Raw genomic sequence first — 288,358 nt, forward strand, 5'->3', positions numbered from 1 at the left:
TATGCTGGTCACACTGTAGGGATTCCGGGTTTGAATAGGTCCCCAGGAACCTATGATGGCCACACAGTTGGGATTCTGGGTTAGAAAAGGTCCCCAGTAACCTATGCTGGTCACACAATAGGGATTCCGGGTTTGAATAGGTCCCCATGAACCTATTCTGGTCACACAGTGGGTATTCTTGGTTAGAATAAATCTCCAGTAACCTATGCTGGTCAAGCAGTGGGAATTCTTGATTTGAATAGGTCCCCAGCTAGAATAGATCCCCAGTAACCTATGCTGGTCCTTCAGTGGGTAATCCGCGTTCGAAAACGTCCCAAGCAGCCTCTGCTGGCAACACATTTGGGATTCCGATTTCGAAAAGGTCCCCAGCTAGAATAGGTCCCCAGTAACATATGCTGGTCACACAGGGGGGATTCCGGGTTAGAATAGGTCCCCAGTAACATATGCCGGTCACACAGTAGGGATTCCGGGTTTGAATAGGTCCCCATCAACCTCTGCTGGTCGTAGAGTGGGATTCGTGGTTCGAATAGGTCCCAGGGAACCTATGCTGGTCACACCGTGGGGATTCTGGGTTAGAATAGGTCCCCAGCTAGAATAGGTCTCCAGTAACCTATGCTGGTTACACAGTGGAGATAATAATTTAATATCTATATGTAGTAAATCAATCTGTACGTAATGTCTTCGATTTTGGAGGGTACAGGAAGTCTCTATTGTTCCCAATTAGTTTGGTGAGGAATTCACACACACACACACACACACACGCACACGCACACGCACACGCACACACACACACACACACACACACACACACACATATATATATATGAGAATTTTAATCTGTATATTTAGAGGCTGAGAAGTATGTATATTGTTTCGCAATTTTATGTCAAGTTACACATTGAGGACGTGTTTGTTATTTCATTCTTATCTAAGATAGTACATTATTTCCCAATATCGTAAACAACCACTAAAAGAAAATTTAAGAAATGTCAACGTACACATTTTTCACCCTGCTGTAAAGAGAAACAATTCTGATAGGAGGGTCCGACTTTCTTTCAAAACACAATATTTTAACCACACCCAACTTGTCCTGTAATCATTATTTTGTGTGTAGAAGTTAAGGCAATTGTTTTTCACCTATTTCCTGGTACAAATTGTAATCTTATAATCATATTTCCTGGTACAAATTGTAATCTTATAATCATAGTTTTCTGGCGTGCCCAAGGGCCGCAACTCTGCACAGCGAATCGCGGCGCCTAAGACGACTGGGCCACCCGAGCCCCCATTCGCCCACGACATAATCGTATTGGTTACTATATGCTGCTATAATTAAATATATAAAATATGTATTTTACTAAATTTGTTATTAATATAAACATAATAAAAAGGAGCTAATTTTACATATGTACGTATATTCTTTTGTCAGGGTCTGTATGTGACGCTATTTAGGCTTTCAGAAGTCATTTTCACACCACTTCCAAAAACACCTAAGGAGGCTGAATAAATACGCCATTAAAGAATAAATTATGTCGTAGAGCAATATTCCAATCGTGGAAATATGATGAAACAAATACCCGACAACCCGTTTCGTGATCGTGGTGGTCATTAGAAATAACACACCGACAACACCCTCCAACAATCCTCCAGCTCCGAGGCTCACGGCTCCGTGCTTTAAATGTCGTTAACCATGCATTCAGACACTCCAGACTGCATGAGAATTCTAGTTCCAAACATACTTTCAATCATGAATCTAACATAGCTGCCACCCCACGTACATAGGACTTAAGTCAAAGACTCCAAAATATCATGCATTCCCTAGACTGTTAAGGAACAACAGGTTAAATCAGTTTTAATTAATTAATTTGTAGATATGAGTCTTAAATCTTTGACATTTGAGTCTGTATATAACTCACATCGACATTGAACATTGAGATAAATTGGACAATTACCCCAAGAGTCACATATGGCTGAAAAATGGTGTATTACAGCTGAACAAACAGTTTTTTTTATTCTAGAACAGATCGCAGAAACACAGCTTAAGAGGTCACGGGTTTATGTATCTTTTAAGTAGTCCGTCATAAGAAAGAGTATTACCTTTAAAGAAGTGTAGCTCCTTGCTTCTATTGGCTGAGAGATTTCTGATTGGGTAACCCCCAGGACTGCCATTATATGCATTGATTCCGCCTGATAGGAATATAGTTATTTTCTATTGTATTGCGCCCGATAGGAATATTGCCCTTTTCAAAGCCTTTTAACAATGAATTTAGATGAGACAGAAGGGTACTTTCAGCGGCAAAAGTGTAGTTGGGCATGTTAATAGTTCTAAAAAAGATAGAAAGTGACAATTTACCACGGTTTAACACCTGTTTTCCAAAGCGCCCACGCCCTATATAAATATCACCAACCTACTTTTCGAGACCAACATGGCCGCCATCAACAGACTTTTGGAGACCATTTTTCAAAGCTTTTTCACAATGAATTTAGACGAGACAGAAGGATACTTCCAGCGACAAACGTGTAGATGGACATCTTAATGGTTCTGAAAAAGATAGAAAGTGACAATATACCACGGTTTAACACCTGTTTTCCAAGCACACACGCCCTATATATCACCAACCTACTTTTCGAGACCACCTACGTTTCGAGACCAACATGGCTGCCATCAACAGACTTTTCGGTGATAGAAGTGTAGTTGGACATCTTAATAGTTCTAAAATGGACAGAAAAGAACAAAATACCCCGGCTTAGCACCTTCCCGTTCCTGGTTTTCCAACCCTCCGTGCCCTATATAATTATCACCAACCTACATTTCGAGAACAACCTACTTTTCGAGACCAACATGGCTGCCATCAACAGACTTTTCGGTGATAGAAGTGTAGTTGGACATCTTAATAGTTCTAAAATGGACAGAAAAGAACAAAATACCCCGGCTTAGCACCTTCCCGTTCCTGGTTTTCCAACCCTTCGTGCCCTATATAATTATCACCAACCTACATTTCGAGAACAACCTACTTTTCGAGACCAACATGGCTGCCATCAACAGACTTTTGAGAACATTTATCAAGCTTTTTAACAATGAATTTAGACGAGACAGAGGGGTACTTTCGGTGATAGAAGTGTAGTTGGACATCTTAATAGTTCTGAAATGGACAGAAAAAGACAATGTACCACGGTTTAACACCTGTTTTTCCAAAGCGCCAACGCCCTATATAAATATCACCAACCTACTTTTCGAGACCACCTACTTTTCGAAACAAACATGGCCACCATCAACAGACGTTTGAGAACATTTTTTCAAAGCTTTTTAACAATGAATTTAGTCGAGACAGAAGGGTACTTTCGGCGATAAAAGTGTAGTTGGACATCTGAATAGTTCTAAAATGGACAGAAAAGGACAATATACCCCGGTTTAGCACCTTCCCGTTCCTGTTTTTCAAACCCTTCGTGCCCTATATAAATGTCACCGACCTAGATTTCGAGACCACCTACTTTTCACGACCAAAATGGCTGCCATCAACAGACGGTTGAGACCATTTTTCAAAGCTTTTTAACGATGAATATAGACGAGACAGAGGGGTACTTTCAGTGACAAAAGTGTAGATTGACATCTTAATAGTTCTAAAAAAGATAGAAAGTGACAATATACCATGGTTTTACACCTGTTTTCCAAAGCGCCAACGCCCTCTATAAATAAAACCAACCTACTTTTCGAGACCAACCTACTTTTCTAGACCAACATGGCCACCATCAACACATTTTTGGAGACCATTTTTCAAAGCTTTTTAACGATGAATATAGACAAGACAGGGGGGTACTTTCAGTGACAAAAGTGTAGATTGACATCTTAATAGTTCTAAAAAAGATAGAAAGTGACAATATACCACGGTTTAACACCTGTTTTCCAAAGCGCCCACACCCTATATAAATATCACCAACCTACTTTTCGAGACCACCTACTTTTCTAGACCAACATGGCTGCCATCAACAGACTTTTCGGTGATAGAAGTGTAGTTGGACATCTTAATAGTTCTAAAATGGACAGAAAAGGACAATATACCCCGGCTTAGCACCTTCCCGTTCCTGGTTTTCCAACCCTCCGTGCCCTATATAATTATCACCAACCTACTTTTCGAGACCAACATGGCCGCCATCAACAGACTTTTGGAGTCCATTTTTCAAAGCTTTTTTACAATGAATATAGACGAGAAAGAAGGGTACTTTCGGCGACATAAGTGTTGATGGACATTTTAATAGTTCTAATAAAGATAGAAAGTGACAATATACCACGGTTTAACACCTGTTTTCCAAAGCGCCCACGCCCTATATAAATATCACCAACTTACTTTTCGAGACCAACCTACGTTTCGAGACGAACAAGGCCGCCCCCATGCCAAAAACGTTTGAAGACCATTTTTCAAAGCTTTTTAACAATGAAATTAGGCGAGACAGAAGGGTACTTTCTGCGACAAAAGTGTAGATGGACATCTTAATAATTCTAAAAAAATTAGAAAGTGACAATATATTCCTGTTTAGCACCTTTCCGTTCCTGTTTTCCAAACCCTCCACGCCCGATCTAAATATCACCAACCTACTTTTTGAGACCATAATGGCCGCCTTTTATAAATATCATCGACGGACTTTTTGAGACCATTTTGTAACGATTTTAAAAGATTGATTTAGACAATCTAGAAAGATACTCTCTGCAACAAAAGTGTATATTGACATCTTAATAATTCTAAAAAAATAGATAGTGACAAGATACCCCGGTTAAGCACCTTTCCGTTCCTGTTTTCCAAACCCTCCACGCCATATATAAATATCACCAACCTACTTTTCGAGACCACAAAGACCGCCCTCTATAAATATCACCAACAGACTTTTTGAGGCCTAACGGGATTGGGTGGTCAAGCTCGCTGACGTGGTTGATGCATGTCATCGTATCCCATGCTCATGATGTCAATCACTGGATTGTCTGGTCCAGACTCGATTTATTTACAGACCGCGTCATATAGGTAGAATAATGGTGGTTGCGACGCTAAACAACAACAAAAACAACAACAACAAAAGTAAAAATATCAAGGATGCCAGGTGTCCCACTTGGTTAGAGAAAGTGTTAGCCGTGTCATGGCCTTAACATTGGGTAAAGGACTGATAGCAACAAGTCCCTAAGTATTTTGTATGGTTATGTAACATACATGGTTGTTGGCAAACTATGATGTACGATGAAAGACGGTGTGCAAAACTCTCAAACGTAATTCTATTGGGAAATCCTTCGCTCATAACCTTAACTATTAAATAACATATTGCATTGCAAATTAACCCCATTTGCTACAAACTAAGTGAAGTGAGAACGCGCGTGTGCTGTGCGCTCTCACAGATATATAGGTAACCTTAGAACATAAAGTTGAGAATATAAATCACAGAGTTGATGGCGACAGTTCCAGTATTTATTCTTGAGCAGATGTGATCAAGATACATTCAATACACAATTTCAAGTTATTACAATAATAAAGATGTACATAAGATATTATATGATATTACATTTATACATTTAATCAACATAGAGATGATAATTGGTTGTTGGGGGAATTAGCATGGTAGAGTTGACAATGGCGGGAAGATGACTGGCTATAGTTGATCATTTACATATCACAATTGACTGGATACTGAAAATAGAAAGGACACAGTTAAACTCGAGACTAAACACATACACATAAGACTACACAGATATACAGACTACCACCTTTGCATCTATCAAGTTAATGAAGATTTATGTATATTAATAATATGGCTGAGATATGTAAACATACAAACAGCTGGAGGCTTACGATAGGTATTGCCCTTGGCATTTCCTTAACTAGCCTATCTACAATATTATCAATAATATTAACATTAACGATAAATGTGCGTAACTCAACAATGTTGAGATCTGTATAATAATACACTTAAAGTACAACTATTCACAACAAAGTATGACATACAATTAATGATAATTGTTAGCAGTATAATAGAAATATGAACTGCATTTTATAATTAATTGCACAACACTGAACAGAACGTTATAAACACAAACATTCTCGATAATTACTTACCTTGTACAAAGATATCATAAATGCATTACCTGTCTCAGTTCAAGTGAGATAACTTCACTGCATATTTAACCAGAGTTATTTGGTCTAACTTCAAAACAAAAAGTACATATGTAAATAATTTGAACAAGGGAAACCAGCTTACCTTAGAACATAAAGTTGAGAATATAAATCACAGAGTTGATGGCGACAGTTCCAGTATTTATTCTTGAGCAGATGTGATACCAAAGGGGCATCTGCATGGTTTTATATAGTTGATAGGCCGAGGAGCTGGAACTGCGCCTTTACTGTTATTGGTCCAAAGTATGTAACGCCAATTTTGATTGGATAAGAATTTCTGACCTAAGGCTTGTATTGACTGACTGATTTCCCAAGTTTACTAATCTACTGTTTAACATTAACAATAAGGGGATTACTTTCTAAAAACAATGCATTTGGTATACTGTTTTCCTTGCGGTAATCCTTTGCCTAAGGGGGATAATTAGAGGTGACGGGTAGGTAGACACTGACAGTGATTGAGCTTCGCTCACTAGCAGACGTTGACGGGTATAGAATTAAAATAGCAGGGGATTACGTTTGGACAATGGGCATGTTGATTTTGTGCCTATGGGTATGAATTTGGACGGCTTATTGTTTATGTGAGTAGGATGTCACATGAAAAAGCCTGGATAAAATGTATCAAGTAATATTAAGTTTATATAAAACATATGGAAAGTAAAATAATAAAAAATGAAATAGAAGTAGACTAATAAGGTAGCTAATTTTGAATGTACAAGATATAAGATTAAGTTGGGAATATTTTATTATAATTTCAGCTGTAGTTTTGATAATTTGTATTTAAAATAGAGTAAGGAATTTTCAACGAATTGGGACAAATATGTACACGATAACAATACCCCGGGGCTACACGAATCTTTTGTCCTCAAAAGAAAATAATTTGCCTACTTTTGTTTAAGTATGATTATTGGGGTTTAATTGTACAACTTCATAAATGTTGTGATGCACTAAAAGAATATTAACTGAAAATGGCTGGCTGAGAATTTTCTTTATGTGTCTACCCGCTAAAGCTGGAATAGGGATGATTTCTGGTACAAACAAGGATTGATTTGTGATTTTATTTGTAATTGTAAAGTTGGGCCATTTGAGATGAAGGCATGGGGAGAAATAGCCTTGAACTTTAAGGTCAGTGACAGTAGAAGGTGCGTAAATAAACCAATAAGAAGGACATAATGACAATGACATAACTGGGATTAATTCACAAAGAGATCCAGTTGATATTTCAATCATAATGAAGGTGTGGTTCGATCTCCTTTTGTATAATTTGTATAAAATAATACAAAGAAAGAGAAGACAAATAAACGACAAAGCAATAGGAATGTTATCATATACGGTTTTCAATACAGGGTGAATGGACGAATTGGGGGGAGGGGTTGGGTAATGATATTCAAATGTAGGGATTTGTGATTTGACTGGGACTGCTTGATTTACTAAGTATAAGGCTGCAGTAACAGTTCTTAATTTCAAGAACATACAAACCATGGCAAGAAATGATAAGGCTGAAATAATCAAAGATATAGTAGTCATCCAAAACTGATAACTAAAGCCTGAAGATTTCACATTTATTTGACCATCCAGATAAGACTCTGTAAGGGTCTGAAAGATAGTCTGCTCATTTTTGACACTTTGGGCCATGCGTGCGAGACTAAGATGATCCTTTTGATCTCTCGCAACGATAGAATTAAATGTATGATTATAAATATGGAAATTTGGAATTTGGATTTTTATTGGATTAGGGTATGTTGTATCAGCAGCAATAGCTGTTAATGAATTATCTTGAAAGAAATGTTGCAAGAGAGCCAAATTTACAGGATGAAGATATGTGATATTACTTTGAGAATAATGTTGGCATTTACCTAAGCGAGCAGGTATTAAGTATGATTGAGTGCTGACAGAACAGAGACAAGGAATGTTAATCATGCAAAAAGAACAACCTTGAATTACCTTTTGTCCATGAGGACACACAAGAGTGAGTAAAGGTGTGTTATAAACCAAAAGTGTGGAGGGTTTTAGCTCTAACAGTTTAGAAGGTTGTTCCTGTAAAGTAAAACGGAAGTTACACAGATGTTTTACCACTTTCTTGTTATTTTGAAATAGAGCAGTTTCACAAGAGTGAACTGTTGATGCTACAAAAGGAACCGTAAAAGGACAGTGGTGCATATTAGTGCCATAACATTGTGAAACAAGATTGTTATTGAGAGTGACAGAATGTTGTTGATCCCGTGAGACTGCAATATAATTGGGTAGATCCAACAACTGTGTGGCTTGCTTGGAGGATTCGTTCACGGGAACTGGGAGTGATATGATGTTATAGAGAGTGAAAGGTTGGGGTTTTGCTGCAATAGGAAATTTAATTGTAATGTACAGTTTATTAGAATCCGTACGTGCAAATACAAATTTGCCATGGTTGTAATAAAAATTTGGAGCAATTTGTAAAAGCTCAAAACTGGGGAACTGATCCTTGAGGAGGCGTTGAATGTGATGAATAGTTTGGGCGAGGATATGGGGTTGTAGCAGTAATGGTGAAAGACTTCCTTTCACCAGATCTTGAACACCAAGTTTAAATTCTTCTAACTTGTGTTCGATGATGGCAGCCTGTTCAACCTGATGGGTGAGGACGGAGGAGAGGGAGACGAAGGCTTCACGAAGGCTGTCATAGGAAGCTTTAATGCTTGCTGTTGCATATTTAATGGCTTCATGGTTGAGTTGGATACCATGAAGAGCATTCTCAAAACGATGGTCAACAGTGTACAAGATATAAGATTAAGTTGGGAATATTTTATTATAATTTCAGCTGTAGTTTTGATAATTTGTATTTAAAATAGAGTAAGGAATTTTCCGGGTATGCTGTGCGCTCTCACAGATATATAGGTAACCTTAGAACATAAAGTTGAGAATATAAATCACAGAGTTGATGGCGACAGTTCCAGTATTTATTCTTGAGCAGATGTGATCAAGATACATTCAATACACAATTTCAAGTTATTACAATAATAAAGATGTACATAAGATATTATATGATATTACATTTATACATTTAATCAACATAGAGATGATAATTGGTTGTTGGGGGAATTAGCATGGTAGAGTTGACAATGGCGGGAAGATGACTGGCTATAGTTGATCATTTACATATCACAATTGACTGGATACTGAAAATAGAAAGGACACAGTTAAACTCGAGACTAAACACATACACATAAGACTACACAGATATACAGACTACCACCTTTGCATCTATCAAGTTAATGAAGATTTATGTATATTAATAATATGGCTGAGATATGTAAACATACAAACAGCTGGAGGCTTACGATAGGTATTGCCCTTGGCATTTCCTTAACTAGCCTATCTACAATATTATCAATAATATTAACATTAACGATAAATGTGCGTAACTCAACAATGTTGAGATCTGTATAATAATACACTTAAAGTACAACTATTCACAACAAAGTATGACATACAATTAATGATAATTGTTAGCAGTATAATAGAAATATGAACTGCATTTTATAATTAATTGCACAACACTGAACAGAACGTTATAAACACAAACATTCTCGATAATTACTTACCTTGTACAAAGATATCATAAATGCATTACCTGTCTCAGTTCAAGTGAGATAACTTCACTGCATATTTAACCAGAGTTATTTGGTCTAACTTCAAAACAAAAAGTACATATGTAAATAATTTGAACAAGGGAAACCAGCTTACCTTAGAACATAAAGTTGAGAATATAAATCACAGAGTTGATGGCGACAGTTCCAGTATTTATTCTTGAGCAGATGTGATACCAAAGGGGCATCTGCATGGTTTTATATAGTTGATAGGCCGAGGAGCTGGAACTGCGCCTTTACTGTTATTGGTCCAAAGTATGTAACGCCAATTTTGATTGGATAAGAATTTCTGACCTAAGGCTTGTAATGACTGACTGATTTCCCAAGTTTACTAATCTACTGTTTAACATTAACAATAAGGGGATTACTTTCTAAAAACAATGCATTTGGTATACTGTTTTCCTTGCGGTAATCCTTTGCCTAAGGGGGATAATTAGAGGTGACGGGTAGGTAGACACTGACAGTGATTGAGCTTCGCTCACTAGCAGACGTTGACGGGTATAGAATTAAAATAGCAGGGGATTACGTTTGGACAATGGGCATGTTGATTTTGTGCCTATGGGTATGAATTTGGACGGCTTATTGTTTATGTGAGTAGGATGTCACATGAAAAAGCCTGGATAAAATGTATCAAGTAATATTAAGTTTATATAAAACATATGGAAAGTAAAATAATAAAAAATGAAATAGAAGTAGACTAATAAGGTAGCTAATTTTGAATGTACAAGATATAAGATTAAGTTGGGAATATTTTATTATAATTTCAGCTGTAGTTTTGATAATTTGTATTTAAAATAGAGTAAGGAATTTTCAACGAATTGGGACAAATATGTACACGATAACAATAGTTTCAAATTAAAACTACTAATCCATTTAGTATTAGTATTAGTATAGTAGTATTAGTATTAGTAGTAGTAGTAGTAGTAATAGTAGTAGTAGTAGTAGTAGTAGTGATATTGTCGCTTTATGCAAGCTATAGACATATGTTGGTGCTGATGTCGGCTGTCTGCAGAAACATGTAGAAGACTTTGATTTTTTCAGAATATTGTGTGTTAAATATTGAGGTTTCCAACCTGGTTGCTTTAACACCTGATTTAAGCTTTTGCCGTTGTGATATTCTCAATTACCGTGAGCCAAAAACGTTTTACCGTGAGAACAAACATTGGTTTACCGATATTTCTTTATTTTAAATGAATGTTTACGAACATAACAGATCAAGCTCCTTCGCAAACAAATGTATGTGTAATCGCTGGATGGCTCAAATTAATCTTTTTCAAATTTCAAAAACAAATATTTTATTGGATCAAACACTTCCTGTCAACAAATGTTTTTTACTGTTAAAATATATACCTTCACATAGATTAAATCTGCAATATATTTGCTGTTCCTACTGACGCACCTGTGATACATTTGTAACTGATTATTGTCTAAGCTATGGGGTGAAGTTGTATGTATGTTAATACCATCCATGTTAGTGTATTTCCGTACCAAACCTCCAAAGAGCCAGTCACCACACACACGCACGCACGCACGCACGCACGCACGTACACACCAAGTCAATGAGCATGACCACCCTATCCATTCAGGCGCCACTCACGACCAGCATAGTTGTAAGGGAACAGGTTTTTACATGGAATATCCAGGTGGTAACACAAACCCATTGAGTATGCCTAACTACTCCGTCTATTGGAACAACAAAATACAAACTACAAAGCACATACAGAGCTCTTTTTATATACGGGGCGGTCGGGTAGCCTAGTGGTTAAAGCGTTCGCTCGTCATGCCGAAGACCCGGGTTCGAATCCCGACATGGGTACAATGTGTGAAGCCCATTTCTGGTGTCCCCCGCCGTGATATTGCTGGAATATTGCTAAAAGCGGCGTAAAACCGTACTCACTCACTCACTCACTTTTTATATACATTCATTTATGCTTTCCCAATACCAGACGCGCTTCCTATGAAGGTGTATTTAGTTGGGAGTGTGTATATGTGACAGTGCAATGTTACAATTGTTTGTGTCTTTGTACGTGGTTGATAGGAAGTAGGAACGGATGTGGTTGCGAGTGAGGGCGTGGGAAAGGGCGTGGTTGATAATGCAGATAAGGGAGAATGGTACGGGTGCGGGAATGGGTACAGGTGAGGGTATGTTTGAGGAATAGGTTTAGGGTGAGGGTACTGTGTAAGGGTGTGGGTGAGGGATCGGATGTGATTGAGCGGTTGTCAATGAACGTTAGGATGTGTTTAAATGAGCGGGTGTGTTGAAGGGTTTGAGTAAGCTGCTGTGACTGGAGGGCTGGATGTGGAAATGAATGTGGTTGTGTGTATATAGGATGCTTGTACGGTCGATAATTTTAATGTTATTTTCATAATCATTATTAAATGTGGTGTGCATACATACATATATAATATTGCTTTTACGAGTCTTTTAGTGTCTCGTATGCCATTTTGACCAGTAGCTGAGATTTTACATTCTTGCCTTGTCATTTTATATATACCGCGGGTGACCCTATAATAAAATCTTCTTCCTCTTCTTCTACTTCTTCCCTGTAAGTATGTTCACCGTGTACGTGACCACAGGCGAGGCAACGGATGCGCATTGAAGACACCAGATGATTGATAAAAGCCTGGGGGATACTGTTCCAAAAATTCTGGTCCTGTTGTTGGCATCGTTCCATCTCTTCCGAGACATGTTCTATCGGGGAGGGGTCTGGAGTAAAAGCCGGCTGTGGCAGGACAGCAATCCCATGCTGCTTCAAATACGGAAGACGTTGAGTGACGCAAGCGTCACTGAAATGTTTCCAATCCTGGTTTCCTAAACTCAAATGCTGTTTACACCATGCTATGTCACGGTGACGCGTGGAAGTTGATATTCAGGATGCCGTGACATTGTGTAAGCGTTATTTACGGTTAAACAAAAGTGTTTTATGGGCACCTTACAGCTAAATAATCAGTGTGCGCTGTTCATATTACAAAAACATGTGTGTAAATATCATGCTCCCAACAAACACTTTAACATTCACATTGTGCGCCAGATTGTGAAGTCGAGAAGTTGTCTTCATGAATATGCATTGAAGATGCATTTTTTAGTTTCAAAATAAATATACCTTTTTTACTGTATTTTAAGCAGTTTCATTTTTCCGTTTGTACATGTATATGTACAGTATTTGTATGGGTATATGTTTGCGTGCGTGCGTGCGTGCGTGCGTGCGTGCGTGCGTGTGTGTGTGTGTGCGTGTGTGTTTGCGTGCGTGCGTGCGTGCGTGCGTGCGTGCGTGTGTGTGGTCCGGTTGTACATGTACGCTAGTACATGCAAACAGGATGGGCTGGCCTTCGATTTCATTTTGTATATATAACTATGTATTCTGTAACCAAACAAAGAACTTTATGAAATAAGGAGGAAACTTTAAAAATAAAAGTATATCCATTTATTATGCGGCAGATTCCTGTTATCAAGCGAATGCTCATGGGGTTAGAATCCATTTTCATCCGGGTGAATGGATCAGTCAATGTGAATTCTCAGCTCCCTGGGGGGTGAATACATAACCATCCAACCTGCCTGTGAGGCGTTAGAAGGATACAAGTCACAGTCAACCGCCCGGGGTACCATTCACTACTTTATGAACAAAGGCAGATTTTTAGTCGATTTAAACATAAACTGTTTAAACGGGAAACCAAGTGTGATGTGTGCTTATTAAATACAGCTGCCGGTGGGTCGAGAGAGAGAGAGAGAGAGAGAGAGAGAGAGAGAGAGAGAGAGAGAGAGAGAGAGAGAGAGAGAGAGAGAGAGAGAGAGAGAGAGAGAGAGAGAGAGAGAGTAAAGAACACAGTTTCCTATTTGATGTATAGACAGGGGATGCATGTATATTACACGAATGGCTGCAGATACCATTAACCTTGTTGTTACTAGTTGTAGCATCGAATCGATTAATATTTTGTCTATTCACTTGATCGCAGTGACGCACTGATCGATAACGCAGCTGTGATGAGTGACGTCGTCGAGCGAGGTAGGAAAATCAATATGCAGGTGTAATCACTTCTTCGAATTCGGTTCGAGGAAGCAGGGGCCGCCGTGCCCCGGACCGCGTCAGACTTCAGCAGACTCGGGAGAAGCATACGTCGTTTGACCTGAAACTGAAAGGTAATATTCAGACACATCATCAAAACTTACACATATACTGCCTTAGCAGAGTAGCCATTGCCAACACAGCATGAAATATATGTATTATGTAACCATGGTTACGTTGTTTATTATGACAACAGTTCATTTATGATATGAAAATGTAATGACATTTATTCTTTTATCAAGTTATGCCTTTGTATCTTACTGTTTGAAGACACGTGTTTTTTTTATTGATAGAAAATGGAAGATGTATTCTATGTACTAAACGTATTTAATGAACAGTACGCACATTATCACATTACATCAATATGTATATCTATCGTATCTAGGATCAAAGAAGAGTGGGAGAATTTACACATGCATTTCGACCGTGATATCCTTTATCTGATTAACGTGTCTGTGTGTATATAACATTCGGAGCTCTGCCACCAGCAAGTACAACGTTCTGCTACACATCGGCTGGCATGAAGTTTGCCGCGACAGCCTATTGCGAGTCTGCGGGTCAATATTACTTGTTTGTTGTCGTAACTAAGCAATGGGTAAACAAAACACGTCAATATCGACTGTGTGTATCAATCCAATTGAAAAATATGACGTCGGGGGTCGATAAATGGGATTGTCTAAAAGTCGGGCCGACGGGTAATACTAAAAAATGGATTGGAGAATAATAAAATTATCTCAAATGTCCATAAACGTATAGTTTTGCTCTATCAATCGCGTTTGAATTTAAAATGTATATTTAACAATGTAATAAAGTAATAATTTTGACTACATACCGAGAGTCCTCGTAGAAAAGTCAGAGTCTTGACTGAGTGTTTTCTTTGATGAGAAGGTTTCTCACCGACCTTAGCATGTTAGGGTGTGATGTCCGGGGCAGGAAATAACAGTGTTTTGACTACCTTTCTTTAATTAATTAACGTCTATGGCTTCCCTAATTAACATTTTTTCATTCTTGATAAACCAACACAGCAGGATGTCTTCTGGGAGTGGATATTCGCGAATGTCGAGTAGCTGACATGACACTTTGAGGAAGTAAAATAACTGTTAGAGCACCTTTAAAGTTACTAAAAGTACTTTACATCTATAGACTAGTATTCTGTCTACCTAAATACCACTTTATTGTGTCTCAGATCGCGGTATTTAATGAAATCACGGTGCTCAAAGTGAAGTCTTTTAAACTCTACATTCTCAACATAGTTTTATCAGAAGTGTTTCGTCAGTGTTGGGTCCGACTTGAAACTCACAGATGTATCATCAAATGCGTTTGCATCAATAGACTAGTATTATATCTACCTATATGCCACTTTATAGTGTCTCAGATCGTGGTATTTAAAGAAAACACGGTGCTCAAAGTGAAGTCGTTTTAACGCTACATTCTCAAAATAGTCTCTATCAAAAGTGTTTCGTCTGTTTTACGTCTGACATTGGCAAGGCTGTAAAAATCAACTTTAAACTCACCAAATGTGTTAACATCTATAGGCTGGTATCATGTCTACCTGTATGCCTCTTAATTATGTCTCCGATCGCAGTGTTAAACTGAACCATGGTGCTCAAATTGAAGCCCCTTTAACTTTATATTCTCAACACAGTCTCCCTGAGAAGTGTTATGTCTGTATTATGTCTGACTTGGCCAGGGTTATAGAATAGTTGTATATCTGACTGACTGACTGACTGACTGACTCTTGACTGCCTCTTGACTGCCTCTTGACTGACTGACTGACTGACTCTTTACTGACTCCCTCTTGACTGACTGCCTGCCTCTTGACTGCCTCTTGATACTGACTGCCTCTTGACTGACTGACTGCCTCTTGACTGCCTCTTAACTTTCTGCCTATTGACTGGCTGGCTGACTGCCACTTGGCTGACTTTTGAGTGACTGACTCTTGACTGACTGCCTCTTGACTGGCTGGCTGGCTGGCTGGCTGGCTGGCTGGCGGCTGGCTGGTTGGCTGGCTGGCTGGCTGGCTGGCTGACTGACTGACTGACTGACTGACTGACACTTGGCTGACTTTTGAGTGATTGACTCTTGAGTGACTGACTCTTGAGTGACTGACTCTTGAGTGACTGACTCTGGAGTGACTGACTCTTGACTGACTGACTCTTGAGTGACTGACTGACTGCCTTTTGACTGATTGACTTATTGACTGCCTTTTTACTGACTGACTGACTGACTCCTGGCTTACTCTTGACTGACTGACTGACTGACTGACTAACTGACTGCCTCTTGACTTTCTGCCTCTTTACTGCCTGACTGGCTGACTGACTGCCTCTTGACTGACTGACTGAGTGCCAATTGATTGACTGACTGACTGCCTCTTGACTGCCTCTTGACTGACTGACTGACTCTTTACTGACTCCCCCTTGACTGACTGACTGCCTCTTGACTGACTCTGACTCTCGACTGACTGACAGACTGACTTTTACTTGATTGACTGACTGACTGCCTCTTGACTGACTGACTGACTGACTGTCAATTGATTGACTGACTGACTGCCTCTTAACTGACTGACTGTTCCTTGACTGCCTCTTGACTGACTGACTATTTCTTGACTGACTCTTGACTGTCTCTTGACTTTCTGACCCTTGACTGACTGCCTCTTTTCTCACTGACTGACTGACTGCCTCTTGGCTGACTCTTGACTGACTGACAGACACTTGGCTGACTTTTGAATGACTGACTCTTGACCGACTGCCTCTTGACTGCCTGACTGACTGACTCTTGACTGATTGACCTATTGACTGCCTGTTTACTGACTGACTGACTCTTGATTGACTGACTGACTGCCAATTAATTGACTGACTGACTGACTGCCTCTTGACTGCCTCTTGACTGACCGACTGACTGACTGACACTTGGCTGACTTTTGAGTGACTGACTCTTGAGTGACTGCCTCTTGACTGACTGACTCTTGACTGACTGCCTCTTGACTGACTGACTGACTCTTTACTGACTCCCCCTTGACTGACTGACTGCCTCTTGACTGACTCTTGACTTTCTGCCTATTGACTGCCTCTGACTCTCGACTGACTGACTGACTTTTACTTGATTGACTGACTGACTGCCTCTTGACTGTCTCTTGACTGACTGACTGACTGCCAATTGATTGACTGACTGACTGCCTCTTGACTGACTGACTGCCCCTTGACTGACTCTTCACTTCCCCTTGACTGACTGACTGTTCCTTGACTGCCTCTTGACTGACTGACTGACGCTTGACTGACTTACTGCCTCTTGACTCACTGACTGACTCTTGACTCACTGACTGACTCTTGACAGACTGACTGGCTGACTGACTGCCTCTTGGCTGACTCTTGACTGACTGACTGACACTTGGCTGACTTTTGAATGACTGACTCTTGACTGACTGCCTCTTGACTGGCTGACTGATTGCCTCTTGACTGATTGACTTATTGACTGCCTTTTTACTGACTGACTCTTGACTGACTGACTGACTGACTGCCTCTTGACTGCCTCTTGACCTTCTGTCTATTGACTGCCTCTGACTCTTGACAGACTGACTGACTGACTGCTACTTGATTGACTGACTGACTGCCTCTTGACTGACTAACTGACTCTTTACTGACTGCCTCTTGACTGACTAACTGCCCCTTGACTGACTCTTGATTTCACCTTGACTGACTGACTGCTCCTCCTTGACTGCCTCTTGACTGACTGACTGACTGACTGACTGACTCTTGACTGCCTATTGACTGTCTCTGACTCTTGACTGACTGACTGATTGCTACTTGATTGGCTGACTGACTGCCTCTTGACTGAATCTTGACTGACTGACTGACTCTTTACTGACTCCCCCTTGACTGACTGACTGCCTCTTGACTGACTCTTGACTTTCTGCCTATTGACTGCCTCTCGACTGACTGACTGACTGACTTTTACTTGATTGACTGACTGACTGCCTCTTGACTGCCTCTTGACTGACTTATTGACTGCCAATTGATTGACTGACTGGCTGCCTCTTGACTAACTGACTGCCCCTTGACTGACTCTTCACTTCCCCTTGTCTGACTGACTGTTCCTTGACTGCCTCTTGACTGACTGACTGACTGACTGACGCTTGACTGACTTACTGCCTCTTGACTCACTGACTGCCTCTTGACTCACTGACTGACTCTTGACAGACTGACTGACTGACTGACTGCCTCTTGGCTGACTCTTGACTGACTGACTGACACTTGGCTGACTTTTGAATAACTGACTCTTGACTGACTGGCTGACTGATTGCCACTTGACTGATTGACTTATTGACTGCCTTTTTACTGACTGACTGACTGCCTCTTGACTGACTGACTGACTGACTGCCTCTTGACTTTCTGTCTATTGACTGCCTCTGACTCTTGACAGACTGACTGACTGACTGCTACTTGATTGACTGACTGACTGCCTCTTGACTGACTAACTGCTCCTTGACTGACTCTTGATTTCACCTTGACTGACTGACTGCTCCTCCTTGACTACCTCTTGACTGACTGACTGACTCTTGACTGCCTATTGACTGTCTCTGACTCTTGACTGACTGACTGACTGCTACTTGATTGGCTGACTGACTGCCTCTTGACTGAATCTTGACTGAATGACTGACTCTTTACCGACTCCCTCTTGACTGACTGACTGACTCTTGACTTTCTGCCTATTGACTGCCTCTGACTCTTGACTGACTGACTGACTGACTCTTGACTTTCTGCCTATTGACTGACTGACTGGCTGACTGACTCCCTCTTGACTGACTGACTGACTCTTGACTGACTCTTGACTTTCTGACTATTGACTGCCTCTGACTCTTGACTGACTGACTGACTGCTACTTGATTGACTGACTGACTGACTCTTGACTGACTGACTGACTGACTGACTCATTACTGACCGCCTCTTGACTGACTGACTGCCCCTTGACTGACTCTTGAATTCCCCTTGACTGACTGAATGCTCCTTGACTGCCTTTTGACTGACTGACTGACTGACTGCCTCTTGACTGACTGACTGACTGACTCTTTACTTACTGCCTCTTGACTGAGTGACTGCTTCTTGACTGACTCTTGACTGACTGACTGACTGCTATTTCATTGACTGACTGACTGCCTCTTGACTGAATCTTGACTGACTGACTGCCCCTTGTCTGACTCTTGACTTCCTCTTGACTGACTGACTGCTCCTTGACTGCCTCTTGACTGACTGACTGACTGACTGACTCTTGGCTGACTCTTGACTGGCTGACTGCCTTTTGACCGACTCTTGACTGACTTTTGACTTTCTGCCTATTGACTGACTGACTGGCTGACTGACTGCATCTTGACTGACTGACTGACTGACTGCCTCTTGACTGGCTGACTGCCTTTTGACCGACTCTTGACTGACTTTTGACTTTCTGCCTATTGACTGACTGACTGGCTGACTGACTCTTGACTGACTGACTGACTGCTATTTGATTGATCGACAGACTGCCTCTTGACTGAATCTCGACTGACTGACTGACTGACTCTTTACTGACTTCCTCTTGACTGACTCTTGACTTCCTCTTGACTGACTGACTGTGCCTTAACTGCCTCTTGATTGACTGACTGACTCTTGTCTGCCGGACTATTGACTGACTGACTGACTGACTGACTCTTGACTGACTGACTCGTGACTGCCTGACTGCCCGACTGACTCTTGACTGACTGACTTACTGACTGACTCTTGACTTTCTGCCTATTGACTGACTGACTGACTGACTCTTGACTGACTGACTTACACTCGATTGACTGACTGACTGCCTCTTGTAGGCCTTCTCTTAGACTGTTTCGTCTCTCCTAGTGCGCCTGCGTAGGAGCTCGTCCACACATTTCCCCATGATACAACACAGCAAGTAAGTGTTGACAGATTCATGCTTGTCTGCAATCATCACTGTGTGACTATTTATTGTCGGGTTGAATTTGAGAAGGAATAGCTCAGTGCGTATACTGATATAGACGCGATGTTAGTGACTGACATAACAAAACTAGCCAGCCCAGTAGCGTCAGGAGGTACAACTGTGTCTGTTCGTCCCGTTGTTACAGAATGGCGAAATCCAGCATATAACATAAACACGGGATAGATTTATTTTTACTCACAAAGATCGCTGCATGTAGATTTATTTTTCTAATGTCTTACATGGATTTGTTGTGGTGCTTACGTGGTTCTTTACTAAAAGATAATGAAATTTGGTACTTTTGTTGGTAGTAGGGGGCCACAAAATGTATCTTTAAATGTCTGTCATGCACACATTGTTCAAACTGAAAACCACATTGTTATTTTATATACAACCATACCTCTCCAGGAGTATTAACTCCCTAATGCCTACCTTACTGTATGCTTACTCCTTTGGCCTGACACGTCAATTATTCATGCTGTAGAAAAGTATTCACACCTCGCTACATGGAAAACAGGTCAACATTCACGCCTGTCACCATGACAGGGTTTGGCCACCTTTGATTTTTGAGAATGACAAACGCAATAAACATGTTAAGGATAATAATTTACAGTTAGGACTGTTTTTAAAAAAATCATAATGATTAATGCATTTCATATGTACACATATCATTATACATGTTAGACAACAATATGATTTCCATCAAAAAATGTTTACAACTATCTCATTCATTACTCGTATCATAGAGTTTGTCCCCCTTTTATCATAGTGCACGACTAACAAGGACACCTTTTTAGTGTATTAATGTACAGTTTTGGAATGGTTTAACCTTTAGCCTGCTGAATTGTTTTACCATAAGGCACTGTAAAGAGGGTGATACAATCTCTTTAAAAACATACATCTTTCCAAATATTACACATCCACAAGTAGCTTTCTGACAAGGTAGCGCCGTGAAAGAGTCTTCACTGCGAGGAGCTTGGATATACAGCTGTATTTAGTTTTTTTCCAGATGCGATGTTGGTGCCCAGTAGCTTCTTTTTGTGGGGGTATACGGCCGGAAGTCTCACCTTTTGCCATAAGCATTGTATTAAGCCAGCCATGGGTATTTATGGCTACTTTTATATTATTTACTAAATCTGTAATGAAATTTGGTACTTGAAATATATCTTCAGGTTTTTTTTTGCGATACAAATACAATTTCATGCTTTTCGTCAAATACCATGTCCTCATTAAGTAAAGTTTGAAAACCATAATGTAAAAGCTGTTTTTGTGGCGCACCAGTGGGAAAGTGCACGAATACATGTACACCACAAAGTGACAATCATGGCAGAAGATCTGTGACCCAGTTTGTGGTATGATAGTCAAACAAGAACATTACAGACATCATGGTGAGATATTGTTTTGTAATATGAAAGTTATATGACATCACATAGTCAATACCACAAGTTGAAAGTTTGTTTACTCATCTTGTTTTGTTCTGCTTTTACGCTGACAGATAAACCAAGGGAGACAACTTTCAAGGGGGGTAACTATGGATGATACTTGTTCTGTCATCCCAGGGACATGTTTTTTGTATTTTCACACAAGTGAAAGTACTGGTTTTTGTTTTCATGACGGTTAAACGTGAATTTTGATGAAAAACAACAACCTTTATAACTGTATATGCCACACTCATTTCTATAATAAATGTATTGTTTGCAGTTTTTACTTGCAGAGGTTTTAGTGAAAGCTAGCACCGATTTGACAAAATATCCAAGTGAGCTACAGTGGTGTGGCAGAAAATTCTCATACTTGATACCTTGATACCAAATGTAAGGCTGTCCTCAAGGCAGACACTGTACACGTCAGGACTTTTTTCTTGTAGGATGATGATGAGTTAGATGCCGATTTAGATTGAAGACACTGATGAAAAACAATAAATGGTGAAGAATGTTCAAAGACTGAATCAGAACGATCAAGGCCAGATGGATGATAGTGCCACAGAGTGTGGAGGATGTACACCAGCAGAGTGCACTGGGTGTCACAATGATGGGGACACGTCATCAGACGGGGAAAACATGGACCTTGCAGGTATTGCCACGGACAACCCTCAAGGAACAACTGAAGGAGCAGGCAGTACTACGGAGGCTGCAGAAAATAAAGATGTTGATGAAGAGAATGCTGACGAATGCTTGTTTGATGACATCACAGATGAGGAAGAGGGGGAATGAATAGAAGACTTGTCACAGCTTGGAGCAGGTACTGTAGCGGTCAAACTCCAGAGTCATACCAACTTGTAGAGAAAGGTTTGTATGAAGCAATTTCACTTTGCTTGTTGAGGATGCTGTTTTAAAATGATACCATGTCAGTGGCTGTTTAAGACAGTTAGGTGCTACCTGAGGAATTGAAGTATATGGACAGGAAAATATTTTCAATTAATAAGATAGATACTAGTATTTTGAAATCCTACTCAATTACTGAAATTAACATGTGTTTTCCAAAGTGAGTGACTGAGTGAAATGTATCGCCATATCGGCAGTATTTCAACCATAACGCGACGAAACAGTTATAATAATTACATTTTGATTTAATAAAAAGCTGTCAACGATGGACAGTAAGATAACTAGAATATCACAGTTTCAACTGTAAAACTAGTTGAGAACAGTTAAAACAATATATTTATAATCAACAATACAATATAAAAATGGGCTATAGATCACCAGCAACCAAAGCTAGGCCACCTTACTAGGGACCGAGGGGACTTACATTACTTCTGCTACCTGCACGGCTCCCGAGCAGGATTTACACAAACCCTTCAGGTGATGGTAATGGTATGCAATTTTAGCCAACCCTTAAAATAAACAAATATACTATGTTTAAAACCGAGGTAAGAAAAAATGTACTTTGAATTATGTGGTCCTACACTTCCCCTCGGGGACAATAAGTTTACGCTACTTCAACCCCCTTTGAGGATATAACCATTGACAATCTAAGTTACAAATTATACATTACCAATTTAAAATATAGCTATTTACACAATTCAAAATTTATCAAAAAGTTCCTTAATTGATGATGATTTGAAATATGTATCCCTTGTGATGGAAAAATCAACACAGTCAGCCAAGCAGGACATGCTTGACCGTGATTCTTTCATGACAAGGGATCCAAAATCATGTAAATCTTTTAAAATACCATGTTTCCATGTGGTGTCATATGCTTTTTCTAGATCGAACAAGATAGACACTGCATGTTGTTTATTCATTATGGCATTTTTAACAAAGGATTCTAAGCAAACGGAATGGTCGATGGTACTTCTGTTTTTCCGGAAACCGCATTGTATATTTGTAATAAGATGATTGGATTCCAGGTACCAAACTAGTCGATTGTTTATCATGCGTTCCATGCTTTTGCAAACGCAGCTTGTCAATGATATTGGTCGGTAATTTGATGGGTCAGTATGATCTTGGGTATCGGGACAACTATAGCATCACGCCACGAAGAAGGAAACTTCCCTGAGGTCCAAATTACATAAAAAAAATATTCAATAGTGTTTCTAAAGATGATTCTGGTAAGTGCTTCAGGAGTTACTAATGTATGTTATCAGCTCCTGTAGCAGTGTCGTGAGCTTGTCCAAGGGCAGCGTGGACATCATGAATGGAGAATAGTTCATTATAATCCTCTCCGTTTTCTGAATCAAAATTAATAGGTTTCTTTTCTTGCTGTTTTTGATAATTTTGAAATTGAGGTACATAGTTAGATGAGGAAGTGTGTTTAGCTTAAGTTTCACCAAGTTTATAAGCAACATCTGATTTATGAGTTAGTAAATGGTCCCCATTTTTAGGATGATGTATGTATACTAGATTTAGTGCCCTTACCTTTGATTCTTGCGATCATGTTCCACACCTTGGACATGGGCGTTCTTGAATTTATTTTGAGACATAAGTTCGCCAAGACTGACGTTTACTTTGTTTAAATATACGCCGTGCTTTTGCGTTCAAAAATTTTAATTTATTTAAATTATAGACCATAGGATCGCGGCGGAAATAACGCTCTGCCTTTTTCCTCGCCTTCCGAGCTCGCCTGCAGTCATCGGTAAACCATGGTTTACGTATGTGTTGAATTCCAGAGGACTTTGGAACGCATCTTTCAGCTATTTTGATGAGTTCACAAGAAAAGAATTGTATTTGGTCAGGAACGTCAGTAAAATGATCAGGAGTTAGTTTCTCTGTACACAGAATGGCATGTAGAGTCCAGTTAGCTTTAGTAAAGTTCCATCGAGATGATGGAGGAACATCAGATGGGGTAGTTGGGTTAAGAATGTTTGGAAAGTGGTCACTTCCACAGAGATCATCGTGGACTGACCAATCAAATTCATTTAGCAGGTTGGAATCTGTGACAGACAAATCAAGAGAAGAGTATGTGCCTGTACCAGGGTGTAAATATGTTTTAGAATTATCATTAAAAAGGCATAGAGTATTGTTAGAAATAAAATCGACTAGGAGCTTGCATTTACTGCTTGTGTGATCACTACCCCAATGTGGATTATGTCCGTTCATATCGCCCATTATGATACATGGCTTAGGAAGCTGGTCATAGAGAGCTTGAAGATGGGTTTGCAGAAGATATGCAGATGGAGGAATGTAAAGAATACACAGAGTGAAAACAATGTGCATGGTGATACGAACTGCGATAGCTTGTAGAGGTGTATTCAGGGGAACAGGGCTATGAATGACACCCTGCCTCACCAAGACTGAAGAAGCTCCAGTTGCCTTAGCCCCTGGAGGTGAAAACAATGATAAGAATCGTATTGTCTAATGTTGAGCTGATCAGTATTTTTGAAGTACGTTTCCTGTAGGTAAAATGCCAATGGCGTAAAATCTTGTGTCAATAGCTGCAAATCATTAAAATTGTTCTTTAGTCCTCTGCAATTCCATGGATGATAGGATGAGAACTGGTCATGGTGGTTCTACTGGTGATCTTGACTTGGAGGGGGCTCTACTCCCATGGCCTGTCTGCGATGGAGTGACCTCCATCGCCAAAGGTTCAAATTGGTTGTGAACCTTAACAGATGTGGACTGACAGGAAGGCACCTCCAAGTGTTGGAGTGCCCTCGCCGTTTTCTTTAGTTTCTTTTTTTCAGTTTTAGTTAGATGTAAGTCTCTTTGCAATGATTCTGGTTCCAATATTTCATTAACAGGATGTAATGATTGTAGCTCCTCTGTCTGTGAGGCTGATGTTGCTGTTATAGTATCATCAGAAGATGTTTGAGATGTGACATCTACAGTTTTCTGCTGATCACGCACCCAAAGATGTTTGTCTGGCATCCGATAGATGTTGTAGCAACTTTTACAATAGGAGTGGAAGTTACAGCTGCCGAGTAGGATTTTGTAGGAATATTTGGTGATCGAGATTGAACTAAGTTTTTGGCATCACGAAAAGAGACATTATTAGTGTGTTTTACTTAAAGTATTTTTGATTGAAGAATAAAATTTGGACAAAGTTTGGATGAGGCCAAGTGGTCCCCATTACAGTTTGCACATTTAATGGTGTCTGTGCACTGAGTACTTTAATGTGAGCAAATGCAGCGGACACAGACCGTGTTGCGGGTGCAGGTCTTGGCACGGTGTCCAAAATTTTGACATTTGTAACATCGGAGTGGGTTTGGCACATAAACCTCCACTCCGATATTAAAATATCCAGCTTTAATGGAATCAGGAATGTGAAGAGATAAGTGTAAGTTTTAATGATGTTGTTATCCTGTTTTCTCGTGAATCGTTTGACGGCTGTAGCTCCTTGTTTGGACAGTTCTACAACAATTTCATCTTCACTCATGTCAGACAGACATCGCACTCTGTCTCTTACGATGCCTCGACATGAGTTAAGCTTTTGATGTGCTGAGACAGCAACCTCTACATTTGCGAATTGGCTGAGGGATAACAAGTTGAGAGATTGCTGTCTCCGTACGCACTCCACAAGTATGGAGCCATTACGGAGGCGGGTGACATTTTTAACCTCACCACAACAGCCATTGATAGCCATCGAAATGGCAAATGGGATTAATTTCATTGGTTCATGATTTGATGCTTCGATCACTATGAATCGAGCCCAGGAATCCAGTTGGCGATCAATTTCCTCATCAGATGAGCTAGCATCTAAATGTTTTCTTTTAGAACCAGAGTGTTTTGTCGACATAATGAGATAAAGTTGTTCTGCACCCCTGCTCCCCACCCACCATCGAATGTTAACAAGGACGGTGTCTTATTGCATTGGATATCCAAAATGCAAAACACCAGGGCTGTAGGGGTGTTATACTCCAGCAAATATGACATGAATAGCTCTATTTGTCTACTAAATTTATTGCTAAGCTGGTTCTGCCTATAACAGTAACTAAGAGACATACAGAATTCAGCAGTCAACATTACCAGATTGGCCCATGAGCCACCGCCTTCTGGTATAGGACTCTAGGCAATATACATTAATTTCAATAAATGTGATTAAAAAAACCAAGCAATACATTTTTGATGAATATTATACATGCAAGTGCACATATAATAAATAGAAGTAATACACACAGGGCTTGGCGTGACCAGCCGATTGATAGAACCGGGCCCATTCTACCACCCGTCTTGGTGAAGTTAGGGTCAAAGTAGTGTGTTGGGCAATGGAACACAGGTCCAGGAACCAGTGCCCTCAACTACCAGATTCCCTTCCTCCAACGACACAGGGGCGCAACCCACGGCAAACGGGCTGCCCGATTCGGTCACCTTTTACGACCAGCAATGGGGTGCTGTGGACAAATTCTACCCCACGGGGGAAGAGCTATTAGCGCTACCCAGCACTCACCACGAGGGGGTTGCTCTTCACGAGTGCCTGTTTTCCAAACATGGGTGCAACGTGTGAAGCCCATTTCCGGTGTCCCCCCGCCTTGATATTGCTTGAATATTGCTAAAAGCGACGTAAAACCATACTCAGCCACTCACTGTATCACAACGTGTTCAGTGTATTTACTACTGCATTAACATTTTCAAGTACTGACAATAGTGTGCATATTAGTTTCGACAAAATCGTGTGAAGCCTTTGACAATCCTTTATCCAAATGTTTAACTCACTATAACTGTTTGTCACCACGGCCAGGGTGGGGATAATAAACCTATTGGGGATTTGGTATTGAGGTACAACTGTAAAACCAGATTTTGTTAAATGAGTCTAAATATGTTTTACTTAAAAAGGCCTTGAAAACAATGTAATTTTAATGTCAGACAGTGTCTTTTTCAGCAGTATTTTGTTTCAAATTGAATCAGAAGATAATTTATATTTTCGATTTATTTTTCACATAGCTTCAGATCCAACTGTTACATGCATGTTCCTTCGTAGATACCATGACACTAGCACAACACATTTTGGGATGTTGTCAACAACCACAGGGAGAAATAGCGTCAGCACCATAGCAACATCAGGGGACACAACTCCATCCAGCTTCAGTTGGTGATGTTGATCAGACAACAAGCCAGGCACAACTGTCCTCAACTACATCTTGTGTAGTTCCTAACACAACCAGTCTACAGAACCAGACAACAGCAGCCCTGACACCAGCGTCCACATCCTCTCTTCTATCCAGAATACAAGGATCTGTTGTATCAGAGATAAAGTCGTCCGGGCTACCTGTGGCACCAGTGACTGGTGATTCTCCTGTAGGTGAGTGCTGATAAACAGGGACATGACTAATTGCTCAAATATCTAATACATTCAACATTGTATATTCAAATGACTTTGCCTTTTTAAGCTAATAGGCTATGACAGTATTGCCTTAATTTATTTTACAGGGATGGCATTGACTCTATACAACCACTATACAAGGTCTAGCTCTGCTCAATTGCAGGTTTTCCACTTTTGAGAAATACCGAAACAAGAAAGTCACCATTTACAAAAATATGTAGAGGTTATCACGTGAATGTGTTTGAGGATGGGACATATTCTGCATTAGGAATAAACATTGCATTTAGCGATCCTTGGCGAGCTAAATACATAGTGTTTTTTCCTAATAAAGGATATTTACCATCCGCAAGCGTGCTAATCTCTTTATCCTATTATGTGATTCTTTTATTCTGTGCTTTAAAATCGCTTTCCCTGTCTCAGAAACATTACAGAAACATTGCGAGTTTTCCTGGAATGTGAGCATTAATATTTATTACGTCAAAGGGTAAGTGATGTGACAGTCGGACAGCGACAGTAGCCAATATAGTTCCAACTGAAATCTGTTTCTTATACAGTGGCGAACCAACATATACACAAAGCAACAATTGTTTTTACTTGCCTTTTGGCAATCCATCGGTCTGTCCGCGAGAGTAACTGCCCTTTGTCAAAGGGAAGCTACACTAACCCAAGTCTATGAGACGTCACGGCCACGTTCAGACGTTGTTGACAGTCGGCCTGTCCTGTCATAACTTAAAGAAGTACAGTCAGATCTACACACAGCGACAAAACGAAACAAGGTTATAATCCAAACATATTTCGTCCAAATCCAGCTATTTTAATTTGTGGAAAAGGTTTCAGGCCGCAGAGGTCTACACGCACAGATATGGCTACTGATCCTGCTTGGCTAGGCCTAGTGCCCCCGCAAAGTTGTTTGGAAATTTATGTCTTTAAAGTTACCAAAACATATAAAATGCCATAGCTACGTTACAGTTAGACACTGATTTTCAGTATATTAGAGTATTCTTTTGATAATGATAGCAATTATCCCTGTAGTTTACCCAGATTCCCGGTGGTAAATTCTGACTCGATCGCCGAATGACAAGGGCGACGCCATGTTTGTTTATAAACACTGAAAGCAGTCATTACTTGACCTTTGATATTTGCATCTCTATCTGTGTATGACCCCAACGGATATCGTTTTTATCCGTTGGTTCTATCCTGCCGAGAAACCTACCCTATATATGATAAATCAACTTATACGTCGTAGCAGTTCGATGTCTGTTCATGATAGTTGTCAGTTTTCAGTATCACGAGTTTCAGTATCATTTCAGTATCTAAGCTTAAGTTATATGGTTTCTGTTACAGTCGCCCAGTACAACCTTATCCAAGTGCGGCAGCAGTTTGGAGATGTGACAGTCCAGGGCGCCAGGAATCTGAACATTGGCGGAACGCAGAACGTTGGTACATCTCAGACCAACTCAGAGGAAGAGCAGAAGCCAGGAGTAAGTTATCTGCTGTACTTGTTCTCACAAGGATCGATCAGCTGAAGGCGTTTTGTAGTAAATGCTGACTGTAATAATCTTCATATTTGTTCCAACTGTCACCTCGTATACACAGTTTAATTGTTCATGACTATAATGTACATCGAGTTTTGTGATGAACCCAGCAAAATCACTGAAGTATTATTTCTTGCTCTCTGTTATATTTCACATTATGTTACATCCCTTCAGGACCACATACAAATTGCAGTGTGTCCATAGGATTTTGTCCTCTAAATCACTCAGATCAAACGTAAGTTGGTAAGTTGTTAAGGCGTATTTGTGTCTAGTGATACAGCATACCCAGTAGAAATTGATACAAAATCTATGGCAATCAACAAATTCAACAAATAAAAAAATCACCAAATATATATAAATCAGAATTTCTGCTCGGATTGGCAAAGTGAAAACTAGGTAATTTTGCCAAGACGTTTACCTCAGGCTTCAGGTATATTTGTGATCGGATATAAGTCAATGAGCCTTTCACTAATTTACCCACCTGAACTATAAATAAGGCAGACCAGTCAGACCACCTGGACTGTTTTTCACATTCGGATCTATGAGTGAAGATTCTGAGTGACACAACAGTGCCCACAAAACTGTATTGGGATGACTTAAACTTTCAATGGTTAAAAATTCCCTTTAATGTCGCGTGGGATACATACCCTCACCTACTTGCAAGCACCTGATATCATCTCTGGTTCAGAACCATAATTTGCAGAGGTATATTGTAAAAATCGAGAAATGCTGTGAAAAAACAGTGTTTCAATTTAAAAAAAAATTGAAGTCTGCACATTCGATTTAAGAGGTTTCGTGCAAACTATTGTTTGTATATCGACAATATTCAACATTCACAGAATGTATTTAGTATTGTCTAACCTCTTGGTAAAATTATGTGATATGTTACTGATTTTTTTACAGTCCTTGCTGACAGAATTATATTTCATATAAAGTTTGTAAACATTGTACTCACGATATCGATGAAGTATTGTAAAAATGTTAACTCACTCACTCACTCACTGACACATTTCAAAATAAGGCATCTCAGAGTCAAACTGTATGTGATTGATAATGGCCACACTTTATTCCTTTAATTGAGGTCAAATTAAAACATGGCAGACTGTATACTTTTACACATATTTTTATATAGTTTTATATATATATCCAATGTTTTCACAGAAAGAACGGAATCCAGGATTCAGTCAATGACTTAAGACATGGTGGAGACAGAAGCCCTCCAGAAAGTGACGGAGAAACTGGACAGAGTAGCAACGTGGGTGACAGTTAAAGGAAGGCCAGGAGAGGGGAAGTCTACACTAGCCTACATGGCCCTCAAAGATCAGCACAATCAGGGGAGACAAGTGTATCAGGTGGTGTCACCAGAAGAGTTCAATGAGGTCATAACGGCCAGCACAAACCCTGTCATTATGTTAGATGACATATTCGGTGATCTAGAATTTGATGTAGCAAAATGGGCCAAGTGGAGACCAAGTCTACGACCTTTTGTGGATATGAAGGATCCAGACAAGACCACTGAAAAAGACTCTATGGATAAATCCACTAAAAGTAAAAAAGAGAGAACAAAGGATGAACAAACAATTCTAAAGAGAACAGCACAAAACAAAAGCAAAACGATCATTATCCTCGTAGGCCGTGACTATGTGCTGAAATCCTCACTGGCAGACTTGGGTAGGATGGCAGGTTACATATCTAGTCATCAGTATGTGGTGGAAGTTTCTTCACAGAGAGACTCTAATGAACGATGGAAGATATGGCATGTTCATGCCAAAACAAAAAGCATAGACTTTGATGAGTCAACCGTGTCTCAGATATGTCAACCTGAATGTCCACACGGCTTTCCACACGTGTGTAAAATGTTTGTCACAACATATGAACGGGATTAGACTCAGCTTCCAGTAGATACGTTTTTTCAAGCGCCTCTAGCATTCCTCAAAGAGACCCTAGATATATTCCTTAAAGATGAGATAAAGGTTTCCCTGTTCAAGGCTATGATTAAAAGTGATGGAAAGATTAGTGGACAAGAGTTGGAAGAGGAGGATGCCCATGGATACAAATACATCACAGCTGCTGCTGATTTGGCTGGATCCTACCTCAAGAAGGAAGATGACACATACATGTTTGACCATCCCTCTATATATGACAGTGTCGCTTTAATTCTCAGTACAAAACAATCAAAGTTTGTCATCGAAAATTGTAGTTTGTCATTCATCCATCAGCGACTTCGTCTTAAAGCCTCCACAAGACCAGGTGAAAACGTTCCTGGTGAAATAAATCTTGTTGCAAACATCTCATGGTACTATGCTAAACAACTAGCAAGAAAGTTTGCAAATGAAATTTCAAGGAGCAATTTGTTGCATGTCTTGTCGCACCAGGCATGTTGTAATCCAGAGTTTATAGACTTGCTAATGGGCTGCCTGAAGACACAGTGTCACATGTCTGTTTCTGATACTCTCAAACTAACTAATAACTCTTCAAAACAGTCATTTTGTGAATTAATTTCTAGCAGCAAGTCACATCCTCTCATCAAATTTATTATTGAGAAAGAAAACAGAAAATTCAGCCAGAGTGAACTGAGGGACATTTTACTTTGGGTGTGCATTAATGCTGCTTGTAGTGGACTGACCTATATCAGTGAACACCATAAGCTTGAGATAGATGCTAGATATGGTTTGGGATGGAAAACACCGCTTATGTAAGCAGCAGAAATCAAAGACACTGTGTTCGTTAATCAAAGTCTGGCCCTTCAGCCTAACCTGAATGCAAGAGACAGAAACAATCAAACAGTCTTTCAATGGCTTTGCGCAAATGGTCTCACATCAGCTGTGGATCATGCAATCAACATGGGCGTGGATATTAATAAGCATTATTCTCCAGTTTTTAATATTTACCCACGAGAACATCAGCAACCCCCTCTATACCTTGCCATAGAAAATGGCCATGTTGGGGTGGTGGAACTGTTGCTACAAAAAGGATGTGATATAGATAAACAGAGAGGTCTTGAATGTGCATTAAGGAGCCAGAACACGCATATGACGCGTTTTCTTTTAGAGAGGGGAGCAGGTTGGCAGTGATGCTTTGTACATTGCTTGTCTGTTGAACAATTTGCGTATCATCAAGATGTTGTTTGAGGAGGGTGGTAAAGTTGACATGATTTCATCTCTGAGGGATACTCCTCTTCACGGTGCATGTGACCCTAATGTGGTCTTGTTTTTGTTGGAGAAAGGAGCTAACGTGAATGTCAAGAATAAAATAGGTGACACACCACTTCATGGAGCAGCATGGGGTGGATATACAGAGTATGTTGATATGTTACTGAAGACTGGAGCTGATACGAATGTGCAGAATAATACAGGTAACACACCACTTCACAGAGCAGCATGGGGTGGATCTACAGGGGGTGTTGATGCGTTAATAAATGCTGGAGCTTCTGTGAATGTACAGAACAATACAGGTGACACACCACTTCGTGCAGCAGCAGCAGAAGCATGGTATGAATCTACAGGGAGTATTGATGCGTTACTGAACGCTGGAGCTAATGTAAATGTACAGAATATTACAGGGGACACAACACTTCATGCAGCAGCAGCACAAGGATGGGAATCGGCAGGGTGTGTTAATGTGTTACTGAAGGCTGGATCTAATGTGAATTTACAGAACAATACAGGTGACACACCACTTCATGCAACAGCAGCAGCATGGAATGAATATACAGAGTGTGTTGAAGTGTTACTGAAGGCTGGAGCTAATGTGAATGTACAGAATATTACAGGTGACACACCACTTCATGCAGCAGCAGCAGCAGCAGCAGCATGGGATGGATATACAACAGAGTGTGTTGAAGTGTTACTGAAGGCTGGAGCTAATGTGAATGTACAGAAGAATACAAGTGACACACCACTTCATGCAGCAGCAGCAGCAGCAGCATGGGATGGATATACAACAGAGTGTGTTGAAGTGTTACTGAAGGCTGGAGCTGATGTGAATGTACAGAAGAATACAGGTGACACACCACGTCATGCAGCAGCAGCAGCAGCATGGGATGGATATACAACAGAGTGTGTTGAAGTGTTACTGACGGCTGGAGCTGATGTGAATGTACAGAAGAATACAGGTGACACACCACTTAATGCAGCAGCAGCAGCAGCATGAGATGGATATACAACAGAGTGTGTTGAAGTGTTACTGACGGCTGGAGCTGATGTGAATGTACAGAAGAATACAGGTGACACACCACTTCATGCAGCAGCAGCAGCAGCAGCAGCATGAGATGGATATACAACAGAGTGTGTTGAAGTGTTACTGAAGGCTGGAGCTAATGTGAATGTACAGAAGAATACAAGTGACACACCACTTCATGCAGCAGCAGCAGCAGCAGCATGGGATGGATATACAACAGAGTGTGTTGAAGTGTCACTGAAGGCAGGAGCTAATGTGAATGTACAGAAGAATACAGGTGGCACACGACTTCATGCAGCAGCAGCAGCAGCAGCAGCATGGGATGGATATACAACAGAGTGTGTTGAAGTGTTACTGAAGCCTGGAGCTAATGTGAATGTACAGAAGAATACAGGTGACACACGACTTCATGCAGCAGCAGCAGCAGCAGCAGCAGCATTAGCAGCATGAGATGGATATACAACAGAGTGTGTTGAAGTGTTACTGAAGCCTGGAGCTAATGTGAAGATACAGAATAAAACAGTTGGCACACCACTTCATGCAGCAGCAGCAGCATGGGATGGATATACAGGGTATGTTGATGCGTTACTAAAGGCTGGGGCTCATGTGAATGTACAAAATAGTACAGGTGACACACCACTTTATTCTGCAGCAGCGTGGTATGGATCTGCAGGGTGTGTTCTTGTGTCACTTAAGGCTGGAGCTCATGTGAATGTACAGAACACTACAGGTGATACGCCAGTATTTCATTGGCCAAGTCATCAAAAACCTTATCAGAGATATGCCACTGTGATTCGAAATAATTGGTAATAATATATATTATCCCAGTGTCATTGCTGATCGAAGGTTATGAATGTCGGACAGTTTGTGATATTAGCAAGATCTTCTCTCTTTGTCCTTTGTCTCACTTCGTTACTGTTGGTGTGAGGGGTTTGTGTCGTTGATGGATGTTTTTTTTTGTTTAACACCGCTTTCAGCAATATCCAAGCTGTTTGATGGTGGTCTGTAAATAATCGAGACTGGATCAGACATTATAGTGATTGACATCATGAGCATCGATCTTCGTAATGGGCGATCTTTGTCAATTCATCTTCCCTTCACTCACCCGGTTGGTGTACTGACTCGGACGGTCCAACCTTAAACTGACGGCGCATGTGGTACGAGCGGTATATGTTAATATGAGACCTATAGACAGTTGACCAGTATAGCCTTCATCTCTAGCGGCAACGGTCACGCTGGTGTATAGACAGTATTTATTTTAGTCTAAACAAGGATCTATCTATTGTCATGTCCAGACATACATGTTCGTGATTCACTGGTACACCAGGGATGACCAAGACTGGTTATATCGTATAGTTGACCACTTGATCGGCATTCGAAGCGAGGCAGTGAGATCAGCGGATCGTTCATTCCAGGTCGCTTTGTTGATGGTTTGCAATCGGTACTGAAAGTGATTGCCTTTGATGTTTGAATGTCACACTTTTAGAAATGAAGTAGATTTTCATTGTATACATACCCATATCTATGTTGTAGTATCGCCAATCACGCTACATCATGTGCATGCATTTCAGTGCACCTGTAAGGCGATGCGGTACGCGAAATGTGAAGGTCTTATGAAACGTAAAGTTGCCTATATGTTGTGATTTTCGACAGCAACACATGTAAGTATTTGTCAGGTATATAACTGAGAGAAGTGAGAAATGTTTTCAAGAAATTGTTAAAAAACAGGCACTGACAAATTATGTCATCAGCTGGGATATCGTAATGCAATATTCCATATAAAAGAAATGAAAATCGCTGAAATCGATTTTGATACTTAAGGGTTAGTCGGTGCATGTTGCATAAAAAAAAGATTTTATGGATGAATGGTGGCTGTATTGGATTGCCAAATACTACCGTGATTATATTTGTATGTGAGAAATAAAAGAGTGGCTGAGGGGCAGGGCCAAAAAGAGTTTATAACTTAGACACATTTAAGTTCCCCACGGTATCACCATAGGTACAATTGCTGAGTAGAATCAGAGGGATGCAGGATATTGGCTTCCATTATATGCACATTATCTGTCAGAAAATAGATTGTTGCATGCGTATGTAGCAACAATTTGATTTTGATTTTACATTTTCGATGCCATTCCTATTCATCTGGAACTTTTTCAATCATTCCTTTTGAATATTGCTTCAACTTCAATAAACTTGATGTGTATATAAAAAACGTTGCCTTTGTTGTAATTTATGTTCCACTCCTAATAGCCATGTGAAGTTATAATTATCCTGTGATGTTCCAAAGCTTTTCCTTTTAGCCATTACTACAGAGCATTGCCAAAAGTTATTTCCCGATGGATGTTATTTTACTGTTCAAATATTGATTTGCTTGACTAATCCAGAATGGCTGATTAGATTTGTACTAGTTTAGTACATAAATATGGACACGTTGGTGAACTCAGAAACCGCAATGTAGAGGGTACTTTGTGAAATCAGTAAACAGCCACACAAGATCAATCAATAATTAACGAAGTATATCAATACTGAAACACACCAGATTATGTTTACAATCACAAAGGGCAATACAATGGGTCAGATATGTGGAAGCAGTAATATACTGAACAAGAGGCGTCGTATTTTTGGATTATTAGGACATGATTAATTGTATTTTTTCTTCATGAATATGTTTTTTAGACTTTATAAAAAGCCAGTTTATGACATTCAACTGATAATACCGGTTGCGCTCGGTGTAACAGCTGGGAACATTGGGAACTGTGAGATGCCCGTGGGAGCAAGTTGCAAGTGATGCGCAGGATAATTGAAATGCACGTGAAACATGTGCCAGCGTTCTGTATAAGAACCACCTGACACCTACTGAGAATTCAGTTGCTTTGAGAAGACAGCGACCATGGCACGACTATCCTCCCAACAACGTGAACAAGCCATCGGACGATTAAATGCCGGACAACGTACCCAAGTCATTGCCAATGCTTTTACCTGCAGTGTACGAACCATTGAAAGACTTCGGATTCGTTACAACACCACCAACAGCACTAATGACCGTCCACGCAGTGGTCGTCGCCGAGTCACAACACCAAGACAAGATCGCTTCATCCTGCGGCAACATCTGCAGGACAGATTCACCACAGCGGCACAGACAGTTCGTCAGACCTTTGGCAACCATCAGCGACCCATCAGTGCCGACACTGTTCGAAGTCGGCTCGCCTCCCAGAACTTGTCTTGTCGCCGTCCACACAGGGGTCCAGTTCTCACTCCTCATCATCGTCAGCAACGTCTTGCGCGGGCCACCCAACGACAACATCGGCGGCATCAGCAGTGGAGGACCCACGTGTTCTCAGATGAGAGTCGGTACTGCATTTCCAACGCAGATTGCAGGGTACGAGTGTGCCGAAGGAGAGGTGAACGTTTTACAGAACAGTGTGTGGTTGAAAGAGACTCGTGGGGAGGACCAAGCATTATGGTATGGTGTGCAAACGACATCAATCACAAACTTGGACCTGTTGTCTTCCAGAATATTGGCCCAGGCAGAGGCCATGGAGTCACAGCCGCTCGTTACATCAACCAGGTTCTCCGACCCTACGTTGTACCTCATTTTGCAAGTCTCCGAAACCACATCTTCCAGCATGACAACGCTCGTCCACACACTGCCATAGCAACCAGGACCTTCCTCCTACAGCCTACCATCAGAGTAATGCCATGGCCTTCACTCAGCCCGGACTTAAACCCAATTGAACACTTGTGGGATGACATCCAAAGACGACTAAACCAGATCCAACCGCGTCCAAGAAATGCAGCAATACTCAGTGAAGCTTTCCTCAGGGTCTGGGCGCAGATTCCAATGGCGTCTGTAAACCGTGTGTGCCACTCCATGTACAGAAGATGCCGGGCCATTATAAACGCACAAGGTGGACACACCAGGTACTGAATGTTAGCCTCCATCTGTGAGGATCACGTGATCAGACCCTCGATATGACATTGCAATAACATGACTGACACTCCAACAATCCTATGTGCCAAAGGTGTTGTTGTTGTTTTTCATTATTGACATTTGAATAAACAGTTCAATATTTTCTGTATTCTTGCGACGTTTCTTTATCAGTTCAGTATATATATCAGGGCCGCCAACAAATGTCAGTGCACTCACGAATGTGCAGAATTTGTCACAGTCGATTGTCTTGTGTGAGGCACATGCTCCATTCTTGACTCCCGGAACCAGTGTTGAAAGCAGGCAGGTAGTCGGTGATTTGAGATAGGTACCCCGTCTTGATTCGCCCTCGTCTCAATCTGATATAGGTACAGCCAGCCTTCTAGAAACTGTGACCTCACTCAACTTCCAGAACGATTGAGTTCTGTCCTAGTGTCAACAACAAGCTCCTCACAGCGATCTCCCTTTAGCGAAGCTCTCCATACTTTACCATGAGTGTAACGAAGGTGTCATGAGCCGGGAAGGAGCTTGCAACTAGAACTAGGGGAGGTCACTCTCAACTTTAACTGCTGTGGGGACTAAAGAAAAACCTAGCCACAACAGATAACGATCGCCATTCTATAAGCCTTTCATGCTTTGCTACTAAAATCATTAAAACTAATCTTTCACAGTTCATGTTGCATATTGGGAAAGATACTTGCCTAGACTTCCCACAACCTGTAAAGCCAACCATCAGCTGCTCTGTCAGTTCATGCCGCAATAGTTCTGGAAGTAGTGACAAATCACAGGCAGACTGCCTCACATATTGTTTGAGTTGTGTCTGAGTTACTTAGTTAATGTAACGATATGTTTTCAGTCACTGGTTACGGTGGCAACTGTTAATGGCAGTGACGCTAATTGACCTCCCCTCTCACTGCCTCTCACTCACGTCATGATTCGACCAATATGTTGAGTGTTATCAGACAGGAAAATGTACCCCTGCAAGTCAGTATTTGTTTGGCACATGCAAGACGCTATTTGATAGTTTGTCATCGTACCCCGACGGCGTCAATTGCTGTTCATAAAATCAATCACTGGATATTTATAAGCCGCTGTCATACAGCTGGACATTTACTGCATGTGGCGTTCGAATCTCCCGTTTGCCATGATTATGTTTCTAGGTTTGTCAGTACCAAGACTATATTTTTGTAGTTCACCAAAGTGGTATACGCCTAATGTTTCCATCACTTATATCACCATCTTAAGCTGACACGCCGTGATACAACTGAAATATGTAAAAAGCAGCGTTAAACCAAACTCACTTACTCACTCAAAACTAGACGCCGCGCAACCCAAAAGAGTCCTGTTTTACAAGGCTGTTCGAAACTGTTGTAGAAAAGTTACCCCCATTCTCTAACACGCGTAGGCAAGTCGTTGCTCTATTCATACATGGTCGATTTTCTGACGTTTGTTAAGAATGTGTACATAGTTATTAAATGTGCAGATTCAATGAAGAATTTTACATTTATACACATCATATAATGCCGTAAGTAGAAGCTAATTGAGTATCTCTGTAACTTTCAGATACCATATCATTAACATTCACCTTCATCCATTAAAAAAGTGACCCAAAATGGAAGGACAGTTGAACAGTAAAACACATAATGTTGTATTGTTTCCGGCTCTCAAAATCTGTCAAATTTATTACACTGCAAACACGAAAACGTCGTTTTTTTCCGTATATGGTCATTCGACGGAAAAACGACGTTATTTGGACGTTTTCAAACCATCGTTTTTCCGTCCAAATAACGTCGTTATTTGACATCGGAATTTACTGGGAGAGAACGATAGCGTTAAGCTCCTCCCTTTCTTGATTGACATTGTCAATCAGGCAACAGCGTCTACCGGTATTTCTACTTCTCAGATTTCATTGGTCAGTCCCCGCGTGTTAGATTACAGGCCCGCGTTTGACGCTGCACTCGAAGCGCTTAGCGGAAGTACTGAAATCAATCGTTCTGCGCATGCGGATTACTTAATGCCTTGACCAAATTTTCGGTTCTGTGCATGCGCGATTTCGCGTATTGTTTCCTAGATTTAATGTCACCACTATTTGACAATGGTTCATAAACACAGTCACGTGAAGGTTCGGAATCGTAACGAGTAACTCCATTTAAATTGAAGAGGATTCCCAGTGATATGGGAGATTCCAAGATGAAACTATTCTATGGCCATCTAGGCTGCCACCCAAACCGATCTAAAAGGGACCCGATAGCTTATTGTATGCTATATAGTCATATGGAAGTGGACAAGAACTATACATTGTATTCCGGCCGATTGTTCTTGCATTTACTTAGTCAGGAAAATGGACTTAAAAGGGGAGTTGTTGAATGTAATTATTTTAATTATTAAATGTTGCCTATACAAAAATCTGGACGAACTTCTCATTGTTCTGTTTATGTCATCCTATATACTATTAGTATGTTACCGTTCTAAAGTCAACCTCTCACATTACATTATATTGTTCATAGTATCAAAGTTTAATCAACAATATCAAGAGCAGCGATTTAAACCACTGAAACACCCAAACACAAGGCTGTTATCAAGCGCTAGTGCAGACGTGATGCATCGTAAAAACTGTATCGTGATGTCTTCAGAAATTCAATTATACTACGAGATAGTACGGCTAACGCTGACTCACCGGTGGAACAAAGACAATATCGCTAATACAGATATAACGTATTTGAATATTAATACTAAAGACAAACAATCATTATTTTTGCAGTGACGATATAACACGTATACACGTTTATTGTTAACTTTCATCAGTTTTGCTCTTCTTTTTAATAACTTTGTTTTCACATATATATGTAGCAATACCCGACAAGCATGTCATACATGATTATGGGGCAGTTTTCAATCTTGTACTGACTTACTCTGGTGTTAATGAGCGAAGTTTATTGGCTTGTGTGTAAAACCCCGTTACTCTGGTAATCCTATTATTACTTAGTTTATTTCTATCTAATGACACCCTGTTCTCCGGATCATGGCTCCGTGACTATCCATAACAATTAAGATGAACATTCAGTTCAAGTAAATGAATGAGTTTGATTTGACGCTACAGTCAGTCAAAAAACCAATGCTGTGAGGTTTGATAACACACTTCTACCAGGTCGAACATCGTGGATCCTCATTTTCTGCCTAAAGAGAATCATAGTTCATATGCTAATCCATCTGCGAATACCCTCCCACTCAAGATGACCTTACTAGTTGCTAAATCTATCATCTATCCCCCTAATCTCACCCGCCCCCGCCCCAACCCCCCACCCGCACGCACGCGCGCAAACACGCACACACACACACGCACGCACGCACGCACGCACACACACACACACACAAACAACTGACCTAAATAACCTGGACAGGAAATACTGCTGATAGCCTCTGGTCAACTCAGCCGCGCCACCGCAGAATGTTCGTCCAACTCTGCAGGGGGCATTCTCAGTGGCTTCAACCGCGCTGAAATGTTTTCGCCTTGCATCCAAGATGGTGGACAAGTGAAATCGTATGAAATTTGGCTATTTTAGGTCCTATCTCTTTTTTGATTACCCAATAAAGTCAATTCATAGTTACACGGTTGTAAAGAAGCTTACAACTTTATAAGACTTATTCATCTCATTCCAAAAAAGCTACTCGCGCTCACATAAAGTTGTAGTTATTATGTCATTGTTTTATTTCTTTAAAAATATATTACATGTTCAACAATAACAATTAAGGTGAACATTCAATTTCCGATATAAGTAAATGAATAAGTGTGTTTTACGCCACAATCAGTCAAAAACCAACGTTGTCCGGTCTGATGACACACAATCTACCAGGTAGCACATTGTGTACACCCTATCCCCATTGAAGTCTCCACTGTGGGTATTCCTGGGGACGAAAAGGCCCCATGTACCTAGGAATTTCATCAATACATTCATGCGCGGCATTCCCTGCCTTAAGAAGATCATATGGTTAACATGCTAATCCAACTCGAACTACCATCACGCTCAAGATGAATGTTTTATGTGACATCCAACAGGCCCACATTTACGCACGCACGCACGCACGCACGCACGCACGCACGCACGCACGCACGCACGCACGCACGCACGCACGCACGCACGCACGCACGCACGCACGCACGCACGCACGCACGCACGCACGCACGCACGCGCAAACACATATTTGGATTTACCAATCCCTGAATTGAGAAGAGGTGCGTTACGAAGCTCCTCCAAGTCATCATCAATATCCGTATATGTCTGTGATATCATTACCCATCCAAAGCCGAATATACATTTATTGTGTTGGGGGACTGGGTGTGCCTGTACTGAGGTCTTTTGTTTCACTCACTTATAGTGTTTTCTTTCACTCAAATACTGTTTTACGCATTTTAATGACTGCAACTGTAGTGACTCAAAGGTCATACTGGCCGGGCATTCAACATATCTACCCCAACTACATACGTAGCCATTTTTATGGTGTACAATTCTTCTTCTACCTCTCTCTCTCACACACACAATGTATCTTCGAGAGTCAGTAAGAAACTAGAAATAACTGCCTTTGTTCTGTAAACCTCACCAAGTTTCAGCTTTCGCCTCTTCCTTTGTGGACTGAGGTTTCACATTTGTAAAATGATCTCTCTTATCTGTCTGTACCATCAACTTAACTGCCCTCACCCCCTGCAGTTTTCCCGTCCCATATTGCCAAGCATGTGACCCACAAGGAGGAATACCGCCCTCCCTCAGTCCAGTGATACTGTGCCTAGCACAATATGTTGGGGATACGTAGCCTTGCTGTGGGCAAACATTTTGTAACAATTTGGCAAACTTTGATATGTAAACAGCAACTATTATTCAGTTTTATTTCAACAAAAAAATCGGATCCTACTTATTTTGTGGATACCATAACCATAAATCAAGCCAATAGATCGTTTGAGCTGGCATGAATATAAAGAATAATTAGCAAGTCGATAGTCATAATTCCCTCTGTTGGTCCCACGTGAAATGTTGTTCATGAATAGAATAGATGGCTGATAGACGTTCGACCGAATAATATCATTTGCTAACTTCAACTGTTCATCTAATTTCCATGAATGTATGTTACATAGTTCATATGTTCATGGGCTTCTTCACTGAATGTATAGTGTGGAGGACTACTTCACTTGAGGATAAGTAACATAAATAATGATGATAATTATGATAGTATTGCCATTATTATTCCTTCAGATTATTAAAAAAGTTATTATGTTTTCATAGAGAGAAAGAGGTATGGAGATGGTGAGATTATTTTTAGCATCGGAATTGTTAACATAATTCTTAAAGATATTATGTTTTGTTTGTTTGTTGTTAAATGCTGCACTCAGCAACGTAAGGATATTAAAACATTACATTTAGGTTCAGTTGTATTTTTATATTTGTATCATTTTGCAAATGTCACAGAGACCTGATAAGGGATACATAATAATGTATAGTCGCTATTCTTAAAGTTAGAATATGTTAGATTTATTAACCAGAAATATTGCACACAAGAGGATAATCATATTTCATGACACTATTCAACGTCGAAGTCAACGATATTTGTGTATGTTATTGCTACATGACACGGATACGTCATGATAAAGCAATTAGAAATTGGCATTTGATGATATAAGATAGCTACGCGATAAATCACAAAGAACAAAGAAGGAAGCGATATTTATTTCACGATAAAACATTGTTCTATCATGACGTCATTTATTGAGATTCGAACATGCACTCGCAACTTGAAAAGTAAAATTTGTAAATTTGACCTTATTTTTGAGAGGTATGTGTCTAATGAGTTGTTCCCAATAAATGTTGCTGGAGAATCCGAAAATGAGAGTGATATGACAACCGGTATTGGGAGAAAAGGTACAGATGATTGACGAGAAAATTGTGAGAATATGCGGGACCAAACTCAAATCCTAAAATGGATTTATCTAGCATGGCCGCTGTCGGATTCTATTCAAGGAATCATCATTATTTAAGTACGGGTTAATATTGTAAAGCGTGTATTTTATCCTAATTTAACACCCTAAAAGAGGCTGTACGTAATGTTGATATCTCATATAGAAATAAACGAGTCTCGGTCGTTGTTTATCGTACAATAAACAACTCCCACTCGTCGTTTGTTTCTTAATTACATGACCATACACACTAACATTATATCTTTTCATGTTTATCGGTCAACAAAAGCGACATAAGCATTTCCATTATCATGAGAAACCCTTGCCAAAAGTAGCGCCAACTGCACCATTGCGACAACATCAGGAGCATGTTTCATGATTCATCATAATAAATGATGACATTGGATGCTCGCAAAAACGCGAGCTCATTCCGATCCACTAGTTGCACCCGCCACAAACACATCCAAAGGCAAGCCAATTGTTCACCCGAAAAGGCAGAGAATTGCATCTGACATCATTTTTGTCATTGATACGTCAAACCTGGAAATGCCGTCTACACGTCCAACACAAAGCCCAAGCCAGGACCCAAATCCTTCAAACCCGGCCAAAGTTCTGTTAATTACATACATTTCCCCCTAACGTTAAATAATCTATACTAGTTCTGAAGTAAATCGTATTTACCCGTATGAATCGTCTTATGTTATTTATTGCCGATAAACAGAATATACACACTTTCTGAAAGTACTGTGTGATAAGTCACGCACCAAACCTATACTCTCGATATACATGCTGCTCTTACTTAAAAAAGAATATTGGGTTAACAAGATACGTATATTAAAGTACCATGCTTTCCTGATGTGTTCTCATTCTAATTTGAAATAATGGCATATAGTTACCACTCATCTTTCAATATTTTTCAAGTTTGGGTTAATCACGAACATATTTGAATATGTACAACATCTATACTTACTTATCTTTATACTTAAAGGCATCAGGTTTGTCTGTCATAAGACCCCGAAACAAATATGTCCAACACAGCCCAATCTTTGGCTCTTGGCTCCTTGTTCTTGTATTTTATAAGTATTGTTTAAACAACTGTTTTTTTCTGTAAAATATGTTCATTTCAGAAATTAGATGTTATTCTAGCATTAGGTCTGTGGTACGTTTACTGCATAAGCATTACATCAAAACGATATTACATTATATAAATCCATACAGAGGAAATGCTTAACAATTATCTTTTAAGGAAGAGTGCAGGACGACTTGCTTTATACATATAAATGTGGACATATATGTATGGACATTTGGATGATACAGATGTACCTCCTTAAAGATAGTGTTCGTAGATGACTGTAGAAAATGGAATAATTATGTGAGTAATCGGGTTAATACCACGTTCAGCAATATTTAGCCATATTGCAATATTGGTTTCCAACATACAAGACGGACCATGAAATTATGACTTGAATTTGGACCTGGCTTTCTGGTGTGATGTAACACCCCAGAATCTCCGTTAGAAAAAGGGCTCAAAGCACGAATTAAGATCACGAGATGATACTGATGTATGCATCTGGACATATATTTGCGTAGTAGTACTACCTTAATTCATCAGTATATATGTATTTTGCAAAAAAGGATATTATAGGATCGACGCTGACATGCGCATATAACCTATTCACCAGTTCTGTAATATTTCATTTCTTCTGACACATATCGACACGAGAAATTATATTTAAATTTAAAAGGAGCCCAAGTGGGATAGAAATTTGAGTCTGAACCTGTTGAACAAGGCTTGTTTCATTTTGGGCTATAGCATTGCCGCAAGGCCTGGGCGGAAGGGAACACCTGTTTGCACCCATCAGATACCAATCACAACTTCTCTCTCCAAACGAAAACAAAATACGAAAAATGTCGGAAGTGTATCCTTCTAATTTTCTATTTAGATACATGTTTTAACTTTAAAGTAATTATATGTATCTCATGTATTATTGGTATCTGTGATGCTGGTACCGTTTTGTTGCCATTGTGTAGCTTTTGTGGAGTTATTATGAATATCAAATACATGCCTTGAAATATGGACTTGTGAAAGAACTCATTATTGAATCATTTGCATTTAAATTAATGCATATACCATTTACTTGGCGTGTATGGACATATTATCCATCTACTTATACACATTTATTATGGACATATACAGAATTTTATTGTACCTTATTATTTAAAAAAATACCCGTGAAGATCCGGGTTAGAATAGGCATTCAACAACCCATGCTTCTACGAAGGCGACTTGGCTCGCTGACTTGGTTGATGCATGTCATCGTATCCCAAATGCGTAGATCGGTGCTCTTGATGATAATGACTAAACGTTTGGTCCAGACTGGATTATTTACGAACCACCGTCATATAGCTGGTATATTGCTGAGTGCGGCGTAAAACAACAAACAATCAAACAAAATCTATATAATTATTAAACACCTTCCAACAATGAGAAATTAAACTTATATTTTCTAAATATTATGTTATATTTATAACATAATTTGATTCATAATTTAATTATTGCGTTGCTTTCTTCCCTGTCATTCAATGTGCATATTCAAACCCCTAAACTTTTAATATTTCATTTTTCATAAATGGCTACGTTAGTGCGTTGCCTAGATCTCTCGTTACCTACTCACAAGAATAGATTAAAATGATTTGTTTTACTTTCATATTTCTGTTTATCTAATTCATAATACAAAATTGATAATTCATTTATAATAGTATAGATCATATTCGTGTATATCACTATCTGATGCTAAGGTTTTATTTCAGAAAATATAATTAATTCAAAATGTAGAAAGATACACAATTTGCCATTATTTGACTTTTAAACTGTACAAAGTATGATATAATGATCAGAATACCTGTAACGGGTAGTATTTAAGAAAGAAATATTTGTCGAGAATTCCCATTTTTATAGATATGCAGTAGTATTATTGCATATCTCCAGAGAGAGGTTTACATTGTAGTTCTCATTATTTGTGGATAATTAAAAAAGCAACATAGAAAATATATATGCTACCACGATGAAAGAATACAGAGTATACATAACTCGCAATTCTATATATTCAGCAAACAGCCCAAAACCGAAACTCCACAACATATCCGATTACACTGATTAAGGCTGTCCCAGTTCTCCATGCGAGACTGACGCCCGTTCGTCTCCCAGACCATACAGAATAAATTTAAAAGGAATCCCGCTCAAGTCTAGAACGATTTGGCAAGCCTAGATTGCCTTAATTCTATCCATGAAAGTAAGCATTAATAAAAAAATATTGTTCTTGTCCGCTTCAGATTATATTTTGTAGATACTTATTTTAACTAGGAAAATTGTACTGACACCGGCGCTGTCCCTATTGAAGCTATCCATAAGAATTTCGAATTGCCGTCCATTGTTCGATGTCAATACATCGATGACAAGTGAGGATATCATAAAGTAATCGTTGATGCCGTGCTACACTTTGATAAAAATTATAATCAAGTTGACTGGTGTGTACATTACTACAGTGAACATGTATGTACATGATCATGCCCTAATAATCAAATGCCGTTATGTCAAATACTAATTTATTATTGTGTGATGAATTTAACTGGATAAGTGGTAACACGTAATATTAATATTCCATCAATTTCTTTCCTGGTTGGTCCATCAATGTCTACAAAATGCAAATAATACAATTAAAATGGAGCATAGAACAATTCTTAATTTCAGGCTAGAGCTGTGGAAATCTAGACTTTCCCAATCATTATAGACTTGAGTTGGTCTCATGTTTTACATTATTCTCTTGGGTCAACGTCACAGCTCATACCATACACTAACAAGACCAGCTTGCCCCCCGCCGGAGCGCCTGGATTTTGGTTATATCATCTAACATGGCCAACTCTGCTCTTAAGTAAACAAGAACCTAATCAGCGAGGGGTCCTTTATCATCCCTATGTGGCTGCTTATAAAAATCTGATATCTTTTCCCAAAGACCTGGTTAATAATATATTTTCTGCTGAATATTCGAAACAAATAGAGTGAGTTGGTACTACATGTACATATGTATACGGTTCTATTTTAAATGACTGCAGCGCTCTATTATGAGGACAATTTGTTTTAACGCCACTCTCAGCAGTATTCCAGTGATATATGACGGCGGTCTGTTGTATATGAAATATATGCAAATTGAATCTTGAATCTTGAACGTTGTAACATGTCCGCAAATAAGTATCACATGCAGTATACAGTATATCAACTGCAATATACTGTATACATCAGTATACAGTGTGTCGCGAGCTCTGCGCTGGGCTGGAGCACACATTTCCTACACCTCTCCCTTCGGCAAACACATCACGAGGGTTGCAACGAGGTCACAGGTCAGGCGTGCACTCGTCAGTTGTCTAATACGGTCAAGAGTAAGATCTTCCGGAAGACCACTGCACTGGAGGTATGTGGATTATTGAGGAGGTACTACGTGTTTGGAACTGGGAGTTGAACACTAAGCACTTTTAGAGAAGAGCTCACAATAAAACGTTATGGACTCGCGGACGGACTTGTGTTTTCATTTCAAGACGTACATTTATCAGGTTGAACTTCCTAACTGTAACAATAACTGAACTTTACGCCTTTTATACACATTTGTGATGGGGCGACAATGCGACAACGAGACATATTTTGACCTTGAAAATGTCGCGTTACGGCATCGTCGCCCTTTTGTAAAATAAAGAAAAGGATTATCAAAGAGCGACAATGCGAACACGCGACAATGCGACAAATGGCCAACTGTCGCGCTTTTGTTAATTTTGACACGTTTTGCTTGTTTTTGTAAAGGCGTCAATGCGACAATGCGACAACGAGACAATGTCCCTTCCATAGTAATCCTTGCAAATAAAACTGAGTAATGAAATAGAAGTCTGACATGCCAGTTAAAAGAAGAGTGTTGCAGCTTCTGATTTCATAGATCTTCAAGAAGGGTTATCAATAATGGGATGGGTGATGAGTTCAACTGCATACGCTGTGATTAACAATAATGCTCCGAGTCAATACATTTTGTCAAATGTATGACATGTATTACGTGAATGAACATATTGTTTATACTCGTCCATATTTTTGACGAACAAAATAATTTACATGCTCGGTAAAACTGAGGACGGGCATCATTGTGTGTTTCCGTGCTTTGTTCAGGTGAACAATTGACATGTCCTTGCATGTTTTGTGACGGGTGCCACTTGTGTGGCAGGATACGCTCACCTTTTCCCGAACACCCATTGGATGACCTGAACCACTTCGGATTTTTAATCCCACATCAGTCTGATACACCATGATATAACTGAAATACTGAAATACTGTAAAGTTGAAAATGATGTTTAATGCGATTACCGTAGTGTGTAACTGCAACTGTTCATATTTTGTGCAGTGATGTTATGTAATATGTAAAAGAAAGCATATTCAATTATCCAATTGATTTGAATAGAATATACTTGCGTCAGTGTATTTTATTAACGCCCCAAATCGTAATTTAAACACATAAAATAACAGATCACGCATGGTGCCTTGACTTACTACTAGATTTAATGGGCCACCCCGGAACATATGTTTTAGTATGTTTACAAGAAATATATTCCAAACAATATCCTCATTAGATGAGAAGATATTTTACAGAATTACCTCAGTAAGTCAATTACAATGACAGAGCGTCGTAATACATTTACATCAAGTACAATACGTCAAAATGGCCGACACGATAAACGTGACGGGAGATATTTTCGAAGTTGTTAATTAACCTCTGGCTATTTCAAGCCTTTGGCATCACTGATCAATTGGCCGATCATTGAATGAGTGAGTTAATAGTTAACGTCACATCGGCAATATTTCAGCCATATCGTGACCCCCGATCATTTAAAGGTGATTGTGAAGATGTGTCAAATAGATACTAAGGTAAATTCATAGATTTCTGTAAATTGTCACTACGACAGTTTGGATTTTTTTTCGTGTTTTTTCTCTCTGGGATGGGTTGCAGCGAGGGTATCCTTAAATGGGCTTGCAACCACGCTTCTGTATGAATTCGTACCAGGGAATTCCAAGGGTTTTCCCAAGGAATGTGGAAGTAGTCAGTGTTTACGCCTTTCCAAGAATACAGTCACGTGAAGAACGTCATGTGACCGACCTCGCGTCCAAGTCGTATATCTTGTAAACTTCACATTAAAAAATTAGTTATTGTTATAACCAAATGAAACACAACCCATTATCCGATAGGGGTAACTGTACATAGCCGTTACCACAATAAACTTAGTAACATTGTTTGGTTTGACTCTTTGGCGCGTGTCTGAATTCCATTAACATGTAACATATCCTACAACTAGCTTATCAGCAAATCTCGCTGCACTGCGCGCGACAGATACTAGAGCAAGGCATGCCAGAAATACGAAACCTAAATCTTCCGAAAGGAAGCCTTGGACATCACGTGCGTCGGGGGACCAGCGCCATCTGATTGGCCGTTAACAGTTGTACAGGGCGGAGCAAAAAGCATCGTTTTCCCGTCCATTTTACGCTTGAAAAACTCGACCCTTTTCTGGACACTTTCTAGACGCTGACCAATTAATCAATTTTAATGAATTTTTAGTCGTTTTTCCGTCCAATGACCATATACGGAAAAAAACGACGTTTTCGTGTTTGCAGTGTTACTAGTCTTGATTCTAAATTTATGTATAAATATATGTTCCATGTAAATATACAACGGCATGCCGTTGGTCTGGGTAATGAAGCCAGATATACAAAAAGGAATAACATCCTGAACAGGCTGATTGGATAATAATTACCTGGTTGAACAAACCGATTGGATACTAATTGAAAAGTATGTTGCTTAATGAAATCTTCCCTAACCACTGCGATGAGTGGTATCTGGACTAGAGATTGCACGAGCAATTAAAGAGCCTGAGGATTGTCTCGATAAACTACCAGGAGAAAGTGCTGAGAGTGCAAACAGAGGAAACAGTCCCATCTTTTTAATAATTTTGGTATTACGCGGGCGGATGTCGACCCCCCGAGCTTCCGCTCTCTGGGCTGACGCTCTACCACTCGACCACTGAGGCGGCTTGAGAGGGATTGGTTTTCCCTTCTGGTGTATTCATACACAGAAGAGGGTTTCGTGGTAAACAAGACATACAATCTGACTGACTTAATCAGAACTCGTATGACAAATGCAGTAGGGGACTAATATTCACGTGGAAATAAAAACATAGGGAACGAAGTTGAAGCTTGGGGATGCGGGTTTGAATCTGAGGGGTGCTTGTTTGAAGTCTGAGGGGTGTGGGTTTGAAGCTGAGGTGTGTGTGTGTGTGTTTGAAGCTGAGGTGTGCGGGTTGCATAGCTGAGGGGTGTGGGTTGAAGCTGAGGTATGTGTGTTTGAAGCTGAGGGGTTCGGGGTTGAAGCAGAGGGATGTGTGTTTGAAGCTGAGACGTTTGTGTTTGAAGCTGAGGTGTGTGTGTTTGAAGCTGAGGGGTGTGTGTTTGAATCTGAGGGGTGCGGGTTTGAAGCTGAGGTGCGTCTGTTTGATGCTGAGCTGTGTGTGTTTGAAGCTGAGCTGTGTGTGTTTGAAGCTGAGGTGTGTCTGTTTGAAGCTGAGGTGTGTCTGTTTGAAGCTGAGGTGTGTGTGTTTGAAGCTGAGGTGTGTGTGTTTGAAGCTGAGGTGTGTGTGTTTGAAGCTAAGGGGTGCAGGGTTGAAGCTGAGAGGTGCAGGGTTGAAGCTGAGGTGTGTCTGTTTGAAGCTGGATTGTGTCTGTTTGAAGCTGGGCTGTGTGTGTTTGAAGCTGAGGGATGCAGAGTTGAAGCTGAGGGGTGCGGGTTTGAAGCGGAGGTGTGTCTGTTTGAAGCTGGGTTGTGTCTGTTTGAAGCTGAGCTGTGTCTGTTTCAAGCTGGGGTGTGTCTGTTCGAAGCTGGGGTGTGTCTGTTTGAAGCTGGGCTGTGTGTGTTTGAAGCTGGGCTGTGTGTGTTTGAAGCTTAGCTGTGTCTGTTTGGAGCTGGGCTGTGTGTGTTTGAAGCTGGGCTGTGTGTGTTTGAAGCTGGGCTGTGTCTGTTTGAAGCTGGGGTGGGCGAAGTAAGGTATAAAAAACGACACCGAGGTCTTGACTGAGAATGTAAGCCTGCGACTTTGGGATATTGGGGAGGGGCTATAAACCGTCCAAATGCAAGAAATTCCAGAAAGGATAAGAAGACATAAGAAAGGATAACAATTTATTGCGTCGCGGTATAAAAGAAATTCGTCGAAAACGCGCGAGAGAAAGACCAAAGTGCGAACTTAAATAACTTCAATTCAATTGTAAGATCGCTTTGCAGTTCTTACGATTCAAATGAAAACCTCCGAGAAGGTCTCACTTGAAAGTAGTACCTCTCATTTAGTTACAATGATTCGGGCGTTTATTCGGAAAGTTGTGGGATTTTCTTGCGAACGGAGACTATGCTTGTCGTAAAAGGCGACTAACGGGATCGGGTGCTCAGGCTTGCTGACTTGGTTGATACATGTCTTCGATCCCAATTGCTTGGATTGATGCTCATGATGTCAATCACTGGATTGTCTGGTCCAGACTCGATTATTTTACAGACCACCGTCATATAGCTGGAATATTCCTGAGTGCGGCGTTAAACAACAAACCTACCAACCAACCTTGCGAACGGCTGGTTAATAAATGGTTAATTTATCAGCATTGTAAAGAACCTAGTCTCACAGTAGTGTTACGTCAAAGAATGTTTATACGTTGAAGAATGCTGAGTTGGTAACAGGTGCTGCAGTGGTCCTTTGCAAACGAAAGGTTTTCAGTGTTATCATATAGTTGCGGTGGATCCCTAGGGTTCGTTGATCGCTGAGCCAGCAGAGTTGAACCAGAAGGGAAGGAAGTTCGAGTGTGAGGGGATCGGGAAGGATTTCGTCCCTTACAGCGTGTGACAGAAAGGTCAGTTAAATACCGTCGGTAGGGGCCTGTATCCATTCAAATGTACCCTGTCAATTATAAAAAAGTGAATGAAACCTGCAGAAAGACGTGTACAATGTCAAAACTATGTCTCTGAAGTCGATGTTGTGTGTTGATGACGCAACGTCATCCGTTCGAGACGTCATCAATGATATGTGACGTCATATTGTATTGTCAAGAATGCAGCAGTGTGACATCATGTTACTGTTAAGTAATCAGTCTTTAGCGGCATTTATACATGTGAAGTATCGGAAAGTTAATCCAACTGAAGGTGTGAACGGTATTGGTAATATGTGTGTGTATATCCCTCAGTTTGTGGACAAATGGTGCAAGGCGCAGACAAGGAGTCGTTCCAGATGGCTCGCAGGATCGTTAGAGAGGAGGGACTTCTTGTAGGTGAGTCCCAGTCCATTCTGACTGCATGCCTTAACGATGGCCACGAGTCACAGTCTCATTCTGACTGTAGGCCTCCACGAGGGTCGCTAGTCACAGTCATAATCTGACTATAGGCCTCAACGATGGCCGCTTGTCACAGTCACAGGCTCGATGTAGGCCTCAGCGATTGCCATGAGACACAGTCACAAACTCGATGTTGGCCTCGGCGATTGCCACGAGTCACAGTCACAAACTCGATGTTGGCCTCGGCGATTGCCACGCGTCACAGTCACATTCTTACTGTAGACTTCCACGATGGTCAAAGACACAATCTCGCAATGAAGGACTGCGGCTTGAAGGAGGACCAGAGGTGTGTCGTCATCTTGTCGACTCCATCGGGAACTACATGTAAGTGGTGGCAGATGGCGTCAGTTCGGCCGCAGCTGAGGGACACGGAACCCAGGTTCCATGTAGTCATGCTCAGGAAATTGGGGAAATTCCCCATCGCAGAATATGGGTTATACATAAAACAGAACCTGCGACCATACTCACTCACTCACTCTACACATGATGTGGTTTGCCTTGATAGAGCAAAGGACAATGTAACTAATAAAAATAACAAACAAACTCACATACTACGACAAAATCTGTGAGTTTGTTTGTTATTATTAGTAGTAACGTGGTCCTATGGCAAGAATTATTATTATTAGTTACATGGTCCTGTGGATAGAGCTGCGTGTCGTCTTTGAAGCAGAACAAGGCTGACTACAGCCCCTGATGGTGGAGTTAATGGCGGGTGTCTTGCCACTGTTGAAAGTCATTCTAAGAAATGTTTTTTGTAGACACATTGATCACCCTGTACAAACGCAGAGAGGTACTGACTTTGTCTCCTGTTGCAGGACGCGGTTCCTAATAACGAGTGGATGGGGGAGGATTCCAGAGAGCCGTCTCACGTTATCTGTACCGCCTCCGTGGTCCATTGGTAGAAAAGACAAAGAACCGTTTTGAGGGAATAGGTCAATATTTCATTGACAATAAATAATTTATGTGTTAAAACAATGTAAAAATACACCGAAATCCCCCAAAACGGTTGTCATACTCTAGTCTATACTTTTTGTCTTCTTTTCTTTTACTTTAAGATAGCTGCTACACCTAAAGCTCGTGCGAATTTACGGTGCAAGTCCTTTTCAATGTGATTTAACGCTCAAATACGTTTGACTTCCAGTCACCGTGTAGTTTTATCAGCACTTGTGGTATGCTGATAATCCAAGCAAAAGTACAGCCTCCTCTCCGAAAGGAATGTCCACTGTAATCTTGAGGTGATAACCCACATGCCGCTAGCACACGGCGCAACGCCTTGATAAACATTTCGTGAGTCACACTGTTAACCCGACCTTTGTCCAGAATGAGAACACATGGCATGTCACCGGTATTATGCTCTGGACCTGGCGAAGAGAGTGTAAAACTGTTAATGGACACAAGAGTGAGCCGGCCATATTACACAAGGGAATTTGCAGAATACTTTGACCAAACTGGATAGTTTTGCTATGTCTAATTGTTAAGAGCACTTTATCACTATACCATGTGACGTCACGAATACACAACTGCTTGTCAGGGATTTGATTTTCCACATTGGAGGGCAACAGAGTCGATTTTCTTAAAAAATGTGAAAAACCCCACCACACAGGCTAACCAGAAAGCTATGTTGATCGGTGAGGTCAGGTCTAATTTTTGACGTATCTTCAGAAGAATAGCAGGCGTGATCAGTAACGTCTATGCTGGTGGTTTACCTTCTAATCTCATTATTTACCACAATATAAGATTGGAGCAATTTGACGAAGCGCACAGTGAGACGGTAACAAGTATATATATCCTTCTCTTGGCATTCGTGACCAACTCCTGTTATTCCGGGACAAGCCGAATATTGCAGGTTACGGAAAGGGACGAGTGGTGTCGAACACTTCTCTTGGTTGGGAGAGCAGCTAGGAGAAGGATGCGGAAAACAGTCTACGCTAGTGCTGTTGAGGAGCTTCCTTCCGCTATTTAAATACGAGGTAGCGCCGGGAACGAGGCATCGCTGTGGGGAGCTAGGACTAGCTGCATTGAGATTTGTCTTGACCTGCTGACAGGGGGCGGAGCTCGTCCGCGCATTTCTCCATGATACAACACAGTAAGTAAGTGTCGACGTATTCAAGCCTATTTGTAAATCATCCCTATGTGACTATTTATTGTCGTGTTAAATTTTAGAACGAATAGTTCAGTGTGTATACTAATATAGACGCGATGTTGGTGACTGAGATAACAAAACTAGCCCAGAAGCGTCATGAAGTACAACATACTATGTTTGTTGGTGCCGTTGTTACAGAATGGCGAAATCCAACATATACCATAAACAAGGGATAGATTACTTTTTACTCATAAAGATTGCTGCATGTAGATTTATTTTTACAATGTGTTACATGCATGTGTCATGGTTCTCACACTTTACAAAAAAATAATGAAATTTGGTAGTTTTGGAGGTAGCAGAGGGGTTCAAAATGTATCTGTAAATATTTGTCATGCACACATTGTTCAAATTAAAACCCATAATGTTGTGAGTTCGTAGCTTAGGTACAATCATGAATCATGTTACTGTATGTTTACTCCTGTTCCCTGACGCGTCATTTATTCAAGCTGTACAAAGTCCTCACATCTCGCTACATGGAAAACCAGGTCAACATTCACGCCTGCCCCCCTTGATAACAGTGATAACGTGTTAAGGATAATAATTTATAGTTAGGGCTGAAACAATATTTTCATTATGATTAATGCATTTCATATGTACCCATATCATTATACGTGTGAGACAAACATATGGTTTCTTTAAAATCTAACTCATTACTCATATCATAGAGTTTGTCCCCCTTTTATCATAGTGCCCAACTAACAAAAACATGTTTAATGTACAAATGTGCAGTTAGGACTGGTTTAACCTTTAGCTTGCTGATTGTTATCAGCATAAGGTCCTGAAAAGAGGATGATAAGATATCTTAGAAAACTGACATCAAACAAAAACAACACCAAATAAAGCATGATAGGCACGGCACGGAATAATGGTACCAATACTCTCCACTATTACAGCACATATTCTTACTTTGGAAAGTTGCCATGACTCGCCGAACCGAGAGCTGAGAGCAGCGAGCCCAAAGTCACATAGTGGGTGACCGTTAGACTTGTTTGCCCTAGTTAAATTACTTTTGCCGCCGCTGGGCTCCGTCTCTCATATCAAACTTTACCTTTGACGATGCACTTAAGGAGCCTGTAACCATGTAAGCTACAGTGACACAAGGCGGAGGATGCAGAATATAGTTTATTCTAGTGCTGTGGAGGAGCTTCCCCCGGCTATTTACATACACGAAAGCACTAGGAACGAGGCATCGCTGAGAGGAGCTTGGATATACGCTGTGTTTCCAGCATGAAGGCGGGTAGCTGGGCAGAAATGCCAAATAGATGTTCACTTCCGGAAGAAAGCATGAAAATGTGTACATAGGGGTTTTAGAGTACGCAGAATCCGATTTTAATGGGATCCACGCTGGGAAACCGATGATTCCCACTCAAAATTGAGAAATCTAAGTTGGCCACCATCCATATTACAAATTTTGATATATGGCCATAACTTTGGATCTATTTGACGTCAAATAGAAACATGATCTTGGTGGCAAATAATAGGTTTTCGGGGCCAAGGAATGCAATGAAATAGTTTAAAACACGATAGAAAATGGCCGCCATCCATTTTACGAATTTCGATATCTCTCCACAACTGTAATTTGATTCCCATCTCAGAATTGAGATTGAACATAAAACATAACTTTTCTTTCTTTTTTTCTGTCATCGGCACTTGTGAATAAAACTGTTGCAACTATATAAGATTTTGAAAATATTTTGTGGGAATGACGACGCTAATACATATAAAAGAAAAGAATCAAGAATCAAACAAAATTGTTGTTTTTTCTGACGTGATGCTACCATACAAGCAACCTATAAACTTAAAAGTTGTTGGATTCCACCTAATTCTAAAAAAAACAAGTGAAAATTCACTCGATGTCTGCAAGAGGTCCTTCACTCAATGGCCCTTGGTGTACATTGTCCACCACAAAAGCAGAGCTTTGTGCAGGGGAGACTGGCTTTGGAGCATTGGCATCGTCTTGTGAAGCGTTTCTTGCAGGCACACTTGATGAGTTCTCTGCACCCCTCTAATGCTTCAGGGAGGGTACTCCATAACGGCAGCCAGATTCCTTCGCTGTCCAGTTTCCATCCCCACTCGGAAGGACTTTGAAGAGTGGGGACTGGCCTTTGGGCATGTCCCCAGATGTGTCCGGCTTGGTAAGCCGCTCGCTTGACATGTTGTAGCAGTGCTGCACTTGACGGCAGGATGTTCTCCAGCTTCCGATTACCGTAGGAGAACAGTTGTTTCCTAGCTTCATTCACTTCAGTGAGCTGTGATGTGCAAGAGTAGAGCAGGACCACATATCTCTCGAGTTCTTTTATGTCAGCGTCTGTCACCTCATCTGGCGTATCTGACAACTGATGAAATACGTCGTTGATTTGAGGATGTGACTTCCATACTTTCCAGGCTGTCTTCTTACCGATGGAGCAGCATGACGACACCGTGTCATAGCCTGACAATGCATGCATGAATGGCAAGCCTCTGCAGTAATCATTGCCCATCTCACTGGCAACAATATGATCTCCAATGTAACGGAAATGGGCACCATGTCCGAAAGCTAACCAAAGTTCACAATCTTCCATGTCAATTGCAGTCGCAATGGCAAGAATCAGTACGTCCGCGCTGTGGCATATAACATTATCTTCTTCATGCCATGTTTGTACGCATGGAGACAATGGAGCATCATTCGGTAGTCTGACTCTTCGTGTGAGCATGGCTGTAGGTCAGAAGCATCTAGTTTTGTGGATGAGGTTTCACTCTGACCCTTTGTTGTGATCAGTATCTTCCCTGTTGCTGTTGCTTCAAATTCAATAACTGTGACTAGAAACTTGAAGAGTTCTGTCTTGTTGATGTTGACGTGCAAGCAACTTTTCCAGTTGTGTGGAAGTCGTGTTGTCTCAGACACACGAAAAGCTTCTCCTGTTCCTCGGTCCTCTCTGGGGTGCGCTTTCAGACTGTCAGCCATGTAGGTATCCCATACAACATCTACCCGTGTAGCATGTACAAACTGCCTCTTCAGATACGAGATAAATACATACTCTGCATAGTCTTTGAACGTTTTCACATTTGTTGTGGCAGTCTTCGCATCGAACGTGTGGACAAGGGCAGCACCATCAAAGATCTTCACGTCCACAGTAGGTGTGGTCTGTGGACGTGGTGCTAGTGGTTCCAGACACTTTAGCAAGTCAGATTTTTCTCCGAGACGCATCATGTTGTTTTCAGCCAGCGACGGTGGCCAAGAGTGGTTTGTATGCTGGAAGAATACGCCCATTTCACCATTTCGTGCTTGACAAGAGATTACATTCGCGAAAATAGCTGCAGGTCGCTCTTCATGTTGGACATTTTGGACTTTATCTTTGAGGAGACGTTCCGTTCTCCTGACTTGATCAACTGGAGGTTATTTTTTTGGAATAGTGTCATTGAAAGGCTTCTCCATCTTCCCAACTCGCAAATCATGTTGTACTGAGTCCTACCTAATTCCTCGGCTTCTGAGAAGTTCTGGACGACTTGATCAGACATGATGACCTTCGTGTCGAGTGTGAGGAGATCAGCGCTCTTTTCTGTGATGGGTTTACACAATTCATGTAGAACATCTATCATGCTTTGGACATTTATTGCATTTTTTTTTGTGTGGTCAGAGTTTGCTTATGGTGTCGATCATTGTGGGTTGTCTTCTGAGATGTGCTCACTTCAACCTCATGTATTATCCTGGCCATCTCCGGACCTGCAATCATCCACCGCATGAGGGCTTCTTCATTTTCAGTGATGCCGATTATTCCACCATCCCCATCCAACACAGCATTGAGCTGCTCGTGTACATGGTTAGGAGCCATCATGGAGAAGCGATGAGTTGTTTTCTGTGTCACAAAGTGTTCTTTTTTTAAACTCATTGCACACTGCTGGACATTCACACTGTAACCACACGTGAACAGACAACTGCCTCGCATAGTGGAAGTGAACCATGGCAAACATCCATGGCCCAATTTTTCCTAGTGTGCCAATGTAGAGCTCAAAGTTTCCTTTACACTGTGATTGCATGAAATGGAGGAAGAGAAGTTTGAAGGTTTTGTTCCAGTACCGAAACTGCGGATGATGCGTCTCCATGTGTGTGCACCAGTTTTCGAATGGCATCACAGGCTTCGCGTCTGCCTCTGCTTCTACTTTGTATGAACTGTAGACTTGGCTGTGTAAACAAAACAGTGCAGCAGCTATTACTTGATGAGCCCACTGAGAACGTGCCGTTAATGATCCCTTTCTAAGAGCATCAGCCCTACCATCGGTGGTAACGTTCGCAGTCGTCAGTACAACCAACCATCCACTGCCATCTAGGCAATCTCCTAGAACATTCAGGAGCGCCATTCTATATGCAATCCACCCATCATCACCAGATACTTGTCTTTGCCATAGGCAGCTGGCCAGATCCACTGGCGATGGCATACAGCGGCTGATCAACAGTCAATCCTTGTCCAGGATGCACATGATCGGTAGCTTTAGCAATTACATCCATGCCATGCTTTACCATCGCCAAAGATTGTGCATTATCACGGAATAATGGCATGAGCCCAGATATCGCCGGTGGTCTGGGGCAGGAATCTTGTGAAGCTGCAAAATGTGCAGGCCAAGAGATGTTATCTTAAGCTTCTGATTTCAGTTCAGGTTTTTCCAACAGCTTCTCAACTGCCTGTGCCCATGAGAGCTACAGCTCATCTGAGTTGACTGGAGACGTTTTGGGGACCGCTTGTCCCTCTGTCTTGCATTGTATAGGGTTATCGGTTGGGAATGCAGCTGGCGGGACAGTACTTTACGACTCCGTGATTGGCTTGATCTTCTTTGTCCTTGGTGTGTCCTTGTCGATGAGAGGTTTGTTCTGGAGCTCTGTGCCTGCACATACATTCGTAACATGCTGTGTCAGAGAGATGGCAGTTCCATGGAACGCAGTTTGTACTGAAGTGGATGAAAGATTGTGATGTTCTTGTTGTGGATCAGCAACCCAAGGTACAAAGGAAGTCTCGTTCCAGGCTGTGTCGAGTCTGTGAAGCAGTGGTTTCTTTCCTGCTACTTGTGTGTTGAATGTGAGCAACTCATCTATTGATACTGCAGTTGTTTTCACAACATGATTGTTTTCCATCTGGTTTTGGATGTTTGTACCTCCAAGAATTATCTGAAGCAACGCAATTAGGGAAGTTGGATTATCCTCATACTGCTCGTCTATCAATGATCCTGTGAATTTGTAGCGTTTCTGAAAGATCTTCTTCCTGATTATGTTTCCATCTCTCATGAGTACAACAGCATCACTCTCGGGGTCCTGCTTCTTGGCCTCCAAAAAGGTATTTACGACCTCATTCTTAAACGTGAGCATGACTTCATATTTGCTTTTATGTGCTTCCAAGTCAGGAATTCGTGTGAGAAGCTTCTCCTTCAGACGAGTTGAGTTTGTGCGCCCTGACATGTCGCCGCCAAGTTGTTCAAGTCGTGATCTGTAGAGTCGTATGAGGCTTGACAGCTTGAATATGTGTTCTGTATGCTCATCCACCTGGCGAGTCTCTTCAACGTAGGACACCAATTCTGCTATAGCATCAGGGGCTAGATCTTAATTTTCCTTCGATTCCACTTTCCTAATGTGTGCGCGATGTCTATTGCTGTAGTCAGACAAACACTATTTGTGGTATATGGCATCTATTGCAGTCATGTCTCCAGAGGACAGCTTTGCTAGTAGTCGGGTATCACGAAGCTCAGTTGCCCCCTCCTGAACATTTATGTCCTTTCGTGGTGTGGCTGCTGTATGATAATCATCCTCCACTTTTTCAGCGCAAAAGAAGCAGATATTTTCTTTAGCTTAGCAGGACTTTCCAGGAAACGCACAATGCAGTCTACCTTTGAGTGGAGAAGTCACTGGTTTAGGATCCTCTAGTTTGGCAACCTTCTTGCGAACACGCTCAACTTTATCTTGGTTAAGCCTTGTGTATCAAATTTTGTGCCATCTTGCATTGTGTTGAAAGAGGGTTGCAGCGAAACCTTGACCGTCATCCAAACGTGACAACTGTATATTCATCGGCAGCGCACCAAGCGAGTGTAGCTCCTGGATGTGCTCAGCTAAGGATTCATTGCCTTTGGACTGATTTACATTCTTGCATTGGGACGGGTCTCTCAGGGGTTCAGTTGAACCTTTCTGGCACAGGGCACACAGCGTCCACTCTGTTTGGGTAAATACCGGGTGATGGGCAGAAGTACTGTCAAGCTTTGTTTTCTTGGTCGCCATCGCTCCATATAGCTTGGTTGTATTGGACAAGTCTTCAACGCTCATTCTACAGTCTAATGAACACTGTTAAAATCTCGATCCCTGAAAAGAATCGTGACATTAGTTACGTTCCTTTCAATATTTATCAGAAATCTGCATCAAAGTTTCAGCTGAATGCTGATCAGGATGCATGTTTTTAAATTCTGCAAATTAAGCACATCATGAAAGAAATACTTATGCATGCATTCACCGGGTGTACTATGGATATGCTTTTCCTGAAAAATAAATGAAAAGAGATTTATGAATTAATGTTTGGGTGGAGTTTTAATTAAAATCGTTTACCCTTCAAAAAAGCATATTTGTCGTTTACACAAGTTGTTACACGGATGGCGGCCATCTTGGATCTTGCTCTGGATGCACTTTATAGAATTTTAAACTATTTCATTGCATTCCATGGCCCCCAAAACCTACAATTTGCCACCAAGATCATGTTTCTATGTCAAATAGCTCCAAAGTTATGGCCATATATCAAAATTTGTAATACCGATGGTTGTCATTTTGAATTTCTCAATTTTTAGTTGGAACCTATGGTTTGCCAGCGTGGATCCCATTAATATCGGATTCTGCATACTCTAAAACCCCTATGTACAAATTGTCACGCTTTCTTCCGGAAGTGAACATCTTGGCCTTATAGTGTTAGGGGAAGTATACAGGATCCGTTACTTTTGTAGCATGTATGTCGACATGGTTTATTTGAAATTTCAAGCCACGCATTGACTGAAATGAAACATCCAAATCATGTGCGTGGAATGTTGATGCTATTTTTTTGCAGCAATAAGAGGTACTTCAAAATCGTCTTGCTATTCTGAGACTTAGTCACGTTTCGTAATGCAGATAGCCCATGACATTTGTTCATTTTGTTTTTTAAAGAGCTGAAAATGTTTAGGGGAAATATAAATCTATTTTGCTAAAGTTAACCGGTCTATGTTTTGTAAGAATAAACTACTGCGCATTGAGCGATTATCTCCTTTAGCTAAAGGCGCAGTAAAGAGCTTTATCACGCGCTGACCTTGCAATGCTGTACATCTTATCTTATTCAAGCTGTATCACTGAGTGTGAGTGATTATCTCCCTTACCCAAACAGCTCTGTTTTGCACTACCTTTGCAATGCATCGTATGTTATTCAGGCAGCCATCGAGAGAGGTTACAGGGAGGAATTTAGGTCAAACCTATCACGCGCACTCAATCTTTCAACTTGCTGTTGCAACACATTGTACAACACGATTAAATACCAGGCTTCTATAAAGTATGACTTTGTTCAATAAACAAAACATGTAAAACAACGGGTTTGATATGAGAAATTTGTTATTATTTGTCTTCATTATCACATGTATGACACTTGCTGGGGGATTGCCTAAAAGTCGGGCCAAGAAAAGCCGGGCCGGGCCGGGCCAGCGGGTAATACTAAAAATGGATTGCAGAATAATAAAACGAAACGCGCATATCTAGGCAGATCTCAAATGTCCACAAACGTATAGTTTTGCTCATTTAATTGAGTTTGAATAAAAATGCACCTTCAACAATGTAATTAACTGATGATTATGACTACATACCGTGAGTCTCGTAGAAAAGTCAGTGTCTTGACTGTGTGTATTCTTTGATTAGAATGCTTCTCGCCGACCTTAGCGTGTAGGGGTGTGATGTCCTGGGCAGGAAACGACAGTGTTTTGACTACTCTTCTTTCATTAATTAACGTGTTACGGTAATTAACCTTTACTAATTCGTGTTAAAACCAACACAGGATGTTTTCTGGAATGAATGATGTTTATTCTCGTAAATCACGGCAGTGATACAGAGATGTAATTGGACACAAGAATAAGATACAATGAAGAAAACATGTCAGTGGAACATTTCCATACATGATCTTATATAACTTGCCAGTTTTAATAGAGTTGGCTTATAAGTAATGGACATCAAATGAGATAATTTTACGGCAGAAGGATACATACAGTAGTATTGAGGCAAAAACTTGTTTCTAATTTCTGAGAGTTTTGGACATTCTAATAAAAAGTGCATTTCATCACATATAAAATGTTTACACAATGTACATTTTCTTTCCTCTCTCACAATATTATACCATCTTCCTGTTTCAATGGGTAATCTATGATTTGCTGTTCTAAAACGAGCAAGAGAGATGCGTAAGGTGATTGGTAGTTCTAGTAAATAAGGTTCTAGAGATGGTAACTCTTTAAACATGTTATAATAGTAACCTTTAGATGAATTTTCCTTTGATTCTCGCCATCTTTGCAGAAAATTATCAATGAGAACATGTTTCACATTTTGTTTCAACCATGCGGCACTAATAAAGGTTTGAGACAGCCAAATGTAATTAAAGTCTATATTTTGAAGAATGCATTTTACTTCTTTTAATAGTGGGAAATGGTAATCTGGATTTGCAATCGACATTTGAAACATAAGTTTATATACTATACTAGAAAGGCTAGTTTGTGATGATGTTAGCTTGCACCAATATGAAATCATTCTTATCTTAATGAAAATGCTGAGAGGATACCTCCCTAGTTCACCATATACCATGCAATCGGGTGTTGACTGTTTTAACTTGAGAATATATTTACAAAATTTAAGATGTACACGTTCAATGACAACAGCATTTTCAAAACCCCACACCTCAGATCCATATAACAATAATGGCTGAACAAGTTGATCAAATAATTTCAGTTGACAGTCAATAGGAATTTCTAATATTCTTAATTTACGAAATACAGCGTACATTGCTCTAGATGCCTGATCTGTCAGTCTCTTTAGTGCCTTACAGAATCTACCAGTGTTTGTAAATAAAATACCAAGGTAAACATATTTTTTAACAACATGAAGAAACGAGCCATTTAACATAAACTTGAAGACTATTTGTGGAGCGCTTGGCAAAAATAACAACTTTCGTTTTGTCAACATTGACTTTAAATTTCCAGATAGTACAATATTCTTCAAATATAGTGAGACACTTTCTTAAATCTTCTGGGCTTTCGGCCATTAAAACAGTATCGTCGGCATACACAATGAGAAAAAGTTTTATGTACAGTTCAAGTGAATCTATTAAAAGGTTATTTACATTATGCAGTCCTTCAAAGTCATTTTCAGATAAAAATTGTTCAAGGTCATTAAGGTACAAAGCAAACAGGAAAGGTGACAAATTTTCACCTTGTCTTACACCAGTTTGACATTGGAAGAAATCTGACACCTTGTTATTATGTGTAACACAAGATTTGATATTTTGATACATATTATATATGACATTAAAACATTTTCCTTTGATATTAGACTTCATCATTTTTGTCCAGAGACCACACCTCCATACTGTATCGAAAGCTTTGCTAAAATCGACGAAAACACAATACAACTTCTTATTAAGGTTTATATAGATATCAATGAGAGCTTTAAGAATAAACATATTGTCAATTGTTGAGTATTTTTTTCTAAATCCTGCTTGCGCTTCGCTTATCAGATTAGTCTGAACTGAGTAAGCTTGTAAACGATTATTCAATAGTGTAGTGAACAATTTACCTAAACAGCTTAGGATAGAAATACCTCTGTAATTGTCTGGGTCAGCTTGGTTTCCTTTGTTTTTGTAGATTGGTTTTATTTTGCCAACAAGCCAAGCTTCAGGTAAAACTCCAGTGTCAAAAACGAGGTTAAAAAGCCTTATGTAAACCGGCATCATAACATGAATAGAGCTTTTAATGTACTCATTGTAAATACCATCCAACCCACAAGCCTTACTGTTCTTCAATGCACGGACAGCTGACATAATTTCTTCTTCTGTAATCCTACAATCTAAGATATCATCATGGTTATCGTAATTTGTGTTATTGGCAAAAACATTGTCATTATCATCAGAACTTTGATTAAGATCTTTAAAAAATTGGAAAAAAATGTCAATACTGATTTGTTCTGCTGTTTTCTTTGGTTCAAATGATTTTTAAATTTCCCACAAAATCTTAGGGTTACTATCCTTACATTCCCTCAGTTGTTGGACACATTTGTTTTGATATGTCTTAAATGCCTTCTTTAGGGTTTTACTATAAGCTCTACTAGCTGAAATGTACAGAGCTTTGCTATTACTGTCTTTAGTCCTTCCATATATACGTTTACGCTTGTGGTAAAATCTACGTGATGATTTACATTTTTCATCAAACCAGGGTTTATGCTTGTGCTTATGTACAGAATGTCTAGAATTTCTTACAGTACCTAGAGTAGTTTCAGCCGCAGTAACCAGCGTCTGAGAGAGTTTATTTACAATTTGGTTAATGTCATTTCGCTCTATTTGGTCTTTAGATGCATCTAATTCTGTACACTGATGGGTAATGACAACCTTATCGATATTACATAAAAATGTTTCACTTTTATCAGGAACCCATCTGTTTACAACTTTATGTACATGTACATCCTTGTCATCATCTATAACTGGAGATAGTTGTTGTGCTGTACAATCTAACGTTAACGATAAGCCACAGTGTACATCGGACGAGATCGGGTCAAACTCCTGTACCTCAAAATCTATTAATAATGGGAATGTTTCTGCTGATGCAATACAATAATCGACAACACTGGCATTTCTGCATGTCAGTTTACCAATACCCTTGTCTTTGCCTAATCTTCCATTCACAATATACAGCCCGTTATTTTTACATAAATCCAGGAGTTTATACCCGTTACAGTTTGTTTCAGTATCCATTGATATTCTATCTAACTTTACACCGGTGGCAACTAGAAGTTGTACATTTGAAAACAATAATTCCTTGCAATAATATCATTGTCACATAAATATTCGTCCAAAATGATAAAATCCGGAAGATTTTTAGTACGACAATTCATATCACAAACAATACACATGTACTGTGAGCAGTTTGACATACGAATGATATCATTTTCTAGTGTTGTAAATATTTCCGGTTAATGAAATCTACTTTGCTCTGGTGGTATATACACAGTTCCTAGGATAAGGTCATCGTTAACATGCAGGAAATCACTTGGTATCTTGCACCATAAAACAATATCATGCATCTTTTCGATGACGCTGACCTTGTCAAATAGTGTCTCTTTGATGGCTACAATGATCCCGCCAGATACACGTGTGTTCAGTGCGTTAGTTCTGTTATTCATATGAACTGAGAATCCTGGGATTTTCACAGCATCTAAATCACACGTTTTAGTTTCAGTCAGACACAGTATATCGTATCTGGCACATCGTTCACAAAATCGGGGTTCAACAGCTTTGTCCTAATCCCACACACATTAAAAGACAGTATCTTAAGTTTCTCGTGGGAAGTTACGTTTTCACTGTTAGGCGACTCACGGGTTTGCTGACCTCCGTTATTCTCCTACCGCGGCCTGTTTTCTCCCGTGTCCTCAGTCCTGGCCATCTTGTTTGGTTGTCTGTTGTCTGACCGACCGACGGCACTCGCGTATGATCTCCTGCTGGGGGGAGGGCCTCGTGGGGTGAGATCTATAAACGGGTCGTCTCCTGGGTATTCGCGAATGTCAAAGGACTGACACGACACGTGTTAATAACTGTCCAAGCACTTCTTAAGTTCCTAACATTATTCATATCTAAAGACTAGTATTATATCTAATTATCTACCACTTTATTGTCTCATATTTCAGTAGTTAAGGTGCTCAAAGTGAAGCCCTTTTCCCCTCTACATTCTCAACATAGTCTCTATCAGAAGTGTTTGGCTTGTGTTGGGTCCGACTTGGCCCGGGCGGTCAAAATCAACTTTAATCACACAGATGTATCTTCAAATGTGTTTATATCTATAGATTAGTATTATATCTACCTATACACCACTTTATAATGTCCAGGTGTATCGCATTTAAAGAAATCTGCGCCGTTAAAGTAAAGCATTTTTACTGTATTTTCTTTAAGAAATCCAAGTCAGGAATGTTCGGTCCGACTTGGCCCGGGCTGTTAAAATCAACTTAAATTTCACAGATGTATCATCAAATGGATTCACATCTATAGAGTAGTACTATATCTACCTAAATACCACTATATAATGTCACAGATGGCTGTACTTAAAGAAAACAAGGTGCTCAAAGTGAAGCCCTTTTCACCTCTACATTCAAAACATAGTCTCTATCAGAAGTGTTTGGCTTGTGTTGGGTCCGACTTGGCCCGGGCTGTCACAATCAACTTTAAACACACATATATATCTTCAAATGTGTTTACATCTATCGAATAGTATTATATCTACCTATACACCACTTTATAATGTCCAAATGTATCGCATTTAAAGAAATCTGCGCCGTTAAAGTGAAGCATTTTTACTGTATTTTCTTTAAAAAATCCAAGTCAGAAATGTTCGGTCCGACCTGGCCCGGGCTGTTAAAATCAACTTAAATCTCACAGATGTATCATCAAATGGATTCGCATCTATAGATTAGTACTATATCTACCTATAAACCACTTTATAATGTCACAGATTGCAGTATTTAAAGAAAACAAGGTGCTCAAAGTGAAGCCCTTTTCACCTCTACATTCTTAACATAGTCTCTATCAGAAGTGTTTGGCTTGTGTTGGGTCCGACTTGGCCCGGGCGGTCAAAATCAACTTTAAACACACATATGTATCTTCAAATGTGTGTACATCTATAGAATAGTATTATATCTACCTATAAACCACTTTATAATGTCACAGATTGCAGTATTTAAAGAAAACAAGGTGCTCAAAGTGAAGCCCTTTTCACCTCTACATTCTCAACATAGTCTCTATCAGAAGTGTTTGGCTTGTGTTTGGTCCGACTTGGCCCGGGCGGTCAAAATCAACTTTAAACACACATATGTATCTTCAAATGTGTTTACATCTATAGAATAGTATTATATCTACCTATACACCACTTTATAATGTCCAAATGTATCGCATTTAAAGAAATCTGCGCCGTTAAAGTGAAGAATTTTTACTGTATTTTCTTTAAAAAATCCAAGTCAGAAATGTTCGGTCCGACCTGGCCCGGGCTGTTAAAATCAACTTAAATCTCACAGATGTATCTTCAAATGGATACACATCTACAGATTAGTACTATATCTACCTATACACCACTTTATAATGTCTCTATCAGAAGTGTTTGGCTTGTGTTGGGTCTGACGTGGCCCGGGCGGTCAAAATCAACTTTAAACACACATATGTATCTTCAAATGTGTTTACATCTACAGAGTTATATCTACCTATACACCACGTTATAATATCACAGTATATCGCGTTTAAAGGAAACTGGTCCGTTAAAGTCCCGCTCTTTTACAGTTTTTTTCTCAAGAAAATCTGTCACATGTACTTGTCCCTTTTTGATGGTATGTGTTTGGTCGGAAAATCCCTTGCTTTTGCCTATTCCGTCGTGATTTCTTCAAGGATCATACACACATTTTATTCGACCTGAAGTACATGACGGAATAGTTACCAGGCCAGGCCACGAGGAGGCACAGGAATGCTGGCCCAAAAAGTGTAATACTGCAAGAAAAATAGCCACAAGAAAAGTTCTTACTAGGGTACCATTTAATACGGTTCTCCCATGACAAAATAAGGTATCGGACTAATTACAATTTGCATGTTCCAGAAAATCATAAGCATCAACCAATATCTATTTGCTATTCATCGAATGTTATTATTTTATAAGTAGTCAGTGAACAATTCCAAACATAAGAAAGTGTTGGTGCGTTGTCTTATGACCCTTCTTAACACCCGAATTATGGTACGATTTATTTCTCCTACTAATAATCTTTCTTTCTTCCAGTTATTAGAGAATTACATGAAACTCGCTGTAATCAAAAGACGAGAGTAGCGTAAATAGGATGTAGGCTCTGGAGCTAACAGCGGTCTTGGACCTCGGTTTTACGTCTCATCCGAAAAACTAGGTAACAAAGCTGCTACTGTAGCAGGGGTGGTTCATTTTGAAAAATGACAAGCTGCGGTTGTTTGTTGAGGTGACATTTATTCCAATCACAATTGATCAATCAACCCTGTAATAAAATATATACCATTATATACTGTACATAGAATAGCATACGGCTGCATATTAATTATTTTCTAGTTTGCGTAGTCACATTAATCCATACATGCAACGCATACAGTTACACATCACTAGTTCGTTGTAGATAAATTATATTAAATTAGGGAGTAAGTAGTTATATATTACTGTAAGGTGCCACTAACTGATGTGCAAAACGTAAACCAGTTATTAGTATCATTTCATACTAAAAAAGGAATTAAAGATCAAAAACTAAATATATGGACTATCAAGGTGTACAGATTAAGTGCCAAGAAAATCCGGAAATGGTGCTGTGAAGTTGTAAAATTTGAGTCCTGGGAAAACATTAAGAACATTATTACATGTGACATAATGAATAATACTTCATACTCAGATATGAGAGTTGGAATGGAGCCTATCATCAATACCATTATTATTGCATAATGAGGTTTAAGTTGATTTTAACAGCCCGGGCCAGGTCGGACCGAACATTTCTGACTTGGATTCTTTTAAGGAAATACAGTAAAAATGCTTCACTTTAATGGCCCAGATTTCTTTAAATGCGATACAGCCATCTGTGACATTATGAAGTGGTATTAAGGTAGATATAGTACTAATCTATAGATGTGAATCCATTTGATGATACATCTGTGACGTTTAAGTAGATTTTGACAGCCCGGGCTAAGTCGGACCGAACACTTCAGACATAGATTTTCTTAAGAAAATACAGTAACAATGCTTCACTTTGATGACCTTGTATTCTTTAAATACGATGTACCGTGACATTATAAAGTGGTGTATAGGTAGATATAGCACTAATTTATAGATGTAAACACATTTGAAGATACATCTGTGTGTTTAAAGTTGATTTTGACCGCCCGGGCCAAATCGGACCCAACACAAGCCAAACACTTCTGATAGAGACTATGTTGAGTATGTAGAGGGGAAAAGGGCTTCACTTTGAGCACCTTGTTTTCTAAAAATACTGCAATCTGTAACATTATAAAGTGGTGTAAAGGTAGATATAATACTAATCTATAGATGTGAATCCATTTGATGATACATCTGTGAGGTTTAAGTTGATTTTAACAGCCCGGACCAGGTCGGACCGAACATTTCCGACTTGGATTTTTTAAAGAAAATACAGTAAAAATTCATCACTTTAACGGCGCAGATTTCTTTAAATGCGATACACCTGGACATTATAAAGTGGTGTATAGGTAGATATAATACTAATCTTTAGATGTAAACACATTTGAATATACATCTGTGTGTTTAAAGTTGGTTTTGACCGCCCGGGCCAAGTCGGACCAAACACAAGCCAAACACTTCTGATAGAGACTATGTTGAGAATGTAGAGGTGAAAAGGGCTTCACTTTGAGCACCTTGTTTTCTATAAATACTGCAATCTGTGACATTATAAAGTCGTGATAAGGTAGATATAATACTAATCTATAGATGTTAATCCATTTTATGATACATCTGTGAGGTTTAAGTTGATTTTAACAGCCCGGGCCAGGTCGGACCGAACATTTCTGACTTGGATTTTCTTAAGAAAATACAGTAAAAATTCTTCATTTTAACGGCGCAGATTTCTTTAAATGCGATACACTTGGACATTATGAAGTGGTGTATAGGTAGATATAACACTAATCTATAGATGTAAACACATTTGAAGATACATATGTGTGTTTAAAGTTGATTTTGACCGCCCGGGCCAAGTCGGACCCAACACAAGCCAAACACTTCTGATAGAGACTATGTTGAGAATGTAGAGGGGAAAAAGGCTTTACTTTGAGCACCTTGTTTTCTATAAATACTGCAATCTGTGACATTATAAAGTGGTATATAGGTAGATATAATACTAATCTATAGATGTGAATCCATTTGATGATACATCTGTGAGGTTTAAGTTGATTTTAACAGCCCGGACCAGGTCGGACCGAACATTTCCGACTTGGATTTTTTAAAGAAAATACAATAAAAATTCTTCACTTTAACGGCGCAGATTTCTTTCAATGCGATACACTTGGACATTATAAAGTGGTGTATAGGTAGATATAATACTAATTTTTAGATGTAAACACATTTGAAGATACATCTGTGTGTTTAAAGTTGATTTTGACCGCCCGGGCCAAGTCGGACCCAACACAAGCCAAACATTTCTGATAGAGACTATGTTGAGAATGTAGAGGTGAAAAGGGCTTCATTTTGAGCAGCTTGTTTTCTATAAATACTGCAATCTGTTACATTATTAAGTGATGTATAGGTAGATATAATACTAATCTATAGATGTGAATCCATTTGATGATACATCTGTGAGGTTTACGTTGATCTTAACAGCCCGGGCCAGGTCGGACCGAACATTTCTGACTTGGATTTTCTTAAAAAAATACAGTAAAAATTCTTCACTTTAACGGCGCAGATTACTTTAAATGCGATACACCTGGACATTATAAAGTGGTGTATAGGTAGATATAATACTAATCTTTAGATGTAAACACATTTGAATATACATCTGTGTGTTTAAAGTTGATTTTGACCGCCCGGGCCAAGTCGGACCAAACACAAGCCAAACACTTCTGATAGAGACTATGTTGAGAATGTAGAGGTGAAAAAGGCTTTACTTTGAGCACCTTGTTTTCTTTAAATACGATGTACCGTGACATTATAAAGTGGTGTATAGGTAGATATAGCACTAATTTATAGATGTAAACACATTTGAAGATACATCTGTGTGTTTAAAGTTGATTTTGACCGCCCGGGCCAAATCGGACCCAACACAAGCCAAACACTTCTGATAGAGACTATGTTGAGTATGTAGAGGTGAAAAGGGCTTTACTTTGAGCACCTTGTTTTCTATAAATACTGCAATCTGTGACATTATAAAGTGGTTTATAGGTAGATATAATACTAATCTATAGATGTGAATCCATTTGATGATACATCTGTGAGGTTTAAGTTGATTTTAACAGCCCGGAACAGGTCGGACCGAACATTTCCGACTTGGATTTTTTAAAGAAAATACAGTAAAAATTCTTCACTTTAACGGCGCAGATTTCTTTAAATGCGATACACTTGGACATTATAAAGTGGTGTATAGGTAGATATAATACTAATCTTTAGATGTAAACACATTTGAAGATACATCTGTGTGTTTAAAGTTGATTTTGACCGCCCGGGCCAAGTCGGACCCAACACAAGCCAAACATTTCTGATAGAGACTATGTTGAGAATGTAGAGGTGAAAAGGGCTTCATTTTGAGCTGCTTGTTTTCTATAAATACTGCAATCTGTTACATTATTAAGTGATGTATAGGTAGATATAATACTAATCTATAGATGTGAATCCATTTGATGATACATCTGTGAGGTTTAAGTTGATCTTAACAGCCCGGGCCAGGTCGGACCGAACATTTCTGACTTGGATTTTCTTAAAAAAATAAAGTAAAAATTCTTCACTTTAACGGCGCAGATTACTTTAAATGCGATACACCTGTACATTATAAAGTGGTGTATAGGTAGATATAATACTAATCTATAGATGTAAACATATTTGAAGATACATATGTGTGTTTAAAGTTGATTTTGACCGCCCGGACCAAGTCGGACCCAACACAAGCCAAACACTTCTGATAGAGACTATGTTGAGAATGTAGAGGTGAAAAGGGCTTCACTTTGAGCACCTTGTTTTCTTTAAGTACAGCCATCTGTGACATTATAAAGAGGTATTTAGGTAGATATAATACTAATCTATAGATGTGAATCCATTTGATGATACATCTGTGAGGTTTACGTTGATTTTAACAGCCCGGGCCAGGTCGGACCGAACATTTCTGACTTGGATTTTCTTAAACAAATACAGTAAAAATTCTTCACTTTAACGGCGCAGATTTCTTTAAATGCGATACACCTGGACATTATAACGTGGTGTATAGGTAGATATAATACTAATCTATAGATTTAAACATATTTGAAGATACATATGTGTGTTTAAAGTTGATTTTGACCGCCCGGACCAAGTCGGACCCAACACAAGCCAAACACTTCTGATAGAGACTATGTTGAGAATGTAGAGGGGAAAAGGGCTTCACTTTGAGCACCTTGTTTTCTATACCTACAGCCATCTGGGACATTATATGGTGGTATTTAGGTAGATATAGTACTAATCTATAGATGTGAATCCATTTGATGATACATATGTGAGGTTTAAGATGATTTTAACAGCCCGGGCCAGGTCGGACCGAACATTTCCGACTTGTTTTTTTTAAAGAAAATACAGTAAAAATTCTTCACTTTAACGGCGCAGATTTCTTTAAATGCGATACACCTGGACATTATAAAGTGGTGTATAGGTAGATACAATACTAATCTATAGATGTAAACACATTTGAAGATACATATGTGTGTTTAAAGTTGATTTTGACCGCCCGGGCCAAATCGGACCCAACACAAGCCAAACACTTCTGATAGAGACTATGTTGAGTATGTAGAGGTGAAAAGGGCTTTACTTTGAGCACCTTGTTTTCTATAAATACTGCAATCTGTGACATTATAAAGTGGTTTATAGGTAGATATAATACTAATCTATAGATGTGAATCCATTTGATGATACATCTGTGAGGTTTAAGTTGATTTTAACAGCCCGGACCAGGTCGGACCGAACATTTCCGACTTGGATTTTTTAAAGAAAATACAGTAAAAATTCTTCACTTTAACGGCGCAGATTTCTTTAAATGCGATACACTTGGACATTATAAAGTGGTGTATAGGTAGATATAATACTAATCTTTAGATGTAAACACATTTGAAGATACATCTGTGTGTTTAAAGTTGATTTTGACCGCCCGGGCCAAGTCGGACCCAACACAAGCCAAACATTTCTGATAGAGACTATGTTGAGAATGTAGAGGTGAAAAGGGCTTCATTTTGAGCTGCTTGTTTTCTATAAATACTGCAATCTGTTACATTATTAAGTGATGTATAGGTAGATATAATACTAATCTATAGATGTGAATCCATTTGATGATACATCTGTGAGGTTTAAGTTGATCTTAACAGCCCGGGCCAGGTCGGACCGAACATTTCTGACTTGGATTTTCTTAAAAAAATAAAGTAAAAATTCTTCACTTTAACGGCGCAGATTACTTTAAATGCGATACACCTGTACATTATAAAGTGGTGTATAGGTAGATATAATACTAATCTATAGATGTAAACATATTTGAAGATACATATGTGTGTTTAAAGTTGATTTTCACCGCCCGGACCAAGTCGGACCCAACACAAGCCAAACACTTCTGATAGAGACTATGTTGAGAATGTAGAGGTGAAAAGGGCTTCACTTTGAGCACCTTGTTTTCTTTAAGTACAGCCATCTGTGACATTATAAAGAGGTATTTAGGTAGATATAATACTAATCTATAGATGTGAATCCATTTGATGATACATCTGTGAGGTTTACGTTGATTTTAACAGCCCGGGCCAGGTCGGACCGAACATTTCTGACTTGGATTTTCTTAAACAAATACAGTAAAAATTCTTCACTTTAACGGCGCAGATTTCTTTAAATGCGATACACCTGGACATTATAACGTGGTGTATAGGTAGATATAATACTAATCTATAGATTTAAACATATTTGAAGATACATATGTGTGTTTAAAGTTGATTTTGACCGCCCGGACCAAGTCGGACCCAACACAAGCCAAACACTTCTGATAGAGACTATGTTGAGAATGTAGAGGGGAAAAGGGCTTCACTTTGAGCACCTTGTTTTCTATACCTACAGCCATCTGGGACATTATATGGTGGTATTTAGGTAGATATAGTACTAATGTATAGATGTGAATCCATTTGATGATACATATGTGAGGTTTAAGATGATTTTAACAGCCCGAGCCAGGTCGGACCGAACATTTCCGACTTGTTTTTTTTAAAGAAAATACAGTAAAAATTCTTCACTTTAACGGCGCAGATTTCTTTAAATGCGATACACCTGGACATTATAAAGTGGTGTATAGGTAGATACAATACTAATCTATAGATGTAAACACATTTGAAGATACATCTGTGTGTTTAAAGTTGATTTTGACCGCCCGGGCCAAATCGGACCCAACACAAGCCAAACACTTCTGATAGAGACTATGTTGAGAATGTAGAGGTGAAAATGGCTTCACTTTGAGCACCTTGTTTTCTTTAAGTACAGCCATCTGTGACATTATATAGTGGTATTTAGGTAGATATAGTACTAATCTATAGATGTGAATCCATTTGATGATACATCTGTGAAATTTAACTTGATTTTAACAGCCCGGGCCAAGTCGGACCGAACATTTCTGACTTGGATTTTTTTAAGAAAATACAGTAACAATGCTTCACGTTGGGCACCTTTTATTTGTTAAATACGATGTTACCGTGACATTAAAAAGTGGTGTATAGGTAGATATAATACTAATCTATAGATGTAAACACATTTGAAGATACATCTGTGTGTTTAAAGTTGATTTTGACCGGCCGGGCCAAGTCGGACCCAACACAAGCCAAACACTTCTGATACAGACTATGTTGAGAATGTAGAGGTGAAAAGGGCTTCACTTTGAGCACCTTGTTTTCTTTAAATACAGCCATCTGTGACATTATATAGTGGTATTTAGGTAGATATAGTACTAATCTATAGATGTGAATCCATTTGATGATACATCTGTGAGGTTTAAGTTGATTTTAACAGCCCGGGCCAAGTCGGACCGAACATTTCTGACTTGGGTTTTTTAAAGAAAATACTGTAAAAATGCTTCACTTTAACGGCGCAGATTTCTTTAAATGCGATACACCTGGACATTATAAAGTGGTGTATAGGTAGATTTAATATCAATCTATAGATGTAAACACATTTGAAGATACATATGTGTGTTTAAAGTTGATTTTGACCGCCCGGGCCAAGTCGGACCCAACACAAGCCAAACATTTCTGATAGAGACTATGTTGAGAATGTATAGGTGAAAAGGGCTTCACTTTGAGCACCTTGTTTTCTATAAATACTGCAATCTGTGACATTATAAAGTGATGTATAGGTAGATATAATACTAATCTATAGATGTGAATCCATTTGATGATACATCTGTGAGGTTTACGTTGATTTTAACAGCCCGGGCCAAGTCGGACCGAACACTTCTGACTTGGATTTTCTTAAAAAAATACAGTAAAAATTCTTCACTTTAACGGCGCAGATTTCTTTAAATGCGATACACCTGGACATTATAACGTGGTGTATAGGTAGATATAACATTAATCTATAGATGTAAACACATTTGAAGATACATCTGTGTGTTTAAAGTTGATTTTGACCGCCCGGGCCAAACCGGACCCAACACAAGCCAAACACTTCTGATAGAGACTATGTTGAGAATGTAGAGGGGAAAAAGGCTTTACTTTGAGCACCTTGTTTTCTATAAATACTGCAATCTGTGACATTATAAAGTGGTTTATAGGTAGATATAATACTAATCTATAGATGTGAATCCATTTGATGATACATCTGTGAGGTTTAAGTTGATTTTAACAGCCCGGACCAGGTCGGACCGAACATTTCCGACTTGGATTTTTTAAAGAAAATACAGTAAAAAATTCTTCACTTTAACGGCGCAGATTTCTTTAAATGCGATACACTTGGACATTATAAAGTGGTGTATAGGTAGATATAATACTAATCTTTAGATGTAAACACATTTGAAGATACATATGTGTGTTTAAAGTTGATTTTGACCGGCCGGGCCAAGTCGGACCCAACACAAGCCAAACATTTCTGATAGAGACTATGTTGAGAATGTAGAGGTGAAAAGGGCTTCACTTTGAGCACCTTGTTTTCTATAAATACTGCAATCTGTGACATTATAAAGTGATGTATAGGTAGATATAATACTAATCTATAGATGTGAATCCATTTGATGATACATCTGTGAGGTTTACGTTGATTTTAACAGCCCGGGCCAAGTCGGACCGAACACTTCTGACTTGGATTTTCTTAAAAAAATACAGTAAAAATTCTTCACTTTAACGGCGCAGATTTCTTTAAATGCGATACACCTGGACATTATAACGTGGTGTATAGGTAGATATAACATTAATCTATAGATGTAAACACATTTGAAGATACATCTGTGTGTTTAAAGTTGATTTTGACCGGCCGGGCCAAGTCGGACCCAACACAAGCCAAACACTTCTGATAGAGACTATGTTGAGAATGTAGAGGTGAAAAGGGCTTCACTTTGAGCACCTTGTTTTCTATTAATACTGCAATCTGTGACATTATAAAGTGGTGTAAAGGTAGATATAATACTAATCTATAGATGTTAATCCGTTTGATGATACATCTGTGAGGTTTAAGTTGATTTTAACAGCCCGGGCCAAGTCGGACCGAACATTTCTGACTTGGATTTTGTAAAGAAAATACAGTAAAAATTCTTCATTTTAACGGCGCAGATTTCTTTAAATGCGATACACCTGGACATTATAAAGTGGTGTATAGGTAGATATAACACTAATCTATAGATGTAAACACATTTAAAGATACATCTGTGTGTTTAAAGTTGATTTTGACCGCCCGGGCCAAACCGGACCCAACACAAGCCAAACACTTCTGATAGAGACTATGTTGAGAATGTAGAGGGGAAAAAGGCTTTACTTTGAGCACCTTGTTTTCTATAAATACTGCAATCTGTGACATTATAAAGTGGTTTATAGGTAGATATAATACTAATCTATAGATGTGAATCCATTTGATGATACATCTGTGAGGTTTAAGTTGATTTTAACAGCCCGGACCAGGTCGGACCGAACATTTCCGACTTGGATTTTTTAAAGAAAATACAGTAAAAAATTCTTCACTTTAACGGCGCAGATTTCTTTAAATGCGATACACTTGGACATTATAAAGTGGTGTATAGGTAGATATAATACTAATCTTTAGATGTAAACACATTTGAAGATACATATGTGTGTTTAAAGTTGATTTTGACCGGCCGGGCCAAGTCGGACTTAACACAAGCCAAACATTTCTGATAGAGACTATGTTGAGAATGTAGAGGTGAAAAGGGCTTCATTTTGAGCAGCTTGTTTTCTATAAATACTGCAATCTGTTACATTATTAAGTGATGCATAGGTAGATATAATACTAATCCATAGATGTGAATCCATTTGATGATACATCTGTGAGGTTTAAGATGATCTTAACAGCCCGGGCCAAGTCGGACCGAACATTTCTGACTTGGATTTTCTTAAAAAAATACTGTAAAAATTCTTCACTTTAACGGCGCAGATTACTTTAAATGCGATACACCTGTACATTATAAAGTGGTGTATAGGTAGATATAATACTAATCTATAGATGTAAACATATTTGAAGATACATATGTGTGTTTAAAGTTGATTTTGACCGCCCGGACCAAGTCGGACCCAACACAAGCCAAACACTTCTGATAGAGACTATGTTGAGAATGTAGAGGTGAAAAGGGCTTCACTTTGAGCACCTTGTTTTCTTTAAGTACAGCCATCTGTGACATTATAAAGTGGTATTTAGGTAGATATAATACTAATCTATAGATGTGAATCCATTTGATGATACATCTGTGAGGTTTACGTTGATTTTAACAGCCCGGGCCAGGTCGGACCGAACATTTCTGACTTGGATTTTCTTAAAAAAATACAGTAAACATTCTTCACTTTAACGGCGCAGATTTCTTTAAATGCGATACACCTGGACATTATAACGTGGTGTATAGGTAGATATAATACTAATCTATAGATTTAAACATATTTGAAGATACATCTGTGTGTTTAAAGTTGATTTTGACCGGCCGGACCAAGTCGGACCCAACACAAGCCAAACACTTCTGATAGAGACTATGTTGAGAATGTAGAGGTGAAAAGGGCTTCACTTTGAGCACCTTGTTTTCTATTAATACTGCAATCTGTGACATTATAAAGTGGTGTAAAGGTAGATATAATACTAATCTATAGATGTTAATCCGTTTGATGATACATCTGTGAGGTTTAAGTTGATTTTAACAGCCCGGGCCAAGTCGGACCGAACATTTCTGACTTGGATTTTGTAAAGAAAATACAGTAAAAATTCTTCATTTTAACGGCGCAGATTTCTTTAAATGCGATACACCTGGACATTATAAAGTGGTGTATAGGTAGATATAACACTAATCTATAGATGTAAACACATTTAAAGATACATCTGTGTGTTTAAAGTTGATTTTGACCGCCCGGGCCAAACCGGACCCAACACAAGCCAAACACTTCTGATAGAGACTATGTTGAGAATGTAGAGGGGAAAAAGGCTTTACTTTGAGCACCTTGTTTTCTATAAATACTGCAATCTGTGACATTATAAAGTGGTTTATAGGTAGATATAATACTAATCTATAGATGTGAATCCATTTGATGATACATCTGTGAGGTTTAAGTTGATTTTAACAGCCCGGACCAGGTCGGACCGAACATTTCCGACTTGGATTTTTTAAAGAAAATACAGTAAAAAATTCTTCACTTTAACGGCGCAGATTTCTTTAAATGCGATACACTTGGACATTATAAAGTGGTGTATAGGTAGATATAATACTAATCTTTAGATGTAAACACATTTGAAGATACATATGTGTGTTTAAAGTTGATTTTGACCGGCCGGGCCAAGTCGGACCCAACACAAGCCAAACATTTCTGATAGAGACTATGTTGAGAATGTAGAGGTGAAAAGGGCTTCATTTTGAGCAGCTTGTTTTCTATAAATACTGCAATCTGTTACATTATTAAGTGATGCATAGGTAGATATAATACTAATCTATAGATGTGAATCCATTTTATGATACATCTGTGAGGTTTAAGATGATCTTAACAGCCCGGGCCAAGTCGGACCGAACATTTCTGACTTGGATTTTCTTAAAAAAATACTGTAAAAATTCTTCACTTTAACGGCGCAGATTACTTTAAATGCGATACACCTGGACATTATAAAGTGGTGTATAGGTAGATACAATACTAATCTATAGATGTAAACACATTTGAAGATACATCTGTGTGTTTAAAGTTGATTTTGACCGCCCGGGCCAAATCGGACCCAACACAAGCCAAACACTTCTGATAGAGACTATGTTGAGAATGTAGAGGTGAAAATGGCTTCACTTTGAGCACCTTGTTTTCTTTAAGTACAGCCATCTGTGACATTATATAGTGGTATTTAGGTAGATATAGTACTAATCTATAGATGTGAATCCATTTGATGATACATCTGTGAAATTTAACTTGATTTTAACAGCCCGGGCCAAGTCGGACCGAACATTTCTGCCTTGGATTTTTTTAAGAAAATACAGTAACAATGCTTCACGTTGGGCACCTTTTATTTGTTAAATACGATGTTACCGTGACATTAAAAAGTGGTGTATAGGTAGATATAATACTAATCTATAGATGTAAACACATTTGAAGATACATCTGTGTGTTTAAAGTTGATTTTGACCGGCCGGGCCAAGTCGGACCCAACACAAGCCAAACACTTCTGATAGAGACTATGTTGAGAATGTAGAGGTGAAAAGGGCTTCACTTTGAGCACCTTGTTTTCTTTAAATACAGCCATCTGTGACATTATATAGTGGTATTTAGGTAGATATAGTACTAATCTATAGATGTGAATCCATTTGATGATACATCTGTGAGGTTTAAGTTGATTCTAACAGCCCGGGCCAAGTCGGACCGAACATTTCTGACTTGGGTTTTTTAAAGAAAATACTGTAAAAATGCTTCACTTTAACGGCGCAGATTTCTTTAAATGCGATACACCTGGACATTATAAAGTGGTGTATAGGTAGATTTAATATCAATCTATAGATGTAAACACATTTGAAGATACATATGTGTGTTTAAAGTTGATTTTGACCGCCCGGGCCAAGTCGGACCAAACACAAGCCAAACACTTCTGATAGAGACTATGTTGAGAATGTAGAGGTGAAAAGGGCTTCACTTTGAGCACCTTGTTTTCTATAAATACTGCAATCTGTGACATTATAAAGTGGTGTAAAGGTAGATATAATACTAATCTATAGATGTTAATCCGTTTGATGATACATCTGTGAGGTTTAAGTTGATTTTAACAGCCCGGGCCAAGTCGGACCGAACATTTCTGACTTGGATTTTCTTAAGAAAATACAGTAAAAATTCTTCATTTTAACGGCGCAGATGTCTTTAAATGCGATACACCTGGACATTATAAAGTGGTGTATAGGTAGATATAACACTAATCTATAGATGTAAACACATTTAAAGATACATCTGTGTGTTTAAAGTTGATTTTGACCGCCCGGGCCAAACCGGACCCAACACAAGCCAAGCACTTCTGATAGAGACTATGTTGAGAATGTAGAGGGGAAAAAGGCTTTACTTTGAGCACCTTGTTTTCTATAAATACTGCAATCTGTGACATTATAAAGTGATGTATAGGTAGATATAATACTAATCTATAGATGTGAATCCATTTGATGATACATCTGTGAGGTTTAAGTTGATTTTAACAGCCCGGACCAGGTCGGACCGAACATTTCCGACTTGGATTTTTTAAAGAAAATACAGTAAAAAATGCTTCACTTTAACTGCGCAGATTTCTTTAAATGCGATACACTTGGACATTATAAAGTGGTGTAGAGGTAGATATAATACTAATCTTTAGATGTAAACACATTTGAAGATACATATGTGTGTTTAAAGTTGATTTTGACCGGCCGGGCCAAGTCGGACCCAACACAAGCCAAACATTTCTGATAGAGACTATGTTGAGAATGTATAGGTGAAAAGGGCTTCACTTTGAGCAGCTTGTTTTCTATAAATACTGCAATCTGTGACATTATAAAGTGATGTATAGGTAGATATAATACTAATCTATAGATGTGAATCCATTTGATGATACATCTGTGAGGTTTACGTTGATTTTAACAGCCCGGGCCAAGTCGGACCGAACACTTCTGACTTGGATTTTCTTAAAAAAATACAGTAAAAATTCTTCACTTTAACGGCGCAGATTTCTTTAAATGCGATACACCTGGACATTATAACGTGGTGTATAGGTAGATATCACATTAATCTATAGATGTAAACACATTTGAAGATACATATGTGTGTTTAAAGTTGATTTTGACCGCCCGGGCCAAACCGGACCCAACACAAGCCAAACACTTCTGATAGAGACTATGTTGAGAATGTAGAGGGGAAAAAGGCTTTACTTTGAGCACCTTGTTTTCTATAAATACTGCAATCTGTGACATTATAAAGTGGTTTATAGGTAGATATAATACTAATCTATAGATGTGAATCCATTTGATGATACATCTGTGAGGTTTAAGTTGATTTTAACAGCCCGGACCAGGTCGGACCGAACATTTCCGACTTGGATTTTTTAAAGAAAATACAGTAAAAAATTCTTCACTTTAACGGCGCAGATTTCTTTAAATGCGATACACTTGGACATTATAAAGTGGTGTATAGGTAGATATAATACTAATCTTTAGATGTAAACACATTTGAAGATACATATGTGTGTTTAAAGTTGATTTTGACCGGCCGGGCCAAGTCGGACCCAACACAAGCCAAACATTTCTGATAGAGACTATGTTGAGAATGTAGAGGTGAAAAGGGCTTCACTTTGAGCACCTTGTTTTCTATAAATACTGCAATCTGTGACATTATAAAGTGATGTATAGGTAGATATAATACTAATCTATAGATGTGAATCCATTTGATGATACATCTGTGAGGTTTACGTTGATTTTAACAGCCCGGGCCAAGTCGGACCGAACACTTCTGACTTGGATTTTCTTAAAAAAATACAGTAAAAATTCTTCACTTTAACGGCGCAGATTTCTTTAAATGCGATACACCTGGACATTATAACGTGGTGTATAGGTAGATATAACATTAATCTATAGATGTAAACACATTTGAAGATACATCTGTGTGTTTAAAGTTGATTTTGACCGGCCGGGCCAAGTCGGACCCAACACAAGCCAAACACTTCTGATAGAGACTATGTTGAGAATGTAGAGGTGAAAAGGGCTTCACTTTGAGCACCTTGTTTTCTATTAATACTGCAATCTGTGACATTATAAAGTGGTGTAAAGGTAGATATAATACTAATCTATAGATGTTAATCCGTTTGATGATACATCTGTGAGGTTTAAGTTGATTTTAACAGCCCGGGCCAAGTCGGACCGAACATTTCTGACTTGGATTTTGTAAAGAAAATACAGTAAAAATTCTTCATTTTAACGGCGCAGATTTCTTTAAATGCGATACACCTGGACATTATAAAGTGGTGTATAGGTAGATATAACACTAATCTATAGATGTAAACACATTTAAAGATACATCTGTGTGTTTAAAGTTGATTTTGACCGCCCGGGCCAAACCGGACCCAACACAAGCCAAACACTTCTGATAGAGACTATGTTGAGAATGTAGAGGGGAAAAAGGCTTTACTTTGAGCACCTTGTTTTCTATAAATACTGCAATCTGTGACATTATAAAGTGGTTTATAGGTAGATATAATACTAATCTATAGATGTGAATCCATTTGATGATACATCTGTGAGGTTTAAGTTGATTTTAACAGCCCGGACCAGGTCGGACCGAACATTTCCGACTTGGATTTTTTAAAGAAAATACAGTAAAAAATTCTTCACTTTAACGGCGCAGATTTCTTTAAATGCGATACACTTGGACATTATAAAGTGGTGTATAGGTAGATATAATACTAATCTTTAGATGTAAACACATTTGAAGATACATATGTGTGTTTAAAGTTGATTTTGACCGGCCGGGCCAAGTCGGACCCAACACAAGCCAAACATTTCTGATAGAGACTATGTTGAGAATGTAGAGGTGAAAAGGGCTTCATTTTGAGCAGCTTGTTTTCTATAAATACTGCAATCTGTTACATTATTAAGTGATGCATAGGTAGATATAATACGAATCTATAGATGTGAATCCATTTGATGATACATCTGTGAGGTTTAAGATGATCTTAACAGCCCGGGCCAAGTCGGACCGAACATTTCTGACTTGGATTTTCTTAAAAAAATACTGTAAAAATTCTTCACTTTAACGGCGCAGATTACTTTAAATGCGATACACCTGTACATTATAAAGTGGTGTATAGGTAGATATAATACTAATCTATAGATGTAAACATATTTGAAGATACATATGTGTGTTTAAAGTTGATTTTGACCGCCCGGACCAAGTCGGACCCAACACAAGCCAAACACTTCTGATAGAGACTATGTTGAGAATGTAGAGGTGAAAAGGGCTTCACTTTGAGCACCTTGTTTTCTTTAAGTACAGCCATCTGTGACATTATAAAGTGGTATTTAGGTAGATATAATACTAATCTATAGATGTGAATCCATTTGATGATACATCTGTGAGGTTTACGTTGATTTTAACAGCCCGGGCCAGGTCGGACCGAACATTTCTGACTTGGATTTTCTTAAAAAAATACAGTAAACATTCTTCACTTTAACGGCGCAGATTTCTTTAAATGCGATACACCTGGACATTATAACGTGGTGTATAGGTAGATATAATACTAATCTATAGATTTAAACATATTTGAAGATACATCTGTGTGTTTAAAGTTGATTTTGACCGCCCGGGCCAAGTCGGACCCAACACAAGCCAAACACTTCTGATAGAGACTATGTTGAGAATGTAGAGGTGAAAAGGGCTTCACTTTGAGCACCTTGTTTTCTATTAATACTGCAATCTGTGACATTATAAAGTGGTGTAAAGGTAGATATAATACTAATCTATAGATGTTAATCCGTTTGATGATACATCTGTGAGGTTTAAGTTGATTTTAACAGCCCGGGCCAAGTCGGACCGAACATTTCTGACTTGGATTTTGTAAAGAAAATACAGTAAAAATTCTTCATTTTAACGGCGCAGATTTCTTTAAATGCGATACACCTGGACATTATAAAGTGGTGTATAGGTAGATATAACACTAATCTATAGATGTAAACACATTTAAAGATACATCTGTGTGTTTAAAGTTGATTTTGACCGCCCGGGCCAAACCGGACCCAACACAAGCCAAACACTTCTGATAGAGACTATGTTGAGAATGTAGAGGGGAAAAAGGCTTTACTTTGAGCACCTTGTTTTCTATAAATACTGCAATCTGTGACATTATAAAGTGGTTTATAGGTAGATATAATACTAATCTATAGATGTGAATCCATTTGATGATACATCTGTGAGGTTTAAGTTGATTTTAACAGCCCGGACCAGGTCGGACCGAACATTTCCGACTTGGATTTTTTAAAGAAAATACAGTAAAAAATTCTTCACTTTAACGGCGCAGATTTCTTTAAATGCGATACACTTGGACATTATAAAGTGGTGTATAGGTAGATATAATACTAATCTTTAGATGTAAACACATTTGAAGATACATATGTGTGTTTAAAGTTGATTTTGACCGGCCGGGCCAAGTCGGACCCAACACAAGCCAAACATTTCTGATAGAGACTATGTTGAGAATGTAGAGGTGAAAAGGGCTTCATTTTGAGCAGCTTGTTTTCTATAAATACTGCAATCTGTTACATTATTAAGTGATGCATAGGTAGATATAATACTAATCTATAGATGTGAATCCATTTGATGATACATCTGTGAGGTTTAAGATGATCTTAACAGCCCGGGCCAAGTCGGACCGAACATTTCTGACTTGGATTTTCTTAAAAAAATACTGTAAAAATTCTTCACTTTAACGGCGCAGATTACTTTAAATGCGATACACCTGTACATTATAAAGTGGTGTATAGGTAGATATAATACTAATCTATAGATGTAAACATATTTGAAGATACATATGTGTGTTTAAAGTTGATTTTGACCGCCCGGACCAAGTCGGACCCAACACAAGCCAAACACTTCTGATAGAGACTATGTTGAGAATGTAGAGGTGAAAAGGGCTTCACTTTGAGCACCTTGTTTTCTTTAAGTACAGCCATCTGTGACATTATAAAGTGGTATTTAGGTAGATATAATACTAATCTATAGATGTGAATCCATTTGATGATACATCTGTGAGGTTTACGTTGATTTTAACAGCCCGGGCCAGGTCGGACCGAACATTTCTGACTTGGATTTTCTTAAAAAAATACAGTAAACATTCTTCACTTTAACGGCGCAGATTTCTTTAAATGCGATACACCTGGACATTATAACGTGGTGTATAGGTAGATATAATACTAATCTATAGATTTAAACATATTTGAAGATACATCTGTGTGTTTAAAGTTGATTTTGACCGGCCGGGCCAAGTCGGACCCAACACAAGCCAAACACTTCTGATAGAGACTATGTTGAGAATGTAGAGGTGAAAAGGGCTTCACTTTGAGCACCTTGTTTTCTTTAAATACAGCCATCTGTGACATTATATAGTGGTATGTAGGTAGATATAATACTAATCTATAGATGTGAATCCATTTGATGATACATCTGTGAGGTTTAAGTTGATTTTAACAGCCCGGGCCAAGTCGGACCGAACACTTCTGACTTGGGTTTTTTAAAGAAAATACTGTAAAAATGCTTCACTTTAACGGCGCAGATTTCTTTAAATGCGATACACCTGGACATTATAAAGTGGTGTATAGGTAGATTTAATATCAATCTATAGATGTAAACACATTTGAAGATACATCTGTGTGTTTAAAGTTGATTTTGACCGCCCCGGGCCAAGTCGGACCAAACACAAGCCAAACACTTCTGATAGAGACTATGTTGAGAATGTAGAGGTGAAAAGGGCTTCACTTTGAGCACCTTGTTTTCTATAAATACTGCAATCTGTGACATTATAAAGTGGTGTAAAGGTAGATATAATACTAATCTATAGATGTTAATCCGTTTGATGATACATCTGTGAGGTTTAAGTTGATTTTAACAGCCCGGGCCAGGTCGGACCGAACATTTCTGACTTGGATTTTCTTAAGAAAATACAGTAAAAATTCTTCATTTTAACGGCGCAGATTTCTTTAAATGCGATACACCTGGACATTATAAAGTGGTGTATAGGTAGATATAATACTAATCTATAGATGTAAACACATTTGAAGATACATCTGTGTGTTTAAAGTTGATTTTGACCGCCCGGGCCAAGTCGGACCCAACACAAGCCAAACACTTCTGATAGAGACTATGTTGAGAATGTAGAGGTGAAAAGGGCTTTACTTTGAGCAGCTTGTTTTCTATAAATACTGCAATCTGTGACATTATAAACTGGTATATAGGTAGATATAATACTAATCTATAGATGTGAATCCATTTGATGATACATCTGTGAGGTTTAAGTTGATTTTAACAGCCCGGGCCAAGTCGGACCGAACATTTCTGACTTGGATTTTCTTAAGAAAATACAGTAAAAATTCTTCACTTTAACGGCGCAGATTTCTTTAAATGCGATACATCTGGACATTATAAAGTGGTGTATATATATATATATAAAACTAATCTATAGATGTAAACACATTTGAAGATACATCTGTGTGTTTAAAGTTGATTTTGACCGCCCGGGCCAAATCGGACCCAACACAAGCCAAACACTTCTGATAGAGACTATGTTGAGAATGTAGAGGGGAAAAGGGCTTTACTTTGAGCAACTTGTTTCCTATAAATACTGCTATCTGTGACATTATAAAGTGATGTATAGGTAGATATAATACTAATCTATAGATGTGAATCCATTTGATGATACATCTGTGAGGTTTAAGTTGATTTTAACAGCCCGGGCCAAGTCGGACCGAACATTTCTGACTTGGATTTTCTTAAGAAAATACAGTAAAAATTCTTCACTTTAACGGCGCAGATTTCTTTGAATGCGATACATCTGGACATTATGAAGTCGTGTAGAGGTAGATATAATACTAATCTATAGATGTAAACACATTTGAAGATACATCTGTGTGTTTAAAATTGATTTTGACAGCCCGGGCCAAGTCGGACCGAACACTTTTAACATAGATTTTCTTAAGAAAATACAGTAAAAATGCTTCACTTTAAGTGCGCAGATTTCTTTAAATGCGATACATCTGGACAATATGAAGTCGTGTATAGGTAGATATAATACTAATCTATAGATGTAAACACATTTGAAGATACATCTGTGTGTTTAAAGTTGATTTTGACCGCCCGGGCCAAGTCGGACCCAACACAAGCCAAACACTTCTGATAGAGACTATGTTGAGAATGTAGAGGTGAAAAGGGCTTCACTTTGAGCAGCTTGTTTTCTATAAATACTGCAATCTGTGACATTATTAAGTGATGTAGGGGTAGATATAATACTAATCTATAGATGTGAATCCATTTGATGATACATATGTGAGGTTTACGTTGATTTTAACAGCCTGGGCCAAGTCGGACCGAACATTTCTGACTTGGATTTTCTTAAGAAAATACTGTAAAAATGCTTCATTTTAACGGCGCAGATTTCTTTGAATGCGATACATCTGGACATTATGAAGTGGTGTAGAGGTAGATATAATACTAATCTATAGATTTAAACACATTTGAAGATACATCTGTGTGTTTAAAGTTGATTTTGACCGCCCGGGCCAAGTCGGACCCAACACAAGCAAAACACTTCTGATAGAGACCATGTTGAGAATGTAGAGGTGAAAAGGGCTTCACTTTGAGCATCTTGTTTTGTATAAATACTGCAATCTGTGACATTATTAAGTGATCTATAGGTAGATATAATACTAATCTATAGATGTGAATCCATTTGATGATACATATGTGAGGTTTAAGATGATTTTAACAGCCCGGGCCAAGTCGGACCGAACATTTCTGACTTGGATTTTTTAAAGAAAATACAGTAAAAATGCTTCACTTAAACGGCGCAGATTTCTTTAAATGCGATACATCTGGACATTATGAAGTGGTGTAGAGGTAGATATAATACTAATCTATAGATGTAAACACATTTGAAGATACATATGTGTGTTTAAAGTTGATTTTGACCGCCCGGGCCAAGTCGGACCCAACACAAGCCAAACACTTCTGACAGAGACTATGCTGAGAATGTAGAGGGGAAAAGGGCTTCACTTTGAGCACCTTGTTTTCTTTAAGTACAGCCATCTGTGACATTATAAAGTGGTATTTAGGTAGATATAGTACTAATCTATAGATGTGAATCCATTTGATGATACATCTGTGAGGTTTAAGTTGATTTTGACAGCCCGGGCCAAGTCGGACCGAACACTTCTGACATAGATTTTCTTAAGAAAATACAGTAAAAATGCTTCACTTTAACGGCGCAAATTTCTTTAAATGCAATACATCTGGACATTATGAAGTAGTGTTGAGGTAGATATAATACTAATCTAAAGATGTAAACACATTTGAAGATACATATGTGTGTTTAAAATTGGTTTTCACCGCCCAGGCCAAGTCGTACCCAACACAAGCCAAACACTTCTGATAGAGACTATGTTGAGAATGTAGAGGTGAAAAGGGCTTCACTTTGAGCACCTTGTTTTCTTTAAGTACAGCCATCTGTAACATTATAAAGTGGTATTTAGGTAGATATAGTACTAATCTATAGATGTAAATCCATTTGATGATACATCTGTGAGGTTTAAGTTGATTTTGACAGCCCGGGCCAAGTCGGATCGAACACTTCTGAGATAGATTTTCTTAAGAAAATACAGTAAAAATGCTTCACTTTAACGGCGCAGATTTCTTTAAATGCGATACACTTTGACATTATAAAGTGGTGTATAGGTGGATATAATACTAATCTATAGATGTAAACACATTTGAAGATACATCTGTGTGTTTAAAGTTGATTTTGACCGCCCGGGCCAAATCGGACCCAACACAAGCCAAACACTTCTGATAGAGACTATGTTGAGAATGTAGAGGTGAAAAGGGCTTCACTTTGAGCACCTTGTTTTCTATAAATACTGCAATCTGTGACATTGTAAAGTGGTATATAGGTAGATATAATACAAATCTATATATGTGAATCCATTTGATGATACATCTGTGAGGTTTAAGTTGATTTTAACAGCCCGGGCCAAGTCGGACCGAACATTTCTGACTTGGATTTTCTTAAGAAAATACAGTAAAAATGCTTCACTTTAACGGCGCAGATTTCTTTGAATGCGATAGATCTGGACATTATAAAGTAGTGCATAGGTAGATATAATACTAATCTATAGATGTAAACACATTTGAAGATACATCTGTGTGTTTAAAGTTGATTTTGACCGCCCGGGCCAAGTCGGACCCAACACAAGCCAAACACTTCTGATAGAGACTATGTTGAGAATGTAGAGGTGAAAAGGGCTTCACTTTGAGCACCTTGTTTTCTTTAAGTACAGCCATCTGTGACATTATAAAGTGGTATTTAGGTAGATATAGTACCAATCTATAGATGTAAATCCATTTGATGATACATCTGTGAGGTTTAAGTTGATTTTGACAGCCCGGGCCAAGTCGGATCGAACACTTCTGAGATAGATTTTCTTAAGAAAATACAGTAAAAATGCTTCACTTTAACGGCGCAGATTTCTTTAAATGCGATACACTTGGACATTATAAAGTGGTGTATAGGTGGATATAATACTAATCTATAGATGTAAATACATTTGAAGATACATCTGTGTGTTTAAAGTTGATTTTGACCGCCCGGGCCAAATCAGACCCAACACAAGCCAAACACTTCTGATAGAGACTATGTTGAGAATGTAGAGGTGAAAAGGGCTTCACTTTGAGCACCTTGTTTTCTATAAATACTGCAATCTGTGACATTATAAAGTGGTTTATAGGTAGATATAATACAAATCTATATATGTGAATCCATTTGATGATACATCTGTGAGGTTTAAGTTGATTTTAACAGCCCGGGCCAAGTCGGACCGAACATTTCTGACTTGGATTTTCTTAAGAAAATACAGTAAAAATGCTTCACTTTAACGGCGCAGATTTCTTTGAATGCGATACATCTGGACATTATAAAGTAGTGCATAGGTACATATAATACTAATCTATAGATGTAAACACATTTGAAGATACATATGTGTGTTTAAAGTTGATTTTGACCGCCCGGGCCAAGTCGGACCCAACACAAGCCAAACACTTCTGATAGAGACTATGTTGAGAATGTAGAGGTGAAAAGGGCTTCACTTTGAGCACCTTGTTTTCTTTAAGTACAGCCATCTGTAACATTATAAAGTGGTATTTAGGTAGATATAGTACTAATCTATAGATGTGAATCCATTTGATGATACATCTGTGTGTTTAAAGTTGATTTTGACAGCCCGGGCCAAGTCGGACCGAACACTTCTGACATAGATTTTCTTAAGAAAATACAGTAAACATGCTTCACTTTAACGGCGCAGATTTCTTTAATTGCGATACATCTGGACATTATAAAGTGGTGTATAGGTAGATATATCACTAATCTATAGATGTAAACACATTTGAAGATACATCTGTGTGTTTAAAGTTGATTTTGACCGGCCGGGCCAAGTCGGACCCAACACAAGCCAAACACTTCTGATAGAGACTATGTTGAGAATGTAGTGGTGAAAAAGGCTTTACTTTGAGCACCTTGTTTTCTATAAATACTGCAATCTGTGATATTATAAAGTGGTATATAGGTAGATATAATACTAATCTACAGATGTGAATCCATTTGATGATACATCTGTGTGTTTAAAGTTGATTTTGACAGCCCGGGCCAAGTCGGACCGAACACTTCTGACATAGATTTTCTTAAGAAAATACAGTAAACATGCTTCACTTTAACGGCGCAGATTTCTTTAATTGCGATACATCTGGACATTATAAAGTGTTGTATAGGTAGATATAACACTAATCTATAGATGTAAACACATTTGAAGATACATCTGTGTGTTTAAAGTTGATTTTGACCGGCCGGGCTAAGTCGGACCCAACACAAGCCAAACACTTCTGATAGAGACTATGTTGAGAATGTACTGGTGAAAAAGGCTTTACTTTGAGCACCTTGTTTTCTATGAATACTGCAATCTGTGATATTATAAAGTGGTATATAGGTAGATATAATACTAATCTATAGATGTGAATCCATTTGATGGTACATCTGTGAGGTTTAAGTTGATTTTAACAGCCCGGGCCAGGTCGGACCGAACACTTCTGACTTGGATTTTTTTAAGAAAATACAGTAAAAATATTTCACTTTAACGGCGCAGATTTCTTCAAATGCGATACATCTGGACATTATAAAGTGGTGTATATATATATATAACACTAATCTATAGATGTAAAAACATTTGAAGATACATCCGTGTGTTTAAAGTTGATTTTGACCGCCCGGGCCAAATCGGACCCAACACAAGCCAAACACTTCTGATAGAGACTATGTTGAGAATGTAAAGGGGAAAAGGGCTTCACTTTGAGCAGCTTGTTTCCTATAAATACTGCAATCTGTGACATTATAAAGTGATGTATAGGTAGATATAATACTAATCTATAGATGTGAATCCATTTGATGATACATCTGTGAGGTTTAAGTTGATTTTAACAGCCCGGGCCAAGTCGGACCGAACATTTCTGACTTGGATTTTCTTAAGGAAATACAGTAAAAATGCTTCATTTTAACGGCGCAGATTTCTTTCAATGCGATACATCTGGACATTATGAAGTGGTGTATAGGTAGATATAATACTAATCTATAGATGTAAACACATTTGACGATACATATGTGTGTTTAAAGTTGATTTTGACCGCCCGGGCCAAGTCGGACCCAACACAAGCCAAACACTTCTGATAGAGACTATGTTGAGAATGTAGAGGTGAAAAGGGCTTCACTTTGAGCACCTTGTTTCCTTTAAATACAGCCATCTGTAACATTATAAAGTGGTATTTAGGTAGATATAGTACTAATCTATAGATGTGAATCCATTTGATGATACATATGTGTGTTTAAAGTTGATTTTGACTGCCCTGGCCAAGTCGGACCGAACACTTCTGACATAGATTTTCTTAAGAAAATACAGTAAAAATGCTTCACTATAACTGCGCAAATTTCTTTAAATGCGATACATCTGGACATTATGAAGTGGCGTAGAGGTAGATATAATACTAATCTATAGATGTAAACACATTTGAAGATACATTTGTGTGTTTAAAGTTGATTTTGACCGCCCGGGCCAAGTCGGACCCAACACAATCCAAACACTTCTGATAGAGACTATGTTGAGAATGTAGAGGTGAAAAGGGCTTCACTTTGAGCACCTTGTTTTCTTTAAGTACAGCCATCTGTAACATTATAAAGTGGTATTTAGGTAGATATAGTACTAATCTATAGATGTGAATCTATTTGATGATACATCTGTGTGTTTAAAGTTGATTTTGACAGCCCGGGCCAAGTCGGACCGAACATTTCTGACATAGATTTTCTTAAGAAAATACAGAAAACATGCTTCACTTTAACGGCGCAGATTTCTTTAATTGCGATACATCTGGACATTATAAAGTGGTGTATAGGTAGATATAACACTAATCTATAGATGTAAGCACATTTGAAGATACATATGTGTGTTTAAGGTTGATTTTGACCGCCCGGGCCAAGTCGGACCCAACACAAGCCAAACACTTCTGATAGAGACTATGTTGAGAATGTAGAGGTGAAAAGGGCTTCAGTTTGAGCACCTTGTTTTCTATAAATACTGCAATCTGTGACATTATAAAGTGGTTAATAGGTAGATATAATACTAATCTATAGATGTGAATCCATTTGATGATACATCTGTGAGGTTTAAGTTGATTTTGACAGCCCGGGCCAAGTCGGACCGAACACTTCTGAGTTGGATTTTTTAAAGAAAATACAGTAAAAATGCTTCACTTTTTCGGCGCAGATTTCTTTAAATGCGATACATCTGGATATTATAAAGTGGTGTAGAGGTAGATATAATACTAATCTATAGATGTAAACACATTTGAAGATACATCTGTGTGTTTAAAATTGATTTTGACCGCCCGGGCCAAGTCGGACCCAACACAAGCCAAACACTTCTGATAGAGACTATGTTGAGAATGTAGTGGTGAAAAAGGCTTTACTTTGAGCACCTTGTTTTCTATAAATACTGCAATCTGTGATATTATAAAGTGGTATATAGGTAGATATAATACTAATCTATAGATGTGAATCCATTTGATGATACATCTGTGTGTTTAAAGTTGATTTTGACAGCCCGGGCCAAGTCGGACCGAACACTTCTGACATAGATTTTCTTAAGAAAATACAGTAAACATGCTTCACTTTAACGGCGCAGATTTCTTTAATTGCGATACATCTGGACATTATAAAGTGGTGTATAGGTAGATATAACACTAATCTATAGATGTAAACACATTTAAAGATACATCTGTGTGTTTAAAGTTGATTTTGACCGGCCGGGCCAAGTCGGACCCAACACAAGCCAAACACTTCTGATAGAGACTATGTTGAGAATGTAGTGGTGAAAAAGGCTTTACTTTGAGCACCTTGTTTTCTATAAATACTGCAATCTGTGATATTATAAAGTGGTATATAGGTAGATATAATACTAATCTATAGATGTGAATCCATTTGATGATACATCTGTGTGTTTAAAGTTGATTTTGACAGCCCGTGCCAAGTCGGACCGAACACTTCTGACATAGATTTTCTTAAGAAAATACAGTAAACATGCTTCACTTTAACGGCGCAGATTTCTTTAATTACGATACACTTGGACATTATAAAGTGGTGTATAGGTAGATATAACACTAATCTATAGATGTAAACACATTTGAAGATACATCTGTGTGTTTAAAGTTGATTTTGACCGGCCGGGCTAAGTCGGACCCAACACAAGCCAAACACTTCTGATAGAGACTATGTTGAGAATGTAGTGGTGAAAAAGGCTTTACTTTGAGCACCTTGTTTTCTATGAATACTGCAATCTGTGATATTATAAAGTGGTATATAGGTAGATATAATACTAATCTATAGATGTGAATCCATTTGATGGTACATCTGTGAGGTTTAAGTTGATTTTAACAGCCCGGGCCAGGTCGGACCGAACACTTCTGACTTGGATTTTTTTAAGAAAATACAGTAAAAATACTTCACTTTAACGGCGCAGATTTCTTCAAATGCGATACATCTGGACATTATCAAGTGGTGTATATATATATATATAACACTAATCTATAGATGTAAACACATTTGAAGATACATCCGTGTGTTTAAAGTTGATTTTGACCGCCCGGGCCAAATCGGACCCAACACAAGCCAAACACTTCTGATAGAGACTATGTTGAGAATGTAAAGGGGAAAAGGGCTTTACTTTGAGCAGCTTGTTTCCTATAAATACTGCAATCTGTGATATTATAAAGTGATGTATAGGTAGATATAATACTAATCTATAGATGTGAATCCATTTGATGATACATCTGTGAGGTTTAAGTTGATTTTAACAGCCCGGGCCAAGTCGGACCGAACATTTCTGACTTGGATTTTCTTAAGGAAATACAGTAAAAATGCTTCATTTTAACGACGCAGATTTCTTTAAATGCGATACATCTGGACATTATGAAGTGGTGTAGAGGTAGATATAATACTAATCTATAGATGTAAACACATTTGAAGATACATCTGTGTGTTTAAAGTTGATTTTGACCGGCCGGGCCAAGTCGGACCCAACACAAGCCAAACACTTCTGATAGAGACTATGTTGAGAATGTAGAGGTGAAAAGGGCTTCACTTTGAGCACCTTGTTTTCTTTAAGTACAGCCATCTGTGACATTATAAAGTGGTATTTAGGTAGATATAGTACTAATCTATAGATGTGAATCCATTTGATGATACATCTGTGAGGTTTAAGTTGATTTTGACAGCCCGGGCCAAGTCGGATCGAACACTTCTGACATAGATTTTCTTAAGAAAATACATTAAAAATGCTTCATTTTAACGGCGGAGATTTCTTTAAATGCTATACACTTGGACATTATAAAATGGTGTATAGGTGGATATAATACTAATATATAGATGTAAACACATTTGAAGATACATCTGTGTGTTTAAAGTTGATTTTGACCGCCCGGGCCAAATCGGTCCCAACACAAGCCAAACACTTCTGATAGAGACTATGTTGAGAATGTAGAGGTGAAAAAGGCTTCACTTTGAGCACCTTGTTTTCTATAAATACTGCAATCTGTGACATTATAAAGTGGTTTATAGGTAGATATAATACTAATCTATAGATGTGAATCCATTTGATGATACATCTGTGAGGTTTAACTTGATTTTAATAGCCCGGGACAAGTCGGACCGAACATTTCTGACTTGGATTTTCTTAAGAAAATACAGTAAAAATGCTTCACTTTAACGGCGCAGATTTCTTTAAATGCGATACATCTGGACATTATAAAATGGTGTATAGGTAGATATAATACTAATCTATAGATGTAAACACATTTGAAGATACATATGTGTGTTTAAAGTTGATTTTGACCGCCCAGGCCAAGTCGGACCCAACACGAGCCAAACACTTCTGATAGAGACTGTTGAGAATGTAGAGGTGAAAAGGGCTTCACTTTGAGCACCTTGTTTTCTTTAAGAACAGCCATCTGTAACATTATAAAGTGGTATTTAGGTAGATATAGTACTAATCTATAGATGTGAATCCATTTGATGATACATCTGTGTGTTTAAAGTTGATTTTGACAGCCCGGGCCAAGTCGGACCGAACACTTCTGATATAGATTTTCTTAAGAAAATACAGTAAAAATGCTTCACTTTAACTGCGCAGATTTCTTTAAATGCGATACATCTGGACATTATGAAGTGGTGTAGAGGTAGATATAATACTAATCTATAGATGTAAACACATTTGAAGATACATATGTGTGTTTAAAGTTGATTTTGACCGCCCGGGCCAAGTCGGACCCAACACAAGCCAAACACTTCTGATAGAGACTATGTTGAGAATGTAGAGGTGAAAAGGGCTTCACTTTGAGAACCTTGTTTTCTTTAAGAACAGCCATCTGTAACATTATAAAGTGGTATTTAGGTAGATATAGTACTAATCTATAGATGTGAATCCATTTGATGATACATCTGTGTGTTTAAAGTTGATTTTGACAGCCCGGGCCAGGTCGGACCGAACACTTCTGATATAGATTTTCTTAAGAAAATACAGTAAAAATGCTTCACTTTAACTGCGCAGATTTCTTTAAATGCGATACATCTGGACATTATGAAGTGGTGTAGAGGTAGATATAATACTAATCTATAGATGTAAACACATTTGAAGATACATCTGTGTGTTTAAAGTTGATTTTGACCGCCCGGGCCAAGTCGGACCCAACACAAGCCAAACACTTCTGATAGAGACTATGTTGAGAATGTAGAGGTCAAAAGGGCTTCACTTTGAGCACCTTGTTTTCTATAAATACTGCAATCTGTGACATTATTAAGTGATGTATAGGTAGATATAGTACTAATCTATAGATGTGAATCCATTTGATGATACATATGTGAGGTTTACGTTGATTTTAACAGCCCGGGCCAAGTCGGACCGAACATTTCTGACTTGGATTTTCTTAAGAAAATACAGTAAACATGCTTCATTTTTACGGCGCAGATTTCTTTAAATGCGATACATCTGGACATTATGAAGTGGTGTAGAGGTAGATATAATACTAATCTATAGATGTAAACACATTTGAAGATACATCTGTGTGTTTAAAGTTGATTTTGACCGGCCGGGCCAAGTCGGACCCAACACAAGCCAAACACTTCTGATAGAGACTATGTTGAGAATGTAGAGGTGAAAAGGGCTTTACTTTGAGCACCTTGTTTTCTTTAAGTACAGCCATCTGTAACATTATAAAGTGGTATTTAGATATATATAGTACTAACCTATAGATGTGAATCCATTTGATGATACATCTGTGAGGTTTAAGTTGATTTTGACAGCCCGGGCCAAGTCGGACCGAACATTTCTGACTTGGATTTTCTTAAGAAAATACAGTAAAAATGCTTCACTTTAACGGCGGAGATTTCTTTAAATGCTATACACTTGGACATTATAAAATGGTGTATAGGTGGATATAATACTAATATATAGATGTAAACACATTTGAAGATACATCTGTGTGTTTAAAGTTGATTTTGACCGCCCGGGCCAAATCGGTCCCAACACAAGCCAAACACTTCTGATAGAGACTATGTTGAGAATGTAGAGGTGAAAAAGGCTTCACTTTGAGCACCTTGTTTTCTATAAATACTGCAATCTGTGACATTATAAAGTGGTTTATAGGTAGATATAATACTAATCTATAGATGTGAATCCATTTGATGATACATCTGTGAGGTTTAACTTGATTTTAATATCCCGGGACAAGTCGGACCGAACATTTCTGACTTGGATTTTCTTAAGAAAATACAGTAAAAATGCTTCACTTTAACGGCGCAGATTTCTTTAAATGCGATACATCTGGACATTATAAAATGGTGTATAGGTAGATATAATACTAATCTATAGATGTAAACACATTTGAAGATACATATGTGTGTTTAAAGTTGATTTTGACCGCCCAGGCCAAGTCGGACCCAACACGAGCCAAACACTTCTGATAGAGACTATGTTGAGAATGTAGAGGTGAAAAGGGCTTCACTTTGAGCACCTTGTTTTCTTTAAGAACAGCCATCTGTAACATTATAAAGTGGTATTTAGGTAGATATAGTACTAATCTATAGATGTGAATCCATTTGATGATACATCTGTGTGTTTAAAGTTGATTTTGACAGCCCGGGCCAAGTCGGACCGAACACTTCTGATATAGATTTTCTTAAGAAAATACAGTAAAAATGCTTCACTTTAACGGCGCAGATTTCTTTAAATGCGATACATCTGGACATTATGAAGTGGCGTAGAGGTAGATATAATACTAATCTATAGATGTAAACACATTTGAAGATACATATGTGTGTTTAAAGTTGATTTTGACCGCCCGGGCCAAGTCGGACCCAACACAAGCCAAACACTTCTGATAGAGACTATGTTGAGAATGTAGAGGTGAAAAGGGCTTCACTTTGAGAACCTTGTTTTCTTTAAGTACAGCCATCTGTGACATTATAAAGTGGTATTTAGGTAGATATAGTACTAATCTATAGATGTAAATCCATTTGATGATACATCTGTGAGGTTTAAGTTGATTTTGACAGCCCGGGCCAAGTCGGATCGAACACTTCTGACATAGATTTTCTTAAGAAAATACAGTAAAAATGCTTCACTTTAACGGCGCAGATTTCTTTAAATGCGATACACTTGGACATTATAAAGTGGTGTATAGGTATATATAGTACTAATCTATAGATGTAAACACATTTGAAGATACATCTGTGTGTTTAAAGTTGATTTTGACCGCCCGGGCCAAATCGGACCCAACACAAGCCAAACACTTCTGATAGAGACTATGTTGAGAATGTAGAGGTGAAAAGGGCTTCACTTTGAGCACCTTGTTTTCTTTAAGAACAGCCATCTGTAACATTATAAAGTGGTATTTAGGTAGATATAGTACTAATCTATAGATGTGAATCCATTTGATGATACATCTGTGTGTTTAAAGTTGATTTTGACAGCCCGGGCCAAGTCGGACCGAACACTTCTGATATAGATTTTCTTAAGAAAATACAGTAAAAATGCTTCACTTTAACTGCGCAGATTTCTTTAAATGCGATACATCTGGACATTATGAAGTGGTGTAGAGGTAGATATAATACTAATCTATAGATGTAAACACATTTGAAGATACATCTGTGTGTTTAAAGTTGATTTTGACCGCCCGGGCCAAGTCGGACCCAACACAAGCCAAACACTTCTGATAGAGACTATGTTGAGAATGTAGAGGTCAAAAGGGCTTCACTTTGAGCACCTTGTTTTCTATAAATACTGCAATCTGTGACATTATTAAGTGATGTATAGGTAGATATAGTACTAATCTATAGATGTGAATCCATTTGATGATACATATGTGAGGTTTACGTTGATTTTAACAGCCCGGGCCAAGTCGGACCGAACATTTCTGACTTGGATTTTCTTAAGAAAATACAGTAAACATGCTTCATTTTTACGGCGCAGATTTCTTTAAATGCGATACATCTGGACATTATGAAGTGGTGTAGAGGTAGATATAATACTAATCTATAGATGTAAACACATTTGAAGATACATCTGTGTGTTTAAAGTTGATTTTGACCGGCCGGGCCAAGTCGGACCCAACACAAGCCAAACACTTCTGATAGAGACTATGTTGAGAATGTAGAGGTGAAAAGGGCTTCACTTTGAGCACCTTGTTTTCTTTAAGTACAGCCATCTGTAACATTATAAAGTGGTATTTAGATATATATAGTACTAATCTATAGATGTGAATCCATTTGATGATACATCTGTGAGGTTTAAGTTGATTTTGACAGCCCGGGCCAAGTCGGACCGAACATTTCTGACTTGGATTTTCTTAAGAAAATACAGTAAAAATGCTTCACTTTAACGGCGGAGATTTCTTTAAATGCTATACACTTGGACATTATAAAATGGTGTATAGGTGGATATAATACTAATATATAGATGTAAACACATTTGAAGATACATCTGTGTGTTTAAAGTTGATTTTGACCGCCCGGGCCAAATCGGTCCCAACACAAGCCAAACACTTCTGATAGAGACTATGTTGAGAATGTAGAGGTGAAAAAGGCTTCACTTTGAGCACCTTGTTTTCTATAAATACTGCAATCTGTGACATTATAAAGTGGTTTATAGGTAGATATAATACTAATCTATAGATGTGAATCCATTTGATGATACATCTGTGAGGTTTAACTTGATTTTAATAGCCCGGGACAAGTCGGACCGAACATTTCTGACTTGGATTTTCTTAAGAAAATACAGTAAAAATACTTCACTTTAAGTGCGCAGATTTCTTTAAATGCGATACATCTGGACATTATAAAATGGTGTATAGGTAGATATAATACTAATCTATAGATGTAAACACATTTGAAGATACATATGTGTGTTTAAAGTTGATTTTGACCGCCCGGGCCAAGTCGGACCCAACACAAGCCAAACACTTCTGATAGAGACTATGTTGAGAATGTAGAGGTGAAAAGGGCTTCACTTTGAGCACCTTGTTTTCTTTAAGAACAGCCATCTGTAACATTATAAAGTGGTATTTAGGTAGATATAGTACTAATCTATAGATGTGAATCCATTTGATGATACATCTGTGTGTTTAAAGTTGATTTTGACAGCCCGGGCCAAGTCGGACCGAACACTTCTGATATAGATTTTCTTAAGAAAATACAGTAAAAATGCTTCACTTTAACTGCGCAGATTTCTTTAAATGCGATACATCTGGACATTATGAAGTGGCGTAGAGGTAGATATAATACTAATCTATAGATGTAAACACATTTGAAGATACATATGTGTGTTTAAAGTTGATTTTGACCGCCCGGGCCAAGTCGGACCCAACACAAGCCAAACACTTCTGATAGAGACTATGTTGAGAATGTAGAGGTGAAAAGGGCTTCACTTTGAGCACCTTGTTTTCTTTAAGTACAGCCATCTGTGACATTATAAAGTGGTATTTAGGTAGATATAGTACTAATCTATAGATGTAAATCCATTTGATGATACATCTGTGAGGTTTAAGTTGATTTTTACAGCCCGGGCCAAGTCGGATCGAACACTTCTGACATAGATTTTCTTAAGAAAATACAGTAAAAATGCTTCACTTTAACGGCGCAGATTTCTTTAAATGCGATACACTTGGACATTATAAAGTGGTGTATAGGTAGATATAATACTAATCTATAGATGTAAACACATTTGAAGATACATCTGTGTGTTTAAAGTTGATTTTGACCGCCCGGGCCAAATCGGACCCAACACAAGCCAAACACTTCTGATAGAGACTGTTGAGAATGTAGAGGTGAAAAGGGCTTCACTTTGAGCACCTTGTTTTCTATAAATACTGCAATCTGTGACATTATTAAGTGATGTATAGGTAGATATAATACTAATCTATAGATGTGAATCCATTTGATGATACATATGTGAGGTTTACGTTGATTTTAACAGCCCGGGCCAAGTCGGACCGAACATTTCTGACTTGGATTTTCTTAAGAAAATACAGTAAACATGCTTCATTTTAACGGCGCAGATTTCTTTAAATGCGATACATCTGGACATTATGAAGTGGTGTAGAGGTAGATATAATACTAATCTATAGATGTAAACACATTTGAAGATACATCTGTGTGTTTAAAGTTGATTTTGACCGGCCGGGCCAAGTCGGACCCAACACAAGCCAAACACTTCTGATAGAGACTATGTTGAGAATGTAGAGGTGAAAAGGGCTTCACTTTGAGCACCTTGTTTTCTTTAAGTACAGCCATCTGTAACATTATAAAGTGGTATTTAGATATATATAGTACTAATCTATAGATGTGAATCCATTTGATGATACATCTGTGAGGTTTAAGTTGATTTTGACAGCCCGGGCCAAGTCGGACCGAACACTTCTGACATAGATTTTCTTAAGAAAATACAGTAAAAATGCTTCACTTTAACGGCGGAGATTTCTTTAAATGCTATACACTTGGACATTATAAAATGGTGTATAGGTGGATATAATACTAATATATAGATGTAAACACATTTGAAGATACATCTGTGTGTTTAAAGTTGATTTTGACCGCCCGGGCCAAATCGGTCCCAACACAAGCCAAACACTTCTGATAGAGACTATGTTGAGAATGTAGATGTGAAAAAGGCTTCACTTTGAGCACCTTGTTTTCTATAAATACTGCAATCTGTGACATTATAAAGTGGTTTATAGGTAGATATAATACTAATCTATAGATGTGAATCCATTTGATGATACATCTGTGAGGTTTAACTTGATTTTAATAGCCCGGGACAAGTCGGACCGAACATTTCTGACTTGGATTTTCTTAAGAAAATACAGTAAAAATACTTCACTTTAAGTGCGCAGATTTCTTTAAATGCGATACATCTGGACATTATAAAATGGTGTATAGGTAGATATAATACTAATCTATAGATGTAAACACATTTGAAGATACATATGTGTGTTTAAAGTTGATTTTGACCGCCCGGGCCAAGTCGGACCCAACACAAGCCAAACACTTCTGATAGAGACTATGTTGAGAATGTAGAGGTGAAAAGGGCTTCACTTTGAGCACCTTGTTTTCTTTAAGTACAGCCATCTGTGACATTATAAAGTGGTTTATAGGTAGATATAATACTAATCTATAGATGTGAATCCATTTGATGATACATCTGTGAGGTTTAACTTGATTTTAATATCCCGGGACAAGTCGGACCGAACATTTCTGACTTGGATTTTCTTAAGAAAATACAGTAAAAATGCTTCACTTTAACGGCGCAGATTTCTTTAAATGCGATACATCTGGACATTATAAAATGGTGTATAGGTAGATATAATACTAATCTATAGATGTAAACACATTTGAAGATACATATGTGTGTTTAAAGTTGATTTTGACCGCCTGGGCCAAGTCGGACCCAACACAAGCCAAACACTTCTGATAGAGACTATGTTGAGAATGTAGAGGTGAAAAGGGCTTCACTTTGAGCACCTTGTTTTCTTTAAGAACAGCCATCTGTAACATTATAAAGTGGTATTTAGGTAGATATAGTACTAATCTATAGATGTGAATCCATTTGATGATACATCTGTGTGTTTAAAGTTGATTTTGACAGCCCGGGCCAAGTCGGACCGAACACTTCTGATATAGATTTTCTTAAGAAAATACAGTAAAAATGCTTCACTTTAACTGCGCAGATTTCTTTAAATGCGATACATCTGGACATTATGAAGTGGCGTAGAGGTAGATATAATACTAATCTATAGATGTAAACACATTTGAAGATACATATGTGTGTTTAAAGTTGATTTTGACCGCCCGGGCCAAGTCGGACCCAACACAAGCCAAACACTTCTGATAGAGACTATGTTGAGAATGTAGAGGTGAAAAGGGCTTCACTTTGAGCACCTTGTTTTCTTTAAGTACAGCCATCTGTGACATTATAAAGTGGTATTTAGGTAGATATAGTACTAATCTATAGATGTAAATCCATTTGATGATACATCTGTGAGGTTTAAGTTGATTTTTACAGCCCGGGCCAAGTCGGATCGAACACTTCTGACATAGATTTTCTTAAGAAAATACAGTAAAAATGCTTCACTTTAACGGCGCAGATTTCTTTAAATGCGATACACTTGGACATTATAAAGTGGTGTATAGGTAGATATAATACTAATCTATAGATGTAAACACATTTGAAGATACATCTGTGTGTTTAAAGTTGATTTTGACCGCCTGGGCCAAATCGGACCCAACACAAGCCAAACACTTCTGATAGAGACTGTTGAGAATGTAGAGGTGAAAAGGGCTTCACTTTGAGCACCTTGTTTTCTATAAATACTGCAATCTGTGACATTATTAAGTGATGTATAGGTAGATATAATACTAATCTATAGATGTGAATCCATTTGATGATACATATGTGAGGTTTACGTTGATTTTAACAGCCCGGGCCAAGTCGGACCGAACATTTCTGACTTGGATTTTCTTAAGAAAATACAGTAAAAATGCTTCACTTTAACTGCGCAGATTTCTTTAAATGCGATACATCTGGACATTATGAAGTGGCGTAGAGGTAGATATAATACTAATCTATAGATGTAAACACATTTGAAGATACATATGTGTGTTTAAAGTTGATTTTGACCGCCCGGGCCAAGTCGGACCCAACACAAGCCAAACACTTCTGATAGAGACTATGTTGAGAATGTAGAGGTGAAAAGGGCTTCACTTTGAGCACCTTGTTTTCTTTAAGTACAGCCATCTGTGACATTATAAAGTGGTATTTAGGTAGATATAGTACTAATCTATAGATGTAAATCCATTTGATGATACATCTGTGAGGTTTAAGTTGATTTTTACAGCCCGGGCCAAGTCGGATCGAACACTTCTGACATAGATTTTCTTAAGAAAATACAGTAAAAATGCTTCACTTTAACGGCGCAGATTTCTTTAAATGCGATACACTTGGACATTATAAAGTGGTGTATAGGTAGATATAATACTAATCTATAGATGTAAACACATTTGAAGATACATCTGTGTGTTTAAAGTTGATTTTGACCGCCTGGGCCAAATCGGACCCAACACAAGCCAAACACTTCTGATAGAGACTGTTGAGAATGTAGAGGTGAAAAGGGCTTCACTTTGAGCACCTTGTTTTCTATAAATACTGCAATCTGTGACATTATTAAGTGATGTATAGGTAGATATAATACTAATCTATAGATGTGAATCCATTTGATGATACATATGTGAGGTTTACGTTGATTTTAACAGCCCGGGCCAAGTCGGACCGAACATTTCTGACTTGGATTTTCTTAAGAAAATACAGTAAACATGCTTCATTTTAACGGCGCAGATTTCTTTAAATGCGATACATCTGGACATTATGAAGTGGTGTAGAGGTAGATATAATACTAATCTATAGATGTAAACACATTTGAAGATACATCTGTGTGTTTAAAGTTGATTTTGACCGGCCGGGCCAAGTCGGACCCAACACAAGCCAAACACTTCTGATAGAGACTATGTTGAGAATGTAGAGGTGAAAAGGGCTTCACTTTGAGCACCTTGTTTTCTTTAAGTACAGCCATCTGTAACATTATAAAGTGGTATTTAGATATATATAGTACTAATCTATAGATGTGAATCCATTTGATGATACATCTGTGAGGTTTAAGTTGATTTTGACAGCCCGGGCCAAGTCGGATCGAACACTTCTGACATAGATTTTCTTAAGAAAATACAGTAAAAATGCTTCACTTTAACGGCGGAGATTTCTTTAAATGCTATACACTTGGACATTATAAAATGGTGTATAGGTGGATATAATACTAATATATAGATGTAAACACATTTGAAGATACATCTGTGTGTTTAAAGTTGATTTTGACCGCCCGGGCCAAATCGGTCCCAACACAAGCCAAACACTTCTGATAGAGACTATGTTGAGAATGTAGAGGTGAAAAAGGCTTCACTTTGAGCACCTTGTTTTCTATAAATACTGCAATCTGTGACATTATAAAGTGGTTTATAGGTAGATATAATACTAATCTATAGATGTGAATCCATTTGATGATACATCTGTGAGGTTTAACTTGATTTTAATAGCCCGGGACAAGTCGGACCGAACATTTCTGACTTGGATTTTCTTAAGAAAATACAGTAAAAATACTTCACTTTAAGTGCGCAGATTTCTTTAAATGCGATACATCTGGACATTATAAAATGGTGTATAGGTAGATATAATACTAATCTATAGATGTAAACACATTTGAAGATACATATGTGTGTTTAAAGTTGATTTTGACCGGCCGGGCCAAGTCGGACCCAACACAAGCCAAACACTTCTGATAGAGACTATGTTGAGAATGTAGAGGTGAAAAGGGCTTCACTTTGAGCACCTTGTTTTCTTTAAGTACAGCCATCTGTGACATTATAAAGTGGTATTTAGGTAGATATAGTACTAATCTATAGATGTGAATCCATTAGATGATACATCTGTGAGGTTTAAGTTGATTTTGACAGCCCGGGCCAGGTCGGACCGAACACTTCTGACATAGATTTTCTTAAGAAAATACAGTAAAAATGCTTCACTTTAACGGTGCAGATTTCTTTAAATGCGATCTATCTGGACAATATGAAGTGATGTATAGGTAGATATAATACTAATCTATAGATGTAAACACATTTGAAGATACATATGTGTGTTTAAAGTTGATTTTGACCGCCTGGGCCAAGTCGGACCCAACACAAGCCAAACACTTCTGATAGAGACTATGTTGAGAATGTAGAGGTGAAAAGGGCTTCACTTTGAGCACCTTGTTTTCTTTAAGAACAGCCATCTGTAACATTATAAAGTGGTATTTAGGTAGATATAGTACTAATCTATAGATGTGAATCCATTTGATGATACATCTGTGTGTTTAAAGTTGATTTTGACAGCCCGGGCCAAGTCGGACCGAACACTTCTGATATAGATTTTCTTAAGAAAATACAGTAAAAATGCTTCACTTTAACTGCGCAGATTTCTTTAAATGCGATACATCTGGACATTATGAAGTGGCGTAGAGGTAGATATAATACTAATCTATAGATGTAAACACATTTGAAGATACATATGTGTGTTTAAAGTTGATTTTGACCGCCCGGGCCAAGTCGGACCCAACACAAGCCAAACACTTCTGATAGAGACTATGTTGAGAATGTAGAGGTGAAAAGGGCTTCACTTTGAGCACCTTGTTTTCTTTAAGTACAGCCATCTGTGACATTATAAAGTGGTATTTAGGTAGATATAGTACTAATCTATAGATGTAAATCCATTTGATGATACATCTGTGAGGTTTAAGTTGATTTTTACAGCCCGGGCCAAGTCGGATCGAACACTTCTGACATAGATTTTCTTAAGAAAATACAGTAAAAATGCTTCACTTTAACGGCGCAGATTTCTTTAAATGCGATACACTTGGACATTATAAAGTGGTGTATAGGTAGATATAATACTAATCTATAGATGTAAACACATTTGAAGATACATCTGTGTGTTTAAAGTTGATTTTGACCGCCCGGGCCAAATCGGACCCAACACAAGCCAAACACTTCTGATAGAGACTGTTGAGAATGTAGAGGTGAAAAGGGCTTCACTTTGAGCACCTTGTTTTCTATAAATACTGCAATCTGTGACATTATTAAGTGATGTATAGGTAGATATAATACTAATCTATAGATGTGAATCCATTTGATGATACATATGTGAGGTTTACGTTGATTTTAACAGCCCGGGCCAAGTCGGACCGAACATTTCTGACTTGGATTTTCTTAAGAAAATACAGTAAACATGCTTCATTTTAACGGCGCAGATTTCTTTAAATGCGATACATCTGGACATTATGAAGTGGTGTAGAGGTAGATATAATACTAATCTATAGATGTAAACACATTTGAAGATACATATGTGTGTTTAAAGTTGATTTTGACCGCCCGGACCAAGTCGGACCCAACACAAGCCAAACACTTCTGATAGAGACTATGTTGAGAATGTAGAGGTGAAAAGGGCTTCACTTTGAGCACCTTGTTTTCTTTAAGTACAGCCATATGTGACATTATAAAGTGGTATTTAGGTAGATATAGTACTAATCTATAGATGTGAATCCATTTGATGATACATATGTGAGGTTTAAGATGATTTTAACAGCCCGGGCCAAGTCGGACCGAACATTTCTGACTTGGATTTTTTAAAGAAAATACAGTAAAAATGCTTCATTTTAACGGCGCAGATTTCTTTAAATGCGATACATCTGGACATTATGAAGTGGTGTAAAGGTAGATATAATACTAATCTATAGATGTAAACACATTTGAAGATACATATGTGTGTTTAGAGTTGATTTTGACCGCCCGGGCCAAGTCGGACCCAACACAAGCCAAACACTTCTGATAGAGACTATGTTGAGAATGTAGAGGTGAAAAGGGCTTCACTTTGAGCACCTTGTTTTCTTTAAGTACAGCCATCTGTGACATTATAAAGTGGTATTTAGGTAGATATAGTACTAATCTATAGATGTAAATCCATTTGATGATACATCTGTGAGGTTTAAGTTGATTTTGACAGCCCGGGCCAAGTCGGATCGAACACTTCTGACATAGATTTTCTTAAGAAAATACAGTAAAAATGCTTCACTTTAACGGCGCAGATTTCTTTAAATGCGATACACTTGGACATTATAAAGTGGTGTATAGGTATATATAGTACTAATCTATAGATGTAAACACATTTGAAGATACATCTGTGTGTTTAAAGTTGATTTTGACCGCCCGGGCCAAATCGGACCCAACACAAGCCAAACACTTCTGATAGAGACTATGTTGAGAATGTAGAGGTGAAAAGGGCTTCACTTTGAGAACCTTGTTTTCTTTAAATACAGCCATCTGTAACATTATAAAGTGGTATTTAGATAGATATAGTACTAATCTATAGATGTGAATGCATTTGATGATACATCTGTGAGGTTTAAGTTGATTTTGACTGCCCGGGCCAAGTCGGACCGAACACTTCTGACATAGATTTTCTTAAAAAAATACAGTAAAAATGCTTCACTTTAACTGCGGAGATTTCTTTAAATGCTATACACTTGGACATTATAAAATGGTGTATAGGTGGATATAATACTAATATATAGATGTAAACACATTTGAAGATACATCTGTGTGTTTAAAGTTGATTTTGACCGCCCGGGCCAAATCGGTCCCAACACAAGCCAAACACTTCTGATAGAGACTATGTTGAGAATGTAGAGGTGAAAAAGGCTTCACTTTGAGCACCTTGTTTTCTATAAATACTGCAATCTGTGACATTATAAAGTGGTTTATAGGTAGATATAATACTAATCTATAGATGTGAATCCATTTGATGATACATCTGTGAGGTTTAAGTTGATTTTAATAGCCCGGGACAAGTCGGACCGAACATTTCTGACTTGGATTTTCTTAAGAAAATACAGTAAAAATGCTTCACTTTAACGGCGCAGATTTCTTTAAATGCGATACATCTGGACATTATAAAATGGTGTATAGGTAGATATAATACTAATCTATAGATGTAAACACATTTGAAGATACATATGTGTGTTTAAAGTTGATTTTGACCGCCCGGGCCAAGTCGGACCCAACACAAGCCAAACACTTCTGATAGAGACTATGTTGAGAATGTAGAGGTGAAAAGGGCTTCACTTTGAGCACCTTGTTTTCTTTAAATACAGCCATCTGTGACATTATAAAGTGGTATTTAGGTAGATATAGTACTAATCTATAGATGTGATTTCCATTTGATGATACATCTGTGAGGTTTAAGTTGATTTTGACAGCCCGGGCCAAGTCGGACCGAACACTTCTGACATAGATTTTCTTAAGAAAATACAGTAAAAATGCTTCACTTTAACGGTGCAGATTTCTTTAAATGCGATACACTTGGACAATATGAAGTGATGTAGAGGTAGGTATAATACTAATCTATAGATGTAAACACATTTGAAGATACATATGTGTGTATAAAGTTGATTTTGACCGCCCGGGCCAAGTCGGACCCAACACAAGCCAAACACTTCTGATAGAGACTATGTTGAGAATGTAGAGGTGAAAAGGGCTTCACTTTGAGCACCTTGTTTTCTTTAAGTACAGCCATCTGTGACATTATAAAGTGGTATTTAGGTAGATATAGTACTAATCTATAGATGTGATTTCCATTTGATGATACATCTGTGAGGTTTAAGTTGATTTTGACAGCCCGGGCCAAGTCGGACCGAACACTTCTGACATAGATTTTCTTAAGAAAATACAGTAAAAATGCTTCACTTTAACGGTGCAGATTTCTTTAAATGCGATCTATCTGGACAATATGAAGTGATGTATAGGTAGATATAATACTAATCTATAGATGTAAACACATTTGAAGATACATATGTGTGTTTAAAGTTGATTTTGACCGCCTGGGCCAAGTCGGACCCAACACAAGCCAAACACTTCTGATAGAGACTATGTTGAGAATGTAGAGGTGAAAAGGGCTTCACTTTGAGCACCTTGTTTTCTATAAATACTGCAATCTGTGACATTATTAAGTGATGTATAGGTAGATATAATACTAATCTATAGATGTGAATCCATTTGATGATACATATGTGAGGTTTACGTTGATTTTAACAGCCCGGGCCAAGTCGGACCGAACATTTCTGACTTGGATTTTCTTAAGAAAATACAGTAAACATGCTTCATTTTAACGGCGCAGATTTCTTTAAATGCGATACACTTGGACATTATAAAGTGGTGTATAGGTATATATAGTACTAATCTATAGATGTAAACACATTTGAAGATACATCTGTGTGTTTAAAGTTGATTTTGACCGCCCGGGCCAAATCGGACCCAACACAAGCCAAACACTTCTGATAGAGACTATGTTGAGAATGTAGAGGTGAAAAGGGCTTCACTTTGAGCACCTTGTTTTCTTTAAGAACAGCCATCTGTAACATTATAAAGTGGTATTTAGGTAGATATAGTACTAATCTATAGATGTGAATCCATTTGATGATACATCTGTGTGTTTAAAGTTGATTTTGACAGCCCGGGCCAAGTCGGACCGAACACTTCTGATATAGATTTTCTTAAGAAAATACAGTAAAAATGCTTCACTTTAACTGCGCAGATTTCTTTAAATGCGATACATCTGGACATTATGAAGTGGTGTAGAGGTAGATATAATACTAATCTATAGATGTAAACACATTTGAAGATACATCTGTGTGTTTAAAGTTGATTTTGACCGCCCGGGCCAAGTCGGACCCAACACAAGCCAAACACTTCTGATAGAGACTATGTTGAGAATGTAGAGGTCAAAAGGGCTTCACTTTGAGCACCTTGTTTTCTATAAATACTGCAATCTGTGACATTATTAAGTGATGTATAGGTAGATATAGTACTAATCTATAGATGTGAATCCATTTGATGATACATGTGTGAGGTTTAAGTTGATTTTAACAGCCCGGGCCAAGTCGGACCGAACATTTCTGACTTGGATTTTCTTAAGAAAATACAGTAAACATGCTTCATTTTAACGGCGCAGATTTCTTTAAATGCGATACATCTGGACATTATGAAGTGGTGTAGAGGTAGATATAATACTAATCTATAGATGTAAACACATTTGAAGATACATCTGTGTGTTTAAAGTTGATTTTGACCGGCCGGGCCAAGTCGGACCCAACACAAGCCAAACACTTCTGATAGAGACTATGTTGAGAATGTAGAGGTGAAAAGGGCTTCACTTTGAGCACCTTGTTTTCTTTAAGTACAGCCATCTGTAACATTATAAAGTGGTATTTAGATATATATAGTACTAATCTATAGATGTGAATGCATTTGATGATACATCTGTGAGGTTTAAGTTGATTTTGACAGCCCGGGCCAAGTCGGATCGAACACTTCTGACATAGATTTTCTTAAGAAAATACAGTAAAAATGCTTCACTTTAACGGCGGAGATTTCTTTAAATGCTATACACTTGGACATTATAAAATGGTGTATAGGTGGATATAATACTAATATATAGATGTAAACACATTTGAAGATACATCTGTGTGTTTAAAGTTGATTTTGACCGCCCGGGCCAAATCGGTCCCAACACAAGCCAAACACTTCTGATAGAGACTATGTTGAGAATGTAGAGGTGAAAAAGGCTTCACTTTGAGCACCTTGTTTTCTATAAATACTGCAATCTGTGACATTATAAAGTGGTATTTAGGTAGATATAATACTAATCTATAGATGTGAATCCATTTGATGATACATCTGTGAGGTTTAACTTGATTTTAATAGCCCGGGACAAGTCGGACCGAACATTTCTGACTTGGATTTTCTTAAGAAAATACAGTAAAAATACTTCACTTTAAGTGCGCAGATTTCTTTAAATGCGATACATCTGGACATTATAAAATGGTGTATAGGTAGATATAATACTAATCTATAGATGTAAACACATTTGAAGATACATATGTGTGTTTAAAGTTGATTTTGACCGGCCGGGCCAAGTCGGACCCAACACAAGCCAAACACTTCTGATAGAGACTATGTTGAGAATGTAGAGGTGAAAAGGGCTTCACTTTGAGCACCTTGTTTTCTTTAAGTACAGCCATCTGTGACATTATAAAGTGGTATTTAGGTAGATATAGTACTAATCTATAGATGTGAATCCATTAGATGATACATCTGTGAGGTTTAAGTTGATTTTGACAGCCCGGGCCAGGTCGGACCGAACACTTCTGACATAGATTTTCTTAAGAAAATACAGTAAAAATGCTTCACTTTAACGGTGCAGATTTCTTTAAATGCGATCTATCTGGACAATATGAAGTGATGTATAGGTAGATATAATACTAATCTATAGATGTAAACACATTTGAAGATACATATGTGTGTTTAAAGTTGATTTTGACCGCCTGGGCCAAGTCGGACCCAACACAAGCCAAACACTTCTGATAGAGACTATGTTGAGAATGTAGAGGTGAAAAGGGCTTCACTTTGAGCACCTTGTTTTCTTTAAGAACAGCCATCTGTGACATTATAAAGTGGTATTTAGGTAGATATAGTACTAATCTATAGATGTGAATCCATTAGATGATACATCTGTGAGGTTTAAGTTGATTTTGACAGCCCGGGCCAGGTCGGACCGAACACTTCTGACATAGATTTTCTTAAGAAAATACAGTAAAAATGCTTCACTTTAACGGTGCAGATTTCTTTAAATGCGATCTATCTGGACAATATGAAGTGATGTATAGGTAGATATAATACTAATCTATAGATGTAAACACATTTGAAGATACATATGTGTGTTTAAAGTTGATTTTGACCGCCTGGGCCAAGTCGGACCCAACACAAGCCAAACACTTCTGATAGAGACTATGTTGAGAATGTAGAGGTGAAAAGGGCTTCACTTTGAGCACCTTGTTTTCTTTAAGAACAGCCATCTGTGACATTATAAAGTGGTATTTAGGTAGATATAGTACTAATCTATAGATGTGAATCCATTTGATGATACATCTGTGTGTTTAAAGTTGATTTTGACAGCCCGGGCCAAGTCGGACCGAACACTTCTGATATAGATTTTCTTAAGAAAATACAGTAAAAATGCTTCACTTTAACTGCGCAGATTTCTTTAAATGCGATACATCTGGACATTATGAAGTGGCGTAGAGGTAGATATAATACTAATCTATAGATGTAAACACATTTGAAGATACATATGTGTGTTTAAAGTTGATTTTGACCGCCCGGGCCAAGTCGGACCCAACACAAGCCAAACACTTCTGATAGAGACTATGTTGAGAATGTAGAGGTGAAAAGGGCTTCACTTTGAGCACCTTGTTTTCTTTAAGTACAGCCATCTGTGACATTATAAAGTGGTATTTAGGTAGATATAGTACTAATCTATAGATGTAAATCCATTTGATGATACATCTGTGAGGTTTAAGTTGATTTTTACAGCCCGGGCCAAGTCGGATCGAACACTTCTGACATAGATTTTCTTAAGAAAATACAGTAAAAATGCTTCACTTTAACGGCGCAGATTTCTTTAAATGCGATACACTTGGACATTATAAAGTGGTGTATAGGTAGATATAATACTAATCTATAGATGTAAACACATTTGAAGATACATCTGTGTGTTTAAAGTTGATTTTGACCGCCCGGGCCAAATCGGACCCAACACAAGCCAAACACTTCTGATAGAGACTGTTGAGAATGTAGAGGTGAAAAGGGCTTCACTTTGAGCACCTTGTTTTCTATAAATACTGCAATCTGTGACATTATTAAGTGATGTATAGGTAGATATAATACTAATCTATAGATGTGAATCCATTTGATGATACATATGTGAGGTTTACGTTGATTTTAACAGCCCGGGCCAAGTCGGACCGAACATTTCTGACTTGGATTTTCTTAAGAAAATACAGTAAACATGCTTCATTTTAACGGCGCAGATTTCTTTAAATGCGATACATCTGGACATTATGAAGTGGTGTAGAGGTAGATATAATACTAATCTATAGATGTAAACACATTTGAAGATACATCTGTGTGTTTAAAGTTGATTTTGACCGGCCGGGCCAAGTCGGACCCAACACAAGCCAAACACTTCTGATAGAGACTATGTTGAGAATGTAGAGGTGAAAAGGGCTTCACTTTGAGCACCTTGTTTTCTTTAAGTACAGCCATCTGTAACATTATAAAGTGGTATTTAGATATATATAGTACTAATCTATAGATGTGAATCCATTTGATGATACATCTGTGAGGTTTAAGTTGATTTTGACAGCCCGGGCCAAGTCGGATCGAACACTTCTGACATAGATTTTCTTAAGAAAATACAGTAAAAATGCTTCACTTTAACGGCGGAGATTTCTTTAAATGCTATACACTTGGACATTATAAAATGGTGTATAGGTGGATATAATACTAATATATAGATGTAAACACATTTGAAGATACATATGTGTGTTTAAAGTTGATTTTGACCGCCCGGGCCAAATCGGTCCCAACACAAGCCAAACACTTCTGATAGAGACTATGTTGAGAATGTAGAGGTGAAAAAGGCTTCACTTTGAGCACCTTGTTTTCTATAAATACTGCAATCTGTGACATTATAAAGTGGTTTATAGGTAGATATAATACTAATCTATAGATGTGAATCCATTTGATGATACATCTGTGAGGTTTAAGTTGATTTTAATAGCCCGGGCCAGGTCGGACCGAACACTTCTGACATAGATTTTCTTAAGAAAATACAGTAAAAATGCTTCACTTTAACGGTGCAGATTTCTTTAAATGCGATCTATCTGGACATTATAAAATGGTGTATAGGTAGATATAATACTAATCTATAGATGTAAACACATTTGAAGATACATATGTGTGTTTAAAGTTGATTTTGACCGCCTGGGCCAAGTCGGACCCAACACAAGCCAAACACTTCTGATAGAGACTATGTTGAGAATGTAGAGGTGAAAAGGGCTTCACTTTGAGCACCTTGTTTTCTTTAAGAACAGCCATCTGTAACATTATAAAGTGGTATTTAGGTAGATATAGTACTAATCTATAGATGTGAATCCATTTGATGATACATCTGTGTGTTTAAAGTTGATTTTGACAGCCCGGGCCAAGTCGGACCGAACACTTCTGATATAGATTTTCTTAAGAAAATACAGTAAAAATGCTTCACTTTAACTGCGCAGATTTCTTTAAATGCGATACATCTGGACATTATGAAGTGGCGTAGAGGTAGATATAATACTAATCTATAGATGTAAACACATTTGAAGATACATATGTGTGTTTAAAGTTGATTTTGACCGCCCGGGCCAAGTCGGACCCAACACAAGCCAAACACTTCTGATAGAGACTATGTTGAGAATGTAGAGGTGAAAAGGGCTTCACTTTGAGCACCTTGTTTTCTTTAAGTACAGCCATCTGTGACATTATAAAGTGGTATTTAGGTAGATATAGTACTAATCTATAGATGTAAATCCATTTGATGATACATCTGTGAGGTTTAAGTTGATTTTAACAGCCCGGGCCAAGTCGGATCGAACACTTCTGACATAGATTTTCTTAAGAAAATACAGTAAAAATGCTTCACTTTAACGGCGCAGATTTCTTTAAATGCGATACACTTGGACATTATAAAGTGGTGTATAGGTAGATATAATACTAATCTATAGATGTAAACACATTTGAAGATACATCTGTGTGTTTAAAGTTGATTTTGACCGCCCGGGCCAAATCGGACCCAACACAAGCCAAACACTTCTGATAGAGACTGTTGAGAATGTAGAGGTGAAAAGGGCTTTACTTTGAGCACCTTGTTTTCTATAAATACTGCAATCTGTGACATTATTAAGTGATGTATAGGTAGATATAATACTAATCTATAGATGTGAATCCATTTGATGATACATATGTGAGGTTTAAGTTGATTTTAACAGCCCGGGCCAAGTCGGACCGAACATTTCTGACTTGGATTTTCTTAAGAAAATACAGTAAACATGCTTCATTTTAACGGCGCAGATTTCTTTAAATGCGATACATCTGGACATTATGAAGTGGTGTAGAGGTAGATATAATACTAATCTATAGATGTAAACACATTTGAAGATACATATGTGTGTTTAAAGTTGATTTTGACCGCCCGGGCCAAGTCGGACCCAACACAAGCCAAACACTTCTGATAGAGACTATGTTGAGAATGTAGAGGTGAAAAGGGCTTCACTTTGAGCACCTTGTTTTCTTTAAGTACAGCCATCTGTAACATTATAAAGTGGTATTTAGATATATATAGTACTAATCTATAGATGTGAATCCATTTGATGATACATCTGTGAGGTTTAAGTTGATTTCGACAGCCCGGGCCAAGTCGGATCGAACACTTCTGACATAGATTTTCTTAAGAAAATACAGTAAAAATGCTTCACTTTAACGGCGGAGATTTCTTTAAATGCTATACACTTGGACATTATAAAATGGTGTATAGGTGGATATAATACTAATATATAGATGTAAACACATTTGAAGATACATCTGTGTGTTTAAAGTTGATTTTGACCGCCCGGGCCAAGTCGGTCCCAACACAAGCCAAACACTTCTGATAGAGACTATGTTGAGAATGTAGAGGTGAAAAAGGCTTCACTTTGAGCACCTTGTTTTCTATAAATACTGCAATCTGTGACATTATAAAGTGGTTTATAGGTAGATATAATACTAATCTATAGATGTGAATCCATTTGATGATACATCTGTGAGGTTTAAGTTGATTTTAACAGCCCGGGCCAAGTCGGACCGAACACTTCTGACATAGATTTTCTTAAGAAAATACAGTAAAAATGCTTCACTTTAACGGTGCAGATTTCTTTAAATGCGATCTATCTGGACATTATAAAATGGTGTATAGGTAGATATAATACTAATCTATAGATGTAAACACATTTGAAGATACATATGTGTGTTTAAAGTTGATTTTGACCGCCTGGGCCAAGTCGGACCCAACACAAGCCAAACACTTCTGATAGAGACTATGTTGAGAATGTAGAGGTGAAAAGGGCTTCACTTTGAGCACCTTGTTTTCTTTAAGAACAGCCATCTGTAACATTATAAAGTGGTATTTAGGTAGATATAGTACTAATCTATAGATGTGAATCCATTTGATGATACATCTGTGTGTTTAAAGTTGATTTTGACAGCCCGGGCCAAGTCGGACCGAACACTTCTGATATAGATTTTCTTAAGAAAATACAGTAAAAATGCTTCACTTTAACTGCGCAGATTTCTTTAAATGCGATACATCTGGACATTATGAAGTGGCGTAGAGGTAGATATAATACTAATCTATAGATGTAAACACATTTGAAGATACATATGTGTGTTTAAAGTTGATTTTGACCGGCCGGGCCAAGTCGGACCCAACACAAGCCAAACACTTCTGATAGAGACTATGTTGAGAATGTAGAGGTGAAAAGGGCTTCACTTTGAGCACCTTGTTTTCTTTAAGTACAGCCATCTGTGACATTATAAAGTGGTATTTAGGTAGATATAGTACTAATCTATAGATGTAAATCCATTTGATGATACATCTGTGAGGTTTAAGTTGATTTTAACAGCCCGGGCCAAGTCGGATCGAACACTTCTGACATAGATTTTCTTAAGAAAATACAGTAAAAATGCTTCACTTTAACGGCGCAGATTTCTTTAAATGCGATACACTTGGACATTATAAAGTGGTGTATAGGTAGATATAATACTAATCTATAGATGTAAACACATTTGAAGATACATCTGTGTGTTTAAAGTTGATTTTGACCGCCCGGGCCAAATCGGACCCAACACAAGCCAAACACTTCTGATAGAGACTGTTGAGAATGTAGAGGTGAAAAGGGCTTTACTTTGAGCACCTTGTTTTCTATAAATACTGCAATCTGTGACATTATTAAGTGATGTATAGGTAGATATAATACTAATCTATAGATGTGAATCCATTTGATGATACATATGTGAGGTTTACGTTGATTTTAACAGCCCGGGCCAAGTCGGACCGAACATTTCTGACTTGGATTTTCTTAAGAAAATACAGTAAACATGCTTCATTTTAACGGCGCAGATTTCTTTAAATGCGATACATCTGGACATTATGAAGTGGTGTAGAGGTAGATATAATACTAATCTATAGATGTAAACACATTTGAAGATACATCTGTGTGTTTAAAGTTGATTTTGACCGGCCGGGCCAAGTCGGACCCAACACAAGCCAAACACTTCTGATAGAGACTATGTTGAGAATGTAGAGGTGAAAAGGGCTTCACTTTGAGCACCTTGTTTTCTTTAAGTACAGCCATCTGTAACATTATAAAGTGGTATTTAGATATATATAGTACTAATCTATAGATGTGAATCCATTTGATGATACATCTGTGAGGTTTAAGTTGATTTTGACAGCCCGGGCCAAGTCGGATCGAACACTTCTGACATAGATTTTCTTAAGAAAATACAGTAAAAATGCTTCACTTTAACGGCGGAGATTTCTTTAAATGCTATACACTTGGACATTATAAAATGGTGTATAGGTGGATATAATACTAATATATAGATGTAAACACATTTGAAGATACATCTGTGTGTTTAAAGTTGATTTTGACCGCCCGGGCCAAATCGGTCCCAACACAAGCCAAACACTTCTGATAGAGACTATGTTGAGAATGTAGAGGTGAAAAAGGCTTCACTTTGAGCACCTTGTTTTCTATAAATACTGCAATCTGTGACATTATAAAGTGGTTTATAGGTAGATATAATACTAATCTATAGATGTGAATCCATTTGATGATACATCTGTGAGGTTTAACTTGATTTTAATAGCCCGGGACAAGTCGGACCGAACATTTCTGACTTGGATTTTCTTAAGAAAATACAGTAAAAATACTTCACTTTAAGTGCGCAGATTTCTTTAAATGCGATACATCTGGACATTATAAAATGGTGTATAGGTAGATATAATACTAATCTATATATGTAAACACATTTGAAGATACATATGTGTGTTTAAAGTTGATTTTGACCGCCCGGGCCAAGTCGGACCCAACACAAGCCAAACACTTCTGATAGAGACTATGTTGAGAATGTAGAGGTGAAAAGGGCTTCACTTTGAGCACCTTGTTTTCTTTAAGTACAGCCATCTGTGACATTATAAAGTGGTATTTAGGTAGATATAGTACTAATCTATAGATGTGAATCCATTAGATGATACATCTGTGAGGTTTAAGTTGATTTTGACAGCCCGGGCCAGGTCGGACCGAACACTTCTGACATAGATTTTCTTAAGAAAATACAGTAAAAATGCTTCACTTTAACGGTGCAGATTTCTTTAAATGCGATCTATCTGGACAATATGAAGTGATGTATAGGTAGATATAATACTAATCTATAGATGTAAACACATTTGAAGATACATATGTGTGTTTAAAGTTGATTTTGACCGCCTGGGCCAAGTCGGACCCAACACAAGCCAAACACTTCTGATAGAGACTATGTTGAGAATGTAGAGGTGAAAAGGGCTTCACTTTGAGCACCTTGTTTTCTTTAAGAACAGCCATCTGTAACATTATAAAGTGGTATTTAGGTAGATATAGTACTAATCTATAGATGTGAATCCATTTGATGATACATCTGTGTGTTTAAAGTTGATTTTGACAGCCCGGGCCAAGTCGGACCGAACACTTCTGATATAGATTTTCTTAAGAAAATACAGTAAAAATGCTTCACTTTAACTGCGCAGATTTCTTTAAATGCGATACATCTGGACATTATGAAGTGGCGTAGAGGTAGATATAATACTAATCTATAGATGTAAACACATTTGAAGATACATATGTGTGTTTAAAGTTGATTTTGACCGCCCGGGCCAAGTCGGACCCAACACAAGCCAAACACTTCTGATAGAGACTATGTTGAGAATGTAGAGGTGAAAAGGGCTTCACTTTGAGCACCTTGTTTTCTTTAAGTACAGCCATCTGTGACATTATAAAGTGGTATTTAGGTAGATATAGTACTAATCTATAGATGTAAATCCATTTGATGATACATCTGTGAGGTTTAAGTTGATTTTTACAGCCCGGGCCAAGTCGGATCGAACACTTCTGACATAGATTTTCTTAAGAAAATACAGTAAAAATGCTTCACTTTAACGGCGCAGATTTCTTTAAATGCGATACACTTGGACATTATAAAGTGGTGTATAGGTAGATATAATACTAATCTATAGATGTAAACACATTTGAAGATACATCTGTGTGTTTAAAGTTGATTTTGACCGCCCGGGCCAAATCGGACCCAACACAAGCCAAACACTTCTGATAGAGACTGTTGAGAATGTAGAGGTGAAAAGGGCTTCACTTTGAGCACCTTGTTTTCTATAAATACTGCAATCTGTGACATTATTAAGTGATGTATAGGTAGATATAATACTAATCTATAGATGTGAATCCATTTGATGATACATATGTGAGGTTTACGTTGATTTTAACAGCCCAGGCCAAGTCGGACCGAACATTTCTGACTTGGATTTTCTTAAGAAAATACAGTAAACATGCTTCATTTTAACGGCGCAGATTTCTTTAAATGCGATACACTTGGACATTATAAAGTGGTGTATAGGTATATATAGTACTAATCTATAGATGTAAACACATTTGAAGATACATCTGTGTGTTTAAAGTTGATTTTGACCGCCCGGGCCAAATCGGACCCAACACAAGCCAAACACTTCTGATAGAGACTATGTTGAGAATGTAGAGGTGAAAAAGGCTTCACTTTGAGCACCTTGTTTTCTATAAATACTGCAATCTGTGACATTATAAAGTGGTTTATAGGTAGATATAATACTAATCTATAGATGTGAATCCATTTGATGATACATCTGTGAGGTTTAACTTGATTTTAATAGCCCGGGACAAGTCGGACCGAACATTTCTGACTTGGATTTTCTTAAGAAAATACAGTAAAAATACTTCACTTTAACGGCGCAGATTTCTTTAAATGCGATACATCTGGACATTATAAAATGGTGTATAGGTAGATATAATACTAATCTATATATGTAAACACATTTGAAGATACATATGTGTGTTTAAAGTTGATTTTGACCGCCCGGGCCAAGTCGGACCCAACACAAGCCAAACACTTCTGATAGAGACTATGTTGAGAATGTAGAGGTGAAAAGGGCTTCACTTTGAGCACCTTGTTTTCTTTAAGTACAGCCATCTGTGACATTATAAAGTGGTATTTAGGTAGATATAGTACTAATCTATAGATGTGAATCCATTAGATGATACATCTGTGAGGTTTAAGTTGATTTTGACAGCCCGGGCCAGGTCGGACCGAACACTTCTGACATAGATTTTCTTAAGAAAATACAGTAAAAATGCTTCACTTTAACGGTGCAGATTTCTTTAAATGCGATCTATCTGGACAATATGAAGTGATGTATAGGTAGATATAATACTAATCTATAGATGTAAACACATTTGAAGATACATATGTGTGTTTAAAGTTGATTTTGACCGCCTGGGCCAAGTCGGACCCAACACAAGCCAAACACTTCTGATAGAGACTATGTTGAGAATGTAGAGGTGAAAAGGGCTTCACTTTGAGCACCTTGTTTTCTTTAAGAACAGCCATCTGTAACATTATAAAGTGGTATTTAGGTAGATATAGTACTAATCTATAGATGTGAATCCATTTGATGATACATCTGTGTGTTTAAAGTTGATTTTGACAGCCCGGGCCAAGTCGGACCGAACACTTCTGATATAGATTTTCTTAAGAAAATACAGTAAAAATGCTTCACTTTAACTGCGCAGATTTCTTTAAATGCGATACATCTGGACATTATGAAGTGGCGTAGAGGTAGATATAATACTAATCTATAGATGTAAACACATTTGAAGATACATATGTGTGTTTAAAGTTGATTTTGACCGCCCGGGCCAAGTCGGACCCAACACAAGCCAAACACTTCTGATAGAGACTATGTTGAGAATGTAGAGGTGAAAAGGGCTTCACTTTGAGCACCTTGTTTTCTTTAAGTACAGCCATCTGTGACATTATAAAGTGGTATTTAGGTAGATATAGTACTAATCTATAGATGTAAATCCATTTGATGATACATCTGTGAGGTTTAAGTTGATTTTTACAGCCCGGGCCAAGTCGGATCGAACACTTCTGACATAGATTTTCTTAAGAAAATACAGTAAAAATGCTTCACTTTAACGGCGCAGATTTCTTTAAATGCGATACACTTGGACATTATAAAGTGGTGTATAGGTAGATATAATACTAATCTATAGATGTAAACACATTTGAAGATACATCTGTGTGTTTAAAGTTGATTTTGACCGCCCGGGCCAAATCGGACCCAACACAAGCCAAACACTTCTGATAGAGACTGTTGAGAATGTAGAGGTGAAAAGGGCTTCACTTTGAGCACCTTGTTTTCTATAAATACTGCAATCTGTGACATTATTAAGTGATGTATAGGTAGATATAATACTAATCTATAGATGTGAATCCATTTGATGATACATATGTGAGGTTTACGTTGATTTTAACAGCCCAGGCCAAGTCGGACCGAACATTTCTGACTTGGATTTTCTTAAGAAAATACAGTAAACATGCTTCATTTTAACGGCGCAGATTTCTTTAAATGCGATACACTTGGACATTATAAAGTGGTGTATAGGTATATATAGTACTAATCTATAGATGTAAACACATTTGAAGATACATCTGTGTGTTTAAAGTTGATTTTGACCGCCCGGGCCAAATCGGACCCAACACAAGCCAAACACTTCTGATAGAGACTATGTTGAGAATGTAGAGGTGAAAAGGGCTTCACTTTGAGCACCTTGTTTTCTTTAAGTACAGCCATATGTGACATTATAAAGTGGTATTTAGGTAGATATAGTACTAATCTATAGATGTGAATCCATTTGATGATACATATGTGAGGTTTAAGATGATTTTAACAGCCCGGGCCAAGTCGGACCGAACATTTCTGACTTGGATTTTTTAAAGAAAATACAGTAAAAATGCTTCATTTTAACGGCGCAGATTTCTTTAAATGCGATACATCTGGACATTATGAAGTGGTGTAAAGGTAGATATAATACTAATCTATAGATGTAAACACATTTGAAGATACATATGTGTGTTTAGAGTTGATTTTGACCGCCCGGGCCAAGTCGGACCCAACACAAGCCAAACACTTCTGATAGAGACTATGTTGAGAATGTAGAGGTGAAAAGGGCTTCACTTTGAGCACCTTGTTTTCTTTAAATACAGCCATCTGTAACATTATAAAGTGGTATTTAGATATATATAGTACTAATCTATAGATGTGAATCCATTTGATGATACATCTGTGAGGTTTAAGTTGATTTTGACTGCCCGGGCCAAGTCGGACCGAACACTTCTGACATAGATTTTCTTAAGAAAATACAGTAAAAATGCTTCACTTTAACGGCGCAAATTTCTTTAAATGCGATACACTTGGACATTATAAAGTGGTGTATAGGTAGATATAATACTAATCTATAGATGTAAACACATTTGAAGATACATCTGTGTGTTTAAAGTTGATTTTGACCGCCCGGGCCAAGTCGGACCCAACACAAGCCAAACACTTCTGATAGAGACTATGTTGAGAATGTAGAGGTGAAAAGGGCTTCACTTTGAGCACCTTGTTTTCTTTAAGTACAGCCATCTGTGACATTATAAAGTGGTATTTAGGTAGATATAGTACTAATCTATAGATGTGAATCCATTAGATGATACATCTGTGAGGTTTAAGTTGATTTTGACAGCCCGGGCCAGGTCGGACCGAACACTTCTGACATAGATTTTCTTAAGAAAATACAGTAAAAATGCTTCACTTTAACGGTGCAGATTTCTTTAAATGCGATCTATCTGGACAATATGAAGTGATGTATAGGTAGATATAATACTAATCTATAGATGTAAACACATTTGAAGATACATATGTGTGTTTAAAGTTGATTTTGACCGCCTGGGCCAAGTCGGACCCAACACAAGCCAAACACTTCTGATAGAGACTATGTTGAGAATGTAGAGGTGAAAAGGGCTTCACTTTGAGTACCTTGTTTTCTTTAAGAACAGCCATCTGTAACATTATAAAGTGGTATTTAGGTAGATATAGTACTAATCTATAGATGTGAATCCATTTGATGATACATCTGTGTGTTTAAAGTTGATTTTGACAGCCCGGGCCAAGTCGGACCGAACACTTCTGATATAGATTTTCTTAAGAAAATACAGTAAAAATGCTTCACTTTAACTGCGCAGATTTCTTTAAATGCGATACATCTGGACATTATGAAGTGGCGTAGAGGTAGATATAATACTAATCTATAGATGTAAACACATTTGAAGATACATATGTGTGTTTAAAGTTGATTTTGACCGCCCGGGCCAAGTCGGACCCAACACAAGCCAAACACTTCTGATAGAGACTATGTTGAGAATGTAGAGGTGAAAAGGGCTTTACTTTGAGCACCTTGTTTTCTTTAAGTACAGCCATCTGTGACATTATAAAGTGGTATTTAGGTAGATATAGTACTAATCTATAGATGTAAATCCATTTGATGATACATCTGTGAGGTTTAAGTTGATTTTTACAGCCCGGGCCAAGTCGGATCGAACACTTCTGACATAGATTTTCTTAAGAAAATACAGTAAAAATGCTTAACTTTAACGGCGCAGATTTCTTTAAATGCGATACACTTGGACATTATAAAGTGGTGTATAGGTAGATATAATACTAATCTATAGATGTAAACACATTTGAAGATACATCTGTGTGTTTAAAGTTGATTTTGACCGCCCGGGCCAAATCGGACCCAACACAAGCCAAACACTTCTGATAGAGACTGTTGAGAATGTAGAGGTGAAAAGGGCTTCACTTTGAGCACCTTGTTTTCTATAAATACTGCAATCTGTGACATTATTAAGTGATGTATAGGTAGATATAATACTAATCTATAGATGTGAATCCATTTGATGATACATATGTGAGGTTTACGTTGATTTTAACAGCCCGGGCCAGGTCGGACCGAACATTTCTGACTTGGATTTTCTTAAGAAAATACAGTAAACATGCTTCATTTTAACGGCGCAGATTTCTTTAAATGCGATACATCTGGACATTATGAAGTGGTGTAGAGGTAGATATAATACTAATCTATAGATGTAAACACATTTGAAGATACATATGTGTGTTTAAAGTTGATTTTGACCGCCCGGACCAAGTCGGACCCAACACAAGCCAAACACTTCTGATAGAGACTATGTTGAGAATGTAGAGGTGAAAAGGGCTTCACTTTGAGCACCTTGTTTTCTTTAAGTACAGCCATATGTGACATTATAAAGTGGTATTTAGGTAGATATAGTACTAATCTATAGATGTGAATCCATTTGATGATACATCTGTGAGGTTTAAGATGATTTTAACAGCCCGGGCCAAGTCGGACCGAACATTTCTGACTTGGATTTTTTAAAGAAAATACAGTAAAAATGCTTCATTTTAACGGCGCAGATTTCTTTAAATGCGATACATCTGGACATTATGAAGTGGTGTAAAGGTAGATATAATACTAATCTATAGATGTAAACACATTTGAAGATACATATGTGTGTTTAGAGTTGATTTTGACCGCCCGGGCCAAGTCGGACCCAACACAAGCCAAACACTTCTGATAGAGACTATGTTGAGAATGTAGAGGTGAAAAGGGCTTCACTTTGAGCACCTTGTTTTCTTTAAATACAGCCATCTGTAACATTATAAAGTGGTATTTAGATATATATAGTACTAATCTATAGATGTGAATCCATTTGATGATACATCTGTGAGGTTTAAGTTGATTTTGACTGCCCGGGCCAAGTCGGACCGAACACTTCTGACATAGATTTTCTTAAGAAAATACAGTAAAAATGCTTCACTTTAACGGCGCAAATTTCTTTAAATGCGATACACTTGGACATTATAAAGTGGTGTATAGGTAGATATAATACTAATCTATAGATGTAAACACATTTGAAGATACATATGTGTGTTTAAAGTTGATTTTGACAGCCCGGGCCAGGTCGGACCGAACACTTCTGACATAGATTTTCTTAAGAAAATACAGTAAAAATGCTTCACTTTAACGGTGCAGATTTCTTTAAATGCGATCTATCTGGACAATATGAAGTGATGTATAGGTAGATATAATACTAATCTATAGATGTAAACACATTTGAAGATACATATGTGTGTTTAAAGTTGATTTTGACCGCCTGGGCCAAGTCGGACCCAACACAAGCCAAACACTTCTGATAGAGACTATGTTGAGAATGTAGAGGTGAAAAGGGCTTCACTTTGAGCACCTTGTTTTCTTTAAGAACAGCCATCTGTAACATTATAAAGTGGTATTTAGGTAGATATAGTACTAATCTATAGATGTGAATCCATTTGCTGATACATCTGTGTGTTTAAAGTTGATTTTGACAGCCCGGGCCAAGTCGGACCGAACACTTCTGATATAGATTTTCTTAAGAAAATACAGTAAAAATGCTTCACTTTAACTGCGCAGATTTCTTTAAATGCGATACATCTGGACATTATGAAGTGGCGTAGAGGTAGATATAATACTAATCTATAGATGTAAACACATTTGAAGATACATATGTGTGTTTAAAGTTGATTTTGACCGCCCGGGCCAAGTCGGACCCAACACAAGCCAAACACTTCTGATAGAGACTATGTTGAGAATGTAGAGGTGAAAAGGGCTTTACTTTGAGCACCTTGTTTTCTTTAAGTACAGCCATCTGTGACATTATAAAGTGGTATTTAGGTAGATATAATACTAATCTATAGATGTAAATCCATTTGATGATACATCTGTGAGGTTTAAGTTGATTTTTACAGCCCGGGCCAAGTCGGATCGAACACTTCTGACATAGATTTTCTTAAGAAAATACAGTAAAAATGCTTCACTTTAACGGCGCAGATTTCTTTAAATGCGATACACTTGGACATTATAAAGTGGTGTATAGGTAGATATAATACTAATCTATAGATGTAAACACATTTGAAGATACATCTGTGTGTTTAAAGTTGATTTTGACCGCCCGGGCCAAATCGGACCCAACACAAGCCAAACACTTCTGATAGAGACTGTTGAGAATGTAGAGGTGAAAAGGGCTTCACTTTGAGCACCTTGTTTTCTATAAATACTGCAATCTGTGACATTATTAAGTGATGTATAGGTAGATATAATACTAATCTATAGATGTGAATCCATTTGATGATACATATGTGAGGTTTACGTTGATTTTAACAGCCCGGGCCAAGTCGGACCGAACATTTCTGACTTGGATTTTCTTAAGAAAATACAGTAAACATGCTTCATTTTAACGGCGCAGATTTCTTTAAATGCGATACATCTGGACATTATGAAGTGGTGTAGAGGTAGATATAATACTAATCTATAGATGTAAACACATTTGAAGATACATATGTGTGTTTAAAGTTGATTTTGACCGCCCGGACCAAGTCGGACCCAACACAAGCCAAACACTTCTGATAGAGACTATGTTGAGAATGTAGAGGTGAAAAGGGCTTCACTTTGAGCACCTTGTTTTCTTTAAGTACAGCCATATGTGACATTATAAAGTGGTATTTAGGTAGATATAGTACTAATCTATAGATGTGAATCCATTTGATGATACATCTGTGAGGTTTAAGATGATTTTAACAGCCCGGGCCAAGTCGGACCGAACATTTCTGACTTGGATTTTTTAAAGAAAATACAGTAAAAATGCTTCATTTTAACGGCGCAGATTTCTTTAAATGCGATACATCTGGACATTATGAAGTGGTGTAAAGGTAGATATAATACTAATCTATAGATGTAAACACATTTGAAGATACATATGTGTGTTTAGAGTTGATTTTGACCGCCCGGGCCAAGTCGGACCCAACACAAGCCAAACACTTCTGATAGAGACTATGTTGAGAATGTAGAGGTGAAAAGGGCTTCACTTTGAGCACCTTGTTTTCTTTAAATACAGCCATCTGTAACATTATAAAGTGGTATTTAGATATATATAGTACTAATCTATAGATGTGAATCCATTTGATGATACATCTGTGAGGTTTAAGTTGATTTTGACTGCCCGGGCCAAGTCGGACCGAACACTTCTGACATAGATTTTCTTAAGAAAATACAGTAAAAATGCTTCACTTTAACGGCGCAAATTTCTTTAAATGCGATACACTTGGACATTATAAAGTGGTGTATAGGTAGATATAATACTAATCTATAGATGTAAACACATTTGAAGATACATATGTGTGTTTAAAGTTGATTTTGACAGCCCGGGCCAGGTCGGACCGAACACTTCTGACATAGATTTTCTTAAGAAAATACAGTAAAAATGCTTCACTTTAACGGTGCAGATTTCTTTAAATGCGATCTATCTGGACAATATGAAGTGATGTATAGGTAGATATAATACTAATCTATAGATGTAAACACATTTGAAGATACATATGTGTGTTTAAAGTTGATTTTGACCGCCTGGGCCAAGTCGGACCCAACACAAGCCAAACACTTCTGATAGAGACTATGTTGAGAATGTAGAGGTGAAAAGGGCTTCACTTTGAGCACCTTGTTTTCTTTAAGAACAGCCATCTGTAACATTATAAAGTGGTATTTAGGTAGATATAGTACTAATCTATAGATGTGAATCCATTTGCTGATACATCTGTGTGTTTAAAGTTGATTTTGACAGCCCGGGCCAAGTCGGATCGAACACTTCTGACATAGATTTTCTTAAGAAAATACAGTAAAAATGCTTCACTTTAACGGCGCAGATTTCTTTAAATGCGATACACTTGGACATTATAAAGTGGTGTATAGGTAGATATAATACTAATCTATAGATGTAAACACATTTGAAGATACATCTGTGTGTTTAAAGTTGATTTTGACCGCCCGGGCCAAATCGGACCCAACACAAGCCAAACACTTCTGATAGAGACTGTTGAGAATGTAGAGGTGAAAAGGGCTTCACTTTGAGCACCTTGTTTTCTATAAATACTGCAATCTGTGACATTATTAAGTGATGTATAGGTAGATATAATACTAATCTATAGATGTGAATCCATTTGATGATACATATGTGAGGTTTACGTTGATTTTAACAGCCCGGGCCAAGTCGGACCGAACATTTCTGACTTGGATTTTCTTAAGAAAATACAGTAAACATGCTTCATTTTAACGGCGCAGATTTCTTTAAATGCGATACATCTGGACATTATGAAGTGGTGTAGAGGTAGATATAATACTAATCTATAGATGTAAACACATTTGAAGATACATATGTGTGTTTAAAGTTGATTTTGACCGCCCGGACCAAGTCGGACCCAACACAAGCCAAACACTTCTGATAGAGACTATGTTGAGAATGTAGAGGTGAAAAGGGCTTCACTTTGAGCACCTTGTTTTCTTTAAGTACAGCCATATGTGACATTATAAAGTGGTATTTAGGTAGATATAGTACTAATCTATAGATGTGAATCCATTTGATGATACATCTGTGAGGTTTAAGATGATTTTAACAGCCCGGGCCAAGTCGGACCGAACATTTCTGACTTGGATTTTTTAAAGAAAATACAGTAAAAATGCTTCATTTTAACGGCGCAGATTTCTTTAAATGCGATACATCTGGACATTATGAAGTGGTGTAAAGGTAGATATAATACTAATCTATAGATGTAAACACATTTGAAGATACATATGTGTGTTTAGAGTTGATTTTGACCGCCCGGGCCAAGTCGGACCCAACACAAGCCAAACACTTCTGATAGAGACTATGTTGAGAATGTAGAGGTGAAAAGGGCTTCACTTTGAGCACCTTGTTTTCTTTAAATACAGCCATCTGTAACATTATAAAGTGGTATTTAGATATATATAGTACTAATCTATAGATGTGAATCCATTTGATGATACATCTGTGAGGTTTAAGTTGATTTTGACTGCCCGGGCCAAGTCGGACCGAACACTTCTGACATAGATTTTCTTAAGAAAATACAGTAAAAATGCTTCACTTTAACGGCGCAAATTTCTTTAAATGCGATACACTTGGACATTATAAAGTGGTGTATAGGTAGATATAATACTAATCTATAGATGTAAACACATTTGAAGATACATATGTGTGTTTAAAGTTGATTTTGACAGCCCGGGCCAGGTCGGACCGAACACTTCTGACATAGATTTTCTTAAGAAAATACAGTAAAAATGCTTCACTTTAACGGTGCAGATTTCTTTAAATGCGATCTATCTGGACAATATGAAGTGATGTATAGGTAGATATAATACTAATCTATAGATGTAAACACATTTGAAGATACATATGTGTGTTTAAAGTTGATTTTGACCGCCTGGGCCAAGTCGGACCCAACACAAGCCAAACACTTCTGATAGAGACTATGTTGAGAATGTAGAGGTGAAAAGGGCTTCACTTTGAGCACCTTGTTTTCTTTAAGAACAGCCATCTGTAACATTATAAAGTGGTATTTAGGTAGATATAGTACTAATCTATAGATGTGAATCCATTTGCTGATACATCTGTGTGTTTAAAGTTGATTTTGACAGCCCGGGCCAAGTCGGACCGAACACTTCTGATATAGATTTTCTTAAGAAAATACAGTAAAAATGCTTCACTTTAACTGCGCAGATTTCTTTAAATGCGATACATCTGGACATTATGAAGTGGCGTAGAGGTAGATATAATACTAATCTATAGATGTAAACACATTTGAAGATACATATGTGTGTTTAAAGTTGATTTTGACCGCCCGGGCCAAGTCGGACCCAACACAAGCCAAACACTTCTGATAGAGACTATGTTGAGAATGTAGAGGTGAAAAGGGCTTTACTTTGAGCACCTTGTTTTCTTTAAGTACAGCCATCTGTGACATTATAAAGTGGTATTTAGGTAGATATAATACTAATCTATAGATGTAAATCCATTTGATGATACATCTGTGAGGTTTAAGTTGATTTTTACAGCCCGGGCCAAGTCGGATCGAACACTTCTGACATAGATTTTCTTAAGAAAATACAGTAAAAATGCTTCACTTTAACGGCGCAGATTTCTTTAAATGCGATACACTTGGACATTATAAAGTGGTGTATAGGTAGATATAATACTAATCTATAGATGTAAACACATTTGAAGATACATCTGTGTGTTTAAAGTTGATTTTGACCGCCCGGGCCAAATCGGACCCAACACAAGCCAAACACTTCTGATAGAGACTGTTGAGAATGTAGAGGTGAAAAGGGCTTCACTTTGAGCACCTTGTTTTCTATAAATACTGCAATCTGTGACATTATTAAGTGATGTATAGGTAGATATAATACTAATCTATAGATGTGAATCCATTTGATGATACATATGTGAGGTTTACGTTGATTTTAACAGCCCGGGCCAAGTCGGACCGAACATTTCTGACTTGGATTTTCTTAAGAAAATACAGTAAACATGCTTCATTTTAACGGCGCAGATTTCTTTAAATGCGATACATCTGGACATTATGAAGTGGTGTAGAGGTAGATATAATACTAATCTATAGATGTAAACACATTTGAAGATACATATGTGTGTTTAAAGTTGATTTTGACCGCCCGGACCAAGTCGGACCCAACACAAGCCAAACACTTCTGATAGAGACTATGTTGAGAATGTAGAGGTGAAAAGGGCTTCACTTTGAGCACCTTGTTTTCTTTAAGTACAGCCATATGTGACATTATAAAGTGGTATTTAGGTAGATATAGTACTAATCTATAGATGTGAATCCAATTGATGATACATATGTGAGGTTTAAGATGATTTTAACAGCCCGGGCCAAGTCGGACCGAACATTTCTGACTTGGATTTTTTAAAGAAAATACAGTAAAAATGCTTCATTTTAACGGCGCAGATTTCTTTAAATGCGATACATCTGGACATTATGAAGTGGTGTAAAGGTAGATATAATACTAATCTATAGATGTAAACACATTTGAAGATACATATGTGTGTTTAGAGTTGATTTTGACCGCCCGGGCCAAGTCGGACCCAACACAAGCCAAACACTTCTGATAGAGACTATGTTGAGAATGTAGAGGTGAAAAGGGCTTCACTTTGAGCACCTTGTTTTCTTTAAATACAGCCATCTGTAACATTATAAAGTGGTATTTAGATATATATAGTACTAATCTATAGATGTGAATCCATTTGATGATACATCTGTGAGGTTTAAGTTGATTTTGACTGCCCGGGCCAAGTCGGACCGAACACTTCTGACATAGATTTTCTTAAGAAAATACAGTAAAAATGCTTCACTTTAACGGCGCAAATTTCTTTAAATGCGATACACTTGGACATTATAAAGTGGTGTATAGGTAGATATAATACTAATCTATAGATGTAAACACATTTGAAGATACATATGTGTGTTTAAAGTTGATTTTGACCGCCCGGGCCAAGTCGGACCCAACACAAGCCAAACACTTCTGATAGAGACTATGTTGAGAATGTAGAGGTGAAAAGGGCTTCACTTTGAGCACCTTGTTTTCTTTAAGTACAGGCATATGTGACATTATAAAGTGGTATTTAGGTAGATATAGTACTAATCTATAGATGTGAATCCATTTGATGATACATATGTGAGGTTTAAGATGATTTTAACAGCCCGGGCCAAGTCGGACCGAACATTTCTGACTTGGATTTTTTAAAGAAAATACAGTAAAAATGCTTCATTTTAACGGCGCAGATTTCTTTAAATGCGATACATCTGGACATTATGAAGTGGTGTAAAGGTAGATATAATACTAATCTATAGATGTAAACACATTTGAAGATACATATGTGTGTTTAAAGTTGATTTTGACCGCCCGGGCCAAGTCGGACCCAACACAAGCCAAACACTTCTGATAGAGACTATGTTGAGAATGTAGAGGTGAAAAGGGCTTCACTTTGAGCACCTTGTTTTCTTTAAGTACAGCCATCTGTGACATTATAAAGTGGTATTTAGGTAGATATAGTACTAATCTATAGATGTAAATCCATTTGATGATACATCTGTGAGGTTTAAGTTGATTTTGACAGCCCGGGCCAAGTCGGATCGAACACTTCTGACATAGATTTTCTTAAGAAAATACAGTAAAAATGCTTCACTTTAACGGCGCAGATTTCTTTAAATGCGATACACTTGGACATTATAAAGTGGTGTATAGGTATATATAGTACTAATCTATAGATGTAAACACATTTGAAGATACATCTGTGTGTTTAAAGTTGATTTTGACCGCCCGGGCCAAATCAGACCCAACACAAGCCAAACACTTCTGATAGAGACTATGTTGAGAATGTAGAGGTGAAAAGGGCTTCACTTTGAGAACCTTGTTTTCTTTAAATACAGCCATCTGTAACATTATAAAGTGGTATTTAGATAGATATAGTACTAATCTATAGATGTGAATGCATTTGATGATACATCTGTGAGGTTTAAGTTGATTTTGACTGCCCGGGCCAAGTCGGACCGAACACTTCTGACATAGATTTTCTTAAGAAAATACAGTAAAAATGCTTCACTTTAACTGCGGAGATTTCTTTAAATGCTATACACTTGGACATTATAAAATGGTGTATAGGTGGATATAATACTAATCTATAGATGTAAACACATTTGAAGATACATATGTGTGTTTAAAGTTGATTTTGACCGCCCGGGCCAATTCGGACCCAACACAAGCCAAACACTTCTGATAGAGACTATGTTGAGAATGTAGAGGTGAAAAGGGCTTCACTTTGAGCACCTTGTTTTCTTTAAATACAGCCATCTGTGACATTATAAAGTGGTATTTAGGTAGATATAGTACTAATCTATAGATGTAAACACATTTGAAGATACATATGTGTGTATAAAGTTGATTTTGACCGCCCGGGCCAAGTCGGACCCAACACAAGCCAAACACTTCTGATAGAGACTATGTTGAGAATGTGGAGGTGAAAAGGGCTTCACTTTGAGCACCTTGTTTTCTTTAAGTACAGCCATCTGTGACATTATAAAGTGGTATTTAGGTAGATATAGTACTAATCTATAGATGTGAATCCATTAGATGATACATCTGTGAGGTTTAAGTTGATTTTGACAGCCCGGGCCAGGTCGGACCGAACACTTCTGACATAGATTTTCTTAAGAAAATACAGTAAAAATGCTTCACTTTAACGGTGCAGATTTCTTTAAATGCGATCTATCTGGACAATATGAAGTGATGTATAGGTAGATATAATACTAATCTATAGATGTAAACACATTTGAAGATACATATGTGTGTTTAAAGTTGATTTTGACCGCCTGGGCCAAGTCGGACCCAACACAAGCCAAACACTTCTGATAGAGACTATGTTGAGAATGTAGAGGTGAAAAGGGCTTCACTTTGAGCACCTTGTTTTCTATAAATACTGCAATCTGTGACATTATTAAGTGATGTATAGGTAGATATAATACTAATCTATAGATGTGAATCCATTTGATGATACATATGTGAGGTTTACGTTGATTTTAACAGCCCGGGCCAAGTCGGACCGAACATTTCTGACTTGGATTTTCTTAAGAAAATACAGTAAACATGCTTCATTTTAACGGCGCAGATTTCTTTAAATGCGATACATCTGTGACATTATGAAGTGGTGTAGAGGTAGATATAATACTAATCTATAGATGTAAACACATTTGAAGATACATATGTGTGTTTAAAATTGATTTTGACCGCCCGGGCCAAGTCGGACCCAACACAAGCCAAACACTTCTGATAGAGACTATGTTGAGAATGTAGAGGTGAAAAGGGCTTCACTTTGAGCTCCTTGTTTTCTTTAAGTACAGCCATCTGTAACATTATAAAGTGGTATTTAGGTAGATATAGTACTAATCTATAGATGTGAATCCATTTGATGATACATCTGTGTGTTTAAAGTTGATTTTGACAGCCCGGGCCAAGTCGGACAGAACACTTCTGACATAGATTTTCTTAAGAAAATACAGTAAAAATGCTTCACTTTAAGTGCGCAGATTTCTTTAAATGCGATACATCTGGACATTATGAAGTGGTGTATAGGTAGATATAATACTAATCTATAGATGTAAACACATTTGAAGATACATATGTGTGTTTAAAGTTGATTTTGACCGCCCGGGCCAAGTCGGACCCAACACAAGCCAAACACTTCTGATAGAGACTATGTTGAGAATGTAGAGGTGAAAAGGGCTTCACTTTGAGCACCTTGTTTTCGTTAGGTACAGCCATATGTGACATTATAAAGTGGTATTTAGGTAGATATAGTACTAATCTATAGAAGTGAATCCATTTCATGATGCATATGTGAGGTTTAAGATGATTTTAACAGCCCGGGCCAAGTCGGACCGAACACTTCTGACATAGATTTTCTTAAGAAAATACATTAAAAATGCTTCACTTTAACGGTGCAGATTTCTTTAAATGCGATACATCTGGACAATATGAAGTGATGTAGAGGTAGATATAATACTAATCTATAGATGTAAACACATTTGAAGATACATCTGTGTGTTTAAAGTTGATTTTGACCGCCCGGGCCAAGTCGGACCCAACACAAGCCAAACACTTCTGATAGAGACTATGTTGAGAATGTAGAGGTCAAAAGGGCTTCACTTTGAGCACCTTGTTTTCTATAAATACTGCAATCTGTGACATTATTAAGTGATGTATAGGTAGATATAATACTAATCTATAGATGTGAATCCATTTGATGATACATATGTGAATTTACGTTGATTTTAACAGCCCGGGCCAAGTCGGACCGAACATTTCTGACTTGGATTTTCTTAAGAAAATACAGTAAACATGCTTCATTTTAACGGCGCAGATTTCTTTAAATGCGATACATCTGGACATTATGAAGTGGTGTAGAGGTAGATATAATACTAATCTATAGATGTAAACACATTTGAAGATACATCTGTGTGTTTAAAGTTGATTTTGACCGCCCGGGCCAAGTCGGACCCAACACAAGCCAAACACTTCTGATAGAGACTATGTTGAGAATGTAGAGGTGAAAAGGGCTTCACTTTGAGCACCTTGTTTTCTTTAAGTACAGCCATCTGTAACATTATAAAGTGGTATTTAGGTAGATATAGTACTAATCTATAGATGTGAATCCATTTGATGATACATCTGTGTGTTTAAAGTTGATTTTGACAGTCCGGGCCAAGTCGGACCGAACACTTCTGACATAGATTTTCTTAAGAAAATACAGTAAAAATGCTTCACTTTAAGTGCGCAGATTTCTTTAAATGCGATACATCTGGACATTATGAAGTGGTGTAGAGGTAGATATAATAATAATCTATAGATGTAAACACATTTGAAGATACATATGGGTGTTTAAAGTTGATTTTGACCGCCCGGGCCAAGTCGGACCCAACACAAGCCAAACACTTCTGATAGAGACTATGTTGAGAATGTAGAGGGGAAAAGGGCTTCACTTTGAGCACCTTGTTTTCTTTAAATACAGCCATCTGTAACATTATCAAGTGGTATTTAGGTAGATATAGTACTAATCTATAGATGTGAATCCATTTGATGATACATCTGTGAGGTTTAAGTTGATTTTGACAGCCCGGGCCAAGTCGGATCGAACACTTCTGACATAGATTTTCTTAAGAAAATACAGTAAAAATGCTTCACTTTAACGGCGGAGATTTCTTTAAATGCGATACACTTGGACATTATAAAATGGTGTATAGGTGGATATAATACTAATCTATAGATGTAAACACATTTGAAGGTACATCTGTGTGTTTAAAGTTGATTTTGACCGCCCGGGCCAAATCGGTCCCAACACAAGCCAAACACTTCTGATAGAGACTATGTTGAGAATGTAGAGGTGAAAAAGGCTTCACTTTGAGCACCTTGTTTTCTATAAATACTGCAATCTGTGACATTATAAAGTGGTTTATAGGTAGATATAATACTAATCTATATATGTGAATCCATTTGATGATACATCTGTGAGGTTTAAGTTGATTTTAATAGCCCGGGACAAGTCGGACCGAACATTTCTGACTTGGATTTTCTTAAGAAAATACAGTAAAAATGCTTCACTTTAACGGCGCAGATTTCTTTAAATGTGATACATCTGGACATTATAAAATGGTGTATAGGTAGATATAATACTAATCTATAGATGTAAACACATTTGAAGATACATATGTGTGTTTAAAGTTGATTTTGACCGCCCGGGCCAAGTCGGACCCAACACAAGCCAAACACTTCTGATAGAGACTATGTTGAGTATGTAGAGGTGAAAAGGGCTTCACTTTGAGCACCTTGTTTTCTAAAAATACTGCAATCTGTGACATTATAAAGTGGTGTAAAGGTAGATATAATACTAATCTATAGATGTGAATCCATTTGATGATACATCTGTGAGGTTTAAGTTGATTTTAACAGCCCGGGCCAAGTCGGACCGAACATTTCTGACTTGGATTTTTTTAAGAAAATACAGTAAAAATGCTTCACTTTAACGGCGCAGATTTCTTTAAATGCGATACATCTGGACATTATAAAGTGGTTTGGAGGTAGATATAATACTAATCCATAGATGTAAACACATTTGAAGATACATCTGTGTGTTTAAAGTTGATTTTGACCGCCCGGGCCAAATCGGACCCAACACAAGCCAAACACTTCTGATAGAGACTATGTTGAGAATGTAGAGGGGAAAAGGGCTTCACTTTGAGCACCTTGTTTTCTTTAAGTACAGCCATCTGTGACATTATATAGTGGTATTTAGGTAGATATAGTACTAATCTATAGATGTAAACACATTTGAAGATACATCTGTGTGTTTAAAGTTGATTTTGACCGCCCGGGCCAAGTCGGACCCAACACAAGTCAAACACTTCTGATAGAGACTATGTTGAGAATGTAGAGGGGAAAAGGGCTTCACTTTGAGCACCTTGTTTTCTTTAAGTACAGCCATCTGTGACATTATATAGTGGTATTTAGGTAGATATAGTACTAATCTATAGATGTGAATCCATTTGATGATACATCTGTGATATTTAAGTTGATTTTAACAGCCCGGGCCAAGTCGGACCGAACACTTCTGACATAGATTTTTTTAAGAAAATACAGTAAGAATGCTTCACGTTGGGCACCTTTTATTTGTTAAATACGATGTACCGTGACATTATAAAGTGGTGTATAGGTAGATATAATACTAATCTATAGATGTGAATCCATTTGATGATACATCTGTGAGGTTTAAGTTGATTTTAACAGCCCGGGCCAAGTCGGACCCAACACAAGCCAAACACTTCTGATAGAGACTATGTTGAGAATGTAGAGGTGAAAAGGGCTTCACTTTGAGCACCTTGTTTTCTAAAAATACTGCAATCTGTGACATTATAAAGTAGTGTAAAGGTAGATATAATACTAATCTATAGATGTGAATCCATTTGATGATACATCTGTGAGGTTTAAGTTGATTTTAACAGCCCGGGCCAAGTCGGACCGAACACTTCTGACATAGATTTTTTTAAGAAAATACAGTAAGAATGCTTCACGTTGGGCACCTTTTATTTGTTAAATACATTGTACCGTGACATTATAAAGTGGTGTATAGGTAGATATAATACTAATCTATAGATGTGAATCCATTTGATGATACATCTGTGTGTTTAAAGTTGATTTTGACCGCCCGGGCCAAGTCGGACCCAACACAAGCCAAACACTTCTGATAGAGACTATGTTGAGAATGTAGAGGTGAAAAGGGCTTCACTTTGAGCACCTTGTTTTCTTTAAGTACAGCCATCTGTGACATTATAAAGTGGTATTTAGGTAGATATAGTACTAATCTATAGATGTGAATCCATTTGATGATACATCTGTGAGGTTTAAGTTGATTTTGACAGCCCGGGCCAAGTCGGACCGAACACTTCTGACATATATTTTCTTAAGAAAATACAGTAAAAATGCTTCACTTTAACGGCGCAGATTTCTTTAAATGCGATACATCTGGACATTATGAAGTGGTGTAGAGGTAGATATAATACTAATCTATAGATGTAAACACATTTGAAGATACATCTGTGTGTTAAAAGTTGATTTTGACCGCCCGGGCCAAGTCGGACCCAACACAAGCCAAACACTTCTGATAGAGACTATGTTGAGAATGTAGAGGTGAAAAGGGCTTCACTTTGAGCACCTTGTTTTCTCTAAATACTGCAATCTGTGACATTATAAAGTGGTTTATAGGTAGATATAATACTAATCTATAGATGTGAATCCATTTGATGATACATCTGTGATATTTAAGTTGATTTTAACAGCCCGGGCCAAGTCGGACCGAACATTTCTGACTTGGATTTTTTAAAGAAAATACAGTAAAAATGCTTCACTTTAAGTGCGCAGATTTCTTTAAATGCGATACATCAGGACAATATAAAGTGGTGCATAGGTAGATATAATACTAATCTATAGATGTGAATCCATTTGATGATACATCTGTGTGTTTAAAGTTGATTTTGACCGCCCGGGCCAAGTCGGACCCAACACAAGCCAAACACTTCTGATAGAGACTATGTTGAGAATGTAGAGGTGAAAAGGGCTTCACTTTGAGCACCTTGTTTTCTTTAAGTACTGCCATCTGTGACATTATAAAGTGGTATTTAGGTAGATATAGTACTAATCTATAGATGTGAATCCATTTGATGATACATCTGTGAGGTTTAAGTTGATTTTGACTGCCCGGGCCAAGTCGGACCGAACACTTCTGACATAGATTTTCTTAAGAAAATACAGTAAAAATGCTTCACTTTAACGGCGCAGATTTCTTTAAATGCGATACATCTGGACATTATGAAGTGGTGTAGAGGTAGATATAATATTAATCTATAGATGTAAACACATTTGAAGATACATATGTGTGTTTAAGTTGATTTTAACAGCCCGGGCCAAGTCGGACCGAACACTTCTGACTTGGATTTTTTAAAGAAAATACAGTAAAAATGCTTCACTTTAACGGCGCAGATTTCTTTAAATGCGATACATCTGGACATTATAAAGTGGTGTAGAGGTAGATATAATACTAATCTATAGATGTAAACACATTTGAAAATACAGTAAAAATTCTTCACTCTAACTGTGCAGATTTCTTTAAATGCGATACATCTGGACATTATTTAGTGGTGTAGAGGTAGATATAACACCAATTTATAGATGTAAACACATTTGAAGATACATCTGTGTGTTTAAAGTTGATTTTGACCGCCCGGGCCAAGTCGGACCCAACACAAGCCAAACACTTCTGATAGAGACTATGTTGAGAATGTAGAGGTGAAAAGGGCTTCACTTTGAGCACCTTGTTGTCTATAAATACAGCCATCTGTGACATTATAAAGTGGTTTATAGGTAGATATAATACTAATCTATAGATGTGAATCCATTTGATGATACATCTGTGAGGTTTAAGTTGATTTTAACAGCCCGGGCCAAGTCGGACCGAACACTTCTGACATAGATTTTCTTAACAAAATACAGTAAAAATGCTTCACTTTAACGGCGCAGATTTCTTTAAATGCGATACATCTGGACATAATAAAGTGGTGTAGAGGTAGATATAATATTAATCTATAGATGTAAACACATTTGAAGATACATATGTGTGTTTAAGGTTGATTTTGACCGCCCGGGCCAAGTCGGACCCAACACAAGCCAAACACTTCTGATAGAGACTATGTTGAGAATGTAGAGGTGAAAAGGGCTTCAGTTTGAGCACCTTGTTTTCTATAAATACTGCAATCTGTGACATTATAAAGTGGTTAATAGGTAGATATAATACTAATCTATAGATGTGAATCCATTTGATGATACATCTGTGAGGTTTAAGTTGATTTTGACAGCCCGGGCCAAGTCGGACCGAACACTTCTGACTTGGATTTTTTAAAGAAAATACAGTAAAAATGCTTCACTTTAACGGCGCAGATTTCTTTAAATGCGATACATCTGGACATTATAAAGTGGTGTAGAGGTAGATATAATACTAATCTATAGATGTAAACACATTTGAAGATACATCTGTGTGTTTAAAATTGATTTTGACCGCCCGGGCCAAGTCGGACCCAACACAAGCCAAACACTTCTGATAGAGACTATGTTGAGAATGTAGAGGTGAAAAGGGCTTCAGTTTGAGCACCTTGTTGTCTATAAATACAGCCATCTGTGACATTATAAAGTGGTTTATAGGTAGATATAATACTAATCTATAGATGTGAATCCATTTGATGATACATCTGTGAGGTTTAAGTTGATTTTAACAGCCCGGGCCAAGTCGGACCGAACACTTCTGACATAGATTTTCTTAACAAAATACAGTAAAAATGCTTCACTTTAACGGCGCAGATTTCTTTAAATGCGATACATCTGGACATAATAAAGTGGTGTAGAGGTAGATATAATATTAATCTATAGATGTAAACACATTTGAAGATACATATGTGTGTTTAAGGTTGATTTTGACCGCCCGGGCCAAGTCGGACCCAACACAAGCCAAACACTTCTGATAGAGACTATGTTGAGAATGTAGAGGTGAAACGGGCTTCAGTTTGAGCACCTTGTTTTCTATAAATACTGCAATCTGTGACATTATAAAGTGGTATTTAGGTAGATATAGTACTAATCTATAAATGTGAATCCATTTGATGATACATCTGTGAGGTTTAAGTTGATTTTGACTGCCCGGGCCAAGTCGGACCGAACATTTCTGACATAGATTTTCTTAAGAAAATACAGTAAAAATAGTTCACTTTAACGGCGCAGATTTCTTTAAATGCGATAAACTTGGACATTATAAAGTGGTGTAGAGGTAGATATAATACTAATCTATAGATGTAAACACATTTGAAGATACATCTGTGTGTTTAAAGTTGATTTTGACCGCCCGGGCCAAGTCGGACCCAACACAAGCCAAACACTTCTGATAGAGACTATGTTGAGAATGTAGAGGTGAAAAGGGCTTCACTTTGAGCACCTTGTTTTCTATAAATACTGCAATCTGTGACATTATAAAGTGGTTAATAGGTAGATATAATACTAATCTATAGATGTGAATCCATTTGATGATACATCTGTGATGTTTAAGTTGATTTTGACAGCCCGGGCCAAGTCGGACCGAACATTTCTGGCTTGGATTTTTTAAAGAAAATACAGTAACAATGCTTCACTTTAACGGCGCAGATTTCTTTAAATGCGATACACTTGGACATTATAAAGTGGTGTAGAGGTAGATATAATACTAATCTATAGATGTGAATCCATTTGATGATACATCTGTGAGGTTTAAGTTGATTTTGACAGCCCGGGCCAAGTCGGACCGAACACTTCTGACATAGATTTTCTTAAGAAAATACAGTAAAAATACTTCACTTTAACGGCGCAGATTTCTTAAACCTTGTTTTTTATAAATACTGCAATCTGTGACATTATAAAGTGGTATTTAGGTAGATATAGTACTAATCTATAGATGTGAATCCATTTGATGATACATCTGTGAGGTTTAAGTTGATTTTGACAGCCCGGGCCAAGTCGGACCGAACACTTCTGACATAGATTTTCTTAAGAAAATACAGTAAAAATACTTCACTTTAACGGCGCAGATTTCTTAAACCTTGTTTTTTATAAATACTGCAATCTGTGACATTATAAAGTGGTATTTAGGTAGATATAGTACTAATCTATAGATGTGAATCCATTTGATGATACATCTGTGAGGTTTAAGTTGATTTTGACAGCCCGGGCCAAGTCGGACCGAACACTTCTGACATAGGTTTTCTTATGAAAATACAGTAAAAATTCTTCACTTTAACTGTGCAGATTTCTTTAAATGCGATACATCTGGACATTATTAAGTGGTGTAGAGGTAGATATAACACCAATTTATAGATGTAAACACATTTGAAGATACATCTGTGTGTTTAAAGTTGATTTTGACCGCCCGGGCCAAGTCGGACCCAACACAAGCCAAACACTTCTGATAGAGACTATGTTGAGAATGTAGAGGTGAAAAGGGCTTCACTTTGAGCACCTTGTTTTCTTTAAGTACAGCCATCTGTGACATTATAAAGTGGTATTTAGGTAGATATAGTACTAATCTATAGATGTGAATCCATTTGATCATACATCTGTGAGGTTTAAGTTGATTTTGACAGCCCGGGCCAAGTCGGACCGAACACTTCTGACATAGATTTTCTTAAGAAAATACAGTAAAAATACTTCACTTTAACGGCGCAGATTTCTTAAACCTTGTTTTCTATAAATACTGCAATCTGTGACATTATAAAGTGGTATTTAGGTAGATATAGTACTAATCTATAGATGTGAATCCATTTGATGATACATCTGTGAGGTTTAAGTTGTATATATATACTTCTGACATAGATTTTCTTAAGAAAATACAGTAAAAATGCTTCACTTTAACGGCGCAGATTTCTTTAAATGTGATACATCTGGACATTATGAAGTGGTGTAGAGGTAGATATAATACTAATCTATAGATGTAAACACATTTGAAGATACATCTGTGTGTTTAAAGTTGATTTTGACCGCCCGGGCCAAGTCGGACCCAACACAAGCCAAACACTTCTGATAGAGACTATGTTGAGAATGTAGAGGTGAAAAGGGCTTCACTTTGAGCACCTTGTTTTCTTTAAGTACAGCCATCTGTGACATTATAAAGTGGTATTTAGGTAGATATAGTACTAATCTATAGATGTGAATCCATTTGATGATACATCTGTGAGGTTTAAGTTGATTTTAACAGCCCGGGCCAAGTCGGACCGAACACTTCTGACTTGGATTTTTTAAAGAAAATACAGTAAAAATGCTTCACTTTAACGGCGCAGATTTCTTTAAATGCGATACATCTGGACATTATAAAGTGGTGTAGAGGTAGATATAATACTAATCTATAGATGTAAACACATTTGAAAATACAGTAAAAATTCTTCACTCTAACTGTGCAGATTTCTTTAAATGCGATACATCTGGACATTATAAAGTGGTGTAGAGGTAGATATAACACCAATTTATAGATGTAAACACATTTGAAGATACATCTGTGTGTTTAAAGTTGATTTTGACCGCCCGGGCCAAGTCGGACCCAACACAAGCCAAACACTTCTGATAGAGACTATGTTGAGAATGTAGAGGTGAAAAGGGCTTCACTTTGAGCACCTTGTTTTCCTTAAGTACAGCCATCTGTGACATTATAAAGTGGTATTTAGGTAGATATAGTACTAATCTATAGATGTGAATCCATTTGATGATACATCTGTGAGGTTTAAGTTGATTTTGACAGCCCGGGCCAAGTCGGACCGAACACTTCTGACATAGATTTTCTTAAGAAAATACAGTAAAAATACTTCACTTTAACGGCGCAGATTTCTTTAAATGCGATACATCTGGACATAATAAAGTGGTGTAGAGGTAGATATAATATTAATCTATAGATGTAAACACATTTGAAGATACATATGTGTGTTTAAGGTTGATTTTGACCGCCCGGGCCAAGTCGGACCCAACACAAGCCAAACACTTCTGATAGAGACTATGTTGAGAATGTAGAGGTGAAAAGGGCTTCAGTTTGAGCTCCTTGTTTTCTATAAATACTGCAATCTGTGACATTATAAAGTGGTTAATAGGTAGATATAATACTAATCTATAGATGTGAATCCATTTGATGATACATCTGTGAGGTTTAAGTTGATTTTGACAGCCCGGGCCAAGTCGGACCGAACACTTCTGACTTGGATTTTTTAAAGAAAATACAGTAAAAATGCTTCACTTTAACGGCGCAGATTTCTTTAAATGCGATACATCTGGACATTATAAAGTGGTGTAGAGGTAGATATAATACTAATCTATAGATGTAAACACATTTGAAGATACATCTGTGTGTTTAAAATTGATTTTGACCGCCTGGGCCAAGTCGGACCCAACACAAGCCAAACACTTCTGATAGAGACTATGTTGAGAATGTAGAGGTGAAAAGGGCTTCAGTTTGAGCACCTTGTTGTCTATAAATACAGCCATCTGTGACATTATAAAGTGGTTTATAGGTAGATATAATACTAATCTATAGATGTGAATCCATTTGATGATACATCTGTGAGGTTTAAGTTGATTTTAACAGCCCGGGCCAAGTCGGACCGAACACTTCTGACATAGATTTTCTTAACAAAATACAGTAAAAATGCTTCACTTTAACGGCGCAGATTTCTTTAAATGCGATACATCTGGACATAATAAAGTGGTGTAGAGGTAGATATAATATTAATCTATAGATGTAAACACATTTGAAGATACATATGTGTGTTTAAGGTTGATTTTGACCGCCCGGGCCAAGTCGGACCCAACACAAGCCAAACACTTCTGATAGAGACTATGTTGAGAATGTAGAGGTGAAAAGGGCTTCAGTTTGAGCACCTTGTTTTCTATAAATACTGCAATCTGTGACATTATAAAGTGGTTAACAGGTAGATATAATACTAATCTATAGATGTGAATCCATTTGATGATACATCTGTGAGGTTTAAGTTGATTTTGACAGCCCGGGCCAAGTCGGACCGAACACTTCTGACTTGGATTTTTTAAAGAAAATACAGTAAAAATGCTTCACTTTAACGGCGCAGATTTCTTTAAATGCGATACATCTGGACATTATAAAGTGGTGTAGAGGTAGATATAATACTAATCTATAGATGTAAACACATTTGAAGATACATCTGTGTGTTTAAAATTGATTTTGACCGCCCGGGCCAAGTCGGACCCAACACAAGCCAAACACTTCTGATAGAGACTATGTTGAGAATGTAGAGGTGAAAAGGGCTTCACTTTGAGCACCTTGTTTTCTATAAATACTGCAATCTGTGACATTATAAAGTTGTTTATAGGTAGATATAATACTAATCTATAGATGTGAATCCATTTGATGATACATCTGTCAGGTTTAAGTTGATTTTAACAGCCCGGGCCAAGTCGGACCGAAGACTTCTGACATAGATTTTCTTAAGAAAATACAGTAAAAATACTTCACTTTAACGGCGCAGATTTCTTAAACCTTGTTTTCTATAAATACTGCAATCTGTGACATTATAAAGTGGTATTTAGGTAGATATAGTACTAATCTATAGATGTGAATCCATTTGATGATACATCTGTGAGGTTTAAGTTGTATATATATACTTCTGACAAAGATTTTCTTAAGAAAATACAGTAAAAATGCTTTACTTTAACTGTGCAGATTGTTTTAAATGCGATACATCTGGACATTATGAAGTGGTGTAGAGGTAGATATAATACTAATCTATAGATGTAAACACATTTGAAGATACATATGTGTGTTTAAAGTTGATTTTGACCGCCCGGGCCAAGTCGGACCCAACACAAGCCAAACACTTCTGATAGAGACTATGTTGAGAATGTAGAGGTGAAAAGGGCTTCACTTTGAGCACATTGTTTTCTTTAAGTACAGCCATCTGTGACATTATAAAGTGGTATTTAGGTAGATATAGTACTAATCTATAGATGTGAATCCATTTGATGATACATCTGTGAGGTTTAAGTTGATTTTGACAGCCCGGGCCAAGTCGGACCGAACACTTCTGACATAGATTTTCTTAAGAAAATACAGTAAAAATGCTTCACTTTAACGGCGCAGATTTCTTTAAATGCGATACATCTGGACATTATGAAGTGGTGTAGAGGTAGATATAATACTAATCTATAGATGTAAACACATTTGAAGATACATATGTGTGTTTAAAGTTGATTTTGACCGCCCGGGCCAAGTCGGACCCAACACAAGCCAAACACTTCTGATAGAGACTATGTTGAGAATGTAGAGGTGAAAAGGGCTTCACTTTGAGCACCTTGTTTTCTTTAAATACAGCCATCTGTGACATTATAAAGTGGTATTTAGGTAGATATAGTATTACTCTATAGATGTGAATCCATTTGATGATACATCTGTGAGGTTTAAGTTGATTGTGACAGCCCGGGCCAAGTCGCACCGAACACTTCTGACATAGATTTTCTTAAGAAAATACAGTAAAAATACTTCACTTTAACGGCGCAGATTTCTTAAACCTTGTTTTCTATAAATACTGCAATCTGTGACATTATAAAGTGGTTTTTAGGTAGAGATAGTACTAATCTATAGATGTGAATCCATTTGATGATACATCTGTGAGGTTTAAGTTGATTTTGACAGCCCGGGCCAAGTCGGACCCAACACAAGCCAAACACTTCTGATAGAGACTATGTTGAGAATGTAGAGGTGAAAAGGGCTTCACTTTGAGCACATTGTTTTCTTTAAGTACAGCCATCTGTGACATTATAAAGTGGTATTTAGGTAGATATAGTACTAATCTATAGATGTGAATCCATTTGATGATACATCTGTGAGGTTTAAGTTGATTTTGACAGCCCGGGCCAAGTCGGACCGAACACTTCTGACATAGATTTTCTTAAGAAAATACAGTAAAAATGCTTCACTTTAACGGCGCAGATTTCTTTAAATGCGATACATCTGGACATTATGAAGTGGTGTAGAGGTAGATATAATACTAATCTATAGATGTAAACACATTTGAAGATACATATGTGTGTTTAAAGTTGATTTTGACCGCCCGGGCCAAGTCGGACCCAACACAAGCCAAACACTTCTGATAGAGACTATGTTGAGAATGTAGAGGTGAAAAGGGCTTCACTTTGAGCACCTTGTTTTCTTTAAATACAGCCATCTGTGACATTATAAAGTGGTATTTAGGTAGATATAGTATTACTCTATAGATGTGAATCCATTTGATGATACATCTGTGAGGTTTAAGTTGATTGTGACAGCCCGGGCCAAGTCGCACCGAACACTTCTGACATAGATTTTCTTAAGAAAATACAGTAAAAATACTTCACTTTAACGGCGCAGATTTCTTAAACCTTGTTTTCTATAAATACTGCAATCTGTGACATTATAAAGTGGTTTTTAGGTAGAGATAGTACTAATCTATAGATGTGAATCCATTTGATGATACATCTGTGAGGTTTAAGTTGATTTTGACAGCCCGGGCCAAGTCGGACCCAACACAAGCCAAACACTTCTGATAGAGACTATGTTGAGAATGTAGAGGTGAAAAGGGCTTCACTTTGAGCACCTTGTTTTCTATAAATACTGCAATCTGTGACATTATAAAGTTGTTTATAGGTAGATATAATACTAATCTATAGATGTGAATCCATTTGATGATACATCTGTCAGGTTTAAGTTGATTTTAACAGCCCGGGCCAAGTCGGACCGAAGACTTCTGACATAGATTTTCTTAAGAAAATACAGTAAAAATACTTCACTTTAACGGCGCAGATTTCTTAAACCTTGTTTTCTATAAATACTGCAATCTGTGACATTATAAAGTGGTATTTAGGTAGATATAGTACTAATCTATAGATGTGAATCCATTTGATGATACATCTGTGAGGTTTAAGTTGTATATATATACTTCTGACAAAGATTTTCTTAAGAAAATACAGTAAAAATGCTTTACTTTAACTGTGCAGATTGTTTTAAATGCGATACATCTGGACATTATGAAGTGGTGTAGAGGTAGATATAATACTAATCTATAGATGTAAACACATTTGAAGATACATATGTGTGTTTAAAGTTGATTTTGACCGCCCGGGCCAAGTCGGACCCAACACAAGCCAAACACTTCTGATAGAGACTATGTTGAGAATGTAGAGGTGAAAAGGGCTTCACTTTGAGCACATTGTTTTCTTTAAGTACAGCCATCTGTGACATTATAAAGTGGTATTTAGGTAGATATAGTACTAATCTATAGATGTGAATCCATTTGATGATACATCTGTGAGGTTTAAGTTGATTTTGACAGCCCGGGCCAAGTCGGACCGAACACTTCTGACATAGATTTTCTTAAGAAAATACAGTAAAAATGCTTCACTTTAACGGCGCAGATTTCTTTAAATGCGATACATCTGGACATTATGAAGTGGTGTAGAGGTAGATATAATACTAATCTATAGATGTAAACACATTTGAAGATACATATGTGTGTTTAAAGTTGATTTTGACCGCCCGGGCAAAGTCGGACCCAACACAAGCCAAACACTTCTGATAGAGACTATGTTGAGAATGTAGAGGTGAAAAGGGCTTCACTTTGAGCACCTTGTTTTCTTTAAATACAGCCATCTGTGACATTATAAAGTGGTATTTAGGTAGATATAGTATTACTCTATAGATGTGAATCCATTTGATGATACATCTGTGAGGTTTAAGTTGATTGTGACAGCCCGGGCCAAGTCGCACCGAACACTTCTGACATAGATTTTCTTAAGAAAATACAGTAAAAATACTTCACTTTAACGGCGCAGATTTCTTAAACCTTGTTTTCTATAAATACTGCAATCTGTGACATTATAAAGTGGTTTTTAGGTAGAGATAGTACTAATCTATAGATGTGAATCCATTTGATGATACATCTGTGAGGTTTAAGTTGATTTTGACAGCCCGGGCCAAGTCGGACCGAACACTTCTGACATAGGTTTTCTTAAGAAAATACTGTAAAAATTCTTCACTTTTACTGTGCAGATTTCTTTAAATGCGATACATCTGGACATTATTAAGTGGTGTAGAGGTAGATATAACACCAATCTATAGATGTAAACACATTTGAAGATACATCTGTGTGTTTAAAGTTGATTTTGACCGCCCGGGCCAAGTCGGACCCAACACAAGCCAAACACTTCTGATAGAGACTATGTTGAGAATGTAGAGGTGAAAAGGGCTTCACTTTGAGCACCTTGTTTTCTATAAATACTGCAATCTGTGACATTATAAAGTGGTTTATAGGTAGATATAATACTAATCTATAGATGTGAATCCATTTGATGATACATCTGTGAGGTTTAAGTTGATTTTAACAGCCCGGGCCAAGTCGGACCGAACACTTCTGACTTGGATTTTTTAAAGAAAATACAGTAAAAATGCTTCACTTTAACGGCGCAGATTTCTTTAAATGCGATACATCTGGACATTATAAAGTGGTGTAGAGGTAGATATAATACTAATCTATAGATGTAAACACATTTGAAAATACAGTAAAAATTCTTCACTTTAACTGTGCAGATTTCTTTAAATGCGATACATCTGGACATTATTAAGTGGTGTAGAGGTAGATATAACACCAATTTATAGATGTAAACACATTTGAAGATACATCTGTGTGTTTAAAGTTGATTTTGACCACCCGGGCCACGTCGGACCCAACACAAGCCAAACACTTCTGATAGAGACTATGTTGAGAATGTAGAGGTGAAAAGGGCTTCAGTTTGAGCACCTTGTTGTCTATAAATACAGCCATCTGTGACATTATAAAGTGGTTTATAGGTAGATATAATACTAATCTATAGATGTGAATCCATTTGATGATACATCTGTGAGGTTTAAGTTGATTTTAACAGCCCGGGACAAGTCGGACCGAACATTTCTGACTTGGATTTTCTTAAGAAAATACAGTAAAAATGCTTCTCTTTCTGACTTGGATTTTTTAAAGAAAATACAGTAAAAATGCTTCACTTTCTGACTTGGATTTTTTAAAGAAAATACAGTAAAAATGCTTCACTTTAACGGCGCAGATTTCTTTAAATGCGATACATCTGGACATTATAAAGTGGTGCATAGGTAGATATAATACTAATCTATAGATGTAAACACATTTGAAGATACATCTGTGTGTTTAAAATAGATTTTGACCGCCCGGGCCAAGTCGGACCCAACACAAGCCAAACACTTCTGATAGAGACTATGTTGAGAATGTAGAGGTGAAAAGGGCTTCACTTTGAGCACCTTGTTTTCTTTAAGTACAGCCATCTGTGACATTATAAAGTGGTATTTAGGTAGATATAGTACTAATCTATAGATGTGAATCCATTTGATGATACATCTGTGAGGTTTAAGTAGATTTTGACAGCCCGGGCCAACTCGGACCGAACACTTCTGATATAGATTTTCTTAAGAAAATACAGTAAAAATGCTTCACTTTAACGGCGCAGATTTCTTGAAATGCGATACATCTGGACATTATGAAGTGGTGTAGAGGTAGATATAACACTAATCTATAGATGTAAACACATTTGAAGATACATATGTGTGTTTAAAATAGATTTTGACCGCCCGGGCCAAGTCGGACCCAACACAAGCCAAACACTTCTGATAGAGACTATGTTGAGAATGTAGAGGTGAAAAGGGCTTCACTTTGAGCACCTTGTTTTCTTTAAGTACAGCCATCTGTGACATTATAAAGTGGTGCATAGGTAGATATAATACTAATCTATAGATGTAAACACATTTGAAGATACATATGTGTGTTTAAAGTTGATTTTGACCGCCCGGGCCAAGTCGGACCCAACACAAGCCAAACACTTCTGATAGAGACTATGTTGAGAATGTAGAGGTGAAAAGGGCTTCACTTTGAGCACATTGTTTTCTATAAATACTGCAATCTGTGACATTATAAAGTGGTTTATAGGTAGATATAATACTAATCTATAGATGTGAATCCATTTGATGATACATCTGTGAGGTTTAAGTTGATTTTAACAGCCCGGGCCAAGTCGGACCGAACATTTCTGACTTGGATTTTTTAAAGAAAATACAGTAAAAATGCTTCACTTTAACGGCGCAGATTTCTTTAAATGCGATACACTTGGACATTACAAACTGGTGCATAGGTAGATATAACACTTATCTATAGATGTAAACACATTTGAAGATACATATGTGTGTTTAAAATAGATTTTGACCGCCCGGGCCAAGTCGGACCCAACACAAGCCAAACACTTCTGATAGAGACTATGTTGAGAATGTAGAGGTGAAAAGGGCTTCACTTTGAGCACATTGTTTTCTATAAATACTGCAATCTGTGACATTATAAAGTGGTTTATAGGTAGATATAATACTAATCTATAGATGTGAATCCATTTGATGATACATCTGTGAGGTTTAAGTTGATTTTAACAGCCCGGGCCAAGTCGGACCGAACATTTCTGACTTGGATTTTCTTAAGAAAATACAGTAAAAATGCTTCACTTTAACGGCGCAGATTTCTTTAAATGCGATACATCTGGACATTATAAAGTGGTGTAGAGGTAGATATAATACCAATCTACAGATGTAAACACATTTCAAGATACATCTGTGTGTTTAAAGTTGATTTTGACCGCCCGGGCCAAGTCGGACCCAACACAAGCCAAACACTTCTGATAGAGACTATGTTGAGAATGTAGAGGTGAAAAGGGCTTCACTTTGAGCATCTTGTTTTCTATAAATACTGCAATCTGTGACATTATAAAGTGGTTTATAGGTAGATATAATACTAATCTATAGATGTGAATCCATTTGATCATACATCTGTGAGGTTTAAGTTGATTTTAACAGCCCGGGACAAGTCGGACCGAACATTTCTGACTTGGATTTTCTTAAGAAAATACAGTAAAAATGCTTCACTTTCTGACTTGGATTTTTTAAAGAAAATACAGTAAAAATGCTTCACTTTAACGGCGCAGATTTCTTTAAATGCGATACATCTGGACATTACAAAGTGGTGCATAGGTAGATATAACACTAATCTATAGATGTAAACACATTTCAAGATACATCTGTGTGTTTAAAGTTGATTTTGACCGCCCGGGCCAAGTCGGACCCAACACAAGCCAAACGCTTCTGATAGAGACTATGTTGAGAATGTAGAGGTGAAAAGGGCTTCACTTTGAGCACCTTGTTTTCTTTAAATACAGCCATCTGTGACATTATAAAGTGGTATTTAGGTAGATATAATACTAATATATAGATGTGAATCCATTTGATTATACATCTGTGAGGTTTAAGTTGATTTTGACAGCCCGGGCCAAGTCGGACCGAACATTTCTGACTTGGATTTTCTTAAGAAAATACAGTAAAAATGCTTCACTTTTACGGCGCAGATTTCTTTAAATGCGATACATCTGGACATTATAAAGTGGTGTAGTGGTAGATATAATACTAATCTATAGATGTAAACACATTTGAAGATACATCTGTGTGTTTAAAGTTGATTTTGACTCCCGGGCCAAGTCGGACTCAACACAAGCCAAACACTTCTGATAGAGACTATGTTGAGAATGTAGAGGTGAAAAGGGCTTCACTTTGAGCACCTTGTTTTCTTTAAATACAGCCATCTGTGACATTATAAAGTGGTATTTAGGTAGATATAATACTAATCTTTAGATGTGAATCCATTTGATGATACATCTGTTAGGTTTAAGTTGATTTTGACAACCCGGGCTAAGTCGGACCGAACACTTCTGACATAGATTTTCTTAAGAAAATACAGTAAAAATACTTCACTTTAACGGCGCAGATTTCTTTAAATGCGATACATCTGGACATTATAAAGTGGTATTTAGGTAGATATAATACTAATCTATAGATGTGAATCCATTTGATTATACATCTGTGAGGTTTAAGTTGATTTTGACAGCCCGGGCCAGGTCGGACCGAACATTTCTGACTTGGATTTTCTTAAGAAAATACAGTAAAAATGCTTCACTTTTACGGCGCAGATTTCTTTAAATGCGATACATCTGGACATTATAAAGTGGTGTAGAGGTAGATATAATACTAATCTATAGATGTAAACACATTTGAAGATACATCTGTGTGTTAAAGTTGATTTTGACTCCCGGGCCAAGTCGGACCCAACACAAGCCAAACACTTCTGATAGAGACTATGTTGAGAATGTAGAGGTGAAAAGGGCTTCACTATGAGCACCTTGTTTTCTTTAAATACAGCCATCTGTGACATTATAAAGTGGTATTTAGGTAGATATAATACTAATCTATAGATGTGAATCCATTTGATGATACATCTGTGAGGTTTAAGTTGATTTTAACAGCCCGGGCCAAGTCGGACCGAACATTTCTGACTTGGATTTTTTAAAGAAAATACAGTAAAAATGCTTCACTTTAACGGCGCAGATTTCTTTAAATGCGATACACTTGGACATTACAAACTGGTGCATAGGTAGATATAACACTTATCTATAGATGTAAACACATTTGAAGATACATATGTGTGTTTAAAATAGATTTTGACCGCCCGGGCCAAGTCGGACCCAACACAAGCCAAACACTTCTGATAGAGACTATGTTGAGAATGTAGAGGTGAAAAGGGCTTCACTTTGAGCACATTGTTTTCTATAAATACTGCAATCTGTGACATTATAAAGTGGTTTATAGGTAGATATAATACTAATCTATAGATGTGAATCCATTTGATGATACATCTGTGAGGTTTAAGTTGATTTTAACAGCCCGGGCCAAGTCGGACCGAACATTTCTGACTTGGATTTTCTTAAGAAAATACAGTAAAAATGCTTCACTTTAACGGCGCAGATTTCTTTAAATGCGATACATCTGGACATTATAAAGTGGTGTAGAGGTAGATATAATACCAATCTACAGATGTAAACACATTTCAAGATACATCTGTGTGTTTAAAGTTGATTTTGACCGCCCGGGCCAAGTCGGACCCAACACAAGCCAAACACTTCTGATAGAGACTATGTTGAGAATGTAGAGGTGAAAAGGGCTTCACTTTGAGCATCTTGTTTTCTATAAATACTGCAATCTGTGACATTATAAAGTGGTTTATAGGTAGATATAATACTAATCTATAGATGTGAATCCATTTGATCATACATCTGTGAGGTTTAAGTTGATTTTAACAGCCCGGGACAAGTCGGACCGAACATTTCTGACTTGGATTTTCTTAAGAAAATACAGTAAAAATGCTTCACTTTCTGACTTGGATTTTTTAAAGAAAATACAGTAAAAATGCTTCACTTTAACGGCGCAGATTTCTTTAAATGCGATACATCTGGACATTACAAAGTGGTGCATAGGTAGATATAACACTAATCTATAGATGTAAACACATTTCAAGATACATCTGTGTGTTTAAAGTTGATTTTGACCGCCCGGGCCAAGTCGGACCCAACACAAGCCAAACGCTTCTGATAGAGACTATGTTGAGAATGTAGAGGTGAAAAGGGCTTCACTTTGAGCACCTTGTTTTCTTTAAATACAGCCATCTGTGACATTATAAAGTGGTATTTAGGTAGATATAATACTAATATATAGATGTGAATCCATTTGATTATACATCTGTGAGGTTTAAGTTGATTTTGACAGCCCGGGCCAAGTCGGACCGAACATTTCTGACTTGGATTTTCTTAAGAAAATACAGTAAAAATGCTTCACTTTTACGGCGCAGATTTCTTTAAATGCGATACATCTGGACATTATAAAGTGGTGTAGTGGTAGATATAATACTAATCTATAGATGTAAACACATTTGAAGATACATCTGTGTGTTTAAAGTTGATTTTGACTCCCGGGCCAAGTCGGACTCAACACAAGCCAAACACTTCTGATAGAGACTATGTTGAGAATGTAGAGGTGAAAAGGGCTTCACTTTGAGCACCTTGTTTTCTTTAAATACAGCCATCTGTGACATTATAAAGTGGTATTTAGGTAGATATAATACTAATCTTTAGATGTGAATCCATTTGATGATACATCTGTTAGGTTTAAGTTGATTTTGACAACCCGGGCTAAGTCGGACCGAACACTTCTGACATAGATTTTCTTAAGAAAATACAGTAAAAATACTTCACTTTAACGGCGCAGATTTCTTTAAATGCGATACATCTGGACATTATAAAGTGGTATTTAGGTAGATATAATACTAATCTATAGATGTGAATCCATTTGATTATACATCTGTGAGGTTTAAGTTGATTTTGACAGCCCGGGCCAGGTCGGACCGAACATTTCTGACTTGGATTTTCTTAAGAAAATACAGTAAAAATGCTTCACTTTTACGGCGCAGATTTCTTTAAATGCGATACATCTGGACATTATAAAGTGGTGTAGAGGTAGATATAATACTAATCTATAGATGTAAACACATTTGAAGATACATCTGTGTGTTAAAGTTGATTTTGACTCCCGGGCCAAGTCGGACCCAACACAAGCCAAACACTTCTGATAGAGACTATGTTGAGAATGTAGAGGTGAAAAGGGCTTCACTATGAGCACCTTGTTTTCTTTAAATACAGCCATCTGTGACATTATAAAGTGGTATTTAGGTAGATATAATACTAATCTATAGATGTGAATCCATTTGATGATACATCTGTGAGGTTTAAGTTGATTTTGACAACCCGGGCTAAGTCGGACCGAACACTTCTGACATAGATTTTCTTAAGAAAATACAGTAAAAATACTTCACTTTAACGGCGCAGATTTGTTTAAATGCGATACATCTGGACAGTATAAAGCGCTGTATAGGTAGATATAATACTAATCTATAGATGTAAACACATTTGCAGATACATCTGTTTGTTTAAAGTTGATTTTGACCGCCCGGGCCAAGTCGGACCCAACAAAAGCCAAACACTTCGGATAGAGACTATGTTGAGAATGTAGAGGTGAAAAGGGCTTCACTTTGAGCACCTTGTTTTCTATAAATACTGCAATCTGTGACATTATAAAGTGGTTTATAGGTAGATATAATACTAATCTATATATGTGAATCCATTAGATTATACATCTGTGAGGTTTAAGTTGATTTTGACAGCCCGGGCCAGGTCGGACCGAACATTTCTGACTTGGATTTTCTTAAGAAAATACAGTAAAAATGCTTCACTTTAACGGCGCAGATTTCTTTAAATGCGATACATCTGGACATTATAAAGTGGTGTAGAGGTAGATATAATACTAATCTATAGATGTAAACACATTTGAAGATACATCTGTGTGTTTAAAGTTGATTTTGACTCCCGGGCCAAGTCGGACCCAACACAAGCCAAACACTTCTGATAGAGACTATGTTGAGAATGTAGAGGTGAAAAGGGCTTCACTTTGAGCACCTTGTTTTCTTTAAATACAGCCATCTGTGACATTATAAAGTGGTATTTAGGTAGATATAATACTAATCTATAGATGTGAATCCATTTGATGATACATCTGTGAGGTTTAAGTTGATTTTGACAACCCGGGCTAAGTCGGACCGAACACTTCTGACATAGATTTTCTTAAGAAAATACAGTAAAAATGCTTCACTTTAACGGCGCAGATTTCTTTAAATGCGATACATCTGGACATTATGAAGTGGTGTATAGGTAGATATAATACTAATCTATAGATGTAAACACATTTGAAGATACATATGTGTGTATCAAGTTGATTTTGACCGCCCTGGCCAAGTCGGACCCAACACAAGCCAAACACTTCTGATAGAGACTATGTTGAGAATGTAGAGGTGAAAAAGGCTTCACTTTGAGCACCTTGTTTTCTATAAATCTTGCAATCTGTGACATTATAAAGTGGTTTATAGGTAGATATAATACTAATCTATAGATGTGAATCCATTTGATGATACATCTGTGAGGTTTAAGATGATTTTGACAGCCCGGGCCAAGTCGGACCGAACATTTCTGACTTGGATTTTCTTAAGAAAATACAGTAAAAATGCTTCACTTTAACGGCGCAGATTTCTTTAAATGCGATACATCTGGACATTATGAAGTGGTGTAGAGGTAGATATAATACTAATCTATAGATGTAAACACATTTGAAGATACATCCGTGTGTTTAAAGTTGATTTGACTGCCCGGGCCAAGTCGGACCCAACACAAGCCAAACACTTCTGATAGAGACTATGTTGAGAATGTAGAGGTGAAAAGGGCTTCACTTTGAGCACCTTGTTTTCTTTAAGTACAGCCATCTGTGACATTATAAAGTGGTATTTAGGCAGATATAGTACTAATCTATAGATGTGAATCCATTTGATGATACATCTGTGAGGTTTAAGTTGATTTTGACAGCCCGGGCCAAGTCGGACCGAACACTTCTGACATAGATTTTCTTAAGAAAATACAGTAAAAATACTTCATTTTAACTGCGCAGATTTCTTTAAATGCGATACATCTGGACATTATGAAGTGGTGTAGAGGTAGATATAATACTAATCTATAGATGTTAACACATTTGAAGATACATATGTGTGTTTAAAGTTGATTTTGACCGCCCGGGCCAAGTCGGACCCAACACAAGCCAAACACTTCTGATAGAGACTATGTTGAGAATGTAGAGGTGAAAAGGGCTTCACTTTGAGCACCTTGTTTTTTATAAATACAGCCATCTGTGACATTAAATGGTGGTATTTAGGTAGATATAGTACTAGTATATATATGTGAATCCATTTGATGTTACATCTGTGAGGTTTAAGTTGATTTTAACTGCCCGGGCCAAGTCGGACCGAACATTTCTGACATAGATTTTCTTAAGAAAATACAGTAAAAATACTTCACTTTAACGGCGCAGATTTCTTTAAATGCGATACATCTGGACATTATAAAGTGGTGTAGAGGTAGATATAATACTAATCTATAGATGTAAACACATTTGAAGATACATCTGTGTGTTTAAAGTTGATTTTGACTCCCGGGCCAAGTCGGACCCAACACAAGCCAAACACTTCTGATAGAGACTATGTTGAGAATGTAGAGGTGAAAAGGGCTTCACTTTGAGCACCTTGTTTTCTTTAAATACAGCCATCTGTGACATTATAAAGTGGTATTTAGGTAGATATAATACTAATCTATAGATGTGAATCCATTTGATGATACATCTGTGAGGTTTAAGTTGATTTTGACAACCCGGGCTAAGTCGGACCGAACACTTCTGACATAGATTTTCTTAAGAAAATACAGTAAAAATACTTCACTTTAACGGCGCAGATTTCTTTAAATGCGATACATCTGGACATTATAAAGTGGTGTAGAGGTAGATATAATACTAATCTATAGATGTAAACACATTTGCAGATACATCTGTTTGTTTAAAGTTGATTTTGACCGCCCGGGCCAAGTCGGACCCAACAAAAGCCAAACACTTCGGATAGAGACTATGTTGAGAATGTAGAGTTGAAAAGGGCTTCACTTTGAGCACCTTGTTTTCTATAAATACTGCAATCTGTGACATTATAAAGTGGTTTATAGGTAGATATAATACTAATCTATGTATGTGAATCCATTTGATTATACATCTGTGAGGTTTAAGTTGATTTTGACAGCCCGGGCCAAGTCGGACCGAACATTTCTGACTTGGATTTTCTTAAGAAATTACAGTAAAAATGCTTCACTTTAACTGCGAAGAGTTATTTAAATGCGATACATCTGGACATTATGAAGTGGTGTAGAGGTAGATATAATACTAATCTATAGATGTAAACAAATTTGAAGATACATATGTGTGTTTAAAGTTGATTTTGACCGCCCGGGCCAAGTCGGACCCAACACAAGCCAAACACTTCTGATAGAGACTATGTTGAGAATGTAGAGGTGAAAAGGGCTTCACTTTGAGCACCTTGTTTTCTAAAAATACTGCAATCTGTGACATTATAAAGTGGTATTTAGGTAGATATAGTACTAATATATAGATGTGAATCCATTTCATGATACATCTGTGAGGTTTAAGTTGATTTTGACAGCCCGGGCCAAGTCGGACCGAACACTTCTGACATAGATTTTCTTAAGAAAAATACAGTAAAAATACTTCACTTTAACGGCGCAGATTTCGTTAAATGCGATACACCTGGACATTATAAAGTGGTGTAGAGGTAGATATAATACAAATCTTAAGATGTAAACACATTTGAAGATACATCTGTGTGTTTAAAGTTGATTTTGACCGCCCGGGCCAAGTCGGACCCAACACAAGCCAAACACTTCTGATAGAGACTATGTTGAGAATGTAGAGGTGAAAAGGGCTTCACTTTGAGCACCTTGTTTTCTATAAATACTGCAATCTGTGACATTATAAAGTGGTTTATAGGTAGATATAATACTAATTTATAGATGTGAATCCATTTGATGATACATCTGTGAGTTTTAAGTTGATGTTAACAGCCCGTGCCAAGTCGGACCGAACATTTCTGACTTGGATTTTCTTAAGAAATAACAGTAAAAATACTTCACTTTAACTGCGCAGATTTCTTTAAATGCGATACACCTGGACATTATAAAGTGGTGTAAAGGTAGATATAACACTAATCTATAGATGTAAACACATTTGAAGATACATATGTGTGTTTAAAGTTGATTTTGACCGCCCGGGCCAAGTCGGACCCAACACAAGCCAAACACTTCTGATAAGAGACTATGTTGAGAATGTAGAGGTGAAAAGGGCTTCACTTTGAGCACCTTGTTTTCTTTAAGTACAGCCATCTGTGACATTATAAAGTGGCATTTAGGTAGATATAGTACTAATTTATAGATGTGAATCCATTTGATGATGCATCTGTGAGGTTTAAGTTGATTTTGACTGCCCGGGCCAAGTCGGACCGAACATTTCTGACTTGGTTTTTCTTAAGAAAATACAGTAAAAATGCTTCACTTTAACGGCGCAGATTTCTTTAAATGCGATACATCTGGACATTATGAAGTGGTGTATAGGTAGATATAATACTAATCTATAGATGTAAACACATTTGAAGATACATATGTGTGTATCAAGTTGATTTTGATCGCCCTGGCCAAGTCGGACCCAACACAAGCCAAACACTTCTGATAGAGACTATGTTGAGAATGTAGAGGTGAAAAAGGCTTCACTTTGAGCACCTTGTTTTCTATAAATCTTGCAATCTGTGACATTATAAAGTGGTTTATAGGTAGATATAGTACTAATATATAGATGTGAATCCATTTGATGATACATCTGTGAGGTTTAAGATGATTTTGACAGCCCGGGCCAAGTCGGACCGAACATTTCTGACTTGGATTTTCTTAAGAAAATACAGTAAAAATGCTTCACTTAACGGCGCAGATTTCTTTAAATGCGATACATCTGGACATTATGAAGTGGTGTAGAGGTAGATATAATACTAATCTATAGATGTAAACACATTTGAAGATACATCCGTGTGTTTAAAGTTGATTTGACTGCCCGGGCCAAATCGGACCCAACACAAGCCAAACACTTCTGATAGAGACTATGTTGAGAATGTAGAGGTGAAAAGGGCTTCACTTTGAGCACCTTGTTTTCTTTAAGTACAGCCATCTGTGACATTATAAAGTGGTATTTAGGCAGATATAGTACTAATCTATAGATGTGAATCCATTTGATGATACATCTGTGAGGTTTAAGTTGATTTTGACAGCCCGGGCCAAGTCGGACCGAACACTTCTGACTTGGATTTTCTTAAGAAAATACAGTAAAAATACTTCATTTTAACTGCGCAGATTTCTTTAAATGCGTTACATCTGGACATTATGAAGTGGTGTAGAGGTAGATATAATACTAATCTATAGATGTAAACACATTTGAAGATACATATGTGTGTTTAAAGTTGATTTTGACCGCCCGGGCCAAGTCGGACCCAACACAAGCCAAACACTTCTGATAGAGACTATGTTGAGAATGTAGAGGTGAAAAGGGCTTCACTTTGAGCACCTTGTTTTTTCTTTAACTACAGCCATCTGTGACATTAAATGGTGGTATTTAGGTAGATATAGTACTAGTATATATATGTGAATCCATTTGATGATACATCTGTGAGGTTTAAGTTGATTTTAACTGCCCGGGCCAAGTCGGACCGAACACTTCTGACAAAGATTTTCTTAAGAAAATACAGTAAAAATACTTCACTTTAACGGCGCAGATTTCTTTAAATGCGATACACTTGGACATTTTAACGTGGTGTATAGGTAGATATAATACTAATCTATAGATGTAAACACATTTGAAGATACATCTGTGTGTTTAAAGTTGATTTTGACCGCCCGGGCCAAATCGGACCCAACACAAGCCAAACACTTCTGATAGAGACTATGTTGAGAATGTAGAGGTGAAAAGGGCTTCACTTTGAGCACCTTGTTTTCTATAAATACTGCAATCTGTGACATTATAAAGTGGTTAATAGGTAGATATAATACTAATCTATAGATGTGAATCCATTTGATGATACATCTGTGAGGTTTAAGTTGATTTTAACAGCCCGGGCCAGGTCGGACCGAACATTTCTGGCTTGGATTTTTTAAAGAAAATACAGTAAAAATGCTTCTCTTTAACGGCGCATATTTCTTTAAATGCGATACATCTGGGCATTATAAAGTGGTGCATAGGTAGATATAATACTAATCTATAGATGTAAACACATTTGAAGATACATATGTGTGTTTAAAGTTGATGTTGACCGCCCGGGCCAAGTCGGACCCAACACAAGCCAAACACTTCTGATAGAGACTATGTTGAGAATGTAGAGGTGAAAAGGGCTTCACTTTGAGCACCTTGTTTTCTTTAAGTACAGCCACCTGTGACATTATATAGTGGTATTTAGGTAGATATAGTACTAATCTATAGCTGTGAATCCATTTGATGACACATCTGTTAGGTTTAAGTTGATGTTAACAGCCCGTGCCAAGTCGGACCGAACATTTCTGACATAGATTTTCTTAAGAAATAACAGTAAAAATTCTTCACTTTAACTGCGCAGATTTCTTTAAATGCGATACACCTGGACATTATAAAGTAGTGTAAAGGTAGATATAACACTAATCTATAGATGTAAACACATTTGAAGATACATATGTGTGTTTAAAGTTGATTTTGACCGTCCGGGCCAAGTCGGACCCAACACAAGCCAAACACTTCTGATAAGAGACTATGTTGAGAATGTAGAGGTGAAAAGGGCTTCACTTTGAGCACCTTGTTTTCTTTAAGTACAGCCATCTGTGACATTATAAAGTGGTATTTAGGTAGATATAGTACTAATCTATAGATGTGAATCCATTTGATGATGCATCTGTGAGGTTTAAGTTGATTTTGACTGCCCGGGCCAAGTCGGACCGAACATTTCTGACTTGGATTTTCTTAAGAAAATACAGTAAAAATGCTTCACTTTAACGGCGCAGATTTCTTTAAATGCGATACATCTGGACATTATGAAGTGGTGTATAGGTAGATATAATACTAATCTATAGATGTAAACACATTTGAAGATACATATGTGTGTATCAAGTTGATTTTGACCGCCCAGGCCAAGTCGGACCCAACACAAGCCAAACACTTCTGATAGAGACTATGTTGAGAATGTAGAGGTGAAAAAGGCTTCACTTTGAGCACCTTGTTTTCTATAAATCTTGCAATCTGTGACATTAAATGGTGGTATTTAGGTAGATATAGTACTAGTATATATATGTGAATCCATTTGATGATACATCTGTGAGGTTTAAGTTGATTTTAACTGCCCGGGCCAAGTTGGACCGAACATTTCTGACTTGGATTTTCTTAAGAAAATACAGTAAAAATGCTTCACTTAACGGCGCAGATTTCTTTAAATGCGATACATCTGGACATTATGAAGTGGTGTATAGGTAGATATAATACTAATCTATAGATGTAAACACATTTGAAGATACATCCGTGTGTTTAAAGTTGATTTGACTGCCCGGGCCAAGTCGGACCCAACACAAGCCAAACACTTCTGATAGAGACTATGTTGAGAATGTAGAGGTGAAAAGGGCTTCACTTTGAGCACCTTGTTTTCTTTAAGTACAGCCATCTGTGACATTATAAAGTGGTATTTAGGCAGATATAGTACTAATCTATAGATGTGAATCCATTTGATGATACATCTGTGAGGTTTAAGTTGATTTTGACTGCCCGGGCCAAGTCGGACCGAACACTTCTGACTTGGATTTTCTTAAGAAAATACAGTAAAAATACTTCACTTTAACTGCGCAGATTTCTTTAAATGCGATACATCTGGACATTATGAAGTGGTGTAGAGGTAGATATAATACTAATCTATAGATGTAAACACATTTGAAGATACATCTGTGTGTTTAAAGTTGATTTTGACCGCCCGGGCCAAGTCGGACCCAACACAAGCCAAACACTTCTGATAGAGACTATGTTGAGAATGTAGAGGTGAAAAGGGCTTCACTTTGAGCACCTTGTTTTTTCTTTAACTACAGCCATCTGTGACATTAAATGGTGGTATTTAGGTAGATATAGTACTAGTATATATATGTGAATCCATTTGATGATACATCTGTGAGGTTTAAGTTGATTTTAACTGCCCGGGCCAAGTCGGACCGAACATTTCTGACATAGATTTTCTTAAGAAAATACTGTAAAAATGCTTCACTTTAACGGCGCAGATTTCTTTAAATGCGATACATCTGGACATTATAAAGTGGTGTAGAGGTAGATATAATACTAATCTATAGATGTAAACACATTTGAAGATACATCTGTGTGTTTAAAGTTGATTTTGACCGCCCGGGCCAAGTCGGACCCAACACAAGCCAAACACTTCTGATAGAGACTATGTTGAGAATGTAGAGGTGAAAAGGGCTTCACTTTGAGCACCTTGTTTTCTTTAAATACAGCCATCTGTGACATTATAAAGTGGTATTTAGGTAGATATAGTACTAATCTATAGATGTGAATCCATTTGATGATACATCTGTGAGGTTTAAGCTGAGTTTGATAGCCCGGGCCAAGTCGGACCGAACACTTCTGACAAAGATTTTCTTAAGAAAATACAGTAAAAATACTTCACTTTAACGGCGCAGATTTCTTTAAATGCGATACACCTGGACATTATAAAGTGGTGTATAGGTAGATATAATACTAATGTATAGATGTGAACACATTTGAAGATTCATATGTGTGTTTAAAGTTGATTTTGACAGCCCGGGCCAAGTCGGACCCAACACAAGCCAAACACTTCTGATAGAGACTATGTTGAGAATGTAGAGGTAAAAAGGGCTTCACTTTGAGCACCTTGTTTTTTAAAAATACTGCAATCTGTGACATTATAAAGTGGTTAATAGGTAGATATAATACTAATCTATAGATGTGAATCCATTTGATGATACATCTGTGAGGTTTAAGTTGATTTTAACAGCCCGGGCCAGGTCGGACCGAACATTTCTGGCTTGGATTTTTTAAAGAAAATACAGTAAAAATGCTTCACTTTAACGGCGCAGATTTCTTTAAATGCGATACATCTGGACTTTATGAAGTGGTGTAGAGGTAGATATAATACTAATCTATAGATGTAAACACATTTGAAGATACATATGTGTGTTTAAAGTTGATTTTGACCGCCCGGGCCAAGTCGGACTTAACACAAGCCAAACACCTCTGATTGAGACTATGTTGAGAATGTAGAGGTGAAAAGGGCTTCACTTTGAGCACCTTGTTTTCTTTAACTACAGCCATCTGTGACATTAAATGGTGGTATTTAAGTAGATATAGTACTAATATATAGATGTGAATCCATTTGATGATACATCTGTAAGGTTTAAGTTGATTTTAACAGCCCGGGCCAAGTCGGACCGAACATTTCTGGCTTGGATTTTTTAAAGAAAATACATTAAAAATGCTTCACTTTAACGGCGCAGATTTCTTTAAATGCGATACATCTGGACTTTATGAAGTGGTGTAGAGGTAGATATAATACTAATCTATAGATGTAAACACATTTGAAGATACATATGTGTGTTTAAAGTTGATTTTGACAGCCCGGGCCAAGTCGGACTTAACACAAGCCAAACACTTCTGATAGAGACTATGTTGAGAATGTAGAGGTGAAAAGGGCTTCACTTTGAGCACCTTGTTTTCTTTAAATACAGCCATCTGTGACATTATAAAGTGGTATTTAGGTAGATATAATACTAATCTATAGATGTGAATCCATTTGATGATACATCTGTGAGGTTTAAGTTGATTTTAACAGCCCGGGCCAAGTTGGACCGAACATTTCTGACTTGGTTTTTCTTAAGAAAATACAGTAAAAATGCTTCACTTTAACGGCGCAGATTTCTTTAAATGCGATACACTTGGACATTATAAAGTGATGTATAGGTAGATATTACACTAATCTATAGATGTAAACACATTTGAAGATACATCTATGTGTTTAAAGTTGATTTTGACCGCCCGGGCCAAGTCGGACCCAACACAAGCCAAACACTTCTGATTGAGACTATGTTGAGAATGTAGAGGTGAAAAGGGCTTCACTTTGAGCACCTTGTTTTCTTTAAGTACAGCCATCTGTGACATTAAATGGTGGTATTTAAGTAGATATAGTACTAATATATAGATGTGAATCCATTTGATGATACATCTGTGAGGTTTAAGTTGATTTTAACAGCCCGGGCCAAGTCGGACCGAACATTTCTGACATTGATTTTCTTAAGAAAATGCAGTAAAAATAGTTCACTTTAACGGCGCAGATTTCTTTCAATGCGATACATCTGGACATTATAAAGTGGTGCATAGGTAGATATAATACTAATCTATAGATGTAAACACATTTGAAGATACATCTGTGTGTTTAAAGTTGATTTTGCCCGCCCGGGCCAAGTCGGACCCAACACAAGCCAAACACTTCTGATAGAGACTATGTTGAGAATGTAGAGGTGAAAAGGGCTTCACTTTGAGCACCTTGTTTTCTTTAAATACAGCCATCTGTGACATTATAAAGTGGTATTTAGGTAGATATACTAATCTATAGATGTGAATCCATTTGATGATACATCTGTGAGGTTTACGTTGATTTTGACAGCCCGGGCCAAGTCGGACCGAACACTTCTGACATAGATTTTCTTAAGAAATTACAGGAAAAATACTTCACTTTAACGGCGCAGATTTCTTTCAATGCGATACACTTGGACATTATAAAGTGGTGTATAGGTAGATATAATACTAATCTATAGATGTAAACACATTTGAAAATACATCTGTGAGGTTTAAGATGATTTTAACAGCCCGGGGCAGGTCGGACCGAACATTTCTTACTTGGATTTTCTGAAGAAAATACAGTAAAAATGCTTCACTTTAACGGCGCAGATTTCTTTAAATGCCATACATCTGGACATTATAAAGTGGTGTATAGGTAGATATAACACTAATCTATAGATGTGAACACATTTGAAGATACATATGTGTGTTTAAAGTTGATTTTGACCGCCCGGACCAAGTCGGACTCAACACAAGCCAAACACTTCTGATAGAGACTATGTTGAGAATGTAGAGGTGAAAAGGGCTTCACTTTGAGCACCTTGTTTTCTTTAAGTACAGCCATCTGTGACATTATAAAGTGGTATTTAGGTAGATATAGTACTAATCTATAGATGTGAATCCATTTGATGATGCATCTGTGAGGTTTAAGTTGATTTTGACTGCCCGGGCCAAGTCGGACCGAACATTTCTGACTTGGATTTTCTTAAGAAAATACAGTAAAAATGCTTCACTTTAACGGCGCAGATTTCTTTAAATGCGATACATCTGGACATTATGAAGTGGTGTATAGGTAGATATAATACTAATCTATAGATGTAAACACATTTGAAGATACATATGTGTGTATCAAGTTGATTTTGACCGCCCAGGCCAAGTCGGACCCAACACAAGCCAAACACTTCTGATAGAGACTATGTTGAGAATGTAGAGGTGAAAAAGGCTTCACTTTGAGCACCTTGTTTTCTATAAATCTTGCAATCTGTGACATTAAATGGTGGTATTTAGGTAGATATAGTACTAGTATATATATGTGAATCCATTTGATGATACATCTGTGAGGTTTAAGTTGATTTTAACTGCCCGGGCCAAGTCGGACCGAACATTTCTGACTTGGATTTTCTTAAGAAAATACAGTAAAAATGCTTCACTTAACGGCGCAGATTTCTTTAAATGCGATACATCTGGACATTATGAAGTGGTGTATAGGTAGATATAATACTAATCTATAGATGTAAACACATTTGAAGATACATCCGTGTGTTTAAAGTTGATTTGACTGCCCGGGCCAAGTCGGACCCAACACAAGCCAAACACTTCTGATAGAGACTATGTTGAGAATGTAGAGGTGAAAAGGGCTTCACTTTGAGCACCTTGTTTTCTTTAAGTACAGCCATCTGTGACATTATAAAGTGGTATTTAGGCAGATATAGTACTAATCTATAGATGTGAATCCATTTGATGATACATCTGTGAGGTTTAAGTTGATTTTGACTGCCCGGGCCAAGTCGGACCGAACACTTCTGACTTGGATTTTCTTAAGAAAATACAGTAAAAATACTTCACTTTAACTGCGCAGATTTCTTTAAATGCGATACATCTGGACATTATGAAGTGGTGTAGAGGTAGATATAATACTAATCTATAGATGTAAACACATTTGAAGATACATCTGTGTGTTTAAAGTTGATTTTGACCGCCCGGGCCAAGTCGGACCCAACACAAGCCAAACACTTCTGATAGAGACTATGTTGAGAATGTAGAGGTGAAAAGGGCTTCACTTTGAGCACCTTGTTTTTTCTTTAACTACAGCCATCTGTGACATTAAATGGTGGTATTTAGGTAGATATAGTACTAGTATATATATGTGAATCCATTTGATGATACATCTGTGAGGTTTAAGTTGATTTTAACTGCCCGGGCCAAGTCGGACCGAACATTTCTGACATAGATTTTCTTAAGAAAATACAGTAAAAATGCTTCACTTTAACGGCGCAGATTTCTTTAAATGCGATACATCTGGACATTATAAAGTGGTGTAGAGGTAGATATAATACTAATCTATAGATGTAAACACATTTGAAGATACATCTGTGTGTTTAAAGTTGATTTTGACCGCCCGGGCCAAGTCGGACCCAACACAAGCCAAACACTTCTGATAGAGACTATGTTGAGAATGTAGAGGTGAAAAGGGCTTCACTTTGAGCACCTTGTTTTCTTTAAATACAGCCATCTGTGACATTATAAAGTGGTATTTAGGTAGATATAGTACTAATCTATAGATGTGAATCCATTTGATGATACATCTGTGAGGTTTAAGCTGAGTTTGATAGCCCGGGCCAAGTCGGACCGAACACTTCTGACAAAGATTTTCTTAAGAAAATACAGTAAAAATACTTCACTTTAACGGCGCAGATTTCTTTAAATGCGATACACCTGGACATTATAAAGTGGTGTATAGGTAGATATAATACTAATCTATAGATGTAAACACATTTGAAGATACATCTGTGTGTTTAAAGTTGATTTTGACCGCCCGGGCCAAGTCGGACCCAACACAAGCCAAACACTTCTGATAGAGACTATGTTGAGAATGTAGAGGTAAAAAGGGCTTCACTTTGAGCACCTTGTTTTTTAAAAATACTGCAATCTGTGACATTATAAAGTGGTTAATAGGTAGATATAATACTAATCTATAGATGTGAATCCATTTGATGATACATCTGTGAGGTTTAAGTTGATTTTAACAGCCCGGGCCAGGTCGGACCGAACATTTCTGGCTTGGATTTTTTAAAGAAAATACAGTAAAAATGCTTCACTTTAACGGCGCAGATTTCTTTAAATGCGATACATCTGGACTTTATGAAGTGGTGTAGAGGTAGATATAATACTAATCTATAGATGTAAACACATTTGAAGATACATATGTGTGTTTAAAGTTGATTTTGACCGCCCGGGCCAAGTCGGACTTAACACAAGCCAAACACCTCTGATTGAGACTATGTTGAGAATGTAGAGGTGAAAAGGGCTTCACTTTGAGCACCTTGTTTTCTTTAACTACAGCCATCTGTGACATTAAATGGTGGTATTTAAGTAGATATAGTACTAATATATAGATGTGAATCCATTTGATGATACATCTGTAAGGTTTAAGTTGATTTTAACAGCCCGGGCCAAGTCGGACCGAACATTTCTGGCTTGGATTTTTTAAAGAAAATACATTAAAAATGCTTCACTTTAACGGCGCAGATTTCTTTAAATGCGATACATCTGGACTTTATGAAGTGGTGTAGAGGTAGATATAATACTAATCTATAGATGTAAACACATTTGAAGATACATATGTGTGTTTAAAGTTGATTTTGACCGCCCGGGCCAAGTCGGACTTAACACAAGCCAAACACTTCTGATAGAGACTATGTTGAGAATGTAGAGGTGAAAAGGGCTTCACTTTGAGCACCTTGTTTTCTTTAAATACAGCCATCTGTGACATTATAAAGTGGTATTTAGGTAGATATAATACTAATCTATAGATGTGAATCCATTTGATGATACATCTGTGAGGTTTAAGTTGATTTTAACAGCCCGGGCCAAGTTGGACCGAACATTTCTGACTTGGTTTTTCTTAAGAAAATACAGTAAAAATGCTTCACTTTAACGGCGCAGATTTCTTTAAATGCGATACACTTGGACATTATAAAGTGGTGTATAGGTAGATATTACACTAATCTATAGATGTAAACACATTTGAAGATACATCTATGTGTTTAAAGTTGATTTTGACCGCCCGGGCCAAGTCGGACCCAACACAAGCCAAACACTTCTGATTGAGACTATGTTGAGAATGTAGAGGTGAAAAGGGCTTCACTTTGAGCACCTTGTTTTCTTTAAGTACAGCCATCTGTGACATTAAATGGTGGTATTTAAGTAGATATAGTACTAATATATAGATGTGAATCCATTTGATGATACATCTGTGAGGTTTAAGTTGATTTTAACAGCCCGGGCCAAGTCGGACCGAACATTTCTGACATTGATTTTCTTAAGAAAATACAGTAAAAATAGTTCACTTTAACGGCGCAGATTTCTTTCAATGCGATACATCTGGACATTATAAAGTGGTGCATAGGTAGATATAATACTAATCTATAGATGTAAACACATTTGAAGATACATCTGTGTGTTTAAAGTTGATTTTGCCCGCCCGGGCCAAGTCGGACCCAACACAAGCCAAACACTTCTGATAGAGACTATGTTGAGAATGTAGAGGTGAAAAGGGCTTCACTTTGAGCACCTTGTTTTCTTTAAATACAGCCATCTGTGACATTATAAAGTGGTATTTAGGTAGATATACTAATCTATAGATGTGAATCCATTTGATGATACATCTGTGAGGTTTACGTTGATTTTGACAGCCCGGGCCAAGTCGGACCGAACACTTCTGACATAGATTTTCTTAAGAAATTACAGGAAAAATACTTCACTTTAACGGCGCAGATTTCTTTCAATGCGATACACTTGGACATTATAAAGTGGTGTATAGGTAGATATAATACTAATCTATAGATGTAAACACATTTGAAAATACATCTGTGAGGTTTAAGATGATTTTAACAGCCCGGGGCAGGTCGGACCGAACATTTCTTACTTGGATTTTCTGAAGAAAATACAGTAAAAATGCTTCACTTTAACGGCGCAGATTTCTTTAAATGCCATACATCTGGACATTATAAAGTGGTGTATAGGTAGATATAACACTAATCTATAGATGTGAACACATTTGAAGATACATATGTGTGTTTAAAGTTGATTTTGACCGCCCGGACCAAGTCGGACTCAACACAAGCCAAACACTTCTGATAGAGACTATGTTGAGAATGTAGAGGTGAAAAGGGCTTCACTTTGAGCACCTTGTTTTCTTTAAGTACAGCCATCTGTGACATTATAAAGTGGTATTTAGGTAGATATAGTACTAATCTATAGATGTGAATCCATTTGATGATGCATCTGTGAGGTTTAAGTTGATTTTGACTGCCCGGGCCAAGTCGGACCGAACATTTCTGACTTGGATTTTCTTAAGAAAATACAGTAAAAATGCTTCACTTTAACGGCGCAGATTTCTTTAAATGCGATACATCTGGACATTATGAAGTGGTGTATAGGTAGATATAATACTAATCTATAGATGTAAACACATTTGAAGATACATCTGTGTGTATCAAGTTGATTTTGACCGCCCAGGCCAAGTCGGACCCAACACAAGCCAAACACTTCTGATAGAGACTATGTTGAGAATGTAGAGGTGAAAAAGGCTTCACTTTGAGCACCTTGTTTTCTATAAATCTTGCAATCTGTGACATTAAATGGTGGTATTTAGGTAGATATAGTACTAGTATATATATGTGAATCCATTTGATGATACATCTGTGAGGTTTAAGTTGATTTTAACTGCCCGGGCCAAGTCGGACCGAACATTTCTGACTTGGATTTTCTTAAGAAAATACAGTAAAAATGCTTCACTTAACGGCGCAGATTTCTTTAAATGCGATACATCTGGACATTATGAAGTGGTGTATAGGTAGATATAATACTAATCTATAGATGTAAACACATTTGAAGATACATCCGTGTGTTTAAAGTTGATTTGACTGCCCGGGCCAAGTCGGACCCAACACAAGCCAAACACTTCTGATAGAGACTATGTTGAGAATGTAGAGGTGAAAAGGGCTTCACTTTGAGCACCTTGTTTTCTTTAAGTACAGCCATCTGTGACATTATAAAGTGGTATTTAGGCAGATATAGTACTAATCTATAGATGTGAATCCATTTGATGATACATCTGTGAGGTTTAAGTTGATTTTGACTGCCCGGGCCAAGTCGGACCGAACACTTCTGACTTGGATTTTCTTAAGAAAATACAGTAAAAATACTTCACTTTAACTGCGCAGATTTCTTTAAATGCGATACATCTGGACATTATGAAGTGGTGTAGAGGTAGATATAATACTAATCTATAGATGTAAACACATTTGAAGATACATCTGTGTGTTTAAAGTTGATTTTGACCGCCCGGGCCAAGTCGGACCCAACACAAGCCAAACACTTCTGATAGAGACTATGTTGAGAATGTAGAGGTGAAAAGGGCTTCACTTTGAGCACCTTGTTTTTTCTTTAACTACAGCCATCTGTGACATTAAATGGTGGTATTTAGGTAGATATAGTACTAGTATATATATGTGAATCCATTTGATGATACATCTGTGAGGTTTAAGTTGATTTTAACTGCCCGGGCCAAGTCGGACCGAACATTTCTGACATAGATTTTCTTAAGAAAATACTGTAAAAATGCTTCACTTTAACGGCGCAGATTTCTTTAAATGCGATACATCTGGACATTATAAAGTGGTGTAGAGGTAGATATAATACTAATCTATAGATGTAAACACATTTGAAGATACATCTGTGTGTTTAAAGTTGATTTTGACCGCCCGGGCCAAGTCGGACCCAACACAAGCCAAACACTTCTGATAGAGACTATGTTGAGAATGTAGAGGTGAAAAGGGCTTCACTTTGAGCACCTTGTTTTCTTTAAATACAGCCATCTGTGACATTATAAAGTGGTATTTAGGTAGATATAGTACTAATCTATAGATGTGAATCCATTTGATGATACATCTGTGAGGTTTAAGCTGAGTTTGATAGCCCGGGCCAAGTCGGACCGAACACTTCTGACAAAGATTTTCTTAAGAAAATACAGTAAAAATACTTCACTTTAACGGCGCAGATTTCTTTAAATGCGATACACCTGGACATTATAAAGTGGTGTATAGGTAGATATAATACTAATCTATAGATGTAAACACATTTGAAGATACATCTGTGTGTTTAAAGTTGATTTTGACCGCCCGGGCCAAGTCGGACCCAACACAAGCCAAACACTTCTGATAGAGACTATGTTGAGAATGTAGAGGTAAAAAGGGCTTCACTTTGAGCACCTTGTTTTTTAAAAATACTGCAATCTGTGACATTATAAAGTGGTTAATAGGTAGATATAATACTAATCTATAGATGTGAATCCATTTGATGATACATCTGTGAGGTTTAAGTTGATTTTAACAGCCCGGGCCAGGTCGGACCGAACATTTCTGGCTTGGATTTTTTAAAGAAAATACAGTAAAAATGCTTCACTTTAACGGCGCAGATTTCTTTAAATGCGATACATCTGGACTTTATGAAGTGGTGTAGAGGTAGATATAATACTAATCTATAGATGTAAACACATTTGAAGATACATATGTGTGTTTAAAGTTGATTTTGACCGCCCGGGCCAAGTCGGACTTAACACAAGCCAAACACCTCTGATTGAGACTATGTTGAGAATGTAGAGGTGAAAAGGGCTTCACTTTGAGCACCTTGTTTTCTTTAACTACAGCCATCTGTGACATTAAATGGTGGTATTTAAGTAGATATAGTACTAATATATAGATGTGAATCCATTTGATGATACATCTGTAAGGTTTAAGTTGATTTTAACAGCCCGGGCCAAGTCGGACCGAACATTTCTGGCTTGGATTTTTTAAAGAAAATACATTAAAAATGCTTCACTTTAACGGCGCAGATTTCTTTAAATGCGATACATCTGGACTTTATGAAGTGGTGTAGAGGTAGATATAATACTAATCTATAGATGTAAACACATTTGAAGATACATATGTGTGTTTAAAGTTGATTTTGACCGCCCGGGCCAAGTCGGACTTAACACAAGCCAAACACTTCTGATAGAGACTATGTTGAGAATGTAGAGGTGAAAAGGGCTTCACTTTGAGCACCTTGTTTTCTTTAAATACAGCCATCTGTGACATTATAAAGTGGTATTTAGGTAGATATAATACTAATCTATAGATGTGAATCCATTTGATGATACATCTGTGAGGTTTAAGTTGATTTTAACAGCCCGGGCCAAGTTGGACCGAACATTTCTGACTTGGTTTTTCTTAAGAAAATACAGTAAAAATGCTTCACTTTAACGGCGCAGATTTCTTTAAATGCGATACACTTGGACATTATAAAGTGGTGTATAGGTAGATATTACACTAATCTATAGATGTAAACACATTTGAAGATACATCTATGTGTTTAAAGTTGATTTTGACCGCCCGGGCCAAGTCGGACCCAACACAAGCCAAACACTTCTGATTGAGACTATGTTGAGAATGTAGAGGTGAAAAGGGCTTCACTTTGAGCACCTTGTTTTCTTTAAGTACAGCCATCTGTGACATTAAATGGTGGTATTTAAGTAGATATAGTACTAATATATAGATGTGAATCCATTTGATGATACATCTGTGAGGTTTAAGTTGATTTTAACAGCCCGGGCCAAGTCGGACCGAACATTTCTGACATTGATTTTCTTAAGAAAATACAGTAAAAATAGTTCACTTTAACGGCGCAGATTTCTTTCAATGCGATACATCTGGACATTATAAAGTGGTGCATAGGTAGATATAATACTAATCTATAGATGTAAACACATTTGAAGATACATCTGTGTGTTTAAAGTTGATTTTGCCCGCCCGGGCCAAGTCGGACCCAACACAAGCCAAACACTTCTGATAGAGACTATGTTGAGAATGTAGAGGTGAAAAGGGCTTCACTTTGAGCACCTTGTTTTCTTTAAATACAGCCATCTGTGACATTATAAAGTGGTATTTAGGTAGATATAATACTAATCTATAGATGTGAATCCATTTGATGATACATCTGTGAGGTTTACGTTGATTTTGACAGCCCGGGCCAAGTCGGACCGAACACTTCTGACATAGATTTTCTTAAGAAATTACAGGAAAAATACTTCACTTTAACGGCGCAGATTTCTTTCAATGCGATACACTTGGACATTATAAAGTGGTGTATAGGTAGATATAATACTAATCTATAGATGTAAACACATTTGAAAATACATCTGTGAGGTTTAAGATGATTTTAACAGCCCGGGGCAGGTCGGACCGAACATTTCTTACTTGGATTTTCTGAAGAAAATACAGTAAAAATGCTTCACTTTAACGGCGCAGATTTCTTTAAATGCCATACATCTGGACATTATAAAGTGGTGTATAGGTAGATATAACACTAATCTATAGATGTGAACACATTTGAAGATACATATGTGTGTTTAAAGTTGATTTTGACCGCCCGGACCAAGTCGGACTCAACACAAGCCAAACACTTCTGATAGAGACTATGTTGAGAATGTAGAGGTGAAAAGGGCTTCACTTTGAGCATCTTGTTTTCTTTAAGTACAGCCATCTGTGACATTATATAGTGGTATTTAGGTAGATATAGTACGAATTTATAGATGTGAATCCATTTGATGACACATCTGTGAGGTTTAAGTTGATTTTGACAGCCCGGGCCAAGTCGGACCGAACACTTCTGACATAGATTTTCTTAAGAAAATACAGTAAAAATACTTCACTTTAACGGCGCAGATTTCTTTAAATGCGATACACTTGGACATTATAAAGTGGTGTATAGGTAGATATAATACTAATCTATAGATGTAAACACATTTGAAAATACATCTGTGAGGTTTAAGATGATTTTAACAGCCCGGGCCAAGTCGGACCAAACATTTCTTACTTGGATTTTCTGAAGAAAATACAGTAAAAATGCTTCACTTTAACGGCGCAGATTTCTTTAAATGCGATACATCTGGACATTATGAAGTGGTGTATAGGTAGATATTATACTAATCTATAGATGTGAACACATTTGAAGATTCATATGTGTGTTTAAAGTTGATTTTGACAGCCCGGGCCAAGTCGGACCCAACACAAGCCAAACACTTCTGATAGAGACTATGTTGAGAATGTAGAGGTGAAAAGGGCTTCACTTTGAGCACCTTGTTTTCTATAATTACTGCAATCTGTGACATTATAAAGTGGTTTATAGGTAGATATAATACTAATCTATAGATGTGAATCCATTTGATGATACATCTGTGAGGTTTAAGTTGATTTTGACAGCCCGGGCCAAGTCGGACCCAACACAAGCCAAACACTTCTGATAGAGACTATGTTGAGAATGTAGAGGTGAAAAGGGCTTCACTTTGAGCACCTTGTTTTCTTTAAATACAGCCATCTGTGACATTATAAAGTGGTATTTAGGTAGATATAATACTAATCTATAGATGTGAATCCATTTGATGATACATCTGTGAGGTTTACGTTGATTTTGACAGCCCGGGCCAAGTCGGACCGAACACTTCTGACATAGATTTTCTTAAGAAATTACAGGAAAAATACTTCACTTTAACGGCGCAGATTTCTTTCAATGCGATACATCTGGACATTATAAAGTGGTGTATAGGTAGATATAATACTAATCTATAGATGTAAACACATTTGAAAATACATCTGTGAGGTTTAAGATGATTTTAACAGCCCGGGGCAGGTCGGACCGAACATTTCTTACTTGGATTTTCTGAAGAAAATACAGTAAAAATGCTTCACTTTAACGGCGCAGATTTCTTTAAATGCCATACATCTGGACATTATAAAGTGGTGTATAGGTAGATATAACACTAATCTATAGATGTGAACACATTTGAAGATACATATGTGTGTTTAAAGTTGATTTTGACCGCCCGGACCAAGTCGGACTCAACACAAGCCAAACACTTCTGATAGAGACTATGTTGAGAATGTAGAGGTGAAAAGGGCTTCACTTTGAGCATCTTGTTTTCTTTAAGTACAGCCATCTGTGACATTATATAGTGGTATTTAGGTAGATATAGTACGAATTTATAGATGTGAATCCATTTGATGACACATCTGTGAGGTTTAAGTTGATTTTGACAGCCCGGGCCAAGTCGGACCGAACATTTCTGACATAGATTTTCTTAAGAAAATACAGTAAAAATACTTCACTTTAACGGCGCAGATTTCTTTAAATGCGATACACTTGGACATTATAAAGTGGTGCATAGGTAGATATAATACTAATCTATAGATGTAAACACATTTGAAAATACATCTGTGAGGTTTAAGATGATTTTAACAGCCCGGGCCAAGTCGGACCAAACATTTCTTACTTGGATTTTCTGAAGAAAATACAGTAAAAATGCTTCACTTTAACGGCGCAGATTTCTTTAAATGCGATACATCTGGACATTATGAAGTGGTGTATAGGTAGATATTATACTAATCTATAGATGTGAACACATTTGAAGATTCATATGTGTGTTTAAAGTTGATTTTGACAGCCCGGGCCAAGTCGGACCCAACACAAGCCAAACACTTCTGATAGAGACTATGTTGAGAATGTAGAGGTGAAAAGGGCTTCACTTTGAGCACCTTGTTTTCTATAATTACTGCAATCTGTGACATTATAAAGTGGTTTATAGGTAGATATAATACTAATCTATAGATGTGAATCCATTTGATGATACATCTGTGAGGTTTAAGTTGATTTTGACAGCCCGGGCCAAGTCGGACCGAACACTTCTGACATAGATTTTCTTAAGAAAATACAGTAAAAATGCTTCACTTTAACGGCGCAGATTTCTTTAAATGCGATACATCTGGACATTATAAAGTGGTGTATAGGTAGATATAACACCAATCTATAGATGTAATCACATTTGAAGATACATCTGTGTGTTTAAAGTTGATTTTGACCGCCCGGGCCAAGTCGGACTTAGCACAAGCCAAACACTTCTGATAGAGACTATGTTGAGAATGTAGAGGTGAAAAGGGCTTCACTTTGAGCACCTTGTTTTCTTTAAGTACAGCCATTTGTGACATTATATAGTGGTATTTAGGTAGATATAGTACTAATCTATAGATGTGAATCCATTTGATGACACATCTGTGAGGTTTAAGTTGATTTTGATAGCCCGGGCCAAGTCGGACCGAACACTTCTGACATAGATTTTCTTAAGAAAATACAGTAAAAATACTTCACTTTAACGGCGCAGATTTCTTTAAATGCGATACACTTGTACATTATAAAGTGGTGTATAGGTAGATATAATACTAATCTATAGATGTAAACACATTTGAAAATACATCTGTGAGGTTTAAGATGATTTTAACAGCCCGGGCCAAGTCGGACCAAACATTTCTTACTTGGATTTTCTGAAGAAAATACAGTAAAAATGCTTCACTTTAACGGCGCAGATTTCTTTAAATGCGATACATCTGGACATTATGAAGTGGTGTATAGGTAGATATTATACTAATCTATAGATGTGAACACATTTGAAGATTCATGTGTGTGTTTAAAGTTGATTTTGACAGCCCGGGCCAAGTCGGACCCAACACAAGCCAAACACTTCTGATAGAGACTATGTTGAGAATGTAGAGGTGAAAAGGGCTTCACTTTGAGCACCTTGTTTTCTATAATTACTGCAATCTGTGACATTATAAAGTGGTTTATAGGTAGATATAATACTAATCTATATATGTGAATCCATTTGATGATACATCTGTGAGGTTTAAGTTGATTTTGACAGCCGGGCCAAGTCGGACCGAACACTTCTGACATAGATTTTCTTAAGAAAATACAGTAAAAATGCTTCACTTTAACGGCGCAGATTTCTTTAAATGCGATACATCTGGACATTATAAAGTGGTGTATAGGTAGATATAATACTTATCTATAGATGTGAACACATTTGAAGATACATATGTGTGTTTAAAGTTGATTTTGACCGCCCGGGCCAAGTCGGACTTAACACAAGCCAAACACTTCTGATAGAGACTATTTTGAGAATGTAGAGGTGAAAAGGGTTTCACTTTGAGCACCTTGTTTTCTTTAAGTACAGCCATCTGTGACATTATAAAGTGGTATTTAGGTAGATATAATACTAATCTATAGATGTGAATCCATTTGATGATACATCTGTGAGGTTTAAGTTGATTTTGACAGCCCGGGCCAAGTCGGTCCGAACATTTCTGACTTGGATTTTCTTAAGAAAATACAGTAAAAATGCTTCACTTTAACGGCGCAGATTTCTTTAAATGCGATACATCTGGACATTATAAAGTGGTGTATAGGTAGATATAATACTAATCTATAGATGTAAACACATTTGAAGATACATCTGTGTGTTTAAAGTTGATTTTGACCGCCCGGGCCAAGTCGGACCCAACACAAGCCAAACACTTCTGATAGAGACTATGTTGAGAATGTAGAGGTGAAAAGGGCTTCACTTTGAGCACCTTGTTTTCTATAATTACTGCAATCTGTGACATTATAAAGTGGTTTATAGGTAGATATAATACTAATCTATAGATGTGAATCCATTTGATGATACATCTGTGAGGTTTAAGTTGATTTTGATAGCCCGGGCCAAGTCGGACCGAACACTTCTGACATAGATTTTCTTAAGAAAATACAGTAAAAATGCTTCACTTTAACGGCGCAGATTTCTTTAAATGCGATACATCTGGACATTATAAAGTGGTGTATAGGTAGATATAATACTAATCTATAGATGTAAACACATTTGAAGATACATCTGTGTGTTTAAAGTTGATTTTGACCGCCCGGGCCAAGTCGGACCCAACACAAGCCAAACACTTCTGATAGAGACTATGTTGAGAATGTAGAGGTGAAAAGGGCTTCACTTTGAGCACCTTGTTTTCTTTAAATACAGCCATCTGTGACATTATAAAGTGGTATTTAGGTAGATATAATACTAATCTATAGATGTGAATCCATTTGATGATACATCTGTGAGGTTTACGTTGATTTTGACAGCCCGGGCCAAGTCGGACCGAACACTTCTGACATAGATTTTCTTAAGAAATTACAGGAAAAATACTTCACTTTAACGGCGCAGATTTCTTTCAATGCGATACACTTGGACATTATAAAGTGGTGTATAGGTAGATATAATACTAATCTATAGATGTAAACACATTTGAAAATACATCTGTGAGGTTTAAGATGATTTTAACAGCCCGGGGCAGGTCGGACCGAACATTTCTTACTTGGATTTTCTGAAGAAAATACAGTAAAAATGCTTCACTTTAACGGCGCAGATTTCTTTAAATGCCATACATCTGGACATTATAAAGTGGTGTATAGGTAGATATAACACTAATCTATAGATGTGAACACATTTGAAGATACATATGTGTGTTTAAAGTTGATTTTGACCGCCCGGACCAAGTCGGACTCAACACAAGCCAAACACTTCTGATAGAGACTATGTTGAGAATGTAGAGGTGAAAAGGGCTTCACTTTGAGCATCTTGTTTTCTTTAAGTACAGCCATCTGTGACATTATATAGTGGTATTTAGGTAGATATAGTACGAATTTATAGATGTGAATCCATTTGATGACACATCTGTGAGGTTTAAGTTGATTTTGACAGCCCGGGCCAAGTCGGACCGAACACTTCTGACATAGATTTTCTTAAGAAAATACAGTAAAAATACTTCACTTTAACGGCGCAGATTTCTTTAAATGCGATACACTTGGACATTATAAAGTGGTGTATAGGTAGATATAATACTAATCTATAGATGTAAACACATTTGAAAATACATCTGTGAGGTTTAAGATGATTTTAACAGCCCGGGCCAAGTCGGACCAAACATTTCTTACTTGGATTTTCTGAAGAAAATACAGTAAAAATGCTTCACTTTAACGGCGCAGATTTCTTTAAATGCGATACATCTGGACATTATGAAGTGGTGTATAGGTAGATATTATACTAATCTATAGATGTGAACACATTTGAAGATTCATATGTGTGTTTAAAGTTGATTTTGACAGCCCGGGCCAAGTCGGACCCAACACAAGCCAAACACTTCTGATAGAGACTATGTTGAGAATGTAGAGGTGAAAAGGGCTTCACTTTGAGCACCTTGTTTTCTATAATTACTGCAATCTGTGACATTATAAAGTGGTTTATAGGTAGATATAATACTAATCTATAGATGTGAATCCATTTGATGATACATCTGTGAGGTTTAAGTTGATTTTGACAGCCCGGGCCAAGTCGGACCGAACACTTCTGACATAGATTTTCTTAAGAAAATACAGTAAAAATGCTTCACTTTAACGGCGCAGATTTCTTTAAATGCGATACATCTGGACATTATAAAGTGGTGTATAGGTAGATATAACACCAATCTATAGATGTAATCACATTTGAAGATACATCTGTGTGTTTAAAGTTGATTTTGACCGCCCGGGCCAAGTCGGACTTAGCACAAGCCAAACACTTCTGATAGAGACTATGTTGAGAATGTAGAGGTGAAAAGGGCTTCACTTTGAGCACCTTGTTTTCTTTAAGTACAGCCATTTGTGACATTATATAGTGGTATTTAGGTAGATATAGTACTAATCTATAGATGTGAATCCATTTGATGACACATCTGTGAGGTTTAAGTTGATTTTGATAGCCCGGGCCAAGTCGGACCGAACACTTCTGACATAGATTTTCTTAAGAAAATACAGTAAAAATACTTCACTTTAACGGCGCAGATTTCTTTAAATGCGATACACTTGTACATTATAAAGTGGTATTTAGGTAGATATAATACTAATCTATAGATGTGAACACATTTGAAAATACATCTGTGAGGTTTAAGATGATTTTAACAGCCCGGGCCAAGTCGGACCAAACATTTCTTACTTGGATTTTCTGAAGAAAATACAGTAAAAATGCTTCACTTTAACGGCGCAGATTTCTTTAAATGCGATACATCTGGACATTATGAAGTGGTGTATAGGTAGATATTATACTAATCTATAGATGTGAACACATTTGAAGATTCATATGTGTGTTTAAAGTTGATTTTGACAGCCCGGGCCAAGTCGGACCCAACACAAGCCAAACACTTCTGATAGAGACTATGTTGAGAATGTAGAGGTGAAAAGGGCTTCACTTTGAGCACCTTGTTTTCTATAATTACTGCAATCTGTGACATTATAAAGTGGTTTATAGGTAGATATAATACTAATCTATATATGTGAATCCATTTGATGATACATCTGTGAGGTTTAAGTTGATTTTGACAGCCGGGCCAAGTCGGACCGAACACTTCTGACATAGATTTTCTTAAGAAAATACAGTAAAAATGCTTCACTTTAACGGCGCAGATTTCTTTAAATGCGATACATCTGGACATTATAAAGTGGTGTATAGGTAGATATAATACTTATCTATAGATGTGAACACATTTGAAGATACATATGTGTGTTTAAAGTTGATTTTGACCGCCCGGGCCAAGTCGGACTTAACACAAGCCAAACACTTCTGATAGAGACTATTTTGAGAATGAAGAGGTGAAAAGGGTTTCACTTTGAGCACCTTGTTTTCTTTAAGTACAGCCATCTGTGACATTATAAAGTGGTATTTAGGTAGATATAATACTAATCTATAGATGTGAATCCATTTGATGATACATCTGTGAGGTTTAAGTTGATTTTGACAGCCCGGGCCAAGTCGGTCCGAACATTTCTGACTTGGATTTTCTTAAGAAAATACAGTAAAAATACTTCACTTTAACGGCGCAGATTTCTTTAAATGCGATACATCTGGACATTATAAAGTGGTGTATAGGTAGATATAATACTAATCTATAGATGTGAACACATTTGAAGATACATCTGTGTGTTTAAAGTTGATTTTGACCGCCCGGGCCAAGTCGGACCCAACACAAGCCAAACACTTCTGATAGAGACTATGTTGAGAATGTAGAGGTGAAAAGGGCTTCACTTTGAGCACCTTGTTTTCTATAATTACTGCAATCTGTGACATTATAAAGTGGTTTATAGGTAGATATAATACTAATCTATAGATGTGAATCCATTTGATGATACATCTGTGAGGTTTAAGTTGATTTTGATAGCCCGGGCCAAGTCGGACCGAACACTTCTGACATAGATTTTCTTAAGAAAATACAGTAAAAATGCTTCACTTTAACGGCGCAGATTTCTTTAAATGCGATACATCTGGACATTATAAAGTGGTGTATAGGTAGATATAATACTAATCTATAGATGTAAACACATTTGAAGATACATCTGTGTGTTTAAAGTTGATTTTGACCGCCCGGGCCAAGTCGGACCCAACACAAGCCAAACACTTCTGATAGAGACTATGTTGAGAATGTAGAGGTGAAAAGGGCTTCACTTTGAGCACCTTGTTTTCTATAAATACTGCAATCTGTGACATTATAAAGTGGTTTATAGGTAGATATAATACTAATCTATAGATGTGAATCCATTTGATGATACATCTGTGAGGTTTAAGTTGATTTTGACAGCCCGGGCCAAGTCGGACCGAACACTTCTGACATAGATTTTCTTAAGAAAATACAGTAAAAATGCTTCACTTTAACGGCGCAGATTTCTTTAAATGCGATACATCTGGACATTATAAAGTGGTGTATAGGTAGATATAACACCAATCTATAGATGTAATCACATTTGAAGATACATCTGTGTGTTTAAAGTTGATTTTGACCGCCCGGGCCAAGTCGGACTTAGCACAAGCCAAACACTTCTGATAGAGACTATGTTGAGAATGTAGAGGTGAAAAGGGCTTCACTTTGAGCACCTTGTTTTCTTTAAGTACAGCCATTTGTGACATTATATAGTGGTATTTAGGTAGATATAGTACTAATCTATAGATGTGAATCCATTTGATGACACATCTGTGAGGTTTAAGTTGATTTTGATAGCCCGGGCCAAGTCGGACCGAACACTTCTGACATAGATTTTCTTAAGAAAATACAGTAAAAATACTTCACTTTAACGGCGCAGATTTCTTTAAATGCGATACACTTGTACATTATAAAGTGGTGTATAGGTAGATATAATACTAATCTATAGATGTAAACACATTTGAAAATACATCTGTGAGGTTTAAGATGATTTTAACAGCCCGGGCCAAGTCGGACCAAACATTTCTTACTTGGATTTTCTGAAGAAAATACAGTAAAAATGCTTCACTTTAACGGCGCAGATTTCTTTAAATGCGATACATCTGGACATTATGAAGTGGTGTATAGGTAGATATTATACTAATCTATAGATGTGAACACATTTGAAGATTCATATGTGTGTTTAAAGTTGATTTTGACAGCCCGGGCCAAGTCGGACCCAACACAAGCCAAACACTTCTGATAGAGACTATGTTGAGAATGTAGAGGTGAAAAGGGCTTCACTTTGAGCACCTTGTTTTCTATAATTACTGCAATCTGTGACATTATAAAGTGGTATTTAGGTAGATATAATACTAATCTATATATGTGAATCCATTTGATGATACATCTGTGAGGTTTAAGTTGATTTTGACAGCCGGGCCAAGTCGGACCGAACACTTCTGACATAGATTTTCTTAAGAAAATACAGTAAAAATGCTTCACTTTAACGGCGCAGATTTCTTTAAATGCGATACATCTGGACATTATAAAGTGGTGTATAGGTAGATATAATACTTATCTATAGATGTGAACACATTTGAAGATACATATGTGTGTTTAAAGTTGATTTTGACCGCCCGGGCCAAGTCGGACTTAACACAAGCCAAACACTTCTGATAGAGACTATTTTGAGAATGTAGAGGTGAAAAGGGTTTCACTTTGAGCACCTTGTTTTCTTTAAGTACAGCCATCTGTGACATTATAAAGTGGTATTTAGGTAGATATAATACTAATCTATAGATGTGAATCCATTTGATGATACATCTGTGAGGTTTAAGTTGATTTTGACAGCCCGGGCCAAGTCGGTCCGAACATTTCTGACTTGGATTTTCTTAAGAAAATACAGTAAAAATGCTTCACTTTAACGGCGCAGATTTCTTTAAATGCGATACATCTGGACATTATAAAGTGGTGTATAGGTAGATATAATACTAATCTATAGATGTAAACACATTTGAAGATACATCTGTGTGTTTAAAGTTGATTTTGACCGCCCGGGCCAAGTCGGACCCAACACAAGCCAAACACTTCTGATAGAGACTATGTTGAGAATGTAGAGGTGAAAAGGGCTTCACTTTGAGCACCTTGTTTTCTATAATTACTGCAATCTGTGACATTATAAAGTGGTTTATAGGTAGATATAATACTAATCTATAGATGTGAATCCATTTGATGATACATCTGTGAGGTTTAAGTTGATTTTGATAGCCCGGGCCAAGTCGGACCGAACACTTCTGACATAGATTTTCTTAAGAAAATACAGTAAAAATGCTTCACTTTAACGGCGCAGATTTCTTTAAATGCGATACATCTGGACATTATAAAGTGGTGTATAGGTAGATATAATACTAATCTATAGATGTAAACACATTTGAAGATACATCTGTGTGTTTAAAGTTGATTTTGACCGCCCGGGCCAAGTCGGACCCAACACAAGCCAAACACTTCTGATAGAGACTATGTTGAGAATGTAGAGGTGAAAAGGGCTTCACTTTGAGCACCTTGTTTTCTATAAATACTGCAATCTGTGACATTATAAAGTGGTTTATAGGTAGATATAATACTAATCTATAGATGTGAATCCATTTGATGATACATCTGTGAGGTTTAAGATGATTTTAACAGCCCGGGCCAAGTCGGACCGAACATTTCTGACTTGGATTTTCTTAAGAAAATACAGTAAAAATGCTTCACTTTAACGGCGCATATTTCTTTAAATGCGATACATCTGGGCATTATAAAGTGGTGTATAGGTAGATATAACACTAATCTATAGATGTAATTACATTTTAAGATACATCTGTGTGTTTAAAGTTGATTTTGACCGCCCGGACCAAGTCGGACTCAACACAAGCCAAACACTTCTGATAGAGACTATGTTGAGAATGTAGAGGTGAAAAGGGCTTCACTTTGAGCACCTTGTTTTCTTTAAATACAGCCATCTGTGACATTATATAGTGGTATTTAGGTAGATATAGTACTAATCTATAGATGTGAATCCATCTGATGACAGATCTGTGAGGTTTAAGTTGATTTTGACAGCCCGGGCCAAGTCGGACCGAACACTTCTGACATAGATTTTCTTAAGAAAATACAGTAAAAATACTTCACTTTAACGGCGCAGATTTCTTTAAATGCGATACACTTGGACATTATAATCTGGTGTATAGGTAGATATAATACTAGTCTATAGATGTAAACACATTTGAAAATACATCTGTGAGGTTTAAGATGATTTTAACAGCCAGGGCCAGGTCGGAGCGAACATTTCTTACTTGGATTTTCTGAAGAAAATACAGTAAAAATGCTTCACTTTAACGGCGCAGATTTCTTTAAATGCGATACATCTGGACATTATAAAGTGGTGTATAGGTAGATATAATACTAATCTATAGATGTAATCACATTTGAAGATACATCTATGTGTTTAAAGTTGATTTTGACCGCCCGGGCCAAGTCGGACTTAACACAAGCCAAACACTTTTGATAGAGGCTATGTTGAGAATGTAGAGGTGAAAAGGGCTTCACTTTGAGCACCTTGTTTTCTTTAAGTACAGCCATCTGTGACATTATATAGTGGTATTTAGGTAGATATAGTACTAATCTATAGATGTGAATCCATTTGATGACACACACTGGACAAAATATCATCCATTCCAAAAAAATCCAAAACTTGGAAATACCACCATTCCAATTGGAAACATGACCATTCCAATATTTGGAAAGGTCATATTTCCAAGCTTGGATTTGTTTGGATTTGTTTGGATTTGTTTGGAAATGTTGGAAATGTTTGGATACAACATGTCATAATCATATCTGTTAAAAGTTGTACAACTTTTGACCTTATGTGAGATTAGTAATGACATGAAAGTAAATAATAAACAGTATTTTGGCACTTTGTACCACGAAAAGACCAAATCATGAGCAAACTTAACTAAAAGAAATTCTGTCATTTAAAGTGGCTACTCTTTATATTTAATTTCTTATCTTCCTTATCTTTAATCATATGACATTGACTTTGAACTTTGAACAATTAAACAAATATTTTGTTTTCCCATACCGCCTTACGGTTGTCGTAGAACAAAGACCATTTCGAGAATATAGAGGGCCTCATTGTTATAATTTGAACTAATATACATATGTACATAATAGTACTAGGTATAAATGAATTTTGATAAGTGTTCGTACAAGAATATGAACTTCGAATTATCTCGGAATTATGCGCAACACATAGGGCTGAAAATTTTATAATTGTTCTGGAACTATCTGACGGTAATTCAAAACAGGGAACAAGATTTCGTCAAATGAATCATCTAGCCAGGAATGCAACGATTTAAATGCTGACAAAATGAATAAACATATCTGGAACAGAGTAGACTGAAGGATAGAAACCAAATAAATGGGACAATTAGTTGTTATGAATTAGCTTTACCTCTGTGACATATCACACAACTAAATGTGAATATGTTTATCAAATAATCAATTACAGTAATTAACCTAGTGTCCTTATTTATACACAATTCAATTACGTATTGGGGTACAATATATAATACACATATACACGGAATGATTTCTTATTTTGTCAATTTAATCATAACCCAAATCATACAAATCAAAGTGTGAAAGTAGTGACTAACTTTATGATCAAGGGTATAAATACTCAATTGTATCTATTAATCCTAATAGCATAACAATAAACCCTGTGTATATACTGAGCATATTTAGATACATCCGGATCTACGACCGCAGCCATATAATCAATTAAGGAAAGTATATAAGATTAAATTACAAATGTGCTATCACTTAAACAAAATTTTCCGTTATCCCCGTAAGCCTAAACCTGGGAGAAATAAAGTTCTGTTCTGTTCTGAAGACGCCGTCATGATTAGTTGGCGCCAGTCCAATCAACGTGAATATACAAACCTTGATGTTACTTGACCAGTTGATGACACCTGTCAAACTCAAAGTGCCCCTGGTCCTCCACCCACCATGTGTAATACTTTAGCGTACTTCATTGTTTAATTTGCAGTTATATCACTGTTAGGCTGAGTGATGAGAGAATACATTTTGTTGTTTTTGTTAACGATCGTTTCCATTTTCAACGTGGTAACCTTATAAGCGACTAACTTTTTTATCATGATGAAATGAAACATTAAAATAATGAGAGGGACTGACGATCGCATTTTTCGCATAAATGTCATGCTCGCATTAATTTCATGATTTACTGAAGATAGATTTGAACATTTCTGAGCAACGATCATGTTTGGGTAAGGGAAGTAATCTTGTCTCCGCTTGCAATTGGATTCAGTTCCGAGATCGCAGCTTGACTGTTCGGTACGGCCGAAAGGCGGCATCCGTGTTGTTCACGCTCCGCTGATCACGGGGTCTCATTTGTCTGTATTCTGCTTATGACCCGGGATTCGCATGAAACACGGGTGTCAAAACGAATATATTTACCAATTATACGTACGGTCAATTAGCCAGTCTAAGAGACAATACCCTGGTTCTACCACCTTTAGGTGTAATTACGTCGCATGCCCCTGGTTCACAGTTCGTCTGATCTCCCGTCATAAAACCACGATGCCAATTTACCTGGAGCCTCCGACAGCGCCGACTTCCTGTGTACATGTACGTACATGGCAATAAATGGTTTGATCAATCAATAATTATTGACACGGTGATGTAATTAAAATTTGTCACTATTCACAACTCCTATTTTTATTTTTCTATTGTTCAGCTGTATTTGCGACCATTTTTATATGTATAAAAAATCTTCTCTTGTATTTATAAACCAAACCTAAAAACATTATATAAGAACAATTGTGTTTTTAAACCGTAAGTTTTCTATTAATACAACCATGCAAGTAAGATTTCAGCCGTAATATTACTTTAGTCACTCCACAGATTACACATCTTATATGCTGCAAACGCAGCGAATGTAATGCTACTACGTCACAGCTGCCTCGGTAATTAAGGGCTGGAATGTTTTTGTGAAGGCAGTTAGAGCAGACGAATTTCCCCCCTCGCTGTATAAAGGCGGTCGCTAACCATATATGTGTATTTTTACTGTTTTTGGCTTGATTTGATTGTCCTTTGGTGAAAACAAATGTTCAATTGTGAAAGCAAACCCGTTTCCCCTGAACGTTAAAAGACAGCTGACTTTGTTTTTGTCTGAAATATCAACGTTTGGAGTCGTTTATATATTTGGAAATCCATATTATGGTTAATATTTATAATATAAAATGGACAATGGTAAAATTCATTATCACAATTTAAGTGCTATTCACAAATGTATGTAAATCTACTTCGTGATGAATGAAGCATGGCAATAATTGTATGCATCTGATTCTTCATTTGTTCTGTATTCTTTGACGAGAATGAGTTTCGTTAATGATGATCACTCTCACCGATTTTTTGATAAGAGGATAGGACTTTAACTGGAGAATAGTTATGAAAAATATATATATAAGTATAGGCGGTCTGTGCACATGTGGTGAAACTGATACCTCATTGATTTGCTAATCGGGACTTGGAAATCATAGTCTGTCATAAAATTGATTTTAAAATATATGGTTTTGACTGTAGTACGTCCTGACATCATAATATTATGTTGTAAACAACTTATCTTATCTTAAAACAATTATTGATAACTTCCTGAATTCCAATTGTTCAATGAACAGAAGATTCACAGCTCTGGAGTGAGACAACAATAAATTAGATGTTACCAAAGATTGTCCATTTTATGATCTTAGGCACATGTCGGCGCACTTACATGTGAGCCGTCTAGATGACTGTCTGTTTTGTAATTAAATGGCAGCTGCCATCCAGGCGAATGCTTAATCTTGAGACCTATTAGTTGTCTCATAATTAACCAAAACATAAGCCAAAGAAACCAAACTCTAGCTCGCAAACACCCCTTACTCACCCCAATATCCCAAAGAATAACTAACTACCTCAATGAACACCAAACTCAAAACCTTAAACAAAACTGCAAAAATCAAATATCTTCACCCCTAAACTCAAAATACCCAAAATAGACACAACGCTAGCTAACCAAATAAATAAACAAACCGACCCAAACATAGCTAAAACCACCACACTTGCATACATACACGAAAATTGGCCAAATGGGTGTCACATATACACTGACGGATCTTCAGACCCGATCTCCAACCACACAGGCTTCGGAGTCCATACCACACAACCAGTTATATCCACACAATCTTACCGACTCCCTAACAACCAATCTATATTCACGGCCGAACTTATGGGCATGGCCTCAGCCCTGCATAAACAACAATCTAAAAACAACAATAAAATCCTAATTCTCACCGACTCTCTTAGTGGACTACAAGCCCTCCAAAACTAAAATACCAAAAAACGACCTAAATTAATAAACCAAATACTTAAAAGCTCCAACGACCTAACAAAAGCAGGCAAACAAATAACCTTCTTGTAGATCCCCGCCCACGTAGGAATTTACGGCAACGAAAGCGCCGATAAAGCAGCTAAATTATCTGTTAAAATACCAGAAATAAGCCTAAACCTACCCATCTCAAAATCAGAAATTAAAAGTGTAAACAAACAAAAAAAATAACCAAAAAATGGCATAATCAATATCAAAACTCATATAGCCAAATCAAAAAAGTGCTCAGAAAACCACTAGCCAAACCTAAAATCCTACACCCCTCTAAAGAAATTGACAGATTAATTACAAAACTCCAAACAGGACACACAAACCTAAATAACCACCTAAAAAAACTTAAAAGACACACCACAGGCAACTGCCCCCACTGCAAACAACCCGAAACCACAGAACACGTTTATACCTAATTAAAACAGGACTAATTAGTCAAATCAAAAAAGTGCTCAGAAAACCACTAGCCAAACCTAAAATCCTACACCCCTCTAAAGAAATTGACAGATTAATTACAAAACTCCAAACAGGACACACAAACCTAAATAACCACCTAAAAAAACTTAAAAGACACACCACAGGCAACTGCCCCCACTGCAAACAACCCGAAACCACAGAACACGCACTCATCCACTGCACCCACTACCAAACACACAGAACCACTCTACAAACCACCCTCAATCTAAATAAGGTTCCTACTCTAGATGAAATACTAAACCCTCAAAATAAACTAGAAAACTTCAAGGCCCTAGGCGTATTCCTAATCAAAATAGACCTAATTAAGCGCATCTAAAAACTAATTAATCTACCAATCCAAAATCCAATAAACATACAAACACCCACCTCACCCGGCTCCCTTAGTTCCCTCCTCCACCCACCTCGGCATTTATTCCAAATTTAAAAATCTCAAAAATTCAATATAAGCAACCCCTAAAAGCCCCCTCTTGGGTTGCACACACCACTTTCACCCCTTTCGGAATACACTAAATGGTCCGGCCAGGCCCGTGTGCGAAATACGCTGCAGTCGGAAAGCGCACGTTAAATCTTCAAACTACAAACAGGCCGCACCAAACTAAATAATCACCGTAAAATAGCTAATCTACACACAACAGGAAACTGCCCACATTGCAAAGAACAAGAAACACCAGAACACGTACTCATTCACTGCACACACTACCAAACACACCGAACAACACTACAGACCACCCTAAATCTTAAAACCGGACTTACCACATAATCAATCCTAAATCCATAAAATAAATTAGAAAAATTCAAAGCCTTAGGTTTATACCTAATAAAAACAGGACTAATTAGTCGCATTCAAACCCCAAATAAAATAATAAAACCAAAACTACCTTATCTAACAACCACCCAACACACAAAGCTGCCTAATTAGTTCGTCCCCCACCCACTCTTGGCATTCTTTCCAAATCTCAAAATTTCAAAATTACTATATAAGCAACCCCTAAAGCCCCTAATTCATAGTCTTTTTATTGTTCAAATTACTGATAAAACATATTTTAACTTGTTCCTTCTAACCATATTTCCAAACAATTCCAAACCATTCCAAACCATTCCAAGTCATTCCAAACATTTCCAATGTTGGAAATATGTTTGGAAATGTTGTCATTCCAATTTTGGATTTGTTGGAAAGATCGATCTTTCCAAGCTTTGGAAAGTTTGGAATGAGCAATCTTTCCAAAGCGTTCCTACGTTCATTCCAAATTGGAATGGACGCTATTTGGTCTTGTGACATCTGTGAGGTTTAAGTTGATTTTGACAGCCCGGGCCAAGTCGTACCGAACACTTCTGATTTTCTTAACAAAATACAGTAAAAATACTTCACTTTAACGGCGCAGATTTCTTTAAATGCGATACACTTGGACATTATAAAGTGGTGTATAGGTAGATATAATACTAATCTATAGATGTAAACACATTTGAAAATACATCTGTGAGGTTTAAGATGATTTTAACAGCCAGGCCAGGTCGGACCGAACATTCCTGACTTGGATTTTCTTAAGAAAATACAGTAAAAATGCTTCACTTTAACGGCGCAGATTTCTTTAAATGCGATACATCTGGACATTATGAAGTGGTGTATAGGTAGATATAATACTAATGTATAGATGTAAACACATTTGAAGATTCATATGTGTGTTTAAAGTTGATTTTGACCGCCCGGGCCAAGTCGGACCCAACACAAGCCAAACACTTCTGATAGAGACCATGTTGAGAATGTAGAGGGGAAAAGGGCTTCACTTTGAGCACCTTGTTTTCTTTAAGTACAGCCATCTGTGACATTATATACTGGTATCTAGGTAGATATAGTACTAATCTATAGATGTGAATCCATTTGATGATACATCTGTGAGGTTTAAGATGATTTTAACAGCCCGGGCCAAGTCGGACCGAACATTTCTGACTTGGATTTTCTTAAGAAAATACAGTAAAAATGCTTCACTTTAACGGCGCAGATTTCTTTAAATGCGATACATCTGGACATTATGAAGTGGTGTAGAGGTAGATATAATACTAATCTATAGATGTGAACACATTTGAAGATTCATATGTGTGTTTAAAGTTGATTTTGACAGCCCGGGCCAAGTCGGACCCAACACAAGCCAAACACTTCTGAAAGAGACTATGTTCAGAATGTAGAGGTGAAAAGGGCTTCACTTTGAGCACCTTGTTTTCTATAAATACTGCAATCTGTGACATTATAAAGTGGTTTATAGGTAGATATAATACTAATCTATAGATGTGAATCCATCTGATGATACATCTGTGAGGTTTAAGTTGATTTTGACAGCCCGGGCCAGGTCGGACCGAACACTTCTGACATAGATTTTCTTAAGAAAATACAGTAAAAATACTTCACTTTAACGGCGCAGATTTCTTTAAATGCGATACATCTGGACATTATAAAGTGGTGTATAGGTAGATATAACACTAATCTATAGATGTAATCACATTTGAAGATACATCTGTGTGTTTAAAGTTGATTTTGACCGCCCGGGCCAAGTCGGACTCAACACAAGCCAAACACTTCTGATAGAGACTATGTTGAGAATGTAGAGGTGAAAAGAGCTTCACTTTGAGCACCTTGTTTTCTTTAAGTACAGCCATCTGTGACATTATATACTGGTATCTAGGTAGATATAGTACTAATCTATAGATGTGAATCCATTTGATGACACATCTGTAAGGTTGACGTTGGTTTTAACAGCCCGGGCCAAGTCGGACCAAACATTTCTGACTTGGATTTTCTTAAGAAAATACAGTAAAAATACTTCACTTTATCGGCGCAGATTTCATTAAATGCGATACACTTGGACATTATAAAGTGGTGTATACGTATATATAATACTAATCTATAGATGTAAACACATTTGAAGATTCATATGTGTGTTTAAAGTTGATTTTGATCGCCCGGGCCAAGTCGGACCCAACACAAGCCAAACACTTCTGATAGAGACTATTTTGAGAATGTAGAGGTGAAAAGGGCTTCACTTTGAGCACCTTGTTTTCTTTAAGTACAGCCATCTGTGACATTATAAAGTGGTATTTAGGTAGATATAATACTAATCTATAGATGTGAATCCATCTGATGATACATCTGTGAGGTTTAAGTTGATTTTGACAGCCCTGGCCAGGTCGGACCGAACACTTCTGATATAGATTTTCTTAAGAAAATACAGTAAAAATACTTCACTTTAACGGCGCAGATTTCTTTAAATGCGATACACTTGAACATTATAAAGTGGTGTATAGGTAGATATAATACTAATCTATAGATGTAAACACATTTGAAAATACATCTGTGAGGTTTAAGATGATTTTAACAGCCCGGGCCAGGTCGGACCGAACATTTCTGACTTGGATTTTCTTAAGAAAATACAGTAAAAATGCTTCACTTTAACGGCGCAGATTTCTTTAAATGAGATACATCTGGACATTATGAAGTGGTGTATACGTAGATATAATACTAATCTATAGATGTGAACACATTTGAAGATTCATATGTGTGTTTAAAGTTGATTTTGACAGCCCGGGCCAAGTCGGACCCAACACAAGCCAAACACTTCTGATAGAGACTATGTTGAGAATGTAGAGGTGAAAAGGGCTTCACTTTGAGCACCTTGTTTTCTATAAATACTGCAATCTGTGACATTATAAAGTGGTTTATAGGTAGATATAATACTAGTCTATAGATGTGAATCCATTTGATGATACATGTGTGAGGTTTAAGATGATTTTAACAGCCAGGGCCAAGTCGGACCGAACATTTCTGACTTGGATTTTCTTAAGAAAATACAGTAAAAATGCTTCACTTTAACGGCGCAGATTTCTTTAAATGCGATACATCTGGACATTATGAAGTGGTGTAGAGGTAGATATAATACTCATCTATAGATGTAAACACATTTGAAGATACATATGTGTGTTTAAAGTTGATTTTGACCGCCCGGGCCAAGTCGGACTCAACACAAGCCAAACACTTCTGATAGAGACTATGTTGAGAATGTAGAGGGGAAAAGGGCTTCACTTTGAGCACCTTGTTTTCTTTAAGTAGAGCCATCTGTGACATTATAAAGTGGTTTATAGGTAGATATAATACTAATCTATAGATGTGAATCCATTTGATGATACATCCGTGAGGTTTAAGATGATTTTAACAGCCAGGGCCAGATCGGACCGAACATTTCTGACATAGATTTTCTTAAGAAAATACAGTAAAAATGCTTCACTTTAACGGCGCAGATTTCTTTAAATGCGATACATCTGGACATTATAAAGTGGTGTATAGGTAGATATAACACTACTCTATAGATGTAAACACATTTGAAGATACATCTATGTGTTTAAAGTTGATTTTGACCGCCCGGGCCAAGTCGGACTCAACACAAGCCAAACACTTCTGATAGAGACTATGTTGAGAATGTAGAGGTGAAAAGGGCTTCACTTTGAGCACCTTGTTTTCTTTAAGTACAGCCATCTGTGACATTATATAGTGGTATTTAGGTAGATATAGTACTAATCTATAGATGTGAATCCATTTGATGACACATCTGTAAGGTTGACGTTGGTTTTAACAGCCCGGGCCAAGTCGGACCGAACACTTCTGACATAGATTTTCTTAAGAAAATACAGTAAAAATACTTCACTTTAACGGCGCAGATTTCTTTAAATGCGATACACTTGGACATTATGAAGTGGTGTATAGGTAGATACAATACTAATCTATAGATGTGAACACATTTGAAGATACATATGTGTGTTTAAAGTTGATTTTGACCGCCCGGGCCAAGTCGGACCCAACACAAGCCAAACACTTCTGATAGAGACTATGTTGAGAATGTAGAGGTGAAAAGGGCTTCACTTTGAGCACCTTGTTTTCTATAAATACTGCAATCTGTGACATTATAAAGTGGTTTATAGGTAGATATAATACTAATCTATAAATGTGAATCCATTTGATGACACATCTGTGAGGTTTAAGATGATTTTAACAGCCCGGGCCAGGTCGCACCGAACATTTCTGACTTGGATTTTCTTAAGAAAATACAGTAAAAATGCTTCACTTTAACGGCGCAGATTTCTTTAAATGCGATACATCTGGACATTATGAAGTGGTGTAGAGGTAGATATAACACTAGTCTATAGATGTGAACACATTTGAAGATACATATGTGTGTTTAAAATTGATTTTGACCGCCCGGGGCAAGTCGGACCCAACACAAGCCAAACACTTCTGATAGAGACTATGTTGAGAATGTAGAGGTGAAAAGGGCTTCACTTTGAGCACGTTGTTTTCTTTAAGTACAGCCATCTCTGACATTATATAGTGGTAGTTAGGTAGATATAGTACTATTCTATAGATGTGAATCCATTTTATGATACATCTGTGAAGTTTAAGTTGATTTTGACAGCCCGGGCCAAGTCGGACCGAACACTTCTGATATAGATTTTTTAAAGAAAATACAGTAACAATGCTTCACTGTGAGCACCTTTTATTTTTTAAATGCGATGTACCGTGACATTATAAAGTGGCGTATAGGTAGATATAATGCTAATCTATAGATGTAAACACATTTGAAGATACATATGTGTGTTTAAAGTTGATTTTGACCGCCCGGGCCAAGTCGGACCCAACACAAGCCAAACACATCTGATAGAGACTATGTTGAGAATGTAGAGGGGAAAAGGGCTTCACTTTGAGCACCTTGTTTTCTATAAATACTGCAATCTGTGACATTATAAAGTGGTGTATAGTAAGATATAATACTAATCTATAGATGTAAACACATTTGAAGATACATCTGTGAGGTTTAAGGTGATTTTGACAGCCCGGGCCAAGTCGGACCGAACATTTCTGACATAGATTTTCTTAAGAAAATACAGTAACAATGCTTCACTTTGAGGACCTTGTATTCTTTAAATACGATGTACCGTGACGTTATAATGTGGTGTATACATTAAAATAGGCATTACTTGATTGGTTTTAGTTTTCCTGACAGTGGAATATGACTTTTGAAGAAAATTAATCAAACGTTTATAACTGCATATGTGTAATTTTTGGAGTGCTGTTATACTGAGAGCTGGCATCGATTTGACAAAAAAATTCAGGTAAGCTACAGTGCTGTGGCCGAGAATTCTCATACTTGATACACTGATACCAAATGTAAGGCTGTCCCCCAAGCAGACACCGTACACTTTAGGACTTTTTTCTTGTAGGTTGATGATGATGAGTTAGATGCCGATTTAGATTGAAGACACTGATGAAAAACAAGAAACAGTGAAGAATTTTCAAAGACTGAATCATAACGATCAAGGACAGATGGATGATAGTGACACGGAGTGTGGAGGATGTACACCAGCAAAGTGCAGGAGGAAGCACAATGACGGGGACACGTCATCTGGCGGGGAAAACATGGACCTTGCAGATATTCCCACGGACAACCCTCAAGGAACAACTGAAGGAGCAGGCTCTACTACGGAGGATGCAGATGTTGATGATAGTGACACAGAGTTTGGGGAATGTACACAAGCAGAGTGCAGGAGGAAGCATAATGACGGGGCCGCGTCATCAGACGGGGAAAACATGGACCTTGCAAATATTCCCACGGACAACCCTCAAGGAACAACTGAAGGAGCAGGCAGTACTACGGAGGATGCAGAAAATAAAGATGTTGATGAAGAGAGTGCTGACGAATGCTTGTTTGATGACATCACAGATGAGGAAGAGGGGAAAGGAATAGAAGACTTGTCACAGCTTGGAGCAGGTACTGTAGCGGTCAAACTACAGACTGTTCAACAAGAGTCATACCAACTTGTAGAGAAAGGTTTGTATGAAGCAATCTCACTTTTAAACATATCAATAATACCCAAAAGCATAATTTTCGGGACGTTCATGACATTCCTCTTTACAGTGAAGTGAGGATTCTGTTTTAAGATCCCACCATGTCATTGCCTGTTAAAGACACTTAGGTGTGCCCTATTTTTCAATTAATTTGATAGATACTAGTATTTTGAATTCCTACTCAATTACTGAAATTAACATGTGTTTTCCAAAAAGAAACATATCACCAATCGCATCTGAAAGAAGACCATAGTAAGGTATATCTGCCAGATAGTCCCGTTACTACATTTGAGTGTTCAGCGTATTTACTACTGCATTAGCATTTCAAGTACTTACCATAGTGTTCATATTAGTTTCTGCTGAATCGTGTGGAACCCGAACGGCACAATCTTTTGTCCTAATGTTTAACTCACTATAACTGTGAGTCACCACAGTTAGGGTTGTGATAATAATTTTTGGGTGGATTGTGTATTTAGCTACAGCCGCAAAACCAGATTTTTTTAATGAGTCTCAATATGTTTTACTTAAAAAACATCTCGCAATAATGTAATTTTTATGGCAGTCAATGTCTTTTTCAGCAGTATGGGACATATAATATAATTTCATTCAAACTGAATTGGAGACAATATATTTTTTTAGATATATTTTTCAAATAGCTGGAGATCCAATTGTGACACTAGCACAACACGTTGTGGGATGTTGTCAACAATCACAGGGAGAAATAGCGTCAGCACCACAGCAACATCAAGGGACACAACTCCAACCAGCTTCAGTTGGTGATGTTGATCAGACAACAAGTCAGGCACAGCTGCCCACAACTACATCTTGTGTAGTTCCTAACACAACCAGTCTACAGGTCCCGACAACAGCAGCCCTGGCACCAGCGTCCACATCATCTCTCCTACCCAGAATACCAGGATCTGTTGTATCAGAGATACAGTCGTCCGGGCTACCCGTGGTACCAGTGACTGGTGATTCCCGTGTAGGTGGGTGCAGATAAACAGGGGCGTGACAAATATCTAATACCTTCAATAGGGTATTTTCAAATGACTTTGTTTTTTTTAAGCTAATAGGCTATGGCAGTATTGCCTTCAAGTTTTTACAGGGATGTCATTAACCCTATACAACCACCAAACAAGGTCTAGCTCTGCTCAAATGCAGGTTTGCCACTGTCAAACAACCATAACAAGACAATCACCATTTTCGAAAATATGTAGGGGTTATCACGCGAGTGTGTTTGGGGATGGTAAATACACTAAATTAGGAATAAACGTTATATTTAGCGAGCCTAGGCGAGCTAAATACATAGTGTTTATTCCTAGTTCTGAATATTTACCATCCACAATCGTGATAACCTCTTTATCATGTAATGTAATTCTTGCATTTTGTGCTTGAAAATCGCTTTCCCGGTCTCACAAACAGTACAGAAACATTGCGAGTTTTCCTGGAATGCGCGCATTAATAATATTTATTACGTCACAGGGCAAGTGATGTGTCAGTTGGACAGTGACAGTAGTCAATCGAGTTCCAACTAAAATCTGTTCTTACACAGTGGCGAAGCAACATATACGCAAAACAACAATTGTTTTTACTTTTTTACCTGTCTTTCGCGGCACTCCATCGGACTGTCCGCTAGAGTAACTGTCCTTTGTCAAAGGGAAGCTACTCTAACCCTAGTCTATGAGACGTCACGACCACAGTCAGACGTTGGTGACAGTCGGTCTGTCCTGTCATAACGTTAAGAAGTACAGTCAGATGTACACACACCGACAAAACGAAACAAACCAACAATTCAAACATATTTCGGCCAAATCCAACTATTTTTCATTTGTGGAAAATGTTTCAAGCCACAGAGGTCTACAAGAACAGATATGGCTACTGATCCCGTTTGGCTATGCCTTGTGCCCTCGCGAAGTTGCAAGGAAATTTATATCTCCAAAGATGCCAAAACTTATAAAATGCCATAGCTACGTTACAGTTAGACACTTATTTTCAGTATATTAGACTGTTCTTTTGATAATGATATCAATTATCCCTGTACTTTATACAGAATTCCAATGGTAAGTGTAGGTTTCCGTCTTCCGGAAACCTTCTGGAAACCTTCCGGATACCTACCCATTTTGGATCCGGCCCGGATACCTTCCGGAAACCTTCCAAAAAAAATGTCAAAATTTGGGGGGGTGCATTTTGTTCAGTTAAGTAAAAAAATAACTTGAAAATACCAAGCAATTTGAAGGTTGCTGAAGGCATCTGGAAGTTTTCCGGAAGGTTTCCGGAAGGTATCCGGATGCAAATTTTCTTCATGACTTGCTTCTGGTAAATAAAGTTAGCCTGTGCATTACAGGTTATTTTAGTTGTAAATATCCTCCTCAAACTGAGATATGTGGGCATGCATTGTTCACAAGTTGTTTCGCGACATTGGTCCAATGTGTGAAGCTTATTGCTGGTGTCCCCCACCATGATATTGTTGCAATATTGCTAAAAGTGGCAAATCAGCATTCTCACTCAGAAGAAAATGGAATGTCATTGGCTATGTGCTTTGGCATTTGGCCCTTGTGAGATTAAAAGATTAGTTTGGAACGGTATCAGTACTTGTTATATCGGGACAGTGTAGTTTCATGGGAATATGAAACAGAATACAATTGTCACAAATTGGTGCATAAGACTAATGGCATCCATAGAAAACACCTAAATAAAGTACAGAAAAAATATCAATGTCATTTGTCTACTAAGGTGGAACTACAACTTTTGTTAAGTGAGCTGTATTTATAGTAGGAAAACATTCAGGGCATTAGTACATTTTATATTTGTTCAGCACCTACGTTATGGCTGATCAGTATTATATTTCTTAATGCTAATGAAGCAAAACAAATCATGTTTTTGGAAAAAAATCTTATTTATTGGTTATATGGCATTTCATTGGTACATATCACAAATTGAAATTTGATCAAGCAAGAAGAGGAACTAGCATTAAGTAACCAGTGGTGTTTGCAAGGCCTTACAGAACAGACGCTTCAATGCCATTTTCTAAATAAACAAATAAGTCAAATCTCAGAAGAATTTCATTGAAGAAGAATATCTAAAGTCAATTATGTTTCTGCAGTAAACCACAAAAGTCATTCAGATTTGTATAGTCAGCATCGGTGTATACAACCTGGACATAGTCACAGTGCTTTGGCATAAATTCATTCAGACTTCATTAGTGTCATAATAAAACCACCTACAGTCACACTGATGTGGCATTGTTCATTCAGAATCATCACTTTCTGAGGTGAATCTGTTGGTTGTTATCAGGAGGACTGTTCATCATCCGGCGAGTCCTTTGTCTGAATTGTGTGAGCAAGATCTTCTTAAATGTAGCGGGTGTCAGATTGTGAAATCCAGGTACCTGAAACATATCATAACATCTTTAGAAACATGTTAGTCAAAACTTATGAAACACACACAAATTTACAAATGTTTAAAGTTATTTTCTCGAACAGTGAGGTATTGACAATTTATCTTGCAACTGATATTTAACCAATCTTTGAACATGTAAATAAGCCATTGCAAACAGAAAAGTGTTCAGAAAATACATAAATGTATCCGGTTTTCTAAAACAATACCTTAAGCGCCACAAGGTTCACCTGAATTTTGCTTGAATGTTTGCATTACATCAAAATGTAAGGAAGGGTAAACAAGACAATGCCAAACTAATTTACATAGGTTCTTATACATAAATGCATGAATACAACTATTCATAATTATCAAAACACATGTCATGTAAGTGATCTCAAAATACAACATAATGAGCAAGTGAGTTGGTATAGTTTCATGCAGCTTGTTAGCAATATTCCAGCTATGGGCTTCACACATTGTACCCATGTGGTGAATTGAACCTGGGTTTCAGAGACTATTTCACCCACTAGGCTACCCTTGCACACCAAATACAAAAGAAAGTATATTAGGAATTCAGACAATAGATATTCTCACCATATTCATTAATTCATTAATGACAAATTAGGATGAGACTGTAGAAGCATTTATCTAAGTTATTATGGATATTTAATATCTACCGTTATTTGGTAGTCCACCATAGACAGTGATAAGAAATTCAACCAAAAAGTACAACCTGAACCATCAACTAAAAACTATGTATATTACATTAAAGGGGCCGGTCATGTATTACCGGTATGTTCTCATTCATTTTTGACACAACCCTCCCTGAAAGAAAATGCAAAGCACTTTATATTTTATTGTCCATTTTGTCAAAAGCCTCCCCTAGAGACTCTCACATGTTGGGGGGACCCTCCCTGTTTGTTCTGATCTGAATTCAAATATTCATGACTCATTATCATATTTTAACATTTATCCTATCTTTTTAGAAAATTAACTTAATGAAGATTAACAATAACATGCAAATCTGCCAAAATATTGTCCTGGCAAAGTTTAAATTAATCATAATTACTGTTATAAAGTTTTGGATCCATCATCTGTTTCTAAATACAGTGAAACCCAACTTTGACTTGTGTGGCATTATTGAATCATCTACCCAATGTTCTTTATGCATTGATATGCATCTGCACAGAGTGGTCAAAGTCCTTGTCTGACACATAGTGTGCTACAAGGGAGACATCAGTTTGTGTCTAGCCAAACTGTCTGATAATCTCAAGGGCTGCCTTACTTACTTACTTACTTTGGAGATTTAACGTGCGCTTTCCGACTGATGCGTATTTCGCACACGGGCCCGGCCAGGCCATTTAATGTGTTTCCGAAAGGGGCGAAGGTGGTCTGTGCAACCCAAGAGGGGGGTTTTAGGGGTTGCTTATATAGAATTTGGGAATTTTGAGATTTGGAATAGATGCCGATGGGATTGGGGAGGAGAACTAAGGGAGCTGGGTATGGTGGATGTTTGTTTGTTTATGTGATTTTGATTTGGTGAGTTATTGTGTTTTTAGATGCGTTTTATTAGTTCCGTTTTGATTAAGAATACGCCTAAGGCCTTGAAGTTTTCTAGTTTATTTTGTGGGTTTAGTATTGCTTCTAGAGTTAGAGCCTTGTTTAGATTGAGGGTGGTTTGTAATGCGGTTCGATGTGTTAGGTAGTGTGTGCAGTGGATGAGTGCGTGTTCTGGGGTTTCTGGTTGTTTGCAGTGTGGGCAGTTACCTGTAGTGTGTTTTTTAAATTTTTTAAGGTGGTTATTTAGGTTGGTGTGTCCTGTTTGGAGTTTAGTGATTACTCTGTCGATTTTTTTGGATGGATGGAGAATTTTTGGTTTGGTTAGTGGTTTGCTGAGCACTTTTTTGATTTGGCTATTTGAGTTTAGATATAGGTTATGCCATTTTTTGGTGATTTTTTGCTTGTTTACACTTTTAATTTCTGATTTTGAGATGGGTAAGTTTAAGCTTATTTCTGGGATTTTGAGGGATAGTTTAGCTGCTTTATCGGCGTTTTCATTACCGTATATTCCTACGTGGGCGGGTATCCACAAGAAGGTTATTTGTTTGCCTGCCTTAGTTAGGTCGTTGGAGCTTTTAAGTATTTGATTTATTAATTTAGGTCGGTTTTTGGTATTTTTGTTTTGGAGGGCTTGCAGTCCACTTAGGGAGTCGGTAAGTATTAGGATTTTTTTGTGGTTTTTGGATTCTTGATTATGGAGGGCTGAGGCCATGCCCATTAGTTCTGCCGTGAATATTGATTGGTTGTTTGGGAGTCGGAAGGATTGTGTGGTTTTAGTTGGTTGTGTGGTATGGACTCCGAAACCTGTGTGTTTGGAGGTCGGATCTGAGGATCCGTCCGTGTAAATGTGACACCAATTTGGCCAATTTTCGTGTATGTATGCTAGTGTGGTAGTTTTAGCTATGTTTGGGTCGGTTTGTTTATTTATTTGGCTAGCTAGTGTTGTGTCTATTTTGGGTATTTTAAGTTTAGGGGTGAAGATATTTGATTGTTTGCAGTTTTGTTTAAGATTTTTAATTTGGTGTTCATTTAGGTAGTTTGTTATTCTTTGGGATATTGGGGTAAGTAAGGGGTGTTTACGAGCTAGAGCTTGGTTTTTGGGGCTGATGTTTTGGTTTATTAAGTTTTGGATGAGAGGGTTTGATTGGGACGCGGCCCAGAAATTTAAGCTTAGCTGTTCCCTGCGTAGACTTAGTGGCATTTCTCCTGTTAAGGCCTGAAGTGAGGTGTAGGAGGTGCCATGTTGGGTGCGTGTAATTAGTTTGAGAGCCTGATATTGTATTGAGTCAAGTTTTTTAGATAGAGAGTTGTTTAGGGTGTTGTATATGGCGCAGCCGTAGTCTAGTTTTGATCTAATTAGTGATATGTAGAGAGAGAGGAGGGTATCTTTGGATGCTCCCCAGTTAGAACCAGTTAGGCATCTTAGGGTGTTTAGGTCTTTACTGCATTTAGTTGTTAGGTTTTGGATGTGAGCATCCCAGGTGAGATGTTCATCGAAAATAAGTCCTAAGAATTTGGTTTGTTTTTGAAATTTGATTGTTTGATTGTTTAGCTGGAGGATTGGGGAGGCGGGTTTCATGTTTTTATGTTTGAATACTATTCCTGTTGTTTTTTCTGAGTTAAGGGAGAAGCCCCATTTGTCAGCCCACTGTTGTATTTTATTAAGAGATTTTTGGAGTAAATTTTGGACCATGTTCATGCTTTTAGTGCGGATCCAGATGGCTCCATCATCCGCGAATTTTGATGTGTTTACTTTAGGGGATAGGCCCTCGAATAGATCGTTTATCATTATATTGAAGAGGGTGGGGCTGAGGATACTGCCCTGTGGAGTACCATTTTCTAGGGGACATTGGTCCGATAGAGTTTGGTCTATACCCACGGTTATTTTACGATTGTTTAGGAAGTCCTGGATGTAGTTTATTATCTGACCTTTGAGTCCTATTTTTTTAAGTTTTTGTATTAGCCCATCGTGCCATACCATGTCGAAAGCTTTAGAGAAGTCTAAGAAGATGCCTGTGGTATATTGTTTATTTAGCTGTCCTGTCTTAATATCTTGTTCTAGTCGGGTGAGGTTATCTAGGGTTGAGCGGCCAGGAGTGAAACCGCTTTGATCTGGGTTTATGATGTTATTTTGGGTTAAGTAATGTTGTAATCTATTTTTAGCCATTGATTCCATTACTTTACATAAGTTTGAAGTTAGGGATATTGGTCTATATGAGTTAGCTTGATTAGCTGGTTTATTAGGTTTAGGGATTGGTATGACTAGGGCCTGTTTCCAGGGAGTAGGAACCTGTCCGTTTAGGTAGATGAGATTGTATAGTTTGAGTAGTGCCTGGAGTAGTTTTAGGGGGAGTTTTTTAATTATTTGGTAAGAAGTTAGGTCTTATCCTGGGGCTGTGCCCTTTTTCCTGTTTTGGATTACGTAGAGGAGCTCCTCCATTGTGTAGGGTTGATTTATTTCTAGATTGTTATTGTTTGGTTCTTTTGTGGGTTTGTTTTCTGTTTTAAGTTTATCTTGGAATTTTTTACTGAAGTTGGTGTTACTGCTAACGGCCGAAAAGTGGTTGGCGAGATTATTTGCTTTTTGGGCGGGGTTGGTTGAGTTGTCAATGTTAGGGTTTTTTTTATTTCGTTTTAAGCCTCTGATGGCGTGGATTTTGCGCCAGACCGTTCTGGCATCTGTACGGTTATTTATACCTTCGCAGAATTTTTTCCAGTCTCTACTTTTGGCTATTTGGACTAGTTTTTGAACCTGGTGGTTTAGTTCGTGGGCTATGTTTAAATATTTGTAGTCGCGTTTTGCTTTATTGAAGGCTGATTTACGTTTTCGTCTAGTCTGTTCTATTTCCTCATTCCACCATGGTACCGTCGGTTTGCCTGTCTTAGATGTTTTGAAGGGGATGGAGGTTTTGGCTGCGTTTATTATATAGTCTGTTAGGTTTTTACAATAGGTTTCTGGATCATTATTTTCTATTTCGTTTAGGTTAGCTTCGTTGCAGATATCTTGGAATTGGTCCCAGTTAGCTTTATTGTAATGGAATTTTGGTTCTTGGTTTTCTGTTTGGATTGGTACGTTTGTATTTCCTATGGTTATGTTTATGGGGAAGTGGTCACTACCTAGCGGGACGTCGTGCACTTCCCATTGAGTACTTTGGGCTAGATCTGCGGTGCATATGGTTAGGTCGATAGCCGACATTTTTTGGTTTATCTTATCGTACCTCGTGGGTTGGTTGCTATTAAGGAGTACTAGGTCGTTTGTTTCTATCCATTCGGAGATTAATTTGCCATGATTATCTATTTTATCATCTATGCTCCATGTAGGATGGTGAGCGTTAAAGTCTCCTAGGAATATAGTAGATTTATCGCTTATTTGGAGTAGTTTGTTTAGATCCTCAGGTTGGACTTTTTGTTCCGCCCAGTGGTAAATATTTATGATGTTTATGTTTCGGTTATTTAATGTGATTTTAATGCCGTTGGCTTCTAGGTTTGGCGTGTCTATTTTTATTTCTTCGTAATTTATATCTTCCCTGATAAATATGATTAGTCCTCCTGCGGCTCTTCTTGTTTTCGGTTTAGCTCTGTCAGTTCTAACTGAGTTGTAGTTAGGTAGTGTGAATTTGGATTTTTTTGAGAATTTGGTTTCCTGTATACAAGCAATGTGAGGGCCTTTATTTAGTTTAAATTTAGTTTTTAGTTCATGGCCGTGGGAGGTGAGTCCGTTGGCGTTCCACTGAAAAATATTTAGTCCTTCGAATATTGGGTTCGGGTGATTGGTGATTTATTTTTTATTTTTTATTTTATTCGGTGAGTTCTTTTAGATGGAGGTTAAAGAGGAAGAAGGGAAGATCGGTTAATTTTAGATTGAAAGCTACTTTGTAGAAGGATTTCATGCTAGCTTTTGGTGAGTTTTGACTATGCATGTATGCTAGGAGTAAGGTGAGGTTGTTTAGGTTTTGGGTGTTGGCTGGTTGGGGAGTTTGGTTTGTTTTAGTTGGAGTAGTGTCTATTGTTTCCTCAGTAGTGGAGAAATCTTCGTCATAGGTTAGATTAGGTTTAGCTGATTGAGTTTCCATGGGGGAGGCATGTGATGTGGAGGATTGTGAAGGTGTTTGTGGGATGGGTGTAGCTGATGATTTCATAGTGTTTGTGTTTTGTTGTTGTGCTTGCTTGTGGGAGAGCGTTGTTACCATATTGGCTGTAGGGTGCTTGGATGAGGGTCGTGTTGTGGTGGTCATTTTGAGGTTTGTTTTGCATGCGGGGGTTGATGTTTTGGCTATGTGAGATGTGGGAGGGTTCGTGGTTGGTTGAGTGGCTGCTTGTATGTGTGAGGTGGGTGCGCTTTCTCGGTAGGGGCCCCAGACAGAGCTGTCGGTTATGGGTGTGGTGTTTGTTTGTGGGATGGTGTTTGGGTGTGGTGTAGGGAGGAGTGGTTTAGATGCAGGTGTAGCAAATTTTCGTGTTTGGATTTTAGCCGTGTCTATGTTTATGTGTTTGTTGGCCTGCTGGGTGAGTGTGTGTCTGTATGGGCATTGGTTTGAGAGTGAAGTGTGTTGGGTGGATTTGCAGTGGATGCACCAGGGTGTGCATGTGCCTGGGCAGTCTGTTTGTGCGCATTTTTTACATTTAGTTTTACGGTATGTGCATTGGGAGGCAGTGTGGTTGTATTTGAGGCACTTTGTACATTGCTTAACCTGCTTTATATAGGGTTTGACTTCTAAGTTGGTGTGGGCTCCGAAGGATATGTGTTTGGGGGCTTCAGGGAATTTAGCGGTCTTTTTGAAGTTGATTATGACAATGGAGGTTGGGACCGTTTTTCCGTTTCTAGTTGAGGTTATTCTACGCGTGCTGGTGATTAGGGGTTGAGGGTTTTGGTCTTGGTTTATGTTAGCTTCTAGAGAGTATAATTGTAAGTCCTCAGTTGTTTCCCTTGGGTTAACCCTAATTACGCCTCGTGTATATTGTTGCCAATTAGGTGTTTGTTTGATTACTGTGACGTGGAATATTTGAGTTATTTTATTTGCTGCGTTGTAAGATTCTCGGTTAGGGAAGATTATCTGGTATCCTTTGTTGGCTTTTTTAATATTGTTGTAATTTATTTTTTCTCTTTTAAACCAAAGTCCTATTTTATCTGCCGAAAGTTCTAGTGAGAGAGTGGTGCCTGAGCCTGCTGAGAAGAAGTAGAGGGCGAAGGTCGTGAGGAAGGCGGCCGGGGAGGGTGTGGGCGATGGAGGTGGAGTGGATGTGTCGAGTTTGCGTTTTTTGGTGTTTTGAGGTGGCGAGTTAGCTGGTTTGGTGGGGGTGGTGTGTGTCGTGTTTTCGCCATACTCGGTCGGGACGATGTTTTCGAGTGACCTCCCGGAAGTGTTGTGCGCTTCCGCAGGCGTGGGTGAGTTAGGAGCTGGCATGTCTGCGAGTGTGGCGTTGCGGGTGTCAGTCATGTTGTTTGGAGAGTTGGAGAGCGTGTGTTGTGGTGAGTGGTGGTGGAGTGGGAGTGGTGTTTTGGGGAGGTGAGTTGGTTTGTTGTTTTTACTTGGTGAGTTGTGTTTAGGAGGCTGCGGTGGTTATTTGTTGTTGGTTTTAGTAGGAGGGTTTGTGAAATGGATTAATTATTAAAGATTTATTTTGTTGCTGGAAGGCTGGGATTAGGTGAGACAAGTGGAAAGCGGGGATTAGGAGATATTTAGTCGAAGGAGTGGAGGTATGTGAGTGGTGGGCGTGGGTGGTGAGTAGGAAAGAGCGTGCGTTGTGTTAAGGAGAAGGGGGGATTAGGTGTGTTTTTGTTTTTAGGAGTTGGGTCAAAGGGTGTGTTTGAGTGGTGGGCGTGGGTAGCGAGTAGAAATGAGTGCGAGCTGTGTTAGGGAGATGGGGGAGGATAAGGTGTTGGTTATTTATAAGAGTTGAGTGTTGTTGTTGGTTTTAAGGATTTAGGGGTTTTGTGATTAATTCGGTGAGAGTGATGTATGTGAATAAGGATGAAAGGATAACGTGATAATTACCGATGATGGAGTTTCCTTGGCTGGCTATCAGGCAATGCTCTGTGCTGGCTTGGGAAGTGTTGCTCGCTTGGCAAAGACTCGATTATTTACAGACCGCTGTCCTATAGCTGGAATATTGCTAGGTTCGGCGTTAAACAACAAACAAACAAACGATGAGAGTGATTTTAAGAGTATGTGAATAAGGCTGAAAGGATAACGTGATAATTACCGATGATGGATTTCTCCTTGGCTGGCTATCAGGCAATGCTCTGTGCTGGCTTGGGAGGTGTTGCTCGCTTGGAGTACAAACTGCAACTGGGGTAAGGGCTGCCTTGGTAGCATCAAGGGATGTAGCTAATACTAAATAAACATAAAACAAGTGACATCACCTCTTCTACAGAACACATGATCAAGGCCTGCCCACCCTTTGATGTTTATTACCTTGCTACTCTAAAAACAGCTAATTAGCAAAATGAACTCAATGTCAACTCATTGTGGACTAGGGATTAACAGGGCAATTAGTGTCGGGTGGGTATTAGTACTTGCGATTGTCTGTTAATTACTTAATTGAGTAGTGACGGCTTAGTCAGTTGTGCCTTTATAACCACGCTGACTGCTATTCAACTTATCAAGTCGGTTTACTATGTAACATGCTTCTTGGGACCAAGGAAATGTATCTTGCTGGATAACTGTTTTTTTCTAATTTATCAGAGATCAGAAATGATAATAATGACGTTTTTGTTGTACAGTTCTTTGTTGTGTTCACTAGGATGATTAGTAGTGATGGTGTTTGAATTATTAGACACTATTTATTCCAAAAGAGGAAGAGGGTTGGTGAAGAGGCAAAGCTTATTTGAACAACATATACATTTAATAAACAGAAACTGTACAAAAAACAGATTAACTGTATCTACAGTTGAAACTATCATGATGCAAATTTTCACTGAATCAAAGTCATATCTTTTCAAGACTCAGATCAGGTTGTAGTGATTGAAGGTCACATGTTAATTTCAAATCACTCATCCCGCACTTATGATTTGGTTTGTTGTTTTATGCCGTACTCAAGCAATATTCCCGCTATATGTAAATAATCGAGTCTGGACCAGACAGTCCAGTGATTGTCATCATGAGCATCGACCCATGCAATTGGGATCAATGACATGCATCAACCAAGTCACCGAGCCTGACCGCCACCTGATCGCGTTAGTCAACTCTTTAGACAAGCATTGTCGCCCGTTACAGCAAGTATTGGGTTACTTTACATTTGTGTGTCCAAATTACGCCATTATTAGAAATAAAATGTATTTAACACATGAATATGATATAAAAATGGCAAATATGGTTGACAATATGAGCATTAATCTAAGCATTTGGAGCAGAATTGTGAATATTCACCAAATGAAGGAGTAAGTACATACTCCGAAATGTTGTGATCATCATAAAAAAGAAGTTGACATCAATACATTCTCCACCTTTAAGTCCTTATGTGTATAACTTGTAAATAACTTTCATAGACTTCAGGAGTTTATCTGTGATATATGTGTGCACTTAAAAAAATCACTGCGTCCTTACCTGAGGATAATAGGCAGGAACAGACAAAAATAGTCGTAGTTGTAGCCAGATACAGGTATTTGAAGATTTTCAGTTGTGGCGACACTTTCAGTGAAACCCATACAGTATTTGATTTGTAGTAGTTAACGGTTCGGTATTTTCTGTCTGTAACTGTAAAGTGTAAGCGAGTAACTGCCCAGACATAAGGAGGAACAAGATGACATAGATATTAACCCATTTGTAAACTGTACAGCCTGAAGTATGTTTGTTGCCACATATCAATAAAATAGTTCCATATTGGCTGATTTATTTGTTGTAATGTAAGGGCAGAAATAGCATCAGTTATTACTGTCAAATATATCTTGTAAAACCTTTCAACATGTTCAAATGACACAATCGAAAGGCCATTGTGAACAATTGTGATCTGACAGCACCATGTTAGGATTCTTAAATACAGTTTCAGCTTGACATTGAGTACTTTAAAAACTTTAAAGTGAAAAATACATTCACAATAAGTGAGCTGTGTCTGTGATTAATTTCGAAGGTAAACTTGTTTCAACGTTTAACAACTATTTGTGTTTGTATGAGACGATGTGTGTTGATTCCATATATTTTACTTCAAAGCATGTTATCACAATAAATTGAGTCGGGTATAGGATAAGTTGGAGCAGAGGCTAATTTCTAATGTAAACTTGTTTTAACATTTCACAATTATTGGTCTTTGCAAGTTTAATTTCATTTATTTTACCAAGGTAAAAAACAATAAGGAGTCATTTTCGTCAAGTAATAATCGCCGTTTTCGCTTTCGGCGAGTATTTCGCCGGTCAGTGCCATTTTGCTAAGGTGTCGTTTCAGCTATAACCCGGTTATTGCACATTATAGATTTCAATTTATATTTATAATCATTTTAACCACTGTAATAAGTAAAAAATGAAATAAAAGCATATAGAAAATAAAGGTGCTTTCATAAACAAGCACTTGTTATAAAATGCGCATCCGCAGGCAATATTTATCAGATAATCCCGCATGTAGCTGTGACCATCACACTGAAGATGCACTTCACTTCTTTCTCACATGCCCAAATTACAATGATTTAAGACAGAATATGTACTATTATGTTAAGGGATATGATCTAAATTCAATTGTATTAGGTAATCCTGAAAGGACGTCAAAAATAAACTTAGACATTCTTAAATCAGTACAAGACTACATTCAGCTATCCAATAGGTTTTGTGATTTTACATAGCATCTTAAATTTATAATACTATTCCTTGCAGTATATTGCAGTACACTATTACTTCTAAAAATGCGACCTGAGAGCGCCGACAACGTAGTTTCTATAATAAGAACATGTATATAATTGTATTTCTTGACTGTACCTATGTCATATCATATTGTATTCTAATTCCGGAGCGGTATTCAAATAAGTTTTTGCTTGTTTACTCATCCAGTTCACAAGTTGTGAAATAAATATGTTTAAAACAATATTTAGTAAACAAATAATTAAAACTTATGCAACAACATAGCGTATGGAGACGATAGACCACTGAAAAGAGCATATATATGCACACCCAATGACCCCTGACATCACAAGGCATTGTTTTGCCAGTGTGTCAAGCAACAAAAATACGAATCACATCACAGGGTATTGTGACCTGTTTGAAAAGTTAGGTACTGTATTCTTAAGGTAGGCCAAAGATTCTAGACAATCCAGTGATTGATATTGTGAACATCAATCCACACTGTAAGGTGGTCACTGTCAGATGCCATGAACCAGGTCACCAAGCCTGATCACCCGATCTATTAGGTTATCTCTTATGGGTGAGGCTAAAACGGCACCTCAGCAAAATGTCATTGCTTTCTTGGACGAAAACAGCACCTTGTTTTGGCAAAAAGGGCTACTAATTGTTGTCTGTTATCTGGAGAGACATGTTGATTCCTGGCCGAAAGATATATAAATGAAATTTCTATAAAATTACTATTTATTTCCTACTTACTAAAATAAATATGAAATATATAGTATACCTGTTGTCCAGTTTCTTGACAACTTCAAAGCATGTGATCTTTCAATGATAAGTTGCACCTCCCAATCAGAATCATGAGTAAATTTGAGCAGAGGCTAATTTCTAATGTAAACTGTTTTTAGGTGATTAACATTTAACAATTATTTGTGTTTGCAAGTTTAATTGCATTTATTTTACTTATAAGAAATCAAAGCAAGTTTTATTTTCACAATAAGTTTAGTTGCATCTCCAAATCTGAGTCGGCGAGTAGATGCTATTTTCTAATGTAAACCTTTTTGAACATTTCTCAGTTATTTGTGTTTACAAGTGACCATGCAAGTTTAATTTCATGTATTCGGGCTTATTCAGACCCAAGGTAAAATAAATAACAAGGTGCTGTTTTCACCAGGCAATAGTAGGCGAGGTGCTATTTCGCTTTATAGTATAACCCTCTTACAACTAGCATAGGTTGATGGGGACCAATTCCAACCCGGAATCCCCATATGAGTGGGTATGGTTTTACGCTGTTTTTAGCAATACCACAGCAAGGGACACCTGACATAGACTTCACACATTGTACCCATGACAAGAATCAAACCTTGGTCTTCAGCACTTTACCCACTACCCCATCGCCAAAATTCCCAACATGATAAAGTTGTCATCATGCTATTCTTCAACAAGTTCAAGTGAAAATATCCATACCTTTCAAATGTCTTGTCTTCCACTTCACTATGTTCACTGTTGCAAAACTCCTGTCAATTAATGTGTTCTTGATTCTTCACACCTGCAAAAGTAAGTTGAGGCGGTACGGTTTGAATTAAAAATATAAGTCACATTAGAGTATCTAGATAAAGGAATATAAGTAAGCAAACATATTTCTACATCATATACATTAGCAAGGATTAACATAAGTTAGGTAGATTGCTTATCCTACAAAAATTAAATCACACATTTACTAACATATATAAAACAGAATAAGTGGCTTACAGAAGATAAATAACTTTAATACGTGATCAATATTATTCACATATTCCTTACCTGAATCAGAGACCATATAACAGTCTATGTATTATGGTCTCTGTCTGAATATGTCACGTCTTCAGCTCCCTGCAATCGAGGTTGTGAAACATTTCTGCTGTAGGAATATTACGTCCGCTGGGATATCCCTTGTCACACTGCCTTGTATGGTAGGCAAACGCATATTCCATACACGACGTAGATATACTTCCTAATACACACTGTCGAAATCCCCGCAGCTCCCAATATGGCCTGTATGAACTGTAATCGGCCAACCTCGTCTCTTTCCGTAACTGCTGCAGAAATGACCGCTCGTCATTCGTGACCAACTCGTGTTATTCCGGGACAAGCAAGTCTACCCATAACTCCCTGTATGGCCGAGGGCGTCATTTTGGAACACAAATGTAAACAAACACTCAAACCTCGTGTAATCAATGTACACCGTGATGCTTGATTGCGATATGCTTACCTCGTGTATCGATACATTGTTCTCAATCACCTCTAACACGGAAATCCCGGTCGAAATCTACCTGAGCCATCCACAACGAGGACGTCAAGTATTTCGAAAACTCGATTGACAGCCGAAGGAGGAGCAGCTTGCGGATGCCAGGTACGTAGCAGGGCTTGGATACATATTGTTCCATGATTTCTATACAGAGATCTTATGGAATGGTTTGATTTAGATATTTTCCTGATCTCCATGTTACTACTGTAAACGTCAAGGGCCTTTTAGTTTTGTTGTTTCGGAAACCTTTTGTTATTATTATGATGAAGTGTTTGTTGTGACATGGTATTTCTATTTGGGCTTGCATAAGAGCTACAGGTGCAGGACTTTTAACAGTTTAAAGGTTGTGTCCTTATTCTCAACATAACGCTGCGATTTGATGATGAGGGTTAGTTACCAAGGGTATAAATCTGTCAAAGTGCATGTCAAACAAAACGTGGCATTCAATTCCAATCAAGTGTTGCCACCTGAACCACCTGAAAGTGAGATATGGATTACAATGAATAATGACAGCTTATCAATCTTTAACAAATTCACACTGAAACATTGAAAGGATAAAGACAAGTTATTTGTTTTCTGTTTCAGCATGTTCAGGGTTTGTGGGGAGGTTCACAGACATCCTCAGGGGGATACAAAGTATTGAGTTAGTATTTTTGTTTGTGATAAATAGAAACTACATGTATTCATCATGGTATATTTCAATGCAATGTGAAACATCACACTCACAATAGTCCAGCTCTGTGATGGCAGCCTGTAAATAATTGAACATGGACCAGGCAATCTAGTGATTGTTATTATCAGCAAAGATCCATGCCCTCAGAGTATGATGACAACCTAGTCTGACCACCGAATTCATTAGTTTATTAGTGTTTGCAGCGGTAGAAACTAACACTTTCAGTCCACTAGTCCTGAAATGATAGCATATAGCAAAACCTTTAAAATGTCAAAATGACTAGTGCCAATTTCTAACCCTGGTGTTTGGATGTTGTGTTTGTGTGTGTATGTATGAGTGTATTTAACTTAAATCATGAATCTTATACTTGTTTCTCTGTGCTTTTACAATGTAACCCAAATTTTCTAGGGAATAATAAAGTATTCTCTTATTTATATCATTTCTGAACAAAGTGTCATATCAAGGTTAGATCTCTGTCAAAACAGCGCCATGGAAAAGCCAAACAAATAGCCTAGAAATAAAAGTAAATACTGCATTGCATTTATCTGCATTTCAAGAAAATTTGGCAATAATTCATGGAATGATATTCACCTCGGTGAGGATCTCTCTGCATTGTTGAACAAGTTATTTCCTATGTAATGTATGTGTTGAATGACCCTGATTTTGTTGTCAAAATATTGTTTTGACATTTGTTAAATATGAGGATAAATGTCATCTCTGAATGTTTGACATGAATTATTATAATTAGGGCAGTTCTAAGTCAGAATCACAACCGGGGTCTTTTCATTTGAATCAAATGTACAACATGTACAGTTTGGACATTTCTGTGATGTGAATGCTGCTTATGTTTGTAGAATGTCCGGATGAATAAAAGAGACAGTCATCTGTGCAGCATCAATGCAATGAAAGACCATAGAAGTGCAACAGTGGTAAATATTTTGAAATTATTCTGTTTGGTTCATATGGTTATTTTGCAAATATTTCTTCAGTTTGTTCCTTATCTCTGTGGGCACGGATGTCCTATTATCTAAGGCACTACAATTTTCTGTGCAGAGTTGCATCTCTTGGGCTTGGGCAGAAACCTATATTCATGGGTTCAAATCCTGGTTCTACCCGATTATGTTGCTAGGTTTGTCAGCATTATACACATGCCTGTGGGATTCATCAAAGGCCTGCATCACTTAGGGCTTTCTTCCCACATCAAGCTAACATGCGGTGATATATCTGGAATACTGTTCAAAGCAGTGTTAAAGCCAACTCATTTATTTAACACTGCATCCAGCAATAGATTGGCTATATGACAAGGATTGTAAATATATATTTTTCCATGTTGATGAGTTGAAACAGTCACTAAATGACATCACTTGAAAAGATTCCCAGCATTCCAAGCCTAATCAATAGATAAGGTAGTGATTGAGTAGGCTCATTGATCGCATGTAATCATACCACAGTGATGTGGGATATTGTCCATAATAGTTATCATCGGTTTGTCTGGACCGAGTTCATAACATTAATCACTGGTTTGTCTGGTTGAGATTTGAGATGTGATTATCTTAAATGTTAAGCATATAACAAGACTCACATATGATAACTTAAGTGATTTTGCTGCCTTCTATCTGTAAGTACATGTGGCAACAATTCTTTTTGATTGCTAAAATCTTTGTACATTATGCTGCAGAAACTGAAGTCCTGCTTGAGATCCCTGGATGAGTACTCCAGGTTGACAGTCTGGAAGGACCAGACAAGGGATTCCTAAACAGAGGGTGCACCCATTCAGATATCAGAGGTCGAGGGTCCTGTTATTTCAATGGAGGCCGACCGAGAAGTTGTATGCCAAATGGTACAGGGACACACAAAGGCTGGTCTGCCGAATGTGAGAAGACCAACCAATGCCAAGCTGGAGTGGAATTCTTCCAGGACATTCAGGAAATTCTTGTCTTGAGCCATGTGGTAAACACTTGAAAGGAATGATAAATGGGACTTATTGTCTTTAAATGTGGACCCAAACACCAAATGGAAAGTTCACAATTCTACTAACACAATGCAGCAGAGATAGAGTCCAACTGGTATCCCCTCATCCTGGTTCCTGTTCATCCATGACAATATAGAAAGAAAAGGAGTATTGAGGGAAAGTAAGTTCTCTGAACTGGTGAACATTATCCGTAGGTACTGTCAAGAGAACAGTTATCACCCTCTGTTATGAGTATTGAAGAATAGGATGAAATTGCATACTGCATCAGGAACCATCATGTGAACACTGTTCAATGTGCGATATACTATAGGCATATGAATAAAAGAAATTGATAATTTGATTGTTGCTTATGTTTTATTTGCCAGCTGTGTAAATGGGGATGTTTCATGATTTTGCCTCAGTTTAATAGCCACACTTATCCTTTAAAACCATCTATTGCTTGGGCATCTCAAGAATAAATAACACATGTTTCCTTTGCTCTGAAAACATCTGATGACACATGGATCTATTATGTCAAAGGTCAAAGTCACAACCAGACAAAAAGTTTGTTTGTGGTCTAACTCTTCCTTTGGGCAGGGGTCGAAGTTGGAAAAAGGTCGTGTGTGATCTATATATACTAAATTTTCCCCTAAATTGCCTTTTCTGCAGAAGTCTTAGTAACTCTTATACATATACTGGTTACATTACTTTCATATTTTTGTCAATGATATGTTGAATTCTACCAAAGGACTGCATATTTGGTTTATGTGCTGGATAGCTCTTTGAAATGTTTTTGAAATATTTATCACTGATATTGAAGGTCAAATTCACACTCAAAAGTGATAACTCATGAAGGGTTGAAGTGTAAGATCAAGGCAATAGTGACGGGGTCATTCATAAAGTATTTCTGCAATTATGGCTAAAATGCCTATTTCTGTATTAAGCACATAGTTGTTATATTATTTGAATACACATATATGAGCAGTGGTTACAACTCCAGTGTCAAATTAACTCTCAATCCCTTTTAATAAAAGAATTCACAGTAACTGAGGAAGAGCTCACTGTAGTACCATAAAACTAGGGTGAGGCAAATTTCAATGAAGTTAGTATTTTGGATATTACAAGTACATGTACCATTACAAATAGTCTCATTATCATCTCACTAGGACCAAAGGCCCAAGTGAGCACATTGTCAATGACTTTTTCTTTTTCTCAGTACAAACTGGAAGTATGGACATGAAATTTAAGGATATCGTTATGCGAGAACTGATGTTTGTTCATTAAATACCATTAACATCTGAAAAGGACAATATATGAAATTGAACAATTGTCTTCTCCAAAAATGTTTTAGGAGGATATTTACCAATAAAGTAACCCAGAATATTACAACAGCTACCTGTAATGCACATGCTAACATTATTTACCAGAAGCAAGTCATGAAGAAAATTTGCATCCGGATACCTTCCGGAAACCTTCCCGATGCCTTCAGCAACCTTCAAATTGCTTGGTATTTTCAAGTTAATTTTTTTATGTGTTTCACACTTAACTGAACAAAATGCACCCCCCAAATTTTGACATTTTTTTTTGGAAGGTTTCCGGAAGGTTTCCGGAAGGTATCCGGGCCGGATCCAAAATGGGTAGGTATCCGGTAGGTTTCCGGAAGGTTTCCGGAAGACGGAAACCTACACTTTTTTTGCTGTGCTCGATCGCCGAATGACAAGGGCAAGGCCATGTTTGTTTATAAACACTGAAAGTAGTCCCTGCTTGACCTTTGATATTTGCATCTCTCTCCGCATATGACCCCAGTGGATATCGTTTTTATCCGTTGGTTTTATCCTGCCGTGAAACCTACCCACTATATGATAAAGCAAATTATATGCCGTAGAAGTTTGATGTCTGTTCATGACAGTTGTCAGTTTTCAGTATCACGAGAGGTATCTCAGTTCAAATATGGAAAACACCCCTGAAAGCTTAAGTTATATGGTTTCTGTTACAGTCTCCCAGTACAACCTTTTCCAAGTACGGCAGCAGTTTGGAGATGTGACAGTCCAGGGCGCCAGGAATCTGAACATTGGCGGAACGCAGAACATCGGTACACCTCAGACCAACCCAGAGGAAGAGGAGAAGCCATTGACTGTTGCAGCACAGAAGATCAGGAGTGAGTTATCTAGATCTTTGTACTTGTTCTCACAATGATCGTTCAGCTTAGGCATATATATGTTGAAGTAAACGCTGGCTGTGATAATCTTCATATTTGCTCCAACTGTCACCTTGTCGACACAGTTTCTGTGTTCATGGATATAATTTACATTGAGTGTGGATAGCAAGTGATGAACCAAGCAAAGTTACTGAAGTATACTGAACCATCAATGTGGGCCCTTATTGTGTATTTAAACAGTAATATCCACGTATTGTCTTCAGATAACACCCGTTTTTGTGCAGGTGAATCAAAATCAGATCAAAATCATGGGCAGAGCACTATAGTGGCAAAAGTGTTTTTTCACGTGCAACTCGTCACGTTGCCATAATACCGCACGTGTTTTCAGCCATACTTCTTAGCAGTCGTTTAAAAAAAAGAAACACATAAGAAAACAAAAGTATTTACGGTCATTTGTCATTCCACGCCTTTCAAATGTGCAACGATGGACGATGGGTTGTAGTCTACGGACTGTTTATGATTTACATACGCGTCTACAGCAAACGGGTACCACCGCTGATCGCCCTCGGCCAGGTCGACCACGTGTGACGTCACATGCAGAGGATCGTCAGATTGTCTTACGTCACCTCCGTAAAAGATTTTTGACGGCTACATCAACCAGAAATGAACTGTTTAGGGGTAGACTGAGTGCGAAAACTGTTCGAAACCGTCCGAGAACTGCTCACCTTCAAGCACGACGGCCATACTGCAGGGCCGATTCTGTCTCAATTACACAGACGTCAACGTCAATTGTGGGCACAGCGACACTTACGATGGACTCAAGTCGTCTTCGGTGATGAATCCCGATTTAATCTTTGATTTGCTGATGGTAAGGCGAAGGTGTGGAGGCGCCGTCATTAACGTTACGCCCAGTGTTGTGTACAGGAAGTTGACATATTTCGAGGCGGAAGTGTCATGGTGTGGGGTGCCTTCTGTGGCAATGCACGTTCCAGGCTTCTTGTCATCCTTGGCAACCTTAACGCTGCTGCTTACCGCGACCAGGTACTGGCACCAGAACTTCTGATTTTATGGCAGCACATGGACCCGGTTTGATCTTCCAACACGACAATGCCAGACTACACACAGCAATTTTGAAAAGGAATTTCCTTCAGAATGCGGGAGTCAACGTCATGGATTGGCCGTCAAGGTCTCCCGACCTCAATCCCATCGAACACGTCTGGGATGCTCTTGGCAGAAGTCTGCGCACTTTCCAGAACCAACCAAAAAATTTGCAAGATCTTGGCACTATTTTGCAGCAACAATGGCGTCGTCTTCCCAATCATGTGTTCACAAGCATCACAAGGTCCATGCCGAGGCAGTGTGTGGCAGTTGTCAAAGCACATGGTGGCCATACATGCTACTGAACTTGTGTGTCATCAGATTAATGTGCTTTGGACTTATGATTTAAACTGTTGATGTTATTACCGAATACCGTAGGTGCTTGGAACAAAGTATGGTTACCACCGTTAACTAAAATCCTTCTTTGGACATGAATGAATAAAAATTACCTTCTCTGATACATTTGTCCGTTGTATATCATATATGGGATTACTTTTAAAAAATGGGAAGTTTTTAATTTGACTCAGTATATTATTTCTTGCTCTCTGTTCACTTCACACAATGTTACAATTCTACAGGACCATATTAAAAATTGCAGCATGTCTATATGATTTTGTCGTCTATATCACTCAGATCAAATGTAAGTTGGTCAGATGTGAGGGCGTATTTGTATCTAGTGATACAACATACCCAGTAGAAATTCATACAACATCTATGGCAACTCCTAAGTACCTGGAAGATAATATCAACCAATACATATGAATCAGAATTTCTGCTCGGATTGGCAAAGTGAGCAGAAAACTAGATAATTGTGCCAAGACGTTTACCTCAGGCTTCAGGTATATTAGTGATCGGATATCAGTCAATGACCCTTTCACTGATTTAGCCACCTGAACTATAAATAAGGGAGACCAGTGAAAACATCTGGTCTGTTTTTCGTATTCAGATCTATGAGTGAAGATTGTGAGTGACACAACACTGTCCACAAAACTGTATGACTGTATGGGGGATGACTTCAATTTTCAATGGTTAAAAAATTCCTTTAATGTCGAGTAAGATGTATATCCTCGCCTACGTGCAAGGACCTGGTATCATCCCTATTTGATAGTGATTCATAAACAGGTGATTGTGATATACAGACATAATCATACAGTGGTCTGTTTCTTAGGATTATCAATATGAGTTTTGTCACTTTAATACTATACTTTGATATTCTGGCTGCTTCGTTGATATGAAACTTTGTTATGATCCACAAGCAGAGCGAGCACTATTCAAACGTAACTTAAACTGTCTACTCACTGGATCAGAACCATAATTTGCAGAGGTATATTGAAAAATCGAGAAATGCTGTGAATAAGCAGTGTTTCTATTTTTTTTAAAATGAAGGTTGCACATTCGATTTATGAGGTTTCGTGAAAACTATTGTTTGTATATTGACAATATTCAACATTCACAGGATTTATTTAGTGTTGTCCATCCTCTTGGTTAAATTATGTGATATGCTACTAATTGTTTTACAGTCCTTGATGACAGGATTATATTTCATATACTATTTGTGAATATTGTAGTTACAGTGTGGATGAAATATTGTTAAAATGTTTAATCCACTCACTCACTGACACATTTCAACATCGGGGATCTCAACTGTATGTGATTGATAATGGCTACACATTATTCCTTTAATTGAGGACAAATTAAAATATGGCAGACTGTATACTTTTATATATATTATTATATAGCTTATAGATACATCAGATTTGCCTTGTTTTCACAGAAAGAACGGAATCTAGGACTCAGTCAATGACTAAAGACATGGTGGAGACAGAAGCCCTCCAGAAAGTGACGGAAAAGCTGGACAGAGGTGCAACATGGGTGACAATTAAAGGAAGGCCAGGAGAGGGGAAGTCTACAATAGCCTACATGACCCTCAAAGATCAGCACACTCAGGGGAGACAAGTGTATCAGGTGGTGTCACCAGAAGAGTTCAATGAGGTCATAACGGCCAGCACAAACCCTGTCATTATGTTAGATGACATATTCGGTGATCTAGAATTTGATGTAGCAGAATGGGCAAAGTGGAGGCCCAGTCTACGACCTATTGTGGATATGAAGGATCCAGACAAGACCACTCAAGAGGACTCTATGGATAAGTCCACTAAAAGTAAAAAAGAGAGAACAAAGGATGAGCAAACAATGCTAAAGAGAACAGCACCAAACAAAGGCAAAACTATCATTATCCTCGTAGGCCGTGACTATGTACTGAAATCCTCACTGGCAGACTTGGGAAGGATGGCAGATTACATATCTAGTCCCCAGTATGTGGTGGAAGTTTCCTCACAGAGAGACTCTAATGAACGAAGGAAGATATGGCATGTTCATGCCAAAACAAAAAACATAGACTTTGATGAGTCAACCGTGTCTCGGATATGTCAATCTGACTGTCCACACGGTTTTCCCCACGTGTGTAAAATGTTTGTCACATCATGTGAAAAGGATCAGACTCAGCTTCCAGTAGATAATTTTTTTCAAGCGCCTCTGGCATTCCTCCAACAGACCCTGAATAAATTTCTTAAAGATGAGATAAAGGTTTCCCTGTTCAAGGCTATGATTAAAAGGGATGGAAAGATTAGTGGACAAGAGTTTGAGGAGGAGGACGCCCATGGATACAAATACATAACAGCTGCTGATGATTTAGTTGGATCTTACCTCAAGAAGGAAGATGACACATACATGTTTGACCATCCCTCTATATATGACAGTGTCGCTTTAATTCTCAGTACAAAACAGACAAAGTTTGTCATCGATTTTTGTAGTTTGTCATTCATCCATCAGCGACTTCATCTTAAAGCCTCCGCAAGACCCGGGGAAAACGTTCCTGGTGAGACAGGTCTTGTTGCAAACATCTCATGGAACTATGCTGAACATTTAGCAAGAAGATTTGCAACTGAAATTTCAAGGAGCAATTTCTTGCATGTCTTATCGCACCAGGCATGCTGTAATTCAAACTTCATTGACTTGCTAATGGACTGCCTGAAGACGCAGTGTCACATGTCTGTCTCTGATATTCCCAAACTAGCTGATAACTCTTCAAAACAGTCATTTTGTGAATTAATTTCTAGCAGCAAGTCACACCATCTCATCAAATTTATTATTGAGAAAGAAAACAGAACATTCAGCCAGCGTGAACTGAGAGACATTTTACTTGGGGTGTGCATGAATGCTGCTTGTAGTGTACTGACCTATATCAGTAAACACCAGCAGCTTGAGATAGACGCTAGATATGGTTTGATGAAGAAAACGCCACTTATGTTAGCAGCAGAAACTAAAGACAGTGTTTTTGTAAATCAGATTATGGCCCTTCACCCTAACCTGAATGCTAGAGACTGTCAAGATCGAACTGTCTTTCAATACCTTTGCACAAATGGTCTTACATCAGCTGTTGAACATGCAATCAACATTGGTATGGATGTTATTTTTCCACGAGAACACCACCAACGCCCTCTATACCTTGCCATAAAAAATGGCCATGTTGGTGTGGTGGAACTGCTGCTACATAAAGGATGGGATATAGACAAACAGAGAGGTCTTGAATGTGCATTCGAGAGCCAGAACACGCATATGACGCGTTTCTTTTTAGACAGAGGAGCACAGGTTGACGGTAATGTTGTGTGCATTGCTTGTCGGTTGAAAAACTTGCCTATCATCAAGATGTTGTTTGAGGAGGGTGCTAAAGTTGACATGATTTCATCAGCTGGCGATACTCCTCTTCACAGTTCATGTGGAAGAAACCCTAATGTTCTCTCGTTTTTGTTGGAGAAAGGAGCAAATGTGAATGTACAGAACACCACAGGTGAGACACCACTTCATACAGCAGCAGGATGGCGTGGATATACAGAGTGTGTTGAAGTGTTACTGAAGGCTGGAGCTAATATGAATGTACAGAATAATACAGGTGACACACCACTTCATAAAGCAGAAAAAGCATGGGGTAGATCTGCAGAGTGTGTTGATGTGTTACTGAAGGCTGGAGCTAATGTGAATGTACAGAATAATACAGGTGACACACCACTTCATGCAGCAGCTGCAGGAACAAGATCGTTATCTGAAGGGTGTGTTGAGGCGATACGGAAGGCTCGAGCCAAAATGAATTTTCAGAATAATACAGATGACACACAACTTGATGCAGAAGATGAAGCAGTAGAATGGATGTCTGTATGGTGTGTTGATGTGTTACTGAAGGCTGGAGCTCATGTGAATGTACTAAACAATGCAGGTGACACACCACTTCATGAAGCAGCAGTAGCAGCAGCAAGGGATGGATTTACAGGGCGCGTTGATGTGTTGCTGAAGGCTGGAGCTTATGTGAATGTACAGAATAATGCAGGTGACACACCACTTCATAAAGCAGAAAAAGCATGGGGTGGATCTGCAGAGTGTGTTGATGTGTTGCTGAAGGCTGGAGCTTATGTGAATGTACAGAATAATACAGGTGACACACCACTTCATTCAGCAACTGAAGCAGAAGATCGGACATCTGCATGGTGTGTTGATGCGTTACTGAAGGCTGGAGCCAATATCAATTTACAGAATAATGCAGGTGACACACCACTTCATAAAGCAGAAAAAGCATGGGGTGAATCTACAGAGTGTATTGATGTGTTGCTGAAGGCTGGAGCTTATGTGAATGTACAGAATAATACAGGTGACACACCACTTCATAGAGCAGCTGCAGGACCAGATTGGTTATCTGAAGGAAGTGTTGAGGCGATACTGGAGGCTCGAGCCAATATGGATTTTCAGAATAATACAGATGACACACAACTTGATGACGACGATGAAGCAGTAGAATGGATGTCTGTATGGTGTGTTGATGTGTTACTGAAGGCTGGCGCTCATGTGAATTTACAGAACAATGCGGGTGACACACCACTTCATGAAGCAGCAGCAGTAAAGGAGTGTATATCTGCAGAGTGTGCTGATTTGTTACTGAAGGCTGGAGCTGATATGAATGTACAGAACAATAACGGTGACACACCACTTCATAAAGCAGCATCAGGTGCACTTTTGCATGAGTCTAGAGAGGTTGTTGTCGTGTTACTGAAGTCTGGAGCTAATATGAATGTACAGAACAATAAAGGTGACACACCACTTCATAAAGCAGCATCAGGTGCACTTTTGCATGAGTCTAGAGAGGTTGTTGTCGTGTTACTGAAGTCTGGAGCTAATATGAATGTACAGAACAATAAAGGTGACACACCACTTCATAAAGCAGTAGCAGCAGCTCCAAAAATATACGAAACATGGAGTGAACCTAAAAAGTGTGTTGGTTTGTTTCTGAAGGCTGGAGCTAATGTTAATGTGCAGAATGATACAGGTCACACGCCACTTCATTCAGCAGTAATATATGGATATATAAGGTGTGTTGATGCGTTACTGGAAGCTGAAGCTAATGTGAATGTACAGAATGATACAGGTGAGACACCACTTCATTCAGCAGTATTAAATGGACCTTCAGAGAGTGTTGATGCGTTACTGGAAGCTGAAGCTAATGTGAATGTACAGAATAATACAGGTGACACACCACTTCATAAAGCATTATTGTATGGATTTACAGACTTTGTTGTTGCGTTACTGGAAGCTGAAGCTAATGTGAATGTACAGAATGATACAGGTGACACACCACTTCATACAGCAGGACTGAGGGGATTTTCAACGTGTGTTGGTTTGTTACTGAAGGCTGGAGCTCATGTGAATTTACAGAACAATGCAGGTGACACACCACTTCATAAAGCAGCAGCTGCAGCAAAAAATCGGATATCTGCAGTGTGTGTTGATGCGTTACTGAAGGCTGGAGCCAATATCAATTTACAGAATAATACAGGTGACACACCACTTCATAAAGCAGCATCAGGTGCACTTTGGCATAAGTCTAGAGAGGTTGTTGTCGTGTTACTGAAGTCTGGAGCTAATATGAATGTACAGAACAATAAAGGTGACACACCACTTCATAAAGCAGTAGCAGCAGCATCAGAAGAAGATGCAACATGGAATGAACCTACGGAGTGTGTTGGTTTGTTTCTGAAGGCTGGAGCTAATGTTAATGTGCAGAATGATACAGGTCACACGCCACTTCATTCAGCAGTAACAGATAGATATATAGGGTGTGTTGATGCGTTACTGGAAGCTGAAGCTAATGTGAATGTACAGAATGATACAGGTGACACACCACTTCATTCAGCAGTATTATATGGATCTTCAGAGTGTGTTGATGCGTTACTGGAAGCTGAAGCTAATGTGAATGTACAGAATAATACAGGTGACACACCACTTCATGCAGCAGCAGTGAAGGGATTTTCAGAGTATGTTGGTGTGTTGCTGAAGGCTGAAGCTCATGTGAATGTACAGAATAATACAGGTGACACACCACTTCACAAAGCAGCAGCAGCAAGGGATGGATCTACAGGGTGTGTTGATGTGTTGCTGAAGGCTGGAGCTCATGTGAATGTACAGAATAATACAGGTGACACACCACTTCATGCAGCAGCAGTGAGGGGATTTTCAGAGTATGTTGATGTGTTGCTGAAGGCTGGAGCTTATGTGAATGTACAGAATAATGCAGGTGACACACCACTTCATAAAGCAGCAGCAGCAAGGGATGGATCTACAGCGTGTGTTGATGTTTTGCTGAAGGCTGGAGCTCATGTGAATGTACAGAATAATACAGGTGACACACCACTTCATAAAGCAGCAGCAGCAAGGGATGGATCTACAGCGTGTGTTGATGTGTTGCTGAAGGCTGGAGCTAATGTAAATGTACAGAATAATGCAGGTGACACAGCAGTTATATAGCAGCAAGATGGGGATCTGCAGGGTCAGTTGATATCTTACTGAAAGCTTTAGCTAATGTGAATGTACAGAATAATACAGGTGACACACCACTTCATGCAGCAGCAGTGAGGGGATTTTCAGAGTATGTTGATGTGTTGCTGAAGGCTGGAGCTTATGTGAATGTACAGAATAATGCAGGTGACACACCACTTCATAAAGCAGCAGCAGCAAGGGATGGATCTACAGCGTGTGTTGATGTGTTGCTGAAGGCTGGAGCTCATGTGAATGTACAGAATAATACAGGTGACACACCACTTCATGCAGCAGCAGTGAGGGGATTTTCAGAGTATGTTGATGTGTTGCTGAAGGCTGGAGCTTATGTGAATGTACAGAATAATGCAGGTGACACACCACTTCATAAAGCAGCAGCAGCAAGGGATGGATCTACAGCGTGTGTTGATGTGTTGCTGAAGGCTGGAGCTCATGTGAATGTACAGAATAATGCAGGTGACACACCACTTCATAAAGCAGCAGCAGCAAGGGATGGATCTACAGCGTGTGTTGATGTGTTATTTAAGGCTGAATGTACAGAAGAATAAAGGTGACACACGACTTCATATAGCAGCAGAAGTTGCACATCGGCATTAATCTACAGAGTGTGTTGGTGTGTTACTGAAGTCTAGAGCTCATATGAATGTACAGAACAATAAAGGGTTGCACACCACTTCATAAAGCAGCAGCAGCAGCAACAGAGAAGTGGATATCTGCAAAGTGTGTTGATGTATTACTGAAGACTGGAGCTCATGTGAATTTACAGAACAATGCAGGTGACACACCACTTCATAAAGCAGCAGCTGCAGCAAAAGATTGGATATCTGCAGTGTGTGTTGATGCGTTACTGAAGGCTGGAGCCAATATCAATTTACAGAATAATACAGGTGACACACCACTTCATAAAGCAGCATCAGGTGCACTTTGGCATAAGTCTAGAGAGGTTGTTGTCGTGTTACTGAAGTCTGGAGCTAATATGAATGTACAGAACAATAAAGGTGACACACCACTTCATAAAGCAGTAGCAGCAGCATCAGAAGAAGACGCAACATGGAATGAACCTACAGAGTGTGTTGGTTTGTTTCTGAAGGCTGGAGCTAATGTTAATGTGCAGAATGATACAGGTCACACGCCACTTCATTCAGCAGTAGCAGATAGATATATAAGGTGTGTTGATGCGTTACTGGAAGCTGAAGCTAATGTGAATGTACAGAATGATACAGGTGACACACCACTTCATTCAGCAGTATTATATGGATCTTCAGAGTGTGTTGATGCGTTACTGGAAGCTGAAGCTAAAGTGAATGTACAGAATAATACAGGTGACACACCACTTCATGCAGCAGCAGTGAGGGGATTTTCAGAGTATGTTGGTGTGTTGCTGAAGGCTTGAGCTCATGTGAATGTACAGAATAATACAGGTGACACACCACTTCACAAAGCAGCAGCAGCAAGGGATGAATCTACAGGGTGTGTTGATGTGTTGCTGAAGGCTGGAGCTAATGTAAATGTACAGAATAATGCAGGTGACACAGCAGTTATATAGCAGCAAGATGGGGATCTGCAGGGTCAGTTGATGTCTTACTGAAAGCTTTAGCTAATGTGAATGTACAGAATAATACAGGTGACACACCACTTCATGCAGCAGCAGTGAGGGGATTTTCAGAGTATGTTGATGTGTTGCTGAAGGCTTGAGCTTATGTGAATGTACAGAATAATGCAGGTGACACACCACTTCATAAAGCAGCAGCAGCAAGGGATGGATCTACAGCGTGTGTTGATGTGTTGCTGAAGGCTGGAGCTCATGTGAATGTACAGAATAATACAGGTGACACACCACTTCATAAAGCAGCAGCAGCAAGGGATGGATCTACAGGGTGTGTTGATGTGTTATTTAAGGCTGGAGCTAATGTGAAAGTACAGAAGAATAAAGGTGACACACGACTTCATAAAGCAGCAGAAGTTGCACATCGGCATGAATCTATAGAGTGTGTTGGTGTGTTACTGAAGTCTAGAGCTCATATGAATGTACAGAACAATAAAGGGTTGCACACCACTTCATAAAGCAGCAGCAGCAGCAACAGAGAAGTGGATATCTGCAAAGTGTGTTGATGTATTACTGAAGACTGGAGCTTATGTGAATGTACAGAATATTGCAGGTGACACACCACTTCATAAAGCAGCAGGAGAAGCAGCAAGGGATTGATATACTAAGAGTGTTAATGTGTTACTGCAGGCTGGAGCTCATGGCAATGTTCAGCACAGTACAGGTGACACACCACTATTTCATTGACCAGGACATCGAAACCTTATGAGAGATATGACACTGTGATTAGAAATAATTGGTAATAATATATATTATCCTAGTGTCATTGCTGATCGAAGGTTATGAATGTCGGACAGTTTGTGATATTAGCAAGCTCTTCTCTCTTTGTCCTTTGTCTCACTTCGTTACTGTTGGTGTGAGGGGTTTGTGTCGTTGATGGATGTTTTTTTTGTGGTTCAACACTGCACTCAGCAATATTCCAGCTATATGATGGCGGTCTGTAAATAATCGAGACTGGATCAGACATTTTAGTGATTGACATCATGAGAATCGATCTTCGCAATGGCAAATCTTTTTCAATTCATCTTCCCTTCACTCACCCGGCTGGTGACTGACTCGGACGGTCCAACCTTAAACTGACGGCGCTTGTGGTAAGAGCGGTACACACTCATAGACAGTTGACCAGTATAGCCTTCATTTCTAGCGGCAATGGTCACGCTGGTGTATAGACAGTATTTCTTTTCATCTAAATAAAGATCTATCTATTGTCATGTACGGTAATAGATGTTCGTGATTCAATGATACATTAGGGATGACCAGGACTGGTAATATCGTATAGTTAACCACATAATAAGCATTCGAAGCGAGGCAGTGAGATCAGCTGATCGTTCATTCCAGGTCGCTTTGTTGATGGTTTGCATTCGGTACTGAAAATGATTGCCTTTGATGTTTGAGTATCACACTTTTAAAAAGAAACGTTTTTAAGAAATTGTTGAAAATGTCGCGGGTTCTGCCAACGATGTAATCGAGGGAACTGAGGCGGTGCGGATGAGGTATAAAAGGATTTATTACCTGTAAAAATATATAAATTACATCAACATGAATTGATGTGTCGAGGAAGAAAGAATGTCTTCCCTCGACAATGGCGTGACATGAAGTCGCATTTCATTACGTTGCATAGCATGGCACAATATAATATTCAAACGCTGTTACTTTATATACTATAAATGCAGCAATAAATGATTTCGGCGGCACACGTTATGTGTGACGTCCCCACATTATAAACAAAGTAACATTTTTATGATCTTTCATGTAATAATAAAATATATATACATGATAAACAAATGGAACTTAACCAGATCTTTCACTCACAATCTTACTTACAGGATGGTGCTTTAAACTTAGTGTTTGAATTAGTAATCTCGTGCAACGCGATGCCTTTAGACCGAGTATGATATTCACAATTTACAACATTAATTATTTAGTTTCTACAATCGCGTTACCTATTCTATTGACTAGATTTCCATAAAGAAAGTAGATAGACGCGGGTACATACCTGTAAAAATATATAAATTACATCAACATGAATTGATGTGTCGAGGAAGAAAGAATGTCTTCCCTCGACAATGGCGTGACATGAAGTGGCATTTGAAAGTGTCCACGTCACACCCCAGGTATTAGCACGAGATTCTGCTGGTAAGACAAACAGGAGTAAGATTGAGAGATGAAGCGTCCGTAAAATGAAAAAGAGATAACTCTTGGCAACTAATAAATCCGGCGACACCTTCCCCCCCTTTGAGAAATGTTGTCCTCAACATTAAAATGCGCTGAAGCATCCAAACAGAGAAAAGTGAAACCTTTATACAACTACTTACACACATTATGAGTCCACAACTTTGAAAGTTAACAACACAACTATACAAAAACCTCAAACGATTCAGAGATACCAGCGGCCGATGATGTATCCTCAGAAAGGAAAACATCTTTATCAGAGGAAACAGATGATTTGGCAAGAATACTGTAGTCAGTTACCCAATCGCCATTTCTGAGCCAAAACGGAGGAGCTCTGTTACGGGTAGGCCTCCCCATATCAGAGTTCCGTTCTGACACATGATCAGTGGAGTCTGCAACTACATCCTCGTCATGAGCAGACGTTGTACCGGGCTCCTCTTCCGCTGAAGCAGATGACTGTTCAGGAGGGCTGGAAGTATAGCGTGTTTGAGAACTGTTAGATGATGGTCCAGGAGACGTGTCAGCAGGAAATGAGTCTTCAAGCTCAATCACAGTTCCTACTGTTTCCGTGGATTCCTCTCTATAAGCTTCAGTTCTTTCTTCTAGATCTTGACCAAAGTTAGTTCCATTGGATCCAGTAACCTGAGACACTGGTGGACTAATCGGATCTGGTAACAATACAAATACTTCCTCGGCATTTTCGTCTTCTGACTCCATGAGTTCTTGGTATTCTTTCACCTTCAAGGATACAGATTTCTTCGTCCCTGCCTTTCTTTCATTGTGTTTCTGATGTCCAAACACTGGTTCTGCTGGTATTGACACAAGTGGCAGGAGCATGTTCCGATGAAGTGTCTTCTTCAGTCCTTTGCCATCTTCCTGTTGCAGGGTGAATACTGGGATGTCCTTATTTGGTTGGTTTACAACTTGGAACACATCCCGTCCCCACTTATCAGCAAGCTTGTGTTTCCCAGTAAGTCCTACAAGACGAACAAGGACACGGTCACCAGGTTGGAGAGTTGAGGCACGCACTTTGGCATCATATCTTTTCTTATGACGTTGACCAGCTCTTTGGGCTTCACGTGATGCACTTTCATAAGCAAAGTTTAATCTCTTTCTCAATTTGTTGATATATTCAGTCGTGGTAGTGTGGTCATCACCAATCTTCTTGACTCCAAGGAAAGCATCAACAGGCAGGCGTGGATGTCTACCAAACATAAGGTAGAAAGGTGAGTATCCTGTACTCTCATGCTTTGTGGCATTGTAGGCGTGAACCAGTGGAGAAACATAAGTCTTCCAGTCAGTTTTCTTATCTTCTTCAAGGGTTCCCAACATGTTCAGAAGAGTCTGATTGAATCTCTCACACATTCCGTTTCCTTGGGGATGATATGGTGTGGTTCGAGTCTTCCGAATTCCTGTCAGTTGACATAACTCCTTGATGATATTGCCTACAAAGTTTCTCCCTTGGTCGCTGTGGAGTTTGGCTGGAAGACTTATGCTGAAGGCACTGACAAATTATGTCATCAGCTAGATATCATAATACAATGTTCACTATAAAAGAAATGAAAATCACAACTCAATTTTGATATTTAAGGGTTAGTTGGTGCATGTGTCATAAAAACGATTTTATGGATGCATGGTGGCTGTATTGGATTGCCAAATACTACCGTGATTATATTTCCATATGATAAATAAAAGAGGGGCTGAGGGGCAGGGCCAAAAAGAGTTTATAACTTGGACACATTTAAGATCCCCACGGTATAACCATATGTACAATTGCTGAGTAGAACAAGAGGAATGCAGGTTCTTGGCTTCCATTATATGCACATTCTCTGTCAGAAAATAGATTGTTGCATGCGTATGTAGCAACAATTTGATTTTGATTTGATATTTTCGATGCCATTCCTATTCATCTGGAACTGTTTCAGTCATTCCTTTTAAATATTGTTTCAACTTCAATAAACTTGATTAGTATATAAAAAATGTGCCTTTGTTTTCATTTATGTTCCCTCTCCTAATAGCCATGTGAAGTTATTATTATCCTGTGATGTACCGCAGCTTTTCCTTTTAACCGTTACTACAACATAGTGACAAAAGTTATTTCCCACTGGGCGTTAATAAGGGTGGGAGCGCCACCTAGCGGCGACGAAAAAGGACGTGTGTGTGAAAGGCTCCGCTCAAAATCGTCAAAATGGCCCGAAAATTAAAGGTACACTCCAAATTGTAAGCACACTACTGACACATCAGTGGGAGAAACAAGATGGGATGTGATATCTGTCAATAAAGAAGTCGAATTGGCTGTTTTATGTCGACTTTTCTATAATTTATGCAATCATGTGCCAAAACGAAGTCAGCCATGCGTTATCTCATGCTGCACGCACCGAACGGCCTGAGAGCAGGGTGCAAGATGTTATTATTTCTCTCGCTGCTTGTTATCGTCACCAGTAACGACATAGAGAAAAGTCCCGGCCATAGACAACATCAAGTTCCTTTGGAATGTGAATTAAGCGCTGCAGAACTTTTCTAAGAAATTAGAGACATGCGGACCGAAATGAATGACAACTTTGGAAAGCTGGGGGATAGAATGACTGCGTTGGAACGTGAGGTGTCGGAGCTGGCTAGCGAAAACACAGAACTTCGCACGGTGGTAAATACCTTAAACAATAAAGTAGATTACTTGGAAACAAACATGAAGAAAAATAATCTCATTTTTTATCATGTGGAAGAAAGCGATGGTGAGACCGTGTTGGACACTTGACGGAAAGTGTGTTATTTGATGAAGAACTCTATGAACCTGACGGACATTGAAAGTGTCAAGCGCCTATCGACAAAAACCCGGGGGACAAGGCACATTCTCGTAACTTTTAAGAACTGGAAATCAAAACTAGCGGTCCTAAAATCAACTAGAATGCTGAAAGACTTGAACATCGGTGTTTCTCAGGATTTCACGAAAAAGACTAGAGAAATCAGAAGGAAACTGAAGGTTTTCATTGACCAAACACGACAGAACGGTAGTTTTTCAGCTCTAAGGTATGATAAACTTCTCATTGACAATAAACTGTATAAATTAAATGAGGTCAAAAACGAATTAACTCTGATTAAATTATTTCTGGCAAGGGAGACAAGGTCAGGACTGTAGGGGTATATGAATATACAAATATATGAATGTTTTTGGAAAAGCCTTTTTTGGAACATAGAAGGACTAAGAAGAAAACTTGATAAATCAGACTTTTTAAATTTCATGAACAAATTTGAGTGTGTTGCATTTCTAGAAACCTGGTGTAGTGAGAACGTCCCAGCTTTACCGATTTTTTTTCAATATGCTCGAACACAAGTTAAGAAAGACACAGCCATCAGGAACTCCGGTGGAATATTAATGCTAGTTAAAGACAGAACAGCAGCCTATGTTTCTGAACTACCAAGTACTTCGTGCAATGTGTTGTGGCTGAAGTTCTGTCCTCCAGGCAGATCAGTGCTGCTGTACTGTGTTGTCTATTTCTCACCGGAGGGTTCCAGTGACTACTTGTCCGAACCTCTGTTCGACATTATGATAGCAGACATAGAAGAATATACAACCAGATATCCGAGATGCGACGTCATTATTCAAGGAGATTTCAATGCTCGAACGGGAGATGGAAATCATTGAGAACGACGATAGCCACTTCCTACCTCTCGACGAAGGCATCAACTAGGTAGAAGATATCCCCCTCCCCCGCAAATCATACGATAAATTGGTTAATAAACGTGGGCATATGCTTCTAGAATTCTGTAAAAAAAACTGGTCTAAGAATATGCAATGGCCGATTAGGTAAAGATGCTAATATTTGCCGTGTCACTTGTTTTGCTAACAATGGGAATAGTGTTGTTGACTACTTGCTATGTTTTGAAAGAACATTTGACTTAATCACTGATTTCTGTGTAATTGAGGACGAGGTTCAAAGCTCCTATTTGCCAGTGTTCTACTCCCTGAAATTAACAAGAGGTCATGTTGACCTGCCAAACCGTGATCAGCCGCGCCAGCCGAGATATGTCTAGGGTAGTGAGTCGGCCGGCGACTATCAGCAAAGATGGGAGAATCCACCAGCTTCACTAAAACAGAACTTCTACTCAGCAGTTGGTTTGGGACAAGTATTTAATGCCTGTACTAATCTCTATGAACTTGTGAAATGGTGTGCCGATAATTACAAAAAGCCAACTAGACATTTAGACAATTGTTCTCCAAAGGGAGATAATTGGTATGATACAGAATGTAGAGATGCACGTGCATTTGTTAGATCTTGCCTTTGCTCATTTCACGACTCTAAAAAGGAAGCAGACAGAATTGGATACATTGAGGCGCGGAAATATTACAAGAACCTATGTAAATTTAAATCATCACACAGTTCAACCTATTTGTTGAGGAGATTAACAATGCACTTTTGTACAGAAACAGCAAAGTATTTTGGTCTTATCTAAAACCTCGTTAATTGTTCCAAAACAATATTTCGCCAAGAACTTGGTTGGATCATTTCAATAAATATTGTCAAGGAACAAATTATTCCATAGAAGAGGAAGAATTTTATAACTTTGTAGAACGTTTTGTAAAGTCTTTCTCCCCAGACCAAGTAGAGTTAACTGTTTATAATGAGGGCTTAGACTCTGTCATTATACAAGTCGAAATACACAATGAAATGCACACTGGCAAATCCCCTGGTTTTAGTGGTATACCGTTAAAGTTCTTTAGGTATGCACCTACTGAATGTATTGATTTGTTCCAGCTTTTGTTTAATCAAATATTGTCGACGGGGATTTATCCACAACAATGGACATTTGGCGTTATTGTCCCTATCTATAAAAAAAGGTAACTCTAACGACCCTGGCAATTATCGTCCAGTTACCTTGTTATAAGTTGCTGGGAAAATATTCGCAAATATTATCTGTAGTCGGCTAACTGAATTGGCAAGTGGATGTAATACCTTACTGGGTTCAGAAAGGGTTTTCAAATTGTGGATAATATTTTTATTCTAAATGCAGTCATCAGTAAATATTTGTCTTTACACAAAGAGAGACTATATGGTGCGTTCATAGATTTAAAATCTGCGTTTGACTCGGTCTCACATCCTGCCTTGTTATATAAACTCTGGATAGGCAATATTAAACGTCGTATCTTAAATGTTATTAAACATATGTATGAATGTGTAAAATCGAGTGTACTACTGCAAAACGGGTATACATATTTTTTTGACTGCAGCTTTGGTGTAAGACAAGGATGCCAGTTGTCTTCCTTTTTTTATTTGTTTATATACGATTTGGTGGAATCTCTTGATCAAGGGAATAAATATACTATTTATTTAGGTATGATTCAATTATTCATCTTGCTTTTCGCGGATGATATTGCCATACTAGATGGTACTGTAAAAGGTCTTCAGAAAAGGCTTGACAAACTTGCTCAATATTGTGTTAAGTGGCAGCTTAAAGATAATTTACAAAAAAAGTAAAATCGTAGTCTTCAGGAAAGGGGGAAGATTGAAATCTTTTGAAATTTTTTTTTCTAAAGGATGATGCATTGTAGATTGTCCCTACCTATAAGTACTTGGGTGTTCATTTGTCAAGCTCAGAATCTTGGTACAACACACAAAAAACATCACCTTTGCAAGCTCATAAAACCATCCAGTGTTTAAAATCTAAAATTGCAGACTTGAAAGTATTACTACACATCTTATATGTTAAAATTTCCCCAGTTCTAAACTACGGAAGTGAAGTGTCGGATTCCACACTTCACCCGATGTTGAAAGATTTCATGACGTATTTTGTAAAACCATTTTGAATCTTAGCAGATTTACACCTAACATTGTTGCTCGTGGAGTAAGTAAACCGTTTTGTTAAAATCATTAAGTTTTGGATACGGTTGTTGTACCAAGAAGAGAACGTTATTCTAAAACATGTGTATAATTACCAATTATCTTTGGCAAATAAAAATATCAAATCATGGGTCCTAGATGTGAAAATGCTGCTTTACAACTATGGTTTTGGAACTGTTTGGGAGGCTCAGAATATTGGAAATGTAAATCAGTTTTTGGCTCCATTTAAACAAAGATGTATCGATATTGATTAACAAAAGTGGTTGTCAAATCTTCAAAAATTCTCCGAGGTAGATCTATACAGATCATTGAAATCTCATATTGCATTTGAAAATTATTTATACGATGTTAATATAAAAGCTTATCGTATTACACTTTGTTCACTTACATGTAGGTGCTCCAGCCATCAGTTGATGACTGAGGCAGGCAGAAAGCTGGGTTTGGCGAGACATAAACGTCTCTGTCCTTTTTGTGTTATTCCCACCGTAGAAACAGAGTTTCATTTTAGTCTTGAATGTAACTTCTATTCGGATTTAAGACAGCCACTTATTCCTAGTTATTATCACCGTTGTCCTACAGAGCAAAAGCGTCATAGTTTACTTGTATCTTCTAACACCACAATGTAAAACAGCATAGGACAATTTATTTTTCTTTCATTTAAGAAAAGGGAAAAGTTCTTAACGAATGATTAATATGAACATGTATTAAGAGAAAACAACATGATTTTGGGTTGATACTCACTACATATTTAATAATGGCTTTCAATAATTCAGTCCCCAGTGGTCAATATATACATTGCCTGAGTGGACAATTGTTTTAGGTATGCCAGTTTGCGCTAAGATGGAACCCAGTCCCAAAAATGGCAATGAGAAGGGCTGGAGTCGCTATTCGGTTTGTTCCGGGATAACAGAAGATGGTCACCAATGCCCAGACTGACAGAATGCCTCGCCGTTTTCTAACATTGAAAATACAGTCGCAATATACCGTTTTTCATGGCTATTTCCCCGCTATCTTCCATCGTGACAATTCGTCTTTTAGTTGAAGACTCAACAAATGTTGATATTCTGAACTAATAATCACTACAAAATATGTGCTAGTTAAAAGAATATTAAGTTGTAAACGACCGTTTTTTAATAAGGTGCAAAAGGGTAACGTTTTAGCTTGGCTCCGTCTCTACATGTCACCAGTTGTCGCAGCGCGCATTGATCCTAGAACCAGACCGGAAGTGACAGGTTGGAACGTCATTTATATCATTTCAAAAAGAGAGTTTTTGCCCTTTGGAACAAAAGGATCCCCCAAATAAGTTCCCTTATATTCACATGTCAAATTTATTATGATATTTCATTCTGTTTTAAGCTGTCCAATGCCTACAAAGTGTTTTCGATTTATGTATGGATAGATGAAAGAATTCCAGTGAAGGTAATAATATTCCAGCTAGTTTTCTGCCAACTGGCAAAATACCCTGATTAAACGCTTAGGACTGATTGTAAGACTTGCCTTCTTGCAGGGCAAATGGGTTGTTATCAATCATTTGATTAGCTTCACACAAAATAACGTGTCATGAATTCATTTTCATAAGAGATTCAAACATATCCCATGATCTATAGTGCTTCCCAAGACGTTGCAGCTAATCGTGAGCAAGTGAGTTAGGCTTAACACCTCTTTTAACAGTATTCCAGTTATATCACGGTGTGTCAGCTTAACAAGGGAGGAAATCCCGAAGGGATGCAGGTCTCAGACGTATACCACTTCGATGAAACCCACGAGCGTGGGTATGGTGCTCACAAACCTGGAAACATAATCGGGGCTAGCCGGAAATCGAACCCACAATCATAGGTTTTCTGGAGTGCCCAAGGGACGCAACTCTGCACAGCCTTAGACGAATGGGCCACCCGTTACCTCTTGTAGCTAATCAATCTTTGTTTTTGTCACGAATGACGAATAGTGAAGCACATATATTCACCTGGATGTTATGAACATGGTGTGTATGTATTTTATACAATATTCATATCTTCTACCAGCAGAGCTTTGGTTTGATTTGTTTGGGTGTCGACGTGAGTTAGATATGTGTATTTTATACGCTATTCATATATTCTACCTACATAGCAACGGGTTTTTTTAGTGAGTGAACGAGTGAGTATGGTTGTACACCGCGTTTAGCAATATTCCAGCAATATCACGGCAGGGGACATCAGAAATGGGTTTTACACATGTGTCTTATGGTGTTAGATAAGTGTAAGTTATTCACCGTTCATACAACTACAGTCTACAAACAAAGGGGCGTTGTGGTAGCCTAGTGGTAAAGCTAAAGCGTTCACACGTCACACCGAAGACCCCGGTTCGATTTCCAACATGGGTGCTCTGTGCTAATCCCATTTCATGCGTCGTCCGTCATGATATTGCTGGAATATTGCTGGAAGCGACGTAAAACCATACTCACTCACTCCATCAACATAGCAATGGCTTAATTTGTAAGTGTGGTGAAGTGAGTTAGATTTATGTAAACTATACAATATACACACCTTCAAGCAATGGTTTGATTTGTAAAGCTACAATCACACAGACAATGCGACCACGATGCAACGTCTTGGCGATTGATTTCTTTTGCGACCGACTGGCGATCGCTGAGACCGGTGCAACTACTTCTGCCCATATTTGGAATAAGGGTATGATCGCCGATCAATCAGCGATAGGTTTTGCAACATGTCAGGGATTGATCAGCAACTGTTCACCGAAGACACGGCGAAATGTTTGAGACCGATCGGCGAATCTTCGGTGATTTGTTGCAACTGAACGGGGACTGGTTGGTGACTAGTTGTCGATCGATCACCAATCAAAACATAGCTCATTTCGTGGGCTACATGAGAATGGAGTCTGTCATCGGACATCTCTGGCTGTTCTTCCTCATCAGGAATTCGCCTCTTCTTTTTTTGAAATGTTGTTGGCTCTGGCTTCATTGTAGCATACCTGTGCACCACAGCTGTTGTCTCTAATGTATATTCTACAATTTCTGGTTATTTTGTGTTCCTGCCTTTACGGACCAGTGATAAATAGAATTAATTGATGTGAACTCAACTGAGTATTTATTACAAAATCATATTGTAATGCACAGACAGGTCGTTTTATAGACGGTGACATGTTGCAAACCCAACGGCGAATCATCGACACACGCTTGGAAACCACTTTGAAACCGATCGACAACCAGTCACCGATAAAGCGCCGGTAGATCATCGCCGCATCACTGATCAAACACCATTTGGTTGCAAAGAGTCAACACCCTTGTGCACATGAAACCGATCACCGCACAGTGAAAACCAATCTGCGATTAAAATAACACCACTTGGGGACCTCTAGGAGACTAATGAAACCTCCGAGCGATCAAATCGGTCGCAGCCAGTCTACAGGACTGGTTGCGACCGAATGGGTTTTGCGACCGCTCTGAAACCTTTCAGAGACCCCCGAAACCTCATTGTGATAGTCAAATATTTTGGTCGCCAAGAGGTTGCATCGCGGTCGAATTGTCTGTGTGACTGAGGTTTTACTGTGGTTGAGTAAATGTTTCACCTGACAAAATAGGGAAACATATTGTATATGTCAAAATAGGGAATTTTATCGGACAGCATTTTTGTCACAAATGCGTCATATTTGGAAATATCCTCCACATGTCTACCGTAAAACGTTTAGGAAACATGTTCGTTTTGCAACACTGTGGTGGCAGTTTTAGAGTCCCGGCCCAAACATTTCCTTTGTATAAGGAGCTAACCCTCTACATAAACATCCAGGGTACAACCTGTTGGTCATCAACAGCACGGAAACACAACAATATTCAGAGAATTAATAATTTAATGAAGAACAATAGACGAAATACATTGCTGTTTATCCAAAATCCAATCATTATATTGGATCGTTAACACATATATACTGATACGCAAGAGAAACGTCACCATGGATAGATATATGAGAATATCTTATTTGTCCAAACACTGTAAACATACTTTGAGACATATTAAAAAGATGAAACTTGGCAAAACTGATCATGAAGGTTGAAATTAAAGTGTCAAATGTTCTTAAATACAACACTAGTTTATGCGAAAATGGCATCACAAGTCAGTATCTCGTGTGTCCGCCATGTGCATTGATGACTGCCGTGCAACGTCGAATCATGGACTGGATGAGGCGGTTGATGAAGGCCATAGGCACTTGAGCCAGCACTCCGAGGAACGCCTGACGCAGTTCAGCTGTAGTTGTCGGCCTTGGTCGGACGTCATTCAGCCGTCTTTGAATCTCGTCCCACAGGTGCTCAGTGGGATTTAAATCGGGACTGAGGGCAAGCCACTGCATGGTTCTGAAGCCATTCTGCTGGAGGAAGTCTCTTGTTGCTCTCGCAGTGTGCGCACGGGCGTAATCATGCTAAAACTCGGCGACGTGCCAAATGAGGTATGGCATGTGGTCTCAAGACTTGATCAAAGTACTGAGCTGGTGTGACACCATTGCCTCTCCCTGGACCGATGGTCTGGACGACCACAGGGCCGACCCTCTGTGCAAGTCCAATTCCACCCCACAGCATCATACTCGGACCACCCCACGTGTCTATGTCAACAACTCAAGCATCCGAATAACGTTCCCCATGATGTCGCCAGACTCTCTCTCTCTCTCTCTGCCATCTGCTCTTGGGATACAGTATTGGCTCTCGTCTGAAGAGAGGACACTTCTCCGCTGCTGATGGCGCCAATGCTGGTGCTGTGTTGCCCACTGAAGACGGTCCCGACGATGACGTGGTGTCAGAATGGGTCTTCGGTGTGGCCTGTGACAGTGGAGGTGTCTGATGTCCGCAACAGTAACAAAGCGATATTGAAGATGCTGTCTCACAATCTGATGATCGGGTTGTGACCCATGGTCTTCGTGGTCGGTCATCTGTAGTGTTGGTGGTCTGGTACCGTTGCTGGAGCCTGTATATGATCCTTACGTGGACTTGAAATGCATTGGCTACTTGCCGGGCGGTTTGTCCAGTTTGCAATCGTCCAAGGGCTTGGTGTCGCTGATTTCTTGTCAATCGTGGCATGTCGTAGCAATTCAATAACGAATGAATGTTATCCGATCTGGGTGGATGGGGGAACGCATGTGCATTTCAATTTGCACGGAACTCACGTGCATCGGGTTACCATGGCCGTTGCCGTGATGCGTTTGAGCAATCGGTTTTATTGGCATCTGCTTTGTTTTTTATCATCTAATTTCATTTTCCCAGACAAGGTAATGTCTAATTTTAGAAGCTTTGACAAAAATTACCCAGATATTTAAGTGTCAACTTTTCATGCAATGTTACTTGGAGTGACGTTTCTTTTGCGGTTCAGTATATATGTTGTGATATGAAAACAGATAAAAACGGAATCAGCTAGACGTCAGAAGAGAACACTCCTCCCAAGCCATGTGAAACGGCTAACCAATATGTTTATAGATAACAGTGGTGTAACACTAATAGCTAACTTGGGTATAGTTGTACATATATTGAAATTGTTGATATATTGTTATTAGTGACTTGTAAACGAGTGAGTGAGTAAGTGATTTGGGTTTAACGCCGCTTTTAACAGTATTCCAGTTATATCACGGTGTGTCAGCTTAATGTGGGAGGAAAGCCTGAAGTGATGCAGGTCTCAGACATTTAACACTTTGGCGAAACCAACGAGCACGGGTATGGTGCTGACAAACTTAGAAACATAATCAGGGCGAACCGGGATTCGAACCCACAATCATAGGTTTGTGGCGTGCCCAAGGGACGCAACTTTGCACAGCGAATCGCGGAGCCTTAAACGACTGGGCCACCCGTGCCCTTGTAAACGAAGGGAACAAAGGACTGTCGTTGTGACGGGACATGACAGCAAGCACCTGTCATGCAATTGAGAAAAAGGCACTTATATAATGGTGTAATGCAAGAGTGTAGTAGTATTGTCGAAATGGCGCTCTTGGAATTTGCCCATGGAACCAGGAAAAAACTCTCGCGACTAGTGTGTTCAAGTCTCATCCTCATTCCATTTCCACATGCCTTACTGATTCACAGTTTTATCAGTGTTATTGTTAATATATTTGGAGAGAGTTTTTTCAAGATAATGTTCACCTTATTCAGTCGCTATAAAAGAAATTACATCATGCCATTTCACGTTGGGTGATACATCGAAGTAGAACTCTAACACAGGCTCAGCTACTCGTGGGTTTGCGGAGATAATGTTAAATCATCATATCACAACTGCACGAAGCTTTCATCAAAATGTTAAATTACGAACACCTACAGGACCGCCTCCATGGTCTTGTGGTAGAGCGTTCGCTTGGAGAATGGAAGATCCGGGGTTCGATCCCGCGTCACACCAAAAGACGTTAACATATGGTACTTGTTGTTACCCTGTCTGGAGCTCGGCATTAAGGGGCTGAAACAAGGACCGGTCTGTTCAGAGTCATTATACTGTGTCTGAGTGGGGTATTCATGTTAAACTGCGGCATGGTATTTCAGTGTGCCAGCACTTTAAATCGACATTAGTCCGGACTAGTACAAGCTGCCACACACACACGTGCATGCACGTTGCTATATAAGTGTAATAATCTCGGAGGCGACGTTAAACCCCATTTCACCTCACCTCACCAACTAACACCTAAACGTGGACATTTACAATATGTGACAAAATACAGAGAAAATGTGACATGATACAGTACACAATGTGTGCAGCAGAAACCACCGGCTGATTACAATTAACAACCAGTTCTGATGTACAATATGCAAATATTCATCATATATACAGCAAATGGCCGGGACAAAAAAAAAGTTCGTTATATCCATCAGTTCGTTATAACCGTGTTCGTTATAAACGTTACTGTATAACATTCGTGTTGTGTAACAGGTGGGGCGTTCCTTATGCGTGCTAGGAGCCATCGGTCTTTGAATATCAGATTCGGCCTAATTATGTTTATCCACATAATATCCCTGCTCGTTGGTTTCACCCAAGTAATATTTACCTCACCAACACCGGCTGTTTGTTTGTATTTTAACGCCGCACTCAGCTTTGTTCCAGATTATGACGGCGGTCAGTAAATATTCGTGTCTGGTCTGGACAATCCAGTGACTGATATTACATGCAGCGACCCGCGTTGTCGGGGCAAATTAACACGACATCAACGACGTCACCGAGTCTGACCAGCCCGATCCACAAAGTCGCATCTTGCGTCCTATACACGTGTACAATCTGTGTTGATGTAAGAGTAACACGTGTACAATTTGTGTTGATGTAAGGGGTAACACGTGTACAATATGTGTTGATGTAAGGCAACACGTGTACAAAATGTATTGATGTAAGGGTAACACATGTACAATATGTGTTGATGTAAGGGTAACACGTGTACAAAATGCATTGATGTGGGGTTAAACGTGTACAATATGTGTTGATGTAAGGGTAACACGTGTACAATATGTGTTGATGTAAGGGTAACACGTGTACAATATGTGTTGATGTAAGGGTAACACGTGTACAAAATGTATTGATGTGGGGTTTAAACGTGTACAAAATGTGTTGATGTAAGGGCAACACGTGTACAATATGTGTTGATGTAAGGGCAACACGTGTACAATATGTGTTGAGGCAAGGGTAACAGATTTGTTGATGTTGGGATAGCACGTTTACACTATGTAACATATGTGTTGATGTAGGGTAACATGTGCACACTATGTAAATTGTGTTGATGTAGCGATAGCACGTTACAGTATGTAACATGTGTTTTGATATCGGGTAACACATGCACACTATGTAACATGTGTTCATGTAGGGTAAAACGTGCACATTATGTAACGTGTAGATGTTGGGTTAGCACGTTTACAATATGTAACATCTGTGTTGATGTGGGGTCACACGTGCACACCATGTAACATATGTTGATGAAGGGTAACACGTGTACACTATATAATTAATTGTTAATGTTAATGTAACTTATACCAGGGGATCCACACGAAGGTGTTGATATAGGGGGAACATACGTACAATATTTACAGCATGCTTTGATGAACGGATTCACACGGGTAAACAGGTTGTTGATGCTAAATAACACGTTTACAATGTGTAACATATTGTTGAAGCACGGGTAACACGTATACAATATGTGTTGATGTAAGTGTAACACGTGTACAATATGTGTTGATGAAAGAGTAACACGTGTACAGTCTGTGTTGATGTAAGAGTAACACGTGTACAATTTGTGTTGATGTAAGGGGTAACACGTGTACAATATGTGTTGATGTAAGGCAACACGTGTACAAAATGTATTGATGTAAGGGTAACACATGTACAATATGTGTTGATGTAAGGGTAACACGTGTACAAAATGCATTGATGTGGGGTTAAACGTGTACAAAATGTGTTGATGTAAGGGTAACACGTGTACAATATGTGTTGATGTAAGGGTAACACGTGTACAAAATGCATTGATGTGGGGTTAAACGTGTACAATATGTGTTGATGTAAGGGTAACACGTGTACAATATGTGTTGATGTAAGGGTAACACGTGTACAATATGTGTTGATGTAAGGGTAACACGTGTACAAAATGCATTGATGTGGGGTTAAACGTGTACAATATGTGTTGATGTAAGGGCAACACGTGTACAATATGTGTTGAGGCAAGGGTAACAGATATGTTGATGTTGGGATAGCACGTTTACACTATGTAACATATGTGTTGATGTAGGGTAACACGTGCACACTATGTAACATGTGTTCATGTAGGGTAAAACGTGCACATTATGTAACGTGTAGATGTTGGGATAGCACGTTTACACTATGTAACATATGTGTTGATGTAGGGTAACACGTGCACACTATGTAACATGTGTTCATGTAGGGTAAAACGTGCACATTATGTAACGTGTAGATGTTGGGTTAGCACGTTTACAATATGTAACATCTGTGTTGATGTAGGGTTACATGTACACAATATGTAACATATGTTGATGAAGGGTAACACGTGTACACTATACAATTAATTGTTAATGTTAGGTAACAGGTAACTATGTAACAAATGTGCAAATTTTGGGCACCACATGTACAACATGTAACATATGTGTTGATGCAGGGGTTATACGTGCACACTATGTAACATATGTGTTAATGGAGGGTAACACGTGCACACTATGTAACATGTGTTCATGTAGGGAAACACGTGCACATTATGTTTTAGGTTGTCGAATTTAATTATAAGCATTCACTGTGTATTTGTTTCGATTCATTGAGGTATGAATAAACAGTCAATCCTTAAGTAACAAATGTGCTAATGTTGGGCAACACTTGTACACAATGTAACATATTTGTTGTTGTAAGGGTAACACATGTACACCATGTAACATATGTGTTGATGTAGGGATAGCAAGTGTACACTATATAAAATGTGTTGCTGTAAGGGTAACATATGTACACTATGTAACATATGCGCTAATGTTGGGTTACAACGTACACAATATGTAACATATGTGTGAATGGAGAGTTACATGTACACACTATGTAATATGTATTGATGTAGACAACACGAGCACACTATGTAACTTGTGTTGATGTATGATAACACATGAACACTATGTAACATATGTGTTGATATATGGTAACACGTGCACACTATGTAACATATGTATTGCAGTAAGGGTAACACGTGCACACTATGTAACACATGTGCTGATGAAGGGTAACACGTGCACACTATGTAACATATGTGTTAATGGAGGGTCACACGTAGACACTATGTAATATGTATTGATGAAGGCAACACCAGAACACTATGTAACATATGTTGATGTAGGGTAACACGTGCACATTATGTTTTACGTTGTCGAATTTAATTATAAGCATTGACTGTGTACTTTATTTCGGTTCATTCAGGTATGAATCGAAAACCCGATCTGCAAGCTTTCATACAGTTTCCACATCGATTTTTTATTCATACCTCAATGAACCGAAAAAATAAACAGTCAATCCTTAAGTAACAAATGTGCTAATTTTGGGCAACACATGCACACAATGTAACATATTTGTTGTTGTAAGGGCAACAGGTGTACACTATGTAACATATGTGCTAATGTTGGGTAACACGTGTACTCTATGTATCATATGTGTTGATATAGGGATAGTACGTGTACACTTTATAAAATGGGTTGCTTTAAGGGTACCACATGTACACTATGTAACATATGTTTATGTGGGTATAGTACGCTTACAGTATGTAACGTGTGTGTTGATATAGGGTAACACGTGCACACTATGTAACAAGTGCCCATGTAGGGTAACACGTGCACATTATGTAACGTGTAGATGTTGGGATAGCACGTTTACAATATATAACGTGTGTTGATGTAGGGTTACACGTTCACACTATGTTACATATGTGTTGATGTAGGGGTAGCACGTTTACACTGTGTAACATGTGTTGCTGAAAGGGTAACACCTGTACACCATGTGACATATGTGTTGTTGTAAGAGTAACAAATGTTCAGTATGTAAAATATGTGCTGATGTTGGGTAACTCGTGTCCACTGTGAAACATATGTGTTGTTGTAGGATCACACGTGCACACTATGTAACATATGTGTTGATGTAGGATCACACGTGCACACTATGTAACATATGTGTTGATGTAGGATCACACGTGCACACTATGTAACATATGTGTTGATGTAGGATCACACGTGCACACTATGTAACATATGTGTTGATGTAGGATCACACGTGCACACTATGTAACATATGTGTTGATGTAGGATCACACGTGCACACTATGTAACATATGTGTTGATGTAGTGTAATGCGTACGCACTGTGTAACATATGTGTTTCTGTAAGGGTAACACGTCGACACTATGTAACACATGTGTTGATGAAGGGTAACACGTGCACACTATGTAACATATGTGTTAATGTTTGTATTGGTTTGTTTTGAAGTTGATGCATGGTATTAGTCTATGAGTGGTCATAATTAGTCTGTACTTTTTCTGAAGGTTCAAACAGTTTTCTTGAAATAAGTGTCAATGATGTTGAGTAATTTACTTGAATGCGTTTCTAGATTGAAAGAAATACTTTCAACAAAGAAATAATCGTATTAATTATAGTGACTGCCAGTTTGTATATAACATCAGCTTGTTTCCAAATCAGCCCTGCGAAATAATGAGGTCGTACACTTTCATGTGCTTTCCACGTTTTGCTATCATCGCTGCCGTATCCCCATCCTTGTCCTTGGCGTGAATATCTACAATATCTTGAGAAAGAATATGCTTCACCATTTCAATGTGGCCACTGAAACAGGGCATGTGCAGGATCGTGCCACCATTAACATCAACTGCAGACACATCACCTCCTTTACTAACAAGCAAGTCAAACACTCTTTTATGTCCCATCCCTGCGGCCATCATCAATGGTGTCCTCCCAACCATTCCTCTACAGTTGATGTCCACTATCTTCTGTGAGAGGATGTACTTCACCATCTCCACATGTCCTCCAAGACAGGCCAAATGTAGGATGTTATCACCATTTGTATCCACAAGTGAAGCATTGCCTCCAGTACTCACGACTAAGTCAAACACGCCTCTATGACCCTTAATTGCTGCAAACATCAGTGGTGTCCTCCCGTATACTCCTCTACTGTTGATGTCCACAATCTTCTGTGAGGCGATGTACCTCACCATCTCCACATGTCCTCCAAGACAGGCCAAATGTAGGATGTTATCACCATTTATATCCACAAGTGAAGCATTGCCTCCTTTACTCATGACTAAGTCAAACACCTCTGTTTCTCCCCAACGTGCTGCCAACATCAATGGTGTCATCCCGTGCTCCTTCTCTCTACTGTTGAGGTCAACATGACCTTCAGTTAAGATGTATTGCACTCGGCTAACATCACCCTCCCTGCAGGCTTCATGGAGTATGTTGTCTCCAGATTTTCTCTTCTGATCTCGTTTCTGCTGTTGAGAGCTCGAAGGATAGAACTTCTCCCTATCTGGAAATAAGTTTATTGATATTTGTTTCACCACAGCTAGTGAAGAAGTACTGGTACTATTTATGTTAACATTCTAAAGCACATTTATTTCATGAAGAATTGAACAAATAATTGCTTTTTCAAAAACTGCTTTACATAAACATATAAATTACTCAGTCTCGTCATATCCCAACATAATTTTTGGCATCTCAAATATAACTTAAGAAAGTTGGAAATCAAGGTTAATTCAATAGATAGTTCCGTTATCTTACAGTCTAACATTCTAATTGGTCATTGGAAATATTTCTTGGGAGGTATTGTTTCTTTTTCTAGACGTACAAGTATTTGCCCTAAAACCCTTAAGTAAAACAGTACTTGTAACCCCCCCCCCCCCCCCCCCCCCCAAAAAAAAAAAAGAAAAAAAGATAACTGGAAGGCTATTACCTTTTACACAGACAGCTTTACCAGATCGACTCTCTATACACCTAGAACCGAGACTGCAAGACATGTCTGTGCAGGGACCAGCGGGTACCTTTAAACAGAAGCAAACTGTCAACTGTGTGTTCGCGAATTTCTCCTCACAAATAACACACTGAGTCGATTAATTTCTCTGTCAGTTCTTGAGAAGCATCGGTCTTTTTTTCCTAGTTGAATAATAATAAAAGCGACAAAACCCGTTCCATATTCATATGAAATCTCTGCGTAAAGCATGATAATGTGTTTATGAACATTTGTTTATTAACATGTGTTCATGAACATGTGTTTAGGAACATGTGTTCATGAACATGTGTTTATGAATAACTATGATATAGTGATGAAGTAAGAAGATGAGGGTATCCTGACCCACCAGTGGTACCTGCCACACATGCATTAATTTTCACTTGACGTTGTCACGTCCACAAGACAACCGTATTCGGTTGGTGCATCTATGGAATCGATGCCAAACTGCCACATTAACAGCTCAGACAGTTACTGAGCCCAGTTAGTGGCAAAACCGTAGGCAAGTTGTTGATACGCCCAAGATTGATCATACGTCACCGTCAGCCACGCCTAGCTTGGTGTAGACAACATCTGAGGTTCAGAATACAATACTGGGACAGTATACTGATGGGTCAAGATTTAATCTGAACAGGTCAGTAGTATGCCAGTTTTTTAATTGCTGTCCTCTCATTGGCTGATTTCTGAGGATTGTTGGGAAGAAATTTGACCATTAAAGGAAAGAAACGTATTCTGATTATAAGTTATGATGTAACCGGTTCTTCAGTAGCCGAATGGATCACAAGGACAACTAATAATCCGACGATCGAATCCTCTAATGCTATTTTCCAGACATTAACATATCTACCCAGATCTGAGGCTATAAAAGTCTGAACACCCGTTGCGAAACATGTTCGGTTAATCAGTTCAAATTGTCGACAGTGACCAGACTAAACGTATGTCGAGTTGAAAACCGTACAGTTTTGGACCCGAGAATGTTTCTGGCCGGTAAGGCGACCATTAAAGGAATAGCAATGACTTTGGAATTATGGAGAACAATGCTACAATTGCTACCTTTGATAAAGACTGAACTCGGATTGTTTAACGTTACTGGAAAGTGTAGACCTTCTATAAGAGGCGAGACTACGTATAATATGTCGTGGATAGATACTGTCTTCTATACTTGAGCTTTCGAATGTCGTATTTAAGCAGGTTTTTGTATTATGAAATATGTTACCGTTTCAGTTACCCTCGATAGGTGCTAACAATTTGAAACTGACACTTCTAAACAATAGTTATGGCACCATGCGTGAGCGAATTTGGCGCTGACCGCATCGGCGTTGATAACCGGTAAGTCACCCGATATTGGTTATTACGGGTCCCAGACGCTGAATACGTCTGACCGACCAGTTGACAGGAGCTATTCACACCCAATTACATTGAATGAACGAATACGTCATACTTATTATCAGCTGTTTAACCTAAAGCCAGACGTCGCTTTAATATCCGAATACACATCAAATTAGTAGCATATACGTTTTTAACGCTTTTTATCCAATACCAAGAGTGTACGATATCATCGTTTATTGTACAATAATCAGTGAAACTGTTTAAAATGCGACTCATCGAGTTGTGTTGACACCGATAATATAGAAAATACAGACAATAGTAACCGCAAACAACGCTATCGTAATATTGAAGCTTTCTACTAGACTATTTGTACACGCCTCTACCGTATAGATATTTAAAACTATTGAATTCAGCATACATAAGCGAATTATTCAAACCGAATGAAGCAAAACATTCTTCGGTATCCTTATTCGGTACGTAGAAGCAAATCCAGTGTAATCCCAAATGCGAAGCTGGCGCAGTGTTCACGATATAGGCTGCCGGTAAAGTCTCTCGTTTATGCGTAAGTAGTAAATAATCCCAAGGTAATGTGCGTTTGTAGATGTCCTTGTACTCGTAGTCGCCTCGCACGAAAGCCTCTATATACGAGGTGTACAACATCTTTACGTCATCATAACGTTACGGTACGCGTCCACTTCAATACAGTTATTCATTTCGAAATAGGTAATCATGGTCAAAGGGTGAGCTAGCGGTTGTGAAAAGTACAGTTCAATTCCTACTTTGCCCGATTGTTTAGGGTAGTGATGTCCTTCATTCGCGCCTAGATCATTACTTAAATCGATAATGTACAGCGAAAAACCGCGGGTTCGGGTGTTATACCGTGTAATCCATTTCGCCACAGTCCACCGCCATTACGAAACAGGTCTAAGCAAGTTTTGTACAATCTGGACGAGTCGTCGCCGTAATCTACGTGGATAGATTTACCGTGTACCTCTTGACCATTCAATTTTACGTTTAGATTTGTCAAACTCTGATGACCAAATTTGAAACGGTTCAAAAGGCATGTACTGGCATACGCATTATTTTGCACCAAACCAATGACCATACGTTTCGGGAGATCTCCATTGACAATAGCTTGATTATGACAATCTCTTACACCCGTTGGTAGATTGTGAACAGTTGTCTTGACTCGCGTAATAGGGTATTTTGCAGTTATCCCTTTCTGTAAAGCTTTACTTTGTAGTTCTCTTATTCGTAGCGAAACCTCCACTTCTCTGACGTAAAATTCTGCTCTGACGATCTCACTTTTATAAGTAGTGCCATCATTGGCGTACATCAACCAAAACTGATCCGATGAACCAATTAGTTCTAGTTTTATATCAACATCGTCTATGAGATAACGACGTTGTAAACATATATCGCAATTAAGTCTTGACACGTATTCTACTTCACGCATGGGAACTATTGATTGCCACCGTTTTTTCGTCCCCGAGTTGCTGCGAGCATTGTCCATAATGAGATCATCAAATTTTTTGGCTTCGTCCATATGCCATCCTTGACATGATTCTTGTTTAGATTATTCGTCGAAGGACAGAAGCGATTCGAGATAAATACGGCAGGCGTAAGTACCGAGATTGGGCGTGACCTCATGCTGATTGTGACCGAGTTGTACCCTTTACATCGCGGAAAAAACTGTGAAGGGAATTATATATAGGCGCGACGTGGTCCGGAGGTATATAATTATCTTGTCCCGATGCTATTGGGTTTGTATTGTCGCCATTACTTTTAGTTACTTTGACAACAATTTGCAAATAACACTGCGCTAAATCGATATAACTATTAACGGGATTTAGGATATCAAATCGTATGGGTCCAGACCCGATTGTAGAGGTTGTCGGGGTATATCGCACCCATTGATCATCGGTCATGCTTGTCATAACACCCGATACTGAAAATAAATCTAATTCAGACTTTGCACATTCTATAGCCTCGGTACGAATCATCGTCTACGGGCTTTATTTCTCTTCCTCTGTCTGCGTATTTTAGCCGGCGGGGCATGTATTGACCCGTTCACGGATCGAACGCCTTCTGACAAAAATTCCCAAGCTCTTCTCTTAAATCCTGTCCGCGGACTTACAACGTCCTCCACCACATTTTGAACGACATTAGATAATTTCTTCTCCACTTCTGAGCATACTCTTTCCTATCGATTTTATCATCGGTAACGCAATTCTCCCGAAGGCACCGAGTATGTTCCCAAATCCTCCGCTCGCTTGATAATATCGTCCCGTATAAACGGGTACGCCCTCACCAAACTGAAGTCGAGAACATCTCTTTCTACGATATGGATGAAGCATTATGTACTTCTCTTTCGAAAGTGTAGTTTAACCATTGACCGTCCGATTTGAAATAACACCTTTGCCCGCATCGTCTTTAATATAGATACTAATACTTCGGACAGTTTCGTATCGTAATGGTACATACAGTATAGGGTTATAGTCTTTGTCGGAGACACAATCGTCCAACATAGCTTTACTAACGGGTACGTGAGCGAGTAATGCGTTCCCAACAATTTGAAACTCGATAATGTCGCTGTACAGGTACAGGTTATGGAATGTTTGATCTTTAAGGGTATGTAGGGGTAAGGTAGCTGGCTGCTTTTTATCGTGTAACGTGTTCACCGGACTTTGTCACAAAACCCAATAATCTCGCTAAGATTGGGTGAAGTTATATCGATACTTTGAAAAGCCTTACTCGGGTATATTGTTTTTCTTCTTCTTTGGAAATAGGAGGTAATTTGAAATAAACGGTGTGGTTCTTAATAGTTAAAAACTCTCAATCTGTTGGATAGTAATACATTTTTTTAGGATCTACATCTGACAATTTCTTGGTTTCGGACTTGATACCCCTCTGTAACTAATTGGCTGCCGGTATAATTTTTCCGTTAGTATATATATATATATATAAAGTGGCTGGTTGGGTAGCGTTAGGGTCAAAATGTGTGTTCGCTGTAGACCCAGTACAATGTGTGAAGATCATTTCTGGTTTCCTCGATTTGTGATATGAATGCGGCGTAAAACACATCTCATTCACTCTTGATATTTGACAGTAATTTACTTTTAATTCACCTAACGTTTATTGAGTTCAAACCTAGCAGACCAATACAGAATACTTGTTCATGTACTTAATGCTTTTTCTTCAATATGATGTAATTACATAAGGAAATAATTTCTGGAATGGAATTAAACCAAATAAGTACAATCACTTACATTCTTAAATTGGGTAAACATATTTACAGATAAAATCAACTTACACGTGAATGATTCTTTTGAAGAACAATAAATCCTTCATTCTTCTCAATTGGCTTCGATTCACCAAGTCGTAGACGACAAGTTAACGTTTCATAACTGTATTCGTATCTCAAACAGCCGCCAGTTTCAACACATCTTACTTGGCAGAGTTTGATGCCAATGTTCCTGATAGTAGAAGAACGCTCCGTCTCCTTCTCTGTTGTCTGAACTTCACTTTGTTTCCTGCTGGATGTTACCAGTCCTACCATTGAGTGAACAGCTGCTGATACCAGGAACAGCTCCCGAAACACCCCTGAACACAGTGAAGTCATCTTCAAGTCTGCACAGAAGATGCACCAACTACCGACCACACATAGCTGGGTACGACTGCACGACTGCTGATCGACACAACCAAGGTAGACCTGTTGACTTATGTATATGGACGCCATGTGACAGATACCGTTACCACTGTACATGTTACATGCGAGATCAATACTGCAAATTACAGTCTAGAACCAACAACGAAAATGCCATCTGAAGTTTACTGAGAAAAACAGAATGCGAAATGCTGAACGTCCTTATAGAAAAGTTTACTCGAACCTTTAGGTATATCTATGGCATTGTTCATTAATTGCCAATTAGCCAATTCCCTTGCTCTCATGTTCCCACCTGAACTAGCCGTAATAGAGACCAGTGATACAGCCTCATCTGTTTTATGTTTAGATCTATGCATAAAGAGTGACAAAAACTATCTCCACAATTCTGTATGGCTCGAGTGAATGAAGTCTTCATGTTTTCAATATATATCAAGCAATATTCTAGCCTTTGGCGTCAACATTTCATATTTGAGGTACAATTGTACATGCGAGTCTTGCTAAAAGAGTTACAACATTCAAGGTCTTAGTATTGCATTCAACGTTTTTTTATGGTTTCACGGTGGAGGGCATTTCCAAATGTTCCCTGGTTTGTTCAAGTGAACATTTGACTTGCCTTTGCATGTGTTTGTGACGGGTGCCACCGCAGGGGAAGGATAGGCTCACCATTTGACGAACACTTGGTGTCATCACTAATTAATAGTGATTTATAACACATATTTACGGAATAGTCGTCTACGTGCAGCTGATTCTTCTTTGGTCAGAGCTTTATTGTGATTATAGACATGGTTTTGTCGCCTGTATTTTCATTAGCAGTGGACAACGTATGCGCGCCAAAATTGCCCTAGTGTCGGAGAGTTCAGAACCTTAAACACTTTTAAATAATTCAGCTTGGAATTTGTTTGGAGACAAGATATTTTTTCAGCTACAGCTGTAAAATCAGACATATTTTTTTAACTTAAACTGTGAGCCTAAATACTATTTTTTCTAAAAAAATTGCAGCAATGTAATTTTTGTGGCAGACAATTTCTTTCTTTTTTCCAACTGCCTGAAACAATAACTATTTTCAAAATTTGTCTGGGACAATTTCTTTTCAGACAAATCCTAGGCTCCCCACTGGAATAATCATACGACATATAATTTGTTCAGTTGTCAAAATGGCTTGCAACCTAGGTACTGACCAGTTAACAAGGTCAGTAAACAAGGTCTACGTACGTTAGCCTACAACCTATATATTGATCAGAAACAAGGAGGCAGACGTTAGCCTACGACCTATATACTGATCAGTAAACAAGGTGACAGACGTTAGCCTACAAGTTATATACTGATCACTATACAAGGTGACAGCCATTAGCCTACAACCTATATACTGATCATTAAGCAAGTTTCACAAGGTGACAGACGTTTGCCTACAACGTATATATTGATCAGTAAACAAGGTGAAAAAAGTGAGCCTACAACCTATATACTGATCAGTAAACAAGGTAAGAGCTGTTAGTCTACAACCTATATACTGATCAGTAAACAAACGTTACATACGTTATCCTACAACCTATATACTGATCAGTAAACAAGGTGACATACGTTAGCCTACAACCTATATATTGATCAGTAAACAAGGTGAAAGAAGTTAGCCTACAACATATATACTGATCAGTAAACAAGGTGAGAGCTGTTAGTCTACAACCTGTATACTGATCAGTAAACAAACTTTACATACGTAAGCCTACAACCTATACACTGATCAGTAAACAAGGTGACAGCAGTTAATCAACAACATATATACTGATCAGTAAACAAGGTGACAGGCGTTAGCCTACAAACTATAAACTGACCAGTAATAAGCTGACAGCCGTTAGCCTAAAACCTATATACTGATCAGTAAACAAGCTTAACATACGTTAGATTACAAACTATATACTGACCAGTAAACAAGGTGACAGACGTTAGCCTACAACCTATATATTGATCAGTAAACAAGGTAACGGACGCTAGCCTACAACCTATATACTGATCAGTAAACAAGGTGACTGACGTTAGCTTACAGCTTATATACTGATCAGTACACAAGGTGACAGAGGCTAGCCTACAACCTATATACTGATCAGTAAACAGGGTGACAGACGTCAGCTTACAGCATATATATTGACCAGTAAACCAGCAAAGTGAATATATTGTCTCTCGGTATGAGCGGACATTAGCCTACAACAAATTTAAATATGGTGACTAATAAACAACTGTGTGCCCAGTAGCCTATATCCGTTACCCAATACAATATAGTTAGAAGGATCCATTACCCTATAACATATATTGTGACTAGTATCAGTTACCCTATAACATATATTGTGACTAGTATCAGTTACCCTATAACATATATTGTGACTAGTATCAGTTACCCTATAACATATATTGTGACCAGCATCTGTTAGCCGATAACTTAAAAGTGACCAGCATCCATTACCCTATAACACATATTGTTACCAGCATCCGTTACCCTTCAACATATATTGTGACCAGCATCCGTTACCCTTCAACATATATTGTGACCAGCATCTGTTACCCTATAACACATATTGTGAACAGCATCCGTTTCCCTATAACACATATTGTGACCAGCATCCGTTACCCTTCAACATATATTGTGAACAGCATCCGTTGCCCTATAACATATATTGTGACCAGTATTCGTTACCCTCTAACACATATTGTGAACAGCATCAGTTATCCTATAGCATATATTGTGACCAGCAACCGTTACCCTATAGCATATATTCTGACCAGCATCCATTACCCTATAACACATGTTCTGACCAGCATCCGTTACCCTATAACACATATTGTGACCAGCCTCCATTACCCTATAACACATGTTGTGACCAGCATCCGTTTCCCTATAGCATATAATAATTTCATACTTCAAAGTTTACACTGTTTCTTTCATGCTGATTGGCTGAAGGGGTAGTCACGTGATCTGAGTTTGGAGTTAACACACCTGTGAACAGACCAAAAAAATTCTCAAGATGTGAAAAATGTTTTGTGAAATTGATTGTATGAACTTTTGCCGGAACTACTTTTCGGGGTTTCCCACAAATTACCGATCGGTGTTTACGATCAACTCACATAACACACCCTGACGTTGAAAATCAACACAAAACACACAAGTTTCAAAGCACTGTGTTCAATCCCCACCAGTCCATTCTGCATCGTCCGAATTGGTTTGCGATTATCCAAACACAAGCAACACATTCATAAATCGGTGATATTCCCAATTTGCTAGTGCCATGAGGGGGTTCATGCGTCGTTGTGTTTTCCAAAAATGCTCCATAAACGTATTTTTCAACATCAGTAAGTATAAATTTCATCCTCATGCTCCCGTTCGACTCGAAATGCACCTCTTTACAATTTTATGTGACGTCATATATAAATCCGCGCTTGAAGATTGACCTCGCCTCGGTGCATCGGGGTCATGTTTATATGTTTGTTCAACTTCCTGTAACCTATTTTTAAGATATGATTTATCCCAAATATTGTTTGTAAATTTGTTCAGAGAATGAATTTATGTTGACATATTTCTAGATTATGTTGTATATATTCAAAGAACTATTTTTCTTTGCGTAACTGAGTATGAGTGGGGAAACGTATGTGACCGAGAGCGGGCAAATACCGGCAAACAAGCTTTGTTGCAATGTTCCTCGGCGAAACCAGAGGACTTCAAATATAAGCAAACATTGTTACGATATTATTCGACAATCTTAATTGTGACCAGCATCTGTTACCCTCTAACATATATTGTGACCAGCATCCGTTACCCTATAACACATATTGTGACTAGTATCCGTTACCCTATAACATATATTGTGACCAGCATCCGTAACCCTAAAACACATATTGTGACCAGTATTCGTTACCCTATAACACATATTTTGACCATCCACTGTTACCCTATAGCATATATTGTGACCAGCATATGTTACCCTATAACCTATATTGTGACCAGCATCCGTTACCCTACAACATATATTGTGACCAGCATCCGTTACTCTATAACACACTATTGTGACCAGCATCCATTACCCTATAACATATATTGTGAACAACATTTGTTACCCTATAACATATATTGTGACCAGTATCCGTTACCCTATAACCTATATTGTGACCAGCATCCGTTACCCTGTAACATATATTGTGAACGGCATCCGTTACCCTACAACATATATTGTGACCAGCATCTGTTACTCTATAACACATATTGTTACCAGCATACTTTACCCTATAACACATATTTTGACCATCCACTGTTACCCTATAGCATATATTGTGACCAGCATATGTTATCCTATAACACATATTGTGACCAGTATCTGTTACCCTATAACCTATATTGTGACCAGCATCCGTTACCCTACAACATATATTGTGACCAGCATCCGTTACTCTATAACACACTATTGTGACCAGCATCCATTACCCTATAACATATATTGTGAACAGCATTTGTTACCCTATAACATATATTGTGACCAGCATCCGCTACCCTATAACACATATTTTGTCCAGCATCCGTTACCTACAACATATATTGTGACCAGCATCCGTTACTCTATAACACATATTCTGAACAGCATCTGTTACCCTACACTATGTTGCTTAGTTTTGTTCAGTTTTGACCTAAATCTGATAATATTGTCTGCCAGTAAACATGTAAAGGTTGTTTGATGTTACCTATGAACATACCAGCCTCAAATTGTACCACAAAAATGGAATCAAATTTCATCTTGGAGAATTACTAATGTTCCCACAGTCTGTTCAGTCAGTAATAAAATCTCAAAGTGTTTCGGGGAAAAAATATCTGACATATCCTCCAGAAACATTGGTATTTTTTCTATGTCTCCAAAACCTGACAATACATTTAAGGAATCACTATTATTCTTATAATATGTTATGTCTAGACCAGGCATATAAAATATGTGTTGGTTCAATCAAATATTTATCATTTATCTTATGGTCGGATATTAGTGAATGCCTGATATGCACCTATCTGAAATCATATTGATTCCTCATATTTATCAATCTGGATTTCCCACATTTAACAAGGAAAAACAAACCAAATTGTTTTTTTTCTCACAATATAAGCGTGTTTTGCGTCCTCTTCAGTTATTCAGACTTTTAAAAACTTAACATGGTACAGGTGTTTTTGTCAGTCAAAAGCATCTAATTAAATTCTAGGAGAAAATACTGTTCCTGCTTGTGAACACATGGTACAATAGTTTAATTCAAACATCAGTAGTCTGATAAATATTGGCCATGTTGTTGAGTGAGTGAATATGTTTTTTCACTTCCTCGTCCTATCTAAGCGAAATGTGACAGGAAGCACATCTGTTGAGTGAGTGAATAAGGCTTTTCACTTCCACGTCCTATTTAAGCGAAATGAGACCGAAAGCACATCTGTTGAGTGAGTGAATTAGGCTTTTCACTTCCACATCCTTTTTAAGAGAAAAGAGACAGGAAGCACAACTGTTGAGTGAGTGAATAAGGCTTTTCACTTCCTCGTCCTATTTAAGTGAAAAGAGAGAGGAAGCACAACTGTTGAGTGAGTGAATAAGGCTTTTCCGTTCCTCGTCCTATTTTAGAGAAATGAAACAGGAAGCACATCTGTTGAGTGAGTGAATATGGCTTTTCACTTCCTCGTCCTATTTAAGAGAAATGTGACAGGAAGCACATTGTGACCAGATATCCATCACTGGAGATTTCAGTTTCAGTTTCAGCATATATCTTCACCATGAAGGAAATAAACAGAGTGGACTCTGTCGACTTATAGATATTCATTGTGTTGAGTCTCTGGGCTCAAAGCCTGAAATAAATAATTCAATTATATTGTGATAATATTCCTACTTCTATACCATTTTTATAAACAAAGCATATTCATCTTCTCTCAAAATATTGCTTCTTCAGAAAACAACATTCTTCCGAAAAGGAGAAAGTTTAGGAAAATGAATCACAGTGAATGACATTACATGCTACTTTAGAACATTCTTTAAGGTATCAATTCATCTGACATGTCTAAAACTCAAGCAGCACATTATGTGAAAACAAATTTCAAAGGTTAGGATAGATGTTGCAGTGATAGTACCGGAATGTTGAAATTGTCATCGCTTGTCCTACTTGGGTGCTTTGATGACATCTCTATGTGTATCATGTGCTATTCAGCCTTCACATTCTGCTCTCCAAACCTCGCTTTCAAACCGGTAGTAGCGAAGTGTGGAAAAAGTCAATAACACGTATTGTGACCAGCTTCCGTTAACCTGTAACATATATTATGATGAGACATCGATCTAGCATCCATTAGACTATAACATATATTTTGAGTGAGTGAGTGAGTATGGTTTTACGCCGGTTTTAGCAATATTCTAACAATATCACGGCGGGGGACAATAGAAATGGGTTTTACACATTGTACCCATGTCGGGAATCGAACCCGGGTCTTCGGCGTGACGAGTGAACACTTTTACTACCAGGCTACCCAACCGCCCCTCACTTATTATGAGAAGCATTCTCTAACCTATAACATTCTAGGATTTGAGACAAACAGTACATGTAAATAAAAGCACTACATATAACTTCAACTTTCTTAACACACAGAAGAGTCAAGTGACAACACAATCTGATGTGCATGTGGCATTTATAGGTAATGCTCCATATGATCCTGAGTTTGAATGTCAAATTCCTCCACATCAAAGGTAGTGATCGAGCGTTCTTTTGAAGCGCTGCTTAATCCCAAAACCTCGCTTACCTAAACGTGTATTTTACGCGTCACTAGGTTTTTACACATACGTATTTACTGGTAGTTATATTTCTGGTGCCGGGTGCAAAAAAGAAAGATTTGAGATTGTGACGTCATTAGGTATTATGTCAGTTCAGAACTACAAGCCGCGTAGCTCTCTTTTATGATTTTGTGCTTCCCCATAAAGTTATTTACAGTTATTGTGTGACTTTACCCTTATGGGGGTCTCAGATTGTATTTAGTGCACTCTTTTGTCGGACAGATCCATTTATCTGAATATTCGACACGTCTGAAAAAAGGTTTCGAAAAGTTCATGTTGATAAAGCAATAATGTGTTTAGCTATTAATAGAAGGACACTTATGCAGGGGGAGTTGAGGCTCACATATTTTCAATTCGACATTTCGGGGACATTTTATTCTTGAATTTTACACTTGAGACAACAAAATAAGTTTGTGATATCAATATTTGACATCCGGTTCAACCAGTCAAAGGTCTATTAAACAATGATAAAACAATAAGGAATTCACTCGGAGCGAACAATCAGTTCGTCACAGCGGCATGCATGGTATCACTGCTGGAAATGTTATACAGACTCATCTGACATATGATGATTCTTAGTGGATTAAAAGATTTAAGTATAGGAGTAGGTCATCGTCACTTTAAGACGTGTGCTAAGATAGCAAAGGAGGCTCACGGCATACGGGTCTGTCTATTTGATTTTGTGGTGGAGGCCTGAGATGTTTTTTGGGTTTTTTAAAAAAACAAAAACAAGCAATTGCATCAGAGAATATACAGAGGAAACTGTTTTCTTGGTGTGCTGGATGACGTGACAAAACGTGTCCACAACGCAAGACACAACAGCAGTCTTCTATACTTCAACTAGACAGGTCACTCGTTTTACACAAGACACAACTTGAGGTCTTCTATACAACAACTAGACATGTCACTCGTTGAACAGGAGGCACGGGTGGCCCAGTCGTCGAGTTGCGTCCCTTGGCCACGCCAGAAACCTGTGATTGTTGGTTCGAATCCCGGTTCGCCCCGATCGTGTTTCTAGGTTTGTCAGCAACATACCGATGCTCGTGGGTTTCACCGAAGTGGTAAACGTCTGAAACCTGCATCATTTTGGGCTCTCCTCAAACATTAAGCTGACACGCTGTGATATAACTGGAATACTGTTAAAAGTGGCGTTAAACCCAATTCACACACACACTGTCGTTTAACACAAGATAGGACTCATCTCTACAACTATACATGTCGCTTACAAGACACAACAGAGGTACTCCATACCACCACCAGACAGGTCATGTAAAAACACAAGACACAACGCAGGTCATGTATATCGCTGTTCGATAGCTCACCCATAAAACATAAGACACACCACATCTACATTTATTATTAAATAATTCACATAGGTCACACATGCCACACATGGACATAAAACTTAACATAGCACTTACTTGACACAAGACAACACACATACCCTGTATGTTACTTCTAGGGAGGTTACTTATGTAACGCAAGATGTTTCACTTCTTTACTACTGCATACGACAACAACTTGTATACCAGTATAGTAATGTAGTGGTATAGTTATGTATAGCCGTGAGTCAGTAAGTATGTATGGTTTTACGCCGTCTGTGGCAATATTTTAGTAATATGACGATGGGTGACATCAGTAAAGGGCCACACACATTGTACCCATGTGAGGCATTGAACCCGGGCCTTCGGCCTGACGAGCGACCAGGTTACAGTTGTCCCGAGCATGGTAGTGGTGAAGAAGTACAGGTGTGCATGCCATAGGCATGCGGGCAGGATAAAGGTGACATAGATAGGGCTTTGTGTTATACAGTGGTACGGGCATGGCAGGGCATGGCAGGGCACTTAGTATAGATAGGGCTTTGTGTTATACAGTTGTACGGGGCAGGGCAGGGCAGGGCAGGGCATGGCATGAATAAAGGTAGTATAGATAGGGCTTTGTGTTATACAGTGGTATGTGGCAGGGCAGGGTAAAGGTAGTATAGATTGGGCTTTGTGTTATACAGTGGTACGGGCAGGGCAGGGCAAGGCAGGGCAGGGCAGGGCAGTATAGATAGGGTTTTAAATTATACAGTGGTATGGGGCAGGGCAGGGTAAATGTAGTATATATAAGGCTTTGTGTTATAAAGTGGTATGGGGCTGGGCTGGATAAAGAAAGTATACTTAAGGCTTTGTGTTATACAATGGTATGGTGCAGGGCAGGGTAAAGGTAGTATAGATAAGGCTTTGTGTTCAAAAGTGGTATGGGGCAGGGCTGGATAAAGGTAGTATACATAAGGCTTTGTGTTATACAGTGGTATGGGGCAGGGCAGGGCAGGGTAAAGGTAGTATAGATAAGGCTTTGTGTTATACAGTGGTACGGGTCAGGGCAGGGCTGGGTAAAGGTAGTATAGATAGGGCTTTGTGTTATACAGTGATACGGGGCAGGGCAGGACAGGGCAGGATAGGGCAGGGTAAAGGTAGCATAGATAGGGCTTTGTGTTATACAGTGGTACGGGGCAGGGCAGGGCAGGCAGGGTAAAAGAAGTATAGATTGGGTTTTGTGTTATACAGTGGTACGGGACAGGACAGGGCAGGACAAGTCAGGGCTGGTTAAAGGTAGTATAGATAAGGCTTTGTGTTATACAGTAGTATGGGGCAGGGCAGGGTAAAGGAAGTGCAGATAGGGCTTTTTGTTATGCAGTGGTACGGGGCAGGGCAGGGCAGGGCAGGACAAAGGAAGTATAGATTGGTTTTGTGTTATACAGTGGTACGGGGCAGGGCAGGCAGGCCAAAGGAAGTATATACAGGGCTTTGTGTTATACAGTGGTACATGGCAGGACAGGGCAGGCAGGACAAGGGAAGTATAGATAGGGCTCTGTGTTATACAGTGGTACATGGCAGGGCAGGGCAGGGTAAAGGTAGTATAGATAAGGCTTTGTGTTATACAGTGGTACGGGGCAGGTCAGGGCAGTATAAAGGTAACCCATGTGGCGTGGTGCCTATGTTGTATATTTATATCCACTTATTCTTCACAATTACCATGGTAAAGAGCATCACATTGATTGTGGTATTCGTTTCTGATTTCAGCTGTCTAATACTCTATGAAAATGTTCCAATGTAAACCATTATATTCCAGCTAGTTTTCTGTCCACTAGCAGAACACTCTTGGCAGGCTTGGCACTGGTTGTGAGACATGGTCTTCTTGCAAATGTAGATGTGTTGTAACGGTATACATGCACTCAGCCCTCAGTGGTTAATCCATCACTTGATTAGCATCACACAAAATAACGTGTCATGAATTTATGTTCATTTGGGATCCATAGATTCTGTCACCAATGTCAAACAAATGCATTTGTCTGCCATGTGACGTATGTTAAATGATTTATGTGAAGTGTACATAATTCATAATTTCTACATCAACATAGCAATGATTTGATTTGTTGGTGTGGTGAAGGGAGTTGGGTATATGCAAGCTATACAATATGCATACCTCCCATCAACATAGCAAATGTTTCATTTGCTAGCAATGGCGAAGTGAGTTAGATATATGTGAGGTATACACTTTGCATACCTTCTATGAACATAGCAATGGTTTGATTTGTTGGTGTGGTGCTGTGTGCTAGGTTTAAACCATTTATTTGCCAGCTTAGAGAAGTTACTAAGATATATGTATGTTATATGTTATGCCTTCACTTAATCCATACAACAATAGTTCACGTGTGCGTGATTTTGTGCGGACGTGCACATGTGCGATTACATACACTTTTGGAGTATAACGCAATTCTCTGTGCAGGGTTGCGTGCCTTGGGCATACCAGAAACATGGGTTCGAATCCAGATTTATCCCGATTGAGTTTCTGGGTTTGTCAGCACCATAGCCGATCTCTTGGCTTTCACCAAAGTGGCAATTGCCACTTCGGGTTTCCACCAACATGAAGCTGACACGTTGTGATGACACCGTTGATCATTGGAGCACGTGAATCAGCGACAGAACATTGATATGATTTTGCTCATCTGATCCATTTGCAGATTGGACTTTATACAGGACACCAGTGAAATATATTTTGGGGGGTTTAAATTCTGAAACACATTTCTTTCGTAGATTTGAACAAATAGTTGTCTTTGAAAAAAAATATTTTATTGATATAAATTGTCAATGCAGCAGAATAACCAGACTAGATTCCACTTGGCATAAAGGACAAAAAGCTGTGGAAGTTATATACATGGACCACTGAAAAGCAGTGATGACACCAGGTGTTCGCGAAAAGGGTAAGCATATCCTTACCCTACCGGTAGCACCCGCCATTCATATAATTTGCATAAAAAGTTAGTATTTTTTGCCTGACTCGGCACAGCGGTACTCAAGCCATGTGACGTCAGCCTGTAAACAAACCAGATACTCAAGTGATCAATAAACCATGAATTTCCGTTACACGAGAGTACTATTACTGATTTTGTTGAAACTAATAAAATCGGTATGTTAATTTTGAATTACGTTTGCTGTTAATCAGTATATAAATGGTTCAACTCTCGTCTCATCCCATAGTGAGTGAGTGAGTGAGTATGATTTTACGCCGCTTTTAGCAATATTCCAGCAATATCACGGCGGGGAACATCAGAAATGGGCTTCACACATTGTACCCATGTCGGGATTCGAACCCGGGTCTTCGGCGTGACGAGCGAACGCTTTAACCACTAGGCTACCCGACTGCCCTCTCATCCCTTAACTTTAACATGAGTATGCATGCATTATAAACACAGTGTTTTACTGACATCAACTAGCAATGTTAAGTCAGCGTCTGTATCACATAGTGAGGGATATGATGGACTTAAACGTATTTGACGCCATGATGAATGATAGGTATCGTGAGAACATGGGATAAATGCCTAAGTGTTCAAACTCATGTCGCTCATTTAACTCTCGGACAGGCCGAATATCAACAGGTCTAGCAAAGCATTACAATTTGAGACGAACTTGATAAGGTAGTTGCTTTGGTCTACAGCAGAGAATTGGATACGAATTCCGAGGGAATTCATATTACCTTTGATCTTATTTGTCTAGAAACTTAGCGTGGGATTCACACATTATTAGATAGGGCCAGCTAATGCGTTATTCCTAGCTTCATGTAAGTGATTGTATTTGTTACCCATAGCAACATGATATCGCCGATCTGTCAATCACCCCGCGGGGATTCCGGGTTCGAATAGCTCCCGAACAGCCTTTGCTGGCCACACAGTGGGGATTCTGGGTTCGTATAGGTCCCAGGCAAGCTATGCTGGTCCCACAGTGGGGATTCCGTGTTAGAATAGATCCCCAGCAACCTGTGCTGCTCACACAGTAGGGATTATGGGTTAGAATATGTCCCCAGTAAACTATGCTTTCACACAGTGGGGATTCCGGGTTAGAATAGGAATCAACATGTAACAAGTTGTCCATTCATATAACTTTTACGCCCAGTGGCAGTTAAACGAGACTGATTATTACGTTATTTACGTTATATGCTTACTATGAATGTTTGGTATATTACTTCACTAATTTATTTATTGACTTTAAAAATCGCTAATCGAATTTCTGTTATCAATAAGTGTTTTTTTTTTATGGCAGTAGTTTTGTTATAGGCAGTTGTGTTGATTGTAAACGGTACAGGTTGATTGAGGCGCTCGTATAATATTAACTGGCAGTTACGTCGAGTTTGTGGTTGTTCACACTCCCTTTGAGCGCTTGCAACTTTGTTACCCTCCCGGTAAAGTGAGCTCCGCTGTAAGGGAGAAGGTGAAAACTCTGTTCAACAATAACTATCGGTGTATTGACATCTTGATTGGATTCCGAGGTGGTTTCCCACAACACACCAAGGCAGGGCCTCCCCCATTAATATAATAACGCAGTATATTGTCCGGCGGATAAGCACTCTTTTTAGGGGTTATTGTTCAAATCGTGATAAAAGCATGATCCTTTGCAGAAATATTCTTTGACATATTCCTCTTCAATTAAGATCAAGACCACATCCGGGTCTTGCTTTAATGCGCCGCCATTTTGAATTTTAAAATGACTGTCATAATTATCTGAAAATGTTATTTTGATTTTTTTTATTAATAAATTAAATAAAATCCACACTTACATTTGTTGATTTATAAGCTCTATTTCATTACACAAATTCTTGTTTTTTTCTAACTTGATGATATAAAGCATATATTTCATGTTTTTCTTAAAAATGTTATTTGGATAGATTCAGCAATTGAGTCTAAAAACGTAAATAATTGGTTATAACCTGCGGAATTCTTCCAGAATTATATTTATGTTACATAGCAATCATAAAAGTTGCAAAGTCTTAGTTACAGGATATTATTCAATTTGTTTTTTAAATCTCTGATGTCGCTACAAGCTTTATGATTTCTATGAAGATTCCACCTACATTCCACCTGTACAGTAACGTACAGTATTGTCGTTCGTCACCAGAGCTCAAAGTTATCACTACCACTGTTTGGTAAGTTTATCTTCTGTAAAATCTTTACACACTGATGAAATAGCATCCAAAATAATAATTCAGATATATAATTATTGTCAATAATATAAATATCAATTGTTTTGGGATAAGATTACTTCCGGTATGTTGTCAAAGCATTTGAAAATTGTGTAAAAGAAGCGTTAATACAAAATGTTTTATCAAATGAATACCTTTGAGTTGTTATCCGTTCGATATTTTATCTTGAACATTAAGCCTTTAATTGTTGACGATTAAGAAATGTCAGTTTTTCGTTAGAATACATGCCGTTGCTACGCTAGCGTTTGTAGTGATCTACTATTTTCCTAATTACTAATTTTGTATGCATAATATCAAGCACACCCTCTGTTGGATCCGAATTCACACTTCTGCTTTTTCACATATGTAAGCTGTTACATTTAAATGTGATTAAAAAATCTTTTTTGATTGATTAGTTATGTAATAGAATAATAAGATTAATCTTAGATGTTATCATTTATGAATTATAATCCTTTTCAGATTTGCTGTTGCCCAAATCCGCTCATCTCGCTCATCCGCTCTTTTAGTTTCAATGTCATGAAAGAACTCTTGATATTCAGTGAACAAGAGAATGTTTCTATCAAAGATGAAGGTGGTGCTATTGGGCTACCGCTCTGAGGCTTTGGATGATTTCAGGACCTGAAATTGCATGAATAGTAAAGGAATTCGAGGCAACTGTCACTGTAAAACACACAACGGAACTGAAACACCATGACCAAACTCCTCCTGTTCAGACTGTTGTTGTCAAGGACGTGAAATCACTTCATCAGATCTTTCTTGAATTAGGTTGGTTTGTTGGTTGGTCTGTTGTTTAACACCGCACTCAGCAATATTCCAGCTATATGACGGCTGTCTGTAAATAATCGAGTCTGGACCAGACAATCCAGTGATTAATATCATGAACATCGATCCACGCAATTGGGATCGATGACATGCATCAACCAAGTCAGCGAGCCTGACCACCCGATCCCGTACGCTTTTTACGACAAGCATAGTCACCCTTTACGGCATGCATGGGTTGCTGAAGATCTATTCTACCCCGGAATCTTCACGGGTCTTCTTGAATTAGGTAATCCAGTTGACGAAAAGACAGAAGACCTGTACTCACCTGACACAAAGGAGATGCCAAAATGTGTTTTTTTCATCAATACAAAAAGCATATGATATTGGAAGGACATAGTACATGTCATTTGTTGAAGACGGGCTTGTAACGTGTACTGGTACCATGCAAACAAACTGGCAAAGCTTCCTTAGGATGAATGAGAACAAAAAGAACTGTTCCTATTTTTTGCTGCAAACATCAAGAAGCTTCATAGCATTGAGCAGACTGTAGTCACCACCATCAGTGACGACGTCTGGAGTTCGCATCACCTGGACAAAGCAAACATTTATCCTTGCAACCACGAGGAAACTGATACCCGCCTTCTTCCCCATGCAGCACATGCAGCAAAAGCTGGAAACAGAAAGATTCTAATACAAAGAGTTGACACAGACGTCGTTGTTCTAGCAATTGCGATTGTTCACAAGCTAGATGTTGATGAACTCTGGATTGCATTTGGCGTTTGGAAAAGCTTCAGGTACATTGCAGTTCACAAAATTGCCGAGGAAATAGGACAGATTGCTTGTAAAGCCTTTCTTCCAGGCATTCGCTGGATGTGATACTGGGTCCTACTTCTGTGGACGTGGGAAGAAAACAGCTTTTGAAACATGGGTTGCTTTTCATCAGGTAACAGAAGCGTTTACTTGTCTGTCACAGACACCTACACTTGACACAGACACATTCGATGTCAAAGAACACTTCACTTCTCTACAGCCGAACATGTTCACAGACAACAGTAATTGTTTGCACATTGAAACAGGAACCTAGAAAAATAATTCCACCAAGCACAAGCTGCCCTTCGTGAGCACATTAAGAGATCTGCTTGTCAAGCTGTACATGTGTGGGGACAGACATTAATAGCCTACCAGAATGTCCCCAAACCAACAGAATGGTGCTGGTGCAATACACCTGGACATTGGTTTCCACAATAGATTGCTCTAACAGAGGCATCCAAAGCCTGTCAAGAACTGATCCACTGCAATTGTAAACAAGCATGTGGAGGACAATGCAATTGCTATGAAGCCAGTTTGCCATGCACGGCGTTGTTTATGTGCGGGAGGCTGTCAGCAAGAACGACTGTCAATCGTTATTGATATTTCAAAAGTTAGGATTTTAGGAACTCATTTGTAAAATTAAAGTTTTAAAATGCCCTTAAAATTTTAAAATATCTGCATTATGTGAAAAATATAGTTCAGTAATTCATAGGGTTGAAAGCACAGAATCTATGATATTGTGATGGGCAACAGCACAAGCAGCAGTTTGACTGCAGGGTTGTTAATCGGAATCTTTATATTGGTTAATAGTAAGAGACAGGTCCAGCGCTGATAAACACGTCCAATGTTTCTAGTATCACCGGCATGTGCTGCGGATCAAATCAGTCTGCATCTCCGATTATCCAGTATATGATACATATCCATTTGAGTGTATTGAAAAGTATATGGGGAGGCACAGATCAGCCTGTGATTGTTCCAAATGATACACACCGTGTATTATAATCGTGTAGATCGTGTGACATTTGAAGTGTTTTCTGCATGATTTTCAAGAACATACAAGTCTTGCATGAGCCATATGAATAACACTATCCCCGAATGTCTGAGTTTTCCAGTTTCCAATCGGTATTTATCACATGCCCGTGAAGAGATCACCTGTTTAATAAACATACAGCGGTATTACACATTGTGTAATACCAAAACTCGTGCTTATGTACTCTCGGAACACGTTTCACGAACAAATATTGAAAGCTCTCAACATCCCTTGGCTTATTTAACGACAATGCATGTGGAGTTGATAGATCACTGAGAGGAGCTTATGCACAGTCGATGACCCCAGCAACTTTGTTGCTAGGCTGACATCACATGGCATTGTATCGCCGATGGATCTTGCAACAAAATTCCAAATTACGTCATCAGGTATTGTCACGTTAATGTGAACTTTGAGGTGCACGGCCCGCTCCACAAGGAGATCGTATTGTAGAGCAACGGCAGTCGTTGGTCTAACTTAAAGTATGTGAGTTGCGATAGTTTTAGCCCTACGATAATTTTGTGAATTCTAAAGATGGCCATTGTTTGGTATTAAATTCATAAGTTTGAACTTTTGACGTGTTTGAAATATTATTCTGTTAGACTCAATGGGACTACGCCGTGGGTCGTGTAGGTGTCAGCCTATGCATACTCAACAGTATAATTAAAAGTACCATTATAAATGGCAAGTAATAAATACAATAATAAACTCGCTCCCGTGTAAAACCAATTTTATGAAACTCGTGAATGGTTGTGGTATCTGACTCGCTTTCGCTCGTCAAATACCACAACTATTCACTCGTTTCATAAAATTGGTATTACACGGGAGCTCGTTTAGTATTCTATACTTCAAATACGGAAGGCTGGTCCATTGATGTGGACAGCAGTTTCTCCGGGGAGGTAAGCCATGGACCCATTGTACAGGTGTCTGCATCCATTAATGTGGACAGCAGTTTCTCCGGGGACGTAAGCCATGGACCAATTGTACAGGTGTCCGCATCCATTAATGTGGACAACAGCTACCAAGGGAAGGTAAGCCATGGACCCATTTTAATCCAAAAACGAAAATTGGCGCGTTTCTCAAACACACAAGGTAGAACAATGTCTTGTCCGTTTGCGGACTTGGAAGTTCTTTTGCTTGAGTGGTGAAAAACACGTTTTTCTTAAATATTAAGCGATTTTCGTGCATGATGGCTCGTTAGAAAGCTTTTGAAACTCTAAGACGTTTGATACCAAATCCGACAGACATATAATGGGTCGTTAGGGAAATACAACCGTTTGAAGGTGTCCAAATTGACGTCAGAGGCCTCTGTTAGGGTGCTACCGAACGCGCATGCGCAACACCATTGTGGTTATTTTAACATAGTTGGATAGCCAATGTCCCCTTTCAATGTTTCCAAAAGTTTTCAAAAGATTTTGTCACTTCAAAGTGTTTCAAAAGACCTTGGAAAGCTTTTGATACTCAAGACGATTGATACCAAATCCCACAGACATATAATGGGTCGTTAGGGAAATACAACCGTTAGAAGGTGTCCAAATTGACGTCCGAGGCCTCTGTTAGGGTGCTCACATCATTGTGATTATTTTAACATAGTTTGATAGCCAATGTAACCCTTTCAATGTTTCTAAAAGTTTTCAAAATTTTTAGTCACTGCAAAGTGTTTCAAAAGACCTGCACATTTACTCCAAAAACAAAAATTGGCACGTTTCTCAAACACTCAAGGTAGAACAATGTATTGTCCGTTTGCTGACTTGGAAGTCCTTTTGCTGGAGAGGTGAAAACACATTTTAGTGCATGATGGCTCGTTTGAAAGCTCTTGATATTCTAACTGTTTGAAGGTGTCCAAATTGACGTCAGAGGCCAGAGGTGGTTATTTTTACATAGTTGGATAGCCAATGTAACCCTTTTTCAATGTTTCCTAAAGATTCGAAAAGAGTTGGTCACTGCAAAGCATTTAAAAAGAACCTGCACATTAATGTTGGTTGGTTGGTTTGTTGTTTAATGCTGCACTTAGCAAAATTCTACCTATATGGTGGTGGTCTTGTAAATTATCCACTCTGGACCAGACAATCCAGTGAAAAAAATCGTGCATCGACAAAGTCAGCGAGCCTAACCACCCGATCCTGTTAGTCGCCTGTTACGAAAAGCATTATCACCTTTTGGGGCAAGCATGTGTTGCTGAAGACCTATTCTATCCCGGATGTTCACGTGTCAACAATTAATGTAGGATGCCTTTATGTTGTGGTGGGAGGGGGGCAGTCGTCTAAGATGCAGGGTTGCGTCCCTTGGGCAGGGTTGCGTCCCTGATTATGTTTCTAGGCTTGTCAGCACCATACCCGTGCTCGTGGGTCTCGCCGAAGTGGTAAATGTCTGAGACCTGCATCACTTCGGGCTTTCCTCCCACATTAAGCTGACACGCCGTGATATAACTGGAATACTGTAAAAGCGGCGCTAAACCCAACTCACTCTTATTTGACCCCAGCTAACACATTTCGTCTTCACAGCATTGTGGTAAGGTTGTAGATTGGTAAAGTTTTGATATAACGTTGTCACAACGTTATTATTACGTCTCTTTGTAACGTTATTTCACAACGTAATACCAACGTTGCATATTTACGTTGTGAAAACGTTGTGTATGAGGTATCACACAACGTTTTAGTAACAATGTTTCTTGAATTTTGTTGCGACGTCATACAGTTTGGTTCGCGATAGTCATAGAAATTGGAATCTTTCATCAAAATCAACATGATTTTCTCAGAAAAACAAAACATTACTATTCTATATATTCGACATTAGGATTTTCATCCCTTGCATTAAATAAAACTACCTGAATGCAATTGGTTTATTTAAGAATGTGGTTTCTGATTTTCCTTCAGGTGGAATAAACAGTATTGAGGAAGCATATTTGTTTAAAGTATATCACTGACAGAAATGTATGTATGATGCAATAATATACACAAACATCTTCAAGAATTAAAATTTAGATGATTCTTATTTAATTATACACCCAATCTTTTGTTTTGTTTGTTTATTGTTTGACACCGCACTCAGCAATATTCCAGCTATATGACGTCGGTCTGTAAGTAGTCAGAGTCTGGACAAGACAATCCAGATTTTGACAACATGAGCATCCATCCACGCAAGTGGGATCGATGACATGCATCACCGAATCTGACCGACCGATCCCGTTAGACTCCCAATCAAAAAGGGCGAGGACATAAAGTTAAACCAATGATATCTGTCCGTCCTTCCGAGGACGTGTTTTTATGTGAGTGCAGTGTGATTTTGATAAGTGTATTTTCTGAAAAAAACCATGATTCTTTACATGTTTTTAACTTAAAATATGTTTTAATTCAACATTTGTGCGACCTATAATTTGAGAACTACTGCAGGGTTTCTTTTTAAAATTAAGGAACCCTATACTGATAGGAAAGGTACAGTGCAAAGTGTACATGTGATTTCGATAAGTGGATTTACTAAGAAAAAATTGCCTTTCTTATGTTTTCAAAAAGAAATATGATGGAGTCGAGGTTGGGGTATTAGTGAGCTGTGCTTACTTTTTGCCTTGTTCAATTCAATGCTAAAAGTTTTTTCTGCCTATGTATGATCCAAGAGCATCATCGTATTACTGTCAACATCTTCTTTGCACCATTATTTGGTTATGTCAAAAATATGCCCCTTGCCTTGTCATTTTATTTCATTTGTGTCATTGTTTTATTCAGTTACCAAGGCATAAGGAGAGAATATGGATACAGTTGAAGATCATCCCTGTGATAAGTTCTTCTGACTCTTCATTTGCTCCTCAGCCACTCAACCCAAGTTCGGACTTGTCATTTAAGAAATGAATAAAGGTTAACTCAACCAGAATTATGTTATCATCAACTTTTTGATCAAGGAAATAGATCTTAGGACATCAGATGCATAGACTTTTCTGCTTGTCTCAGTGTTGCTCTCAGTTGTTGCTGAATGTATACATGTTTTTAACTTCAAATATTTTTTAATTCAACATTTGTGCGACCTATAATTTGAGAACTACTGCATGGTTTCTTTTAAAAATTAAGGAACCCTTTCTATACTGATAGGAAAGGTACAGTGCAAAGTGGACATGTGATTTCGACATCAGATGCATAGACTATTGTGCTTGTCTCAGTGTTGCACTCAGTTGTTGCTGAATGTATGGGTAAGGCCAAGAAAATATAAATGTTTCCATTTGTGCAGGGCTTATTGTCTGGTGGTTTTTAATTTGCAATTTCGTGGGAAAATCAAATATTGTTCAATTGTGTTGAAACATTTGTGAACAATTTGCACAAAGCCTTAAAAATTGTTTTGGAAAATAAATACTATGTAACTAAATTGTACATGTAATTAAAAACAATCAGATATTTGTGTTGGTTGCATTAAAACTATGCCGAGGAACTTTGCCCAAAGAGAGTGTATTTCATTGACTTGCTGTTTCCCAGATGGGGTTAAAATGATTCAGTTTGCAGAATGTATTGCTTGGTACCTGATGTCTTAACTAGATCGGTACAAACAGTTTAAGCTGTCTGGGAGGTATTGAGGAATGAAACGGGCGTTAATCTACATGGATATTGCAACAACGTCCTGCATTAGTTGTAGAAATAGCACTGCTTCTCAGTCGTTGCGATAAGCATTCAGTCCTTTCAATAAATAATAACAATAAAGGTTGAACACAAATCTTAAAAAGTACTTGGGCGAGTTGATTGAACACGTTGAACCATTTCAAAAATATTTGGCTTAGCTAACCTTTTAGAATCATTCCAGCACATTCGACAGGCGATGGGTGTGGCTATAGCAGCGAACTCGTGTTCGGAACATGGATGTTGATTTGGTAAAACGTTCTCTGTTTGGACGATCGAAATGTGCGTTAGGACGCTCATATTTTAGAATGGAAGACTAGGCTTTAGATGACAAGGGTGATATAGGCTAGTGGACACGTCACGGGACCAAGGAGCGTCCATTCCAATTTGGAATGAACCTTGGATTGCTTTGGAAAGATCGTTCATTCCAAACTTTTCAAAGCTTGGAAGGATCGATCTTTCCAGAAAATCCAAAATTGGATTGGCAACATTTCCAAACATATTTCCAACACAGGAAATGTTTTGAATGAGTTTGAATGGTTTGGAATGGTTTGGAATTGTTTGGAAATATGGTTAGAAGGAACAAGTTAAATGATGTTTAAATGATTAAAGTTATGTTTGATGAGTAATTTGAACAATAAAAAGACTATGAATTATTTATTTAGTTTAAACTATATAAAAAAAAATATTAAATTTATCTCAAACATTCACTACTTGTCTGTCCAGCTAGGGGCTTTTACAGTTGCATTCTCCCTAAGGTGAGAGAGAGACCCGCACTTGACTCGACAAGACACTAATAGGTCTCAAGTTTAAGTATTCGGCTGGATGGCAGCTGCCATTTCATTATAAAACAGACAGTCGTCCAGACGGCTCACATGTAAGTGCGCCGACATGTGCCTAAGATCATAAAATGGACAATCTTTGATCACATCTAATTTATTGTTGTCTCACGCCATAGCTGTGAATAATTCTGTTCATTGAACAATTGGAATTCAGGAAGTTATCAATAATTGTTTTACTTAACAGAAGATAAGATAAGTTGTTTACACATAATATTATGATGTCAGGACGTACTACAGTCAAAACCATATATTTTAAAATCAATTTAATGACAGACTATGATTTCCAAGTCCCGATTATCAAATCAATGAGGTATCAGTTTCACCACATGTGCACAGACCGCCTATACTTATATGTATATATTTTTCATAACTATTCTCCAGTTAAAATCCTGTCCTCTTATTAAAATATCTGTGACAGTGATCATCATTAACGAAACTCATTCTCATCAAAGAATACAGAACAAATGAAGAATCAGATGCATACATTTATTGCCATGCTTCATTCATCACGAAGTAGATTTACATACATTTGTGAATAGCACTTAGACTGTGATAATGAATTTTACCATTGTCCATATTATTTTATAAATATTAACCATAATATGGATTTCCGAATATATAAACGACTTCAACGTTGATATTCAGGCATACACAAAGTCTCCTGTCTTTTAACGGTCAGGGGAAAAGGGTTTGCTTTCACAATTGAACATTAGTTTTCACCAAAGGACAATCAAATCAAGCCAAAAAACACGAAAAATACACATATATGGTTAGCGACCGTCATTATACAGCGAGGGGGGAAATTCGTCTGCTGTAACTGCCTTCACAAAAATATTCCATCCCTTAATTACCGAGGCAGCTGTGGCGTAGTAGCATTACATTCGCTGCGTTTGCAGCATATAAGATGTGTAATCTGTGGAGTGACTAAATTAATATTACGGCTGAAATCTTACTTGCATGGTTGTTTAAATAGAAAACTTACGGTTTAAAAACACAATTGTTCTTCTATAATGTTTTTAAGTTTGGTTTATAAATACTAGAGAAGATTTTTTATACATATAAAACTGGTCGAAAATACAGCTGAACAATAGAAAAATCAAAATAGGAGTTGTGAATAGTGACAAATTTTAATTACACCACTGTGTCAATAATTATTGATTGATTTCGTCAAACAACTGTCAAACGATTTATTGCCATGTACGTACATGTACACAGGAAGGGCGCTGTCGGAGGCTCCAGGTAAATAAACATCGTGGTTTTATGACGGGAGATCAGACGAACCGTGAACCAGGGGCATGCGACGTAATAACACCTAAAGGTGGTAGAACCAAGGTATTGTCTCTTGGACTGGCTAATTGACTGTACATATAATTGGTAAATTTATTCGTTTTGACACCCGTGTTTCATGCGCATCCCGGCTCATAAGCAGAATACAGACAAATGAGGCCCCGTGACCAGCGGAGCTTGAACAGCATGGATGCCGCCTTTCGGCCGTAACAGTCAAGCTGCGATCTCGGAACTGCTCGCCCGATTGAATCCAATTGCAAGCGGAGACAAGATTACTTCCCTTACCCAAACATGATCGTTGCTCAGAAATGTTCAAATCTATCTTCAGTAAATCATGAAATTAATGCGAGCATGACATTTATGCGAAAAATGCGATCGTCAGTCCCTCTGATTAATTTAATATGTTTCATTTCATCATGATAAAAAAGTTAGTCTCTTATAAGGTTACCACGTTGAAAATGGAAACGATCGTTAACAAAAACAACAAAATGTATTCTCTCTTCACTCAGCCTGAAAGTGATATAACTGCAAATAAAACAATCAAGTGTGCTAAAGTCTTACACATGTTCGGTGGAGGACCAGGGGCACTTTGAGTTTGACAGGTGTCATCAACTGGTCAAGTAACATCACGGTTTGTATATTCACGTTGATTGGTGCCAACTAATCATGACGGCGTCTTCAGAACAGAACTTTATTTCTCCCAGGTTTAGGCTTGCGTGGATAACGGAAAATTTTGTTTTAGTGATAGCACATTAGTAATTCAATCTAATATACCCTCCTTGATTGATTATATGGCTGCGTTCGTAGATCCGGATGTATCTAAATATGCTCAGTAAATACACAGGGTTTATTGTTATACTATAAGAATTAATAGATATAATTGAGTGTTTATACCCTTGATCATAAAGTTAGTCACTACTTTCACATGTTCGATTTGTATGATTTGGGTTATGATTAAATTGAGAAATAAGAAATCATTCCGTGTATATGTGTATTATATATTGTACCCCAATACGTAATTAAATTGTGTATAAATAAGGACACTAGGTTAATTACTGTAATTGATTATTTGATAAACATATTCACTTTAAGTTGCGTGATATGTCACAGAGGTAAAGCTAATTCATAACAACTAATTGTCCCATTTATTTGGCTTCTATCTTTTATATGAAACAAATGCTATAACATGGGGTGATAAACTTCATTGGCAATAGACGTAGCATATAATTGTCCACATGAACAGTCTACTCTGTTCCAGATATGTTTTTTTCATTTTGTCAGCATTTAAATCGTTGCATTCCTGGCTCAATGATTCATTTGACGAAATCTTGTTCCCTGTTTTGAATTACCGTCAGATAGTTCCAGACCAATTATAAAATTTCCAGCCCTATGTGTTGCGCATAATTCCGAGATAATTCGAAGTTCATATTCTTGTACGAACACTTATCAAATTTCATTTATACCTAGTACTATTATGTACATATGTATATTAGTTCAAATTATAATGATGAGGCCCTCTATTCTCGAAATGGTCTTTGTTCTACGACAACCGTAAGTCGGTATGGGAAAACAAAATATTTGTTTAATTGTTCAAAGTTCATAGTCAATGTCATATGATTATAGACAAGGAAGATAAGAAATTAAATATAAAGAGTAGCCACTTTAAATGACAGAAATTCTTTGCTCATGGTTTGGTCTTTTCGTGGTAAATAGTGCCAAAATACTCTTAATTATTTACTTTCATGTCATTACTAATCTCACATAAGGTCAAAAGTTGTACAATGTTTAACAGATATGATTATGACATGTTGTATCCAAACATTTCCAAACAAATCCAAAAAAATCCAAACAAATCCCAAAAAATCCAAGCTTGGAAATATGACCTTGACAAATTTTGGAATGGTCATATTTCCATTTGGAATGGTGGTATTTCCAAGTTTTTGGATTGTATGATATTTTGTCCAGTGCGTTTGCCTCTGGAAGATGTGTCACCATGATTGCGTCAATTTCTTGGGATGCTGGAAACACTACATTGATTTTGGGCGTTCGCTGGTTAGAAAAACTGCCAAAGTCCTGTATTTTGTCATTACAATCATGTAACGGTTCTGGGGTAGAGCTTTGAGTAGCGAATTGTTGATCACTCCCAATACCACCAACAACACAGTTTGAATTATCTAAATTATCAGGAACAATTGCACAACAGAGAAATACACGATGAACATTTATTGCATGATAAACTATAATATTATAATTATTCTTTTAACAGTATTACATTCAGTTAATGATGTTCACAAGGATGATTTTACGTATACTTCCATTTATCAATCTAATGGAAAAATGGATCTCGGAGTTTCCCATGGCAATCAAACCGGACACTAGGACGTGGATATAAGTGAGAGAGTGAGTTAGTTGGGTTTAACGTCGCTTTTAAAATTATTCCAGTTATATCACGGTGTGTAAGCTAAATGTGGGAGGAAAGCCCGAAGTGATGCAGGTCTCATACGCTTACCACTTCGGTGAAACCCACGAGCACGAGTGTGGTGCTGACAAACCTAGAAATTTAATCGGGGCAAACTGGGTTACGAACCCACAAAGATCATACGTTTTCGCGTGTCCAAGGGACGCAACTCTGCACAGCGTATCGCGTCTCAGACGACTGGGCCACCCGTGCCCCCTCGTGGATATGAGTAACCCAAGACAAGAAAATATAATTAGTGAATCGAAACTCAGATTTCTCGGTCTTGAACCGGTAATGCTTCCCTCCAGCTTTTCGATTTACGACAAGCGATCAAACTGTCAACACAGTGACGTCATACTAGCAGTAGTATCTCGGCTCGAAAGTTCGGTCGGTGGAACTTTGGGAATTGCATTCCACCAGTGACAAAAGTTTCTTTCGGTCGTGTCACGGCTATGTAGGAATATACAATGCTTTGAAATATACTAGATGCACTTGTTTGTGAAACAGGTGATTTGGAACGTATTCACATTTTGTTTTTTGCGCATTAAACAAACAGTCAGTAAGATCAGTGGTGATATACGTTAGTTTATATAGCAATAACGTATACGTTTTCGGTTGTATGCTGTATTGCATACAACATGTACAATATGATAAATATCACTGTCTACTGACGGAAATATACACAAGCTTGTAAATTACAATTCGATCCATCATCATCCTTTTATATTCATCATCGTTACGTTAGGCAGCACAGTTTCTTGTTGAGAACACCCAGCCGTCCTCTTCTGTTTCACGGTCAATCACATTAACATCGAGATAGCCAACTTCTTGCAGAGAACACCTGCCATCACTAAGTTTCATGTCTGTGCTCACACAAACATACGTGGTTTGTGTGACGCATGCTGTGACGCACTCTTCAGGGGTGAGGCCGAAGTAGTTGATGGTGTTATGACCAGAAATACCAAGTCCAGGATATTTGGTCATGTCTAAGCCATACTCCGAACACACTGAGGACATAATAGAGAACATAATAATGTAAGGTATAAAAGCTTGAACCTTATTTTGTCTTCGCCTAAAACAAAAGAACCAAGGGTTATGTTAGGTCAATCACATATCTTCATCGTTAGATAATAAATTGGTTTGTTTGTTTGTTTGTTTGTTGTTTAACGCCGCACTCAGTAGTATTCCAGCTATATGACGGCGGTCTGTAAATATTCGAGTCTGGACCAGACAATCCACTGATTAACATCATGAGCATAGATCCACGCAATTGGGATACAATGACATGCATCAACCAGGTCAGAGAGCCTGACCACGCGATCCCGTTAGTCGCCTCTTATGACAAGCATAGTCACCTTTTACGGCAAGTATGGGTTGCTGAAGACCTATTCTACCCCGGAATCTTCACGGGTCGAGAATAAAATATGAGAATGGGGTTGATGAGTTTTCGACCAGGTGAGTGAGTGAGTAAGAAATTGTTATTAATGCTGTCACAGTATTCTGACCCTGAATCCCCACAGGGAGACAAGCATGAGATACTTGGGACATGAATTTCAGAAATATGAATTAGTGAAGGTTGGTTGGTTTGTTGTTTTACGCCACACTCAGCAATATTCCAGCTTTATGACGGCGAATCTCTAAAGAATCGAGCCTGGACCAGAAGTCCAATTCTTATTCTCATGGTACAGGTACATCTGATTGTTACTCCTACTACCAACCATGTGCACGAAATATACTCGGACGTCGTGCTGTACCCGGAGCATATTACTGACAAGTAGCATTTATGTTTTATTTAAGCCACAAGGAGGTCAATGCTATACAGAAAAACATCCGAACTACACCCATGACAGAATCACCTCTGACGCAAGTGACGTTTGTTGGACTGTAACTGTAGCCGGGAGTACATTTGCATATCCCCTCGTAGCAGACTGACATGGCTACGTGACAGTCCGCGTTGTTGTAACATGCAACTCCAGTTGTTCCGGTCTCTACAAAAGATGGAATAAGTCTGTGTGAGACTGGTGTAAACATAAACATCCATATACACACACTCACACACACGCATACACACATAGGTACACACACGCGTACGTCACACAAACACACACACGCACACGTACACACATACATGTACGGACATACATACATACATACATACATACATACATACATACATAAATACATACATACATACATACATACATACATACATACATACATACATACATACATACATACACACAACCATGTAATCATACGTACATACTGCATAGGAAGCGTATGTATTTGATCTGTTGTCTTAATCTCTGACCCATCAGAGTGTCAGTCGGCATGTATCACAACTTTATAACCGGTGAGATTGTGATAACTGTCACACCTGACTTATTTGTCTGAATTGCACGTTTGGCTTAAGTATTACACATGAATCTTGTTATCATTGTATTTAATTGCGATTTGAATATAATCATTATTTACCAGCGTACTTACTTCATGTCTAACATGAGACGTTTCATATTTACCTTGTCACCAGAAATTACAAGTATTGCTTGTAAGCTCAACACAATTGACAAATACTCTGAAAGATGAGACTAGTCAACATTAATGTACGTTGAAAAAATATATATTGTAATTGCCAAAATGATGTATCTAGGATCAAGTGGAAGTTATATTGACAGTAGCGATGGGAATTTATTCAAAAAGCCTATGAAAAGAACACTGCTTTAACGCAATGTTTACTTCTTCTTGCGGCCATTGTGCAACGGCCGTCTTATAAACAACCCGGCGCCCAAGTCTTCCGGTCTCTTCCTAATCTCATTAATTAAATGCTGCTAGCGTCACGGCTATGGAGCTTGGACAAAGAGATCCAACTATCATAAAGTAATTAGGATCCAATAAAAACAATGCTCCGCCAAACCTTATAAACATGATCACTGAAAGTCCTACTATGGACGTTCAATGTCAAATCACAACAAAGCATTTGAATAGCAATAACACTTATCAGGATCATATATTCCTTTAAAGGTGAGGTGAAATTGGGTTTAACGTCGCGTCCAAGATTATTGCACTTATATAGCGACGTGCATGCACGTGTATGTGTGTGTGTGGCTGCTTGTACTAGTCCGGACTGATGCCGATTTATAGTGCTAGCTCACTGAGATACCATGCCGTAGTTTAACATGAATACCCCACTCAGACACAGTATACTGACTCCGAGCCGACCAGTCCTTGTTTTAGCCCCTTAATGCCGAGCGCCAGACAGGGTAACAACAAGTACAATCTTTTAACGTCTTTTTGTATGACGCGGCCCGGGATCGAACCCTGGACCTTCCGCTCTCCGGGCGGACGCTCTACCACAAGACCATGGAGGCGGTCTTATTCCTTTAAAAGGGGCACTGATCTAAAGCAGCTCCTCGGGACTGGTTGTTGCCTTTGTTATTGTTTTTTCTACGTGAGTACCTGGATGATATAGCAGAAATCTAGACTAGTTCACGATATGTGCCGGGCCATTCGTAAACGCTTTTGCCACTTTTATATGTAGTATAAGGGCGTATGGTCACATTGATCAACAAAATGAAATACAGTTTTAGAAATAATAAGAAAATGTAGGTATCTTTGTAGGTAGTTTTGATAAGTCACTTGCTAGGTATTGTGAGAATTTCGTTTACACAAAGTAAATATTTCAACTGAGTAATGCTTATTTTATTGTGTTTATAATTTTACAGTCAAAATGGGCCAAAATTTCACTTAGGGATTATATTACACACCTAAATATTCAGTTGGGACATGACATGAGACATCAGCAAGTACATATGATAAAATGTGTATTAACATATTTCGTCAGGAAATCAAAATATTCTCTGCTTGTTGCGACCTCCAAGTTCAGCTTAACATTGGTCCTCCTGTGGTCAAACGTCTGGTCCCCTGTAACGAGTGTGTCACGAGTTGCGTACGGGGTGCACACGGGTTGCGTAACGCGTTGCCCATGCGTGTAAGGGGAATGGACTTCTAGACAGTAGTGTACATACAGTCACACATACATACACGCAAACATACATGCATACATACACACACACACACACACACATGCACGCACGCACGCACGCACGCACACATGGGGAGTTGGGTAGCTGAATGGTTAAAGCGTTCGCTCATCACGCTGAATGTCCGGGTTCGATTCCTCACATAAGTACAATGTGTGAAGCCCCGTTTCTGGTGCCCTCCGCCGTGATATTGCTGAAATATTGCTAAAAGCAGCGTGGATTTCAAATCACTCTTATCCTTACACAATTTACCTACCTTCAACTGGATCGAATATACAGTTGCCAGTGTCAACAATTTCGCCAAACGCCTGTGAGTTTCCCTGTGAGACGTTGTTGCCAGTACAGACACCTGTTAAGGGGTTGTACTGAAATGAAAGACACTGGTCATCGCTGACGCATCGCGTGGCACAGCGAACGTAGCTGACCACTCCATGGTTTGTCCACCTTTGAAATCCCAGCCTTTTCACGTCAACCTTGTGAAAATACCCAAATTGAACATTACTTTGAACTCCACACACAAACACATAAGTGACGAGCACTCTTAAACCAGCCATCATGTTAACGACTACTGCTGCTCTAATTCAACTGAACGTATTCTGTAGCTAGTTGCAATCATCCCAAATACCCAATCAATATTGACACTGTGATTGGGCGTTTGCTCTGTTAAGTAGAAAGATGAAACGTTTTCGCTGTGAAGAAAAATCATTATTGACAGTATGCTGGGGCGTTTACCCTCTTGAAAGTCAGAGGTCCAATCTACGATGCATTGTTGGCACACATCGAATAAGTGTATCTTTATCGTTAAAGTAAAGTAAAAAACAGCAAATACAGAGCCATTAACCGATCAGGACCTCTTGTTTTGGACTCCATGTTTATCAGAACAGATCGTGAACTCTTAACGACCATGTGTCCGAAATCACAGTCGATGGGGACCGGTTGAACTTCTTTGATGGAAATCAAGTGACCTCTGTCTAATTAGCCTGATGGTCTTCTTGTCGACCTGGCTTTGCTTGAATGTTTGCAATATAAGAAAGGAACCGAGTTCAATTCCATATGCTTATGCTGTTCTAATTCGTTTACGCTAAGTATTCCCGATCCCATATAGATTCCCTATTAAACATAACACTTTCAATGTGGTTAGATCACAGGGTATAATACGTCTGCGGCAATCCATTGTCGGCGTAAAAGGCGACTATGCTTGTTGTAAGAGGCGACTAACTGGATCGGGTCGTCAGGTTCGCTGACTTGGTTCATACATGTCGTCGTTTCCCAATTGCGTGGATCGATGCTCATGATATCAGTCACTGAATTGTCTGGTCCAGACTCGCTTATTAACAGACAATCGTCACATGGCTGAACTATTGCTGAGTGCGGCGTTAAACAACAATTAAGCAAACAAACAAACAAACAAAACAATGTTAAAAAGGTTGAAGTGAGTCCTGTAATTGGTTGTGGAATGCTGTGTTAACACACCTGTAAACTGGAGTGTTACCATACATGTAGACTATGGTGTTAACATACATGTAGACTGCAGTGTTAACATACATGTTGACTATAGTGTTAACATACATGTAGACTGCAGTGTTAACATACATGTAGACTATAGTGTTAACATACATGTAGACTATAGTGTTAACATACATGTTGACTATAGTGTTAACATACATGTAGACGGCCGTGTTAACATACATGTAGACAGCAGTGTTAACATACATGTAGACAGCAGTGTTAACATACATGTTGACTATAGTGTTAACATACATGTTGACTATAGTGTTAACATACATGTAGACAGCAGTGTTAACATACATGTAGACAGCTGTGTTAACATACATGTTGACTATAGTGTTAACATACATGTAGACTATAGTGTCAACATACAAGTAGACTATGGTGTTAACATACATGTAGACTATAGTGTTAACATACATGTAGATTGCAGTGTTAACAGACATGTTGACTATAGTGTTAACATACATGTAGACAGCAGTGTTAACAGACATGTTGACTATAGTGTTAACATACATGTAGACTATGGTATTAACAGACATGTTGACTATAGTGTTAACATACATGTAGACTATGGTGTTAACAGACATGTAGACTGCAGTGTTAACATACATGTAGACTATGGTATTAACAGACATGTTGACTATAGTGTTAACATACATGTAGACAGCCGTGTTAACATACATGTAGACAGCAGTGTTAACGTACATGTAGACTATGGTATTAACAGACATGTTGACTATAGTGTTAACATACATGTAGACTATGGTGTCAACATACATGTATACTATGGTGTTAACATACATGTAGACTATGGTGTTAACATACATGTAGACTATGGTATTAACATACATGTAGACTGCAGTGTTAACATACATGTTGACTATAGTGTTAACATACATGTAGACTGCAGTGTTAACATACATGTATAATGTAGTGTTAACATACATGTAGACTATAGTGTTAACATACATGTTTACTATAGTGTTAACATACATGTAGACAGGGTGTTAACATACATTTGGACAGTAGTGTTAACATACATGTAGAATGTAGTGTTAACGTACATGTAAACAGCACTGTTGACATACATGTAGACTGCAGTGTTGGCATACACGTAGACTACAGTGTTAACACACATGTTGACTATAATGTTAACATAAATGTAGATTGCAGTGTTAACATACATGTTGACTATAGTGTTAACATACATGTAGACAGCGGTGTTAACATACCTGTAGACAGCAGTGTTAACATACATGTAGAATGTAGTGTTAACATACATGTAGACAGCAGTGTTGACATACATGTAGACTGCAGTGTTGACATACACGTAGACTGCAGTGTTAACAGACATGTAGAATGTAGTGTAAACATACACGTAGACAGCAGTGTTAACATATATGTAGACAGCAATGTTAACCTACATGTAGACAGCGGTGTTAACATACATGTAGACAGCAGTGTTAACATACATGTAGAATGTAGTGTTAACATACATGGAGACTGGAGTGTTAACATACATGTAGACTGCTGTGTTAACATACACGTAGACTGCAGTGTTAACATACATGTGGACTGCAGTGTTAACAGACATGTAGAATGTAGTGTAAACATACACGTAGACATCAGTGTTAACATACATGTAGACAGCAGTGTTAACCTACATGTAGACAGCGGTGTTAACATACATGTAGATTGCAGTGTTAACATACATGTATAATGTAGTGTTAACATACATGGAGACTGGAGTGTTAACATACATGTAGACTGCTGTGTTAACATACATGTAGACAGCAGTGTTAACATACATGTAGAATGTAGTGTTAACATACATGTAGACTATAGTGTTAACATACATGTAGACTGCAGTGTTAACATACACGTAGACTGCGGTGTTAACATACATGTAGACAGCAGTGTTAACATACATGAAGAATGTAGTGTTAACATACACGTAGACAGCAGTGTTAACATACATGTAGACAGCAGTGTTAACCTACGTGTAGACAGCAGTGTTAACATACATGTAGAATGTAGTGTTAACATACATGTAGACTATAGTGTTAACATGCATGTAGACTATAGTGTTAACATACATGTAGACTGGAGTGTTAACATACATGTAGACAGCAGTGTTAACATACATGTAGACTGTCGTGTTAACATACATGTGGACTGTAGTGTTAACATACATGTAGACTGCAGTGTTGACATATATGTAGACAGCAGTGTGAACACATACATGTAGACAGCAGCCATTTCTCAGGAATCTGTATGTAACCAGTTCGGCACGACTTGTGATATTTTGCTTCACAGGTAAATAGTTCCTTCCCTCTGATCCGCAGCAGGAGAGATTCATCGTTTTGACGTTGAGCTACTTCGTTGACATGCTGCCATCCATCCCGACTGAAGTTTGTGAGCCCTTCTGTTGTCAAGCTTCCTTTTGACTTGACTTTCTTTCATGAATAT

General features: G+C 38.2%; 4 protein-coding genes and 1 long non-coding RNA gene across 5 annotated transcripts in view; 3 read left to right on the forward strand and 2 right to left on the reverse strand.

The window, feature by feature from the left end:
• LOC125381461 (probable palmitoyltransferase AKR2) overlaps nt 1-4,019 on the reverse strand; it is a 21,165-nt gene extending 17,146 nt beyond the window's left edge. The window contains exons 1-3 of the mRNA XM_048398013.1: nt 3,958-4,019; nt 2,826-2,897; nt 2,502-2,539 (exon numbers count right to left, since the gene is read on the reverse strand). Coding sequence (XP_048253970.1) covers nt 2,502-2,539; nt 2,826-2,897; nt 3,958-4,019 — 172 coding nt within the window. The remainder of the gene's footprint in view (nt 1-2,501; nt 2,540-2,825; nt 2,898-3,957) is intronic.
• A 50,147-nt stretch (nt 4,020-54,166) lies between these two features.
• On the forward strand, nt 54,167-200,366 carry LOC125381462. Its single transcript, XM_048398014.1, has 3 exons — nt 54,167-54,609; nt 198,742-199,349; nt 200,023-200,366. The coding sequence occupies exons 2-3, from the start codon at nt 198,845-198,847 to the stop codon at nt 200,364-200,366; spliced, it is 849 nt and encodes a 282-aa protein (XP_048253971.1). The 5' UTR covers nt 54,167-54,609; nt 198,742-198,844.
• A 14,892-nt stretch (nt 200,367-215,258) lies between these two features.
• On the forward strand, nt 215,259-216,941 carry LOC125381496. Its single transcript, XR_007221803.1, has 3 exons — nt 215,259-215,460; nt 215,941-215,998; nt 216,883-216,941. It is a non-coding gene; the product is annotated as an uncharacterized LOC125381496 (long non-coding RNA).
• A 3,018-nt stretch (nt 216,942-219,959) lies between these two features.
• Nucleotides 219,960-229,507, forward strand: LOC124115510 (serine/threonine-protein phosphatase 6 regulatory ankyrin repeat subunit A-like). The gene is made up of 6 exons (XM_048398015.1): nt 219,960-220,137; nt 223,010-225,069; nt 225,475-225,619; nt 225,746-226,192; nt 227,252-227,634; nt 229,205-229,507. The coding sequence occupies exons 1-6, from the start codon at nt 219,960-219,962 to the stop codon at nt 229,505-229,507; spliced, it is 3,516 nt and encodes a 1,171-aa protein (XP_048253972.1).
• Nucleotides 229,508-248,892: 19,385 nt separating this feature from the next.
• On the reverse strand, nt 248,893-255,165 carry LOC124113964 (receptor-interacting serine/threonine-protein kinase 4-like). The gene is made up of 3 exons (XM_046474464.2): nt 254,995-255,165; nt 250,161-250,248; nt 248,893-249,737 (listed from the first exon to the last, which is right to left on the reverse strand). The coding sequence occupies exons 1-3, from the start codon at nt 255,163-255,165 to the stop codon at nt 248,893-248,895; spliced, it is 1,104 nt and encodes a 367-aa protein (XP_046330420.2).
• Nucleotides 255,166-288,358: the final 33,193 nt, after the last annotated feature.

Source organism: Haliotis rufescens, unplaced genomic scaffold (assembly GCF_023055435.1).
Source record: "Haliotis rufescens isolate VD_foot unplaced genomic scaffold, xgHalRufe1.0.p SCAF_18, whole genome shotgun sequence".
Lineage (NCBI taxonomy): Eukaryota > Metazoa > Mollusca > Gastropoda > Lepetellida > Haliotidae > Haliotis > Haliotis rufescens.

What these genes read in the sequence shown, in the direction of transcription:
- LOC125381462 (XM_048398014.1), top strand. Translation starts at nt 198,845, where the DNA reads ATGGATGATAGTGACACGGAGTGTGGAGGATGTACACCAGCAAAGTGC. An exon ending in ATACCAACTTGTAGAGAAAG is followed by an intron (nt 199,350 to 200,022) that starts GTTTGTATGAAG and finishes TTTTTCAAATAG; the next exon opens with CTGGAGATCCAATTGTGACA.
- LOC124113964 (XM_046474464.2), bottom strand. Translation starts at nt 255,165, where the DNA reads ATGACTTCACTGTGTTCAGGGGTGTTTCGGGAGCTGTTCCTGGTATCA. An exon ending in TTGGCATCAAACTCTGCCAA is followed by an intron (nt 250,249 to 254,994) that starts GTAAGATGTGTT and finishes TTCTGTTTAAAG; the next exon opens with GTACCCGCTGGTCCCTGCAC. An exon ending in TAAAGCTGTCTGTGTAAAAG is followed by an intron (nt 249,738 to 250,160) that starts GTAATAGCCTTC and finishes ACTTATTTCCAG; the next exon opens with ATAGGGAGAAGTTCTATCCT.
- LOC124115510 (XM_048398015.1), top strand. Translation starts at nt 219,960, where the DNA reads ATGGTTTCTGTTACAGTCTCCCAGTACAACCTTTTCCAAGTACGGCAG. An exon ending in GAATGTACAGAATAATGCAG is followed by an intron (nt 225,620 to 225,745) that starts GTGACACACCAC and finishes CACTTCATTCAG; the next exon opens with CAACTGAAGCAGAAGATCGG. An exon ending in AGGCTGAAGCTCATGTGAAT is followed by an intron (nt 227,635 to 229,204) that starts GTACAGAATAAT and finishes TTGTTTCTGAAG; the next exon opens with GCTGGAGCTAATGTTAATGT.